Source organism: Vanellus vanellus (assembly GCF_965231255.1).
Source record: "Vanellus vanellus genome assembly, chromosome: 27".
Lineage (NCBI taxonomy): Eukaryota > Metazoa > Chordata > Aves > Charadriiformes > Charadriidae > Vanellus > Vanellus vanellus.
In genome coordinates, this window is record NC_138932.1 from 1,652,881 (window position 1) to 1,920,666 (window position 267,786).

General features: G+C 56.7%; 24 protein-coding genes across 33 annotated transcripts in view; 9 read left to right on the forward strand and 15 right to left on the reverse strand.

Moving 5' to 3' along the window:
- Nucleotides 1-12,935: 12,935 nt before the first annotated feature.
- Nucleotides 12,936-17,024, reverse strand: LOC309682227 (cathepsin S-like; the record flags this gene model as incomplete). Its single annotated transcript, XM_082496268.1, has 7 exons — nt 12,936-13,425; nt 13,899-14,001; nt 14,241-14,406; nt 15,510-15,734; nt 15,811-15,960; nt 16,538-16,660; nt 16,899-17,024. The coding sequence occupies 7 exons, from the start codon at nt 17,022-17,024 to the stop codon at nt 13,326-13,328; spliced, it is 993 nt and encodes a 330-aa protein (XP_082352394.1). The 3' UTR covers nt 12,936-13,325.
- Nucleotides 17,025-18,300: 1,276 nt separating this feature from the next.
- Nucleotides 18,301-22,484, reverse strand: CTSS (cathepsin S). Its single transcript, XM_082496285.1, has 8 exons — nt 22,416-22,484; nt 21,870-22,010; nt 21,509-21,631; nt 21,132-21,281; nt 20,831-21,055; nt 20,460-20,625; nt 20,151-20,253; nt 18,301-19,060 (listed from the first exon to the last, which is right to left on the reverse strand). The coding sequence occupies exons 2-8, from the start codon at nt 21,993-21,995 to the stop codon at nt 18,961-18,963; spliced, it is 993 nt and encodes a 330-aa protein (XP_082352411.1). The 5' UTR covers nt 21,996-22,010; nt 22,416-22,484; the 3' UTR covers nt 18,301-18,960.
- Nucleotides 22,485-23,163: 679 nt separating this feature from the next.
- CTSK (cathepsin K) lies at nt 23,164-26,322 on the reverse strand. The gene is made up of 8 exons (XM_082496267.1): nt 26,066-26,322; nt 25,189-25,315; nt 24,899-25,021; nt 24,628-24,783; nt 24,339-24,557; nt 24,079-24,244; nt 23,856-23,961; nt 23,164-23,765 (listed from the first exon to the last, which is right to left on the reverse strand). The coding sequence occupies exons 1-8, from the start codon at nt 26,071-26,073 to the stop codon at nt 23,666-23,668; spliced, it is 1,005 nt and encodes a 334-aa protein (XP_082352393.1). The 5' UTR covers nt 26,074-26,322; the 3' UTR covers nt 23,164-23,665.
- A 900-nt stretch (nt 26,323-27,222) lies between these two features.
- On the reverse strand, nt 27,223-56,312 carry ARNT (aryl hydrocarbon receptor nuclear translocator). 2 transcript variants are annotated; one of them, XM_082496250.1, is made up of 22 exons: nt 56,283-56,312; nt 48,495-48,606; nt 47,160-47,204; nt 45,904-45,948; nt 43,177-43,221; nt 40,489-40,702; nt 40,117-40,330; nt 39,755-39,854; nt 39,269-39,334; nt 38,697-38,782; nt 38,187-38,263; nt 37,876-38,010; nt 37,352-37,426; nt 36,404-36,555; nt 34,561-34,671; nt 34,277-34,355; nt 33,758-33,881; nt 33,032-33,131; nt 32,203-32,353; nt 31,811-31,970; nt 31,164-31,315; nt 27,223-30,561 (listed from the first exon to the last, which is right to left on the reverse strand). In XM_082496250.1, exons 1-22 carry the CDS (start codon nt 56,305-56,307, stop codon nt 30,472-30,474), a joined length of 2,358 nt encoding a protein of 785 aa, XP_082352376.1. In that variant the 5' UTR covers nt 56,308-56,312; the 3' UTR covers nt 27,223-30,471. The 2 variants fall into 2 exon arrangements, with proteins under 2 accessions (XP_082352376.1, XP_082352377.1); XM_082496251.1 differs by lacking the exon at nt 43,177-43,221.
- A 3,610-nt stretch (nt 56,313-59,922) lies between these two features.
- Nucleotides 59,923-79,160, forward strand: SETDB1 (SET domain bifurcated histone lysine methyltransferase 1). The gene is given in 23 exon segments (XM_082496280.1): nt 59,923-60,000; nt 61,584-61,806; nt 62,141-62,313; nt 62,808-62,845; nt 62,977-63,076; nt 63,491-63,658; nt 63,951-64,152; nt 65,462-65,535; nt 65,921-65,928; nt 65,931-66,113; nt 66,971-67,148; nt 67,539-67,677; nt 70,210-70,368; nt 71,074-71,676; nt 71,926-72,042; nt 72,354-72,523; nt 73,417-74,033; nt 74,675-74,703; nt 74,962-75,094; nt 75,799-75,964; nt 76,431-76,642; nt 77,107-77,195; nt 78,334-79,160. Coding segments are annotated over 22 exon segments (3,888 nt in total). The 5' UTR covers nt 59,923-60,000; nt 61,584-61,594; the 3' UTR covers nt 78,452-79,160.
- Nucleotides 79,161-80,005: 845 nt separating this feature from the next.
- On the reverse strand, nt 80,006-84,356 carry CERS2 (ceramide synthase 2). The gene is made up of 10 exons (XM_082496262.1): nt 84,180-84,356; nt 83,451-83,568; nt 83,237-83,355; nt 83,026-83,083; nt 82,883-82,933; nt 82,499-82,591; nt 82,163-82,291; nt 81,976-82,082; nt 81,723-81,876; nt 80,006-81,415 (listed from the first exon to the last, which is right to left on the reverse strand). The coding sequence occupies exons 1-10, from the start codon at nt 84,350-84,352 to the stop codon at nt 81,284-81,286; spliced, it is 1,134 nt and encodes a 377-aa protein (XP_082352388.1). The 5' UTR covers nt 84,353-84,356; the 3' UTR covers nt 80,006-81,283.
- A 1,915-nt stretch (nt 84,357-86,271) lies between these two features.
- Nucleotides 86,272-92,286, reverse strand: MINDY1 (MINDY lysine 48 deubiquitinase 1). 2 transcript variants are annotated; one of them, XM_082496258.1, is made up of 11 exons: nt 91,495-92,286; nt 89,977-90,084; nt 89,130-89,278; nt 88,951-89,008; nt 88,795-88,859; nt 88,497-88,655; nt 87,650-87,752; nt 87,421-87,563; nt 87,133-87,324; nt 86,878-87,018; nt 86,272-86,721 (listed from the first exon to the last, which is right to left on the reverse strand). In XM_082496258.1, exons 3-11 carry the CDS (start codon nt 89,154-89,156, stop codon nt 86,641-86,643), a joined length of 969 nt encoding a protein of 322 aa, XP_082352384.1. In that variant the 5' UTR covers nt 89,157-89,278; nt 89,977-90,084; nt 91,495-92,286; the 3' UTR covers nt 86,272-86,640. The 2 variants fall into 2 exon arrangements, with proteins under 2 accessions (XP_082352384.1, XP_082352383.1); XM_082496257.1 differs by having other exon boundaries at nt 89,130-89,755.
- A 123-nt stretch (nt 92,287-92,409) lies between these two features.
- On the forward strand, nt 92,410-96,614 carry PRUNE1 (prune exopolyphosphatase 1). Its single transcript, XM_082496261.1, has 8 exons — nt 92,410-92,530; nt 94,230-94,334; nt 94,411-94,616; nt 94,849-95,033; nt 95,119-95,277; nt 95,390-95,484; nt 95,570-95,728; nt 95,881-96,614. Exons 1-8 carry the CDS (start codon nt 92,492-92,494, stop codon nt 96,199-96,201), a joined length of 1,269 nt encoding a protein of 422 aa, XP_082352387.1. The 5' UTR covers nt 92,410-92,491; the 3' UTR covers nt 96,202-96,614.
- Nucleotides 96,615-96,971: 357 nt separating this feature from the next.
- BNIPL (BCL2 interacting protein like) lies at nt 96,972-98,796 on the forward strand. Its single transcript, XM_082496269.1, has 9 exons — nt 96,972-96,995; nt 97,219-97,305; nt 97,388-97,557; nt 97,637-97,771; nt 97,871-97,964; nt 98,051-98,182; nt 98,267-98,353; nt 98,502-98,600; nt 98,667-98,796. The coding sequence occupies exons 2-9, from the start codon at nt 97,229-97,231 to the stop codon at nt 98,707-98,709; spliced, it is 837 nt and encodes a 278-aa protein (XP_082352395.1). The 5' UTR covers nt 96,972-96,995; nt 97,219-97,228; the 3' UTR covers nt 98,710-98,796.
- Nucleotides 98,797-99,043: 247 nt separating this feature from the next.
- Nucleotides 99,044-104,395, reverse strand: CDC42SE1 (CDC42 small effector 1). 2 transcript variants are annotated; one of them, XM_082496277.1, is made up of 6 exons: nt 104,302-104,395; nt 103,084-103,250; nt 100,889-101,083; nt 100,687-100,797; nt 100,108-100,182; nt 99,044-99,970 (listed from the first exon to the last, which is right to left on the reverse strand). In XM_082496277.1, exons 3-5 carry the CDS (start codon nt 100,940-100,942, stop codon nt 100,111-100,113), a joined length of 237 nt encoding a protein of 78 aa, XP_082352403.1. In that variant the 5' UTR covers nt 100,943-101,083; nt 103,084-103,250; nt 104,302-104,395; the 3' UTR covers nt 99,044-99,970; nt 100,108-100,110. The 2 variants fall into 2 exon arrangements, with proteins under 2 accessions (XP_082352403.1, XP_082352402.1); XM_082496276.1 differs by lacking the exon at nt 104,302-104,395 and having other exon boundaries at nt 103,084-103,369.
- A 3,536-nt stretch (nt 104,396-107,931) lies between these two features.
- Nucleotides 107,932-110,854, forward strand: MLLT11 (MLLT11 transcription factor 7 cofactor). Its single transcript, XM_082496275.1, has 2 exons — nt 107,932-107,943; nt 108,992-110,854. Exon 2 carries the CDS (start codon nt 108,999-109,001, stop codon nt 109,266-109,268), a length of 270 nt encoding a protein of 89 aa, XP_082352401.1. The 5' UTR covers nt 107,932-107,943; nt 108,992-108,998; the 3' UTR covers nt 109,269-110,854.
- Nucleotides 110,855-111,775: 921 nt separating this feature from the next.
- Nucleotides 111,776-125,506, forward strand: GABPB2 (GA binding protein transcription factor subunit beta 2). The gene is made up of 9 exons (XM_082496284.1): nt 111,776-111,792; nt 113,543-113,605; nt 113,858-113,997; nt 115,085-115,252; nt 115,405-115,599; nt 115,994-116,144; nt 120,468-120,653; nt 122,139-122,272; nt 123,082-125,506. The coding sequence occupies exons 3-9, from the start codon at nt 113,884-113,886 to the stop codon at nt 123,367-123,369; spliced, it is 1,236 nt and encodes a 411-aa protein (XP_082352410.1). The 5' UTR covers nt 111,776-111,792; nt 113,543-113,605; nt 113,858-113,883; the 3' UTR covers nt 123,370-125,506.
- A 1,464-nt stretch (nt 125,507-126,970) lies between these two features.
- Nucleotides 126,971-136,244, reverse strand: SEMA6C (semaphorin 6C). Of its 2 annotated transcripts, XM_082496245.1 has the most exons (18): nt 136,162-136,244; nt 135,012-135,176; nt 134,799-134,913; nt 133,940-133,997; nt 133,795-133,851; nt 133,168-133,269; nt 132,681-132,771; nt 132,474-132,596; nt 131,957-132,045; nt 131,412-131,629; nt 130,963-131,094; nt 130,715-130,870; nt 130,171-130,407; nt 129,616-129,753; nt 129,149-129,226; nt 128,965-129,020; nt 128,698-128,751; nt 126,971-128,266 (listed from the first exon to the last, which is right to left on the reverse strand). In XM_082496245.1, exons 2-18 carry the CDS (start codon nt 135,115-135,117, stop codon nt 127,500-127,502), a joined length of 2,577 nt encoding a protein of 858 aa, XP_082352371.1. In that variant the 5' UTR covers nt 135,118-135,176; nt 136,162-136,244; the 3' UTR covers nt 126,971-127,499. The 2 variants fall into 2 exon arrangements, with proteins under 2 accessions (XP_082352371.1, XP_082352370.1); XM_082496244.1 differs by lacking the exons at nt 134,799-134,913; nt 136,162-136,244 and having other exon boundaries at nt 135,012-135,324.
- Nucleotides 136,245-137,352: 1,108 nt separating this feature from the next.
- LYSMD1 (LysM domain containing 1) lies at nt 137,353-139,085 on the reverse strand. Its single transcript, XM_082496273.1, has 3 exons — nt 138,882-139,085; nt 138,052-138,323; nt 137,353-137,936 (listed from the first exon to the last, which is right to left on the reverse strand). Exons 1-3 carry the CDS (start codon nt 139,032-139,034, stop codon nt 137,792-137,794), a joined length of 570 nt encoding a protein of 189 aa, XP_082352399.1. The 5' UTR covers nt 139,035-139,085; the 3' UTR covers nt 137,353-137,791.
- A 313-nt stretch (nt 139,086-139,398) lies between these two features.
- Nucleotides 139,399-141,527, forward strand: LOC309682229 (sodium channel modifier 1-like). The gene is made up of 8 exons (XM_082496270.1): nt 139,399-139,598; nt 140,155-140,225; nt 140,308-140,396; nt 140,471-140,568; nt 140,642-140,736; nt 140,866-141,011; nt 141,130-141,262; nt 141,342-141,527. Exons 1-8 carry the CDS (start codon nt 139,548-139,550, stop codon nt 141,439-141,441), a joined length of 783 nt encoding a protein of 260 aa, XP_082352396.1. The 5' UTR covers nt 139,399-139,547; the 3' UTR covers nt 141,442-141,527.
- A 990-nt stretch (nt 141,528-142,517) lies between these two features.
- On the reverse strand, nt 142,518-147,057 carry TMOD4 (tropomodulin 4). Its single transcript, XM_082496266.1, has 10 exons — nt 146,961-147,057; nt 146,100-146,243; nt 145,849-146,005; nt 145,143-145,265; nt 144,309-144,398; nt 143,960-144,090; nt 143,282-143,389; nt 142,934-143,077; nt 142,702-142,846; nt 142,518-142,615 (listed from the first exon to the last, which is right to left on the reverse strand). Exons 2-10 carry the CDS (start codon nt 146,220-146,222, stop codon nt 142,593-142,595), a joined length of 1,044 nt encoding a protein of 347 aa, XP_082352392.1. The 5' UTR covers nt 146,223-146,243; nt 146,961-147,057; the 3' UTR covers nt 142,518-142,592.
- A 550-nt stretch (nt 147,058-147,607) lies between these two features.
- On the reverse strand, nt 147,608-149,942 carry VPS72 (vacuolar protein sorting 72 homolog). Its single transcript, XM_082496265.1, has 6 exons — nt 149,787-149,942; nt 149,245-149,397; nt 148,975-149,086; nt 148,687-148,866; nt 148,430-148,571; nt 147,608-148,143 (listed from the first exon to the last, which is right to left on the reverse strand). The coding sequence occupies exons 1-6, from the start codon at nt 149,901-149,903 to the stop codon at nt 147,750-147,752; spliced, it is 1,098 nt and encodes a 365-aa protein (XP_082352391.1). The 5' UTR covers nt 149,904-149,942; the 3' UTR covers nt 147,608-147,749.
- A 573-nt stretch (nt 149,943-150,515) lies between these two features.
- PIP5K1A (phosphatidylinositol-4-phosphate 5-kinase type 1 alpha) lies at nt 150,516-176,585 on the forward strand (the record flags this gene model as incomplete). Of its 3 annotated transcripts, XM_082496254.1 has the most annotated exons (17): nt 150,520-150,577; nt 157,753-157,794; nt 161,858-161,892; nt 162,671-162,760; nt 165,261-165,391; nt 165,805-165,922; nt 166,163-166,315; nt 167,484-167,783; nt 168,342-168,547; nt 169,198-169,281; nt 169,971-170,019; nt 170,427-170,511; nt 170,852-170,989; nt 171,699-171,828; nt 172,797-172,877; nt 175,431-175,515; nt 176,058-176,585. In XM_082496254.1, 17 exons carry the CDS (start codon nt 150,520-150,522, stop codon nt 176,058-176,060), a joined length of 1,788 nt encoding a protein of 595 aa, XP_082352380.1. In that variant the 3' UTR covers nt 176,061-176,585. The 3 variants fall into 3 exon arrangements, with proteins under 3 accessions (XP_082352381.1, XP_082352382.1, XP_082352380.1); XM_082496255.1 differs by lacking the exons at nt 157,753-157,794; nt 172,797-172,877 and having other exon boundaries at nt 150,516-150,577; nt 175,408-175,515; XM_082496256.1 differs by lacking the exons at nt 157,753-157,794; nt 172,797-172,877 and having other exon boundaries at nt 150,516-150,577; nt 175,408-175,515; nt 176,177-176,585.
- A 2,231-nt stretch (nt 176,586-178,816) lies between these two features.
- PSMD4 (proteasome 26S subunit ubiquitin receptor, non-ATPase 4) lies at nt 178,817-185,669 on the forward strand. The gene is made up of 10 exons (XM_082496264.1): nt 178,817-178,913; nt 181,228-181,368; nt 182,066-182,180; nt 182,810-182,896; nt 183,596-183,664; nt 184,011-184,226; nt 184,323-184,431; nt 184,848-184,979; nt 185,211-185,278; nt 185,376-185,669. The coding sequence occupies exons 1-10, from the start codon at nt 178,888-178,890 to the stop codon at nt 185,541-185,543; spliced, it is 1,131 nt and encodes a 376-aa protein (XP_082352390.1). The 5' UTR covers nt 178,817-178,887; the 3' UTR covers nt 185,544-185,669.
- Nucleotides 185,670-187,251: 1,582 nt separating this feature from the next.
- Nucleotides 187,252-214,985, forward strand: ZNF687 (zinc finger protein 687). 2 transcript variants are annotated; one of them, XR_014270095.1, is made up of 9 exons: nt 187,252-187,357; nt 206,783-209,049; nt 211,119-211,297; nt 211,838-212,014; nt 212,273-212,435; nt 212,719-213,015; nt 213,364-213,472; nt 213,825-213,966; nt 214,498-214,628. XR_014270095.1 is itself a non-coding variant. In XM_082496236.1 (9 exons), exons 2-9 carry the CDS (start codon nt 206,803-206,805, stop codon nt 214,969-214,971), a joined length of 3,792 nt encoding a protein of 1,263 aa, XP_082352362.1. In that variant the 5' UTR covers nt 187,252-187,357; nt 206,783-206,802; the 3' UTR covers nt 214,972-214,985. The 2 variants fall into 2 exon arrangements, 1 of the variants encoding a protein (XP_082352362.1); XM_082496236.1 differs by having other exon boundaries at nt 213,364-213,476; nt 214,498-214,985.
- Nucleotides 214,986-219,066: 4,081 nt separating this feature from the next.
- Nucleotides 219,067-241,944, reverse strand: PI4KB (phosphatidylinositol 4-kinase beta). 3 transcript variants are annotated; one of them, XM_082496249.1, is made up of 12 exons: nt 241,662-241,944; nt 237,943-238,912; nt 227,409-227,453; nt 222,867-223,094; nt 222,218-222,445; nt 221,908-222,017; nt 221,432-221,536; nt 220,618-220,741; nt 220,266-220,531; nt 219,977-220,109; nt 219,534-219,654; nt 219,067-219,250 (listed from the first exon to the last, which is right to left on the reverse strand). In XM_082496249.1, exons 1-12 carry the CDS (start codon nt 241,787-241,789, stop codon nt 219,069-219,071), a joined length of 2,640 nt encoding a protein of 879 aa, XP_082352375.1. In that variant the 5' UTR covers nt 241,790-241,944; the 3' UTR covers nt 219,067-219,068. The 3 variants fall into 3 exon arrangements, with proteins under 3 accessions (XP_082352375.1, XP_082352373.1, XP_082352374.1); XM_082496247.1 differs by lacking the exons at nt 227,409-227,453; nt 241,662-241,944 and adding an exon at nt 241,342-241,661; XM_082496248.1 differs by lacking the exons at nt 227,409-227,453; nt 241,662-241,944 and adding an exon at nt 241,089-241,661.
- A 4,339-nt stretch (nt 241,945-246,283) lies between these two features.
- On the reverse strand, nt 246,284-251,497 carry RFX5 (regulatory factor X5). The gene is made up of 10 exons (XM_082496253.1): nt 251,416-251,497; nt 250,426-250,556; nt 249,799-249,832; nt 249,304-249,386; nt 249,002-249,127; nt 248,654-248,770; nt 248,232-248,313; nt 247,733-247,934; nt 247,471-247,568; nt 246,284-247,339 (listed from the first exon to the last, which is right to left on the reverse strand). The coding sequence occupies exons 2-10, from the start codon at nt 250,542-250,544 to the stop codon at nt 246,365-246,367; spliced, it is 1,836 nt and encodes a 611-aa protein (XP_082352379.1). The 5' UTR covers nt 250,545-250,556; nt 251,416-251,497; the 3' UTR covers nt 246,284-246,364.
- An 831-nt stretch (nt 251,498-252,328) lies between these two features.
- LOC309682231 (methanethiol oxidase-like) lies at nt 252,329-258,753 on the reverse strand (the record flags this gene model as incomplete). Its single annotated transcript, XM_082496272.1, has 10 exons — nt 258,702-258,753; nt 256,584-256,696; nt 256,057-256,242; nt 255,293-255,413; nt 254,904-255,086; nt 254,160-254,338; nt 253,243-253,545; nt 253,034-253,126; nt 252,668-252,786; nt 252,329-252,491 (listed from the first exon to the last, which is right to left on the reverse strand). The coding sequence occupies exons 1-10, from the start codon at nt 258,715-258,717 to the stop codon at nt 252,329-252,331; spliced, it is 1,476 nt and encodes a 491-aa protein (XP_082352398.1). The 5' UTR covers nt 258,718-258,753.
- A 3,952-nt stretch (nt 258,754-262,705) lies between these two features.
- Nucleotides 262,706-267,786, reverse strand: part of LOC309682079 (methanethiol oxidase-like) — a gene marked incomplete at both ends in the record, with an annotated part of 12,019 nt that continues 6,938 nt past the window's right edge. Inside the window, 13 exon segments of the mRNA XM_082496098.1 lie at nt 262,706-262,868; nt 262,982-263,100; nt 263,337-263,429; nt 263,530-263,651; nt 263,844-263,922; nt 264,096-264,274; nt 264,588-264,770; nt 264,859-264,979; nt 265,503-265,688; nt 266,283-266,395; nt 266,682-266,781; nt 266,783-266,818; nt 266,822-266,839. Coding sequence (XP_082352224.1) covers nt 262,706-262,868; nt 262,982-263,100; nt 263,337-263,429; nt 263,530-263,651; nt 263,844-263,922; nt 264,096-264,274; nt 264,588-264,770; nt 264,859-264,979; nt 265,503-265,688; nt 266,283-266,395; nt 266,682-266,781; nt 266,783-266,818; nt 266,822-266,839 — 1,512 coding nt within the window.

Genomic DNA, 267,786 nt, shown 5'->3' on the forward strand with positions numbered 1-267,786 from the left:
GCCGGTCCCCGGGGGTGGGGGGGGTTGGTTTGCTCCTGCTGACCCCGGCGCGGGGAGCGAGTGAAGTGTGTCGGGTCTCAGCCTGACCCCATCGCACGCGGCCGTCCCGTCCCCTCTCTGCACCCACAAGTGAGAAAAATAAAAATAGTAATTCCTATTTGGGGCAATATTTAAGCTAAATTTCCCCCCGGGGGGGGGAGGGGAGGGGAAATCTACGGTCCCTGAGCTTATTCCCACCCCAGCGCAGGGGTGCAAGGCGCACCCCCAGCCCCGTGGCTGTGTGTCCATCCGTCCGTCTGTCCCCGTCCCCCCCCCCAAAAAAAAAAAAAACTCACCCATTGACCAGACTCTGCTGAGAGGAGAAGGGGGAAAATTCTGCAACGGCAAAAGAAAAGCGAATTAAAAGCGGGGCCGGAGCACGGCGAGGGAAGACGGCTCTTCTGGTTGGCGAAGCGTCAGGCCCAGCGCTGCCGCGGGGTCGGGAGGGGGCGGGGGGGGGGCGACGAGAAATAATTAACTTCGGCGGCAGCGCCATCGATTTTGGGTCGTTATTAGGGAGGTTGGAGAAGGGATGGGGATGCGGCGCCGGGGGGGGTGGTGGGAGGGAGGTGGGGGCCATCACCCCGCTGCTGCCCGGGGTGGGGGGACGTGGGGGCCGCCACTCACCGTCCGGGAAGCTGTCGATGACGCTGAGCGACGCCGATTTGGAGAGGGCACGGCCGCCGGCGCTCTGCCTGGCCTGGCACGCCGGGAGCCTCCGCGCGTCCTCCTGCCAGCGGTGATGGGGTTGGCACCAGGGACGCCGGCTGCTGTCCCTGCCACCCTCCGGGGCGGGTGGCGCAGGACCGCTGCCGGTCCCCAGGATGGTGTACCGGGGCTCGTACCGGTGCCGGATGGTCCCCAGGCTCGTGGGCCACCTATTTTCCCCCATCCCCACCACCAATTCCCCAAAACGAAGCTGCTCCCAAAGGGTAACACAGCTCGGGCAGGAGCAGCCCGGTCCCGGGATGGTGGCAGAGCCACCCGGGACGGGGCTTTCCTGGGGACCCATCACAATCCCCTCTCCCGGTGTCCCCTACCCTCGCCTGGTCCCAGGACGATGGCAAAGCCAACCGGGACGATGGCAAAGCCAACCGGGATGGGGCTTTCCTGGGGACCCATCATGACCCCCTCTCCAGGGGTCCCCCACCCTCCCCCGAGCTCAGCCCCCGAATCCATCCCGCGGCTGCAGGAGGGCGCTGGGTGACAGCAGGAGGAGGAGGAGGAGGAAGAGGAGTGGGATCCTACCTGCGCCCGCTGCACATCGGCTTCGTCCTCCTCGTCCTGGGAGAGCAGGGACTCCAGGTCGTCGTTGCTGTGGAGGAGGGGGGCTCGCCGGGGGTCCCGCCGGGGCCGCCCCAACCCCTCCAGCTGCTCGGCGCTGGAGTCCATCTCGTCGGTGCTCAGCCCTTTGAGACTCACGCTGCGACGGGGAGAAGGGGAACCCGAGTTTTGGGTGATGGGACACCACCACCATGCCCATGGGGGGCACCTTCCCCTCGCAGCCGGCTTTTGGGGCACCCCCCGGTGCCAGGGCGAGGGATGCTCGTCCCTGGGGTGCACCCGGGGATGCTGCAGGGAGGACCCCCGCCCCCGGGTTTGGGGGGGGCTCGGGGGCACGGAAGAGGGGAACGGCTGCAGGGTTGGGGACACGGGGGGACACGGGTCACCGCTACCTGAGCTGGTCGTAGCCGGGGACCCCACGCAGCTCCTTGCCCGGCTCCCAGCTGTGCCGGCGGAAGGGGTCCTGGGAGCGCATGGAGGTGCGGAGGGCACAGGCTCGCCGTAACGGCACCCCCCGAAAGCGGTCTTCCTCCTCATCTTCCTCCTCCCAGCCGGCCGGGGCGCCGGGGCCGGCTGCGGCGACGGGCTCCAGCGCCGACATGCAGCGACGTTTCTGACCCGGGACCCCGCAGAGGGCACCTTCGCAGGGACCCAGGAAGATTTCGGGACCGTCCATGCTGCGCTCGGGGCCGGACACTGCGGGAGGGAGGAGCGGAGGCGTCGGTGGCCGACCCAGCCGTGGCGCGGGGCATGGAACGAGTTGGGGGGGTCTCAGCTGAGCTCTGCAGAACCCCCCCTCAGCCCCCCCGCATGGGTTTTACGGCCGCTCACAGAGCTTTAAATGACCGGTAAAGCTGATGACGGCCATAAAGACGAACCGCCCTTCCCAACCGCGTCCCCCACCCCGGCGCTGACCTTACCGGGGCCCCCCCGACCCCGCAAGCGCCGGCGCGGCGATGGAGAGGGTTCCCGGCCCCCCCCGGCCCCCAGCCCTGCACAAACAGGGCGCGGGGGGCCGCGGCTGGCAGGAACACACAGAAACACCCACTCGAGGCCGAGCGCGGCCCCGCACCTCGTTGCCGGTTACTCATTAAGCGCCCAGGAATTCGGCTGGGACGAGAGCGGCTCCTCACCGCTTCGGGGAGGGGGGGGGGGCGCTGAGCGGTGATGGGGTCCCATCATCCCCCAGACCCCGCAAGGACACAGCACGTCCGCCTGGACACAAAACCCCCAAATTTCCATCTCCCCAGGGGTGGTGGAACATCCCCACCACCACCACCACCCCCCGGAGCAGCCGTCCCCCCCCCCCCCGGGAGAGGATGCTCAGGTTGCTTTGCAGTCGCTTGGGGACCTGGATTTAGTCTGGTGGCATCCGGCCCCCGCATGGACCGGGCAGGATGGGACCCGGGGAGGTTTTAGCCTGGCTGTGTCCCCCCCCAGCCCCTGCGAAAGGCTACAGAAGGCTGGGGAAGCCCCCGAGCATCCTGACACCCCCCCTGAGCATCCCGACACCCCCCCTGAGCATCCCGACACCCCCCCGAGCATCCCGATGCCCTCTGAGCATCCCGACGCCCCCCCGAGCATCCCGACGCCCCGAGACACGTGGGCCGCCGGCACCAAGCGACCACAAAAGCCCTTACAGAGTGGCAACTGTGGGGTGCAGCATTAAGCCCCCCCCCCCAAACCGGGCTCCCCATCATACCCAGTCCCTCCATCTCGCAGCAGCATCAGTGCAGCGCTGCTGTTCCCGTCTGGACCGCGTTACCCCCCCCTCCCCGTTAAGCGAAGACCCCTTCTCCTGCCGTCAGCAGGACGGAGCCAGGGCTGCACCCCCAGCAGAGCACCCCGATGCCGGTGAGCCAGTCCATCACTCCCGTCCACGCTGCCTGTAATCCCCAAAATCCCGACACCGATGGCCATGCCAGTGCCCGAGGCGTCCCCCGGGGCCGGCACCTCCTCCCCTGGCGCTGCCCGGCCCCGACTCACCCCGCTGCGCCCGAGCCCCGTGGGCAGCTGGCCCCTCTCCCCCCCGGCCAGACCCGCTTGGGACAGGGAGGGAAACGGGATGAGCTCAGCCGCTTTCCTGTTTTTACATTCCCAGCCCAGTCAGCTGATAAAAAACACACTTTCCTCCGCGTCTGCCCATCATCTGCCCGGGACTGGACCAGAACAAGTGTGAGTGGCTTTGCCGTAAATACAGGAGAATAAATAAATAGCGACGATAGTGTCCGGCGCTCGGTGGCACTCCCACCACCCATAAGCGCAGCTCTGCCCAAAGGCACGCAAGGCGATCCGGTGATTTACGGGCTCGTAGAGGTGTCAGTGCCCAGAAAAGCAGCCTGGACACCCAGCAGCTCCGCGGTTTACTGCCGGAAAAACGGAATCTCGGGCTGCGAACCCAACCTCCCGAGCAGGGCGCCGGCAGGAGAAGGGACGGGACCCTGGAGCCACATCGCGGCTGAGGAGGGTCCCCCAAAACAAATCCCGACCCCGTGGGTGACCCCTCAGCCCCAGCCGTCCCTGCCATCGCTTGCCCCCCTCCAGTCCGCCCCGGTGCTCCGGGGTGCACCCCTCCACTCCAACAAGGCAAACCAACCCGCTTTACCGCCCGTTGGCACTGGGACGCCGGCAGCAGCTTCCCACCGGCACGGCTCTCCCCGGCACAGCACCGCGGTGTTGCGCACCGGGGGCCCAGACGCGTCGGCGAGAGATGGGGTCCTCTGGACAGGAGTCACTGACTCACCGCAGCGCTGAACGCCGGACACCGAGCTGGCCTCAAGCTCCGTGTTTGTATTTCAACCCCCCCAAAAATGCCGTCGAGCACCAGCTGGAGAGCAGCGAGGAGGAGGAGGAGGCCAGGGATTGTGTTACCTGCCGGCTGTGCTCACCGCTGGGCTTCGGGGACCGCAGCGCGATGGATCAGCCGCCAAGGGACAGGAAAGACTTGGGGAAGGTGCTCCCACCCAGGGCTGAGAACGGCCAACGCTCATCACTGGAGTGGATGGATAGGGGTCAGGAATGCACTGGGCTCCTCCAGCCCCACCGCCCGCTCCAGGCCAGCGCGGGGCCCTGGGGATGTGTCCCCAGACACCATGGGTGCCAGGAGGGCAGGAGGGCAACGGGTGCCACAGCGCACCCAGTCCTGTGCTCACAGGCAGCTCCACCGGCACTTTGGACCCAGCCGGAGCGGCGAGTGCCCGGTCGGCGTCACAGCTCCCAGGGGGAGAAGGAAAAAGCAGCGTTTTCCTCCTAAAAGCCACTCTGACCCGATGCCACAGCAGCGTCCATCCTCTGCGAACCCTTCCCTGCACTGGGCAGGACACGGGTGTCAGCACGTTGTCCCCAGTTTCTCTCCAGGCAGAGCCGGATTCCGGCACTGACGAGGATTAACCGCCGGGCACCGGATTTCTGGCTGGCGGGAGGATGCTCGTGCCGGCCACCACCGTTAGATGGGGAAACTGAGGACCAGAGGGACAAGCGACGGGTTGGAGGGTCACGACACCAACCCTTAGCTCAAACCCCATCAGCACCAGGGAGGGGACATGCGGGCGTCCCGTCCCCGCGGTGCCACGGGTGCAGCCATGGCGGAGGGCAAAGGGCAGGGGAAGGTGCAGGCGAGCCGCGCGGTGGGACAAAGCGGTGGCGGTGGTTGAGATGAGCGGGGCCGGTGGCTCAGGTCACCCCCGGGGCTGACAGGGACGTACCTGTCGGGGATGCGGGACCCCCGTCCCGGAGGCGATGCCCGGTGGGTACCAGCCCTGTGCCGGGGCGCTCCCCTCCTCCCTTCCCTCCAGCCCTCTTCCACGCACAAAATACACCAGGAACCACTTGGCAAATCAGCTCCTTTTCCCTGTTAACCCTTCGCTGCTGCAGATCCTCCGCACCCATCCCTGCCAGCGGGCGGGCGGAAGGATGGACGGACGCATAACCCCCCACGGGGCACCCCAAATTCGGCCTCGCTCCCCCTTTCCCTCCCCCCTTAACCCATCAGCCGCAGCGCCGCGCTGGGCTGCGGGCGCCCCTGTGCAGCGCACCCCTCCTATTTCCCGCTCCGATGGATTTTAGGGTCCACGAACAGCCCTGGGGACCCCCTCGGGGTCTGAACTGCCCCTTCCCGGCTCCCAGGAGCCCTTCCCGGGACCGTTACGGGTAACCCATCACAGGCCGCAGCGCCAGGCAGGAGCTGGGCAACCCAACGCACCGTAGGGTAAGAAGCGTTCCCCCGTGCCTCAGTTTCCCCATCTCCTGGAGGTGGGGGTTTCCTCCCCCCCCGCCCCCCCCCATCTAGCTTGGGCACGGTCGCGGAGAGGCGGTGAGGGCGCGGAGCCGGGGGCACCCACAACCCCGCGATAAGGGCAGGGCAAGCGGAGGTGACTCAGGCTCCCGGCAGCGTCACGCTGCCCACATGGCACCGTCTGCCGTGGGGCTGAGCCCCCCCCTCCAACTCCGTTGAGCCCTCCCCCCCACATCTCCGCACCAGCGCCGCGTTAACCCTTGGCACAGGACCCCGGTGCGGCGAGCCAGGAGGATTACACACCTTGGATAAACCCAACACGTCCGGACCCCGGTGGGATTTCATTTCCCCGGGGGGGGGGAGGGGAAAAACCACCAGGAAACGAAGCGGCGCGCGGAGGGAGCGAAACCGTTCCCACGCGAGAGGCACCTGCGAGCGATCGACACCCCCAACGCGCTTAATCCCCGTCTGCCAGACGTGGCCTGGAAGTTTCGAAAAAGCTCCCGCGGCTTTCGGTCGAGGCGTCCCGGCGCCGCCGTCACACGAAGCGGAAAATTAAAGGAAAATAAATAAACGTCCTCTGGGACCGTCCCCCGTCCCCCACCCCGGAGCCAGCCTGCCCCTTGGCACCGTCTCCCTGCCCGATATTCCTCGGGCTGAAGATCCAGCCCGCGGGGAAAGTGTTTGTTTTAAATAAACAGGTGGCACCGGGGACCTTTGCGCGGCTTCGGGAAGAGTGGTGCCAGGAGGTGACGCCTACCGGGAACACCCGGGTCCGGAGCTGGCACAGCGCGGTTGTGCCCTGCCCTGCGGCCAGAGAAACCGCAGCGGCCGGGCTGCCGAACCACTTACAAAGTTTTTTCCTGAAACCACCAGGATTTTAGCCGGAGTGGTGTCCCGGGGAAGAAGCCCTTCCCCAGCTCACGCACCGGTTTGGGGCCGCGCCGGGGCTCCGCAGCCGTTTCGGCTCCCCATTTTCAAGCACCTGAGGCTCCGCAGGCGAGAAGGAGCCGAGATGTCAAAATACCATATAAATATTTCCAAGGGTTTTCTAGAACTGGCCCTTCTTCACCAGGGTGCCGGGGCGCAGCGGGACCGGGCACGGGCGCCCTGCTTGATGCTCCGGGTCCAGTTCACGGCTCTGACGTTCTGCCATTAACGCGCCGACATCACCTCTGTCCGCGATGGGTATTTCCAGCGCTGGCACCACCCGAGGCTCAGAGAAGAGAGCTACTGTTAGAAACACAGCGCAGACAGTTCTTTACATCCGTCTCCCATCAGCGCCTGCCCAGTCCGCCCTCAAAAGCCCAAACCGGAGCGCTGCCGGTAACCTGGTAAAAGCCTTTGTTACCTTCGTTACCCTTTTGCGCCGGCAGATGCCAAGGGCGCAGCCGGGGCGGCTGCCAAGAGGCAGGAGCCGTTTCGGAGCGGGAGCAGCCTTACCTCTCAGCCCGGGGGGGGAATCTCCGCTGCCGGGCACATCGCAGCGCGCTGCACCGGTCAGACCTGCGAGCACAAAGCCCCCGCGCCCTTCGGAGAGAGTTTCGTGAGCATCAAACGGCGACCGTGGCCTTAATCCCGCCGCTTGCGACACTCGCCAGGCGAAACAAAGGGCGCAACCGGTGGCAGCGAAGGTTGGGGCGAGGGGGAGAGGAATCCTGGCTTGGAAACATTGTGCTGGTAACAAAGGCGCAGTGTTCGTGCCGGCCAGGCTTGGGATTTCTATCCACCAACACGAAATTCTCGGCTGCCACCGCCGTGCCGGCGAGAGGGGTCCAACGCGCGGCCAGAGCGGCTGTACGGGGCCACGAACCGCCACAGAGCCCCGGCCCGAATCTCGGGGCAGAAACCGACCACCTCTCACCACGTGCGGGTTCCCCCCAGCCAAGTCACCGCTGCGCCACTGCCTCCTCCAGAGAAAAAGCACAAATCCATGCCTGACACGCAGCCACGGCATGATTTATTTATGGTGGCAAAGAGAAACCTTACACCAGCGCTTGGGGCTGTCAGGAAAGCCGGTGCGAGGTACCGGCCCCCGGAGAACAGAGGAATGAACCCAGTAAAGCAATTGCTGCTCCGCACATGTTCCCTCTGCTCTCACTCTTCCATTTATTTTACCGATGGAGTAACTTACTGATTTATTTTCCCGACTGTACGCCCTTTAGCCGCTTCTGGAGGCACCCAGGTGCCTCCAGGACGCCCTGGTAAAAGAAAAGCAGGCTTCTTGCGCGGTGTGTTTTATTACAAAGCCTTCAGTTCCTCAACACACCTCAACAGAGCAACCAGGAAAAAAAAAAAATAAAACCAACAAAAAAAAAAACCAAACCAACCAACCAGACACACGGACAGCAATTAAACCTCTCCCTGAAATACAATGGGGCTTCCCACGCCGCAGCTCGCAAGGAAGGAGCTCCACCAAGCCCCTGTCCCAAGGAGGTCTGTGATCAGCAGGAGGCTCCCGCTCCTTCCCACAGGAGTTTCGGCGAGGTGTGCAGCCCCTGGAGGAAGGAACCCCCCATAAAATTTCCAGGGTTGGAGAAGACGGCAGCGGGCAGAGGTCCAGCGGGCTGGAGGGAGCCCGGGAGGCAGCAGAGATGCCAGAAATGCTGCAGGGCTGCACCCCCACAAATACGCTCCGCTGCGCCTTAACACCTTCGTGGCACAGCTTCAGCGGCAACAGTGAGGGGACGCTGCTTTGTGTGGACAAGGGGGGGTGGTTGGGGGCTTTTTTGTTTTTTTTTTTCTTCTTTTTTTTAAGGGGGAAGGCACTGCCACTGAGGCGAGAGGGCTGAAGCGTAGCCCAGGCAGCGCTTTTGCAGACTGTCACTGATCCCAGTGCACCCGCAGTCCCGGGCGGGGGAATGTTTGCTCTCTCCTGAGCTCTGGGGTGCCGGTGGCATTTGGTCTGCTCATTTCCTTTTGGTCTTGAGAGTGTCATTATTTTCTCTTGCTCAAGTAACACCGCAGCAGCAGCATCCCGATGGAGGGCAGGGTCATCACGCCGAAAGCCGCCCAGTCCAGCTGGAAGGAGAAATTGTTAGAAAGAATTTGGAATACATCGCACACAGCTGAGTTATAACCATCAGATCTTCCACCCGCAAAGCTTCCGGCCCAAATCCCACAGCGCCAGCTCCTTCACAGGGGCAGCTGGGATGGAAACTGCTATTTCTGTGACATTTTCCTTCGGACAACGGACACAGGTTGACTACAAACCACGTTGGAGCTTTTCAGGTGACTACTGCAACCCCAACGTGCCACAAACAGGCACTGTGCTGGGCTGCACGGTCGCTGCAGTGTAATTTCAATTATTAATTGAAAGATACGTACAAAGCGAGGTGAGAACCACCCGTCAAACTCACGCTGAGCTGGGATCCCTCCCTGCCCAGCAGCACTATTAAACCAAATTAAGAAAGGAGAGGAGGAGGAGGACAGAGTTTGCCACTTTTCCTTCTTGCCACACAGCACGTGCAGCATAAGAGCGCAGGGACGTGCACCGTCCCCCAAGAAGCTCAAGGAGCACAGTCAGGCGTACCTGATGTACCGCAGGGGCTAAAATTGCACAAAAGGCCAAATAAAATCACTCAGCATCAGCTGTCCACCCTCCTGCGCCCGGTATGTGACGGTAGCAGAGGTGAAGTTGAAGTAAGCAGTTTGGAGAGGTGACAGAACCACAGCTGAAATTATTTACAACCATTACTGAGATCACTCACTCAGGGATCTGAAACTGAAGAAAAATATTTGCATTTCATCAAAGGAAGGGAAGTAAGGAGATGGGTAAGGAGGAGAATGGAACCAGGCGGCAAAGTCAGTCCTGCCCACAGACCCCAGTCCTCCGTAGTTACAGACACCCCCACCCACCCAAGGCGGATCCAGCCGCTCCTCCTTCCCCACAGCCCAGTGCTGGAATCTCAGTGACAACCAATGAAGACAGCAGAGCTACAGAATCACCTGAAAGCTCTGTATTTAAGGCAGCACTAAGGGCAACAAAGAAAGGGACAGGAGGAAAGTATTCTACTTACTGGGGGACTGCATCAGAGAGGGACGGCAGCTCCCTACTGACAATTAACAGCTGGAAGAACTGACTTTTGAAACGTGAAAAGGCACCGAGATGGGGAGGAGAGTCAAGGTGTATTACGAGGAGATTGCAGGAAGAGGAAGGCAAAGCTGGCAGGAGCTGCAAAACTCAGGAAACTGGATATCAGAAAAGCTCACAAAGCCAAGAAAGAGCATCTGTGTGCATGGGGAGAACATCACAAGACGAAACACGAGTAACTGCGCGGTGCAGCTAGAGCAGCCACGAGGAGAAAGCAGGAAACAGCGAAAGCAGGGACAAAGGGACGGGAAGGAAAAGGCAAATCGCAGGGTTGGACCTTCCAGCACCGGTGGTGAGCTCAGAGTTAGGGAGGCAAAGACAACAGCACACCACAGAGCCTAGAAACAGTCTCAAACCCTGTACACATGCGCAGGGATCTGCTCCTGGGGAGCATCTGAAGTCCAGGCAAGGCTCACCTGGAGCCAGCGGTGTTGATGTTGTACTGCAGAGTGAAGATATCCACAGATCTGTTGAGTAGTGATTCGGAGGCAAGGAGCCCGGCCCCTTCCTCCCTGCCGGCCACGCAGAACGGGGCAAACACAGCGAGACTCAGGAGCCTCATCTAGAAGCAAAAAGAAAGTGGAACATCATTGATGATTTTATTGCAAAGAGAATGTGAACGGGATAACTAAATGAGACAACTCAGAGCTTCCCATGCAGCAAGACATAAACAGCTACGTGCTTCGCAGCAATACTGAGAAGGGATGTCACAGAGCAGGGAGAAACAGCCCTGGCACCACACAGGTCTGCAGCCACCCCTCAGACACTCACGTTCTTGCTGGAAAGTGCCCAGGTAACGGCACAGCAGCGGCTGCAGTTCGCAGGCACGGCCGAAGAGATGATGGCCGTCCCCCTTCTCAAAGCCCCAACAGGTACCTCTCCCACCGTGAAATGGCATGGCGAAGGGTGGTGCCTTTCCCCCACTGCCTGCGCCGCCTCTGACAAAACAGAGCTGGTTCTTCTCCCCACCGAATTCCCTGCCCGTCTCGGAAAGCACTTGCTCTTACTCCCAGCCACCGAGGTGCCACCAACTCCCGCCGGTGGCCTTTCTCTCCCCAAAACTCCCTGCTTCGGGCCACGCAGCCCCGTTTCCCCGAGCGCAGCATCTCTGGAGCTGCCTCACAGAGAGGAGGAGGAGACCCCACCGTCCTTATATACACGACCTACACATGCTGAGGTGCCTGAGCCCCCACTCGCTCTGCCAGGGGACCCTTCTGTCCCCTCAGTATTCCCCAGCACAGGCTTCGCACTGGCACGCCCACCCCAGGCAGCCTGGGGGGCTCCCTGCAAACCAAAGAACCCCCCAAATTCACCCACAGCTCAGGCACCCAGGGCCCAGAGACCACCGCTGCCCCCAGCTCAGTAACCCCCTCGAGCTGCAGCACAGACCCTGCCTGGACCCCCACATCCCCAAAAGCCACCCGCCAAGACACCCCACACCCCAGGGACTCTCCAACCCCACAGACCCCTCCCAGTGCTCCCTCCTACCCCCCAAAACCTCCTCTATTCCAGACATCCCCTTGGGTATCAGACCCATCACAGTCCTCCCCTGCCCCACAGACTCACCCCAGCCCCAGAGACACCCCCCCCCCCGCCCCCAGCTCTCCCCCTCCGTGGGCCCTCCCCTGCCCCACGGAGCCTCCCAGCTCCCTCCCTCCACAGGCCCCACAGTTCCGGTGACCGGAAGTACTCACCGCCGCCGCGCCCCCGGTGCACGCTGGGAAATGTAGTTCTTCCCCGCCCACACGGGTCCGCGCATGCGCAGAGTGCCCACCCCAGGCCGGGGGGGTGTGGATGGGTGGCCTGCAGAAGGCGTGTGTGCAAACACCGCCTTTAATTGAAAAATATCCTATTTTGCCGTGGCCTGCGGGGGGCCTTGCTGCCCTCCAGAGAGCCCCGAGGCCTTTGCAGCCGCCTTTGGAAGGATTTGGGGGCTGCCAAAGCCTTCAGGCCCGGCCCCGCCTGTGTGGGAGCCGCCGCTCGGGGCCCTGTTGGTCCTGAGCTCTGGTCTGGACTCGGGTGAAGAGTTCTAGAGGGGCTCGAAGGGCAGAACAGGGGTCCCGGAGAGAGGAGGAGGCCCACCGAGCCCTCTGGGACCCAAGGAAGGCCGGAGGATGAGGTGTGAGGGACCCCAGAGGGTCCCAAGGGCGCTCAGAGCAGCCCCAAGCCCCAAGAACAACCCCCCTGAGCTCCCCAGGCCATCCCAGAACCTCCCAGTAACCCTGCTGAACACCCAGTACACCCTAAAGCTCTGCAGGACCCCCAAGAGCTGCTCAAGACCCTCCCAGTGACCCCTCTACCCACCCAGTACCTGCGAGAACCCTCCCCGTGCCCCCAGTACCCTCCCAGAGCCTCCCCAGTTTGTACGTGTCAAGTCAAAATATTTTTTTCCCTTCGTTGCAGGAGGCTCTTGGCCCATCAGCTCTCTGCTGGGTGATGGTTTTGCTGAAGATCTGATGGTTTTTGATCCCTTTGCAAGGACGGAGCTGGAGCTGGAGGTGCTCAGTGCTCTACAGATATCTCCACACTTGAAAAGGAGATGTGTTCAGTTGAAAAGGTTTCAAGGGTGAGCAACGCTTTAGCAAAAGGGTTTTAAAAACCCAACAATAACCCATCTGTTTTGCTGCAAAGGCCAAAAATAGGTGGTAATTTTCATGGGTGATGTGAGTAGTCTCAAATATCACCTCGCAGATGGAGACTTGTTCAATTCCCCCACCTCCCCCAAGGTGGCAGTGGCACCTCAGGCCACCGCAGCGCCCAACCAAACATAAAAGTGATTCTCTTAAGTTTTTCACTGAAACAAACTATAAGATATTTTCAAAGCCCATAGTAAATACATAAATGTAAAGAAAAAGGGTTGGTGAACTTGCGGTCCCAACCAAAAGTTTTCATGTGAAAACCTTCTTCCTTCGGAATCGGTTTTCCCATCCCTGTTGGCAACAGGCGCCGTGTTCGGTGATGGGTTGTGTTGTGTGGGTGCGATGGAGCTGAAGCGCCAGCGGGAGCAGTTCTATTTCAATCTCATCACCATGAGAACTTACTTCAACGTGTAAGTTGCCCACCCAGAGCAGCTACTTTCCCTCCCCACGCTTTCGGCAGCAGTGCAAAGGTCCATATCCTCAATTCCCAAATCATAGACATCGTTTGGGGAGAAACCCCATTTGCGGAGAGGTTTCGTGAGAGGTGCGTACATGGGGCAGCACTGCCAGGTGTGAAAGTACCAGCTGGAATTCCCTCTGCCACCCACTCCTGCCTCCAGAGACCAACGATTGGATTTTTGGGCAGTGAAACTGATCTTTTATTTTTCAAAGAAATTCTGCAATTTCATCAACATCACGCAGCGATAAAATGTTATCTGTGTCATCGTAGCAGTACTCAGTGCTGAACTGGAGCGAGGAAAACATGATCTCTGTTATAACTGGAGGTATCGCAATTTTACTCTGGAAAAAAAGAAAACTTTTTTCCCCCCAAAAGAAGTCACTAGGTACCTGTAAATCATATTCCATAATCTTCCCACGCAAAGGGCTCCCTCCCAGCCTGTAAGACGGGCTGGTCTAACAGAAAGATGTCGCCCACAGAGCCAGAAAATGATTCGTGAAGTCAGTAGATCCGTGCAAGCTTTGCATCAGTGGTTTAACTGAAGCCTCAGGAGTTCCCTCTGAAGCATGAGTCCGTCTATATCAGCGGGTAAGAGGCGTAACTGGCGATCCCGCAATGGTTCGCATGGTTTCTTGACATGCGGATGTAGCCCTCATCACCAAAACGCACGCCCCAACTTTTGGGACAGGAAACAGACAGACAGACAGATGGGAGAAAAATTAAATCCCTTTTTCTGGAAGCGAAGCGGCAGCTTTATCAACGTCACAGCATCAAAGGGTTTTCATTAACTGCTTCATGGGATTTCTAATCCTGTATTATGGCAAGACTCACCAACATAAAAGGAACGTAAAGCACGTGTAAGTGTATTTGAAATGCATTTAAAGTTCCTTCACTCTACAGGATGATATAAAGTGTGTTGCCATGGCCAGGTGTGAATCCCTAGATTTAAGGGCCGATACCAACTTCCAACTCTGTAACGCCCCCCATTGCACAAGCACCCAACTGATCTCCCTCCCATCTGTATGAATATCGGTTGTTATACAATTGTGAGGGTGTCAGGTTGAGCAGTGGGAGGTTCTCCAGGAGAAGCCTCTCCCTGTAGACCGTGAGCACACAGAGAAGTTCAGTGATGTATGGTTGTGCCTTTACCTGTTTTTCACAAGCCAGTAATCCTTATCATTTAGAGTGCCGTAGCCAATCACGAGTACTCCGTGATTCACCTCCTGCGTGCACCGGGGGTCATCGTACACACCTGGAAAAAAAGGAGTTTGGAAGCATGTCATCACACCACAAGACCTCGTCTTTGAGTCAAAGTCAACCTTCAGCCCAAACCACGACAATCACTAATGCTGCTATCTTAGATTTTGTCATACTGATACCTTCATCCAGGAATTAAGCCCCAACTTGCCAAATTCCACCAAATTTCATAAGCTTTATGTGCAGAAAGACACAGGAGACTGTGAAGAAGATCTCCAGGTTGAAAGGACATACCTGACCTGTACAAGAAGAAGGTGGGCTGGGTGGCATCAATGGCAACAGAGACCGGTCCAATGTTGGCTACAGCATCCTTCAGGGCTGCTTCGTCGGCGTGTGGAAGCTCAACGTACTTGGAGCAAGTGGCGGCTCGCGTGGAAACATTGTACTTACATGTCCCATTCTGGTAGGAACAAGGAGGAGTTGAGGAGGAGTGTGAAGAATCCACCAGAAATAGCTCAAGACTTTCAGAGAGGAGTTTTCTCTCAGCCCTCTTTTACCCTGTGCTACCCTATTCTTCACTTTTTCTTTTTGAGCACCATTTTTCTATACGTGGGATTACACGTATAGCTGGAAGGACCTCAAGAGATCATCTTGTCCATCTCACTTGCCCACACCAAGAGCAGCCAAACCATTTCAACAGAATTCTCTGCCTTTTTTTCTAGAAACCTGTGATGACAAGACTTCTACCACGTCCCTAGAGAAGCTGTCCTTGCTTTCTCGTCCTTCCCATCAGAAGGCTCCTCCTCATGTTTAACCTAAATTTCTTCTATTGTAAATGAAGCCCATGGCTTCTCGTTCTCCCTCTGGACACAGAACAGTGACTTTTGTCTCTGTAGCTGCCCTATGCATGTTTGAAGACCTCTATTCCACTTTTCTGTCTTGGACTGAGCTGTTGTTACTTCGACCTGTTTCCATAGACTTTGTTTTCAAGACACCAGGTCATTTCAGGGTGTCTCTGGCCATCAAGACTTGCAGCATTAGGATCTTTATTTTCTTATGACTCTTTCCTTGCAGCCTCGCGGCAGTCATGCAGTGTCTGTTACAGACAACTTGTGAAAAACCAATTGTATGAACGTTATTCACCAGAAACCTCTGCCCACTGAAATGGCCGAAATATCAATATCCCATTTTCAACTACAGAAGATGGAATAATGCAGAGAGCTGAGAACAGGACCTGGGACTCCTGTCCCATTTTTCCCTTCCGTGTAGGACGTTGCCTAATAATTTATGTAGGACAGAAATAACCATGTAGACATTCTGGCTCCCAGTCCACTCATTCACCTATGAGAAAGAAAAGTTTACAGGTCCCTTCCCTGGGTCTGAAAGAATCAGCTGCAAAAGCTGAGAAGATGACACCAGACTGGTAGAAACCGAGACAGAGGGAAATCAGTGGGAGAGGAGAAGAAGGGTGTCTACCCAGGAGGGCAGCACAACTGTCTGTGTTGCTTCCACCCTCACGTGTTTCTCTGCAGACTTCACGTGCTGTCCGGGTCTGATGCCTACCTGAGCTGTGTAGGGGTAGGAATCATCCGAGTCAATGCCTTCGTTGTCGATGATGTACTGGAAAGCGCTGGTCATGAAACCTCCACTGCAGCCTTTGTTCCCGTACATCATGGAGCAGTCAACGAGGTTCTGGGTGCTCAGGGACACCAGCTTCCCCGTCTTCAGCTTCACCTGGGCTTCGAGGGCTCCCACGGCGCTGAATGCCCAGCACGACCCACAGGCGCCCTGCAAAAGCCCCAGAGATGCTCAGACGCTGCCCCATGGGACCAAGACATGAAGAGGTACAAAGACAGCTTCACACCTGGTTCTTGACGTCCGTGACGCATCCCTTCTCCCTCCAGTCCACTGTGTCTGGGACTTTGCTGCCAGGCTGCGGCCGGTACGTGGAGGTCTGATGTGATCGAGGAGCAACGCGCAGCCCAGTTAACAAAGCCGCCACTTCCTCGCTGGTCTGGTGGGAAAAGAAAAGACCTGCTCGTGATCTCCTTGTCTCTGGAAAGTCCTACACTGGATGTGTTGGAGGTGGAGGGGGATTTCCCTTGAACCGTCTGAGCTGCAAGAGTTAGCAGGTTTCGGGAGTCCTTGGCTTTTGATTTTTTACATTTAATTTCTAGCTGTTCATTGGAAAGGGCAAGAAAAAGAAAACGCAAAGCTTAACTCCAGCACCGAAACTCCCTAGAAGCTGACACGGTTCATTAAACAACACTCCAAACTTGGGACGTTGAAGAGGGATGATTTGCAAATATATATAATGACAATATATATAATGACTGGGACCAGGTCTGTGCACCCCAAAAGCTGCATTAAGGAGTTGTTTCCTCACACCAGATTGCCTCACGCCGTAGGTTGAGCACAGGAATGTCCAAGCAGTATGTCCACGGCTGCTGGAGTCCATGAGAAGAGGATGGGCTGAGGAGGGTTGTTGGAAGATTTTCCACCCCGACCCAATGATATTCTTTATTAAATCAACCTCGTGGGTACTTAGAGACAAAAACAACCCCCTTCTTGTCAGCATGGCCGGCACCTACCATGTCCCCCAGGTGGTTCATGCCCAGCTCGTAGGAGTGCAGCCCCAGGGAGTGCTCCAGATTATGAAGCGTCACCAGTCGCAGGTTCCTCTCCCACGTCGCGCGCCGGTCCCCTTCCTCTTTCTGAAAGCGAGCGCAGCCCCGTGATGTGCGGCAATGGCCCCCGCAGCCATTTCACCCCGTTTTATGCCACAGAAGGCTGTTGGGAGCCCCTGCCAAACCACCCCTGGGAACCAGCAGGGCTTCCAAGCCCTGTCAGCTCTTCTCCCCGCCATGGGATGCGGCAGATGGTCACGCTGGAGCAGCACCCACCACATCGGCACCCCAACACTCCTCCACACCCCCCGCAAGATGCCCGTACCTCGTGGCGGTACTCCTTGCCGTAGGTTTTCTTCCAGAGCTGCCAGTGCCAGTCCAGCGCAGGGTCGTGGTGTCCCAGTGCCACCGCAAGCGTGGCCAGGAAGGCGATGGATGCCAACAGCTTCATCCCGCTCAACTGGGACTGGGGAGCCGGAGCGACACGGGCACACACGCTGGGAGCCGAGGGCTCAGAGCTGGAGCCGTGCTTGACCCCTTAGTGACAAATCCGGTTTGGTGAGGGAGGCAGACGGGTGATGACATCCCTGACCTGCACTCCCTGGCATGCCCTTCGTGGGGTTTCTACACCAGGTGAAGCCACCAGCTCCCGTCCTGCCTGCCCAGACAAGCACCCCACAGCGGTGCTGCCTGCCCCGCTCGCCTGCTGCGTACCCCCAGCCCCTGCGAGATGGGAAGAGAAATCCCATCTAGGACTCAGAAACTTCCCTCGGGGCGGGGAAAAGTCTGCTGGCCCCAAGCCTTGCCCGTGCGGACACCGACACGCAGGGACGCGTCCAGACACACACCTCGTCGCACAATTCCACCCTGCCCGAGAAACCCTCCCCGAAGGAGGCTGACACATCACCTGGTCAAGCGACTGCTTTGACAAACCTGCGATTTCCTGCACCTTAAAAAGCTCAAAAAAAAAAAAAAAATCCTATTTTCATCCAGCTGCTGTCCACCAGCTCCTGAGGATGGGCTACCAACTACCCAGAGAAGGCTCAGAGGAGATTAGAGATAAGGTGGAGTCAGAGTCAAGATAAAAATATTGTTCCTTCAGTTTGACTTCCTCAAAGCTCAGTCCTCCCAGAGGGGCGTTAAAATGCAAAAGCACCCAATGTACCTGAAAAGGCTTCTTCTGGTGGTGGGTACCAACCCTCAGCTCGCTGGCAGCGTGTTTGTATGGAGTAGGGGGGATGCCGGGGACAAATCCAGCGCGTCCCCACTGCCAGGACACCCAGGACCTTCGGCAAACGGTGGCTGCAAGTTGTCAGACCAATCACGAGTCAGGAAATGAGGAAATGCTCTGATTTCATTTTCACTTAGCTGGGAACTGGGCTTGCCTTGCTGGTCATGGGGTTGTTTGGAGCAGGACTCTCGATACCATCAGAAAATGATCGCAGCTGAGAAAGTTTCCTTTTTCCAGCACCCCAAAAATTAACGGCAAGGCTCTCACGGTGGTTTCTGTGGCTTTTGGGGCCAGTGGGCAGGAGCAGGGGCCACACTTCCCTGATAAGATCTTTGCATTTCGTGACTTGGTGCTGAGCTAAGAGACAGGATGAGGTCAAGCATGGAGCCTTGCTGCTGGTTTGAACTGGGTAGACCTGAGCTCCCCTCTCACCTCAGCAGTGTACCAACCAGACCAAAGCCAGCTCTTAGGAAAAAAAAAAAAGAAAAATCACATTTATTCACTTTTCTGTGGGGTAGCACAGAGGGGAAGACACGGTTCACATACGGTCATGGGCTGGAGCTGAGCTGGGCAGCCTCAGCGCTGCGTGGACAGCCCGAGATGCATTTAATGCACATTACGTTGCAGTCAGGCTGAAAAACGCGGTCAGCAAAGTCTCTGGCTGCCTGGAAAGCACGCTCCCACCTCTTCTCCGGGTTGCCACGAAGGACAGCCAGGCAGGAAGGTGCATTTCACACTACTACAAAGCATCACGGGACATAAAATGGCTGCAAGAAACCATCTTCTAAGAGAGAAGGAGGAAGCAAAACAGTTTCTCAAGAGCTTTGAAGATGCAGCTGAGTCATTTTCTAAAAAGCTGCCGCAGATTGCGAGAGTCAGCAGTGACAACAGAGAGCCCTCCACCTAAATAACTGAAATAACTCCCAAGAGATGATCCCTTATTAGTGGATAAGTTCCTGGGGATGGGGAACGAGATGGTCGTACTTGACGAGACGCTTGGACGAGCCAACCGAAATAGCTCCTAATTCCTTCTGCTTCTCTGTCAAAATGGGATGGATTCTTCCAGGAGGGAAGCCTGGACAGAGCGGGGCATGCTCGAGGTCAGCGGGACGAGCGGCGGCATCTCAAGAGCTCGTCCTGAAGCGGGGAACCCCCCCTAGATCTGGGGGTAAGCACTGTAGCTGGCAATGCCGCAGTGGTTTCCACGGTTCCTCGCCATCCGGATGTAGCCCTGCTCACCAAAATGCACCCCCCAACTTTTGGAAGAAGAAAGAAGCAAAAGTTAGACAACGGGGGGGGGTGACTGCCTCCTTCCGCACCACTCCTGCCCCCTACTTTCTTCTCTCCCCATCCCTTAAGTTTTTTTCCAACTTGTGCTTCCTCCCCAGCGGCCACAGGAATGGCCAAATAGCCACAGGAATGGCCAAATTCCCATCTTTTGGCCAAAAAGGCTGAACCTCCTGACTGCTTCCCTGCCAGATTTCGCTGCCGCTAACTCTTCTAAGGGGGAGGGCAGAGGAAAATCACTTATTTGCTATGTGCTGGAGTGAGTCAGAATCACCAAATAAAGGTGAATTAATTAGTTTTGTATATTAAAAATGCATTATTTTTTTTTTAAATCCTACCAAGGCCAGGGATGAGAGACAGAGGAGGAAACTGGTGGGTTTTAGCCCACCCCTGACATGAGGATAAAGGAGCTCTGTTGACAAAACTGCCCGCGGTTGGGTTTTTCTGTTGTTTTTAAAAAAGATAATGGTTTCAGTTACTGAATGTAGCTTTTGCTGACACCGCAGGTTTGGGGTTTATTTTTCCTGAGATGCGTCTGTCCGAGCAGGACTCTCATTTCAACACTTTGTTTCTTCTTCTTCTGCATTTTGAACAGTGAAAAACATGTTCACGAGTACATTTTAACGCAAGGGGCCGCGCGGTGGCAATGACCCTCGAGGCTGCGCCTCCGAGTTGGCCGAGGGAGGGGGTTCGCCAGCGCGTCCCCAAACCAAACCAGCTCAGTTTCTCAGCCAAGAACCACCAGCCCTTTGCGCTGACTCAGCATCCAGGAACTCTGGAAATCCTGGAGTTTCCCCCAGAGCACAAATCCCATTTTTTTTGAGCCAGCACTGAGGAGTCAGGTGGGAGTGTTTGGGGTGACGTACATCGATTCGGGTTTATAGGGCTTCATGAAGGGCCCTTTACACTGGGGCTGTGATGGAGCTGAGCCCAAAACAGACCCAAAGAAAGCTGATGGGCACTGAAAAGCGCTGCGTTGGCGCGTCTTTGGAACCTGTGTGGTGCTTCCCAGCACGGAGGCTGGAAGGAAGAGCTGCTCAGCGACTGGGTTGGCTGTACCTGTTTTTCACGAGCCAGTAATCCTCCCCGTGCGATGAGCCGTAGCCAATGACGAGCACAGCGTGATTCACCACCTGAGAGCAGCTCGGGTCATAGTAGATACCTGGAAGGCATTTGGAAACAGCCTTCGGACAACTGGCCCTAAGTCACCGCCCAAACTGGAACTAAATTCACTCCTGGGGAGGCGTCAACCAATGCCTGTTGCCAGGAGCGGGGGCAACACGTGAGTCAAAGCTGAAATAATTTGTATTTAAGGAAGTTTGGTGATGGGAAGCGCAGCCCTTTCTCATGATCCCCCGGAAGACCCACCAGCTTTGTACAGGAAGAAGGTGGGCCGACTGGCATCGATGCTGACAGAGACGGGCCCCACGCTGGCGACGGCATCCTTCAGCGCGGCTTCATCGCCATGCGGCAGCTCGACATACCGGGAACACGTGGCTGCCCGCTCCGCCGGCTTGTAGCGGCACGTGCCATCCTGGCAAACAAAGGTAAAGGGGAGAGCGCATCAGATCTCGTACGGAGTCCTGCTCTGCGTCACATGAGTCAGAACTGATGCTCACAGCATTAAATACAGACCACTCTGTGGTTTTCCAAAGTGGATTTCCTCTAGAAGCAACAGGACTTAATTTCCTCCATCCTACGCTGAGCCAGCCCCAGTGTTGCCCAGGTGCAACGCCTACCTGAGCCGTGTAGGGGTACGACGCGTCCGAGTCGATCCCTCGGTTGTCGATGATGTACTGGAACGCTTTGTTTTTCCATCCACCACCACAGCCTTTGTTCCCGTAGCTCCTGGTGCAGTCAACGAGGTTCTGGGCGCTCAGGGACACCAGCTTCCCTGTCTTCAGCTTCACCTGGGCTTCGAGGGCTCCCACGGCGCTGAACGCCCAGCATGAGCCACAGGTGCCCTGCAAAAGCCCCAGAGATGCTCAGACGCTGCCCCACGGGACCAAGACATGAAGAGGCACAAAGAGAGCTTCACACCTGGTACTTGACATCCGTGACACATCCCTTCTCCCTCCAGTCCACTGTGTCTGGGACTTTGCTGCCAGGCTGCGGCCGGTACGTGGAGGTCCGGTTTGACCGAGGAGCAACGCGCAGCCCAGTTAACAAAGCCGCCACTTCCTCACTGGTCTGTTGGGAAGGAGCACAGAGGCATTTGTGACGTGTTGAGGTTTACTTTCCACAACAAGAGAGCGGATCCATCTGTGCATCCCGCCCCACCGAAAGGACCAGGTTTGTCCTTGCAGCCTCCAGGGACTGATGCACACGGTTGCAACATCACCAACACGGCGCGTTTCATCCCCCTTGACCAAACACACGACTCCAGGCTTGAGCCTTGCGGCGCAGCCAGCACCTACCATGTCCCCCAGGTGGTTCATGCCCAGCTCGTAGGAGTGCAGCCCCAGGGAGTGCTCCAGATTATGAAGCGTCACCAGTCGCAGGTTCCTCTCCCACGTCGCGCGCCGGTCCCCTTCCTCTTTCTGAAAGCGAGCGCAGCCCCGTGACGTGCGGCAATGGCCCCCGCAGCCATTTCACCCCGTTTTATGCCACAGAAGGCTGTTGGGAGCCCCTGCCAAACCACCCCTGGGAACCAGCAGGGCTTCCAAGCCCTGTCGGCTCTTCTCCCCGCCGCGGGATGCGGCAGATGGTCACGCTGGAGCAGCACCCACCACATCGGCACCCCAACACTCCTCCACACCCCCCGCAAGATGCCCGTACCTCGTGGCGGTACTCCTTGCCGTAGGTTTTCTTCCAGAGCTGCCAGTGCCAGTCCAGTGCAGGGTCGTGGTGTCCCAGTGCCACCGCAAGCGCGGCCAGGAAGGCGATGGATGCCAACAGCTTCATCCCGCTCAGCTGGGACTGGGGAGGCAGTGCCAGAGCCCATCCTGGGGGTTTCACTTCCCCACTGATTCCCAAACCCACCTCCAGCCCCTCAGTGCCCTTTTCCTCGGGCAGGAGCTGTCTTTGCTCGCGCAGCGGTGCTCCGCTGCCCCAGTGCAACCACGACACAGGGCCAGACCCTTCCCGCACGCACACCGCTGTGCCACCTCCCCCAAGAAAGTCTCTTCAAAGGAAACTTTGCACATCCTCAAATATTTCCTCTGCCAACTTTCCGTCTGCATCACTGTGGCAGCTCTCGAGGAAAAGGAGCAGTCGAGGGGGGGAACAAAAGGAGGTCGGGATGAACTCTGCCCCCCCAGGTGAGCACCAAGGGACCATTTTTCCATGTTCTCTGGCCAAAAATCACCCGGGGAGATGTCTCACCTGCTGGCACGGCTGTGGCGCAGCTTCCCACGGAGCCCGGCTCGGCCTCGGGACAGGCACAGGGGTGCGAGGAGGTCCCTCCGCTTGCTGCAGCCGGGAGACGGTGAACGAGGAAATGCTGCGATTTCACTTTCTTTTCACAGCATTCTGGTTTCTAACAACCCCGATGGCGCATCGCGGCTGCCCCCGACGAATTAACCAGCAGCCCTCAGCCTCTCCGTCACCCGGCCGGGCCATTCGCCACCCCGTTCTCGGTGTGTGGGGGCCAGTGGGGAAAAAATAACTTATTTTTAAGCATCTAAACTTTTTTTTGGCATGAATTCTTTAAAGCGAATATCACCTTCCCTTCCTGTTAGGGCTCGCCCTGAACTTTGCTGCAGTCAGTTCTCAATTTGTTGCGTTAAATGGATTTGGGTTTTTGGGGTGACAAGGGATTTTGGCTGCAGAACACCACCTAGCCCTGGCACAAACATTTGCCCCAAAGCCACGGCGTTGCATCCCACACCAGCTCTTTATTTATTGCTCCACTTTCTTCCTCCTTCATCCCCCCATATTTCTTCAACCTGTTTCAGGGGTCCTGTGAAACCAACCGGAACTTTGCAGAAAGACCCAGCAGTATCTTCCCTCCCCGCTCTGCCCCGGTGTCAGCCATGTTTTGCTGTCGGCTCCTGCCCCTTTGGGAAAGAGAAAGACTTTTTCCCACCACAGGGCTGGCGCAGCACAGAGCAAACCATCCCCAGTGTTTATTCCCAACAGTGTTTATTTTAAAAATAAAGTCGTATCGTTCTCCGCAGCCCCCGCTGGGATCTGGGCTGGGGGAACACAGATCCGTGCTCTCCGTGGCGGATATTCCACCTGCATGGGATTTCCTCCCGCATCCGCGTTCCCGGAGGCAGAGGCCGGTGCAGGACATGTTTGCACAAGCATCTCCAGACGGATCAGACTCTCTGGAGCCGGACAAGCCTGGGCCCCGAGCATCTGTGGCCGCAGGAAGACAGAACCCGGCACACGCGGTGCCGTTATGGCAAAGGAGTCCGAGGAAAACAGAGTTGGGGGCATCTCATTGCACCGTTCATCTGCAGCCGGGGGGGTCTCTCCTCTCTCCTGGGGGAGATTCCTCATGGAGAGGCAGAGATTCCCCCCTGGAGCGACGTCAGCTTCAGAGTCAGGGAGTGGAAAGGCCGAGTTTGGACGCAGGGAAGCGGGGAGGGCAGCCGGTGCAGCGCAGGAAGGGAGCGCGCCAGCAGCGCTCACATCTTGGGGAAGCTGGCGAGGTTGGCGATGCCGCAGGCGTTGTTCATGTTGCGCGCCAGGAGGACGTAGCCCTTGTTGCCCCACTCCTCACCCCAGCTGTGGGGAGCAACGGCAGAGCCTGAGCTGCCGGCAGAGCCGCCGGCAAACCCCGGCCCAGTGAAAAGCAGCCGCACTGCCGTGCCGTACCTGTTCTTGATGATCCAGTGCTTGGTGCCCTTCTGCGTGCCGTAGCCCACCGCCAGCACCGCGTGGTTGATGTTTTCGGCATTGCAGCTCTCGTCATAGTACACGCCTGGGGGACAGGATGGACGGTTACATTCCAGATAAACCACCCAACTGCGCCTCAGTTTCCCCGAGCTGCCCAGTGGGCACTAGAGGGGGTCCCCCTTCCCTCCCCGCAGCTCCTCACCGCGGCTGTAGAACTGGAAGGAGGGCAGGCTGGCGTCGATGCCCACGGAGACGGGTCCGATCCTGGCCACTGCCCGCTTCAAAGCCTTCTCGTTCCCTTCGGGGATTTCCCGGTAGCCGCGGCACTTGGCCGCCTTCCCGGTGGGGCTGTACATGCAGCTCTCATCCTGCATGGGACCAGCAAGGTCGAGGTGAGATGGGGATGAGAGGGCAGTCAGGGGGGGAGCTGATGCAGACCTTGTCCCCCTCCCAGCCCCGGACCTGGCCGATGTAGGGGTAGGCATCCTCTGAGTCAATGCCACGGTTCTGCCGGACGTACTCAAAGGCGTTGGTCATGTAGCCGCCACCGCAGCCATCATTGTTTGCCACGCAGTCCACCAGGTTTTGGGGGCTGAGGGAGAGCAGCTTCCCCGTCTTCCGCTTCAGCTGCCCCTCCAGCGCGCCCACTGAGCTGAAAGCCCAGCACGAGCCACACTGGCCCTGTGGGGACACGATGGGTGACACCGGGGTGCCACCCCGCTCCAGGCACCCCCGGGAGCACCATGCTTACCTGGTTCTTGACGGGCGTCACGTAGCCTTTCTTCCTCCAGTCCACGGCAGCCGGGGCTCGCTCTGTCCAGTCAGGGACGTACAGCGTCTCGTTGTGACGTGCGCGGCCACGGGGCACCTTCAAGCCCGTCATCATCCTCACCACCTCCTCGCTGGTCTGGGGAAGGAGCCCAGGGTGGATGGGTGCAGCCCTGGGGCTGCTGGGCAGAGCAGCACCCACGGGTGCTCGGTCCCCTCTCCCCCACCCCATCGCTGTCCCCAGTGATGCTCACCATGTCACCCAGGTGGTTCATGGCCAGTTCAAAGGTGTGGACGCCCAGTGCATGCTCCAGGTTGTGAGTGTTGATGTACTTGAGGTTCTTCTCCCAGATCAGCCTCCGCGTCACCTCGTCTGCCTGCACGGTGGGGTGAGATGGCGCTGGGCAGAGGGGACCTTCCCACAGCCGCCGCCACCACCACCACCGTGGGGACACCAGTGCCATGGGGACATCACCAGGGTGGTCCCCAGCTCCCCCCAGCAATCCCCCAGGGGGCGGTCCCCTCCCGTGGGGCTGTGCCATACCTCACCGTTGTACTGCTTCCGATGGGTTTTCTTCCAGAGGTCCCACTGGGCATCCAGCTCCCGCTCGGGGTGCAGCTGGGCCACCACCGCGGGGACCAGCAGGGCCAACAGCATGGGCCACCACATCCTGGGGAACAGGGACAGAGGCTGAGCCCGGGAGAGCTGGCCGGGGGACAGGGCCCTGCGCCCACAACCAGGTCAGGCTGTAGGGGACAGGGACCCCGCACCCACCCCGGTGCTGGGCTATAGGGGCCAGGACCCTGTGTCCGTCCCATTTCCAGACCACGGGGGACTCCGTGCACCCCAGTATTGAGCCACGAGGGCCCAGGACCCCAAACCCACCCTCTTCATGGGTTGGGGGACACCAGAACCCTGGACCCACCCCGTGTCCAGGCCATGGGGACCAGCACCTCCTGCTTTGGGGCCGTGGGGGGGCCGGGACCCCTCCGCGGGCAGCGCTGGCTGGGCGCAGGCATCACATGAGCCGGGACAGCTGGTTCCCATCACCGCACCGCTGGCGCCGTGCCGGCAGCCCCGGGCCACGGGGAAACCGAGCTTTGGGGGCACAGGGGGGGGGACTCAGGCATCCTGCCCCCTCCCTTGCTTTACCCACTCACCCCCCGCACCCACTTTCTTGCCAGACCCCCGGGGCAGAGCAGCGATGGGGACACCAGCCTGACCTGCAGCCCTGCTTGATGCTCTGTGCCTCAGTTTCCCCTTTCACACCTCTAACGTTCCCAGTGCCGCCACACAGGCCCCTGTTCCCCCCCCACTCCCACTGGGGTCCAGTTCCCCGGGGCAAAAGCCACCGAATGCCCCAGCACAGCCTCGTCGGGTCTCCTGGCCACCCGGGGGACCCCTCTCCCGCCCCACTTACCCCAGCATGGTGCCGTCGGTGGGACACGGGTGCAGGCTGAGACCGGGGGATGCGGGTGCCGCGTCCGCAGCTCTTTTATGCTGCTGGATTGAGGAAGTGAAGAGGCAGCTGGAAAATGTTGGCCGTCGTCCGGGGCCTGCACAGGGCTGGAGGGGAGGAGGAGACGGGGGGACGCAGCAGCGGGTCCCTCCCGGCTTCACGTGATGCTGCGGGGCTGAGCTGACTCAGCCCCGGCTCTGGATCCTGCCCCAGGGACACCCTCCTGCCCCAGCATCCCCCTCCCAGGGCCATCCTCCTGCCCCAGGGCCATCCTTTTGCCCTGACATCCCCCCTGGAGACACTTTCCTGCCCCAGCATCCCCACCCAGGGCCACCCTCCTGCCCCAGGCATGTCCTCTTGCCCCAGCATCCACCCCAGGGACACCCTCCTCCCCCAGGGATGTCCTCTTACTCCAGCATCCCCCCCGGGGACATCCTTCTTGTCCCAGAGTCCTGCCCCAGGCTCACCCTCCTGCCCCACGGTAGAGGGGCTGTTTGTTCCCAGGAGACCCACACTCCCCCCCTCAGCACTCCAGGGAGGGCTGAGCCCCCACTGCTTCGGCAGAGGCACCACATGGCAGGATTAGACCCCCCCGAGCAACACAGGGTCATTATGTCCCTTACGTCCCCAACCCAGGACTGCCTCCCCTGCCACCTCCTGCCCGTGCAGGATTCGGCCGCCCGGTGCCCAGTTATGGGGTCACAGGTAGGGCCCGGGTGGAGCAGGCTTATCCCAGACCCCCGGCAGCAGCACCAGGGGAAGCGGGGCCAGACGGTGCTTTCTGCGGTGACTGGCACTGCATCACGCGGCTCCCGCTGGGACAACTCAGAAAACCTTGTTCACTGCCCGGAAGGTCCCGATGGCATTAGTCCCCTGTCCCGGGCACACGGCGCTGGGGACATCATCATCAGCAGCCGCCACCACGGGTAGGAGAAGGGAGTGTCGTGGGGAGCAGGGGACAGAGCCAAGGGGACAGGAGCAGCGCCAAGGCAGGGACAGCACCTCCCAACTACACCCCTGCCACCCCACCACCACAGGGGTCCCCAGGCAGAGGGACCTGTGCCCCATGCGTGAGCTCACCCTCCCCGGGGGTGTCTGACTCAGCCCGGGGCTCCGCCGTGGACTCATTGCCCACAGCACGGGGCCCTGACTCGGTCCCGCATGACCGAGCGGGGAAGCAGCAGGCGTGGGAAGCTGAGCGTTTTAGGGGATCACACTCCTGACAGAGAGCAGAAGTATGAGAAGTTGAGGCTGAACTGGGGCCACTGGGCTGAGTACCTCTGCAGCTGCAAGGCCAGGGGAGAACATGACATTCCACAAGCCCAGAGATGACAAGACCCTGCTCCAGCCCAGGGCTGCAAGTGATGAAGAGGAGGAGGAAGGGAAGGACAGGGCTTTGTGACCATGGCCACAGGATGGCGGGAGGCAGAAATGAGACAGAACTTTGAGAAAAAAAAAAAAAAAAAAAAAAAGGAAAATATCTTGTTGTAAAATCTCTGCTACATATAATCATCTGTAACTCCCCCACCAAGAGGGAGCCCTGGGCCCAAAATGAGCCCCCCCCCTCCCCGAGGAGGAGGTTTGGCTCCCGCCTGCCCCAAGCGATTGTACGATAAAATACCCCCCCCTCACATTGAAAAATAATACAATTATCAAAATGGGATGTGACAGAAGGAGCCTTTCCCCGCCCGACTCTGTCCCATGTCCACCACAGGCCCCAGGGACCCTGCAGTGGGGGGGGGGGGGGGGGGGGCAGATGTCGAGACCCCGCCAACCCCTCACCAGTCCTCATCCTCCGTTGCTGCCGGTGTCTCCCAACAGCTCCGGCATTTGCCAGCTGCTCCAGATGGTTTCTTTTCCCACACAGCTTGAATTGTCCATGGCAGGACCCCAAAACTGGGGGGGGGTGCTATGGCAGTGTCACCCACGAGGGCTCAGGGAGAGGTGGGCTCTGGCTTAAGGACACGCAGACGTCGTTGCTTTTTGTCCATGCTGCAGCCAAGTCCCGGCATGCTCAGGGCAGGGGGTTGGTTTGAAGCACCACAGACAAGTCCGGCTCCCGCTGCTGCCCCCAGACAGAGCTCAACAGCTGAAGGACGTCGCTCCAGAAAGCGTCAGAGCTGGAGCTTCCCAAAGGTCTGGTTCCCCAGGGCTCGATTTCTGTAGGAACAGGAATTTCCCTCCTCTCCTGTGGCAGCTGAGCACTGCTACATCCTCCGGCCGGGGGGGTTCGGTGGCACTCTGACACTGGAGGCCGGTGCAGCTCAGCACTGGTCCTTCACGTGCCACCTTCGTACTGCGAGCAGGCATTGCGAGCCCCAGTGTGAACAGCTGGCATGGTTAACACCTCGCTGCTTTACAAAACAGATCTCTGCTAAGGCCAAGCAAACGCCGCAGCCTGGGCGCGGGGACGGCACGGGCCACGAGGGGCCGATCGTGGTTATTGCTGGTGGCGTCTTCCCTGGGTTAGAAGAAGGATGGGGGTGGATCATGGGACATTTCCAAACTCCCTCATGGGAGGTTCCCACCTTTCCACGAGTAAATTTGGAAGTGGCGTTTGAAGTGAGAAAAAATTTCAAATCTCAGTTTTCCAACAAAAGCAGGAGAGAAAAAAAAAAAAATAATGAAAGCTTTCTACTCCGCTACCAAGCGGAACCTCTCTGCGTCTCTGCAAGCACTGAAACTTGACAGTCAGCAACACAAATGATTCAAAGCTTTCCCCGCACAGACGCCATCTGCCAGGTACGTCTCCAAAATCCACTCTTTGGAGCGTCTCCCCCGTGGGTGGCAGCACCAGGACCCGTCAAGTCCAAACACCACATCCCCGCCATGCCCCACGCTGGCAGAGAGGACGCTCCCGGCCAGCCCGGGGGTCTGGGCGTGGGGAGGAGGGAGAAATGCCCAGATTTCATCCAAAACAAAACCAGGCTTCCAGGAAAGCTTCATATTCTTCCCCCGCTGCAGCTGTGCCAAGTTTCCTTCCAAGTCAAACTCTGCACCGAACAAATTTTCCTGCTGAAATGGAAGCACGGCTCACCATCACAGGGGGAAATCAAACTGTTCTTCCAGCCCTACACACCCTGAGGAGAGCAAGAGTTGCCGCAACTTTTTTCCACTGAAGAAGCCAGAAGATTCAAAGTCAAGAAAGTCAAGGTTTAAAATAAAAAAAATAAAAAATAAAAAATATATATAAAAAACAAAAACAAACCAAATCTGTTCCCTATCTTCCCCTGCTCTCCTCCATTTTGCGATTTGGCAACAGGGTCATCACATGGCATGAAGTTTTCTTTAAGGAGACAGTGAGTGTAAGAGCGAACACCGCCATTCAGAGCACGCAGTGAAAAAACGCAACTCCTTAGCGAGTGCCTGAACCAATCCAGGGCCTCTCTGTGCGGGGAGCCGGACGCCCAGCTCCAAAGTGAAGGCGAGGAACTCGATCTAGACGTGGTAAAATTGCATGGACAGTGCAGAGCAGGTTTTTTTTTCCGCCCATAAGCTGACAAAAAGCCTGTTGAAACGTTGGTTGATGGCAGCACAGAAACCACCAGCTGCAAGACGGACGCAGCGAGAACAAAGCTACATAGATAATATTTTTATGGCTCGTAACTATCCCATCGTTCCAAGGAAGGACTGGGCCCCGAGGGAGTTAACAGGTCACACTGACTACAGAGGCCCGTATTCATTGCACAGTTCACAGAAGAGACGGCATCCAAACGCACACCAGCGTGTCTGCCGACACGGGAGTCTCCCAGTAAAGCACCTGGCACTGGAGACGCAGTAACAACCCTCCGAAGGTGGCCAAGCTCCCTCCGAGGAGAGAGCCGGCTTACGGCACGGATTCTTACACAAGCATCCTCCAGAATTGCGTTATACAGGGTTAACGCTTGGAAGAGTTTCTTCCAATATTTAAAAAGTTACAATACTTTTGTGTTTTATAGAAAAAGAGTCACGGTATAGAAGACTGAAATAAAAACAGTAAAAGCCACCTTATGAGTTTGGAGGGGCTGTCTGTGATCCAGACAGGAATCCCTCCAACCGGCCCAGCGCGCAGAACGAAAACCGCCCGCGAGCGGCTGCAGAAACACAGGGCCTTCGGTCAGCGAGCGTAGCGGCTCTCGCAGCACTCCAGTCCTGAAGCCTCCATGTGAACAGTCCCCCGCCGGCAGCACCGCGCAGAGGAGGTGCCCAAACCCAGACCGTCTTCCTCCCGCACGGCCATCCATCCGCCAGGCCGGCGGGCAGAGTTTCGCCTCCAGAAGGTAGGAAGTGTTTAGAAAGTTCAGCAGTCTTTGAAAAAAAGACTTAGGTGTTTTCCTTTACACATGGATATTATATATAGCTATAGTTTGCTTCCCCTAGGGCTTATTTTATTCTGAAAAAGAAGGGAATATATTCAACTCTGGGAACTCTTCATTGTTGTAGTTGGGTCCTTGGTCTCCCAGCATTGTCAGCATGTCCTGCGAGGATACAAGGAGAGAGTTATTACCTGGACTGGAATATCACATTGGAAGTTTAGTCACGGAGGAGTTTGCCAGAGCAGGCACTGCACAGCGGGACGGCCCCCTGCCTCCCAGGGGCACACGGGGTTTGTGCTCAAGGCTGTAGCAGAACCCTGAATTTAAGTCATGAGCAGTGACTGCAGTGGCTCCTTAGAAAGCAGGGGGCAGCAACTCCCAAGAAGAATATGAACTCTGGAGAGTTTCCAGAGTTATCTGTACTTTATCGGATTGGATGGGGGGTATTCGGCTCTTTTGTTATTGTTTTTAATTAAGAGCCAGAAGGGTTAATTCAACTGCGGAGCTGGTAGAGTTTCACACTGATTCTGCAATGGACCAAGACGCAACACCAGAGCAGCTGTGGCCTTTCTCCCTCTCCATTCTGATTTCAGCTCCGTCAGGTTACTCGCGTGTTTGAGACCTCACCAGATACCATCAACTAAGGGGACACGCTCTCGGCGCATCGGCCAGCTGCCCGCGCTTGGGAAGCAAAGACCATTCGTTCCCACAAGATCAGCCCACACCAGTCCTCACTTGGGAGGTTAAAAAAAGCACCGTCTTACTGAGAAGACCTCAGGCTGGCTTGGCTGCGGCTGCTGCACGTGTTGCTCCCCGGAGGCTGCGCCGTGGTGCTGTCCTTGCCACTGCGGCCACATCCCCACACCTTCGGTTGCCCGCGTCTGGAACGGGGCCGGGGTCTGCGCTGCCTCTGCAGCTGTTTAACAGAGAAAAAGTCAGCAAGCGATTCCTGGCGCAGGGCTGTGGCTTCTATGATCCTTTAACGGGTCTGGGAAGTGCACAACTCATTGTGTGGTGCCTACTGGTAACAGGGTAAGATCTCCCCTCCAGGAAAAGCCACTCAACTGTCTCATGCATTAAGGCGTTTGTCAGTACCCATCTGTGGGGTAGAACAGGAACAAATGCAGGGGAGGTCCCAGAGGGGTTTACTTCCTCCCAGTCAGCCTTAAAATGGTTCAAAATTCATCTGCTCTGGAGCCTTGTGCTGGGATGATGGTTAAAGGCGCTCAGGGCAGTGTCAGCCACAGCAGAGATTTAGCTGTGCTCTCCACATTTGGGCACTCCCAACATACACAAGAAAACGATGGAGATCATATCCCACCAAGGCTGTATCTGGCTGATGCTCCCCGCTTTCCCCCGAGGGGTTTTTGATGCCACCCCAACCCCCCCCAGAGCCCTAAACCATACTCACTGAAGCCCGTGCCACGGCTGGCAAGGTTCGGGTATGCAGCCCCGGTAGGGGAAGCCGTAGAGCCGGGGGCTGTCATGGGGCTGAAGGAGGACGGGGTGCCTTGGAAAGTCCCCATGCTGAAGGAAGGGGGCCGAGTCTTCACCGTCTGGGATGCCACTTGCTGTAAGAGAGCAAAAAATGGGAGAGGAAGAGGAGAGATGCATTTATTCTGAACTTCATCTTCACTAGGGCGAGAAGCTGCTGGGCTGGCCCCAAAGCAAAAAGCACACAGGCACACCGCACTGCTCCATCGCTCAGCCAGAGTCAGAGCAGGTGGATTCGTGATGGCGAGAAGGGTCTGTAGCACAGCAGGGACTCGGGGCCTGCACCACTGAGGGTTCAGGCTTTGCTACCTGGGGTGTGAACGCTGGCCGCGTCCCTGGAGCCCAGTTGGTACTGCTGGCCTGAGCTGGGTTGGAGTGGCGTGAAATCTGTGCTAAGATGCGGCCCGCTGATGAGGGCTGCTGCTGAATAATGTTCACAGGAGGTACCATGCCGCTGCTCCTGGAAGACAGAAGAGGCGCTCTTAGGACACTAGGTATCACATACAGGACAGAGAGGGGCAAACGCCATCTGTGCAAGTTCTGGGGGGGGACGGGGGGAAACGAGCCCAGAAACGTGGAGTAACTTTGCTCATGTGCCAGCGCCCACCACTCTGCCCTGCTGTGGACACAACTGGCAGGAGCTGTGGGGTTGCGAGCAAGGCTACCCTCACCCAGCTCAGTTCTTGGGCTTCAGGCTAAGCATGCCCTGAGACACAGCTATCCCGCAGACGAGCTTTGGCAAGCGACAGAGCAGAGGGATATCAGGGAATCGAGGCAGAAGCTGGGGAGGGGAAGATGAGGGTGAGGACAGGCTCAGCAGAGGAAGGGCCGTGCTGACTCTGCACAGCCTCAAAGCTCCTCTACCTCTGACCAGGAGCAAAGCAGCAGCAGGCAGGGGAGCAGGGGTGCAGGAGCCCTTCTTGCCCCCACCCCTCAAAGAAAGGGATGCCTGGATGGGCTCCTCCTGCATTTTCTGTGCACACTATACAGGAACACATTTATGGACAATCACTGCTGCGCAGACAGAGGCTGGGAACACTCAGCTGTTGCAGAAGGACACACACAGAGAACAGGAACAACTACAGGAGAAGGTCAAATTAACATGAGGCCATTCAAAGCACAGCACAGGAAACCTCACCTGAAGTTCTCAGCTGGTCGCGATGGGGTGAAAGTGTTTCCCTGGGTAAAGAGGGGCTGGTTGGCAGGCACTGTGCTGGCAGGAATGGCTTTGTTCTGGTCTGTGGAGAGAGGCTGATTCACTTTAGAGCTGAGAATGTCTCAGCAGCAGGAACAGGGACAGAGAACCAGTTGCAAAAGACATGCTCGTGTGAAGGAAGACTGTTTTGAGCCAAAGCACCAAACATGACTGTCCCTTATCCAGACACGGACTCCAGATGGTTTTGTAAAGCCTGTTTAATTTGATTTACCTCTCCATTTTCTAATAAACTCTGCATTAAGGTCCTCTGCGGTTAGAGCATCCACTACATTCTGTGCCCAGACTGGGAACAGAGAGAACTGCTCTCTGGGGACCAACACGAAGGATGAGACTGAGGCAGGCAGTACCACACAGAGCAAGAGACACCTTATCACCCACTGCCTCCTCACACCTCTCCAGCACAGTGCTGGCTGCGGGACAATTCACTGCCACAACAGCGTATCAGCAGAGACAGTAATTATCCACCCGGCATCAAAATCAGCACCATTCTGCAAGTCCTGGGCTGCCACACCACAGTCACGCTGAGCCTCTGCACCCAGAACTGCTCTCAGTGACTTGGGAAAGAGCAAAGAGCGCTTGGATTGAAGCTGAGATGGGACAAAGATGCAATGTGCCCCTGGACATGCCTCACAGCCCCACCCTCCTCACCTGTATTGATACTGCTGTAGATTTCGCTGAACCTTGGGTCCCGCTCCTGATTAAAAAGGCTCTCTGTCTTCTCCAAGGGCTTGCTGTGCTCGGGGCCGGCAGCGGTCACAGGCTGAACGGGCACCTGGGAGCAGGTATGGATGTGAGCTGCCAGCACCGCAAGCCCAAAGGAAGTCAGCGACGTCACAGGCAGCACGGCGAACAGCTGAGGGCTTTGCGGGCAAAGACCTTGCATGCAAAAGGCCAGGCCACTCTCGGGACTCCCGTGTATTTTATCGGGACAGTGTGGCCGTTTAGGGCCGGCAGCACGGACACGGGCGTCGTGGGGAGGGTGCCACAGGGACAGCACAGAATCAAGCAAGCAGATCCAGCAAAACCCACGCCACAACACCTTCCTCTCCAAACTCTCGGCAGCCTCAAGTCAATCTCGTGCAGCCACCTTTAAAGCTCCAGCAAAAGGTAATTTAAATAATGCAGAACAACAAACGCAAGGAGTAACCGAAACCCCTGTTGATTTACCTGTGAGTGGTCGTAACCAGACAGGCTCTCTCTTCCCGGGACCACTTCCAGCTCTGTCTGTTGTGGCGGCTGCTGCTGCCTAAAATAGAAAGTCTCTGTAACAGGAGAACACCGGCTGCTAAAAAGGATTGCCAAGGGAACAGATACTCTGTGGTTACACCAATGATTCATTAGCCCAGAGGAGTTCACTGCTGCAGAGAGGAAAGTTTGGGTAGGAAGGCTATTTGACAGGAGGGCAGAACCAGCAAGAGAGGCACAGTAAAAGGAGCTGAGCACCTCCTGACCTTGAGGGCAGCTGTGCCGTGCCCATCTCCAGGGGAAGGCTGACACTCTGCCCCAGCTGGGGCCTCTGCATTGAGTTTGACAGGGCAGGCCGAGACTCCTGGCTCGAGTTCCTTTAAAGCAAAGAAAAAAAGAAAAAAAAAATTTAAAAAATACCAAATGAAAGCAAACAGTTGGTTACTGGGTGTAGGAGAGTGCGCCTGTCTCGGACAAGATTGGAAGCTTTGCTTTTGCAAAATCTGTTTGAGTGAAGGATCCTTCCACTTGGGTCCCGTGGTCTCTGAAAGGGGGGGGTGTCACGTAACGTAACGCTAACGGCTGTGAGCCAAAGGGCTCTGCCTCCTCCCACTCAGTCACTGAGCAGGGGAGCAATTAATAACCTACACCAGGAGCACAGCCAGATCTGCATCATCCTTAAAGCACAAGCAAAGGTTGCAGGAGCCTAATAACCCCCAGGGTTTTCCGTTCAGCTCTATGTCAGACACTCCAGAGCTGGAGCCTGCAGAGACCACCAGCAGTTTTAGGTTTCAAGCCCAAGACATTGGTGGAGTCCATTATGCTCTTCTGTTAACTGTTATAAGTCAGTTAATGTTTAACTCCCACATGAAAGGAATAAAAATCCAGCGTTTTCTCAACAGTTCTTTTGCAAGCTGCTGCTTCAGTAGCACCTGGTCTCAAAGATGAAACAATACAGATAACCCAGCAAAGATGCACACAGATAAAACACACCTCAAACACAATCAGACACAGATTGCTGCTTCTCCGGTCTGAATTTATGCAGCGCTTTTTGAACGTGTAGTATGGATGTGGGAATGGATGCGTGTGGAATGAACGAGTTCAAAGAGATATCTCCAACAGCAGGACAGGAATTAAGGCCTGTATCGGATCTGCATCAGATTTCAGCCCTGCACTCACACCACAGGTCTTTAAAGCCAGAGGGATTTGCCACTGCTCAACTCTTAATACTTCCTCATCAGAAAGCATCAGCTTGCCAGCTGTGGGAAGGGAAGAAGTGCTACCTGCACTCTAGGACCTTGGCTCTTTTAAAAAATTATCCTGGCTTTTCACCTGCCCACAAGCAATCTAGCCTTCTGTCTGCCTGGCTGGGGAGACTCCATTCGCTGCACCCCCCAAAGCCTGCACTTAGGAGTCACATATAAGAACATTTTCTGTCTTTATTTCAGTTGCTGCTCTTCTGTAAGGAGCTCACTCACGGAAAGAGAGAGCAGCTCTGATCACTCCCAACGGAGACACACCAACCCACTACAACGGTCAAGAGAGAGAAAAGATGAGAGCACCAATGCAAGCAGTCTCCCCACTGGAGCTCGTTTTTGAATCCAAGGACAAAACTACAGCAGCAGAGACAGATAAGTGTTTACTTTCTACCATGATCTGCAGACCGTCCTGCTCATGTGAAAAGCCACTCTCCAGACCAGCTGCCTCCCCGGACTGTCACAGGAGCCCAAGAGCTACATTCAAAGGCACGCTTCCCTAATATTAGCTCTGAATGCAAACACACAGACAGGAGATTTGCTCCAGTAACCAGAGTTAAAAAAAGGCACTGCTGGAGCTGAACTCTGCCAGCCTGCTAAGCCATACAACCGAGACTGCCAAAGGAATTAAATTTCTTGCACTTTATAGTCCTCTCGTGCCTGCCGCGGCCCAGGAAAAGAGCGCTCACGGGACTCAGCAGTTTCTCCAGGGCCTACACGCATTGACGGGAAGCTTGGCAAGGGGGAGAGGCCAAAGCACCCGCAGTTCTGTGCTGCTGGCTATTCTGGGACAAGATCCCATCAGGTTCGTGTGCTATCACTGGTGGTTGGCAAGTCATTTCCATGTACATACTTGACGTTGGTGTTGGTACAGATGATGTACTCAATTTCATCCGAGTAGGGGTTCTGGAAGGTAAAGGAGCTGGTTCTCATCCAGAGCCATTCCCGGTTTTTGGATCGGAATCGGAACATGACTGACAGAACCTGGCCTTTTAACTTCACCACCTAAAAAAACGTAATGCCATCAGTAGTACCTGATAAAAGAAGGTGTTGAAGAGCAACCTGCTTCTGAGCACAAGCCACCCCCCACTAAAACCTTGCGATGGCCCTTTGCCTCAAAGCCTACAAGACCGTATCTTGGTCTTCCCCAACTAAATGGCACCGCCACTATTCCCTTATGCCGTTTTGATTCCTGAATGGTATGGGAGGGGAATCCAATATCCCCCTTTGGCTTCCACTTTTCTTATCTCTTTGCACTGGTGAGATGTATGAAAAAGCCTCCAGTAAATGAAGCACATGCTGTTGCTTCTGATTCCAACTATTTGGACAAATGGATATGAGCAGCTACTTTTTGGAGTCATGAAAGCACAGGGGCAGTCTTACCTGCCCTGCCACAAGTCCAACGCCCTCAGAAATAAGAGTAACGACAACAGGGCAAGCAAACCACATCCATTTCGAGTTCTGCAGCACTGGGCTGGGCCCTAGAGATGAACCAGTGTTTCAGCCACAGAAGCATGGCATTCAGGTAGGCACTTTGTAGCCACGTCTCTGGCCCTAAAAGCAGACTGGACTAGCAGCCAGAGGATGAATTCAAGAGTTAGACATCAGATGCTTCTGTTTTGTTTTGCACATTTACCATTATGTGGCTATATCTGTAACTGTTTGCCATTGGACAAAGGAGAAATATCTAAGGTTTATTTTTCTCTCGGTTTTCCAATCAGTTTCATTGCTTTGCAAGCACCAAGACAGATTCCAATCTGAATACCACACTGCGTGCAAAGTGGTAGCTGAAGTGTTTTACCTGCTGAAAGCTGTCCCGCAAAAGCTGCTGGTCTTCCGGGTGGCAGAAATCCACAATGTCTTTCCCCAGAAGTTCCTAATTTTAAAGGAATTGGGAGAGAGATGTAATCAGTCCATCTGGCAGGCAGACTCCCTCTTTCAGGTCTGCCTCATTAATTCCACTTTGGACAGGTAGTTACCGCTCCCCCCCACCACACAAGCCAAGTACAGGAACTGGTGTTGCATTTTAAAGAGAACCACAACAGCAGTCGACTAACATTTGATCTTTAACTCAAATGGAGGCAAAACTGATCTTAATTGACATTAGACATAATCCAGAGCCACCCATCCTTCCAATGATCAAAGTACTCAGAAAATCACACAAAAAAGCAAGTGGTAGAGAAGAAACACATGTCTGGTTCAGGCCCTGGGCATCGTTTTATCAGATCTGTTAGACAAGCAGAGCCACGACGTGCAAGAGAGAGAGGAGGGAAAAATAAGCTTCAACAGCAGTTCTTTCTTAGAAAGCTTCTCCCGTTCTCTCACCTGTGGCTGGTAGCCAACAGTAGCCACACAGCGGTGATCTATGAAGGTGAAAATGCCTTCGGTGTTGTGTCGGGAGATGAACTCTGTCGGCTGACAGACATTATTCATGTCTGTGCAGTTGGGCGAGCTAGTGACCTGCAAGGCAAGATAGGTACAGTGGTATCGAATCTTGCAAGAGCTGCTTTCTCCTGACCAGCAGCCAGCCCTGCAGCCGGATTGGGGGCAATCGGGGAACATCTTCAGACAGAACAGTTTAACTCTGTGGGATTTTAGGACAAGGCAATGTTGAACCACGGAAAGATGCTACCCACCTGCAGCCTGCCAATAGCCACCAGGCAAAACTTGCTGCCCTGGCCAGCGTCTGGGTCATCATCAGGCAGTGAAACACCTGAGAGGAGTGTCAAAAAATTCCAGCAAGGTTAATAAAGGAAAAATCGTGAATTTCAGAGGAAAGACATGCAGTTCTGGCTTCAATACATCTCTCCACCCTGTTTTGTAAGTCAATATCCTTTCCCATGAAGGAATTTGGTAAATAAAGTTGCCTCCCCCTCCCTTTTGTTGCCAGAAGGGTTAAAGATCTCTGACTTTCAGCACAAGCTAACATAGCAGACACTGGAATATTATTTTCATCCTCTACAGTATCTCTACTGTTCAGAGACAGAGCTCTGATCCAGCACCCGCAAAAATTAGTTCAATCCTAAAATAAGAAAAAGCATTAAGATACATTTGGAAAGCATTTGCTGGCACATTCAGCTCAGAGAACGGAACTTCAGACCATATGCTCTTAAAAACAGCTACAACCAAACACTTCAGCTCATTACCTGCGGGGGGCCAGGCCTTTATGTAACCCGTGCAGTGCACCACAACATAGTGAGGTTCGCCATCCTTTGCGGCACCTAAGCCATTCCTTGGGAGAGAGAAAGTCTGATTGTGCTACATAATACACTGGGGTAAGGTCAGGCAAGGTTTCTACTTGCATTTTAAAAAAAGCTTCCACAGAACATCTTCAGGGTAAAAGAAAGAACAGAGACTGAACGTAAATGCAAGAGGTTCAAGAACAGAACAGGCTGGAATCTATCTCAATTTCAAATTAGAAAGGGACAATACACACCAGAGCCCAACAACAACAGTGTGAAGAACATGTCGAGTTCAATTGACTTAAAATCCAATCTTGGAATAAAGAAAGATTAATCTTCCCCAGGATTATCTTCCTCAATGTAGTGGTACTTTCATTCCTCTACCCGCAGCTCTATCTAAACTCCTCTATGAGCTGTACTGGTCTACCCTACATGCGCTCACCACAGCGTGTCCCCACCACTCTGATGACGGAGCTGTAGCTCTTTTTGCTCCTAGCAATGCAGCACGCTTGCCCCTAACCTCTTGTATTATTTACCTGCAGCGATTCCTCATAAAGCTGAGACGATTTACAGAGACTGGATCCACTGAGCTGTTGCCACACCTGTACCAGAAGTGGAAATGCAAGGGGAAAGGCTTTTATCTTTCTTGGTCCACATCAAAACGATTTGACAATCTTGAATAAGAGGAAGCACTCTATAAATGGGGATGAACTTTTCTTTGAACCTCCATCACACAAGTGAACAGCCCTAATGCTACAGATTTTAAGGGAGGTGACACATACGGTCAAAACAAATTGTTACTTGAAACTGGATCTTCTACAACAGTCTTGAGAGCTACCTTAGCATAGGGCAAAGAAAAATCTCAAGAACTCAACTGTTAGCTTTGTGTGGACAGCTCAGCCATGTTCTATGAGGTCTATGTCAGAACGAGCAAAGAAAGCTGAAATAAAAGCATGGCTGGGCCAGGGAGCAAGTTCAGCTTCAAGCTCAAATGAGATTTCCCCAAGGAATCTCTTCATTACCTCATTCGGCAGATGAAAGATCTTCGCGAACCCATACACATCCTCATGGACTGCTGGCCTTCCTTCTTGACAGTCCCTGTCTTCAAATCTAGGATGCGACCTAAAGAAAGAAGAAAAAAAAACAGATGCTGCTGCAATGGGAGTCCTTTCACCAACACAGGCACCAGGTAACGTATTTGGACACTAGCAAGACACAAGTGTCACCAATGGTACCTTTAGATGCATTCTCAGGGGGGGCTGCAGGATCCTTGTTAGAAAGGCACCAGGGTTTGGTTCCTTCTACAAAGGGAAGGTTTTAATCCAAGTCCTCTGCAGGTTTTCACACTGCCTGCCCCCAACAATCCCTTCCCGGGCTGCTTTACCTGTCAGCGCGTTCTCCGATGTGGAGAGCTGCTCCCTCAGCTTGCCCACGTCGTCCGGGTGCACCTGGTCATACAGGGTGCTGCCAAACCACTCCGACTGGGGCTGGTTCAGGACAGGAGTCACGGAATCGGAGACATAGACCACCCTCCCGGTCTCACAGGACACTATGAACAGAAAGCCGTCGGCGGCCTCTAGGATCAGGTGTTTGAGTTCCTGCATTCACAGACAGACAGACACGCTCTTAACTCCAGAGCCAAGCAGCTGACATCCTCTAAACCCACCCCAGGTGTATATCTCCCCCCAGCCCACAATTTAATTCCCCCCTCCCCCATGACTGCAGTATTTCCCACAAAGCAGCATCAAGCCAAGACCTGGTCAGTGAGAAAGGAGGGTTTGTAGGTGCCGTCAGTGGAGGTATTGCCTGTGCCACGCAGGGACTTCATGTGAGAGACAGCCATGCGCAAGATGGTGAGCTTGTCTGGTTTGCGGGCCAGGGCACTGCAGGTGGGCACCATATCTGACAGCTCTGTGATGTAGGCCGTCATCTTGTTCCTTCGCCTACGTTCAATCTCGCTGTGATTTTCCCTGCAAAAGGCCAGGGAGGAGAGGAGGAAGACGAAGTTACCAACAGACCAGAAGCCTCAGCCGTTTCCCCACATCAACGCTTCCACAAGGCCAGAGTGCAAAACACAGAGATGCATCAGGGTCATCAGGAGTTAGAAGGACTACAAGCGCCTCACATGCTGGGTGTGCACAAAGGAACGCAGAAACAAGTGCAAGGAGGAGAGTCTACAGTTGGACCTTCTTTGCTGTGGACAAGAGCCTCCCTTTAAATCACTTCGGTTCCCTGTATCTGGTGAAGGCAACGAGCAGAGAAAGACACTTCCCCATCGATTCCACAACACTGCAGCAAGCCAAAGGATTTCTCCCTTTACCATGGTCTCTGCTCTCAAAGTGGGGGTCACCTCACTCTACTGAGGAAATCTGCTTTTAAACAGCACTGGTGCAGACAGCCTATGAAGACTCATCCCCACACTGTTTGTCTGAGGATGAATCAAGCCCCCTCCACCACCACCTTGCAGACACCCACGTGTCTCCAATAACCATACAAGGAGACCAGGGCTGCAGCTAAGACTTGGGCACCTAAATGACAACAGATGAGTCTCACCTTGCAGTGCCTTTATGGAGACACTTCTCAGTTACATCCAGAGCCTTTTACAGCATCACAGCAGGAGGGAAAGCTTTAGAGCAGATATACACCTGATTTCTGTACAGACCAAGGCCAATGTGGATGGACCATCTACCAGGTACACACCTGGGTAGTGCACACAGACCTCTAAAAAGGCACCATGACAAATGCTGCCCACTTACAGTCCTTAAAGGGGTTCTTCACGTGCCTTTTGCAAGTCTGCTCACAGGGCACAGTCCCCATGAACCCCGGAGATCAGAACATAACTTGTTTAGACTTGGTTCTCTTTATCCAGCACATGTAGTTTAACTGGGTTACTAAGGTGGGTTTTTCAAAACAGAACTTAAAAGCCAGGTTTCCTATACAGAAGGATGGATCAGATGCAAGGAAGCACATGGTGGGAAATGAAAGAAGATGAAAGTGTCGGAAGGAACACAGACAGGCAAGTGAGTTAAAGAGGATAAATACAAAAATGGAGCATTTATCGCTACGAGGTGTGTGCAATCATTCAACGACCTTGCTCCTTGCTGCAAGAAACTGATATTCAGAAAAAGAAGTGCTTCAATTATCACACTCACCTTTAATTCAGTTTCTCCAAACTCACATGCTCAAGTGTGAAAATGAAGCTACCTTCACTACAAAAGCTACCGGGAAACCACCAGACATTTTAATTGCCCCACTGCCAAATATTCTTTACTACAGGGTCCTGCATGACAGCAACAACTGACTATTGCGGACAGCAGAAAGGGTCACTACTTCATCAGAGGAGAAACTCCTGAACAGCACTGCTGTTTGCTGTATTCACAGGCCCCACCTCTAGGGCTTCCTTATCTCCTCAAATATTTAAGCTATGCAAGAGCGCAGTGAGGAAGGGCTGTGTCTGAGGGTTATTTTTTGTTTTAAAACCAGCCAGCAGGCAATAAACTGACCAGAATTGTGGCATTCTCAACCCCCAAGACAGTCTTTTTAGTCCTGTGCATTGCTTAAGAACGAGTCTAGAGTGGAACAGTCCTAAGAAGTTACAGGGCAATTCTGCAAGATGGCAAGCCACAAAAGAAGCCATTCTTCACAAATTACCAGCCCTCAGCTCTGCAGCAGTAACAAGCTGTGGGTGGCAACAGAAACCTTGATGGCGATTTAAGCAGTTTTTATTTTGCAGCTGAGAATGGGGAAGGGTACATTTAGAGCTGGTGTTCTGCTGGAGAAATGCAGTCCTGACAACACACCACCTCAACCAGCCACAGCTGCGCGCATGTGTTCTTGGGGTACATTTCTGTATCAATGGGACAGCATTCAAAACGACTGCTTCGTCATTTCAGCCACAGCCCCTCGCTCGTTACAAACAGAAACTTGGGGCGGGGGGGAATAATCTTGTTTTCAGTAAACCTAAATCACTGTAATGCACAGGACACCACCTCTCCTGGAAGGTTTTAAGGGGTAGAAAACCCTGAACTAATACACTTTTTAATGCCTGGTTTAATAGTACAACAGCATTCCTGTGATAAAACCTTAAAAGGAGAGAAGAGGCCATTTGGCACCTTGATCCAGCACAAGAGAAACCATATTTAGCTCAGGTTCACAAAGCCACAGTACTCAGTGAAAGCACTGGCCCAACCACGCTCTACCCTGCGCTCTCTGGCAAACAAATCCTTTTGTGTATTCCCCAAAGACATTCTCACAAGGGGACTAAATGCCTTTCCCCTCCTAATTCCAATTACACAGCGATTTCCAGAAGTCTGTTCAGTTTCAAGTCCTCTACTGCAGCAGATGAGGGAAGGAGGGAGGGGAAAAAAAGAGAAGGGACGCCTAGAGAAACATTAAGGAAAGGAAATACTCTGCTTGTCCATGCTTGAAATCTCCATTCTCCTACCTGGCAAGTCTCTCCTTATCCGCTGAACTCTGTTCATCATCAGACCTAAAAATAAAATCAGCCATCTAAGCTAAAATGGAAAAAGTTTAAAGAAATGAAAAATGGGAAGATGTACTAGGAAACCCAGCCTACAGACACGTCTGTTTTGCAGAGGAGCAATTCCATAAAACAAAGCAGTCATTAGTTTGAAACATTATACGTTAAACGGGTGTCTGCTACCTGTGTTGTTTTGGAGTTTTAAGACGCTTACCAAAACTGCAAAACAGGCATGGGGTAGCTCTGTTTTACATATAACTGAGGTGCAGATTATTCTGCGCAAGATTAGAAGGTTAATGGCAACACTAGGAACTAGGGTGCCAGTCACATTAAACTATTCTTTCTTTAAAGGAAAAAAGAAATCAATAGCCTCTTTGATAGTATTAACAAATCAGAAAAGCAGATTAAAAAACCACCCAAATCCACAAACAGTGTAAGATTCACAGCTAACAACACACATTTTCGCAATGCTGCTACATGAACACCATTCAGGACAACACAGTCGAGATGGCTACACGACAAACAGCACAGAGAGGTTATGTACATCATCTACAAAAGGCACACGGACATCCCCACCAACCTGCATGCACTTTCAGTTCTCAGGGAAGAGGAATCTGCAAACCTTGTTTTACAGAGGCTGATGGTAAGTTTTCCTCCTTGAGGTTTGGCTGCCTTGGAAAACAAATAATCCCCCAAAAGCTACCGCCAGGAGAGGAGAAGGTACCACGTGTTCAGCAAGGCAGGCAAGCAATCTCTCAAAGGCGGAGCGTCTAAAACATACACTGGGGATTTATGGAGTACAGGAAGCGGTTATAGCATTAGTCTGCTGTGGTACCCTTCCACTTCAAACAGGTTTTAGTACAGTACTTGAACACGACTACTTTTTTTTTTTTTTTTTACTTTGCTGCTCTGTTTTGCCTCATATCATCTGAGAAGGGAAGAGTGTACTGGAAAATGAGGGCTGCCAGAGCTGCAAGGAGCACGATACGAGCAGTCCCGGCAGACCGATCCAAGCACTACGGGCAGGCCAAGGGGCACGAGAGGAGCTGTGCCACTTCTCTTACATCAGCACACTAACAGCACCGATGACTGTCCCTGCTCTTCACCGCCTGCCACTCTCCTCGTTGCCTGAGCCAGTAATTGCAAGTGATAATTTCTAGATTCAAGTGCATAGGTGCTGCTGATGCCCCACCAGAGACGGGCTCTGGGCCTTCGCAATTCAGAAGGGACATTCAGTTGTTCTGTTTCTTTGTTTAAGCCTTCCTCGCCAACCGTGTGTGTACTAACCCGCGCGATCCAAGGCCACACCACAACAGGGTCACAGGGAGCCAGGGCCCCGCTCCAGCCATGGCACTGCACAGTTAGGCAGCAAAATTTTTAACTTTAAAGGCCGTGAAGTTGTCCAGCACTGCAGTGCTTGCCTAGCATGTGCTTTTTTTTTTTTGGTATTTTGCATTATCTTAGCACTTAAATGTACTATCAGGGTCTGCTATACCTTAAGTTCCCTTGCACTAGGGAACAAAGTTATACAATGAGGGCTGGGAAACACATTTCTAATTTGTTTTATTTCGGAACAAGTCAAACCACTTAAAAAGCTGGAAAACCCCAGCTTAGAAGTCGCTGCTAGCCCTTTGCCAGATAACAGCATGACGGTGACCTGAAATTTTGGCTTTGCAATTTTTTTGCCTCTCCGCATTGAGACTCTGACACAGGTTTACAGCCCTGGCGGAAACGTTACAGAATAGACATTTTGCAAAGCCTTTATTTCTCGTTTCAGTGCACAACCTCAGCAAAATCACAGGGAAAGGACACTGCACCCACCATCATTCCTGGCTCACCCTGCGACGTGATCCACCCTGCCAACCCTCAGGCTCCCTGACACAACATGCTGGACGGTCCTTTCCCCAACGTCCTCAATCACTTGAATTTTAACTCCAACTTCAGGAATTTCTGAAGTCAGACCCCTCCTTAAGACAAGGCGTTAAGCATAGTGTCTTGGCCATTATTCTGTATTTCCTCATTTTATCTCTTAGCAAGACATAGCATGATGCGCCTTCGCGCTGAGGGGACACCCTGGAATTTAGAGCACTTCAAATACATGCAAAAGAACTTCACTTTGGCAAAAACATTACACATCAACACAAAATAAACCCATGAAATATTTAAATTGAGTTCCACGGCCTTCCAAAAGCTGTGAAAATACCATAAGCTCAGTCCCAGTATGAGATGGTACACAGCTACTCTTAGACACCAACAAGTAGACAATCAGAGCCAAAATATTGCCTATAATGTCACTGTACACCCTGATGTCCAGGAAATGCCCCACATCTAGAGAGAGCTTCTGCTAACTCCCCCACAAAACACACAAACCACATTTGCCAGGAAACCCTGTTCAAGTAAAACTTGAACTAAGCATGAAACTTGTCTCTCTGCAAGTTTCTTGAGCAGGAGAACAGAATGAGAGTCCAAGGCAACAGCTGAAAGAGATGTTGAAAAAGAGGAACACAATTTCATCACACTCAAAGACCTCGTCCAAAAAAAAATATCAAGGAAAGTGTCTGGATCCTTTGCTGCACCTTCCTTCAAAGAGAGAAAATCTAACAGCTCGTTAGAAGGGTGCTGCAGGATCTCTCTTATGTTAAGGTGGTTTGGGACCAAAAGCTGCAGGAACTGCATCACAGCAGATCTTACCTGGCAAATCTCTCCTTATCGTTTGGCATTGGGTCATCATCACATCTAGAAGAAGGGGGAGAGGAAGAAGAGTTCTTATAAGTGTTTACACTTCTTTCCCAAAGACACCAAGAGAAGAACAAGGTTTAATAAGTCACACAAAAAAGGTCTGGTGTTAAAAAGGCAAACTCTGCTGCGCGTAGGCAATCCAGAACCACACTCTTCATTTATCTAGTTAAAAGACTACAGTTTAATTATTTTTATCACCTTGATGTTTTCCACATCACATTCGTATCAAGGACAGTGGCATCACACTCAGTAATTTAAGCACAATCACAAAGCAATAGGTTAAATTGAACTTTGAAGATACACTTAGCCCAAATCAAGACCCTCATCCAAAGGGTCTCAGTCGGTAAAGCCTACATTCATCAGGGCCATTATCATCTCAAAGCCACTCCGCAGTCATCTTTAAAAGCCTGTAACATATGGACTTCCACTATTATTAGAGTTGTCCAATCCTAAACCATGTAGTATGACTACAAATAAATGACATGAGATCTTCCAACTCTTCTGCGTTCCATATGCATCATGAGAGGAGATACTTGCAGCCTTGCCAGCTCCTCGGGAGTAAGGATGTCTCTGTAATTGAAGCATCCTCACAGCAGATGAGAATTAAGTAACACGTGTCTGAGGCACTAACAAAAGCTTAGCACCTCCCTGCTGTGCCGATAAGCCATTTGGCAGAAGATTCTTCTCTACAAAAACCAGGAGCTTGGCCTGCAGCAGTGCTCCTATGGCGCTGCGCTTGGAACAACCAGCGGATTGCTGGAACCATTCACAGAAACTATTTAATCTTTTGAGATGCTGGTATTGAACACAGCAACATCATCACGGAGTTCTGCAACACCACTTCAACCCAGGGCTCGCAAGGCTTCAGCTGACCGCGTCTCGCTCTGGAGACTACCAGGGAGAACTGAGATGGAGACCATATCCAAAGCGGTGACAGGCTCCCCTCCCACCACAGCCCCCTCTCTGGTCTCACAGACCCCATGTGCGCAGCAGCTTTGCTTTGGCATCGGCTGCTAAGATGGAGGAATACTGCTGACTAGGAGAAAGGGAAGAGTTGAAGGAAGTGGAGCAACTGCCTCCTTCAGACTCCCCCCGCGCTGCTGGAGAGGAAAAGCCACATGAGCAGCAAGCTCCTGCTCTGGGGGAAATGCACAGACACACCTAGACCACACAACAGAAACTTCTGGATGCAATGTTCTCTCTCTCACCTGAGGAATTTACTGTTCCCTTCTCCATCATCATCAAAATCAAGCCTGAAAAATATAAGCAAGAAGGTAATTATTAACCAAGCAGTTTCTCCTTTACAGGTTGCTTTTCCATCTGTCCCTGATGATGCAGTTGAGTATGATTTAAGTAATCCCAAGTGCTAACATGAATCAACCCACAAAGTTTAGAAGGGGGCTTCCTTTACACGTCTATCAGAAACAGAGCGAGGAAACAGTTCAGAAGAGAGCCAGCCCACTCGGAGCACCCACTGTATCACAACCTCCTGTTGCAAATGCTCTGGCTCTCCTAGCAGCACCCTGAAGCCCAACAGGCTGCTGCAACCCCTCCTCTCTGCCCAGGGGACTGATCAACAGCCTGCCAGTAGAGCACTCCCAACTCTAAAGCTTGGATCAGTAGCATTTAAAACAAAAAACAAACAAACATAGGAGGGCAAAATACTTCAAGAGTTAAAGTTCAGCCTGGTGACCCATGTAGTTAGCCTCCTTCGTTCAACAGCAGACAACGTCACTGTGTTTGCTGTAACGGGGTCAAAAAAACATTTCCAACAAGCGCAAGTGGGAGGACCAAGGAAAAGGTTTTCACTGCACTTCCTTTCAGGATGGAAAACTGGCATGTAGATGCAGCATGGCAGCATGCGTGTTTGTAAATGAAGTGCGAGGAACAAGAAGCAGACAGCGTGGGAGGAGCTGCAGGGGAGCGGGAGCCCCAGCAAATGGAGGTGAAAGAAAGAGTCTGAGTGACTGGAGGAGGGCAGGGAGAGATTTTAATTAGCTCGAAAATTAAGAGGAAATTTCTTGTGCCAGGAATTTAAGAGCAGCCACTCAATATCCTTTTAATTTGCAAAGGCATTTTTAGCAAACAAAAAGTCTACCACAAGCACACTGTGGCTTCCCCCCACCCTCTCCCAGTTGCAAAGGTTTGAGTAAGGCCCCCAACATTCACATGCTCTGTTCCTCTCTCTCTCCTGCAGCAACTGGCTTGTCTCACTGCTTCAGTGACTCCTGTTTCACTCAATCCTTGGTGAGCAACCCTCTTCTGCAAAGTGCAACTCAGCTTTTTAATCCCTTCTTTTTATATGTAATAAAGAACATGGCTGTAATGGGTGTGACCACCCTAAAGCACACCACTGCAAAGCAAAAGGACTGGATACAGCGCATCTGACGGAACCAGGCAACTCTTCTTTGCTTAGCAGCAGACAAGTCTCCCCATCACAAGGCTGACCACTCTTTCAAGAGAGCAATGCTTCCTCAAAAACGCACTTCACACACCTCTGCAGGGAAAGTAAAAACCGCTCACCCTCCCGAGCACACACTCACCCAGGACGCCTCTTGTTGGCTCTCTGAGCGATGGCTCCTCCAGCCTGCGCACCTGGTCCAGGGTTCCCGGAGCTGACGGCTGCACCCAGCGAGGAAACATCTGATGCCATTTCTAAACAGGAGAGTGGAAAAAAAGAAAATAAACCAGCGTGACGTCAAATCCCCCTCTAGTTCAGAGGGTGGAGTATTCTCCACATACAGCTCCCATTAAAACCGATTGCATTTCAGCATCTGATGTGGATAGATTTTGTGCAATGTGCATTTCTAGTCCTTTCATCTACTGCCTCTCCAGAGCCTGCACTAAGGGTCCATTTCAAGCGTCGAGCACATGCTGTTTTCATAAGCGCCAAAGCTTAGATCGCTAAACTGAAAGATGTGGTCTCCTTTTTAAACAGAGGAGGAGTCTGATGCGATTGCGGGCAGGGGCTGAACCCATTCTCATATGCTCGCTGCGTGAGTATGCAGAAGGGGAGGAGAAGAGTTGCATGTTTGCTTCATAACATTAACACCGCCTCTTCAAGAGGGTTTATTTCCCAATCTAAGAGACAAAGAATTAACCAAAATGTTTGTAAGGCACCTTGAAAACCACAAAGATCTTTCAGACAGTCATTTCTATTCTTCGGCAATACCGACCTGCGGGCACCACAGACACAATTACCAGCCTCTGCCTACGCTCCTCCGCAACTGGTCACACACCCAGAGCAGAAGAACATCAGTTCTTCCCCAAAGTGACACCACCTCCATTAGGCACAACGGCAGCCTTGCTTGGAGCTAAAACCCTTGGTGTTTTACATGTAGAAAAGTTGCATAAGCAGCAGGAAACCTAATCAATGCTTTTAAGAGATGAAGCAGGCAGGTAATGCTCTCAAGAAGTGCAGAACTGGGAAGCCTTCAGAGATCATGCTGCCCAATACTGCAGTACTGCTTCTACAAGAGGTTCCATGTAGATGCGACATTTGAGAAAATAAAGAGACTACTTCGAGATGTGAAAATAAGCCCCTTTTGGTGTATGGGAAAGAAGTGTCTTAAGTGGAGAGCTTGAATGTGCTGCCCTCACAAGTCGGACGGCAGGCCCAAGCCTGTTAGGCATTATGGGTTTTTTCCACAATGAAAGCGAAGTGCCTTGGCTCCACACAACCGCACACACACTGCACCACTTCCCCAGCTGGGCTCCGAACCCCTGCCCATGGGCAGGCACTGTGGGTGCCCCTTCTCCCCCCCACACCCTTCACCTGCAGCCCCCCACTCTTACCAAGGCGAGCAGGGATTTCTCCTTCCCTGCAAGACAAGACACTACCACTGAAAACAGTCTTTGACAGCAGACACTGAGCTTTACTTCTTTGATGCTCAAATAGGGCTTTTTCCTAATCCCAGTTGTTTGGGAGCACACACAACAGGCTCTGGAGTTATTCAAGGCTTGCTCAGCATGGCTTAAGCTGAAACCATGTCGTAAGGTTGCCACGAGAGTTGCGTTCAACGTTCTTCTACGTTAACATAGTCCGATCAGCACCAGCACCAGAGTTTTTAAACAAGTTATAAGCCATTTTTTCATGTTTCTGAAATACGTCAGCTCTGTACTCATTTTAATGGTTATGGTTTGGTTGTTTGTTTTTTTTGGTTTGTTTTTTTTTTTTTTTTTTTTTTTTTTTTTTTTTTTTTTTAAGTTTGCTGCTAACCAAGTGCCAGACTGCAACCAAGACAGTCGTTCCAGCCAGAGACTCTCCACCACAATCTTTGCAAACTGAGCTGTGCACAGTGCCTTGAAGGTAGAAAACCCACTTCTGCTTTATCTAAGTGGAAGGGCCCAAAAAACACCAACCCAACACACACAAAAAAAGCCTATGGCTGGGGTTCCCAAACCACAGCAAAGTAGTACACCAACACCGATAGCTGCTTACACATGACATGCTGTGAGAGTTGGTGGGACAAAGCAAAGAGTCAAAGTCAGGTTTAACAAATATGGTGACAAATCGGGGCTTAAGCTGCAAAGCCATCAAACCTCAGCTCAGGCAAGACCACGAGGGTATTGCTGGAGGAATAAAGGAGAGCTATACTACAGCAAGCTCCTGTGCAACAGTGCCCATTTGTACTTCTCACCTCATCAAACGTAAAACACAACCCTATGTATTCCCCACACGTGGAAAGGAAAGGAAAAAAAACCACCTATTTTCAACATCATAGATACATCTCGGTTTAACAAGTGTTTTTACAGTTCCTGAAGCCAGATTTCAATCCGGCAGCAGTTTAAACTAAGCAGTACTTCCAGAGTCGGCCAGCGGTTTGCTCGCAGCTCAAAGCGGAGCTGTGCAACAGCCCAACCACCTCCGTGGTGTGGCTGCACCACGGAGCTGGCTCGCAGCGACAGCCCTAGCTCTCACAAAACATGCTCCAGAACTTCTGGTAGTTCTTCCAAAAAAACAACAAATACCTTTTACCGCAGTAGCATTGCTAGCCTCTGTTACTCCCCAATTTGTTTCCCACCCAGCTGCTGGCACTGCTGAAAAAGTTTCTTTCTTGCCAGTCCATAGGATTTCCCAGTGGTGACCAAAATATGGAATAAGCATCCAGAGCAGTGCTCGGCAGTTGAAGGGGCCAACAACAACAGTCCCAAACAATAGCACGAGCAAGCACGCCCAATTTCAACACAAACTACAGCAACAAAACATGAGGACTTCTCTGAGGTTTCCAAAAAGAACTGAGACCAAAGTATCAGGTATGGAAATATAGATATGGAAACTTTTAAAAAAAGAGAAGATTATTTGAGGTTAGTGGTTTTCAGCACGTGAATACATAAGGTCCCTGCCAGGAAATCAGTCTCCGTGTGATAAAGTCAAGTCAGCTGATGTGATGCACTTAAAATAAATGGAGGTTGGCCTTCCTCACACTCCATCTTCCACGCTGGGACCACAGACCTTCCCCATCTCCTCTCGAGTTCAGATCACTTGGACACCTTTCTGCCCCCTCCCTTATTTCTAAGCAAGGTCCCAAGGTGCAGAAAGGGCTGATATCAAAGGTCTCTGCTTCGTGGAACACGGCCCCAAGTGCGAGTAAACCAGGTCAGAAGGTTTATTCCTTTTCCCAAGAAGCCTGGGGCTTTTCAACACACATATTTAAACACCACAGTCTGAACAGAAATAAAGTTTCTGCAGCATGGCAGATAATCATTTTATTAAGGAGAGAGGAATTTCCGCTTTCGGGCAGGGGAAGGAAGTGACACTGTGCTGTTCCTCTGCAAATCAACTTTTAAATAGGGTTGAGGGGGAGGGAGGGCGTCTTTGTTTGTTTTTAAAGGCCTCATCTGAGCCTTTGCTGTTTCTAAGGAGCCTACTGCGTGGACTCGCATCTCACGACAAAACCGCTTTACCTCATGCTTCAGCTTCCTACTCGAAACATTTCCCTCTCGTGGTACAACGTGCGCTTTCACAAGTGGAAGAAAATAACATATCTTGAGATTTGGTAAGGTACATTGGTAATAATTTGCTCTGCATACTGAGGGAGAGCATCAAAATGGTTATGCACTCTTTCACATAACCCATTGGCCTCTCCATCACATCCTCACCCCAAAAATCAGGAGGTCATAGGGCTGGCGGATGGGATGGGAAGTGTTCTAGCCTGTTCACCCTCCATAATTTCTAGGGCGCTCACACAAATGCAAAGGTTCCTTTCAAAACCCCCATTTTTCCCCCATCCAAACACAAGTTATGTAGCAATTTTACACTGAGGTCAACACGGAATTGATGGAACCCGACCTATCAACGCAAGCTCCGAAGGCTCCGCACACAACAGCCGGGGGGTGGCAACGGTCTCTCACACCCACACCTACTCATTAAACCCACTGGCGCAGATGCCCACCGTGAGAACAGCAGTCACTTCACAGAAATCCCTCCACAGCTGCACTTGAAAGCCACCAGCTCCAAGCATAAAAGGCAAGACGTGAGTAGTCAGAGGCAACCAGAGCCAAAGACCCAGCTAACAGAGTCAACCTGTTCTAGGAAAGCCTGGTACCTTATAACTTATGAAACAATCTTCTTCAAAAGTCAGATGTGTCACCAAAAGTCCCAGTCGATCTTTCTCAGAAGGCAGAGCGGGTTTCGTAGAGTCACTGCTGTGACAAGCAATATCCTTGCTCAGTCTCTGTTCCAGAATCAATCCCCGCTTGCCTCTACCATGTGTTAAATCTAATTAAGGCCAGAAGAGATAAGCAGAGGCAGCGTGGAGAAATTACGGATCCTCATTTGTAACTGAATATAAATCTGCAAGCACAACTACAATTCAGCCAGCAGTTCGACCCAGAATAGAATAGGCTGGAAGATCGCTAAGGGAATGTCATCTCGAGAGCCAGACTTCCAGCCCCGCTCTCCTGGGAAGGGCTCTGTCGCAACTACTGGCATCTCAACAGTGAAAAAGCTTCAGAAATAAAAGTCACAGAAAATATTCAAAACTGATTTATGAGATGGGCCTGCCACAGCTCTTAAATGCATTTTTATTGTACCACTTAGCCTACTCCAGCCAGGCCCCATACAAAGCACAGCACGAGTGCTGGTTCCTGCTGCGGAGTTTCAGCATATGGTCCGTCACCAGGCTCAGTATCAGCCAGCACATTTTAGCCCAACAAGATTTAGCCTAAACTTAACCATTAGCGAGCTCCCCAAAAAGCCAAGGAAGCTGAGAGCAGGTCTGTGAGCAGATAAACAGCTGCTCCAATAAACCAGCGTACTACTTTAACGAACGCTTGCATTTCACTCACAACTACAAGGCTTTGGCCTGAGCAACGCATGTGGCTTTGTATTTACAAAGAGCCTCAATTTCTGTGTCTCTGGTACATTAAAGACACTTATTTTTTAAGTAGGTGGGGTTTTTTTTAGATTGTTTGAACTTCCCATGCAATGACAGCTCAACGCTTTCATCCCCATGGGAACCCTCTCCGAGATACGTTACAGAAATTAATTCAAAAAACATAGAAAACAATGCATCTTCCATTTTCAACTGTCTGAAATCACGCATTCACAGAAGTAAATGTCTGAAGTGAAGCTGATCAATCATACGTTCATCCAGCCAGCACTAAAATGCGTCCTAATAATCCAAGTTATATTAAAATCTGTAAAGTAACACAAATAAGGCAAGCCACTTCTCTTTCTTTAATCCGTCCTCATATTTCCTCCTGGTTAGTGAATGCTCTCCACTTTTCACTCCTAACCAGAAGATTTTAACAACATAAAATTTGCTTAAATGGGCATAACTGAAAGCTTTCAATCCAGCACTCTTCACGATTTAAGTCTTTTTCAGTTAAATAAGACCAATAAACTGTGTGGTGGCTCACCTCACCCTCGGAAAGATGAGGGAGCAGAAAGGTTTTGCAGATTTTTTTTTTTTCAGTAAGTTTACCTGAAAACAGAGAAGTGCTTTATCCACCTCTCTCACCCGTTTCTGAGGTGACATGCTTTGCCCGTGTGGCATTTCAAGGGAGGACAGAAGGCCCAGGGTGGCAGGACACTGAATGCAAGCTGCAGTCTGAACACTTAAAATAAATTCCAACTTCTTTTTCCAGTAAGTTTGAACACACAAAGAAGTTCCAACTTATTTTTGTGGTCAGTTTTCCCATCTTTCGCCATGGCCTGCCCAAGCTGCGAGGACATTCAGCACATTTGGGGGCATTACCCAGTATTCACTGGAACCCCGCAGCCCATTTTTCAACATCAAGGAAAAGTGGACCCAGCTTTTAAAGAACAATTTTCACAAGTGATTTATTTTACTCTTTACACAGAGATTATTATCTCTGTGTATATAATGCTCATGCAGACTGTAAGTATTTTCCCCCCCTCAGTTTAAAAGAGTGAAGCTAATGTTGGTCAGTCAGTCTTCCCATCGTTAGAAATATTAAACACAGATGTTGAAAGTTCTTTCTTTTTTCCTTGTGAATTTGTTTAAAACTTTCCTATTATGCAAAATACCATGTAGCTCCAAAGACTATACTCACATAAACAGCGTGCAATACACTTTAAAAACAGTTTAAGACCACGAGTATCTTCCTTTCTCATTCACTGGATTCTTACAGACCTGGCCCGTAACATCCATTTTCCATTCTTACCCCAAGCAACAGCATATTTTTTTTTGCTTTACATTTAGCTACGCATCCTTCGTCCGCCAAACTGCGAAACCTTCATCTCGCACTGCGCTGGCAGGAGAAGTGAACTTCCTGATCAAGCCCACAACACCACCAATACACATGACTTAAGGTTTTACTACTTGGCATGATCTCCCCATTTCATGGGATATTGCTGTGAGCCAAAAGCGTATTTTGCTGCAGGACAGGATCACAACCTTGACAGTTTCCATTTCAGATACAGTTTTTCTCAGCTGAATCAGTATTTTCTGCTTTTTCTAACATGGTATCTCTCACTTTTGATTGCTGAAGAATTTCAGATCGTTATGTGAAACCACAACCACGTATTTCCAGGCGCCAGTTCTGCACCCTTGCCTCAGAATCACCACAAATGACCCAACACGTTTTCTCAATATTTTAAAGCCACAAAAGCTTCCTATATTGTTAGAATGAAAAAAAAAAAACCCTTTACAAGTTACATCGAACAGTCCTCGATAAACCTGAACATGTCACACAACCCAAGACCTCGCCAGCCTCAAGCCACAAGCAAGAATAGTCAGAAACCACAAGCCAAAAGAAAAAAAAAAACACCCCAAAAACACAGAAGCTCAAATTCTGATTTCAGTCACCACTTGTAAATCCATTACAACTTCACAGACACTGGATTATTCCAGATCCAGACTAATTTCAGAGCAATTTAGCCAGAAGTCTGATAAAGCCTGAAGGATTCAATGTTATTCTGCATCACATATCACCAACTTTCAGCTTCCTCCAAACAGGGAGTCACCTCTTGGCTATCAACCGGAGACACCAAAAGTTGAAAGAACATTGTGCTCTCTGCTGACAGGCACTCACACCCCTGGTTATGCACCAGCTTTTCAGCTCAGCAGTTTAAAAAAAGAGGCGGAGAGGAGATTTGCAAAGATCCTTTTCAAAACAGTGCATAAGGTTTTGGCTGTTGCTAATTAAGAAAACATACAGCAAAAAAAATGGATCTAATCCCAAGGAAAGAAAGTGAGCCCCAGCAGCGCTCGCTCCCTCCCGGGGGGGGGGGGGGGGGGCGATGATGGAAACCAGCCCCCAGCAGTGGGTGCACCAGGGCCCACACCACCCGCTGAACCTCAGGGAGCAGAGACTCAGACGAACGCCTTTCCGAATTTCCCTGCCACTCAACGAAGTCTCTCCTGTAAAAGTTTCTGCCACTTGACAACAGCGTGGGCTCTCCAAACCCTCGCGGAGCACCCCAAGCCGGGTGCCCCAGCCCCCCTTCCCCACCCCGACCCCCGCGTTTCTTCCCAGGGGTGTCCCCCACCTCATCCCACCCTCCCACCATCCACAGGTCCCTCCTGACCCGGCCCCAAACCCTCCAACCTCCGGATAACACCCCCTGGCTCCCCCAAACCTCCTCCCCCGACCGAGCCTCCGCTCCCGGGTGACACCCCCGACCCTCCCCAGCACCCCTACGGCCCAGCCCGGGCCGCCTCCCCCAGCCTAGCCGCCCCGACCCAGCCTCCCTCCGCCCGGCGCTGCCGCCACCTCAGCACCCCCCGCCCGGCCCTGGGCCCCCTCAGGCCCCCGGGACGCCCCAGCCCGACCCCCAGGCCCGACCCCCCTCAGCCTCCCCATGACTCCCGCGGGACAAGCGCCCCGCCGTGCCCTCCGCAGCCCGCCCGGCACCGGCTCACCCGGGTTGGCGGCAGTAGCTGCCATGGCCGGAGCGGGCAGACAACCACCCCCCGCCTCCCTCCTCACCGCCGCTGCCAAGATGGCGGCACAGGAAAACCCTCTGCGCTACCGCGCACCCTAACCTGCCCGGCGGGAGGGGCGGGGCGAGGACGCGGCACAGTGTTCTTATTGGTCCAGCTGGGGGAGGGGGCGGGGCAAGCGCGCCCAACGAACAGCCAGCAAGGTAAGGTGAGCGCGGCCGTGCCCCGCCCCTACCCCGGGAGGGGGCGGGTCTCCGGAGGGGGCGTGGCTACGGCGGGGGTGTGTGGGGCGGGATGCGCGCGTGGGGCGAGCGAAAGGTCGGGGTGGGTGACGTCACGTGTCGGGTTTTTTTTGGTCGGAGGGCAGGAATCCTGCCGGGATCGGGATTGGGAGCGGAGTTAGGGGTGGGACTGGGTGGGATCGGGGTTGGGACTGGAACTGGGGTTGGAGATTCCGACTGGAATGAAGGGTCAGACTGGGATTGGGACTGGGATTAGGGTTGGGACTGGGAACGGGACTGGGATGAAGGTTCAGACTGAAATTGGAACTGGGATTAAAGTTGAGGCTGGGACTGGGATTAGGGTTGAGACTGGGATTGAGATTGGGGAAGGGATTGGGACTGGGGATTCAGACTGGTCATAGGATTTTGGGCAGGGATTGGGATTGGGACTGGAACAGGGCTTTGGGTCAGGATTAGGCCCGGCAGGGGGGTGGGGGCACCAGTAGAGCATTAATTGGGGTTGATTGGGGGGTGCAGGGCTCACCCCCAGCCACCCCATGGTCCCAGCGGGGGGCGAGACGGGGCGCAGGGCCACTGCTGGTCCCCGGGACAGGGTAATCCTGCACGTAGTGTCCCCCCTGTCCCCCCTTCCACTACCCCCAGGCACCGGCAGGACCCCAAAACTCAGCTTTTGGGGGAAAAAAGTCACCAATAAAACCATCCCGCACCAGCATGGGGGCACTGGCAGGGGAGGCACAGCTTCACCGTAAAATAATCCTGTTTCTCCAAGTGAGCCTTTTTCCTCTTGGGGGGGCATAAAGAAGCCCGAGGGAGCCGGGGGGGTCTGTGGTGTTTAACCTGTTTGGGGGCTTGTTGTGAGGCTGTTTCGCAAGAGCCAAACAGCGGCTCAGTTCAAAGCCCAAAACCTCACGGTTTCAAAGAGTTTTCCCCGGTTTGGTCTGAAATGAGCCAAGGACCAGGTCTGAATGACCTCACAGGCTGAGGAGGACCTGGTTCCCGCTGCATTTTGGGCATAAATCCTCCTCAATGCTCCCCAAATCACCCCATGGCCCTGCAAGACCCACGAAGGGACCCCGAAGGGGGTGCTGGAAATAGCGGGTGAGAATTTAATCCGCCGGATTGTTTCTCCCCGTTACTGGGAGCGTCTGAAAGGCGACGCCACCGCATTCCTGCAGTATTCATGAAGCCCCGGTGACGGGCAGGCACCCACAGCCCAGCCGGGGACAGCGGGGCAGGGAGAGGGGCACAGCGTCTGTCCGTCCATCCATCCATCTGTCCGCAGGGAGGTAAGGAGCTGCCCCCATCGGCGCACACGGGACAGGGCTCAGACCCAGGGGCTTCCCGCAATCTCTGGGTGCTGCAGGACTTGGTCCTGTTGATTTATCTGCCGCCCTTGGCATAGTTAGGGCTGCGGTCATCTGCTCCTGGAGCATGTGTGAGCTTTATAAACACATTAAAAATAAAATTATATACATATATATATATAGGCCTACGCCTATATACACACAGCTTGGCCCACGTGGCTTTCCTGGCGCCACTCAACAAGCCTCCACCTCTTCTCCAACCTTGTACAAATCTAATTATCCGTCGGCTGCCACAGATGTCTCCCTTCAGCAAGGAGAAATCTCCTCCTTTTCCACCCCCATTTGCTTACTGGCAGTGTGTCCTTCTGTCCCGCTCCTAACCCCAGCCAGCGTCCGTTTCCCTGGGGGTCAGCCAAGCCCCAGCGCGCTTGTTGCACCTCACACAGCAGGCAGTGTGGGGCCCTGTGGGGGAAAAAAAAAAAAGGATATTTTAACCTGCTTTTTCCTGGGAAACGAGGAGGCTGGGCAGGGAAGGGAAGGTGACAGGGTAGGACAATGAAGATCCCTGTGGTGAGGGTGCCTGGGACAAGGATGGGAAGACACTGGGTGGCCAACAAGGGGCAACCAACAGGAGCAGAGGGGTCTCAAGGCCACGATTTCCCTGTTTTGGCTGCTTTTGACACGCCCCCAGTCCATCCCCTTAGCCCCTGTGAATCTCACCCGTCTCTGCCCCGCAGGGATGCGACAGACAGCCGGGCGCTTGGGGCCGGGCACCTGAGGGCCACCCAAATGGAGAATGCCACAGTGCCGCCGGCAGTGGATGTGGACAAGGGCTTCGCCATGGCCTTCGTGGTGCTCATGTGCCTCTTCCTCCTGGCCATGATGGTGCGGTGCGCCAAGCTCATCATGGATCCCTACAGCGCCATCCCCACCTCCACCTGGGAAGAAGAGCAGATCAACTGAGCCGGGGCGACCTGGCCCCAGGGACCTCTGGCACCCCCAGGGACCGCAGCCCCCCCAGCACATCCCCCAGGCCTCCCTCACCACAGGGTGCTCCAGAGCACCCCAGGGCCCGCCAACAACCCCAGCCCCCCAGGGCCCCAGGACCACCCAGCACCCCAGGACCACCCAGCACCGTGGAGGTCCCAGGACCCTCAGAGCCACCCAGCATCCTCAGAGCTCCTCATCACCCCCCAGCTCCCCCCCGGACCCTCAGAGCTCTCCATTGCCCCCCAGCACCCCCAAGCCCCCCCCGCACCCTCAGATCTCCCCATCACTCCCCAGGGCCCCTAGAGTTCTCTCTTGCCCCCCAGTGCTCCCCAGGACCCTCAGAGCCCCCTAAGTCCCCCCAGGACCCTCGGATCTCCCCACCACCCCCAGCACCTCAGGGCTCCCCCAGGACCCTCAAAGCTTCCCATTGCCCACCAGCACTCCAGCCCCCACCCCACACCCCTCTAGGGTTCCTCATCACCCTCAGCATCCCAGTGCCCCCCCAGCACCCTCAGAGCTTCCCATCACACCCCAGGCTCCCCCCAGGACCCTCAGAGCCTCCCAAGACCCCCGAGCTCCCCAGCACCCCCCAGCACCTCAGGGCCCCCAGAACTCTCAGAGCTCCCCAGCACCCTCCAGCACCCCTAGAGTTCCCCATTACCTACCAGGCCCCCCCCAGGACCCTTAGAGCCCCCCAAAGTCCCCCAACATCCTCAGAGCTCTCCAGGGCCCACCCAGGCCCCGTCACCTCAGAGCCACCAGTACCCCCAGGGCCCCCCCATCCTCCCCAGCACTCATCACTGCCGGACACCCGTCGCTCCCCAGGGCCCCCTCGCCCCCTCAGGCCCCCCCCCCCCCCCCCAGCCTTTCCCATCACCTTCCCGTAGGGGGCAGCACTGCGCTTTTCTCCGGGCGCGGCCCCTTTAAGGGCCCCTGGCTCCTCCCCTTGCGCATGCGTATTGGCCAGCCCCGAAGATTGGCGGTAGCGCCCCGCCCTTTGCGCATGCGCAGTGCGGTACTACCGGCCGCCGGGGGAGTTGGGCTCCCCGGGAGCTGCTGTTACCGGAAGTGACGTAAGTCAGCTTCCGGCTCCAAGGGGGGAGCCCCTCCTTTCTCCTCCTTCTCCCCACCAACCGGGGTCGCGGCGGGCCCCAGGCCTTGGTGAGTGCGGCCTGACCGAGGGGGGCTGTGGGGTAGGGGGATTGGGGTCGGGGAGGACAGCAGGGGTGCGGGGCAGGGGGAGTTATGGGGGGCTGTGAGGGACCCGGGGTGGCTGTGGGCCAGGGGGAGTTGGGGGGTGTGCGAGGGGCCTAGATGGGGCTGTGGGTCAGGGGATCGGGGGGTGGGAGGTACAGGGGGGCGGCGGGGCGATACTTGGGGCAGGAGGAATCAGTCAGGGAGGTCTGTGGGGGGACTGGGGAGGTCATTGAGGCAAATAGGGGGCTGTGGGACAGGGGGATTTGGGGTGAGGGCGTTGGGGAGCTGCGTGGGGTGAGAAGCGAGTGTGAGGAGCTCCACCTGTGGGAGGGCTGGGCTTTGGGTTGAGGTGCAGGGGGGAGGGGGGCTGTGGGGCAGGGACTTTCGGAGGCCGAGGGGTTGATGGAAACTTGCAAATATAAGCAAACTGGAGGATGTAAGAGAGCGTAAGGGCATTGGGGGGATTGGTGGGGGCTTGGGGACGCACGGGGCTGTGGCAGCACTGGGTTGGGGTGCTGCTGAGGAATGGGGTTGGAGAGTGCAGTGAGGGCCGTTGGTCAGATGCTTAGGTGTGAGAAAGGCGGTGGGATGGGACGTGTTGTGAACTGGAGGTTGACAGGGGCTGGTTGGGCGATAGGGGTGCGTTTGGGAAGAGGGTGGGAGTGCAGCTGGGAGGTGGGGGGGGGGGCTGTGGACTGCCTTTGCATTTGTAGGGCTGGAGGAAAGCGAGGGGGGTTGTGGCTGGGGGTGACCTGGGTGTTGCTAGGAGGGAAATGTGGGCAGAGGGAGCTACATGGGGCTGGAGTGGGGTGTCAGAAGAGAGGAGGGGGGCGTGGGACAGGGCTGACAGAGGAGTAGGAGGTGGGGGGGGCTGGAGACCAGGGTGTGCTTAGACACAGACTGGAGAGAGAGGCGAGAGCAGGGAACACTGCGGAAAGAAGGAAGGTGTTCGTGGGCACTGCTGATGGCAAGCAGACTTCAAAGTAATGGAGGCTGGATGCATTATCACCAGACACAGCTCAAAGGGGGGTGTGGGGGCTGCAGGCCTGGACAGAGGAAACTGCTGGGGCCATCCTTGGGGCTGGATGTTATAATGTTCCTTAAACAGCACAGGCAGGGGAGGACAGGGGCTCTTCTGCGCTGCTGCGTGAAGGTGTAGCTGTGGGACAGGTTGGAGAGGCACCTGCGTGGTTCTGCTGCCAGGCTGGGCAGAGGGTTGGGAACTGCTCCGCAGGTTTTGCGGAGGGGAGGGCACTGAGGTGGGGAAGCATAAGGCTCCGGCTTTCAGCAGGTTTGCACAGTCTGAGCAGAGATCAGAGAAGACATCAGGAATCCCTCGCTGTCCTGGGAGCCTCTGGCTCCACAGTGTGCTTGTGCTTCGGTTATTTTAGGCTCCTTGTGATGTTATCTTAACAATATATATAACATTTTTTCCTGACTAGCTTTCAAAAGTTTAAGCTTCTGTTCTTGCAAGCACTGTGCCTCAGGGGGTGTGTGCTACAGTGGTAGGGTTTCACCAGCCATTTCTCACCTCTCTGTGGTGTCAGGTGCAGCAGAAATGGATTCCCAGGAGATCAAAGAGCTGCAGCAAGAAGTGATGGAAGAGCTGGGAATCTCCATGGAGGAACTCCAGGATATCATTGACAAAGAGCTGGAGAAGTTTGAGTGCGTGAAGCAGAGGAAGCAGCAGCTGGAGGAGCTGGAGAAGTGCGTGAAACAGAAGGAAGAAGAGGTGGCTCGTGTTGACCGTCTCTTTGATGACGCTTCGAGGTGGGCGCACTTGAAATCGCAGCCGCCTGTCAGTGTTGGGCCTCAGGGCAGAGGAGAGGGAGATCATTTGATGAGTGCTGCCCGTTTCCCTTCAATGTAGACTGACGCTGTGATTCTGCATCGGTTCGTTTGTGTGTGGTTATTGAGGGATAATTAAAATGATTCCCCTGTGGCTTTAAATCCTTCATGTGAATACTCTTCCCTCACCTCATCATGGTTGTATTTAATTAGCAGCGCCCCAGCGGTCAGTTCCTATTTCTTTCTGCAGTACTGTGGGAGGTACAGCTGGGCTCACCTTGTCTTCTCCTGTCTCTGCCCTTCTCTTTTTCCCCAGAGCTATTGATAAATGTGAGATACTGGTGAAGGATCTGTACTCCAAGCTGGGCCTCCAGTACCGTGAGAGCAGTTCTGAGGACGAGGACTTGGCTGCCAAGCCCATGGAAGTGATTGAGATCCCAGATGAGGACGATGATGATGTCATGAGTATCGATTCGGGCTGGAAGCAGAGTTCAGTATCTCATTGTGCCAGCCGGGACTGAGGGGAGGGATGGAGATCTGAGCATGTCCTGGAGGAGGGTGGGAATGAGAGGGATCAGAGTAAGGATATCGTCAAGTTGGCCATAAGCTGCACTGATCTGTAAGCAGGAGAGGATCAGGTAGGAAATGCTGTTAGCTCGCGAGGAACATCACAGCTTGCATGGTCTGCTGGGGCCTGTAACTATTCCGTGGTTCCTGGAGTCCCAAACTGGGACTTCTCCCTTTTCCCACCTGCCTGAATGTTGTCCCCATCAAATGCTGCCCCTGCTCTGGGGAAGATGCCTGTGCAGCACATCGTGCGTCTAGAAAGGGTGGCTTAGTGAAAGTCTTGCTCGGGTGCGTTTCTTGACAGGGACAGAGAAGGCATTTGGATACTTTTCTCTGTTCCCTCTTCTCTCGGTAACTAGGATGGATTTTTTTCCTCCTCAAGACGTTTCAAACCACTTTTTTCTCTTTAAACATAGGCAACAATAGTCCCAGAATCACAAAGGATCAGACTCTGGTGAGTTGGAGAAGACCTGCCTGTAGTCTACTTCTGCAGCAGGGTTTTGCTGGAATGCTTAGGATATCATTGTATTTGGTGAAAGCGAATGAAAGGTTCCTCATATTTACTTTCTCTTTCCTTCCCTTGAGCTGCGGGAAGCCATGGCTGCAATGAGAAAGTCTGCCCAGGATGTTCAGAGATTTATGGATGCAGTGAACAAGAAAACAAATGCCCAGGATGCACAAAAAGGTCAGTGTCTGAGAGCTTCCTGGGGCTGGCACCCCTGTGTGCCCTTACCCTGGTCCTGTCTGAGTCCTACAGCTGCTGGTTTTCTTTCTGAAAAAGAAAATAACTATTCTGTTTCCCCACTGGAAAGATGCATTAGGACATATTGACTCCAAATTCCTGTTTTTCTGTAAGACTTTTCCAAAAGCAAATACAAGTAGTGCAGTTTCTATAACATGAAAATGTCTTAATGATGTTTAAACCTCCCTCGCTGGTTATTCCATCCAGTAAAACCAAGGCACTTAGGCTGACTGAGGTAAGGAAAAGCTAAAGAATGCCTCCTGTCTCAGGTCTGACATGTTCTTCCAATTGCATACGTAAGAGCGGGAGCCTTTGGGCAGTTTCTCACCCATTTTCTGGTGGTTGTTCCTCGGGTAGATGCACAGACCCCTCAGGAAACTCCTGGCACTGTTCAGCCCGTTGGCCCTGCAGCGACCGGGGGTGATCTCAGCAACGACGGTGATCTGAACGTTGGCATGAGGATCCTGGGCAAGAAGAGAACCAAAACGTGGCACAAAGGAACTCTGATTGCGATCCAGACGGTCGGTACGTCCCCTGCTCGCTGCTGTGTCTCAGCGCTCGTGGCTTTCGCTGAGCTTTGGGTGGGTAGCGTTGATCAGGCTTGCAGCAGGTCCCCTCCCGTGTCACAGCATCTAGTGCCACCTGGAACGAGCTGTGAAAGCAGCACGTGTCCACAATAATATTTTACCTTACAAAGTAATTTCTGAAAAGCTTTCAAATAAGTTCTGAACTTGGATCAGAATGGTACATGGCGTTGGACTTCTTGTATGAAATCACTTGGCTTTTCTTTATCTTGCTGTGTTGAAATGTCTTTCAGCTGCTGGGAAGAAGTACAAAGTGAAATTTGATAATAAAGGGAAGAGTTTGCTTTCTGGCAATCACATCGCTTATGACTACCACCCCTCACCTGAGAAACACTACGTTGGCAGCAGGGTTGTGGCAAAATACAAAGATGGGAATCAGGTTTGGCTGTATGCTGGCATTGTGGCTGAAACCCCAAATGTAAAGAATAAAGACAGGTATTAATTCTCCTCCACAGTCCTGTACCCCTCTCTCTGTTTTGTTTTTGTTTATTTGTTTTGGGTTTAGGAAAAAAAATAGAAAGGGTATATTTGTATATTTGCTATTGCGAGAGCTAAATTCTTTTCTGCCCTTTCCGTGGTTGTAGTTGTGAATGTTGTTTCTTCAGTCTTTCTTATCTCTGAAAGCTCTGGGTGGAGCTTCCATTCTGTTACTCATGTCCCTGAGTCAGAAATTATATCTGGTAATTCATTCAAATTATCACACAAATGTAAGTCTGTGCTGCCCAAGGCATAAAATGTAGCGTTAGGAAATACGAGCCCTAGAAGCATTTAGTGTCAGCAGTGTTGCCAAAGCACTTAAGGAGAAGAAACAGCAGGTCTGAAGCAGCCTTCTCCATCGCGTATAAATAAGGGGCAGGGCTGCTTCGGTGTTGTGGTTCAGGCTTGTGGTCTTTCTGAGAATATTCATAAAGGGTATAATCGCCCTGTTTGTTTCAAATGGGGATCTGCCATAAATGCCTAATTGTGTAAAGTTCTATCTGATACGCGTTTAATAACTGAAAATGAACTGCATTTATTACTCGTATTGCAAATTTACTGCTCCTGGCTAGGCTGGCTGTAATGCTGATCTCTCATAATGCAACCTTGATATGGCTCTGTATCCTGAAGTTGTTATTCAGAGGCGCGCAGTGCTAAGCGGGAGCCGTAAGCTGGGTACCCCAGCCTTGGGGTATCCCCCTGCGAGCTCCCAGTCCCCCGCGGGCACTGGGGACTCTCATACTGTCTCCTGTCTGCAGGTGGAGCCCTGGAGGTGTCCCCCAGCTCTCTCCCTGTGGTTCGAGTTACAGTGTGCAGCCTCCACTGCTGCTTTGTCCCAAAGGCTCCAAAAATACATTTTCTTGCAGAGATTAGGAGCAATTAAACTGTCTTTTCTCTTCTTTTACCTCCTGTGGCCGAGGCACGGAGGGAATCTGGAGTTGAGGGAAGGAGGCCTGGCTGCACTGTGCTGCTGGGAAGCCAATGGGCAGCCTTTCTTTTGGCTTTGGGAGCGTGGGGATAGCTTGGCGCTTGGGGAGAGCTGCTCTGAAACAGCCGAGGGAAGTGGCAGTACTGTAAAGCTCATCATCTGTTGGCAGAAATGGTCACTTCAGGCTGTCCTCATCCACCATGTCTGATTTGAGGGCCCTTGGGATAGGCAGGGGAAACAGCAGGGCTGCTCCACTTCCATTACACGATGTGGAGCTGCATTTTATTCAGCTGTATGTCTAATTCCAACTTCCCATGCTTGCTCTCTGCTGTTCTCCAGGTTCCTGATCTTCTTTGATGATGGCTACGCTTCATACGTCAAGGAGTGGGAGCTGTACCCGATCTGCAGGCCACGTGAGTTGATCTCTGCCTCTCCTATGTCCTAATGCTGGAATTGTGTCGAGAGCCTTTGGGTGTATGAAAGAGCCTGAGCTCAAAGGACAGGAGACAGACTCCACTTCCCCTCCGGTGCTGTCCCTGTAGACGTTTCCTTTTGCATAGGAAGCTGGAGGAAATAGTGGTTTGTTACCAGCAGAGTGAGTGTGCTGTGACTCCTTACGCTCTGGGTGCGTTAGCCTGGCTGGATGCCCTACCACCAAAATTCCAACCACTCGGCATTGCTGCTGGACTGTTCTTATGTAAAAATCCATCTGGGATCTCTTTGAAAAAGAACTAAAGATTCTCTTTGTAAGAGTCTTTCCGCCTCTTCCCTTTCTCCCATCCATTCCTTTCTGAACAGTGAAAAAAGACCTGGGGAAGACATCGAGGATGTTTCTTGTCGCGATTTCATCGAGGAGTACATCACAGCCTACCCCAACCGTCCCATGGTGCTGCTGAAGAATGGTCAACTTATCAAAACAGAATGGGAAGGGACCTGGTGGAAATCCAGAGTGGAAGAAGTGGATGGCAGCCTGGTCAAAATCCTGTTCCTGGTAGGGCAATTTCCCTTCTCCCATTAGAGGGGGGAAGATGGGCTTCAGTTGGAGTCTGAGGGGGACTGACTCTGTTGGGCCGATCGAGTCCGGTTTCCTTGCTAATGTCAGTCAGGGTCCCGGAGCAAGCACGTGTTTTGCTTAGTAGGTAGAGCACCAGTTTCTGCTGTGCATTGGTGCGAAGGTGAGACTCCTTCATTTGCCTGATGAAAGCTTCAAAAGCCTTTCAAAGCATTTTGCATGTGAAACTTCAAAGTGGTAGATGAATAAGAAACAAAATCTGTCACCTGTGGGTATTCTGTCCTGCTCCCTTTCCTGATGTAAACACCTAGCTGTGTCTTCTGTCCAAATACAAGTGCTGGTTTGAAAAGCAGGAGAAAAACTGAGCAGAAGCCACGATACTCTGCTTGCTTAAATTCTACAAATTGCAGAAAGGGAGCAAGTGTACTACCTGTGCCCGCTTGGCTCCCTTCCCGTCTGGATAACTGCGTAGCCACTGGGGCTGGGGAAGCTATTGTGCACTTGCAATTTAACCTCCCTGTCCTAGAGCGGATTCGGTTTGTGCAGAGGCGGTAGCTTGTCTTCCTGAAGGAGTCTGGTTTTCCAACTCTGCCTTGTTAGTGAGCTGTTGGGCTGAAAATACAACTGCGTTTGAAGTTTGGGGTCTTGATATCAGGGCTCTTTCTAGATTTGGTTTGTATTCAGTGTTCCCCCAGCTACGATGAATTACTGCCTGTGTCCTCTCTTGGCTGCATGGTCTTTCAAGATCCTTCAGGTCAATGCTTTCCCTCCTTTCCATTTGATTCTGCTCACCGTAAAAGCACACTGCCATCTCCCAGGCCTATATTGTACCTCTGGAAGCTCTTGCTGTAGGTGCTGTGAGTGTTGCTTTCTCCTTGCTGCAGGATGACAAACGCTGTGAGTGGATTTACCGGGGTTCCACACGCCTCGAGCCCATGTTCAGCATGAAAACTTCCACAGCCTCCACCCAGGAAAAGAAGCAAAGTGGACAAGCGAGGACACGTCCCAATGTCGGTATGTGGCATCTTTTTCTTTATTGTGTATCCTGGAATTTGAATGAACCCATTGTGGGTTGGTGGGGGCGGGTGGGTGGGTTTGTTTTTTGTTTGGGTTTGGTGGTTTTTTTTAGCAGAACTCCTGGAGATTTAAGATTGACAGTGGGCTTTTTCTCCTGGCATAAAGACGCTGCAAAACCAGACTGCGGTTGTGTGAAGTAATCAGAATCTGTTTTGGGGTGACTGGCTGTGACTCAGGGTTCAGCCAGTGACCCGGTGTTAATTGCAGATGCCTCTCCTTTGGTTGCCTTCGGGGACTAAATCAATACTCTGTGGCTAGTGCAACAAACTTTGGTTGACGGTAGAGACTTTTCCTGTTGATACTTTGCTTTTCCCCCTTCCCCACTAGGTGCTGTCAGGAGCAAAGGGCCTGTGGTACAATATACACAAGATTTAACGGGAGCTGGTACCCAGTACAAACCCTTAGAGCAGATGCAGGCAGCCTCGCTGGCTGCACGGTCTGTTTCTCCGCAGCCTGCTGAGATGGAGTAAGTACTTGAGTCAGTTCTCTGCTTCCACCACTGCCTCCTCTCGCATTTTGTCTCCAGTGCTCAGCTCTTTCAGGCACCACCCTTGCTGTGTAGAGCAATCCTCAGGTGCAGGTTTCCTCCATGGCTTGTTTTCTCGTTACACAAATTGGTTTTAGTCACGCTTCTAGGGGAAGCTATAGATAAAGGCTGCTGGATGAGTAATTGGGGGCGGGAGAGCTGACAGCCCAGTACCCGCTGAGCCAAATGCCGTGTTCTTACTCAGGGCTAAAGCTTCGCACTTGATGTATTTCCAAGTTAGAACATTTGCTCCTTCTCTTCTGAAAATCTGAATTGCTCCCTCGTGTCACGATCCAGGCACTGGCCCCCGGCTGCCTTGTATTCCTCCACTTGGACTGACCTGCTCGCAGACCTCAATGACTTACGAGGCACTGAGAACTCGGGATCAGTGGTTGGTCCCGGTGGTCATGGACCAAACCTGATAACGCTAAGCCACAGCCAAGTCGCACACGTGCCTCCTGCCACCAGGGGCCCAAGCAGGACGTTCTCGGAAGCGTGGGCTAGTGCCGAAGGAGGCCTGGATGAAGGAGGAACTCGGCCTTGTGATGAAGGGAGCGTGTTGGAGAACCCCAGGGTACCTGAGCATGTGCTCTGGGACTTTAATAACTTTCTAGGGGAGAGAGATGCTGTCCCGGTTCATTTTTGTCACCACTGTGGATTTCCTATCCGAATTTATGGACGCCTGGCCCCCTGCCAGCACGTCTTCTGCTGTGACTGTGCCTTGCTGCATGGGCAAAAGGGAGAAAGGAGATGTCCCAGCTGTGAGGAACCTGTGCAGCAAGTGAATCTTTATTCACCGGATACTCTTTAGGTGTAGCAGCATCTAAGAAACCCCGCCTGCCCTCAGCCTCTGGTCTCAGGAGGGGGTTCCTCTCCAAGTACCAGTGCAATACGACCCATTCTGCCCCTGGATGTGGGGGCTAACTTGGAAATGCTCCTCCTGTGCCATTCTGACCAAGACTTGAGAATCGAAGCTGTAATAGCCTTGTTCCTCATCTCTTACATGACCAAACAGAGAGGCCGATGCTGAAGGAGGTCTGCTCCAGCGCGACAAGTGCAACGCTGGCTCCTCCGCCATCGGTCCAGGACCCCACCTGCGCACAGCGGAAGAGCTGGGCTGTTGCCCTCATACCAGGGCACCCTGAGCTGTGCGGGTGTGGGAAGGATGCGCAATGAAGACAATTAAGTTGGACTGCGGTGATCCGCCAGCCTGAGTTTTATTGACTGACAAATCTCTCCTTTTCCATTTAACAGCCCTTGCAGTGGTTACATGAAACACTTTTTTTTTCTCTCCCCACAGCTGCTTTGACTTTAGGATCTTGTTTTCAGATCTGATAGAAGCAGACACTACGGACGTTTCCCTGCCCTGCCGTTAAATTGTGACCTGCTTAAAGACAATTGCTTTTTAACATTGACTGAAGGCAGTATACTATATCCATGTCCCCGCTGTCCCAAGGGATACTGTTGGGTTAAAAACACATCGGTTTTAGATTATTAAAACTGGGAGAATGGTTTCTTCACTCTGGTGTTTTGTTTAGTCTGAGGAAGGCCTGGTTCTCTAGCCTCACTCTCAAGTTCTTCTGTGGTGCCAGGGAGCTGCTCTCAGCCATTTCTGACTGTTTAAAGCCCGTTGACAGAAGCTTTTTTTCTCTTGCTCTTGAATTCTGAAATGTGTGTTAACACCTTACTTTTAAGGGAGATATTTGCGGAAGCGGTTGCCCCCTCCTGCTCTCACTCTCTCCTCCCTTTCTGTCCTGACAACATAACTATTTTCTTCCACTTGTGGGAAAACCAGTGGCTAGTTTAGGGTGTTTTTCTGTTTAATGTAAATGGTGTAAATGGATTGGAAACCTCCACTGTTGTTTTCTCAGAGACCGAGGCTGAGTGTCTTCCAGGTGCCTCCCACCTTCCCGGTGTTGTTCATTGGGCTGCAGAGGTGTTTGGGAGCCCCTCGTAGCTCTTTCGGCAGTGATGTTATTACATTCCCTTGTACAATCTTATCTTGTTACTTGGTGCGGACAAAAGAGCCCTCTGTGCTCGTTGTTCCTCCCACTGCTCAGTACTGTTGCACTGACTGAGCCTCTGTAAACTCTTGTCTCTGCTATTGCAGGGGTTTCTTCATGTACTGGTTTGTCCGCCTTCCTGAAGTGAAGGCCTTGGGCGTCCTCGTTACACTCCCTCTCACCCTCACGCCTCAATTCCAAATAAATAGCACTATGTCAGAAGGCACTTTTAAATGTAGCTGAGTTCTGGCATGTGGTTGGGGTTGTAGTGGGATCGCTGTAGCACAAGTAATCAGAAATGGGCTGATTTGCACACTTGTTAGGAAAAATCTGCTCGGTTTTACTTGGTTGGGGCACTGTTGCTGACTTCGTGGCAGAGCGTTATTTTGACTGCCCCTGTCTGTCTAAATCCTACCGGTTGTGCGAGCGTGTGCCTCTTGCAAATCGCCTCCCTTCTTCCCTCGTGCAGGTGCTCCGACAGTCAGCTGGCCCAGTCAAGGAAGCAAGTGGCCAAGAAAAGCACTTCCTTCCGTCCTGGCTCCGTGGGCTCTGGGCAGTCGTCACCTTCTTCCCCTGTCCTAAGCGATACACCTCCAGTGGGAAGGACCGGTGCGGCCCAGCAGCATCGGTAAGCAAAGCTTGTTTGCACTCAGTACAAATCCCTGCCTCCTTGTGAGAGTTCAGGATGCTTGTTTGGTTTAGCGCGGGTTTGTTTTGTTACGGACTGACACCTTTATTTGCCAGCTTGTCCGCTCCTGAGCATTTGTCTTCCTCTTACCTTGTTCTCCCTCCCAGACAACTGTTCGTTACGTTTTGTGGTTGGCTTGAGCTTGGAGGGTCTCTTATCAGTTCTGAGCAGAACTTACCCCCATGGGACCCTGGCCAAAGCCTCTGACCCTGCTTGTTTTCAGAAGACTCCTGTTTCTCCAAGCTTTCTGGGGCCAGAGGGAGCGGCTATTAGTGTAAATCTGCAGGTGGCTTTTCCACAGTGATGGTTTTGTGGCCATCAATCCACAGCACAGAACCCATTGATCCCAGTTCTGAGACCACAGCCAGCTCGTGCTTGTTTCTGCTTCCCTAGGTCTGATTTGGGTTTTTTTTTGTGTTCTCTGCTGCTGGTGACACTCCTTGCGGGGTCTGCCCAGCCTTGCTCCCAGGGGACACTGGGGCTTGTGTCTAGCTGGACTCAGCAGCAAAGCTAACGGGGTGTCCCAGCGTGTAACTAGCAGCTGCTTTGATAGGAATTAAGTGCCTAAAATCCCTTTGATTTGAGGAGAAAGCACTGCTCTTCCTTAAGCCGCGGTTGCTCAGCATATGCCTTTCCCTGTACCAGGCTCTCCAGCGGCCAGGCAGGCAGTGGCACGGCACAGGCCTTCCACGGCATGATGGACCGCGTGCCCAACGAGCCCTCTTACCGAGCCCCGCTGGAGAAACTCTTCTACCTGCCGCACGTCTGCAGCTACACCTGCCTGTCCCGCGTCCGTCCCATCTGCGGCGATCAGTACCGCAGCAAGAACCCCCTGCTCATCCCGCTGCTCTACGACTTCCGACGGATGACAGCCCGCCGACGGGTTAACCGCAAGATGGGCTTCCACGTCCTCTACAAGACGCCCTGTGGGCTCTGCCTGCGGACCATGCAGGAGATCGAGCGCTACCTTTTTGAGACAGACTGCGACTTCCTTTTCCTGGAGATGTTCTGCCTGGACCCATATGTGCTGGTGGATCGCAAGTTCCAGCCCTACAAACCCTACTACTACATCGCGGACATCACCAAGGGCAGGGAGGACGTGCCACTGTCCTGTGTCAATGAGATCGATAACACCCCGCCTCCGCAGGTGGCCTATAGCAAAGAACGCATCCCCGGCAAAGGGGTTTACATCAACACCAGCTGGGAGTTCCTCGTGGGCTGTGACTGCAAAGACGGCTGCAGAGACAAGTAGGTGACTCCTTGTGTGTCACTGCAGGGTGGGGGACAGCATGGGGACCGTGCTGCCTGCCCTGAGCACAGCCCAAGGTGGACCTGCTTTGGGCTTTGAGCCCACGCAGCTCTGGTGCGTCGCGGATTTAACTCCAGGTCAAGTCCTGTGTGCCCACTCTGCGTATACGCATACAGAAAGATGTGGTTTCTTTTTCTTCTTGCAAAAGCAGTGTGTAAAATTAACTTTTTTTCTGTGTGTGTCTCTAGATCGAAATGTGCTTGTCACCAGTTGACAGTCCAGGCGACGGGCTGCACCCCAGGTGGGCAGATCAACCCCAATTCGGGATACCAGCACAAAAGGCTGGAGGAATGCCTCCCAACAGGGTGAGTAGAACCGCGTCTTCTCCTTCCCTGGCAAATACCAGCCCCAGAAACTTGGCCTCCGACGCTATCGGAGAGGCAGCGTTTCCCAGGGCTAAGTGCAGATACCGAAAACCTGCCTCTGTTCTTGATTCATCTGCTCATGTGTGGCCTGGGATCTCGGTGCATTACCGTAGGACCTGGCAGCTACGCTCTCCCGGCTCTGCTGAGCTTTAAGCCGCTGCTGCAAGTCCCTTTGCGTCATTACTGGTACAACACCAAGGCTTGGGATATTGCATTCTCAGGGACGATGTCACTGTTCTGCTTTCTTTCAGAGTTTATGAGTGTAACAAGAGGTGCAAGTGCAACATTAACATGTGCACCAATCGCTTGGTCCAGCACGGGCTCCAAGTGCGACTGCAGTTATTCAAGACGCAGAACAAAGGCTGGGGCATTCGCTGCCTTGATGATATTGCCAAAGGCTCTTTCGTCTGCATCTATGCAGGTAGGCTCTCACCCTGCTGAACAAGCAGGTAGAAACCTCTTCTCAGGTGCTGTGAATGAAAAGCCTTTGTTGGGCCAGTGCTCTTCCAGTGGTCACATGTATTCAGATAGGAATCTGCTTTGTTTTAGTTAAGGAGGGAGGGAATAAAGTATTTGAAAAGATCTGGTTGTGTCAGGCCTGAGATCTAGGCTTTGTTTATCGCTACACACAAAGCCCAGCAGAACGGGTGTGAAGCTCTTCCTGTGCTTGTTAAGGGGGCAGGAAAGTGAAAACTTAGATGACGAACTTGCAGCATTTTGATTTCCCGATTGATTCCCCTCCCTGGCCCGAGTCCGAACCAAGGTGCTGCAGAGACCAGGGCGGCTGCGGTACCAGCGTCAAGAGAAGTGCTTGCATGCCCAGCGCCGTTTCTGCCCGCTGAGGGTGAATCAACACATACCTCCTTCCTGTTGACATTGAACCAGTCGCTGGGACGTCGGCACAAACCAGTAAAATGCAGAAGTTGCGCAGCGTGGTTGCGTTAACTCTGAAATGAAACTCGCCACGGGCAGTGCCTGCGTTCTGGGGCTCTGCTTTCTTGCCCTTAATATTGCCTCTGCGCTACACCCTCGCCTCCAGCCCTTCAGAGGAAACACAGTCACCCTGTTTGAGTTGCTGTTTAGAGATTTCCTTGGTGGAAGCCTGGATGTTAGCAGGGGCCCACTTTAAATCAGCCGTGTGCTTCAGGTTTTCATTGCTCTGAGTGTTACGTTGTCCTTTCCCAGCCCAGCTTTGGAATAAGGTGGTGTCAGTCTCGTTTGCTCCTCAACGAGCCTTTGGGGAGGATAAAATTTATGGGGTAGGAATGTCATTCCTGGAAAACTCACACTTAGTTTTCTATTCCCCACCCCCAGGGAAAATCCTTACAGATGACTTTGCTGACAAAGAGGGGTTAGAGATGGGTGATGAATATTTTGCAAACCTGGATCACATTGAGAGCGTGGAGAACTTCAAGGAGGGCTACGAGAGCGACGCAAAATGCTCTTCAGACAGCAGCGGGGTGGACCTCAAGGACGAAGAGGAGGAAAACACAGGCACTGAGGAACAGGAGGAGTCCAACGAGGACAGCTCTGATGACAACTTCTGCAAGGACGAGGACTTCAGTACCAGCTCGGTATGGCGCAGCTATGCCACGCGACGGCAGACCCGGGGCCAGAAGGAGAATGGGCTGTCAGAGACGGCTTCCAAGGACTCGGGGCTCACCCGGCAAATCAGCCATGATGAGACGGCGGTGGCCGCCTCCTGTAAGCTGCCGGTGTCGGAGGAGACCTCCAAGAACAAAGTGGCCTCGTGGCTGAGCTCCAACAGCATGTCTGACGGCTTCCAGGACAACGACAGCGCCTCTTCCTTCAAGATGAGCGAAGGCAGCGAAGCCAAGGCCACCAAAGCGGAGCTCCCTGGGGACAGAGAGAAAGCCTCCGCTTCTGCCCTGGGCAATGTGGACGGAGAGTCAAAGGCAACAAAGAAAGATGTAAGGGGGGGTCTGTGGGACTGGGGATGAGTATTGCCCCCTGCCTTAGGGGCATGGATGAGGAAACAGCCGTAGAGATGTGCCTCAGCTGTGCTCTTGCTCAAATGGCTTCTGCACCCATCCAACATGGCTTGGTGGGGCTGCTTGATGTCCCCTCGCCCTTGGTCTTTGCCCACTGTGGTGGGGTGGGGAGGTGCTTTTCCCCTTCCTGGGGGGACTTGTGGCACGAGAGGCTACAAAGAAGTCGCTCAGCGTGAGATGAGCTGAACATCCCTCATGCCGTGGGCACTCCAGGCTTGCGCAGCTCTGGGAGATGGAGCCACTGCCTGCCCGAGTACCTGAGGTGGTGCGGAGAGAGTTCAGACGGGGCTGGGGACAACAGGGGGGTGGAGGTGGTCTCTGTCCACTGCCTGCTCTGGAGAGGGGACTCAGAGACCCACTGTGTGGGGTGTGGAGGGTGGGAGACCTGTGGTCATAACTTGGCCCTTCTGGAGCACCCCCTGCACTGGGTGTCACACCGAGTGGTGGGGACACCGGGCTTCTCGGACCCAAGGTGGTGTTTGGGGAGAATTTCCACGGGAGGGCTGAAGAGTGCTCCAACAGGGAGAGATTTTAACTTTCTGTACTTCTCCCCTTTGCAGGAACCTGAAGATGCAACCAAAATTCCTGGGTAAGGTTCCTCAAATTGTATTTTCCTGCTTTTTACTTCCAAATACCGCTCTGAGTGCGTTGCTGCAGCTCCAGGGCTGCCCCTGAATTCTGTTAATGCCACTGCCAGAGTAAACTGAGAGTTTGGGAGGGTTTGGGCTTGGAGACGGCGGTCTTGTCCAGCTCCCAACTTTCCTTGACTGCTGTGCCTCTCTCTGCCTGCCGCGCGGACGGGCTCCTGGGGATGCCAACGCAACCCGCTCTTGTCCTCACCCCGCAGGCTAAGCGACTTGGGAAGGATGTATGGCTACAACCCGAGCCCTCCCAAGCTGGAAGGGATCCGGAGGCCGACGAGCAAGACCGCCCTGCTCCAGAGCAGACGGCATTCCCTCGCCCCGCAGCCTCCCACAGATGTAAGCAGTGATCCTTCGGGCTTCGGGCACAGGCTGGAAGGGGTGGGCCTGGCTCTGCCTCAACTCCAGACTGGTTTGGTGAAGGCTTTGACCCTTCCTTTGGGTTGTTTCTATGCCACTTTCATTCCCAGTTGAGCACCAGCGCAGGGCTTGTGGTTCATTGTTGTGATTTCCTGGAGAGGGGTTGATTTTCTTCGGACAGTGGGGGTCTTTCATGGTTCTGAAAGCCCAAAAAAGAGGACAGCGTGGTGTTGGGCCACGTGTTATGATGGGATGTAGCATACCCAGCACACCAGGGAGCCATTGCTCTTCAGAGCCGGGTCTGGGAAGCCATCCTGGGCGATGCTCTTTGCTTTTTTGGGGTCTTCTCCTTTCCTTGCAAAGCCCAGAGCACCTACTGGTGCAGGCTCATGAACCTCTGGCAGTCTGGGTGCCGCAGGACTAACCAGCGCCCTGAAACCCCTCTGCTGTGTCAAACGTTGGCCTGTGAGATGGGGTTTCTGTCCCGTTCCAGCTCAGATCACAGTGTCCGCGTGCGTGATCCGCTTCAAAAGGGCCTCTGGGAGCCCACAGGTCCTCTGCTTAAAAGAGAGCAAAATGCTACTGGGGAAAAAAGGGAGCGCTGAACGTCGCTTGGAAAGCGATGGGGCGATGCTGTTCCCTGACCCAAGGTGTGCTCAGGAGCTGTTGATGCCTCTCCACAGGACGTGCTGACCCTGTCGAGCAGCACGGACAGCGAGGGGGAGAACGGGCAGGCAGTGGCGGGGCAGGCCCAGGGCACCACCAACGACAGCGACGACATCCAGACCATTTCCTCAGGCTCCGAGGAAGAGGAAGGGGATGACAAGAAAAACCCCTCGTCTGGGTCAGGTGAGGACAGCTGCTGGGGGAGGAACAAGGGCTGAGTGCGGAACCTACAGAGGTACAGCAAGGAACTCTGGCCAGAAACCACCAGGAAGGGCTGATGAGGACTTAACAGCCATGAGCGTGGCGCGTCCTGCCCCAGGCACCTCTGAGCTGTGTCTAACGACCGAGGTCTGAGGCTTCCCCATGGGCTGTTTGAGAGATAACTGCACAACCCAGTCCTCAAGTACAGATATTTGTACATATCTTAAGAAAAAGCAACAGTGAGACTTCTTATGGTGGGTCTCCAGGCTCCGCTGGGTCGAGCAGAGAGCTGGGGGATTCCCAGGAGCCATCCCAGGGTGGTGGTGTAGAGCTGAGCTGCATCCCTAAGGGGTTTGTTACCCGCGTGTGAGAGCGGGGAGGGCTCGGGCCAGCAGCACCGCTGTGGTGGAGATGGAACACAGGGGTCTTTGCTCCTCTCTTGCGGCAGGTCCTGTGAAGAGGCAGGTGGCGGTGAAATCCACCCGGGGCTTTGCCCTGAAATCCACTCACGGCATCGCCATCAAGTCAACCAACATGGCAGCGGCCGACAAGGGCGAGAGCGCACCCGTCCGCAGAACCACCCGCCAGTTCTACGACGGAGAGGAGTCCTGTTATATCATCGATGCCAAGCTGGAAGGGAACCTGGGCCGGTACCTCAATGTGAGCCACTGCCCTTGGCAGGGGACGAAGGGGGAATGTCCCTTGGCAGCTGAGAAGGGAAAGGGACGTATTTGGGGTGACCTGTCCTTTCAGTGGGCCTGTTCCTCCCCAAGACTAGATAAATACAGTAAAAAAAGTGGGAAAAGAGCAGGACTGGGAGGATGTTTTCCCTGCCCCCACTGAAATAGAGCAGCCGCTGCAGCCCCGTGACGCGTGGTAAGCAGGACGGCTAAGTCAGTCCTTCCAGCGACCGTTACCTTTGCGAGCATGGGTCTTATGACTCATCCCTGGTTGTGCAGGCAGGGGAGGGAGTTTGTGTCCTGTTTCGGCAGGCTTGCGCTGGATGCAGCGGGCAAATGGGGAATGCTGCTTGTTTATAAAGGCTTGTGTTTACTTCTGCCTGGTTCACATCCCTCCCGACGCAGGAACTCTCTCACTGCGTTTTGTCTCCGCTCCCTTTACAGCATAGCTGCAGTCCTAACCTCTTCGTGCAGAACGTTTTTGTGGACACGCATGACCTCCGCTTCCCCTGGGTCGCCTTCTTCGCCAGCAAGTGAGTCGCAGCACGCCTGGGGAAGGGCTACCGGTTCACGGGGCTTGGTTGGACCCAGCTCCTCAGCCGGGGCTGCCTGGCCAGCGCGGGCTGGGTGTTCCCTACTCCTGGTAACCCCTATCATAGAATCATAGAAAGGTTTGGGTGGGAAGGGACCTTGAAGATCATCTCATTCCACCCCCTGCCCTGGGCAGGGACACCTCCCCCCAGCCCAGGTTGCCCCAAGCCCCGTCCAACCCGGCCTTGAACACCTCCAGGGATGGGGCAGCCACAGCTTCTCGGGCCAACCTGCGCCAGGGGCTCACCGCCCACACAGGGAAAAATTTCTTCACAATATCTCATCTCAATCTCCCCTGTTACAGTCTGAAGCCATTCACCCTCGTCCTATCACTCCATGCCCTTGTAACAAGTCCCTCCCCAGCTCTCCTGGAGCCCCTTTAGGCACTGGAAGGGGCTCTGAGGTCCCCCTGGAGCCTTCTCTTCTCCAGGCTGACCCCCCCCACCTCTCCCAGCCTGTCCTCCCAGCAGAGGGGCTCCAGCCCTCCCAGCATCTCCAGGGCCTCCTGTGGTCCCGCTCCAACAGGTCCACATCTTTCTGATGTTGGGGACTCCAGAGCTGGAGGCAGTACTCCAGGTGGGGTCTCACCAGAGCAGAGCAGAGGGGCAGAATCACCTCCCTAATCGCCTGTCCTGCTCCTGGAGTGGGGAGAAGCTCAGAGATGAGTTTGGTGAGGACCTCTCTTCCTGCCATAGGGTCTCTGGTGTGATTTGCATCACTTTTAGGCCTTTCCAAAGTGGGGGAGGTAAGCACAGAGCAGCCACCTGCCCAGCGTGTTTGAGTCCCAAACCTTGCAGGCAGTGCCGGGCGTTGGAGAGTCCCTTCCACATGCCTCTCGGGCACCGCGAGCGCGGCGTCTCCTCTGTGAAGCCCCACAGGAGTGATTCATCGGGGAACTTTGTCCCTTGGCTCCCTGCGGAGCCAAAGGCAGCCGTGCTGGCTGCTTCACCCTTGTCCCGGGGGACGCCGGACTGCGCCGCCCTGTCCAGAGAGGTCATATGTAAGCGTTGAGCTCTGCTAGCAGGAGCTCCAGCTTCTCCTTCTCCTCTTCCAACCAAACCTTCTTTTTTCACTTGTCAGGAGGATACGAGCCGGCACAGAGCTGACGTGGGATTACAACTACGAAGTGGGCAGCGTGGAAGGCAAAGAGCTGCTGTGCTGCTGCGGGGCTATCGAGTGCCGAGGGCGGCTGCTGTGAGCCCACCCCGCGCCCACCACATCCCTCTTAACCACAGGCTTTGGTGCTGACTTTCCCTTTGTGAGGGTAAAGTTTCTTCTTGCAGAGAGGGTTGTTCAACAGTAACTTCCGAAGCTGAGTACGGCAGCTTCGCGTTCTCCCGTTCACTTGAAAATTACAGCAGCAGATGGACATGGAACAGCACCGTCACCTGCTACACGCGTGACGGCTGCGGCAGGAGGGTGATGCCCAAACCTGATGCTGTGAGTGTGGCTTCTACCACGTCCCAGGGGCTACAGTCGCCCTGCGATGGGATGATCCTTCTCTCTGTGCCGCAGGAAAGGCCGTGAGCCAAAGCGTTACCTGCCCGAGCTGCTGACAGGCAGCTGTTTCTGCGCTCTTCCAGCTCCCCACCATGTTTTAAACTCAAAGCCCTGAGCAGTCACAGCTCGGGCTGGTGCTGCTGCCAATTTTCCAGCAGGAAACACTTCACCACACCACCAGGGCAGTGCTTCACGGTTGGTCCTGAGGCCGTGATGTCCCTGAGGGGGTAGGGAGGGAGTGAGGGGGGTGGAGATAAGCCCAGTAAGAGTGGACCAACCTGGATTTATAGTGGTGATGTGGCTTTAAGTGGAAAAAAAAAAAGCATCTGTCTTCAACTGTGATATGTTGTAAAGAATCTTTTCATTGTTAAAAAGCAATAAAGTATGTTTTTCTATTAAAAAAACAACCACCAAAAAATTGCCCTGAACTTCAGACACAGCAAAAGAGGAGGATTTAATCCCTTCCTTCGTCCTTGGTTCCGCGGAGCTGCAGGAAAACTGCCTGCGGCAGCTGAGCCCGGGCAGGTTTGGATGCGCCCAGGCACAGGGAGGGCAAAAAGCTCCCTCAGGCATTTTCACCTTTCCTTCCTCCGAGCACAACAAACACTCCTTACACCCGCCACTGGTTAAAGCTGACGAGAAGCCGGTTGAACTTTTCTCACTCGGGAGCAGATTTGGGGCCGAGTGCCTTCTCCTGCCCCGCCGGGATCTTCCTGTAGGTTCAGAAGACGGAGTTTGGCTTAAACCAACAGCGCTGAAGTCACAGCTGAACCGGCCTTGAACTTGACTCGATCAACCCAAACGTGCTTTGGGCACCTGCGGCCGTGCGCGGGGCAGAGCCGCGCTGGGGCCGGCGGCCAGGGAGGGTGGTGGCCACTGGACACGGCTCCAACCCAAGGGCGGCTCCACAAGTCCAACTCACTTCTCCCCCCTCCGCACAATCTCAAGTGCTGGGTTTGGCTTTGCTTTTTTTTGGGGGCAGGGCTCGTACCTGCAGAGCCAAAGGGGTCAATAAACCACCAGGAACAGAGGCTAAAAGAGACTGTTGTGGGGTTGTTTTTTTTTTTAACAAATTGGAATCAAACCTTACGTCACCCACCGGTCTGTGGGGGGAGCGCAGGATCCAGCCGCCTCCCCCCTCCCTCGGGCACCCAAACCAACGCCACCACCTGCAACTCTGCACTCACACAAGGGAGGCTTTTTTTTTCCCCCATACTAAAGAACCTCTTTTTTTTTTTAAAAAAAAAAAAAACCTTTCTAGGGCCTCCGCGAGCTCCAGTTCCATCCGTTGCCTCCACCTGAATAGCAGCTTTGTCGTCCCCGCGGGGCGAAGAGGGCAGCCGTGGGGCCAGGACTCCCCGGGCAGCTGGAGCCCACGCTCCGGCCTGGTTTGGAAGACGGGGAGAGCTTTCAGAGGGGAAAAAGAAATAAAAATATCAAAATATTCCAATCTGCCCACTTTTAGTCCCACCTAAAGCCTGAAGGAGCCGTGCCAAAGCGATCACCCCCAAACCCCCACAGGGACCAGGGCCACAGACGATGCCAAAGCCCTTTTTTTTTTTTTTTTTTTTTACCGAAGTTTATTAGTTTTTTTAACTTTTAATATATTTAACCTTTTATTATTTTTTTTTTTTAAAAAACAGAAACAACAAAACACGTTTTGGTCTGACGTTGGTTAAATGGTCCTTTTCCCCCCACCCCTCCACGCTGGGAGGTCTCGCCGCATCCCGGGTGGGTGCGGGAGGCAGAGCCAAGCCCGGCTCCTTCCGTCTTCCAAATAAATAGAAAGAAAAAAGAAAAGAAAAAAAAAAAAAAAAAAAAGAAGAAAAAAAAAAAAAATCAGTTGCAAATTTGTCCTGTTACAGCTGGGGAAGGGACCGAGAGAGGCCATGGAGAGAGAGAGACTCGAAACCCATTTACAGAAGAGAAATGAGGGGATGAAACTCCTCGGTGAGACACGAGTAGTGACTGAACCCCGCAGCGTCCTTCCCCGCGGACGGCCGTCGTGCCGCCGCCTCATTCAGGCACCGAAACGCTCAGGGCTCGACCCGCTCCCCCCTCCCAGCGCGGCGGGGAAGGGGCTTTTCCCCGGGGTTTGAAGGCGGCTGCAGGACGCACTCCCCCCCGGTTGAGGGAAACGGGAGGGGAAAAAACGCAGGGCTGGAGCCAAACTCCCGGGGAGGGACTCTGGCGGGAGCCGTCCTCGCTCTGCCCGTCCCGGGGCACCGCGGTGGGTTAAGGCAGCAGGTGAAAGGCAGAAAAGGGCACCAACGGTGAGCGTGAGGTGAAGAAGCAGCGACCACTGCCGCCCCCAGAGCCGTGGCCCCTCTCCGGAGGAGGCTGTGGGCTGAGACGGGGCTCTCCGGGGTCCCGCTTCGCTCTGCCGGACCGGGGAGGGGAGAGGATGGAGGGGACACGGGGACCTCGGCGCTAGGCGAGGGTGGCATCGGTGGGATGTGACATCTCACGGGTTTGGCCTCTGGCGGAGCCCCCGGCCGCCCCCGCCGGCGCAGAGACGGGGCGAGGGCGCTCAGTCGGTTTTGCGGTGGTTGTTGTTGAGGACGGGGTGGCCGTTGGAGAGGGGCCCGTTCTTCGCCGCCGCCTCCTCCTCCTCCTCCGAGTTGTCTGTCTCTTCGCGGTCGCTCCTCTCGTCCTCCACCACCTGTGGGGGGAGAGGGAAAGGGGGGGGTCGGTCAGCAACACCCCATTTTCCTGCCATGCCTCAGTTTCCCCCATCACAACCACCGCCATTTCCTCCCCACCACGGGCTCGGGAAGCCCAGTGCCGTGTGGCTGCACAGTTTGGGGGTGTCCCCGGCAAACCCCCACCTCCACTCTGCTCCTGGGGCAGACCCACGTCCTCCATCCGCCCCGAGCTGTGGTGGCCGGGTTGGGATCCAGCCCCTTCGCCCCACAGCAGCATCTCCCGGTGGGGCAGGGACCCCCAAGATCCCCCAGGCCCCCTCTTGCCTTTCCAGTTATGAACTTCTGGGCCATGCGGATGATGAGGTAGGCCCAGAAGATGTGCAGCGACTGCAGCACCGCCATCATGAAGTTGAAGAAGTAGTAGCCGAAGAAGGCAGGGTAGAGATCCAGAGGATACACCACCGTGCAGTGCATGATCCTGCCGGGAGAAGCAGCTCTGTTACGGGCAGGGACCGGCGCCCCACCCCCAGTGGGGCATCCCACCCCCTGTGCCTCAGTTTCCCCTCCCGGCGCTCACCAGAAGGGCAGGATGACCAGGCGGGTGACGATGAAGACAGCGGCGAAGACAATGAAGATGTTATTGCAGGTGTTTCTCCAGCCGGCGTAGTTGAACATCTTGGCAGACTGTGGGGGGAGAGGGGGGGTGAGTCGGGGAGGGGACGCGGGACGTGGCCACGGCGGTGGCAGCGCTGCGGGGGATGTACCTCCAGCAGATAGTCCGAGGAGTCGTGCAGGGCCATGATGAGCGTCCCCGCACGGATGTAGTTGGCGAACCAGGAGAAGCTGATGAGGATGATGGTGGCGACGTGGTGGATGATTTGCTCTTTGAAGTCCTGTGCCCGGGGAAGGACGGGGGAGCCGGGGGGTTACCGCAGCCTGGCTGCGACCCCCAGCCCCCCACCACCCCTCTCGTCTCCAAGATCTCGGTCTCATATCCTCCCAAGCCCTCCCCGATGCCCACCACGAGGGTGAAAAAAACGCTGCTGAGATGTCCCCGCGTCTGCCACCCCCATCCCAAGAGCCCCATCGCCGCAGCCCACCTTGCGCTTGACGTCGGAGGCGATGCTGAAGAGCAGAGACCAGTAGAAGGAGAGTTCGATCATGTAGTACCAGTACTGGGAGGGCAGCATGCTCTGAAAGCCAAGAGATGGGCTTGGGGGGGTTCCTCCACCTGCACCGGGGGGGTTCCATCCCCTTCCGTAGGCATCAGCCAGACCCACAGCTGTCCCAGGGACCCTTCTGCACCCCACGGCATGCAAACCCCCTTCCCTGGGCGTCAGCCAGACCCACACATGTGCCAGAGGCACTGTGCAAACCCCCAGGAGACCCCCCTGCACCTCCCGGGGGCTCTGGTTCCCGTCTGGGATGGCCCGGGGGGGGGGGGGCAGGAGGGGCTGTGGGAGGGCGGTGGGTCGGGCGCTCACCTGGATGGGGTATCCCTTCCACACCTCCCGGAGGTCGTAGAACCAGGGTTTCTGCGGGGCGTGGAGCGGAGAGAGACAGAGAGGTGTTAGAGGGGGCCGGGGGGGCGCCGGGCACGCGCAAGGAGGGGGGGGCCAATACTTACATCCACTATGACAGCCATGCCAGCAATGAAAGCAATAAGGTAAAACGTGAATCGCCAACTGGAAAAAGGAAGCAGACGGTCCTCAGACGGGCACCGGGGCGAGGGAGGGAGAAGGATGGACCCACCGGCCCCATATCCCACCCCCCCAGGGCGGCTCCTGGCCCAGCCCCAGCCACCGCAGGGTGACGCTGACGGTGACGCGGGGTCTCACCTGGCCTCCCTGAACTTCTTGAGCAGGCTGGGCCGGTCCTGGTTGCGGCGGCGGCGAAACCAGCGCTCCACCTGCCGCACCGTGCAGCCGCTCTTCTTGGAGAGCATCTCCACGTCAGCCTGGGGGGGGGGGATGGCAAGGGACGTCACCTCCGTGCCACAGGGCCCTCCCCCCAGCCACAGCGACCCCCCTTTTGGGGACACCCCCCCCTCACCTGTTTGGGGTGTTTGGTGGTGGCAGCGTAGAACTTCTCCAGCACGGCATTGGGGGTGGCTTTTAACCTGATCTTCTCCTTGACGTTCAGTAGCCCGGCCAGGGGGGTGGCCACGTACCTAGGGAGGGGGGGCATAAAATGTCCCCATTTCTGTGTCACCTGGCTGTTGCGTCCCCCACCAAAGCCACCCAGGGGCCCTCAGCCACTCGGTGCCTCAGTTTCCCCATCCCACTGCTGCTTCTCTGAGGTGGGTTTCACCATGGGGGAATCCCCCAGGTCCCTCTGTCACCCCAGGGTGGGGGGACCGGCCCCCCCCAGGGAGCAGCAGGGCCATCCCCACCCCAGCCAAGGGTGTCCCCCCCCTCCTCCCACCCTCCCAACAAAGCCCCGTCTGTTCCCGGCCTGCGCTCGCCATTGTTTGCCCAACAAATCGCTCCTCAAACGCCGACGGTGCCGCGATAAGGGCGGCGGAGGATGCACAAAGCCGCATTTGTGCGGGACAGGTCCCGGCACTAAATGTGGTCTGGGGGGAGGGTGGGGGGGGGGGGGACACAGGGATGACACAACAGGGTCAGGACCCCCGAGGTGCCGCAGCCACCCCCAGCCAGGCTGAGGACAGGGTGACACATCCAGGGGGTCACCACAGCGTGTCCCCAACCCCCAGGGCACGGGGAGGGGTGTCCCGTCCCCCCATGTGTCGTGTCCCCCCCTCCCGGGGAAGGGACTCACGTCTCGAAGAGGTGCCGGACGATGAGGAAGAGGAAGGCCAAGGGGAGGGTGACGTAGAGATCGGAGGCTTTGGCGTAGACGCGCCCATCGCGGTCCTCCAGGTCGGCCCAGGTGAGGTTCGCCGGCAGCCACAGCCGCTCCCACCAAAAATAGCTGTACAGGGTCTGAAACATGCTGGGGGGGGGGGGGGGGAAGGAGGGGGCAGTGAGGGGGGTCCGCACCCCACAAGGAGCTGTGGGGGCACCGTGCCGAAGCGGCCGGTCAGACCCCAGTCCCCTCTCGCCGCCGCCGCGGCGCTGCCGTGCTCCCGCCAGACCCGGTGCCCACAAGTCCCACCTCAGCCCCCGGTGAGCCGGCGGCCGGGTGCGGTGCTGGGGAGGGTGCGCGGGGCGGTGAGAAGCCCCCGGTGGCACCGGGAGCGGCCGGCGCTGGGCTCCGGCACAGAGGGACTTTGCCCTCCGCGGCGGGGAGGTCAGCGGGTGATGATTAACCGCGGCCGGCGGCACCGAGCCCCGGCACAGGCCGTGTTCCCTCTTGGCGGGACTTCCCCCACGGCACGGCACGGTGTGCCGGGAGCCCACCGGGATGAAGAAGAGGGTGAAGACCCCCCGACACGGTTCCTCCATAGCGGTGGTGATCGCGGCGCGCGGCCCGACGTGGCGGGGGGGAAACTGAGGCACGGAGCTCACCGGCGGCCGTGCGGGATTACGGCTTTGCCGGCGGCACAATGAGCACCTTTGTGCCTCCAAAAGGCTCCCGACAGGCGCCACGGCCGCCGTGTCACCGGCACCGCCGTGTCACCGGCACCGCCGTGTCACCGGCATCGCAGCCCTTCCACGCTGGCAACCGGGCTGCGGTGGGGGCTCGGTGCCCGTCCCCCCGGGGGAATCCCGAGGTGAAACCCGCGGGGTTGAGGCCATGGACGGGCCGGAGCCGCCGCCGGTGGGGGCGGGGAACCGCCGGGGCCGGTTTCGTAAGGGCACGGCGGGAGTGGGGCCCCGCGGAACCGGGAGGGGACGGGGCCGCGGGCGGGTAACGGGCGGGGCGGCGTGGGAGGGCCCGGGGTGAAGCCCCGGTCAGGGCCGTCCGCATCTTTCTCCCCCGGGACACCGGGGACCCGCTGATGTCCCCGGGACGGGGAGGAGCCGGGCCCGGGGCCGGTGGGGGGGGCCCCCCCAATCCCCCTCCCCGAGGTGAATTTAGGAGCTGCAAAGTGAGGAAATCCCGGAATTTTTACGTTATGGAGGAAAAAAACGGGGCCGGGAGCACCGCGGGGCACCGGAGCCCCACCGGGACCCCGCACCGGAGGCTCTTGGGGCGCGTCACCTCCCCCCCCCCGCCCCGGCCGGAGAGAGCCGCACCCGCCCGGGGAGATGTCGCACCGCAGCCCCCCCGGCGGGGACGGAGACCGGGACGGGCACCGATTGCCCCCCCCCCGATGGCGGCACGGGGCGGCGGCCGGGAATCACCGGGGCGGCCCACAACCCCCCCCGGCCCCGCCGCAGGGCCTCCCGCCGGGCCCGGCCCGGCCCTGCCCCGCCCGCCATAACGGGGAGGCCCAGAGGATCGCGGGGGAAGGGGGGGGGGAGACCGAGAACCGCCCCCACCCCCGCCGCAGCCCGACCCCCCCCCCGGCGGACACCGGAGGCCCCTCCCCCCCCTCCCCCGCGGCCCTACTCACGCGCCGCCGCCCGGAGCCGCCGCCGCCTCGCGCTGCCGTCCGCCCCCCCCCCGTGCCCCGCGCGCGCGCGCGCCCCGCGCCAGGCAGCGGCGGGAGTGACGTCACCGCCAACGCCGAGGGCCGGGGGGGCGGGGCTGGGCGGGGCGGGGCGAGGCGGCAGACGTGAGCAATCGATCGCCGGGACGAGGGATCGGCGGGGGCGGGACGGAGACCCTCTGCGCGGTCTGTGCATCCCCTATAGACCCCGCGCGCCCCTATACGTGTCCTCCCTCCCACGGGGGGGCCCCGAACCCGCCTGTCCGTGGGGTGCGAAGGGTCCCGTCACCCCAACCTCCCCCCCCCAAACCTGTGCGTCCGTGGGGTGCGGAGGCCCCCACCGGTGTCAGACAGCCGGACCCACGTGCGTGGGGACAAGTCCTTTATTTGCCAAGGGCTAAGGCCACGTTCGGGACATGGGGGGTGCACGTCCATCCCCCCCCCCGCCCTCCCAGACGCGTGTCCCCCCACGTCTCGGAGCAGAGGGGACCGAGGGGTGGGACACCCCCCCTCGTGTTAAGGCCACTGGAACGATTTGGGTGGTCCTGGCGGTGAGTGAGGAAGGACACCCCCTCGTGGATGTGTGTCCCCACTCCTGTCCCCAGGGACCCCCGTGGGGCCTCCCTGGAGAACAGAGGAGATGGGGGGCTCCAGATGCAGGGACCCCCCCAGACACCCCAGCACGGCCAGGAGCCGGGGGGGGCACGGCAGGGCCGGGCCCCCACGTGTACCCCCCACGGGGTGCTACAGGAGGGTGCAGTCCAAGTCTGGCTTCTGCCGCTGCCTCCGCTCTCCGGCCGCCCGGCCGCCCGGCTGCGCGCGGCCCTGCAGGCGCAAGAAGGGGCTGAGGACCCACGGGGACCCCCCCCATCACCCCAGGGGGACACTGCCACCCCTCGGGAGAGGGCAGTGGGACAGAGCAGCGGGGGTGAGAAGCACCCGCACCCCACGCTGCAGTCCCGGGAGGGTGCACCCAAGTACCTGCACTGGGACCTGCTGCCGCTGCTGCTGCTGCTGCTGCTGATACTCCTCCTGCTGCAGCTGCCGCGCGAGCTCCAGGTCACTGAGCGCAGAGGGGTCCTGTCCCTGCTGCTGCTGCAGGGACAGGGCGATCATGTAATCCTGGGGGGGCAAAAAGATATGGGGGAGTTCAGCACAGCCGGCCCAAACCCTGCGGCACCCCCCGGCGCTAGGATGGCACCCAGGTGTCCCCCATCGCCACCCGTTGTCCCCTACCTGGTCCACTTGTCTCTGCTGTAGGTGGTGGTCCGGGGGGGCTGCAGTGGCCCCCTCCTTGCCCAGAGAGTGGCTGAGATGAAAATCGGTGTCGCAGAAACAGCTGTCTCCGTCCACGTTGTGGAGGCTCTCCCAGACCACCTGCTCCTCCTGCAGGAAGCCCTGGTCCGTCACCAGCAGGTAGAGGTGGCCCTGGGGAGAGAGGGGATGGTCGTTCCCGGCCAGCGTTGGGGAGGGGGGGGGTGTCTGCCCGCTGGAAGGATGCTGGGGCAGGGGCCAGAGCCGCACCTTGTGCTTTATCATGGTGCTGAAGTGGTTGTTGCGGAAGAAGACGCTGAGCTCACCCTCCTTGACGGCGGCCGTGAGCTCACACAGCCCGTGGTAGGTCAACTGGGAGGCAGTGGACTCCAGGAACTGCTCCGCCACCAGCCCTGGGGCAAGAGCAGGGTGGGACGGGGCGTCGAGACACCCCTGGGGATGCCGGGGAGCAGGCAGGTGGGCAGCGGGGGGCCGTTACCTTCGCTCACCAGGCTGGAGTCGCTGGCCTGTTTGCAGGTGATGATCTTCTCCACCAGTTGGTTGTAGCTCAGCTTGCCGACGGCTTGCACCACCTCCGGACTCTGTGGGGAGGGGACAGGACGAGGGGGTGACACCAGGTCTGCGGGTCCCTGCCCTCCCACCCGCGGCAGCCCAGGGCAGGGGAGCATGGTTCAGCTGGAACCTTCCCCAACCAGTCACAGGGATGTCCAAGAAGCTACGCTGGTGGCCTCCACTGTGGGGAAGGACCCATCACAGAAGGGTTTGGGTTGAAAGGGACCTTCACAGCTCTTCTCATCCAACCTCCTGCCATGGGCAGGGACTTCATCCACTAGATCAGGTTCAAAGCCCAATCCACAGCATCGCAGAAGGGTTTGGGTTGGGAAAGGACCTTCAAAGATCATCTGGACAACCCCCTCCTTGCCATGGGCAGGGCCACCTCCCCCCAGCCCAGGTTGCTCCAAGCCCCGTCCAACCCGGCCTTGAACACCTCCAGGGATGGGGCACCCACAGCTTCTCGGGGCACCCTGCGCCAGGGGCTCACCACCCTCAGCATAAAATATTTCTTCTTTACGTCGCATGTAAACTCTTCCAGTTTAAAACCATTGGCCCTCGTCCTGCCACTACGGGTCACATTAAAGAGTCTCTCTCCATCTTTCCTATAATCCCTCTTATGTAGTGAAAGCTCTTCTTGGTCGTCTTCTCCAGGATGAACAACCCCAACTCCTCACAGGAGAGGTGCTCTAGCCCTTGCATCATTCCCGTGCACCCCTGGACCCACACAAGCCACTGGGCCAGGCAGCAGGGCAGCTGTGGGACCAGCTCACCTGGGGGTCCACCAGCCAGCCGTGGTAGAGCGGGACGTTGAGGAGGTCGAAGACAATGCACTCGGGTGTGTACTCAAAGTCCGAGACGCCCGTGAACCTCACGTTGACGTCCAGCCCCGTCGAGAGCTTGGGGAGGACCATCATGGTGTCGTTGATGTTCTGGGGGGAGAAGAAGCAAGGGGGGCTCGCTCAGGAAGCAGTACAGGCACCCCGAGTCTGACAACCCAAGGCCGCTGGTGCTCCCCAAGATGGGGGGGATCAGTTTTGGGGCTGGGTGACACCTGACCTCGCTCCTCACCTGCTGGAAGTTGAGCTGCACCCCCTCCGAGGGCTCCCGGGGCTGGGTGGACAAGATGCAATCCCCTGCAAGGCAGCGTGGTCAGCCCCCAGCGAACCAGTTAACCACAGCACGCCGCCGTCCCGGCAGCGGGGCTGGAGTCCCTGGGGAGCTCACCCAAATGTGCCATCAGCTCCTCGGCTGTGATTACCTCCTTCTGCGGGGGCAGCTTCACCTGGAAGCAGAGAGAGGCTGGGGACCAGCCCCCGGCCCCTTCCCCTCGCCATCTGGGGGGGCCGGGCCCGCTGCCCCCTTGCCTGCCCCCCCCCCAGGTCCCCCCGCTGCCCCCTGCTTGCCTTCCACTGCAGGAAGAGGATGTTCATGATGGCCAGGAGCGGGCAGGGCCCATTCTCGCTCTGCGTGATGACAGGCGTCCGCTCGCCTTTCCAGGTGATCCACTTCACGCAATAAAAATCCGCCTCTGCTTCCCGACTGGGGGTGCGGGCTCGGGGGGGCTCAGCCGGTACCCCCACCGCCCCGGCACCCGGGCTGGGCACAGGGGCACCCGGCACAGCCCCCCCACCCTCCACAGGCTGCTTCTCCTGACCATCTTCCCTCAGATGCTCATCGGAGGGGAGATGTGGGGCGCAGCCCGGCTGCCCCATGCCGGGGCCAGAAGGCACGTCGTCCACCTCTCCACCAAGTGGCACAGCTGCTTGGCCATCCGGTGCCGGGCTCTCCCGGCCACCAGCCAGCATTTGTTCCCCACCAACGGCCTCCTCCGGGAGCTGGCGGGTCTCTTCGCCACTGGAAGGGGCTGGGATCGTCCCTTCCTGCTCGGGTGGCTGCTCCATTGGAGCAGGTGGCAGCAGGACCCTCACCGTGGCGTCCTGCCTCAAGCGGGTCTGGATCAGGCCCCCGGGAACACTCTGGGTCCCTCCGGGAAGAGCCACATCCCAAACCTCTCCCTTAGAAGGTAAAACTTGGGTATTTAAAGAAAAAACATATATATTAGTCCAATTCGTTGACCAGGTATGGCTCGTTTAGCTTAAGAGTTTTTTCTCCCCCGTCCCCTTACATTCATTAAAATAATGAAAAATAAAACGTTGGCTGCTCACACACAAAAAAAATTTAACGCCATGGATGCGTGTGGATTTTATCTGTCTCCCGTTTGCAAGGAAAGAGGGAAAATCCCAAACCAACCTGGGAGGAATTGAGGGGTTCGATGGAGCCAAAGCTGTGGGGGGGAAATGTCGGAGTCCTGTGCTTCCGCTGGGGTTTTCCTGCAAACTCAGCCCAGCGAGGATGCTCCTGCAGAGAAATTCATGAAATTTGGTTTTTAAATAGTCAAGAGATATGGAATATTTGGTTTTTAAATATTCAAGTGTTCGGGAAAATTTGGCTTTTAAATGCTCAAGATATTTGGAAAATTTGGCTTTTAAACGCTCTGTGCAGGCAGGAGTGCGGCTGCTCCAGCTTTCACTGGGTTTTCTGCCCCGTCCCTCCCCGGTGCCCCCACCGTGGCACAGCCACCCACACCAGCTCACCGGGAGCTCTCCTGAGCCCCTAATCCTCCTCCCGCCTGGCGCTGACCCTAATCGGGGACCAAACCCTCTGGCAGCTCCCCGTGTTCCCAAGGGAGCCAGGGATGCTCGGAGAGGGATGCAGGTGACAGCGGCGATAAAGGGTGATGAAAACGCCCACGGAGGGTGGAAATTGGGGGACAAAGGGTCTTTTTGGGGGGAAGTGGTGAAAGCCAAGGAGAAAATCAAGAGGGTCGGTGCCCTCCGAGCCATTCCTGTGTCTTTTAGGGCCAGAGCAGAGGGGGCTGGGGGAAAAGAAAAGGAAGGGGATGGTACCAAAAAGTAACCATCTGTTTATTTATTATTAATAATTATTAAATAAATAAATACTGCAGAGATAATTAGAGAAATAAGTAAATAAATATTCTCCAGAGATAAACAGCTATACAGATAAATAATTAAACAGCAACAGTAAACAAACAAATATTCTTGGTAGACAGATAGATAAATAGATAAATCAATATTCTTAATAAATAAATCTATAAATAAATTAGTAATATCTATAAATAAACAGCGTGGAAATAAATAAACAAATATTCTCGATAGATAAATAGATAAGTAAAGAGTAAGTAGTATTATTAACTAAACAAATAACAAACAAATATTTTTCATAGACAGATAGGCAGATGAATAAACAAATAGTCTTCATAACTAACTAAACACATACATACATACATATTCTATATGAATAAATACAACGAGACGCAGGTCGGCGTCCGGCGAGGCGCCGGGAGCCGGTCAAACCGGCCGGTGGGGCTGGCGCAGCCCTGGCCGCGGGCGTCGCGGTGGGTCGGGGCAGGCAAGGGCTGTGGGGCCGCCCTGCCTCAGTTTCCCCACCCGGCACTGGGGGTGGCCGGGCTGGGGGTCACCCCAGGGCCCCTCTCCAACCTCCACTGCCCCCAAAACACTGCCACCGCTCCCAGAACCCTGCTGTCACTCTCAACCCACGCCCACCCCTGTGGCAACACTGGAACGGGGGACAGGGGGGGGTGTCACCCCTTAAACACCCCCCGCCCCCCCTCTCCGTGAGCCCCTGGTGCCCCCAGCCCCGCTCTTACGCTGCAGCCGTTTTGCTGCCGTCGTCCCCCCACTCCCTCCTTCTTTTCCTCCTTTTTCCTTCTTTATTCCTCCTTTTTACCTTATTCCTCCTTTTTTCCTTCTTTATTCCTCCTTTTTTCCTTCTTCTTTATTCCTCTTTCCTTTTATTGTTTTCCTTCTTTCTCTTATTTTTTCCTTGTTTTCCTTCCCTTCTTTTTTCCTTGTTTTCTTTCTTTTTTCCTCCTTTTTCCTTCTTTTTTCCTCCCTTTTTCCTCTATTCCTCCTTTTCCCTCACTTTTTTCCTTCCTTTGCCTTCTTTATTTCTCCTTTCTGCCTTCTTTTTCCCTTTTCCTCTTCTTTTTTCCCCTCCCCTTTCCCCCCCCCCCGGCCGGGCAGAGGCCTGCTCTCTGCCGCTGAGCCCCACGCTCTCTGCCGGGGAAGGCGGATTTACAGCCTGGCGAAGAGGAGGAGGAGGAGAAGGAGGAGGAGGAGGAGGAGGGCAGGCGGGGTGGAGAGCGCAGGCCGCAGCCTCACACCCCCGCTTCCCTCCGCCAGGCCGAGGTGTCGGGGCGCGCTGGCAGCTTCCCCTGACGAGGCCTAACCGGTGGCGGCAACAAATAAAAAACTTAAAATCACCCGATTTTCCTCTTCCTTCCTCATTTCAAGGCCTGGCGCTGCGATTTCACCCGCTGACGGGCCTACAGCTCCTGCCACCACTGTGGCCTTGAATGATGGCGCACCTTTGGGGAGGCTGAGCCCGGCCTGGGGGGCTCTGCGGTGTTGTTGGGGAGTGTTGGGGTGTCGGGTGGGGGTGCGATTTTGGGGTTTTTTAGGGGGTTTTAGGGTGTCACCCCCCACTCCGCCATCACCCACGGCCCCCCCTCAGCGCCTCCCGCGGGGGCTGCCGGGAAGGGGGCGGGGTCAGAGGCGAGCCCCCGCCTCTGACCCCGCCCCCTTCCCGGCAGCCCCCGCGGGAGGCCACGCCCCGAGGCCTGACAAGGGGCGGAGGTGGAGGGGGCGCGGCCCGTACTGGGCCGTACTGGGTTATACTGGGCCGTACTAGGCTGGGAGGGGTTGGGGCGCGGCTCGCTGCCGCTATGGAGCGGTTCGTGGAGGGGAACCGGGCGGCTCTGCAGGTAGCGGGGGCCGGGGGGGAGGGGGGCGGGTTCTGGGAGTGGGGTACTGGGTGCTCGGGGAATGGGTGCAGGGGGGGGCTGGGGTGCAGGGGGCTTGGGGTCCATAGGGACTGGGTGCCCAGTAAAGGAGGGTTCAGGGGGGACTGGGGTGCAGGGGAAAGTGGGGTACGGGGGGATTGGGGGATGCCCAGGGCAGTGGGGTGCAGGGTATTTGGGGTGCAGGGGGGACTGGGTGCCCAGTAAAGGAGGGTGTAAGGGGAATGGGGTGCAGGGGAAAGCAGGGTACAGGGGGATTGGGGTGGTGGATGCCCAGGGATCTGGGGTGCAGGTGGAGATGGGTGCTCAGGGGATTGGGGTGCAGGGGGAGACCGGGGTGCAGGGGGCTTGTGGTCCATAGGGACTGGGTGCCCAGTAAAGGAGGGTGCAGGGGAAAGCGGGGTACAGGGCGATTAGGGTGCTCAAGGGAGTGGGGTGCAGGGGGTTTGGGGTGCAGGGGGCACTGGGTGCCCAGTAAAGGAGGGTGCAGGAGGCACTGGGGTGCAGGGGGAAGTGGGGTATGGGGGGGCTGGGGTGCTGGGTGCCTAGGGAACTGGGGTGCAGGGGGCCTCTGGGGAGCAGGGGACTTGGGGTACAAGGGGACTGGGTACCCAAGAGAGCAGGTTGCAGGGAGACTGTGTCCCCAGGAAAGCAGGGTGCAGGGAGGAACTGGGTACGGGGGCAGTGGGGTGCATGGGACTGCGTGCCCAGGGGAGCAGGGTGCCCAGGGACTTGACTGGGGGAGCAGAGTGTACCTGACTCCCCTGGAGAGAGGGGCTGGTCCTGTGCTGCCCCTCAGCCCCACAACAGCCCAGGCTGGGGGGGCACAGCCGCAACCAGGGACACCCCAAGCCATTTGCACAGCTGGGGGCTCCCCAGCACCCCCTGCCCCACCCTGCCGCCTTGTCCCCCATCTCGCAGCTCATGGGCGCAGGTTCCCCCGACCCGCTGTGGGGTGATGCCGCAGGCGGCTCTCAGTTGTTTACTTCCTCGGCTTATACAGAATAAATGAGCGAATCTGGGTTACGGCATGAAATAATTGACACTGAAAAAGGGCCTGGAGACGGGGCGGCTCCCTCGAGTGTGACAGGACAGGCGCCAGCAGCCAGGATGGGGGATTTGTGGGGTGACATGGGTGACTTTTTCTTGCTGCTGTGGGCAAGATAAAAAAAGGGGTGAAATGTGATGTTTTGGGGGGAACTCAGCCCCAAACTCACTGTCTTTGGAAAACCCACTTTAGTCTGGGGTTAAAATACTAAAGGCTCCCAGGGCTGTGCTGGTGTCCCCCAGGGTGGGAAGGTCCCCGTCCCTGCTGCCATGGTTCCTCGTGGCCAAGCTGGGTTTTCCCACTCTCCCCAGGGCCCTGATGCGCCCAGTTTTGGGCACGTCCCCCAATAATATGAGGGTTTTGTGCCAGAAATGGATCCCAGCCAGGTCTTGTCCCAAGGGCGCTGGGCCGGTTGGTGCTTTGGGGATGCCAGGAGCCTGTCCACTGCTGGCGGCAGCAGGGAGATGAGTGCTGGTGGGTGGCATCTGTGGGTGACATCCACGACAAGTGGCTCCGGGGACACGCCAGTGTTGAGGGCAGAGGAGGGACTGGCTTGGGGTTCCTTGGAGGATGGGGAAACATTGCTGCCGTGCCTGATGCCTCCCACCCTGGCAGGAGCACATCCGGCGTCATCAGGAGATCCACGTGGTGATGGGCAACGAGGCCTGTGACCTGGACTCCACCGTTTCAGCCCTGGCCCTGGCTTATTTCCTAGCCAAGGTGAGGCTTGCCCGCTGGCTTGGGGACAAACGGTGGCTTGGGGGACGCCTCACCAGGTGTCACCCCCCCGCTGCAGACCTCCCCAGCTCCCAAAGCCGCCTTCATCCCGGTACTGAACATCCCTCGTGCCGACTTCGCCCTCCGGACAGAGACGACGTTCCTGCTGCGGGAGCAGGGCATCCCTGCCACCTCCCTCATCTTTCGGGATGAGATCGACCTGGGGGGGCTGCAACAAGCTGGGCTGCTCTCCCTGACGCTGGTCGATCACCATGTCCTGCCTGGGTGAGCCAAGGGGGACACATGACATGGGGACAATCGGGACCACCCACCCGAAGCCTTGCTTTTTCCTTGCTTGATTTTGGCCCAGGGTGGGTAAAACCTTTCCCTTTCTGGGGTGTTTTTAGGGTAGGAGGAGAGGAACAAAGGGGGTTTCCAGGCTCTGCTGGGGGTGACGCATCGTGGCTGCACCCCAGCATTGTGCCGGGGGTCTCACCCTCCCCGTCTCACCCGCCAGCGCTGACGCAGCCCTGGAAGAGGCCGTGGTGGAGGTCCTCGATCACCGGCCACTGGAACGGGACCGAGCTCCCAGCTGCCAGGTGACGGCAGAGCCAGTGGGTTCCTGCGCCACGCTGGTGACGGAGCGGATCGCCCAAGGTCCCCCGGGCGTGCTGGACAGACCCACGGCCGCGCTGCTGCATGGTGAGGACAGGCAGCCTTGGCTGAGCCCCATCCCAGGGGGACGGTGATGACTGATGGCGCCCAGTTGTCATCTCCCCTGCCTCAGGCACCATCTTGCTGGACTGTGTGAACCTGAGCCCGGCTGCCGGCAAGGTGACACCCAGGGACGTGGCGTGCGTCTCCCTGCTTGAGGCGAGGTTCCCCGAGCTGCCATCCCGTGACGCTGTCTTCGAAGCCCTGCAAGCGGCCAAGTTCGATGTCTCAGGTCCAGCGGGGGCATCTGGGGCCTGGCTGGGAGCGGGTCCTGGGGCAGACCCCTCTCCTTGGGGACAAGGATGCATCCCCAGAGCTCACGCGCGGCCCCTCTTGTCTCCCAGGGCTGACGACGGAGCAGATGCTGCGGAAGGACCTCAAAGTCCTCTCCAGCGATGAGCTGGTCCTCGCTGTCAGTGCCATCTACGTAGACCTGGAGGTGCCACTGGGTGGGGGGGAAACTGAGGCAGGGGGGATGGCGCAATGGGGACGGTGGGGTGACGCCAGCATCTCTCCCCCTCCAGACCTTCCTGCACCGGCCCGGCTTGCTGCAGGACCTGGATGCTTTCTGCCAGGCTCGGGGCTATGCAGGGCTAGTGGCCATGACGATCTCTTTTAACGAGCGCAACGAGCCCTCCCGGCAGCTTGCGGTCTACAGCCGGCGCGAGACCCTCCGCAGCGCGGTGAGTGGGGGTCCGGGCACCCCAAACCCTCAGCACTGGTGTCTGGGTGGGAGCCAGGCTGTTCTCTGCTGCGGTTTGCTCTGAAAGACCCCCAGTTTTGGGGGTGCTGGGGAGGGGGGTGGTCCCCAGCTGCGACGCTCCCTCCCTTGCAGGTGTGCCAGGCACTGGAGGAGGCGACAACGCCGTCCCTGCACCTCCAGCCCCTCCTGAGCCCCTGGTCCTGCGTGGGCACCTACACCCAGGGCAACGCATTGGCATCGCGCAAGAAGGTCCTGCCCATCCTGCGGGCAGCCCTGGGGGACCCAGGCGCTGCCGGGGGGCCAGAGGAGGAGGTGGTCCCGCCACCCACCCCAATGAACAGCCTGGTGGAGGAATGCCCGCTGGCACAGGCTGTGCCCCCCCTCTGCCCCCAGGATGTCCTGGAGCGGGTCAGCCGCATTGCCGCTGGGCAGCCCCCTGGCTCCCCAAAATGAGGGTGGGCACCGGGCGGGTTTTGGGGGCTGCACGAGGAGGTGGGATCCCTGGGCAGGTCTTAATGGGGTGCCTGGGCATGGGGGGGTTGCAGCCACCCTCATTAGAGCTCACCTTCCTTCGTTAGAGCTCAGCTCCCTGCCGTGGATGGGTCCTCATCAGAATTTGTCCCCCCGATGGGCTCTCCCGGCCCCAACGGCCCCACAGGGTGGGTTTTTGGGGACCCCGTGGGCAGCGGGGCCAGGGCAGCACTCGCACCCACTTAATGAAGGCAGTGGGGGGGGAGTTAACGGTTCTTGCTGTTCTTCCTCCCTTGGGGGGGCTGTGGGGGCCCCCGATGGCGGGTCCGGAGGTGCAGCCATCCCAGGACTGTCACCCACGTGCTCCGAGGATTAAATTTCCCTCTTTTCTTCCACTTTTGGCTCTCGGCTCTTCTTCCGCGACGGGTCTGGCGCTTCCCCGCTCACCCCGGGGGGGCCTGGTGTGGCCCCCACCCTCCCTGCAGGCATCCTGGGGGGACTGAAACCCCTCTTTTCCTGGGGTGCAACCCCCCCTGCCAATAACCCCCCCCAGATCAGGGGAGTGTTTTGGGGCCACGCAGCGTGGATGTGGGGGTGCGTCAGTGCAGCCGAACCCCCAAATCCAGCCCAGTCGGGAGGAAACCGGTTGTGCCATGACAAGCCGTGGCCTCTGCCAGCTGCGAATGCAGCCAAACCAGTTTGGATGAGCCACCAGTGCCGTCACAGGAGCCCGTCACCAGTGGGGAGCCACAGGGAGAGAGAGGCACCCTAGAGAGGTGAGTGGCCCCAGTGCTGGGAGTCTCTGAGGTCTCATAGAGGGTTGAGCGGGGCTGCGATGGGGGTCCCTGGGGAGCATCTGAGCCGGAGCACCTGTTCGCATCCGCTTTCGGTTTGGAAATGGGGGGGGAAAGGTGGAGAATGGTTTGGAGTGGAGCTGCTGGGGGATGTGAGAGCCCTGGGGTTTGGTCTCTGAGATGGGGCTGCCATCCCTCTCTGCAGGTGACAGGCGATGAGGATGGCCGCGGTGACGGCCATCAGGGACAGCCTGGACCTGCGTGAGGAGTGGCTGGATGAGGACTTCCCTGGGTAAGGGGGCAATAGGAGCGGAACCCCCAAACCTCCCTCCAACCCCCAGGGTCCCCTTGACCCCCAGCCCTGTCCCCACCAGGCCCCTGCTGGAGGGGTGCCCGGGGGCCGGGGGTGCCCCGCGGCGCATGCGGAGGCGGCTGCCGGCGCTGGAGTGGACCGAGAGCACTGAGCGCTCGCCCGATGCCAGCATCGACCTTGACCTGGACGCGCTGGAGACTCCCTCGGGCAGCGATGGCTTCGAGTGGGAGGGTGAGACCGGGCCAGGGTCGGGGCGTGGGGGACCTCTGTGTTCCTCCCCCCCAGTGCCACGCTAACCGTCTGCCTGCAGAGGAGCTGCCGCGGGCCCAGGGCTCTGCCGAGGGGGCTGACAGCCGGCGAGTGCCGGACACGGAGGACCAGCAGCCAGAGGAAAGCATAGATCTGAGTGCAGTGGAGCCCTACAGCCGAGTCCTCTCCTACGGGGGTAACGTGGGGACGGGTGCCCCGGGTAGGACTCGTGGGTCCCCTCCCTGAGCCCGCTGGGTCTCGTGGGGGCCAACAGGCCACTGTCTGCTCCGACCAGGCTACCACAGCGAGGGCATCCTGCTCTTTGCTGCCTGCCACCTCCCAGACAGCAGCATCCCCCGGTACGGCTACGTCATGGAGAACCTGCTCAGGTGGGAGCCCTGGGGGGGGTCAGGAGCCTTCCCACGTGCCCTGTGCCTCAGTTTCCCCAAGCTGACGGGCCAGGCCGTCCCTCCAGGTACATCGTGGGCACTCTGGAGAGGACAGTGGCTGACCGCTACGTCCTGGTGTGCCTGAGCGGGGCGGTGGCACGGGGGCAGATCCCCTCCTTCGGCTGGATGAAACGGTGCTATCGGGCTATGGATTGGTGGTGAGTGTGCCGGGACAGGGGGGGTGTGTGGCAGTGAGCATGATGGGATCACAGGCAGCCCTGGAGCATCCCAGTCCTTCCCAGGCTACGGCGGAGTCTCCAGGCTGTGATCATCGTCCACCCCACCTGGTACATCAAGGCACTCGTCACGCTCTCCCGGCCCTTTCTCAGGTAGGGTCACTTGCACCCGTGTGTGCGAGTCCTTGCACGGGGATGTCCACCTCCTCCCCGAGGCTTCCCGTGCTGGTTCCCGGTAAACTGGCCCCGTCCCACAAGGGTGTAACGAGCTGGGGGGGTCTTGGCCCCCTGTCTCCCCCAGCCCCACCTTCAGCGGAAAGGTCCGGTTCGCCACCAGCCTGTGGGAGCTCTCCCGACTCGTCCCGGTGGAGCCGGCACACATCCCCGAGCCCGTCCGGTGGTGAGTCCCAGGGTTTAGGGGGGGGCTCGTGGGGAGCCGGCCATGGATGCTTTCCTCTCCCCGCAGGCTGGAGCCCAGCTGGGATGGCAGCCGGGACATGACACAGTGACAGGGACGCAAAGGGACAAGCGGTGGCACCAGGGGCTCTCAGCCTGCCCAACATGGTCCCCGAGCACCCACGGGTGAATAAAGGATGTGGACAGGAGTGCGGTGCCCAGTGTGTGTGGGGAGGGGGTGTCTCGGCTTCTCCTGGCAAATTTGGCAGCCCCGGTAGCAGAGGAGGGAGGCGAGGAGGCCCGGGCAGGTCGCAGACGCGCTCCTCGGGCCAGCACAAGGGTTTTATTTCAAGGGTGGGTTGTTTTTCCCAGTGGAGGGAAAACCGCATCAAGCATTGGCGCTCGCTTACCAACGCCGAGTGTGCCACAGGACTGGAAAAGCCCGGCTCCGCGCAGGAGCATCCTGGCGCGGTGTGGAGCATGGCGAAGGGGAAAGCCTCTGCCGCCCGGCCATGATGCTCAGCACTTGCTATTTAATATTTAATCCCGGCGCTATTTAAACTATATACACCCACGCCCGAATTCGGGAGCCCGAGCCCCTCCTCAGGTCGGGCCCCGTCCTGCCTTGGCCAGTGCTGGTGAAACCCCGGTGGCGATCCCAGGTGGATGTGACCCAACCACGGTCCTGCCTCTGAGGCGGCAGAGGCTGCCTAGTTGGTTTTTTGAGCTTAAAAAAGAAATATATATATATATCTCCTAAAAAAGAAGGAAGGTGGCAGTTTGCTGGCAGCAGAAATGCCAGCTGGAGGCACCGTGGGCTTGGTGGTGGTGTCGGCGCTGAGCTGCTGCCGATGAGACACTGAAGCATCGGGGTTTAATCCCGGTTTTGCACCAAAGCATCGGGGTTTAATCCCAGTTTTGCTCTTCTATGCCTTTCCGAGAGGGCACCAAATCAGCCTCAGCATCAGGACCGGCCTCGCCGCAATCCCCCGGGGAAACCGAGGCACCATGGCCCAGTGCTGAGAGGGGCCCATGGGAGACGCTGGCGTGGAAAAAGGGAAAACCAAGAAGATTTGGCACATCTTGGCTGTGCCCGGCAGCTCCTGGCACGCTTCGGGAGGGCGGCTGAGTCCTTTCGGCTGAAATCCCGGTCGGGCGCGAGGTGGGGGCTGCTGTCCCCCCTCCCTCCCCGCGTCACTGACCCGATGCCTCTGGGAAGGAGGGATTTGCCGGAGGGGAACACGACCAAAAGCCACCGGGAGCCAGGTGAGGATGGCTCTGCATAAATTACCGTGGGGTTAAAGCGCTCGAGGTCGGCTTCTCCTCCAGTTGGGGGATTAGGCAGTTCAAGTTTGGGCTGAAAAAGCCAGGAATCTGCAAAGTCCAAGAGACCGGGTTACGGAACTGCCCACGCAGTGGCTTGTTTGGGTGTGTTAATTAGTGGCGGTGCCTCAGAGGGGGGCAGTGGGTGCCCGGGGCTGCCACAGCTGCCCACACGGCCATGTACTCACATGCTACAAGACCCGGGAGCTGGTCCACTGTCGCTCCCGACCACCCTTGGACCTCATCTCCTGGACGGCACCAGTCTGCAGGGAGGGTGCAGAGACGTTTCATCACTGCTGTGAGCCCCATCACCCAACTGTGCCACCCCATCGCCCAAACATAAATCCTGTCACCCAATCATAAGGCCATTTCACCCCACCTTGAGCCACATCACCCAACTGTGAGAGCCGTCACCCAACCATGAGGCTCCACCACCCCAACAGCGAAACCCATCAGCCAGCCATGGGATCCACCACCCCAACAGCAACACCCATCACCCAACCGTGAGACTCCACCACCCCAACAGTGACAGCAATCACCCAACTGGGACCTACTACCCCAACAGCAACACTCATCATCCAACCATGAGACCCACCACCCCAACATTGACATCCACCACCCAACCATGAGACCCAGCACCTAACCATGAAACCCACCACCCCAACATTGACACCCATCATGCAACCATGAGACCAAGCACCCCAAAAGTGACACCCACCACCCAACCATGAGACCCACCACCCCAACCATGTGCACGGGCAGGATACCATGGGCAGGCCTTCGCCTGCGGCCATGTCGCCAGAGCCGATATGCGTCAGATGGACAAAGTTCATGGGCTCCCCAATCATGGAGCGGTCGATCCGCCGCCTCCTCTTCTTCTGCAAGCAGACGAAGGCCGTCAGCCCCCACTGAGCCCATGGCCCCAGGACACTAGACCCTCCCCGAGCCGGCCAGGCTGACGCTACTCACGGGCTGTGGCTTCTCTACGACGCAGCAGCCCAGCTTGTGCCAGAAGTCGCTCATATTCGCGGTGGCGTCCAGCTTCCCTCCCTGCCGGGCTGGCTGCCAGGGGGGCCACGCTGGTGCAGAGACCCTCACACAGGGTCACTCCATGGGGACGGGTGGGGGAACCTGGTCGGGGTGGTGGAGTCGGCGGGAACACACCTGAGGGAAGGCAGAGCCGGGGAACGTCACAGTCAGGAAGGGTTTGTGCCCGGGTGCCAGGGACATGTCAGATGATGGGTGAAAGGGGACAGATGGGTTGGGGATGTTGGGGTGCAGGACCAGCCCCACTCCCTATCCCGTGATGCCCCCAGGTGATGCATCAGATTGGGGAAACTGAGGCACAGCGTGGAGAGGAGCAGCCAGCTGTGGGTTTTGAATGGAGGGGGGTGATGCCTGCAGTCCTGACTCCCCAAATCAACCCTAAATCCACTCCCCATCGACCAAACGGAGACCCCCGAGGCACCCCTGGCATCGCACAGAGACCCCCCCCAAGGGACCCCAGGAATCGCAGAGACCACCAGGAAACCCCTGGGCATCACACAGAGACCCCCAGGGAACCCCGGGCACCACACAGACACCCGGAAGAGTTGCCCCATGGCCAGGGCCCCCAGCCTGGTGCAGGACGCAGCTGAGGGATGCTGCGGCAGGATGGGGGGGGGAAGGAGGCAGCCACGGCAAATCCCAACTCCCTGAGCCAGGCGGCTATAAATATCCCAGTCTTTCCGAAAAGGGGCCGGAGGTTGAGCTCTTCCGCTCCGTCTCGAAAAGCAGATGGGGGGAAAAATAAGCAGGGGCTTTGCCCGGCCAGCAGGACTCTGCTCCAGACCCCCACAGCCCCAGGGGGCTGCAGGCAAAGCTGGGCAGCCAAAGGGGCTTTGGAAAGAGGGCTTAACCCCCAAATTGGGGCTTCCCTTCTCAAGGAGAGACAAATCTTTTGCTGCAAAAGCACACAGAAGTGGCACAAAACTCACCCGCCCACGAAGGGCTGTGGCTGGAGCACAACCCTATATCAGCCACCGGAGAGTCCCCACACCAGCGTAGGGGGCAGCTAGCGGCTGCGCTGAGGCAAGACCAAGTTTTGTCGGAGCTCGGCCGCGGCAGCAGATGGGTGCCAGACCCCACCGTGCCGGCAAACAGGAAAAGTCCCTTCCTCTGCCCCTGCACTGGCGACACCGGATGGGTCCAAAGTCTGCAGCAGCCGGCCGGCGCTTCCTGCCGCGGCAGGGAGGAGCAGGGCCCGCAGACACGGCTGCTGGGTGCCAGGGCCGGCAGCACCTCAAAATGGGGTGCTAACCCCACCCGCGGGTGCCTCGGGATGCACCGACCCCATGGGATTGCATCACCTCGACGCTGTTCCCCATTCCTGGCCTTGCCAGGGCCAGCGGGACGGATCCGGCCCCAGGGTGACCCATTGCCCCCAGGGACGACCCAGCGGCTGCGCAGCACCCGCAGTCCTTCCCCTTGGCGTCAGGGCACCGAGGGGGAGTGGGTGCCTGGCTGTGCCCACTCCCCCCACACACACTGCCAGCCTGGTCCTGGGTCCCAGCGTGGAGGCTGAGGCTCAACCGAGGGACTCCCCCAAAATCCCCCATGCCCCTCACCCTGGCGTCTGGGCCCCAGCCCCCAGCTTCCCCCCCAGCGAGCGCAGCTGCTGAGAACGGGCAGGTTGTGACACGTCCGGGGTGGCGTAAACTGGGGCTGTGCCCACACCAGACCCGCACACCAGCACACCCCCCCCCCCCCCCCCCCCCCCCCCCCCCCGGCTAAACCCGCCCTCTCCCCCAGGCTACAGACAGACAGACAGATGGACAGAACAGGGCAAGGGGGGGGGCAGCTGCTTTTTCTTTCTAGCCTGACTTCCTTAGGAAACGAGGCTGCCGGAGCTGGCCCCCGCCATAATGCCCCGGCTCGTTGCTGGATCCCGCAACACGGCAGAAAGGCCTTGGGGGGGGGACGGGGACACCCCCCCAAATTCGGCATCACAATTGGTCCCCAGGACTCTGGAAGAGCCTCCGTGGGGAATCCCAGGAGCGGGCTCAGCCTTGTACGAACCACCAGCGAATCCCTGTGTAAACCCTGAGGGGTTCAAGCCGCTGTGACACCCCCCCCCCCCCCAGACCCTTCCCTCCTCCCCGCAAAAGCACCCCCCCAGCACCCACCAGGCCTCACGTCCTTGCGCCCAGTGAAGGGTGACGGCTGGGGCTGGATCCGGACGCTCTCCCGGCTCCGGGCGGTTGTCGGCGGTGGGTCCCACAGGCCGCAGCTGCCTCACTTCCACCCCCCTGCCTTGGGGGTCTCACGCACCCCCTTCACTGCTTGCCCACCCCTGTAATGAGTTGTGTCCGGTCTCAGCCCACCTGGGTGGAGGGGCCCGGTCCCACCGTGGCCCCAGGGAGGGCGGCTTACGGCCCAGCCTGGCCCGCGCCGGCACACACAAAATGACTTCCCTGTTGGGAAACCACCGCTCGGCGGCTCTGCGTCACCGGTAGAGGACCGAGGCGGTTCAGGGCGGGGGGAGCCACTCCAGGCCCCCCAGCACTAGCGGGTCACCCGACCCAGGGGTGCCCGCTGGGGTCCCCCCAAGCTCAGAAGGGAGGGCAGCATGGGGGGACAGGGCCATGCTGGGCGGGAGCCCCAGGACCCCCCTGGCTGCAGGCCAGGGACCCCCAAAATGGTGCGGTAAAGTGGGGGGAGAACCCCCTTTGTGTGGCATAGTCGCTGCCGCCCCGAGGGCACTGGCTGCCGGCAAGGGTGGGGGACCCGGGGGCTCGGTAGGGCTGGGGGGTCCCAGAAGGGCTGGAGGTCCCGGGGGTCACTCTAAGACTGGGGGGTCCCGGCGGGGCTGGGGACCCCAGGGGTCCTGGTGGGTCTGGGGGGGTCCTGGTGGGGCTGCGGACCCCGGGGGTCTCGGTAGGGTTAGAGGGTCCCAGCAGGGCTGGGGGGTCCCGAGGGTCCCGGCAGGGCTGAGGGGTCCTGGTGGGGCTGGGGGATCCCGGTAGGAATGGGGGGTCCGGGCAGGGTTGAGGGTCCCATCAGGGCTGGGGACCCCGGGGGTCCTGGTGGGACTTGGGGGTCCTGGTGGGGCCGGGGACCCCGCGGGCCCCGGTAGGGTTGGGGGGGTCCTGGTAGGACTGGGGGTCCGGGCTGGACTGCCCGGTCCGACCATGGGCTGCAGGGGGGCTGCAAGGGGGGTCCTCCCATTGCCCCCCGTCCTCCCCTCCCCGTCCTCCCCCGCGCCCCCCGGTCCCGGTGCCGCCCCCGGTGCCCTCCCCGCCTTCCCACGGTGCTTTCGGGGGGCCTTCCGCGGGGTCGCACCCCTCGGGATGGGGGGGGGGGGGGGGGCGGGGTGGTCCCGGTGGCGGTGATGGCCCCATTACCTGCCTCGGCGCCGGTGCGGGTCCCGGAGCGGGTCCCGGTGCCGGTGCCCAGCTCGCAGCGGGCAGGCGTGGCCCGGCGGGTGCGGGACGCGGCGCTCCCCCGCCGCCCGGCGCGGCCCGGCCCGGCCCCGAGCACAGCTCCCACCCTGGACACCGCCGGCACTGCAGCGGCCGCGGCCGGGCGGGGGCGGGGGGGCGGCCAGCTCGGGGGTCCCCGGGGTCCCGGCGGCGGTGGGGGTCCTGGGGTACCGGTAGGGATGGGGGGGTCCCGGCGGGGATGGGGATCGCCGGGGTGCCAGAAGGGATGGGGGATCCTGGGGGTCCCGGTAGGGATGGGGGTCCCTGGGGGACCTGGCAGGCATGGGGGTCCTGGGATCCTGGTGGGGATGGGGGTCCCGTTAGGAGTGGGGGGTCCGGGTAGGGTTGGGGGTCTCATCAGGGCTGGGGACTCCGGGAGTCCTGATGGGGCTTGGGAATCCTGGTGGGGCTGGAGATCCCAGGGCTCCCACTAGGGTTGGGGGGGTCCTGGCAGGGCTGGGGGTCTCAGTAGGGCTGGGGATCCCCAGGATCCCAGAAGAGCTGTGTGATCCCAGTAGGGCTGTGTGGTCCCAGTAGGGCTGGTGTCCCTGGGGTCCCAGTAGGGCTGGGGGGGTCCTGATAGGGCTGCGAGTCCCGGGAGGACTGGAGGGTGCCTGTAGGGCTGGGGGGTTCCTGGCAGGGCTGGGGGTCCCAGGGTCCCAGCAGGGCTGGAGTGTCCCAGAAGGCTGGGGGTCCTGGGGCTCAGCAGTGTTGGAGGGACCTGCATGGCCGGGGTTTCTGGGAGCCCTGGGGGGGGTCCTAGGGACCCTGGTAGGGCTGGGGGTGCCCAGCAAGACTGGGGGTCCTCACCAGGGCTCAGTTATACTTCTATTTCCCCCTGAGCCTTATTCCCAGTTTTTCCATGGAGGGGCCAGAGCCCTCGGGGGACTGAAGCACCCGAAAGGGTGGGAACCCCTGGAGTGTCCTGCAGCCGGCGTCGAGCTGTGTTGCGTCACTTCCAGCTCGGGGCCCTTCTGCTTGCACAACACCCGCCGTGGTGCTGCCACCACCACCGCCGCCCACCATGGTACTGCCACCACCGCCCACCATGGTCCTGCCACCACCACATGCCATGGTGCCTCCAGCAAAATCCTGCAGCTCCAGCCACTGGCCCAACTGGACTGGGACCTCTGGGGCGTCCCCTCCTGGGGGTCCCAGCTGGCCCGGAGGGACCCACACAGGGGACACCCCTTCCCGTGTCAGCCCCCAAATCCCAACTGTCCCCATCACTCCCACTCCAGAAAGCCCAAACAAGGCGGCACTGTCCCCGCTCAGTTGGGTCTCTGTCCCGCGCCTGTCCTGAGCCATCGGGGCAGCCCCAACTGATAATACCCCGAGTGTTTGAGACCTCATTTCAGCTGAAGAGCCCTTTTTTTTCATCCTCTTGTGCTGCCAGAGGACACTGTCCCCCCTGAAGCCCCCCCCCCGCGATGTGTCTGCTGGGTCTGGGCAGCTCTCCCGAAACTGCCGGGTCCAGAGCAGCTGTGGCAAAGAGATTTCAGTCCCTGCAGCACAGAGGGACCCCACATCGCTGTGTCACCCATCTTCCCCTATGGGATTTTGCCCCAGGTCCCTTCTCAGGGAGGGACATCGCAGGTTTGGGTGGTCACGTGTGAGCCACCCCTTTCAGCAGGTGACACCCCAAAGCGGACAGGTCACATCCATCTCCCTATGGAGTCGCCCAGCCAAGCTGCACCCTGTGGCCTTGGGGATCCCCAAAACACAGCAGCTCAACACCCCAGAGGGATCAGCATCCTCCACCGGGCCCCCGTTTGGCATTTTCCCTGTGCTGGGCGCTGGTGGGGCCAAGCTGAGACCAGGTCTATTTAGGAGCAGGGGACATGGGATCCTCTTGGCTCACAGCAGCGGCGGGGAGAGGAGAAGGAGGAGGAGGAGGAGGAGGAGGAGGAGGCAGAAATAGCCCGGCTGAAAGCTGAGCGTTGGCGAAAGGACTTGGCACAGGCAGAAATGAGCCACGCACAGGGAATGGGGAGGAAAAGGGAGAAAAAAAAACAAACACCACACTAAAGCCCCAAAGGAATGTTAATCCTGGGCAAAGCCCAGGGGAGAGGAGGGTGAGGGCTGCTCTCAGCCTCGCAGGTGTGCGGATCCGGCCTGTCCCCCCCAAAAAAGCGTCTTTTGGGGCTGAGCGGTGGCCCTGGCCCGGAGATTCGCAGGTCGGAGGGGTTGCATTTGGGTTTCCTTTGCTGTCCCGCTCTGGGGGTCACTGTCCCTCCACCACCGCATTGGCGCAGGGGCCGTGGTCGTGGCCCGGTGCCCACGGGTGCCGTGGCAGGGAGCGGGGGGCAGCAGGGCTGTGTGAGGTGCCCCCCACCCCTTGGGTCGCATCAGCCCTTCTCCCAGCCCTGGCAGCAACGCCGGTTTTGGGTGTCTCCCTCCTATTTCTAGCTCCATGTCTGGCTTCAGACACAAAGCTGAGATATTTTTGCTGTGCAGCATCAGGATCAAACACCCAGACTCAGCAACGTTGCAAAAAAAACCCCTTATCCAGCTTTTTTTTGCACCAAACCTCCCTACGCTTGACCTGCAAAGTGCCCTCCTACAGCCCAGGGTTTGGGGGTACAGCAGCACCCCATCTGTTTGCACGCAGGTAAAAAGAAACCTTTGCCAGCTCCTCGGAGGCTGAAAACCATCTGTTATTCCCCAAATCCTGAGCTGGAGACTGCAGGAGTGAATCAGGAATCGCTGCGGGAAATCTCCCATCCTCTGTAGGTTTAATATATCCCCATCTTGGGGGTCCAGCGCGCAGGATCCCCTCCTGCGCGTCCACGTCGGCCGTCCTCCCCCTCCCTGGCGCGGGTGGGAGCCGCTGACTCATCTGCCCATCGTCACCCCCCCCACGACGAAGGGGAATTCATCGAGCGGCTTCGAGGGGCTGCATTGCAGACCCAGACGCGCCAGCAGACAAAAGCGACGCTGCAACGCCCGCGGCTTCCCGGCACAAAGAGCCCGGCCGGCATCAAGCCCACCCTTCCTTGACAGGTAAGGGATGGTGGGATGCAAGCGGAGGGGGATGAAAACCAAGAGGATGCTTTTTTTGGGGGAAGAGATTTGGGTGAAGGGGGGCATTGGCACCCTGGGATTATTTTTTTTGGGGGGGAGTAAGCAACAGCCAGCAGGGATTAAGCGGGTAAAGGTGGTTTTGTCCTTATAGGATAAAAGGACCGCACTGATCCCCGGGGAGATGCTCTTCCTCGGGGGTGACAGGCAACGGAGGAGGGTTTTTTTGCCCCACATTGATTGCCTTCCCTGGATATCTGTATTTTTTATTTCTTTTCACTAAACTCCCTTTCCCCTCTTTGAAGCTTTAAAATCCATTGTCTCCAACATCTGTCACCGTTAAATAATTCGCTGCCGTTGTGCAGAAAGATACCCAGGGACATATCCCCAGGGAGGAGGCTATTTCAAAGCACTGTGGCTCAATTTCCCCAGGGGGTGACACAGGAGCCTTTCATAGCCTCTGAGTTACATCGGGAATCTTAAATTTAGCAGCTGGTCACCCCTCATTGCACAGACGGGGAGCGAGGGAGGGCGTGATTCAAGGTATGTCTGAATCATCCTTTAGGATTTAGATTCCCAGGGCTTAAAACAGGGGAATCAGCGGGAAAAGGAGGATATTTTGGGTCAGGCAGTTGGGTGGGTTTTTTTTCCCCCACCTCTGTTGCCAAACGCGCAGAGGTGAATGACATAATTCTGCCAGGGAAAAGCAAGTCAGCGCAGCAGTGACTCAGCTCAGGCCATGCTGTGCTCGAGAAAAAGCTGAACCACATCCTCTCCTGCTCTTTCCCAATTCTCGGTGGATCAGGGTGGGGTTGCAGGAGGGGCTCTGCAGCATGGTGGGATGGCATGGCACGGCGGGATGGCACAGCACTGGTACCATGGGTGGGGTGCGATGGCAACGCCGAGCGATGCTTCTTCCAGTTCCTTCTAGAGACTTCGGCCATGGTCCCCCTGGGAGATGCAGTGCCACGAGTGCTGGAGAGGGAGGGGATGGTGTGGGCTCTGAGGGCAGTGGGGGGGTGCGCAGGGACCCTCCCCCTCGCTGCCTGTTCTGTGAGGGGCTTGGCACAGGGAAAGGGCGATACCCTTTTGCACATTTTGATGGAGAAAGGGTTCATTCCCAGTTTCTGTCCCTGCTGGCAGAGCGGGATGTGGGGGACAGCCTGTCTCTGCACCCTATAGGCATCAAGGTGCCCAGGATGGATGGCGGGAGATGCGGTTGGGAAGGGGCTAGCTCCCACCCTCGCCTTCCTTCCCACAGTCCCCTGTGTGCCGATGGGGAAACTGAGGTACGGGGGGACAAGTCCCATTGCACGCCCCTCCAAATCACGGCTCAGAGAAGGGCCGTGACCAAGGCCATGCATAAGAGCAGTGGCAGGGCTCAAGTATGTGCTTAGACCCAGCCTAAAGTCAAACCTCCACGACACCACACTCTCCTGCCTCATCGATTTTTTTAGGGGGGGGGGCTGTCTGTGGGATTTGGTCAATATGGCAACGCCTGAGAGTTTTGGCTGCTTTGGGTCAACTCCTGTGGCTTTGGTAGAGCTCTTCTCCTCCTCTTCTCTCCCCTCCGCCCCCTTTGCCTTCACAGCCCAAAAATGCTGGACACCATCAGCAGCCAGTACGACTCCTTCATCTACTGGAGGATGCCAATCCCGCAGCTGGATGTGGCGGAGCTGGAGGGGCTGGGGCTTAGCGACGTGGCGCTCTACAAACCCAAAGGAGGGCTCGGCAAGCTCGCCGGCGAGCGGGGTCAGGTCAGCCAGGACATCGCCGATGAAGAGGACAGTCTGCTGCAGTTCAACAGCTTTAATTTCTGGAGAGCTCCTATTGCTAGCATTAGCTCCTTAGATTTCGATCTAATTTGAAGCCTTCCTTTCTGCCCTGCCGTACCCCCCTGCCTTCTCCCTCTCTGCTAGGCATGCAAAGATTTGGTTTTGTTGTCAGTTTGGAGGTTGTTTTTTTTTTTTGTTTCCTGGCACTTTTAGACATCGCTAATTAACTCAGCAGTTCACCCCGGCCCTGATGGTGATGGGCTCCCCACAGAGCTTCAACTTCTCTCTGCTTTCTCCCTCTTCCCTTCCTGCCATAGCACTGGAAACGCCATGACGGTGCAAGCAGGGGGTAACAGCACAGGGGGCAAATATGAGGGAAGGGGGCAGAAATAGCCACCCCATTGCTCCACATCCCCATGCCAGCGGGTGCGGGAGGTGCTGGGGGGGTTCTGTGTGACCGCGGGTGTCCCCAAGCTCTGGGATGAGCATTTGAGCTCATTTCTCGTGCGCTTTTTTAAGAAACTCATTTGTGCAAAGGGAGCGGCGCAGGGCTGATGGGAATCATCTTCATTTTGCAGAAAGCATCATCCCTGCTCCTCTCCCAGGGACCCTCTACGCTCCCCTGGCCCAGTTTCTCCAAGAGCCGCTTCACTCCTTAACTTTTCCCCTTGCAATAGTTAAGGTGGAAGAAGCAGGAATGTGCCCAGGACACGAGCACAAACCTCTTTCTTGAAAGAAATAATCTCCTTAACCCTTATGGCTTGAGCCCAAGCGGGAGAAATGATGGCCAGGAGGGTAAACACACATGGAAATGCTCCGACCTTGCTTGGTGGCATAAAGGCTGGATGTTCACTGCCCGAAATTTGATTTTTCTCCCTTTTTTTATCCCCTGCGTACCTTATCCCAGGTGTGACTCCTGCCTGGAACAGAGGCCGGGTACATTGTGGGGTCTGGGTGGGTAACAAGGGCTGAGCTGAAAGATAAGATGGAGAATTTAGTTTGATCTTACACCAAGATGAAAAAAAAATCTGGTTCCTCACCTAATTAATCAATCCCTTTTAAAATAACAACAAAAAAATGCTGCATTCACCAAGTGGAAGCCTTGCATTTTCCTCGGGGAGGTTTTCACCTGCATTCTCTGTGGGCTGAGATTTATTTCTGGGCATCATCTCAAAATGGGGGAAAAAAACCCACTCAACCCTGAATCATTTTTAGCTTTTAAACAGGTGTGAGTTTTTTTTTTTTCCCCAAGATTGTTTTCTGGGATAATGAACATGACTGGTTTGTCTTTTTGAATGCGCTTTTTTGGGGTTTGATTGGGGTGAAGTTGTGATGTGGAGCATCCCCAAACTGTCCTAAGAGTTGAGGGGGGCACGTGGCTGGGGGGAGGCTGATGCAGCACTGAAAAGGTGCCCCAAAATAGTCAAATATTGGAAAAAAATTGCACTCTACTATGAAAATGGAGTGCAGCTCTCCTGTAACCACCAGAAATGACCCAGCCTGCTGACTTTCAACTGCCCATGTAAAAACAGAGGTGAAAAATGTAAACTCTCTTACGCAGAGCTGTTTGATTTCTGTGTTCCCAGCTGGGAAAACCCGCAGGAGTATTTATTATGAAACCTTAAATAAAATTATTTAAAAAACATATACATTCCTGTGGCCAATTAAAAAAAATCCATGTAGACCAGCATCAAGTTCTTTCCTTAATTTGCCATTAAATTGTTTTAAATCTTTTTATGGTGAGCCAAGGACTGACATGAGAACTGGTACCCGTGTGTCTGCAAACGCCGTGGTGAGTTCAAGTGTGGAAAAACTAAACCTAAGGGATTAAGAATGTTAAGGCATTATTTAAACTTCAGCTTTTCCAAACTCCACAGAAAAACATCCCAGAGGAACCCCAAAGAAGAAAAAGGCCCCAGGGTTTACACATTTACCTCAAAAAGGGCACTTTGAGTGTGTCAGGAGCACCTGAGGCGCTGATGCACCATGGAGAGGGGGACTGAGGCAGCCTGAGGGGAGCCCAATCCTAGACAGGAAGGCACTCAGAGGAGACGGAGACACACAGACTACTTACACACACATTTATTTATTTTTTTTAATATACATTTATAGATAAAGACCTGCTGAAAATCAAAACACGATAACCAACCACCCCACCTCAGGGAGGCGCCGCCGACTGTTTCATACTTGGCGCCTAAACGCCTCTGCCGGAACTAACTGCAGGGGCGCATCACCCCCATCCGCGCCAAGAGCCATCCGTCAACTCTGCCTGCTGACCTTCCGCTAGAGAAAATACTCCCCTTTCAGGGCTCTCCGGTTCTCGCCGCCCTCCTCCAGGCCCCTGGGTGGGGAGGGAGCCGGGGAAAAGAAGGAGATATTTCATAAGCGCACCCCGTGCCCTCCGCTAGGGGAGGCCCAACCCGTCCTTCCCTCTCCGACAGCGAGCTCTTTTCGCGCCGCTCATGGTATGCTTCCGCTGTCGCCTCTCCGCCTCGCTTCCGGGTCGGCCATTTTGTGTGGCCGCGGCGGGAGGGGCGGGAACAGCCGTGTAAGGGGAGGGGGGGCGGTGCCGCGCGCCGGGAACAGCCGCGTGCCTGGGGGGGGCCCGAGCCGCCGCGTGAGTGGGGCCGGGGGCGGCGGGGGGGACGCCCTGAGGGAAGGGGTCGGGGGAGTGAGGGGAGACTCCCCTTGAGGGAAGGGGTCGGGGGGAGTGAGGGGAGACCCCCGTGAAGGAGCAGTGCTGGGGGCCGGTTTGGAGGGGGTGGGAACAGGCTGCCCCCCTTCGCGGGGGTGTTTTGGGGGTGGCATCGGGGGGAGCAGGAGGGGCCCTGAGGGGGGTCCCAATCCCGGGGGGTGGTGAGAGGACAGGGCCCTCTCAGGGGGAGCCTTGGGGGGTCTCTGTCAGGGGAGGGGAAAGGGAGTCCTGTCTCCAACAAGGTGGGAGGGGAATTTTTTGGGGGGTCTTGAGGCAGGTCTGCAGAGCCAACCCCACACCGGCTGTTCCGAGGGAGGTTTAGGGGGTTTGAGAAGCGTGCACGTTCCTTTTCCTGCTGAAATGCAGCGAAGGGGAGACAGAGGAGTTGTCAACTGTTGTCCAAGCTGCGAGCACTGTAAATAACTTAAAAAAAAAAAAAAAGAGGGAGCCTCAGACTCTCAGACTTAAATCCTCCCTGAAAGCATCCAGCTGAGAAGAGAGCAGGAATGCAAGGAGAGGCGTCCAAATAATTAATAAGTGGTAAAGGTTTAGTTTAACACGAGGAGAAAATCTGATGCTTTGTGTTAATGATCCAGCTTCTCCCTTCTTTTCCAAACACACCCAGAGTGGTAAACTCCAGTCTCGCAAATATAAGCTGGCAGTTAACTTTGTGAATGCAGAGTTCATGCCCGGAAAGCATGCAAGTGTTTTCAACGTGGGCGATGAAAAGGAGCACTTAAAAAATATTCTCTGTCCCACAAGAAGTGAGAAAGGGGAAAAAGAAACCCAAACTGGAAAGTCCTGAAGGGTAGAGGGGTTGTGGCGGTCAGACACATGCATCGTAACTGCATCCGCAGTCCTGATTGCAGAGTAAACTGAGTAACTGCTCTGGGCTTTTGACTTCCAAGCTTCAGGTGGTGTACATAATAACTGCATGCTCAGAAAAAGTGATAAGTTCAAATTATAAAGTGAAATGAGTTTGTGGAGGGGGATGATGTGGGCAGTGTGTCCTGGTGAGATTTAGGGGTGAGGTTTGCTCTTTGGCTTTACTTTGAAGAGTTTGTGCTAGTGGTCGCTGGTGCTAGTGGTCGCTGAGGACAGGGCGGGATGTTTCTCTTGAAAGGGCAAGAAATAAGAAAGAAAGAAAGAAAGGGAGCTTTCCAACTATTTCATGGAACGGCAACTGAAGGAAATTGATCAGTCGAGGGCCTCGGTGCTGGTGGAGTCGCTGTGTTGCAAGGTGGCACAGTGCCCATTCGCACAGAAGTTCATTTGTAGCCTCTTGCTGAACATTGTACATGAGTTAATGGATAGACTTTAAAGTCAGTCTTTGATAGGACTAGTGTACCAGCGTAACCCTATCGCTGAGGAAAATGCTATAGCTCGCTACTGCCATAGTTATGCTATGCTTTAAGTAGCTTGGAATAAATAGAGACACTGTTGTCCAGGATGTTGAGCACAGCTTTTGGGTTCTGCTGCTTTTATGACCTTGAACAAGTCACTGGAGTTACCAAGGTTTGTTTTACCCTGTACCAGCAGCCAACAGGGATGGTTTCCCCATGCTTAGTTGCTAGCGCTGGGGTCAGAGAGCATCTCGGAGATTAAATTGTGTTCTTAAAATGCTTTAAAAATCAAAATGATGTTGTGAACAGCTTTGCTGTTGCTTTTACAGGTTTTGCTCTTGGAACTGGATCCACATGGGCAAGTCTTTGTGTCCGTGCAAGGCGCTGTTGAGGTAAGCAGGATTTTGCAGGAGCTCTGGTGGCTTGTGGTGTTTGACCCTGTGTTCTGTCTTTTCTTGATGGTTCAGGGCACAGAACTGAAAAATATGATAAATATTTATGCCTGTTTATTGGTTGTGTTGGGCCTAGTTCTGTGTGGGAGGATGGTGTGTCCAGATGGGCCATAGGTGTACAGCGCTTTTAAAATGTCTGCCTCACTGCTTTTTGTTTTATTTTCCGTTTCTTGCTCCCACCTTTTAAAGCAGCTTTCGGCAAATACTTCTTCCCATGTATGAAGATGTCCTTAGTGGACCTAGGGAAGAGGTTGCTAGAAGCAGCTCGCAAAGGCGAAGATGACGAAGTGCGAAAGCTGATGGCAAGTGGTGCGCCCTTCACCACTGACTGGGTACGTTGGGGGAATAGACGTTGTTTTTCTGTGTGAAACAGGTTGCGTGTGTGCTCCTCAGGGCTGAACCTGAAGGATACAAATGGAAATGGGAACAGTAAAACCAGAGCGTGGATTGGCAGATAATGCTTCTCTGGATTTCTGTGATGGAGCAGATTCCAGATGAAGCACTTCAAAAACCAAGACCTTCCTCAGGCAAAGAGGAATTGATGTTTGTGTAAAGGTTGATATGTGCCTCACACACAAGAGCACAACCACAAGTACCATGCTGTCCTGAATAGCAATGTGTACAGGGGCCAATGCTTTGAGAAGTGCAGTTCCGCACAGCTGAGACAAATGATGAGTCAAGTCAAATTGGAAGAACTGTTAAACCTCTCAGTAACAGGAAGTTCTTTTAAGAATCCTTTAATTGGTTAAACTCTGTCAATTGAGAAACTCATCCTTGATTAGTTTGTTTTTGTGCTGGGTTGTTTTTTTTGTTTCCTTAAAAGAACAAAACCCTGAAAACAAACCAGGCCACCCTGGGTTGGAAAGGAAATAAAAGCTTTAATGAAACTGAGGAATAACAGTTGGATAAAAAGAGAACCAGATCATAACGCATAAGCTATCGGGAGCCACTTTCCATCACCAGTTGTCTTTGTTTCCTAATTCATCAGTGCTTTCATTCATAGCTTTGCGAGATGAAGGAATTAACTGTATCAAGAGGTAGCAGAGCCTAGGGGTATTGTGATACTGCCCTTTTCTAAACAGCACTGAAATTACCTGTCATGATATAGAAATGGCAGAGCTGTTCTGCTGTGGTTTGGAAAAGAAGCTCAGTGATAAGTGGATGGCACAGCGGAGAAAGTAAAAGCATGTTTGATCTTCAAGTTACCAGATAACGTAAAGATCCCTAAGAAGTTTAATGTTTGTTGGGAAAACTATTGGATGTGCAGCCCCCTATTTCTGAGTGGAGAAAAAAACAGGTTAAACTAATTTCTTGAAGAAACTTTGTCATTTTAGTTACTGCTGGACATACATCTGGTGATTACTGTGCCTGTCCTCTCTTGCTGTGAACCAGCAGTAATTCTTCTAAATTAACACGCAGCTTGGGACATCGCCTCTTCACCTCGCTGCCCAATACGGCCACTATTCGACAGCAGAAGTGCTGCTTCGAGCTGGCGTTAGCAGAGATGCCCGAACAAAAGTGGATCGAACACCGCTACACATGGCTGCAGCTGATGGACACACTCATATTGTAGAACTGCTAATTAGAGTAAGTATAGTAAATTAGGTCTAACTTTAAGGCTGGTCTAAATCACCCTTGGAGTGAAGTGTTGGTGTCCCTGTTTAAATGCTAGCGCAGGCACTGCCTTTAAGACATTGAGAGGAGACAGTGTGCAGACAAATAAGGCTGCTTTCTTTCAGAACGGAGCTGATGTAAATGCCAAGGACATGCTGAAGATGACTGCTTTGCACTGGGCGACAGAGCACAACCACCGAGACGTCGTGGAGCTGCTCATCAAATACGGAGCTGATGTCCATGCTTTCAGCAAGTTTGACAAGTCGGCTTTTGATATTGCTTTGGACAAGAACAATCCAGAGACTCTGGTGATGCTGCAGGTAGGCTGAGAAGGGAGAAACTTGTTGGTAATTCTCTGACCCATAGCTGTGACTGCATGAGAGTGAGAGGGATCCTGCTATGTCTGGTGGGATCGTTTTCTGTTTGCAGAGAGAACTAGAAATATGGAGGTGGATGAGGTTTGCTTAGTTTCTGGATCAACCAGTGCGTGCCTGCTAGGACTCAGTGGGTGATGGGGTTTTATTGCCATGCCTCTTGTGCAGTCATAGTGTAAATTGCCAAGTTGAGGTGGCAGTGTTGGCACAGCTTTTGCACTGGTGTCCCTGACGTGCTGCAGAGAGAAATAATCTGCCTCTAAAATGTTTCAAGGATGCTACATGCTGTTTACCACAGAAAACGTGAGGAATGTATGCCTGACCCCAGTCTCTTTCCTAGGAAGCAATGCAGAATCAGGTAAACACTCACCCAGAGAGAACAGATCCCATCACCAACACTGTGACCCTCACCTCACCATTTATCCTTACGCCAGGGGAAGTTCTCAATCTTGCTAGTCTCGTCTCTTCAACAAATGCCAAAACAACCTCAGGTAAGGTTTTATGTGACCTTGAGTGGGAAAGTCTTGAAAAAAGTTCCTGAGACTGCTTACCAGTAGAGGGCAGATGGTCATTTAGTAGAAGAAAAGAGAAATACAGCCAAACACACCCAGCTACCGTTTCCTGCCCCAGAATATTTTTGCTGTCGAAGGTAACAAAGCAGATTTCTAGCTGATGTAAATAAAGGTGGTTCCACTGGAAGTAGCCAAGCTCTGCTGAGCTCAGCTGTGGGGCTGCTCCAGGTCTCTTAAAAGCGGCAGAACTTGAGAAAGTGAACTTGGCTGATTGCAACAGAGCAATAATGAGAATTATTGCCTGTGCCAAATCCTGAGCACTGCGGAGCGGTTGGGGAACGGTTTGCTTTGTTCTTTACTGGCTACAAGAGTTGAGTGAGTGTTTTGCTATATATAAATGTTGAGTAAGAAAATTGCGGAATAAGCAGGTCTGCGGGGTATGTAGCTTACTCCGTATTTCTTCTGTCCCACATGTTAGATGGAAATAATTAGGTTTCTCATTGTTCTGTGAGCCTTATTTCGGTGGGGAAAACGCTTTTAACTTAAGGCTGAGTGGAAATTGTTTTTGTGTAATTCGAGTTTTTGTAATGACTCTTAAAGTGAATTTTCTGTATTTGGGGAAATCCAAACCATTGTTTCTTTTCAGTCTGGAGGCTACTAAATACAAGTTTTGTGAAGCTATTTGGCCTCATCCTGCAAACACTTCTGCATGTGAGTAATTCTTTGGATAGTGGGACTGTTCACATGCGTGAATGTTTGTTTATTAGCTAGAGAGTGCATTTAAAATCCCGGATACTGACGTTCTGCAGTCCCACCCAGACCTCTCTGGCCACAGCAACTTCAGCAACGTTCCAGATTTGCTCTCAAAGCTTTCAGGGCTGCTTGCAGCTTTGAGGCACGGGCAAACCCTAATTTAGAAGGGGAAAAATGACCTAAAGCATTACTTTTCCACCTGTGAGGAAGATGCAGTGTGACTGGTGCACATGATCTTCAGTCAAGGATATTCTGCAAACTCAAAGGGGCATAAAACTTGGGGTTTTTGTACCCTGGGTGACGCTCCTGCCAGGTTTTTCCATGCCTCTGTCCCTTTGATGTGGAAATTTGTCCTATCCCCTCTCTGCCTTTGTTTTGCTGGGCTAATCAAGCCGGTCGCCCTGAGTCCCTTGAATCCATCCAGGGTGTGTGGATGAGCTCTTGGCACTGGACTTGTAAATCCTCATCTCTCACCGCCCCTCTCCTTGTATGTCCTGCAGTGTAATCGCCTTTTTCAGTGCCGTAGCACAGCAGTGGCTTATTGTCCATGTGTGACTGGACTAAAATACCCTGGGTTTTTCCCCCCATGACGCTTCAAATGTCAGTAGTAGCTAGTCAGCGTGAAAATAGCCAGTGTCTCCTGCTCTAGGCCACGTCAGGAGGTTTTTGCTCATTTCCCACAAGAGGGCATCAGCAACTGTGCCTTCATTATAATGAAAATCCCTTATTTAGCACTTGCAGCTAATAATTTTTCTTACCTCTCCTAAATTCCTTATGTCTTCCCTTATTGAAAAAGTTTTTAGGTGGGAATAAGTATCTTTAGATGGTTGGAAGAAATCTGGTAACAAACTGCTGAAAACAGATCCTAGGCCCACGGGGTTTTCACGTGCCCAGCCCATGGCCTTCTGAAAGCGTCATTCTTTGAAAATAAGTCCTTTGATAACCTTTGCAAAATCAGGAGCCAGTGAGAAAGAGGAAAATGTGTTGGAAGGGTTAAGGCAGGGGAACTTTAGATGAACTTCCCTTTGTGTGCTTATAATCTATTTATCTGTGCTGGCAATGAGGTACAGGATCTTTTTTTTTTTTTTTTTAAGAGGAATTGTGGGTTATATGCACTGAGTTTGCGCCCGTTTAGTTAATTTCCTGTTCCATTCTTATTAAGTCTGCCTTTGAATAGGAACTACTATAGTCAATTGGAGGAAGAAACATTGTTTTTTGGAACCGAGAAGGTTTGTTTATCTTGTTCAAATCAATACCCCATTGCAGTAACCGTGTTCTTTCCCTCGCTAACCATGAGAGGGGAGGAAGAAAGGACCTGCCTGCCCAGTACCTTGAAATCAAGTGGTATACATAGCCAATTCCTGCATTTGAGCACAAGGCTCTGTTAACTGACTTGTGCTGAAACGTTTCGTCTGTGAAGCAGTGGTGAAGACTGGACTTGGAGACTTCCCCAACTGAGGAAGAACTTGGGTGCCGTAATTTTCTCATGATAGCCAATGAGTTTAATATATTCTGTAAGTTTTGCAGTTTTTGAAAGCTTCAGTATGATGTGAAGCCAAGTAATTACGTGTTTAGCAACTGCTCTGCACAACATTACAGCAGTCAGACTCCAGCGCGTCTGGGAGTGTCATCAGGCAGCGCGGCTGCATCTTGAAAAGCCGACCACGTCTCCAGGTCGGAGCTCAGCATGCCAAGTAGCTCGGCAGACAGCCTGCCTTTCTGTAGTTCTTACAATAAAGCTGGAGCATATCGGTTCACATTTGCTGTTCATTTTGTTATGGGGTTCAGAAAAAACTTAATGAGATACTTGCTTGGAATTTGATTGAAATTATCATAAAATATTTGGAGTGGGTACAGTCTGTTCTAAAGTAGTATCAAAGCCCTTTTTACAGTTCGAGGCACCTCTCATGAAAAATGATCTGTACCACCTCCCTTTCTCCATTAGGAGCCCAGAAAACACTTCATAGCTGATGTCCTGTTCTCCAGATGACAAAACAGTTGCATTCTGTATTTGCTGTTTAGATATGGCAGGTCCTGGTAGTCCTTCAGTTCGCCCTCATCTTTCCCAAGCAGGTGACTCACAGTTTTCCAATTCAGCCCCCTCCGTGCTTGCCGCGCTTGCAGCCCTCGCTGAAGTGTCGGCACTGCTTTCCAACTCAAACAGAGACACAGGTAGGGGAAACTGGCCAGATGCTGATTCAAATTTATGTAGTTCTAGCAAGTGTCTTGCCAGGAAATTGGAGGAAATTTAAGGTCTGGTAGTGAATTTTCCTTCTTTCAGGGTAAGGAAGAGATGGCAAAAAGTATTTGTGAAGCAGGGGGTGGTTTGTTTATTTATTTATTTAATCCCAGTTCAAACTTAATTAAAAAAAACAGCAACTGTTACCAATAGAAGTAACTTCATTTTTATTAACCAGCATGTCTGACTCTGATATCAGAGCACATTGGTCTTTATGTGCTTTAACAGTTATATAAGTTATATTAAAAAAAAAAAACAAAACAAAACAACCAAAACCAAAAACCAATGCTCCAGAACATGAGTTTACTTTAATATATAAACGTAGATAAGTATTTGTTTAAGAAGGAAATTGTCTGAAATGTTTTCTGTCCCCAGTTTGCTGTAAAATGTTGTTACTCAAAATGTTTGAGCCTCTTGAGGCTCTGGTAACTTCTTACGGAAAGGTTTGGGCGTTTTTTGTGTTCGGGGTTTTTTTTTTTTGTGATCTTTCATGGTATGTTTGTAGAATGTAATGTTTGACCTTTAATTAACTTCAGATTTAGAAAGTTGATAAAGTTAAAGTTTATATAATCATTTCACCTTGGAATTCATTTATTTTCCTCAAAGCTAGGCGTTTTTTCTAGAATCTAGACAGGAGCAATTTGACTTCTTTAAGCTGCTGGTGCCACACCACTGACTCCTTGACCTGCGGCGCTCGAGTGTTTTCCTCTGGCACCCAGAGCGCACGTAGCAGGTCAGGTCCCCTCTGTTTCCTGCGCTTGCAGCGTTTGCTGGGAGCAGGATGCAGCTGAGGGTTTGCAATCCTGATTATTTGGGCAAGATGTAAGTCACACAAAAGCATCCCAGGGAGTTGAACCGGGCCGCGGTCAGCCGGCCAGACTAAATAGCCTCCTCATGGTTGCTTTGGCTGCGCTTCTGTGGATGGGGCTGTTGAGGCACAAAGAGTTTTTTGCGTGTAGTTTGTCTTCGTTAGAGCTGAGGGAAGGATCACGGAAGCTTTGCAGAGCCAGGTCTGCTCAACAGCTGCCTCCAGCTCCAGGCTTTTTCATTTATGCTTGTGTGCTAGTACTTAGTAATTTACACAAAAAATGCTGGGTTTACTCTAGAACACTTGTTTTGCTAAGGTGTAGTGGATTTTATTTTCCTTCCCCTACTGAGACTGACTGTATTTCCAGATTGTTTTTTGTGAGCAGGCATCCCAGGAGTCTCAAGCTGCGTACTTGAGCTTTTTCACTAGACTTCAGTTTCTATTCAAGGAAGAGAGAAGGAAACGCTGACTCTTTTTTTTGGCACTTGCTTTATTTCCTAAGGTAAGACGGAGGAAATAGTGGAAGCAAATTCTGTCGATTCTGCCATTCAACAAGTGGTTGGCAGTGGAGGGCAGCGCGTCATCGCCATTGTGACAGACGGAGTTCCCCTGAGCAGCCTGCAAACAGCAGTCCCCACCAGCGGCCTCAGCCAGCCCTTCATCCTAACCATGCAAGATGGACAGCAAGGTAAGCAGGAGCTGAACTCGGAAGGCAGCGCTGAGGATTAACGTCAAAACGAACAAAATAACTGCTGCCTGTGGACCCCGTCGAGTCCCGCAAGGCCGACGGCTGGTGTGATCTGGTTGTCAGCGCTGTGGTGTAACAGGTCTGTGCCTGCCTGCTGGGCTTCAGGAGGGGTTAAAATGTCTGTGTGACTTACATAAGCGGGAAAGCTTGCCAGCGACTTGTTTGTAGCTTAATTCACGCTGCTACGCTTCAGTATTTTGGTCTTTGCATTAAAACCAAGCACCTTCAGTAGAAGGCTGCGGGAGGAGAAATGCCAAGGTAGCCGCTCTCTCTGTGGGAGTCAGGCAAAGATGATTCCTTTAGCTTGTGGCGAACTTCCTGGTCTGGGAGTAAATTACTCGACTGATGAAACTGCAACCTGTTCCCTTTAGCAATCACTCCATCGTTCTTACAAAACTTAACATTAGGCCATTAATATCAGCTTAAATACACCTTTTCCTCCCATAACTCCAGTTATATTGCCGAGGGCAATATAATCTATCAATTTTACAAGGCAAATGTAAATCGTGTTCAGTAAAGCAGGGCAGAGCTCCAGAGCGCTCGTACAGTGAATTTGCGTTTCCTCAAGGGATGTAATTCATCAGCCTTGCCTACTACCGACAATTCTTTTAGCATGTCCTAGGGATACTCTATTATTTGGATTAACATTGGTGTAGAAAAAGAGGATTAGGAGGCAGAGCAGCTCTCCTGTAACATGCATACAGTGCTACAATGTGAGATGGGTTACATCAGTTCTGTCTGTTTAGACTTAACAAGTGAAAAGCAATTTTCTAAAGCTGTTAATTATTCAGAATTGTTTGCCAAATTACTACAAATAATTCCTGGCTTGTAACCCATTCTGAGTCTGAGGAAGACAAAGGGAGAACTGTTTAGGTGGCGCTACCTTCAGCAGCACACGTGGTGCTTTTCTCCTCCTTGGTTGGACAGATTCTTGCTACTGGCTTCCCAAAGTGAAAACCCATGTTTGCAGATTTAAAATGTGTTTGTTCTCTGGAGTATTTGCAGCTCTTGCATACACTTAAAGCTGATTCAGAGCTTAGCCGCTGGGGCTGTGTACTGGGAATTTTCGAGAAGAGCTTTCTATTCCTCTTGCTTAGCCTGTCTCGGCCATTAATTGCATTACTGAGGCATCAGAATGATAGTTTTCACCTCATATGTTTTCTAAGATGCAAATCTTTGACTTTGGATTCTGTCAGCCCCGTTGTGGTGAAACACTTGACTATTTCGGAGGCCTAACTAAAGAAAACTGGAAACCCAGTCCAGCGTTTCTCTCCTCTCTGGGAAGACTTAGGCACCGCGGATCCACAGGTTTCGTCTTTTTCTCCAGAACCATGCCGATGCATTGACTTTGGAGAAGCCTTTCGGGAAACATCTGTGCAAAAGCATGTCTCACACTGTATAATTTGTCACCTTTTAATTTTTCAGTTTTAACTGTACCTGCTGGTCAGGTTGCAGAAGAGAATGTTACTGAAGACAAAGATGACGCAGAAGAGGAAGAAAAGCCGCTGGCCAAGAAGCAAAAAGTGGAACAAAATGTAGATGACTCAAAGGAAGACAAGGTAGATACTTCTGCTTGTAACTTTGATTGCCGTCATCTCCTGAGTGTTTCTCTGCTCTGCTGAGGATGTCGGGCTCCTGGTCTGCCAAAGCCATCTCAGAACAGAAACGAGCTGCACCCTGCTTGGCTGAGCCCGGGGATGTCTAACAAACCCTTCGCGGAGGCTCCCTGCTCTTCCTGCCCATGCTTCTGCGTTAGCAATGAACACATGAGCGGCTGAGAGGAGCAATGCTCGGTTGAGGATAGGTAGGAGGAAAAGAGCCGGCTAAATCACTTGTGGCCATTCTGCCTGGGCTGAAGGCGTAGCTCAGGGTTTTTAGATGAATCGTGGTGGTTTACTGAGATTATTCAGGATTTCCTGTAGAAGCACAACATATGGGCTGGGTGTAAGGCAAGTCGCAGCTCTTCAGAAAGCAGCAGGAAAGACTCTCCCATCACCCTCTGTTGGGAGGAGGAACGTTTTTCTTGATTGCCTCTCAACTTTTCAGCGCTAATACCTCTTTATTTTTCTTGCATCTTGGTTACGCCTGCTTCCAACTTTTGAATTTCATGGCAGTGAGATCACGCCTAACTTCCCAGCGCGCCCCCCTGCACGCTGTGGGACACCTACCAGCCAGTTTGTGCCTCCTGGTGTCCCTGTTGCCTCTGTGATGAGCAAGCCAGTTGAACAGAACTCAACCCAAGCACGTTTTTAGTGCTGCCATAGAGCATTTTGTAACTGGTAACTGCTGGAGTGCATGCGCACCCTCTTTCCTTCGTGTCGCAGGTTGGGCCTCCATCGTGGGCTCTCTCAACTTTTGTTTTCTGTAGGACAACAATGAAAGGGAAGTGCTACAGCAGCAGTTGCAAGAGGCGAACCGGAAGGCTCAGGAATATCGCAGCCAGCTCATGAAGAAGGAGCAAGAGGCAGAGGAGTACCGGCTGAAGCTGGCAGCCATGGTGAGGCAGCAGCCCAACGGAGCCGAGGTGACGGTACTCCAAGAGGTCACCGAGGCTGACCCACTTGTCGTGACCTCAGAAGACATCAAGGAATCCGTGCTGGCCGTGCTGGAAACAGATCAGCCAACTGATATTGTTGTGGAAACTGTAACCTCTTAATCCGCCATGATTGAGTGGGTTTTGTAAAGGAAAATAACTTTTTTTTTTCTTTTTTGTTTTTTTTGTTAAATAAGGTGCTGTTGGCAAGCAGCGTTGAGAGCAGAGGGCTGTTGTCAAAGCCGCCCCATCACCAGGGGCAGGAGCTTCTCCAGCTGCTCGCAGCATAACTCTGCATCAGCGCGGTGCCCAAAGGTGCTTTGAAAGCTTGACCTTGAGAGATTGGAAGCTTTTTAACAAAATTTTAGCACAGCGAGTGACCTGACGGCTTATTTGGTGACGTCAATACCTGCATTGCTGAGGAAAGAAATACCTCATTGCCAAAGCAGCTAGTCTGAGCTCTGGGCTGCCTGGAAAGGGCAGCGCTGCAGACGGACTTTCCTCAGTAACCTGAGGTGTTCGTGCCCTCTGCGAAGCCGAGTGACCGGATCTGCACCTTCAGAAAGAGTTGTCTCTTGGGGTGTTGTTTTAAAATCTTCAAAGTTGCGGAGGGGATTTCCCCTCTCAGCCAGAAAGCAAATTACAGAATCTTTTTCTTCCAAAACCACGAGTCTTTCTGATTGAGACAACCTTCAATGCAAGAGCGAAGGCCGGGCTGGATGTCTCAGCCGAAGCATTGCACGCTGTCAGGGAATACCACGCTCTGAGGGGGTCCTTCGTCAGACCCCTTAACTATCCAAAGGGATCACAAAAATTCCTCCTCGGTTTTATGATTTTTAGTCAAAATGTTCGATTTGACACTTCTGTGCTGAACGGAAGCGTTAACTGATCACATATGCAAAGCCATACATACGGCGGTTGCTGCAAGACAGCCTGGGAGTCGAGTTGGCTCTGGAGATACATATATCACTTTTTTTTTTTTTTCTTTTTTTTACTAAGGTTTTATTTTTAAAGATACTAAAACCTTTTTTAACAAACAGCTGATCTTGTTACTGAAATGTTCGGGCTTTTTTGACTCTCTGCAGGCCTGTTTCCTGCAGGGATCCATTCCGTGCAGTCAACTGGGGGGATCAAGACAGTGGGGGACTGACTGGAAGCACCCCGAGTTATCATGTGGGGCTTGATAACGAGAAATTATCAAGTGCAGTTTAGAAAAATACCATCACACAAGCTGTGCTGTCAGCCGCGGAAAGGTTTTAAGGGCGAGGAGTGACGTGCAGTGCCGAGGCACTAGCAGCCGGCCTGCTCTGAGAGTAGCTTCTCGCAAGATAAAAATCCAGCTCTTCTGGCCCACAGTCGGTTGGTTTGGGGGTTGGTTTTTTTTTTTTTTTTTGTCCTCATTTTTAACCGTTGGCAGCATTCAAGGTAATAATTCAATTTCATGGTTCTTGCGTTGCATTTTTCCCTGTTATTTCCAAGCGTGTCCAGATAATACGGTTTTCTCTTGGTTCAGGTATTGCCTTTAATGTTTCTTTGCCGATAGATCAGCCATATCATTATGTCAGAGACATAATATGGACTAACGAGTTCATAAAGGTATGAACATATGGTCCCAGCTCTGAAGGAATTTCTCACCCCAAGAGGAAACTGATTTTTGTCCTAAAATCGGTCAGTTCCCGGTGGCTGATGGGAAGGTGGGGTATGCTGAATCCCTGACTCCGGCGAGGCTTCACCGCGTTTCGCCGGCTGGGTTCACCCGCCAGCAGTTGGAGCGGGAGGTTTGTGTGACTTGTGCTGTAAAGGCTTCCTGAGACTTGCTGAGTTTGGAGAACCTAAGTGCATTTATTTATAACCAGTGTAGCTATATTTATAAATAAGACTTTTTAAATTTTTTTTTCCAAAATATGTCTTGAAGAAGGCTTTAATAATTATTTTTTATGAATGAATATTTGGAGAGACTCTGTTCCTGGTTATTGATTACTTCGACGTTTCCTCGCTGACTTCGAGCAAGCGTTATTGTCTTTTGTTCCCCAGACCATCCACAGTTTGGGTGTGTTTGAACTAAAAATGCGCGCTGGAGGGTTGGAGACGGTGTTAAAGCAAATCCAGGCAGATTCTAATACCAGGAAGCGTTTACGGATGTAAAGGGATGCTGTCAACTTTGGCTTTTATGTTTTGCCTGAAATTTGTGCTTATTATTTGTAAATTTGAAGAGCTGGGCAGCTGGAGCGGGTATAAACACTGTGTTGTGCCTCTGACAGCACTGCGATTCTCACTTAACTTCCATCCTTCCCCTGAAAAGGGTCGGTTTTGCCAAAAAGTCCCTTCAGCTGGGAAACAAACTTCCCCTTCAGAAGAGAAGGAAAAAAAACCCCAAGTCCATGGTGCTCACGGTGACAGCGTTTGGTTTGTGGAGTCGGAACAAATACAGCTGACACTGTTCTCACTGCTTTGCCGGGGGGGGATCACACGTTAGTTTTATTTTTAGAAGTAACTCGTGTATGGGGTCTGAACAAAGAAGAGGAGAATTTGATCTCCGCCCAGCATTTAGAAAGAATTTCAACCCGGCTGCATCCTCGGCTCCTCCACGGAGGAGTTGGAGCTTTTTAAGCCAAGACCAGCGGTTTCTGCAGGCTGCGTGGTCAGCCGGGCCGTTGTCAGCGGGTGAATGGCCTCCCACGGCGATCGGGGCCGCGCTCTGCCGCGTCAGGCCTTTTCTGGCCCACGCCATCCCATGGGGCGCTGGGTCAGGAGAGGCGAAACAGCCCCTCATTTTCCAGGCTCGGCTCTTAGCAAGGCGAGTGGGCACGCTGCCCTCCGCTGCCAGCCTGGCATGGCAGCTGCCCTCAGTCCTGCAGGCAGGAGAATCCCAGCTCGCTTCCCTTCCCGGGGATGCTGGTGCAGAAGTTGAGGTCTTAAAAGGAAGGTGTGGGGTTTCTGCTCGGTGAAGGAGGTGGCGCAGCATTAATGGAACTGGTTTGGGTTTGATTAGACTGTATTTCCCTCTTGTTCACAGTAACCAGCTCAAACCAGTTCCCGTTATCCCAAATCGGAAGCAGGGCGTTGTAAATCCGGTGGGGATGAGCGCAGGTCATGGAAATGCCACCTAAATCCTCTCCAGACAGCCGCGAAGGGGAATTACGGACCCTGGGTGTTCGGCTGAGGGTGGCGTGGGACCCCGGGGCCTTCCCTGCCTGTCCCCCCCTTGGCCCGACCCTTCGCCTGCGGGGCGGCTCTTGGTGCCAAATCTGATTATTTCTTTAATCCCGCCTTTATCAGATTGTGTCCCCCGTGCCAGGCGCGGCGCCGGCGTATTTATCGCAGCATAAATTGTCGCTTCATGGCGGCAGGTCCCTTACCTCCCCCCGTTAGCCCTGGGCTGAGGAGCTGGGGGCTTGGGCCCCCTTTCCACCGAGGGTAAATGTCTGGAAATGTGGAAATTTAAACGTTTATACTTTTTTTTTTTTTGTACTATGTTTCTTAATAAAATACCACGACCTCAGTCAGCAGCTTTCCCTTACCCTCGGTGTTACCCCTTCGCATTGCCAACCCCTTCATGTCCCCTGGTGTCTCGTGTGCCACCCTCCCTGTGGGGACACCCCACGCTGGACCTCCACCCTGTCCCTGAGCTGGGCTCAGGGCCTGGTGGCACCTTCCCTCCGCCTTTGTCCCACCCCACCCTTGTTCCCTCCTCACCCTGGACAGAGCCAGACGGGCACTGCTGTGGGAGCGACCATGTATTTAATTGCCACGGCCGGTGTGGGCCAAGCCCTGGTCCTACATGGTAGGACGAGCTGAGCTCTGGCATGGAGAGCCACTGTGTCCCCATGCCCTTCCTGGTGGCCTGGGGGGGGACTGCGGCTCCAATGACCCCCAAAGCAGCAAATAAATTAGAAAGGATCAAAAAACAAACAAAAAAAAGCCCTGGAAAATGGGGACCCTCCTCACCCTGGGCTGGGACATGAGGATCCTGTCACCCTGGGCAGGGGGACGAGGTGGCTCAAGGACATGGGGACCCTCATGACCCCGGTGGGGGCCAGCATGGGGACATGGAGACCCTTGCCACCCTGAGCTGGAAACGGGGACCCTCGTCACCCTGGTGAGGGTCAGCCTGGGGACCCTCATGGCTCAGGGCATGGAGCTGGGGCAGGGGGACTCTGCCACCCAGGACAGGGGATGGCTCAGGGCCCCCCGCCAGCTGCAGCAGGGTTGTCCCATGGGGACAGGGACGTCCCTGTGTCCCCAGCAGGGGCTCAGGGCTGGCCGGGGGCTGCTGGCACCAGCAGGGGCTTGGGCAGCACCGGGGGCTTCATGGAGAGGGAGCGCTCGAGGGTGCCAGGCCGGGGACCCCAGGGTGGCCCCCCCGGGGCCCCCAGTGAGTACATGCGGGTGAGCCCCCGCGCCAGGCCGGGCGGTCTGGACGCTGTCCCCCCAAGCGAGTGTCTCTGTGCCAGGGGTCGCCGGGGTGGTGGGGGGCTGTCAGGGGGCACGTCCAGCCGCCGGGGTGCCCCGTCGCGGGGGGCCGGGGGGAGGCTGGCGAAAGGGGCACCCGGCTGCACCCGGTTGGCGAAGGACCCGGAGCCTGGGGGGGTCACCGGCCACCCCGAGCCCCCCGCCCCGTGCAGCCGCTGCAGCAGCTCCTCCAGGGTGGCCTTGCTGGGGGGTCCTGGGCCGGGGGGCTCCGGGCACCCCGGAGTGCCGAGATGGGTGACCCGCTCCCGGGGCATCTTGGTGGGTGGCTGCGGGGTGGCCTCGGGGGTGGGCAGCTCCGGGGAGTCCCGCAGGCCCCCGGCCCCTCCCTGGGGCGGCAGCTGGGGGTAGAGGCGAGGGACGGGTGGCGGGGCCGGGGGCCGCGGGGCGGCGGGGGGCTCCGGGGTTCCCTTGGGGACAGTGGGGCGGCGGCAGCAGGCTGCCAGCAGCCCGGTGGCCAGGGCACCCAGCACGAAGGCGCCCAGCACGCAGCCCACCAGCACCGGCACAGGCACCGTCGCCGTGGCCCCCGGCCCGGCCTGACGCACCCCTGTGGGAGCACCCGTCAGCCCAATGCACGGGTGGGGGGCCCAGACCCTGCCCCAGCCCCCCCAGGGTCCATCTCCCACCCCTGGGGTCCCTCTCCCCTCCCCGGGGTCCCTTCCTGGTCCCTGGGGTCCCCCCACCCAAGGTCTTTCTCCTGTCCCTGGGGTCCCTCCTGGTGCCCAGGGTCCTTCTTCCACCTCTGAGGTCCCTCTCCTGTCCCCGGGGTCCCTCTCTCACCCCTGGGGTCCCCCCACATCCCCAAGGTCCCTCCCCAGTCCTTGGGGTCCCTCTCTCCTATCCCTGGGGTCCCCCCACCCCCGAGGTCACTCCCATCCCAGGGGTCCCTCCTAGTCCCTGGGTCCCTCCCATGTCCCCCCCCGGTCCCCAGGGTCCCTCCCAGTGAGTGTCCGGGGAAGACAGATGGGTGTCACTGACCATGGGCCAAGTCCCTGTCCCTGTCCCCGTCACTGTCCCCGGCAGCTGGCACATCTGTGAGAGCAGAGTGGGGTCAGGCCAGGCCACCAGTGTCCCCTGGACCCCTCCACATCCTCCGGTGTCACCCACGTGTCCTGCAGCCGCCAGTGTCGCCCCTGGGGCCACCTGCATCCCTCCGTGACCTCATGTCCCCAGAAGTGCCAATGGTGACCTTCAATGTCCCTGAATATTCCCATGTCCCCAATGTCCCCTCATGTCCCCCTTCACCTTGGCAGGTCCCAGTGATCCCGGGGGATCCCTCCATGTCCTGCTCGAAGCTGCTCCTGGAGCACACACAGGGAAAGACATCACCCACTGTCCCCAGTGTCCCCACCCCATGAGGAAGGGACCCAGGGGATCGCGGCGGTGGGGGGGAGAGCCCCCAGGGAATGCCCCTGCGGGGGACGCTTACGGGAGGTCCTCAGAGAAGGGGACGCAGCCCCCGGGGGGCAGCCAGACGCAGTAGGGGTCACGGGCGGCCAGGCAGCTCCTGCGCAGGGGGACACAGGTGGCCATGTGCCGGAGCTGCCGTCGCACATCCCGGTGCCCTCGCACGCCCTTGCACGCCCCTGTGCTCTCACTCGTCTCCGTGCCCTTCATGCCCTTGTGCCGCCATGCCCACCCCATGCCCGTCTGTGCCCTTGCACATCCTCGTGCTCTTGTGCACTCCATGCCCTTGCACACTCCACATGCTTGCACACTCCTGTGCCTTCGCACGCCCCTGTGCTCTCACATCTCTCTGCCCTCCATGCCCTCCTGCCACTATGCCCACCCCATGCCCGTCTGTGCCCTTGCACATCCTTCTGCTCTTGCTCACTCCGTGCCATTGCACACTCCACACCCTTGCACACTCCCGTGCCCTCGCACGCCCCCGCTCACCTCCGGCAGGCGCCGTGGCGGGCGCAGCGACTCAGGGGCAGCCGCACCAGGCACCCGGCGAAGGCCACGTAGAGCTCCCGGCCCGGAAGGTGCAGCTCCAGCCCCAGCACCCGGCTGGCGTCCCGCGGCCCCCGGCACCTGCACCCCCCACAGCACCCGTCGTCACTGCACCCACAGCCCTGCAGCACCCCACAGCGCCTGCCAGTGCCCCGCAGCACCCACCGGCACCCTGCAGCTCCCACCAGCACCACGTGGCACCCGCGTGGCCCCAGAACATCCCTCAGCACCTGACAGTACCCGCATGACCCCCCATCACCCATATGCACCCCCCAGCACCCAGCAGTGCCCCGTGGCACCTGCGTGGCCCCCCCAACACCTGCACGGCACCCCCGCTACCACTGCACCCATCAGTGCGCACTGCCTCCCAGCACCCACCAGCACCCATGAGCCCCCCAACACTCATGGCCCCACGGTGCCCACGAGCCGCCCAGCACCCACCGCCCCCAGGTGCCCCCCAGCACCCCCAGCCCTGGTCACCCAGCGCCTGGCACTCACCGCCCGGGGTCGTAGAGGCTGATCTCCTCCAGCAGCAGCGTCTCCGAGCCGGTGTCCCCAGTGTCACCGGGCTCCCGGCTGTCACCGGGTGCTGGAGTGCCACCGGGGTCCCGGGTGGCCTCGTGGTGCCGCGTGGCTGCCAGGACCTTCAGCACCCGCCCGTCCTCGGCGCCCAGGAAGAGCACGGTCTGGTTCCCCCGCGGCCCCGCGCCCGTGTCCACTGCCAGCTGCGTCAGCCTGCGCCCAGCGCACCCTCGCACCCGCCTCGCACGGGGCCTCGCACGCGGCTCTGCGGCCGCTCGCACGCCCTCGCACCGGGGCCTTGCACACCCTCACACCAGGGCTTCACCCTGCCATGCACTGGGGCTTTGCACACCCTCGCATGGGACCCTTGCACCTGGGTCTTGCACACCCACGCGTGGCCTCGCACGCCCCTCGTGCACCCTTGAGGGCCCTCCTCACCCCCCACAAGCCTCACACAAGCCCCGAAGCCACCCTGTCCCCGAGGTGTCCCCAAGGCCACCCCGTCCCCCCCGGGGCTCACCTGGTGCCGGTGCGGGTGAAGAGGGGCCGCCCGCCGGCGGGTGCCACGGCGCCGTGCAGCAGCGGGTGCTCCTTGGCGAAGGCCAACGTCTCGTCGGGGAAGTCCCCAGAGGTGACGATGCCGGCGGCCGGTCCCATCCCGGCACAGCAGCCCGGCCTGTGGCACAGCCGGTGGTGGGGACCTGGGCGCCTGGGTGGCCACCGCAGCCCGGGGGGGGGACACCCAGGTGTCCGGGTGCTGGCGGGTACCTGGGCCGGGGCACCCTGTCCTCTGGCACCGGTGTCCAGGTGCCGGCGGCACCGCGGGGCTCAGTGAAGGGTCCCTCGAACGCCCGTTCCATGTCCGCCAGGTAGAAGGCGCAGACGGCCGAGCCGGGGATGCTGCGGTGGTGGCGGGGGGTGGCACCGCCAGATCAGCCTTGGTTTGGCCAGAGCCCCTCTGTGTCCCTGTCGGTCCCCACTGTGTCCCCAAGCCCTGTTCCCCAGTGTCTGTGTCCCTATGTCCTGTCCCACTGTGTCCCCGTGTCCCCCTGTGAGTCCATCCCATGTCCCCCATCTCCTGTATCCCCATGTCCCCCCGTGCCACACTCCCCTGCCCCACGTCCCCTTGGCCAAACATGTCCCCACGCTCACATCCCACATGAGACCGTGTCCCCATGTCCCCCTGTCACCGTGTCCCTGCGTCCCCACCGCCATGCCTGTTGGGCTGGGTGCCGAAGAGGGCGAGGACAGCGGGGCGCCCGTGCAGGGCCCGGGGGGGTGTCACCGCCTCCAGGACGTCGAAGTAGAAGATGGCATCCCCGGGGACGGCGCACTGCAGCCGCACCTTCAGGAAGGACGTCCAGCGCCGCTCCAGCACCCGTGGGGAGCCCCCGCGGTCGTTGCGGCACACCCGTGCCACCCGTGCCACCACCACCTGCGCCGGCACCCGCGGGAGTCAGCACCCAGGGACCCGCGGGCATCGGCACAAGGGCACCCATGGGTGTCAGCTCCCAGGGACCCACAGACACGGGCACCCAGGGACCCGCGGGCACCACCACTGCCACCCCGGGGTAATGGCACCTGCGTGTGGGGCTGCCGCCCGGAGCCCCCGCAGGCAGCAGCAACCCCGGGGAGGCACCAACACCCAGCCAGACACCCCGGTGAGGGGCGCTGGGGTCTCCCCCGCCATGATGCCAGGGGGACGGGCACCCGGGTGTCATCCCCCCTCCACATCCCTGTGCCACCATGTCCCCGCGCCCACCTTGCCCAGGGCGCTGAGCTCCACGGCGACCTCCCTGAAGAAGAAGTAGACGTAGGGGCCGTAGGGCAGCGCCTGGATGAAGTGGGGCTCTGGGGGGTGGCAGGGGGGGGCCGTCAGCCCCCCTACCAACTCCTGTCCCCATCCCCTACCCCTGTGCTCACCCTCTCCCCTGCCCCCCCCCCCCTCCATGGCCCCACAGCCCTGTACCCCCACACCCAGCCCCTGTGTCCCCCACAGCTCCAGACCCCTCTACCTACCCCCGCCCCCCCCATACCCCTCTACCCTAATGCCCCCCTACCCCTACACACCCCCACCTGTCCCCATCACCCCCCCCTACACCAGTACCCCTCTATGCCATCCCCATATACCGTACCCTCTACCCACCCCCCCATATACCTGTACCCCTCTACCCCGTGCCCATATGCACCCACCCCCCCGCCCCATCCCCGTCACCCCCCCCACACCATCCCCAGCCCCATATCCCCCCCCCCCCCGGCCCCCCCATACACTGGGGTACCCTGCAGCCAGCGGGAGCTGTACTTGAGGGTGCGCAGGGGGGGGCGGCCGGGGCTGAGGCTGCGGTAGATCACCGCGTCGCTCGCCTGGAAGTCGGCCACGGTGGCGGAGTACAGGCTGCCGTCTGGGGGGGGACACACCAGCGTCAGCCCTGTCCCCAACCTGGAGACCCTGTGTCCCCCATCCCCCCTCCCCCTCCAGCACCCACCGACGAAGAGGGCGACGATGCTCTGCTTGGCGTCGAAGGGGCACCGGGCCTGACCGCTCACCTCCTCGCCCTCCTGCGCCAGGCTGCTCACCTGGGGGGGGAGAGGGGTTGAGACCCCCCCCCTGCTCATCATTCCCCCCCCCACACCCCCTCACTGTCCCCAGCCCCGGTGGGGAGCTGCTGAGGACGCCCACACTCATCACACCTCTGGGCACTTCCCTGCTGTGCTCCCCAGCGGGGGCTGAGACCCCCCACACTCATCACACCCACCACCATCCCACTCCCCAGCGGGGGCTGAGACCCCCCCCCACTCATCACCCACCCCGTGTTCCCCATCAGGAGCTGAGACCCCCCCTGCTCATCACCCCTCCCATATCCCCCACAAGGGCTGAGACATCCCCCCTATCATCCCCCCACACTCCCCAGCGGGAACTGAGCCCCCCCCCCCCCCCCCAGTGACACCCACCCCCCCCCGGGCTCCCCCCACCTGGTATGTGCGGCAGAGGGGGCTGAAGGCGTTGGTGCCGCAGGCCAGGAGGGTGCGGGCGTCGCGGGGCACCAGCACCCTGATGTAGTTGTGGCACTCGTCCTGCGTGGGGGCAGGTGGGGACATCGGGGGGGACATGGGGGGCCCCAACGTCACCACCTCCCCCCGCGCAGAGTCCCCTGTTTGCCCCCATCCCTTCTGTCCCCCATCCCACGCACCCCCATACCCCACACCCCCCATGTACCCCCATACCCCGTACCCCCATACCCTATACCCCTGTACCCCCACAGCATGTACCCCCATACCTTGTACCCCCCCGCCATATACACCATACCCCGTATCCCCCCACCCCTATACCCCATTAACCCCATACCCCCATACCCCGTACCCCTATATATCCCCATACCCCGTACCCCCATACCCTGTACCCCTTACCCTGTGCCCCTGTACCCCCATAGCATGTTCCCCCATACCTTCTACCCCTGTACCGCCCCACCACACAGCCCACACCCTGTACCCCCACACCCCTATACCCCATTTACCCCATAACCCCATACACTGTACCCCTATATACCCCATACCCTCTACCCCCACACCCCCACACCCCCGTATCCCCATACCCCGTACCTGCAGCCGGCCCCGCATGGCGCAGTTCTCCCTGTCCCGCGTCTCCCAGGTGAGGTGCTGCGGGGTGAGACGGGGGGGTGGGCACGGTGACACCCCCCCGACCCTCCCCGTGTTGTGTGTCCCCCCCGCCCCGACCACCCCTTACCCGCTCAGGGTACAGCGTCCCCTTGTCCTGCCCCAGGTCGAAGGCGTAGATGTGGTCCCTGGGGGGGGAGGGTGTGAGCGTGCGAGGGGCATGGGGGCGTGCGAGGGGCACAGGGACGTGCGAGGGGACACGGGGACACGTGCTACGTGCAAGCACAAGGGACCGTGGGGACACACTCGGGGCCACAGGAGGGAACGTGGGGGCACAAGCACGCACAAGCGCGCAGGAGCACACGCTCCGGCGGGCACAGGCGGCGCAACCGGGCTCGAGCACGCAGCAGTGGGCACAAGCAAGTGTGCCTGAGTGTGCCCAAGCATGGACAAGCACACACAAGCATGCGCAAGCGTGCACAAGCACACACAAGCACGCGCAAGCGTGCACAAGCACACACAAGCACGTACAACCTTGCAGAAGCACGGAGAAGCATGTACAAGTGTGCACAAGCTTGCACCAGCACGCAAAGGGGGGACGAGCTTGCACAAGCACAGACAAGCACGTGCAAATCCCGCACAAGCACGTATGAGCTTGCACAAGCACAAACAAGTGTGTACAAGCGTGCCCAAGTGTGCCCAAGCATAGACGAAGCATGTATAAGCACACACAAGGACAGACAGGCGTGTAGAAGCGCGCACAGCCTTGCACGAGCACACAAAGGGGGGATGAGCTTGCACGAGCACAGAGAAGCACGCACACGCACGCACACGCACACAAAGGGGGGGGGGGACAAGCCACGAACGTGGCAAGCACATGTAAGCGCGCGGGAGCGCAGAGTAGCAGGTACAAGCGTGCAGGAGCTTGCACGAGCGCAGACAAGCGTGCAGAAGCACACACGAGCTTGCACGAGCGCGGCCCCGCTCACCGGGCGGCGAGGAGGAGCGTGCGGTTGAGGCGCAGCATGTGCTGGAAGTCGAGGCCGAGCTGCGCCGTGACGTTGTCCCCACGGAGGCCACCGAAGCGGGGGTAGGCGGCGGTGGCTGCGGGGACATGGGGGACGCGGTGACACCCCCACCGGCCCCCCAGGTCCCCGGTCACACACACACACCCACCCCCCCCCCGGCAGCCCCCCACTCACCTGCCAGCCCCACGGTGCTGCGCGCCACCAGGTCCCGTGGGAAGGTGTGCGCCGCCCCCCCGGGGAGGAGGAGGAGGAGGACGAAGGGCGGTGGGACCCCCGCCATGGCCGCAGGCGCCCGGAGGGGACACGGGGCTGAGGGTGACACCCCTCCCCCCCCCGGGGCTGCCAGGGGCTGATCTCAGCACAGGGAAACTGAGGCACGGGGGGGGGGGGGTATAGGGCAGCATGGGGACAGCGGGGACACACTCCCAGTGTCCCCAGTACTCTCCTCCCAGCGGTCCCAGTGCTGCCATCCCAGCACCCCTGTATCCCCACCCCAGTGTCCCCAGTGCCCCCCTCCTAGTGGTCCCAGTGCTCCCATTTCAGTGTCCCTGGTGCCCACTCCCAGCGTCCCCTGTATCCCAGTGCCCCCAGCACTCTCCTGCCGGTGGTCCCAGTGCTCCCATCCCAGCTTCCCTCTACCCCACCCTCCCAGTGTCCCCAGTGCCCCCCTCCCAGTGCTCCCAGTGCCCCCACTTCATTCTCCCCAGTGCCCCTGCTCCGATGTGCCCATCCCAACATCCCCAATACCCCCTCCCCAGTGCTCCCAGTGCTCCAGCACACCACGCACAGCACAAGCGTGTGCAGCGGGGCACGGCTGTGCGCACACCCGCACCCACCGACACCCCCCGGGCACGACACCCCCCCCCCCTGCACACCCATAGCCCCGCAACACCCGCACAGCGCCACAGCACCCCCCAACACCCCCCATACACCCCAAACCACCCCCAAACCACCCTGCCCCAACACTCCAACACCCTGCCACAGCACCCCAAAACCCTCACAACACCCCACCTACGCCCCAAAACCACCCCAAAACCACCCCAAAACCACCCCAAAACCACCCTGCCACAGCACCCCACGGACCCCCCCAACAACACCCCCCCCACCCCCCCCCAACAACCCACCGACACTCCCCAACACCCCAATTCCCCCCCGTCAACACCCCAACACCCTCACAACACCCCTTCTACACCCCAAAACACCCCAAACCACCCCAAAACCACCCTGCCACGAACCCCCCCGACAACACCCCCCCCTCTACCCCGCCCCAACACCCCGACTACACCCCCCAAACCCCCGCCCGGACCCCCTCCGCGCTCGGTACCGGCTCCGTTCCCCGAACGGTCCCGAACGCCCCGAACGGTCCCGAAACGGCCCCGAACGACTCCGCCCCGGAACGGGCCGGGACCGACCGGCGGCCGGAGCGGGGCCGGGGGCGGGACCGGGGACCCCCGTGGGACACCCCCCACCCGGGACCTTCCCCCCCCACCCCCACCCCCCCGAGGCCACCCTATAGATAGGCGTTAATTCCCCTTAATGAGATGATCCTCATTAGCTGCCCAAGGGCTGGGGAAGGGTTTGCACACGCGTGTGAACACACGCGTGGGAGTGGGCACAGTCCCGGGGGGGACTTGCACACGCGTGTGCACAGCCACGCCCCGGCGGGGGGGACCCCCCCCGCCGGGGCGTGGCTGTGCACACGCGTGTGCAAGCCCCCCCGTGTTGGTGCACACGTGTGTTGCACGGCCACCCCCGCGTGCGGAGAGCCTTGCACACGCGTGTGCGACAGGGCTGGCTGCCACCCCTGCGTGTGTCCCCCCACCCCACCCCACGCCTGGGGACTTATCACCTCTCCTGCACCACCAGCGTGTGGCCATTTGCACGCACGTGTGCACGGGGGGAGGGGGGGGGGCACTGGGAGCTACTGGGAGCACTGGGGGGGGGATGTCCCCTCCAGGTGTCACGCAAGTTCTGGTCCCCATGTGTCACCAGCACCCGCTGGGGGGGGGGGGGGGGAGGATGGGACAGGGGACCCTGGGGACATCCCGGGGGACTGAGTGGCCCTGGGGGTGCTGGAGACCCCTGAGGTGCCGGGGGGGGGTCCCGGGGGATCCCAGGGGCGCGGGCACAGGGTGACACCTGGTGGCACCGCGTGGTGTGGCACTTAGGTCCCCTGGGTGACATGTGTGGGGGGGGTGGTGGTGTCCCCGAGTGGGTGCCCGCAGCCCCGGGGGCATGACTGTGTCCCCAAGGTGCTGATCGTGTTCCTAAGGGGTGGCAGCATCCCCAGGGGGGTGTGTCCATGTCCCCAAGGGCATGACCGTGTCCCCAAGGGCATGACCGTGTCCCCAAGAGGAATGACTGTGTTCCCGCTGAGTTAATCGTGTCCCCAGGGCTGTGACCATGTCCATGATATTCATGTCCCCGGGGGGGGGTCCATGTTCCCAAGGGGGTAAGCGTGTCCCCATGGGGGTGTGATGGTGTCCCCGAGGGGTGACAAACAGGCAGAGCCGGGTGACAGTGCTCGGTTTTATTTACAGGCTCTCAGGGTGGTGGGTGACCGTCCCCATCCCCGTGGGGGTCCAGGCACTGGCACGGGGGGGGCTGGGAGGTCCCCCGCCCCCACCCCCCCCGCGAGAGCAAAGACGTACAAATAAATACAACCAGAGGAAAAACATCAGCTGGTAAATCTTGTCCCAGTACCTCCCAGTACCTCCCAGTAGCCCTGCGAGAGGGCTGGCTCTGCACCCAGGCGCTGGCTGTCCGTGCAGGAGGAAAGGTCCCTCGAAGAAGACAGGGAGGGGACGCTGTTACCCCCCCCCAAAATCCATGTCCCCTCCAGTATCCCCCAGCCGGGGCTGGGTGCTGGAGGTGCCCTGGTGTCCCCGTCACCGCGGGGTGGGTGGCAGTCATGGCGCGGGAGTCACAGTGGCACGTGCCCGGTGTCCCCAGCATCACAGTGTGAAGATCTCGTCCTCGGCGTCACGGAGGGCGGCCGCCCGTGGGGTCCTGGTGAGGGGCCGGGGGCCGAGCCGGGGGCCCCGGAGGGCTGGTGGGCCGCTGGTGTCGGTGCTCCGGGTGCCTTCGGCCTTGGCTATGCTGCAGGGGACACAGTGGGGTGGCACTGAGGGGTGGCCCCGCCACCTGCCCACCCACCCTGCAGCCAAAAGCCCCTGTTTTACCCCAAAAGGGGAGGCAGGAGGGGTGCGCTCACCCTGTGCCACCGGCGCTGAGCCGTTGTGCCGCCGCCGCCTTGGAGCGCCCAATCTCGGCGTCGAGCTGCCGCAGGAAATCGGTGGCTGAGAGGTCATGGCGGGATGGGACAGGGGTGGCCAGGGTGGCCCCTGAGGAAACGGGCACGTCTTTGTCCTCATCCTTGTCCTCGTCCTCGGGGCAGGGTCCCGCCGGCGCGGGGATGAGGAGGGTGGGCTTGAGGAAGATGGTGTCCGAGGTGTAGAGGCGGTTGGCACGCTTGATCTGCTCCATCTGTCAGGGACGGGATGGGGACAGGAGGGGACAGGGATGGGGAGGGGGGTGGGATGGGGACAAAAATGGGGACAGTATGAGGATGGGAAGAGGGACAGGATGAGGACAGAGATGAGGATGGGATGGGGACAGGGACGGGGTACCGGATAGGGTGGAGACAATGATGGGATAGGGACGGGGACATGAGGGGACAGGGGAGAGGGACAGGGACAGGAGGGGACAGAGATGGGGACGGGGACAGGGATGGGGACAAGAATGGGGACAGGGACAAGGGCCGGGATGGGATGGGGTGAGGACAGAGATAAGGACGGGACGGGGACAGGACAGGGGTGTGTGACAGCAATGGGATGGGGACAGCCGTAGGGACAGTGACAGGAGGGGAGAGCGATGGCATGGGGACAGGGGACAGGAGGGACGGACAGAATGGGGACAGGGACAGGAGGGGGACAGGGATGGCCCCATGGGGACCGCGGGCTCGTCCTGCCCCCGTGCCCTGGGGATCCCGCCCCACGGCCCCCCGGATGTCGTCGTCCCCCCCCGCCCCCCGTGGCCGCTCACCGTCACCCCGTAGCGCAGCGCCAGCCCCGGCAGCGTGTCCCCGGGCTCCAGGCGGTGCTCCCGGGCGGGGGCCGCCGCTGCCCCGCTCCCCGCCGCCATGGCGGGACGGCCCCGCTCAGCCCCGGCCCCCGCCAGCGCGGGGGGGGGGCTCATGCGAACAGCCCCGACCCGGGGCGGCGGACCGGCCCAGGGCCCCGGCGCTCCGGCTGCCGCTCACTGGGGCGGGCTGGGCAGCCCCGCCGCCCCCGGGCACCCCCGGTGAGGCCGGAGAAGCCAGGCCCGGCCCGGCCGCCTCGCAAATGACTCTGTGACTTGTAGTCCGGGACGCGACGGGTGCTCCGCCGCCTGATCGGGCTGTGATGCCGCCACCCCCGCGCCCACCCCGGGGCCCTCCCCGGTCCCCCCGGTCCCTGTCCTCCCCCTCCGGTCCCTGCCCCCCCCGGGGGGCCTCTGCCCCCCGCGCCCACGCGGGGAGTGACGCCGCGGAACTACAACTCCCGTCATGCCGCGGGGCCGCGGCAGCCTGGGCGCTGCGCGGGTCCGCCCGCCCCGCCCCTTGCGCTCTCTGATTGGTCGAAGCCACCGCGCGCGGCCCGACGGGAAAAGCCACCCGGAAGTTGGGCGGAAGAGCGCGGGGCGGTTCCCATAGTAACCGCCGCGGCCGCCATGTCCTTCAAGCGGGAGGGGGACGACCCCAGTCAGTTGGGGGTGCTACAGGTGAGTCCCGGACTTCTCCCCCGGCTCCCCCAGACCCTTCCCGAGCCCCTCAGACTTCCCCCCCCTCCATACCCCCCGGGTTCGCCCCCTTGCCTCGGCATGCCCTCCCCCCGGTTCCCCCCAGCCCGTCCCCGCTCCTCCCTGCCCGTAAATACCCCTCCTGCCCGCCGTCCTCCCTGCCCGCAGTGCTCCTCTGCCCCCCTAGTTCCCCCTCACCACTGCCCTAGCCTGGGCCCCCTCAGGGTTCCTCTCCCAGCGCCCCAAATCCCCCCCTGTTAGCCCAGGCTGCTCCCCAAAATACCCCCTTCCCCTGCCTCAACCTACCCCCGTCCCCTTAACTACCCCCTCTCCAGCCTTGACACCCCAACTCCCCCACCCCCCTTGCTTCCTCACTGGGGGGTTCCCAGGGTGCTGGCTTTTCCTGGCCTAAGGGGGGGTAGGGCTGGGGGCAAGAGCTGGTTCCCCATTGGGCAAACTGAGGGCAGACCTCCCCCTTGTTCAGCAGCAGGCTTGAGGGGGGAACAGGGGCTCACTTAGCCCCCTTGGTCTCTCCCAGAAAAGACGTGTCGCAGACCTGTTGGCTAACTACATCCCCGAGGACGAGGCGCTGCTGCTGAGGAGTGGGAGGTGAGCGGGACCCCCAAGGGCAGCCCACCCTTACCGCTGCTTGTGGGGTCCTGATGGCAGCTTTCCCTGTCCCTTGGCATAGGTACGCCTGCACAGTGTGTGCCCACCGCCCTGTCTTTGACACACTGGACGTGCTGACAGTCCACAGGGCCGGCAAGAAGCACATGGGCAGTAAGTGGGGGACTGGTGGGGGTGTGGGCTGTGCCGAGTGAGTGCATCCCCTGGTCCCCTTCACTCTCTTCCAGGCCTGCAGCGCTTCTACAGCAGGAAGCGCTCACTCCAGGACGCGGCCCAGAAGCGGCAACACGAGCAAGAGGTGCAGGCAGAGGAGGCCGGTGTGCAGGTTGGTGTGGGTGCCCCTTCCTCACCCCACCAGACCCCCGGCCAGGCCCCCCTGAGCTGTCCCCTCTCCCCAGGGCTCCCCGGCCCCTCTGTTGGCTCGGACAAGGAGGATCACCCGGAGCGCTTTGCTGAAAGCTGCTCCCTACAGCAGCTGCTGCCGGAGAACAGGGTGAGGCCTTTGGTTTCGTTGCTGGAGGGCGGGGGAAAGCTCTGGGCTTCTCAGGAGGGACTGGCACACTGTGGCCTCGCCATGTTGGGCGTTTGTGGGACGAAGCCCTGACTCCTTCTCCCATCGCAGGGCGGAGGGAAGCAGCTCACAAGCTGGTGTCACCCGGAAGGGACCGAACGCCACCCCAACACTGCCAGAGCTGTTGCAGAAGGACAGAGAAGCTGTGGATGCCAGCCCTGCAGCGCTGCTGCTGGGGCACCACGGTGGGCAAGCAGGTAAGAGCCATCCAGTGCCTCTGGGGCTGCACTGGTACCAGCAGGACAGGGCGCCCGGGCTCTCAGCTGGGCCTCTCCCATTTCTGTGGGTCTCACCAGCCCTTCTCTGTCCTCCCAGATACTCTGAAGGCGGCTCCGGTCCAGACGCAGCGAGGTGGCAAAGGAAAAGCCTCATCGTCAGCACTGAGCCGTCCTGAAGCCCTCAGCCCCGAGAGGCGCCAGGCCCTGGAGCGATACCTGCAGCTGCGGAGGTGAGTCTTGGCCCCATTGGTGTGGGAAACCCCATAACGAGCCGCCTCTCACTCCTTCCGTCTGTCTGTCCATCCCCAGCGCTGGCTGGATCCAGGACTGCTCCGGCAAGTGGGTGAAGGACGAGAATGCTGAATTTGACTCCGACGAGGACGAGCCACCCACGTTGCTGCCGGCTTGAGGCCCCCTTTGCCCCACCTGTCCCCCTGGGGACAGTCCCCCCAGGCTGTCCCAAGCCCCACTGTTAATAGAGGCCGCTGGAGAGGACAGAGGTGTCTGAGCCATTGGGGCAGGCCCCGGGGAGGGGTGATATTGGGGGTCCCAGCGTTTTGCTGCTCAACCTGGTGCTTTTTTGGACTGTCCCTTCCCTGGCCAGAGCCCTGCGAGTGCTGCCAACCTCAACATGGGTTTTGGCCTCTCCCTGCCCTGTCCCCTCCTGTCCCTGGCCCAAGTCACGCTTGTTTTCTCGCATGCTGGCAGCTGCCTGCGGGTTGTGGCCTTTTGGGGTAGTGGCGGTGGGTTCCCCCCCTCGTCCCCAACCCCGGCAGCTGTCCCAGTGCTTTGGAAAGTGCCTGGCTATGCCACCCTCCCCCTGCCTCAGTTTCCCCCTCCCTTTTTTCTGCCAGCGTTTGGGTGCCTGTGGGTTCTCCCATGTTGGGGGGCACCTGCAGGACTGTCGTTTACAGACCTGCGCCCTGAGCTGAGATCCACGTCCCTGGGACAGCACCCACCACCCACCCAAGGGCCGTTGGGGCTGGATCCTGTCCCAGGGGGGCTCTCTGGCAGTGCTGCCTGGGCTGATGTTACCCCTGAGCACTGGGATTTACCCGATCGCTCGGCTCATGCCTATAAATAGGTGGTAGGACCTATAAATAGGCCCTGTGTCCCCCCCACCTGCCTCACCAGGCTGTGGGTGCCAGCCCCCACGGGCCCTGTGTGCCCAGCCCCGTGCCATGGGGGCAGCCGGCTGCCTGCTGGGGGGGTTGCCCTGCTCCCCCTGCCCCTCCTGGTGCTGTAACCCAATCCCCTGGGTATAAATACCCCGGCCCCACTGCTCCCCGAGAGCATCCAGGCGTCTGGCTGGGCCCCTGTGGATTAATGACCGAAGGCTAATGGGGGCCTCAAGCACCACAAGATGGGGGGGTTGTCCCTGCTGCCTCCCCGGCGGTGTTACCCTCCCTCAGCCCATCCCTACGATCCCAATTCCAGCTCCGTGCACAAATCCTGCCCTGGGATGCATCCGAGCGGATCCCAAAGCCGCATCTCTCCGTCCTCTTTATTTACAGCAGCTCCGGGGAGCAGGAGCCGGAGCTCGTTTGTGCCAGGGTGTCATTAGGTTTTCTTCTGCTTGCGACCTTGGGGCAGGGGAAAGAGGTGGGGGTCAGGGCCAGGACTCCCCACCCCGATTCCTGCCCCAGGAGGGGATGCGGGGGACACTCACGGAGCTCGTTGTTGTTGGTGATGGCGATGGCGGCACGGGCGCGGGGGCCTTGCTGCGTGAAGTGGTAGCCGAAGCGCACGACGGAGGGACACTGCTCCAGCATGGTGGCCATTTCCATCTCCACCGTGTCACCCAGCCGCTGGCACTGCGGGGATGGGGTGAAACCAGACACACTGGAAGCTAGGGACACCCCTGTCCCCTCCCCAGGCTCCACACGGGTGTCTGTCCCTACCTGGTTGTCCACCTTGAGCTCACTCAGGGTGGTGTTGTGGTACATGGCCTTGATGATGCTCATCATGCCAGCGCTGGTGATGAAGTTGGATTCGATGTTGAGGCTCTGAAGGGTCTTGTTCTCCATCAGCATCTCGGCCACGGCCTGCATGTCACCTCAGGGTGTCACCTCGGGGTGTCACCCAGGGCTGGCACCCCCCCTCTGGCACGTCCTGGGCCACCGATGCCCCAGGTGACGGTGGAAAAGCCACTATCACCTGGCCTTGATGGTGTCCAGGATGGAGCCCAGGGCAGGGGACTGTGTCCCCTCCATCTGGGGACACGGGGGGGACACAGGGCTGGGACTCACGGTGGCCACGGGGTCGTTGCTGCGGGTGGCTACCAGGCTGAGCTTCTTGACGTGGGTGTTGGTTTTCATGGCCTCGCAGATGGCCTTCAGCGTGGAGATGGGAATGTCCTGCAGCAAGGGGATGTGGGTGCCACCAAGGGGATGGGGACATCCCCTGTCACCAAGGGGATGTAAGTGGCAGCAAGGGGGTGCAGATGTCTCCAAGGGTGACGGGGCATCCCTGAGAGGGTGCTGGGTGTCACACAAGGGATGTAAGTGGCATTGAAGGGATGTGGGATGTCACCAAGGGAACACGGATGCCTCTGGATGAGGACCAGCACCCTGGGGTGCCCTGGAGCCACTCCAGGATGGGGACAAACACCCCAAAACAGGTATCAACCCTTAAGGGACGCCCCAGGACAGTGAGCAGCACCCTGGGACAGAGTGACCAAGCCTTATGGGGACAGCTCAGGGTGGGACCCATCACCTTGGCACCATTCTGGGCAGGGAGCAGCACCCAGGGACACTCTGGGGGACACACTGATGTCCCAGCATGGTGACTGGCACCTTGGGGTGCCCTGGAGACACCCTGAGATAGGGACCACCGCTATGGGGACACCCCGGGATGGGAATTGGCACCCCGGGACTGGGACTAGCACCCTGGGGACACCTTGGGGACAGTGCTACCAGGTCCCTCACCTTGATGTTGTTGAGGTTGACGTCCTCCAGAGCCCCATCGTTGGCCTGGATCTGCCGCAGCGTCTCCTCCACGTTGGTGGGATTCGGGGGCTCATCTGGCACCGGCTTGTATGTGTCGGGCTTCACCACACCTGGAGCACACGTGTGTGCGTGGGGACACACGTGACCACACACAGGGGCAAAGACACATGGGGACATGTGCGTTTGCACACGTGTGCTGGCACCACAGTGAATCCTGGAGGGGTTCTGGCCCTCAGATCCCCTCGGGACAGCTCCAGGGACCCCATGTCCCCTGTGCGAGGGGGGCTCGTCCCCGTGTCCCATGTCCCCGTGTCCCCAAGGCACTCACTGTTGATGCCCTCTGTGTTGGAGATGGTCCCGCTGCAGATCGCGTCGTAGTACTGCTTGTTGCTCATCAGTGTGTACATGCCCAGGATGGCTGTGGGAGCGGGAGGGGGTCAGCAGGTGCCCCAGGACCCCCTTGGTCTCCTTGTGTCCCCCCTGGGGGTGGCTGCAGCCCCCTCTGCCCTGCCCGGGGGGGTCTGGGGAAGCCACGAGGAGCGGGTGGGCCGGGGGCCAGCGGTGAAAGCTGAGCATGGGGGCACGGCGCTGCTTTTAGCTGGGCCCTGGCAGGGACCCAGGGGGGGTGGGGGTGGCCCCGGCACACACGTGGCAGCAGGGAGCACGGGTGTGACACGAGGCCGGGGTAGGCATGCAACACGCTGGCCACGTGCAACGTTTCCGCCTGTGCGACACTTGTGCAACGTGCTCTCCCCCCATGCAGTGCTGCGGTGCAATGTGCTGACCCCATGTGAAGCTGCTGCGGGACGCGCTACCCCCGTGTGAGGTTGTGGTGCGACAGAGCAGCCTCGTGCAAGGTTGTTGTGCGACACAGCAGCCCTGTGCCAGACTGGTGCAGCCCTGGGTGAGGCTGCGGTGCGATGCAGCAGCCGCATGCAAGGTTGTGGTGTGACACGGCTGCCCCGTGCAAGACTGTGGTGCATCATGGCAGCCTTGTGCAAGACTGTGGTGCGACACGGCAGCTCTGTGCAAGGTTGTGGGGTGACGTGGCTGCCCCGTGCGAGGCTGCAGTGTGACACGGCTGCCCTGTGTGAGGTTGCAGTGCGATGTGGCGGCCCGATGCGAGGTTGCAGTGTGAGGCATGGCCCCGTGCGTGACCCACCGGCGATGTCGCACATCTCGGCCTCGGTGGCGTTGGCCAGCGCCTCCTCCAGCTCTGGCTCCAGCGTGATCTGCTCCTCCCGTGGGATCTCCCGCGTTGGGTTCTTGGGCACAAAGGGTTTCCCTGGGCACGGGGACACGGGTCACACCCTGCACAGCCTCGCACCAGCCGGGTGACATGGACATGGTGGCCTGGGGCCGGGGCTGGCAGAGGCGCACGGGCATGTGGCCGCTGCCAGAGAGTGACCTGGCCCTGGGGTGGCTGTGCCTGGGGGTGACACTGCTGGGGGTGGCATTGCCAGAGGGTGACAGTCCAGGAGGGTTTGTGTGACTGTACTGGGGGGGTGATGTTGCCGGGCGGGGGCATTGCCAGGGGGTGGCATTGCTGGGGATGTTCATATGGGGGGTGACATTGCTGGGGGTGGCTGTGCTGGAGGTGGCATTGCCAGGGGGTGGCATTGCCAGGGGTGGCTGTACTGGGGGTGGCATTACTGGGGGTGACATTGCCAGGGGGTGGCCATATGGGGGGTGACATTGCCGGGGGGTGGCTGTGCCCGGGGCTGGCGGGGACCCAGCTCGCCCAGGACACCTGAGCCGCTGGTGAGGACCGTTCTGCCGAGCTAAATATACCCGTTGCTGCGGGGCCCCGTCCCCCCTGCTCCCCGCCATGGTCCCTGCTGTGTGTCCCCCCCCCCGGGTCCCCGCACCTTTCTTCTCGCCGGTGAAGGGCACCAGGTCGTCGCGCTCGCCAGCCTCCAGCGCCTGCTTCTCTAGGTGCTGCAGAAGGGCCTCCCGGTCCAGCGGCCCCGTCGGGCTCTTCTGTGTCTGGTCCCGCTGCCGTAGCCCCGCTGGCAGCAGCACGTTCTGGGGACCCAACATGTCACCCATGGGGGACCCTGATGGCTGGGTGACACCCATCCCTCTTGCCACCCCCCCCCCCCCCAGCCCCAGGACCCACCTCGGGGTCCATCTCCAGCAGCTCCATGTCCAGCTGCTCCAGCTCCTCGGCCGACAGCTCCCGTAGGATCTTGTCCTCATCGATGTCCCGGTACTTCTCCAGCTCCTGCCGGTAGGACGTCATGGCGGGGGGCCGGGGGGTGGCCTGGGGGGGACAACAGGGGAGATGAGCATCTGGTAGGAGGCTCCCCGGGTCAGGGAGATGCCCAGTGTCATCAGGGGACCCCCCCCTACGCCATGGTGACCCCCCCCTCCATGCCATGGCCACAGGGCCACTTTGTGCCACGGGGTGGTATTGGGGTTCCACTGGGCTGGGGGGGGGCTGTGGGGCACCCCGGGGTGGGAGGCTTGGGGTGGTGTGTTGGGGAAACTGAGTCCTGGCTCCCAGGTGCTCCCCAGGGCTGGGACCCAGCGTCCCCCCTGGCCTCCCCCACTGCTTGGGGGCAGGTCCCAGTTCAGCAGCCCCAGTGCCCCCCCCGCACCGTTCTCCCCTCCAGTGCCTCTTTGCCCCCCAACATGGGTCCCCACCTCCCGGGGGGGGGGGCAGCAGGGGTAAACGCTGGGGACATGACTTCCCCGACACCGGGGTTGGGTCCTTCCTGAGGAGCTGGGCCAGGATTCGCCCCCAGACACCTGGGTCCCCAGGGCTGGGGGGGGGCAGCTGGGGGCGTACGTGCACCCGGTGTGCCCAGAAGGGACCTGACACCTATGGACAAGAGCCGGGGGACCACGGGGTGGGGGATTGCTGGGAGCGGGGATTTCTGACAGACCCAGGGTCCCCTGAGCCCATGTCCCTGGGGGTGATGTGCCCCCCACCACCCTTGGAACCCCCACCCTTGGGACCCCCACCCCAGGGCCCTACCTGGCCGCTGTCCGGGGCGGCAGAGCCTGCCTGGGTGCGAGCCCCGGTGCTGAGCCAAGGGCTCCGGCCGCGCAGGGCATGAGATCAGCGTTTTATTCTGCGAGCCAGCGGCGGGGAGGGGCGAGATCACATATCCCCAGGCGTTATCGAGCCCTGCCAGCCCCACGCCGGCTCCACCCCGGCACCCCGGCACGGCAGGGGCACCCCTGGGCAATGGGGGGAGGGGGGGGTCTCATGAGCCGGTGGTTCCCCGTTACCCCTTGGGGTGCCCTGGCCAGGGGGGAGAGGGGAAGTTGGGGCTGGTGGTGCATCGCCGCAGGGAGAGGCTGAACCCTGCAGCCCCTCAGAGACCCCTGAACCCCCATGTCACCCCCCCAGGGACATTTTATGCCCCTTCACTCCAAGACCATCCAGGTGATTCTGTTCCCAAGTGCCACCCCAGCCCCCAAAATCATATCTGGAGGGGTGTGGGGGGTCACCGTCGTTGGGGTGCAGTGGGAGCAGCAGTGCTCAGAACAAACTGCTTGTTTACTGTAGGGTCTTTCAGAAAACAAGGGTCATATGCACCCTGTGTTTACTGTAGGGTCTCTGGGTGTTGCAGGTGCTGCGTGTTGGATGGAAATAAGAGTCCACACCTTTGGTTTATGCAGACTACTTGGATTTATTTCTTTTTTATATAAAAAAAAAGTTAGGAAGGAGATAAATAGAGCAACAAACCATCACCCACAGGAGTCGGAGCAAGGAGAGGCCTCGACCTGAGCAGCCACAAGCCCCTGTGGACACCGACGCTCAGGTTGTGGGGACACTCTGCTTGATGATGATCTTCTGGCGGGTGGGACGGACGTTGGGGTCGGGGCCGGGGGGAGCAGTGGCCCCCAGGGCAGCGGAGGCAGCGGCGCTGGGCAGCCCATGCGCCGTGATGTATTTCTTGTAAGCCTCCCGGATGATTTTGAAGGCGCGGATGTTGGAGTAGGGGATGTCGGTGATGGGGTCGCGGTAAACAGCTGGTTTGTGGGTGACAGGGCAGATCTCCCGCACCGGCAACCGTGGAGGTTTCGCTTTGGGGAAGAAGCGCTCAAAGGTTTCGTCGTCGCTGAAGGAGATGAAGGTGCGGGAGCACTTCCCGGTGGAGGCCGGAGCCGGGGCTGGAGCTGCTTCGGCCTGCTGCGGGTCTTGGTCCAATCTGGAAGAGCCACAATCAGCGCCCAGGAGACCCTCGGGGCAGGGGGGAACCCCGGGGGGAGCTTTCATGGTGGGCAGAGCTGCCCAATCTGCTCGAGCCAACCCCCAGGACTGGAGCGTGGGGGCTTGGGGGGCTCCAAGGGGCTGCCCAAAACCCGCTTCTCCCTCACTATAGTGGAACAGAGCCCGGGGAGGGATCGGGGTGGGGAGACAGGGACAGAGTGACCCGATTGGGTGTGTGGGGCGAAAAAGCCCACCGGGGCCACATTGAGGTGACCCCAACCTACCCCTCCACGTCCACATTCTCCTCTTTGCCCGGCTCCGGGACGAGGGGCATAGTGACAGACCAGTACCGGATAACGGGCCCCACGCACTTCCGCTTCTTTTGGACCTGCTTCTTCTTGTCGGCTTCCAGTCGCTCGTAGTTCTCTGAGAAAGCAGAGACAAACCCATGGGGGAGGCTCAGCGCCTCACCGACACCCTCACCCCCCATCTTGCGCTGTTTCGGGGGGAGCTGCACCCCTTGGCATGGCGCCTGGCTCACCCAGAGAGCGGAGGTTGATCTCCTCTGTGATCTTGGCCTCCTCCAGCAGCTCCTCCTGTGTCAGAGGCCGGTCATAGTTGGGGCCGCCCTTCTTACGCTTGGACTGGACCTGCCGCTCCTGGATGCGTAGGAAGGTTTGGCGCGTGTGTTCTGTCGTCGACTGCCGCATGTGCTTCCGGCCTGCGGTGGAAGGACGGGGCTCACCATCAGGCACCAGCCAGCCCACCTCACCAGGAGATGTCCCAGAGGGGGCCTGTGTCCAGCCCGTCCTGTCCCGTGCACACTCACTGTCTCCCACGTCATCCTGGAGCTCCAAGGGGATGGATTTCACCTCTCGTGGCTTCTGGGAGCTGCTGGTGGGGACGTCCGTCTTCTTGGGGCGAAGGCTCTTGAGGGGCTCCTACGGGATGGGGCAGAGGATGTGAGGAGGGAGAAAAACTCCCCCCCAGCCGTGGCTTCAGCCTCGTTTAAATCTCAGCTTTTCCTCACGAGGAGCCCGTCCCCTGCCGTGGTGCTGGGAAGGGAAGGGGACCCCGCAGCCCCCAGACCGGTCCATACCCGGTAAGCTTTGGTGACGACGCGGCGGCGGCGCTTGGGCTCGCTCTCGTCCTGGTCACTGGTGGGTTCCTCACCCTCGTCGATGTCGAAATCTGAGTCCACCTCGTCGTCGCTGTCCGACTGGTCGCCCCGGTACTCGTCATCGCCCGACTCCTGCGAGGACAGAGGGACCGTGTCACCCTCCGGGGCTCCCCACGCCGCTGCCCTCCCGCCCCACGGCCACGGGGAGGGGGCGGCTTCTCCAACGACCCGACACCCCCTGTCCCCGCTGCTCCTCCCCGGCCCCTCCTGTTGCCCCGCAGCCCCCCCCCGGGGACATCTCCCCCCCCCCGGTGATCACCATCTCCCCCCGGGGACCCCCCCACCTCCCCGGGGCTCCGCATCCACTCCCCCTCCGGGACACACAGCCACCCCCCCCGGGGCTCCCCACCTCCCCGGGACCCCCACACGCCCTCCCCCGCGCCCCTCAGAGCACCGGGACGCCTTCGGTCCCGTTCGTTCCGAGACTCCCCGGTGTTCGTCCTGCCCCGGGTCCCCCGCACCTCGGTGAAGCCGCCGTAAGTGGTCTGGTAGAACTCATCCTCCTCCTCGGCCTCCAGCAGCCCCGAGAGCCGGTTACCGGCCGTGCGCCGCGGGGCGCGGCCCTCCGCCAGGCTCATCGCGCCGCCGCCGCGATCGGCGCTCCGCTGCGCGTCCTGCCCGGCCCGCCGCTGCGCCGCCAGGCAGAGCGGAGCGAGCGCCGAGCGGCCGATGGCGGCGGGCGCCTCCCTGCGGGCCGGAGGGCGCACTGCAGGCGCGGGGGGGGGAACCGGGGCTGCGTCACGGCCGCGGAGGAGCACGGGAGCGACCCCCTATGCCTATCCGCCCCTCCCCCCCCCCCGGTACGGCCACGCCGTGCGCCTGTGGAGGGAATACAGAAAATGACATCACTGCGTGACGCCACGTCAAGCCCTGCCCGTGACGTCACGTGCCCCACGGCTTTGTTTTGGTTGAACTTGGTCCGTCACGTGACCTGCGGCGCCCTCCGCGCATGCGCCCTGAGGGGTTTCTCCCCCCCCGCCCCGAGTGGTCGCGTCTGCGGGGGCGAATCCAATGGGGGAGGGGGGGAGGGTCCTCCCGGACTGCGCGTGCGCTCTGAGAGCCGGCGCCGCGTGTCATCCCCCGGTCCGGAGCGGCGGGGCGGGGTCTAGCGAGGAGGGGGCGGAGCCAAGCGGGGAGGGGCGCGGGCCCCGCGCGCGAGCCGGCGGCCGCCTCAGGAGGAGGGAGCGCTCCAAGATGGCGTCAGCGGGGCCCGAGTCGGGGGGCAGCAGCGGCAGCAGCGGCGGCCTGGCGGGTACGGGGCCGGGCCCGGCGCCGGTGGAGGGCCGCGGCGGGGACCCCGCGGGGGCCGGGGGGTGTGGAGCCGGGGGGTGTGTGGGGCTGGGAGGGGGGCTTTGAGGGGGGTGTGTGAGGCTGAGGGGGACTCTGGGGGTGTGTGAGGCTGAGGGGGGGCTCTGGAGGGCTGAGGGGGGCTCTGAAGGCTTGAGAGGTATGGGGGGCGTGGGGCTGAGGAGGGCTCTGTGGGGTGTGGGGGAGGGGATGGGGCCGGGGCCGGTGGGAACTGGGGGTGCGAGGCCTGTGGGGCTGGGTGTGTTCGGGAAGGGACGTGGGGCCTGCGCGGGGCCTTGCGTGGGGCGAGGAGATGGGCAGGCCCGTGGGCCGGAGAAGGGCTCTCGGGGCGGAACGGTGCGTGGGAGGACGGTCGGTTCTGTGGGGTGAAGCCGGGGGTGGGGGAGAGGCCTCTTGGGGCGGGGGGATGAGGGAGAGGCTGAGCTCTCCGGAGGGTGTGGGGGTGAGCAGTGGGGGAAGCTGTGGGCCCAGACCCCAGTGGGACGGGCTTTGCAGAGCCCAGCTGGCTCCGTGAGGTGGGCTGGGGCCCCGTGGGGTGGGCTGGGGTTGAGCTTTTGCTGGGGGAGGTGGGTGTAGGGCTGACCTTTTCCTGGGGAGCAAGCTGTGGGTGTGTGGCGAGGACCCTCCAGGCACGGATGGGGCTCGAGGAGGCTCGAAAACTCCTTATAAAAGGGTAGTTGGAGGGGGTGAGAGGGTTTTGGGGAGGGGGGACTGGGTTCTGTTAGGAGGGGCACTGTGATGGGGTGGGAGAGCAGAGGGGTTGGTGCCAGAGGAAACTTGACTCGCTGTTCCCTTGTATTTTGAGAGCCTGAGCTGTGTGTGAGTCAGGTCACCTGCTTTGGCAGAGGCAGCAGGTCTCGGGTCCCCAGACTCGGCTGCTGGGGCGCAGAGGGGCAGGAGGAGCTGAAATATCTTCCTTTAGTCAGGACTGTGCTGGGGAAGGGGGAGTATAGCATCTCCTCAGCGGAGCCACCCTCTTATCTGCCGCATTTGCTGTTGGGCAAGGCAAAGGTAGCTCGTCAAAGCCATTTGGCACCTGTGGGAGGCAAGATATTGTGGGAACGTAAACATCTGGTTAGATTTGTTTTGGTGACTAGAACCAGAGCTGGTAAGAGTCAAGAGAAAGGTCTTGAAGTCCTCTGATGGCTGAGGGTTTCTCCTGCTCTCTTGATTTGAAATGCGAGCTGCACCAGAAATACGCAGGGTTGGAACTGGGCACCATCCTCATCCCTTCAGAGGGATGGTAACAATGGGTGGAAACCTCATCTGGGATAAATTGGGGCACTTTTGGTTCTTAAACCTGTCCTCCTAGTGTTTCGTGGGTCTGGTGGTGGTCTTGGGGGAGTTGAGAGCCATATTCCTCTTTCCACAGCCCCCAAACCAGCTTCTTCACACTCGTTTGTGGCTAGAAACCAAAATGACTTTCTCAAAGCCTTGAAATTTGCATTTGGCAAGATCCAGCCATCCTTCCTGAGCTTCTCTGGTGGAGAGTGGCCAGGATTTTTATTTATTATAATGCAATCTACTGGAGCTTCCTGGTCAGCGCGATGGCACTTGTTACCCAAATCACAGTAAGGAAAGATGAAACCCATGGGAAGACTTGTGACTGAACCCGACTTTGTTCGGTGCTCTCGGGGTGTTGCTGCTGCCCCACTTTTCTAGAAATATTTAGGGCCACATCGCTGAACACCACCAAAGAAGAAATTACTTTAATTGTTGTAGCAGGGTTGGTGAAGTATCATCTAGTGGGGATGTCTGTATGTCCTTGATTTTTCTGGCTGCTTAGTTGTGTTCTTTGGGCAGTTTTGAAGACAGGCATCCAACATACCTGCTTTGTCTTTGCTCACCATGTGAGCAAGCACGGGGGAAGTCGTACCTGTTGGTCTGATAAAGCCAGTTTTGTGAGGAAGAAGAGAGCGCTTTGGTCTTTATTGGCTGTGGCAGCCGCGGTGCCTCAGCACAGGGCTGAGCGTCTGGGGGCAAGACCCCTGGGTGTTTTTCTTTTGCTTTGGGGCTTTCTTTGAGATCTTGATCTGTGCTTGCCTGTCTTCTGAGCTGAGAAGGGGGAGTTGGCTTCAGAAAGCTTGAAGGGTGTTGAGAGCCTTACTTAAGAGAAAATATGCAAGTGCACGAGTAAATCTCTTCTCCCTTCCTGGTGGAATAATTGCCATTGTTTGCTTCTCCGGCCAGCGAGGTGTTGGCTAATGCATGTTTCCCACAGGATTTGAATTCTGGTTGTGACAGAGCCTCTGCCGCGTGATGTGCGCGATATGTGACGTACGTTCACCTCGGCTGATCCCTAACAGCGCAAGCTTTAAACCTGGGATTTCAGCCCCACCTCCAGGAGACTCGGGGCCTCTCTGGGTGGTCACCCTCTGCCCTGGGCAGTGTTTGGGCTTTGGGTAGGAGCTGGTTCCTCCACAGCTCCTGGAGAGGACGGGTGCAACTGGGGATGACAAGAGCTGTGAGCCAAGGAGGGCAGTCCTGAAATGGGTGCTGGAAGGGCTCAGCTGCCATGCATTGGGTGATGTGGCAGGTCTTTTCCAATCTAGGAGGTTCTTTGATTCTGTGGCTGCGGAAGAGCTGCCTGCGCCAAGGTCCCATTGTGGCTGTCCCCCACCTGAGATGTCCCCAGTGCCTGCATTTATTGTCCTGCCAAGAGGAGGCATTCGCTTGCCTTGCCAAGTGTGCTTTCCCTGGTGTAATAACGAGGTGCTGAGCAAACGCCAGGTCAGAGCTGTAAATGGGGCTTTTGTTTTCGCCTTGGGCAGAGGCAGCAAGGGCAGCAGGATCAATTTTGGCCAGACAGTGGCAACGTGTGGCTTCAGCTTGAATATCTGACAGCCGTAGGTGTGCTTTGCTTCCCTTGCAGCCCCTTCAGATGCCAGGGGAGCAGCTCCACGGAAGGCAGAGGACAAAAGGAGGCCAGTTGTTGTTTCAGACATGAGGTTTTGCTTTGCTCCTTGGTAAACCTTAAACCATCTCAAGCCCTGCCATGGCTTTTTGGGGCACTGTCAGCTTTTTGGGACACTGTAGTCCTCAGTGGCCCATGGTGCAGTTTGCCCCGGGAGGCTATTACTCTATTACTGGTGTTATCCAGTATAGATAAAGGGGCCGTGGATGATTTTGAAACCCTTCCCAGGCGAGGCAGGCAGCGGTTCCCCCTCTCCCTGCCTCAGCGTGTATTTTAACTGTCTGGGGAAACACCCAAAGAGGTTCTTTCATTTTGTTTCTTTCACTTTGAAGCAGCATGTGCCAAAAAATGCTAATGTGGGATTTCAGTTGTTTGGTCCTTTGTGCCTTGGGTGCTGCGGCTGCTTTATAATTATGGGTCCGAGGGAGTTGAGAGTTCATTGTCACCCTGGCTTTGGGCCCCTCCCTGGAGTCCACAGACAAAAGAATTGCTCTCGAAATGGCTCAGTCGCTACTGGGGACAAGGAAATCATCCTGACACATCTGAAGCGAGCCGGGAGCAGGGTCCTGAACTGCTGAGCCCTTAGTGTAGGTATAAAACATACAGAAAGACTTGCCTCCCCCCCCCCCCCCAATTCCTGCAAGAGGGACAAAGCTTTCTTGATCCCACCTAGCCAAGACTGAGCATGCAGGAGGGAAGATGAGTTTATTAAATAGAAACATCTGAATGGCTCATCTTCCTCAAGCTTAAAATAGGACCGTCAAATGACTCCAAGTCCCGTCTCTGTTATAAAAATCTCTCTTCTTCCCAACTATGAGCTGTGAAATCTCTGTGGGTGTCGCAGGTTAGTATCGTCAGCTGGGTCCTGTTGCCCAAACTCTCTCTGTCCCTTTTGTGCTGTGGGAGTCGTGCTTGTGTGTGTGTGATGCCCGCCCCAGCGTGGGGCAAAGCTCCTTTTCTTTAAGATGGAGACAAAAGATTACCGTTGAAAGAACAAAGGTAGGAGCCAGCTTGTCTAAATAAATGACAAATTTGTCTGTTGGAGAGAAGCTTGTCTGGCAAAGCGGTAGCTAGAAAGCAAGTGAGAATCGTGTGGTTTGGGGGGGGCACTGATGACCTGGAGTACCATTTCCTGAATTATAACTTAATTTCCCTTTGGAAAGTAAAAGCTGCTCCTCCCTCCCTCCGGCTCTGCCGTGTATTGTTGAAAGGGGCCGCTTGGTGTTTTATTTCTCCTCCCTGCCACCCCCATTAGCCCTGCAGGGTTGAAAAGCCTTTTTTTTTTTTTTTTTTTTTTTTTTGAGATGGAGGTGAATTAATGCTGCCTGTGCTGCTTCCCTCTGCTCACACAGAGTTTCCTTCTTCGTTTTCCCCCAAACGAGGTATCAGACTCATCCTTGCCCTTTTTTGATTACTATATAATAGCAGTGATTAAATGTATTATCTCGCTGCATCCCTGCGGACTCTGCCTTGTTTAAAAAGCAGAGTGCTCCCAGGACAGAAAGATATCTTACATCTGACCTAAATCTTACTCTTCTGGGAAAGGATTGTTTATCTTCCCCCAAATTAAGAAGGTGGTGCAGCAGGCACGATGCTAATTCTGGTTTCCCTGTCGCCAGCTCCCTCTTGGGGTCGGTTTTGAGCAAGTCCCATAGTCACTCAGCTGGAATAGGGGCTGTTGACACACTCCCTTCCTGGGGCTTGGTGATGGTTGAGAGCAGGCTGGAAAAAGGAATGCTCGCAGCATATCCCCAAAGTAGCTCCTGATAGCCATAAAGCTGGACTTTAAGTTCATCGACACCCTGGAAAACCCAGTGCCTTGGTGTTTCTGGAATAGGTGTTGCTGTCTGGGAGCGGAGATTGGCTTAAATGTTAAATCATGGAAGTGTTTTGGTGGAAAGCGGGAGTAACGCAGAGCTGTAAAATCAATGGTCTTCAGCCAACGGTAGGATTAATTTTCAAATGGCAGAACCTTGTGCAAAGCCAATGTGCCAGAAGATGCTGCTGTAGGGAAAGGAGGGTCTCCCCAGCTCTTCTGCAGGTTACAGGGGCAGGTCTTGCCATCAAATGTTCCAGAAAGCAGTCTTATCCAAAATGCGTTCAGCAATAAGTTTGCCCCCTCTTCTGCTGGGAAACTTGAGATAACCTTCTTCCTCCCCCTGAAATAGTTTTGCCGTAAACCATACGGAAAAGCAATAACAGGAATACTGGCTGGCCAGCATCTCGCCCGGCTGCGTTGGCCCTCGCTTGTACGTGCCTCGTTTCTACCCCCTTCCCTGAAGCTGAAGGTAGTTTTGCTGAACTTGCTCACTGATTTATTTTCTAATTTGGATTTTTGCAGTTCTGTGGTGCTCTTTGTCTCCCAGGCAGTTTGATAAGAACTACCAAAGAGTTTGTGTGTCTGCTCTACCTCAGAGTTGGCATTTCTGGGGGAGCAGGAGGGCAGGGCTCCGGCCAGAGGGCTGGTCTCAGGAGAGGAATGGTGGGGGAAGAAATACGGCTGAGAGTCAGGAGCAGATGCTGGAAATTTCTTGCTCAGTGTCCTTTTTGCCTTCAGAGTTTCCACCCTTTACTCCTACCATCTGCTTACTGGTCCATGGGATGTCTCCATCCTCTGCTGCTGAAGACATCATGCATCTGAGTCTCATTTATTTGACTTGTTTTTTTTTTTTTATTTCAAATGTTTTTTCAGTGGAGAGAGTAACTCGCTCTCAGTCGAGATGTATTCCTGTTTCTGTGCACATTTAGACAGGGTTTTGTTTGTCGGTGCTCTTGTGACCACTGATCTTTGGTCAAGGTCTGCTGTGCTGATGAGACACACAGAATTTCTTCCCAGCCCTGGTGAGTTATGGTGGTTTTGGATTGGAGTTAGCCCAAATAACTAGTTGCTGTGAAGTGCGTCTTTTCCTGGACTTGCTGGGATAAGCCTCAAACGGTGGATCCAGAGTTTCAGTGAGGTCAGTGCTTATCTGCTGACGTGATCACTGACCTGGGCTAACTGACCTCCAGGTGGTGGAGGTGGAAGCCCAAACCCCATCCTCTTTTGTACTTCCTCTTCTCCTCCCCTTCTGCTCACCTCTGCAGAAGGCAGAGGAGTTGCTTGCTTTTTTTATTTTATTTTTTTTATTGCTTGGTAGATGTCCTGCCTGGCCTCGGCTCTCTTCTGGGTACTTAGAAAATGCTGGTAAGCTTGTGCATGGAAACCTGTTCTTAATTCTGCCCCTGACCTCTTGGATTAAAAAATTGCTTTATTTCTCCATGGCTAGGTGTGCTGACCTCCTCGTGAAGCCCTTGGCAGTGTGCTGGTGAGGAGAGATTGAGGAAGGGTTTACTGTTTCTGCAAAGCAGTGAGAAGTGTCCAGATAATGTTACAGAGATTGCGTCTCCTCTATCTTTCTCTCAGCCTCTTCCCAACGCGTCACCCGCTTGCCGGCATGGACACGTCAGCAGTATCCAGTGACTTCCAGGAGTGCCCTGTGCCTCCATCAACAGGCTCGTAAAACAAGTGTAGGGGACAGGGAGGAAGATGTGCTAATCCGGGGCAGTAAAATCAGTCATGCGTACATCAGCTGCTGACTGCTAATGGTGGTGGGAAAGATAACCCCGAACAGGAATCTATAGCGTGCAAGAGCTCTTTATCTAGAAACTGAATTCACGAACTCTCTTACAGCAGCTTTGATGCCATTGGTTTAATGTCCTTAACATAATTTATTGGAACAAATCTATTGATGCAGAGAATTTCAAAATTATTACTCACTGCTTGGCCTTCTGGCCAAGATCAAGTGTTTGTAAGTGTTTTATCTTCCTCTGGAGGGCCGTGTTCTGCGCTGGCAGGGGCGGGCTGCGTGATCTCACGGGTTTTCTTCCATCTCCAGCTGCTGTGATTAAGAGTGTTGGCTTTGACTCTTAGCTCAGGCCGGGCTTCTACAGTTTTCCACAAGAGCTTCCTGAGAGAAGCAAATGAAATATTTAGGCTCTTATCTTCCAGAGCCGTGGAAGAGGTTTTTATTGTGTGTGACTAAGGTGCCTTGCTCAGAAACGTTTTGCTTGTGAAGCTTGGACCTTTGTTTTCTTAACTAGTAGAAATAGGATTTATTTTCATGTTTCTTTAACTTTCTTGGGGAAAATATCTCTTGCTGCTTCAAGTAGCTGAAGTATCAGTTCACCGTGACAACTGTATAACCTTTTTGTTTTTCCTCGTATAGATTTCAGCTTTTTGTGCTGCTCAGTGATGTCATTTCGAAGAGGTAGATGTACTGCATATATGTGCTTACAGAAAAGCATGGTTTCTGCCTCTCCAGTAACCAGCAGCAAAATGCCGTATTATGTAACTGTCTTGGCTTTTGAGGATTGACAAAACTTGGTGGGTTTTTTTTCCCCTAAATAAGCCGCTACTGCTCTCAACAAAAGCTGCTGTTTTATTGAAGTGTGTTGTGTAAGCGCTCTCCTGACATCTAAACAGCTCTCCGCATCGCTGTGCGCACCAGCAGGATTGTTCCAGCGGGGCTTTTCTGCTTTGGTTTCTGCCTGGTTTGCATTTTGAAGGAAGGAAATCTCGCTGCTATTCCCATTTGCAACCGTGGCCTTGGACTGGGGGGGGGTGGGGGACGACTGATCCCAACAGACTTTTTTGGGGGGGGATTTGCAGGCAGAGAAAAAAATGTGTGTGGGGTTTTCCGTGCGGACAGCGACTTGGATGTGTCCATGGAGGCTCCAACATACTACACGTCCTCCAGGTAGTGTTTGGTGGGTCTAAGGCTTGGGCTTACGCCTGAATTCTGTGTGTGCAGAAGTGCTCTTGGTGATGGTGCCACCACCTGCAGGCAGAGTCCAGGTGAGGAGGGAGAATATTCCCATTTTTGAGCATTAAGAGGACCTGTCTGGGGCAAACCCCGCTGCCTGTCTTGACCTGGCCACTCGTTCGGTGGAGATGAAGCCTGTGGTCAGCAGCGGGGCTGGGGAGGAAGGGCAGTGCATGCTGGTGTGATGTGTCCGGGCGCTCAGCTTGCCCTGCTCAGACGCTGGAGAGTTGAGCTTGATGATGTGTTTGGGTGTGCTAACATTTTCACTTTTTATTTTCGTCTAAAACATGAGGCGCAGCTCAAATCTGTCTGAGCAGCTCTATTTAAAAATAGAGCAAAGTGGGTATTTGTTCTGGCTATACCAAATTAGCATGCTCGTTTGCTAGACGAGCGAGGATCTGACCCGAAAGCCTTGTTACGTGCTCCTTCCAGTGAAGTATTAGTCTGCACTGTTTGACCAGGTGCCATCGCCACAACTTTTTAGCTTTTTTTCCCAGTGTTTATTTCACAGTCGGTAAGAGTATCCTATCTGTTGCTGGCTGAAAATAATCCTGGACAGCTAAGGCTGGCGGAAGGCAGCTATTTATTTGGGTTGATTCAGCTTCCAGTAAACAGCTCTGAGGAATGCTCTGAAATTGCCCATAGGGGTTGCTCCCAGAATCGTGAAAGAAAGAAAAAAGGGAACTTTTGGGGACATCATGAATTCATTTTTTGGACAAGACTTTCTAACCCTGATCTGTTTCCTTTGGCCAGAATTAACTGTTCAGGTCTTTCAAGCCATTTTTTCAGTTGTCATTCTGGGTCAGAATTATGGCTGCCGGTCTTTCATTTTAAAGAGGTGCTTAAACAGATGCAGAAATAGCAGCTTTTGGGAGATTATTTAATTTTGTTACATTTATGCCATTGAACTTAACACCTTCACTTCTCCAGGCAGAGTGTGTGTGGGATGACACAACAGTGCCTTTACATAGCAATAAAAAGAGGTGGAGATAACTGAAACATTTTCGTATGTAAACCTCTGAGTTTTGTTGTCTGGCCTCAGCTAGTAACGCTTTTGGTGATGGAGAGAGCTTGTTTGTGCAGGAGGCCGCATGACAGACCCGTACATAGCTTCAGTCCTGCCTTGGAGCTGAGCGGACCTCGTCAGCCGAGTGTTCATCCTTGCACTCGGGCGTGAATAAGCGTTTTTTATCATGGTCGAACAGGAATTACCTATTTCCCAACCAGCAGCAAACTTGTTTGGAAACTAGCGGGAGGGTGGGAGGGGGAACTTCCTGCCGCGGAAACTGGGTGTGCTGGGAGAGAAGCGATGCTGCGACCGCACCGAGGCTCTGACCGCAGGCTGCGGCTTTCCCTTGTTGACTCACCCTTTCTTGTAACCGGCCTGGTTGGGAGGATCGTCGTTGTTGATTCCCAAATCACTACATGAAAGGGTGAACCGAGACACCGTGGTCTTGGGGCGGTGGGGGAAGAGGAGAAGGTGAAGCTGGTGCTCTGGTCTGTGCTAGGATGCTGTATGACTCCTTCAAAATCACGGTGACACCTCTAAGATAAAGATATCCCGTGGTATCACGGGACAAATCAGATGTGCTTTGGGATGCCAACTCTCCCAACCAAGGCTTGTTGTATATTCTCACTTTCTATGTATGTTGCGTGTGATTAAAGCAGCACAGAGAAGATTTGCTGCTGGGTCCTCTGGCGAGAGAGCTTTAGTTAAATCCTAGTGGAATAGGGTTTTGCACGGATGATTAAATATTAACACAGCAGATCTCCAAGGTGATGAGGCTGGTGGTGCTGCTTTGGGATTGCTTAAATCATGCGGCTTTTAGAGGTTTCGATTTACATAATTACTGATACTTGCTTAAAAAAGGGCTTAATTGCTATTGAACAGGTGTTATATTGTGGTGCCCGGGATGTTTCCTCTGTCCCTGTGTCCTGATGGATCTTGGCAAGTTCAAAAACCTTGTGGCAAGGTGACATAGCCGACCTTTATGGGTTTCTTCTTAACATACAAAGTCCCAGAAGCTTCCTTCTAGCTGGAGATGCTCCCACACCAGGGCTGGTGGCGAGGGGAAGAGGGAAGGGATGCGAGGGGTGAGGCAGGGTGGCCAGCCTGGGGGGGTGCAGGGAGGAGGAGGAGAGCTGGCTGCAAGAAACTTCAAATGCAAAAATTAGAGCTTGTTGGGACAGACTTTCTTGTCTCTAAAGGGGGATGAGAGGGGGCGGGAAGCTGGTTGGAGCCAGTCATTCTGTGCTCGCTTTGTTTAGCGAAAAGCGTTTGTCACAGATTTTTTTTTTTTTTTTTTTCTTCTTGTTTGCTCGTTTAATATGTATTGAAATGAGAACTTTGATCATTTGATAAGGCAATCAGAAGGCTGCTGGATCTTGCTGTTGGGTGCCTCTGTTCCTTTAGCTGAAATGCAGTTTTTGTAGAGCTGTAGTGCTTGATGAAATCACAGCGTGAGTCTTTACACCCGTTGTAACAGGCGAGCAGAAGGGGCTTCTCCGCTGAGCGAGCGGTGGGTGGACCCAGAAGGATTTGATGTAGTAATGCTTAATCTGGTAAAACAATTACTGGACGTCGGGGGAAGTGACCCTCCGCTTAGTCTGTGGTGTGATGGGGTGGTGCTTTTGGGTGGGGATGGTTTTATAAGGCTGTGGTCATCGCTCCCACCTAAAAAAAACAGTTGCTGTGTCTGAAGCAGAAAGTAAAACGAAAGAGCTTGTCTGGCTTTCTGAGCACATCACTATTTTATGCATCTGCCTGGCGGCAGCAGTGTCCCTGTCCTGGGAGCTCTTGGCCTCACTGGTGTTGGTCTCCATCTGCCTTTGTGGTGTAGACAGACATCGCAGAGGGGCAGAGTCATCTATTTGCTTTTTGTTTTTTTCCCTACTGCGTCCAAAAAACACCAAGACAGGAATCCAGGCCTAAAAGATAAAAGTTAATACATCACCTCGCAGATATTTAACACCATGGTAATTATGAAAATCCCTGGGCTTGGTTTCAAGTGGAAAGGGTGATGTTCTGGGCCTTTTAATAACAGGTCCTGGAAATAATTCGAAGATACAGCATGGTCAGCGCATCTACTGAAACACTGCAGAGCACTCGGCCCTCCCAGTTCTAATTAATAGATGGCAATAATCCTTCACAGCCATGTAACTCCATCAAAGGCAGGGACGTTGCTGATATCGCCTCTGAAGGTGGTCTGGCATGTCGGTGTGCCCCAGAGGAGCGCTGGGAGCCAGCTGAGCGGGGCAGAGCAGACCCTGGTTGGTAGCATCGGCACAAAAGTGAGTTTGGCTGGTGAGCGGTAAGCAGAATAGCATTTCCTTGTGGCTTGACAAAAAATCTCTCTGCTGTAAGAGGAGAAGCTGGGATGGAATCAGCCATGAGTCAGTGCTTTTTTCAGATGCCTTAAAATGTTCGAACCAAGGTGGTGCGTCAGGCTTTTTTGTGATGCATAATAATGATTAACCCTTTCTGACTGTGGCTTCTTTCTTTTGACAGGGTCATCTACTTTCAAAAAATCACTCACCCCTGAGGTAAGTTTCTGCCCGACAAGCTGGTTTGTTTCCTGACTGAGAGAATGCCCAATTTCAGACTTGAATGAGATTGGAAAAATAGCAGAGAAGTTAGGGGTAAAGCAGGCAGTAGTAAGTACAGTAAGCTGCAGATACTCATTTGGGCAATCAGAACATCTCTCCTTACAAAGAGAATCTCCGCTTAAAAACCCAGCTTGCCCTGAAACTGGACAATTCTCGTGCCACCAAAACACCACGTAAATCTGCTGCTGCGAGCAAGGCGTTCAACTAGTTTTGACTGAGAAACACCATTTAACAACCACGTGTGTTAAAAGATGATGAGTCAAGTGAGCTCTTGCGGCATGAATCGGAGCAGAATTTGCCACCTTCCTAAAATCTTTCCTCAAAGACTTGGCCTTACTGGCAGAAAGCATGGTGACCAGCTGCGGCTGGTCCAGACTCGCTTAGAGCTGATCTGTTTGTGATGAGGGTGATTAGAAAAAAGCAAACCCTTCCAGGTGGTCTTGCACAAAGGTGTTTCTCTCTAATTAGACATCTGGCCTCAATTACACAGGAGTCAATGGGTTCTTTGGAGGCATTTCAATGCCGTTGCTGTCCCGGAGGCCAGCCTGTACTGTGTCCTCCCTTTGCACATGTGCGGGGACGTGGGACTTCAGCACTTCACAGGCTACATCTTTGAGAACAGCAAAATTACACCAGGTGGTTCTGGGCAGCCACTGGCCTCTATGACATTGCATTTTACATCCTTGGTTCTTACCATCTTTTGCTCCAACCCTAGATGCCGGGTTCCTCTGGGCAGCCAGGCACACAGACGATAAAGAAAGGGCACAGAGGAGTGGACTCCACAGGCGAGACTACCTATAAAAAGGTAAGTTGCCTCTTGCACAACTCATCTGAGAGTTATTCTCTTTGTGATGGAAGTGCTGCCCAGAGCAGCGGCGTGTCTCTTGAGGTTTGGCATTAGACAGTGGGTAACATCTGTGACAGTGGCTGAAGAAGTCAAAGGAAAGGAACCAAAGGACTGAATGTGTGCTGCTTAGCTTCTCTTCTGTAGCCTTCTAAAGAGAGGATTATTTTTAAACTTTGCCCATTAGCAACACTTCCTTGGCCTCTTCTGGCTTATTGGGTGCTTTCTGTGCTCTTTGGGCACAATAGTTTCTATAGATCTTGTGACATTGCTGGAATTTGCTTTACAAAGGCGAGATTGTTTGGGTACTTTTAAAGAGTCTGTAAATGTGGTTATTTCATGGATGCTGCTTCCAGTTTGGTGGACTTCATTGCAATGGCCTGACTTTCTCTGAAGTGAGATTGACTTCCAGGATGTAGATTAAATGGGTCACGGCTTGATAAGGGCATGTCACCGCATTGTGTAAGTGAAGTGTCTGGTCTGAAATCTCGGTTCAGATGTACCTCCATCTGTCTGTCGGCTGACGGAGTGGAAGGGAGGAATTCAAATGGTGTTTCCACAGAAGCTGGCTTTTGTTATACAGCCCTTTTTGAAATGGTTTGTGCCTCCAGGATTGGGATCCGGCTTTCAGTTTCCCACCAAATTCAGAGATAGAAAGTTAGACAGCAGTAATAGGAGAGAAAAGTAGAAGCCAATGGAAAATGCCTGAAATGTTTCTTCCAAGGGTCCCAGAATCCTGATGGGACACTGCATGGGATTTATCTGGGAATGAGACTAATGGACAGTCTGTGTGTTTTCAATCCCCTCCTTTTCCAGGGGTGGTACGTTGTTTTTAAAAATTCTTTGCCCTATAAAAGTGATTGTAAACAGGCAGTCAGCTGCTCAGCTGCTCGTGCTGGCTAATAGAAGAGAAAAATACTTGTTCCTTGGCAACCTGGCCCTGTGGTTCTGTGCTCACAAACAAGGCAGCAATGCTGTGCCGTGTTGGTGAGATCTGTTTCTCATCAGTGAGACTGTCCTGGGAGTTTAAGCGGGGCTAGGTGAGCTGAGCCAAGATCTGTTTTCAGGCAACTTTAGCCTTTTAGAGGCTAAGGAAGGAAAGCGGAGTCAAGTTCTTCCTCCATCCCCATCTAATACTGGAGTGAATGTCAAATACAAACAGGTAGCTGAAGTAGGAAAGGCTGTTGTCTTACAACAAACTGGAATCCCTGCCAGTTTTTGTTGCGCTCTCTTTGGGGAACCATGAGCAGGTCTCTCGCAGCTATGATAACAGAAAAACAGTTAAGTGGGAGAAATGTTCCTGTTTGTTTTACAAGGCTTGATGGAGGATGTGTGTCTGGGGAAAAAACTTGAAATATTTGTCCCCCAGATACTGCGGTGTCCTCTGTTGCCAAATGTTTTGATCCACAGTGATTTCTTGCATGTGGCAGGGGGCTGGGCTTTGGTTAGCTCAAGGAAACAAACGCAAACTGGTTGGATTGTGAGCCCTGGATCTTGTTCTGGGTCCAGTTGCTTTATGTATAAGCCAAGTGAAATGTCCATGAGCTGCAGCACACAAATCCAACCTGCACCTGCTCTGCAGCCTCAACATTTCCAGCGGGCTTTACAGCAGAGTTCATACCTCTGTGTTCTGGGAACTGACAGGCCATATAACACAGGGGTGCTGAGCAGATCTCATCTGGGCTGTTCTGGGAAAGACAGCCCAGAGCACAAGGCTTCATAGACTGAAGCATGTCTCAGTGGTTTGAGATGAGATCACGTGCTTCGTAGACAGAAGAGGACTCTTGATGTGAGTAGCTGTTACAAGAACACAGTCCTACATTGTTCGTGGGCAGTTTGTGCAGAGGATGCAGGAGTGGGATTCATGTCTCTATTCCTTATTTAAAAATGACAGTGAACTCCTTAGGGTCAAAGAGCCATGACCTAGCCAGAGAGGCAGACCAGACAGAAGTGTGTGTTGTGTGCTGGCCATGCCTGCCTTGTCCTGCAGAAGACCTGAGTCTCTGCCCAAGCTGGGGAAGTGCAAGCTTCAAAGCGTATGGTTCCAAGACCTAGCAGACCGAGGTGTCGAGAAGTGTGTTTATTCCTAGGTGCACAAGGTAATCTGTCCCTGGATGCTTTCCCCCTCTGACTGCAGGGTGTAGAGACGAGTGCTGTGGGAGGATGAAATGAAATTCAGTCCTTTCAAGGATGAGCTGGATGTTGCTTCCAGTTAAGTCATTTACTGCTCGACCACCCAGGGTGCAAATACCAAGTAGGATGCTGTCAGAGATGGAGGGGTGTTCCCATCACCAGAGTGATGTTAGTCAATGAGAAAGAAATGACAGAAGCTGGGACCAGTAGGTGTAAAATACCCCAGCTATCCATTCTGTTTTAAACTGGGGGCTCTATTTAACTCCTTTCATTTGGATTTCCAGTTTGTTGCTCCACATTGTCTAACTCATTTTCTCTGCCTCTCCAGACAACGTCATCTGCCTTGAAAGGTGCCATTCAGCTGGGCATCACACACACAGTTGGAAGCCTGAGCACCAAACCTGAAAGAGATGTTCTCATGCAAGATTTCTATGTAGTAGAAAGTATTTTTTTCCCAAGGTTGGTGCTTGCTTTCATCTCTCTCTGGTGCTTTGATATTGGGTAGCAGTGTTAGTTCCTAACCCTACTTGCACTTGAGGAAGCTGCACCAAACCAGGGCCCAGTTGACTGCAGGAGGGGGCGCAGGTCTCTGGAGCAGAGCTACTCAGTGCACTCCTTACAGACCAACTCGTGCTCTTGCCTGTGACCTGTGTCTGAAGAACCCTGGCTTTTCCCCATACATGACTGCCCTTGGTTGTGTGAACAAATGCCGGCTTGCTGTTGTGTGTGCCTACATGTGTCCCTTTTGGGTGGGTGCTTTCTAGCCCTCGGTTGTGTTAGAAGCAGCCAGCTAGTGGGTGTTTGCTTTTAGGGCATTTTCTTAAGAATTGTTTCAAATACAAATACTTAAATGTCCTTCTCTCCTTGATCAGTGAAGGGAGTAACCTGACCCCAGCTCATCACTACAATGACTTTCGGTTCAAAACCTATGCTCCAGTGGCCTTTCGTTATTTCCGGGAGCTGTTTGGGATTCGACCAGATGACTATCTGGTAAGCTGGTGGTTGCACCAGGTTCCCATTTGTTGCGTACTCTGTGTGACGGGTGTTTGCCCTCTTCCCCCTCTCAGAGCAGCAGAGTGCTGTGAGGCCCTGTGGCAAGCTCTCTAAGCACGGCAGTGGATGCTGCTGTGACCCTGGGGTTCGCCTCTCTTAATGTTTAAAAGGAGGGGCCTTCGCGCTGAAGTTTCCTGTTGATGTGTCTCACCTCTGCATTTCTCACCTTGTCCTCAGTACTCACTCTGCAGTGAGCCACTCATTGAACTTTCAAACTCTGGGGCCAGTGGATCCCTCTTCTACGTATCCAGTGACGATGAGTTTATCATCAAAACGGTTCAGCACAAAGAGGCTGAGTTCTTACAGAAGCTGCTGCCTGGCTACTACATGGTAAGTCGCTTGGGTGAGGCTTTCTCTGCAAGCTAGGGAAGGGTCCCCCAAATGTAAAAGTGTGACAGATATCGCTGTGTACTCCCTGGTAGATGTGAGTGGAGGTTTGATCTGTGCCCCAGCTGAGTGGCAGCTTGTCTCTCCACTGTCCAGTGACAAAGACAGTCACAGACTGTCACAGACTAACACAAGCTGCCTGGGTATCACGAGCCTGGCGTGCTGCATAGGGGGCTCGGGTTGCACTTTGTGACTTGGACCCTTTTGGAAGGTTGCAAGCTGCTTCGTGACCAGCTGTGAACTGTTTGTTGCTTCTATGCTACACAGCGTCACACCCATGGTACTTTGTCTTGCAAAGCTGTACTTGTGTTTCCCTTCCCAGCACTGTGCTTGGTTCTGTCTGCAAAGATAGAGAGTTGAAGAACTTTGATTTTAAGTTTCTAGCAGCAGCAGCTTTGAGAGTAAAGGTGTACTAATTTTATGAAAGTGGCTATAGCAAAAAAGTCTTTATCAGTTCTGGAGCAAAATCAGATCCTGCCCTGAACACAATGTGTGTGTGATCTGACTGCTCATGTTTGTGTCCAGTCTGGCCTTTACCAGCTACATCTGTCAAAGGGAATTTAGCCATGAGACAGTTTTGCCATACAGAAATCCCTTAGGACTTCTGATGCTGTTGGGGTCACTAGCTGAATTCCTTAAACTGCTTCTGAAGCCGCAAATATTTATGCTGTGATTATATCCCAGAACCACATAGTTTTTCTTCAAAATTCTGTCTAGTGCCTTCTGCACCCATGAGAGTTTAGAAGCATCTCTGCCCTGATGTATTTAGCTTGACCTAAGTGCCCAGTTTAAAAAGGCAAAGCACAAATCTTCCTTTGCTCCAAAGCCTCCGCAGCTTAGCTTCTGTGTGAATGAGCAGCAAACTCCTTCCTTCCTGCAATCTTCATCTGACCCATTCAGCTTTGCAGAGAGGTTATTAACAACTGTAGACATCACCCATCTGTTCCGGGTGTTCACCTGCCCTTGTCTCATAGCTTCTTTGCCAATGGCTTTGAATCCTTGCCAGCTCCATTTCAACACAGAAGCACAGGAAGGAGCAAATAACTCCTCTAACTGGCATGCAAATAACCAGAATGGCTTTGAAGGTATTTCTTTGTCTTTGGCATTTCAGAATTTGAACCAGAACCCAAGGACGCTGCTGCCAAAGTTTTACGGCTTGTACTGTGTCCAGGCCGGAGGCAAAAACATTCGCATTGTCGTGATGAACAACCTACTGCCGCGTTCTGTCAAAATGCACCTGAAATATGACCTGAAGGGCTCCACCTACAAGCGCCGAGCATCTCAGAAGGAGCGAGAGAAGGTCTTCCCAACGTACAAGGACTTGGATTTTATGCAGGATATCCCTGATGGCCTCTTCTTAGACTCTGACATGTATAATGCTCTGTGCAAAACGTTACAGAGAGACTGTTTGGTAAGTGGCAGGGTGAAGGGCAGTGTGGAGAGTTCTTTCCTTTTTTCTGAGCCTTTCCCGTGAAAGGGAGATGACAGCTGCCACATTTGTAGCCTCTGTCTGTCCACTTAGAGAACCTGGTTTTTTTTTGGTGGTGGTGTGGACAAGAAGCAGGACCTGGACACCAGTTTGATTCAATACTTCAATACGATTAAAGCCAACACTGCCTCTAGAGGTGGAGGAAGCATCCTCTGCCAAGGTTGAGCTGTGGAGCTGGGCAGGATCTGGGGAGAGGGGCGGGATGCTTGACTGAGTCTGATCTCAGGTTGGGCGGCTGTGCAGAAGGCAGTGTTCGCCCCTGGCTCGGGTCCCCATCTGCACAAGAGTACCACCGATGGCTTTCTTCTAACTCCCTTTGGCGATGGTATATGGGCTGACTGTGCACGAGCTGTGGATTAAAAGCCATCAATACGCTCAGGGCTCTAAGCAAAAATGCTGAATATGCTTCTGAAAATGTCTGCTCTGACAGTTTCACTGGGCTTGCAATAATGAGTGAACCTTTGTTGACTTTCTGCCCAGGTCCTGCAGAGCTTTAAAATCATGGATTACAGTTTGCTGGTTGCAATCCATAACATCGATCTGGCACAGAGAGAGCATGCGATAGCAGATGGGACATCCCAGACCGATACACGGCGACCTGCTGCCCAGAAAGCCCTCTACTCGACAGCCATGGAATCCATCCAAGGAGAGGCCCGGCGAGGTGGCACCATAGAAACAGATGACCAGTGAGTCTATGTTGGTGTTACTGTTCCCAGTGAAATACTGCGAGGAGTTCAGGGTAAAACCCAAGCTTGGCTAATGGAGACTTAATTTAGATGCAGACTGGGCTGTGCGGGGTTGCTGTCATGCAGGGCAGTGAGGTCTCTGTGAAATTTTGTCCTTTTATCTTTGATTTCCCTCCCTTAATGCATAAAATATTTTCCTACCTTCCAGATGGCATTTGAGCGTTCTCTGCCCATTGGTTATTGGCAGCTTCCGCTAGTTATTTCCATCCTCTTCTAAGAGGCGTAGCGTGTGCTTTGTTAGATCAGACTAACGGCCCATAAAGTCCGGCTGCCATCTTAGTATGAATGGTAGTAGATGGTCTTTACACTTGTTTGGTCTCCGCTCATGGATGAGTTAGGATTAATCCTCATTTGCAACAAAATTATCATAAGGTGAAAAGGTGTCAGTTCTTGGGAGCTTAGTTAACTTACTGAAATAGCATTTTGCTCTGACTTGTCTTCCCTAATTTGTTAGCTGAACAGTAGGCGCCTCCCGCATGTTGACGCTTGTTGGATAGTTCGCAGGAGATTCGGCCCACGCTAGGCTGTGTGAGAGAGGCAGTGGGGTGTGAGAACACCCTGATTCATGTTTGTGCCCTGTCCTCTTCTAGGATGGGAGGCATTCCAGCCCGCAACGCGAAGGGGGAGAGGCTGCTGCTCTACATCGGCATCATTGATGTGTTGCAGTCCTACAGGTAAGAAACATCTTGTAAGAGCTTTGTGTCACCTAAGGGTGAAGACCACTTTCCAGCATTGACTCCCCCTGCTTGGTTGTGAAGATTGGCTTTCTAGAAATAGTTAAGGCAGAAATAAACTTTTATTTATTTATTTACCACTTTCTGTTTTCTTGAAGTTGGGCATTTTGGGATCAATTTCTGGATCTTGCTTACTGTATTTGCTTTGTGTTCCCAGAATAGATTTACTCTTACGAAGTTGTTTTTGTGTGCTGTGGAGGTTGTACACACACTGCCCAGGAAGTGGCAAGGAAAAAAACAAGTGGTGACTTAAAATGGCCATAACCACTTCTCCCTGTAAAATGAAAAATGGCTGTAAGGCTTACCTTTTCTTCTGTTTATATTAAAATGCAGTATGCAGAGGGTTACATACACAACGTCTCTCTTAAATGTCCCTGCAAGTTAACTGCCCTTGATAATTATGCCTGTGAAACATTCCCCGTGGGAGAGTGAACTGTGCAATCAGCCCCGGTGTCTGTGGCACAGTCTTAGAAAAATGGGATAATGAAGGGAATCTAAAGCCAAAGTAGTCTGTGTCTGGGGTTTGTTTGCCACTGCGGTCAGAAGCCAGGCTCGGTACTGAGCGAGCATGATATGATACAGACTGGGGACTTGGTGTGAAAATTGTTCTTACCTCTTTCCTTTGTCAGATTTGTCAAGAAGCTGGAGCACTCTTGGAAGGCCCTTGTACACGATGGGGTAAGTAGAAAAATATCACTTAACTTGTTTAGCAAGAACACCAGCGTCGCCTTAAACTGTGCCCACTGTCCTTGCTCCTTGTGGGCATCAGATCCTGGATTTCGAAGGCATGTGTATGTTTGCCCTCTTATATAAAAGTATTACTAGATACTCTCAAAAATGAGAGTTTTGTTAACACTGGTCATCTACTGATGTAACGAGTATTGATTGCTTTGTATATAATGCCTACTGTTTGTAGCTAATCTGCTTCTCACAGCTGCTAGTGAGAGTGACTCTGAGAATCCCCGATTGTTCTCAGTCCACCATAGCATGTGTTTCAAGGCTAACAGCCTGAGAGAAGCTCATGTTAACCTTGATCGCTTATTTATTCAGATTCACATGTTAATGTTTGTCTCTTGGACTTCTAGGATACTGTATCTGTGCACAGACCCAGCTTCTACGCCGAAAGGTTCCAACGGTTCATGTGCAACACAGCATTCAAGAAAATACCACGTAAGTACCTCCGCAGCTGCACCCTTGGCAACTGCCATGGCTTCTGTCTTCTCCCTGCTTGGCAGCTGTGGTTTAGGAAGGTGGACGATAGCGTGTAAGAGCTTTAGGAAGTCTCTTGTGCTGTGTCACCCCTTCCTTCCTCCCTCCTAGATTGTTCGTGCCTCACAGATGTGACCTTAGAGGAGCTGTTTGATCCATCAGCTTGTTCCTTCAGGGCCCAGCCCTCGCAACAGCCTCTGTTACTGGAAAGTTGCTGCGTCGGGTTTTCTACTCCTTCCTGAATGTGTTAGAAAAATGCTTTCTTTTTTTTTTTTTTTTTTTTTTTTTTTTTGTCTTTAAGTAAAGCCATCCCCTTCTAAGAAGAGCCGGTCTGGCACAACAGTTCCTCGGCGGAGCTGTCAAGGAGGAGTGCCTTCCCAGTCGCACATGTTGTGTGAGACAAAAGCACAAGTAACGACAGAGGCGGATATAGAGCAAGGTTGGTGCCTGGGCTAAAAAAAAAAAAAAAAATTTGCTTAGAGAAGTTACTTTTCAGCTTGTATTTGTCTAATAGAAGCTTGCTGCCCCTGTGGAGCTGTGCAAGATGCCTCCACATCGTTTTGTGCTCTTGCCCGGGGAGGGCCTGTTTTCTGGGGCTGTGGGTGCAAGAAACGAAATGGGGCCAAAACCTCTTATTCACCAAATGGCCCTTTGACAGCACCGTGAGAAAGCTTGGAGGAGCAGCGAGCCCTTCAAACACTTGGCTGTTTCCAAGTATGGTGTTGCAACAAATACAGGGCAGGATGATAAACCTCATATTTCAGTAAAAGCCAGTCTTTACTTGCAAGCAGGATAGAACCAGGTTGTGGAGGTGGGGAATGGTTTCTTCATGGGATCTTTCAGCCTTGTCCAAGCATCCAGCATGGCCCACGCTCCCCCAGAGAAATGCACTGAGGCTGTGTGGCAGTCCCGTGTGCCTGGTCTCTTCCCAGCAGCTCATGCCCATGGGGTTTGTGCCAGGGGAGAAGCTGGGCTGGGCGGTCATGTGGAGACTTGGACTTGGAGCAGGGCTGGTTCTTCAGTGCTCAGGTGTCTTAGATCTGTCTTGGGTGGGATCCAGCACAGATCCCAACCCATGGCTAGTGTGGGAGCTCGTGTCACACGATCCCACTTGTGCTGGTGATGGAACAGTCTGTGCTTCAACTCAGGTTCCCACCTTGGTCGCCCAGATCTCCTGCCCAGGACCTTGCCGGTAGACGAAGCTAACAGCGACTCCATCGCAACAACCCTGTCCACTTCTTCCTTGGGCAGCGGAGGCCTCAACTCGCCCGCAAATAGGTAAGGCGCTTGTTGTTTTGGCGCATGGCAGGCCAGTGGCTCCTGCGAATCAGGTTCCTGAGCCATGGGAGGACTTTGTGCTGCTTTATGGATGTTTTGGTTCTTGGCATGCTTGCAGAAATACCTGTTTGAGTGGTCCGTGTGTTGTTGAGCAAGTTCAGTGCTGTTGGTTCAAGCATGTGCAAGGGGGGAGAGCATTGTGTCACTGTTCCTGCGTGCAGTTCTTTACAGATGACATGATCTTGCATCTTCTGCTTGGGCTGTGTGGGGGTCCCAGTGGCTTTTAGTTCCTTGTGTGTTCTGTATTTAATGGTTTTGTTCTGGAGTTGAGGTAATTGTGCTAATTAAAGTGAGTTGGTGAAAGCGTCGCTGCCAAAATGTACGTGAAGAGCATTAACGTGATGATGAGCGATGCTGAAAATGACCTTCCTGCTGCTCTTTTCAGAGGGTTGGGCTCTCTTGCAACTTCTTGACTGCGTTAGCATTGAGCTCCTACAGCTCCTCGGGAAAGGAGGCTGCAGGGACGTGCGCGGGTGTGGTTCCAAATGTCTCAGAAGCTGAAGTGCATGGACAGCCCTAAGGGAGCTGGTGGCTGCCTTTGAATGTTTCGTTTCTTGCTGAAGTGGTAAGACTAGCAGGGACTAGGAGGAGCTATGGTCAGAGGATGATCCCTTTTGTAGAAGTTGTTCTGAGGTGTTAACTTCTCTTCCTGGAAGCGATCGGAAACAGTCTTCCCCATTCCTGACCCACTGCCTGCACAGTGGCACTGATCAAAGTGTCTGCTTTCTCCTGAGCTGCAGGAGAACAAGATGCAATTGTAATTAACGCCTCTTACTCCCTCTGTAAAAGATGGAAACTTCTTGGTAGGGATCCTAAACCAGAGCTGCTCCTTTCCAGTACGTCAGCATGCCTGGGGTGTTCTTTGTAATTACTTAACTGCGGGTCTCTCTCCTTCAATCTCTACGTAGGTCAGTGGGCGTACAAGTGCATAAAGCTGACAGCTCAGCAAAGGATTTGACTAGATCAGCTCCCGGCATCTTCCTGTCTAGGTGAGGGGAGGAACCAGACTTAGCCTGAAACCTTCTCCTGTCTAGAGGGTGTGCTCAGTGAGCCTTACCCTGGGATTTGGCCTCATATCGCTTATTTCTTTTACATGCTCGTTGCTGGCCAGCAGTTACAGAGGTTCTGTACAGTCAGTTTACTCCTAGAATGCAGTGTGTCCCTGTGCCGAGAGGATCAGCAGTCCTTAGCGTGTCTGTCTGCTGTAAGGCTCAATGGTAAAACCTCTCAGGATGGTGCCCTCCTTACCCCGCGTGGCACTGAGCACCCTCCTTGGTACAAGCACAGGTTCTACGAGGTAAGATCAAACCTGCTGCACCATTGGGTTGAGTCCCAAGTGGTTCACAAGATGTAAAGCCTGATCTGTGTTTGCCCCAGGTGCCTCTGGAGCAGAGCACACTGCTTACTGTACCCTGCAGGCACTTGAGCACGTGGTTACCCTTTGCCAGCATCCCATAAAACCACGTGCCAGCACCAGATGGAATCCAGGAGGGAGAATGGACCAGTGTTTTCTCCCACGTGGGGCCATGGGATCTGAGCTCCCTACATCAAACCTGTTGTCAGAGGCTTAAATCCACTTTTGCAACCTTGGGAGATCTGTAAAGCTCTGCAAACCCTGAAAAGGATGAAAGTGATTTGTGATTGTTGATTTATAACAACATAACTTGTTGAATGGGTTAAAAAAGGTGGTTTGGGTTTTTTTCCCCTCTCTACAGAGTCAGCCAGTCTGGCAGGGTGTTTACCACCCTTGGGGGAGGTAACCTCTTAAAACTCTGCAGTCCTGTACAAAGGGGAGTGATCTCACCCAAAACCTCTCCATCTAGAGCTGGTGCCCTTTTAGGGGTGGGCACGGGGGGAAGGCAGAATCTGGCCCACTCCAGAGCTGCCTTAGGAACACGAGCTCAGCCCTCTTGTCCGTGCTATGACAACCTCAGTGTCTTTTCTGCAGCACAGCTTCATACCTGCCTCAGAAATGTTGCCACGTGCATCTGTTTGCAGTGTGCAACCTGTGCGTTGAAGACATGTTCTCCATGGTGGCGTAAGTGCTACCGGGCAGGCGTGGGTGCCCTTGCGAGGCTGGGCTTCCCCTGTCCTCAGCCCAGCTCTGTCATTAACCTCTGGCAGAACTGTGCTGGCGTTGGGGACACTTAAACATCGGCATGCGCCACTGGGCATGGAAGCTGCTGACCGGCATCCTGCAGCAAGGGGTTCCCCTCCATTTGAGAGGGGCACTTCTTTTTCTCTTAAGCACTGTAATTTAGTGGTGGACTTGGTAGCATTAGGTTAATGGTTGGATTCGATCTTAAGGGTTTTTTCCAACCTAAATGATGCTATGATTCATCCTGCAGCCCTGCATTAGGGCAGTGCTGCTTTAGTGCTAATTAAGACAACCCTTGAGCTATCTGCACTGTAACCAACACTGAGCATCCTCGCCTTTAATTTCTGCATAGGTCAGAAGCAGCGAGTCGCCAGTTAGAGAGCTCAACCGAGGAGGAAGACAGAGCAGCTCAGAGTAACCAGGCGCATAGGTGAGGCGTGGTCAGGCAGAGAGGGAGCTGTACCCTCCTGGCGAGGGTCCCCTCATCTCTGTTCGGGTGTTGATCCAAGGGTGTTTGCACAGGGTGACGTGTAGCCCGATGACTGAATAGCTCGATGCTTCCTGTACTTGGGCAACAGGCCATCAAATACCCACTAATTAAGGCAACCACTGCAGGCAGGCTGTGACAAGCCCTGGGTGTCAGCTGCAGGAGGGCCAAATGGGTCATGCTGTCCATGGGCAGTCCTGAAACCTCCTCCATTTGTCACCAGTGCACCGAGAGCCCTGGCTGCTGGGCCTAGGTGACATACACACTCGCAGACTTGGCTTTTCCCTCAAGGGGTAAGGAGAGAAGCTGTGGTCACCATATCCCCAGTAGGAAGCGGGGCAAGACCCAAGCTGGGAATGGCAGTTCCTCAGCCAGCAGGTTGTAACTGCGTAGCTGTAGGATTGTGAAAGAAGTGGGGAAATAACAGGGGGTATGAGAGTAAAGCAAGTTGTCTTCTGTGCCCCACCTTTCCTCCTTGGCAGTGTATCCTGTCAGGTGCTCAGCATGCCCACGTTGCATATCGTGCTGTTGGGCGATAGCTCGTGTTCAGAGCGTAAAAGGTTTGTAGGAGGTTTGCCAGGGGATTTTTCAAACAAGGGTGCCTATGTCCGGAAAGGCTGAGACTCTCTGAGCTCCGGTGCTTTGTGGTTTCTTTGTCCCCGGACTGTTTTCACTCAGGACCTTTTATGTTGATATGGTGCTCGAAGACTTCTGTAAAGAGGTGCTGCTGCTTGGCTGGAGAAAAGGTCCTCCTTTCTAATGTCTGGAGTCGATGATTCTCTAGGTGGTGTTTTAGGTGTTGCCTGTGCCTCCATATTAAACCTGCCTGACAAATGCCTTAGTGCTGTGCTGGGACGTTCCGCTGGCCGGGTCCAGCAGGGGAGCCCTGGATATGTGACTTATTGACAGCTCATTTCTAAAAACTGCTTTACAGGTCTTCCCCTTCTGTTTCCCCAGCGGCTCCCCAGGACCTTCCATACCCGAGCACTCTGCAGAGCTGAAAGAGCAGCTCGAAGACCTGCAAGAGACAGAGATAAGCTTTGTGAGTACTTCCCTGTTTAGAAAGAAAAGAGCGTCTCTGGAGGTGGATGGAGAATTTCAGGGTTATGTGGTCACTAGTTGTGTTGGGAACATGGGCACTGGGTGGGACGTGTGAGTCGACCAGAGCAGGAGCAGATGTTCTTCATCCCCTTCTAGTATGCAAAAGCTCAGCCCACCTTGTGCTAGGCACCGTTCCTGCTCTTGGTGATATCTGCTGCCCCAACCGCCTTAAATTAGGTAAGCGGGAGGCGAAGCAGAGACATTCCTTTCTTGAGGGCCCAGAGCAGGTCTGATGGCCAAGACAAGACAGGATGAAGCAGACCAGGCGCATCTTGCTGGCCCCGTGGCAGATAGTGAATAGTCACAGACCCTCCTGGTTTGATGTAAGATGGTGGTTGGGGCAAGCCTGAACTCGAGAGTCCCCTCTGTTCTGCCTCTCCCGGGGTGGGGAAGGTTCAGGGGAGGACCAGCAGGAAATCTGCTGCTTTTCCACAGAGGAAGGCAGACCGCTCCCCAGCATCTCCCCCTCTTTTCTCTTCACAGTGAAGCAACACCAAGACTGCCGCGATGGAAGCAGATTGTTCTGTGCTCTGCGTGGTCTGTGGAGTCTGACAAACATTCAGCCCCTGTTGCTGATTTATTACAATTTTTTTTTTTTTAAGAAAACTTATCTGGACAGAAACCTAAACGCCGGAAGGCTGGGCTACGCTTAGTGGGATAGTGTTGGCAGAGACCGAGCCAGCACAGCTGAGCCTTGGACACCGGGAAGTCTCCTTACAGCAGAGCCCACCGCTGTGTCCCTGCTGTCCTCCTGCCTTTGAAGCCTGGTGGGAGCAAAGCTGGCTGTCGGGAGGAGGAGGAACTGCTCTGCGTGGCCTGGAGCCCTCTGGAAAAGGGATCTGACTTCAGGGTGTGAGCTGCTTAACGATGCCGATGCCACAAACCTTGCGAGAACAGGCAACTCTTCAGAGTTACTGGGGGAAAACGGGCATTAGAGCCTCCTTGGGGCAGTTTGCAACAGAGCAACGTGGTTTTGTTTTGTATTTCAAACAAGTTTTTAATTTAAATGTTTCTCTGAACTCAGTCATATCACTTCTTTTTAGTCCTGCAGTATAGTCACTTTTTTTTTTTTAAATAAATAGGATTTTTTTTTCAGTGTTCCACCAGAAAGTATCCCACGCGAGAGAGGCAGAAAGGGGGAGCAGAAGCTGCACGGACTGTGGACGAGCTCCTCTCCCCCACCAGCTGCTCTTGCTGCCGGAGCCACCTCCATTTTCAATCCTGCATCGCCCCGAGAGCGAGGAGGAGAGCTGGGCGCTGCGCTGTGTTGCTCAGAGGACTTTGAATGTGCGATGCTCTTGAGATGTCAGGGAGGTTCTGGATTGCTTTGACCCTGGTTTTTAAACTAAGCCCTTTCGTCCCTTCCCCGCCGAGCAGGGAGTCGCAGGCGAAGGGAGATCTTTGTGAGAGGCACGCTTTTTTTTAAAGTATTTCTTAAGCAAACGGACCAAACCCAGCCTGCTCCGTTCCCCTCCCCTGCCCTCCGTCCTGCTGCGGGCACCATGTGCAAAACTCTTCCCGTTTTTATAGCGCAGCTCCCTTTTGATATCTCGCCTGTGTCGTAGCCGCGGTCGACACCGCTGCTCCCAGCAGCTCCGAACCAAGATTCCTACTTAAATGGGATGGACTTCTGCCTCCACAAAAGTACGGGGCATTTTGAGTCCGATTTTAAACAGAATAATAAGCTGAAAGGAGGGATTGTTCTGCTGCCTTTTCCCGGTGGTGACGCCTGGCCCACACCGGCTGCAGATGCTTCTCGACAGATCTCAGAGCAGATGTTGGACTGATCTTTATTTTCACTAAATGCTTTTTTTAAAGAAATGAAGTGACTCTTTCCCGTGTTCCTGGTGGGTTAGAATCCTCCGTTCTTTTTTATATATATATATATAAAAAAAATAATTTAAAGTTTGCCCTTGCAGTAGTGCAAGGGGTTTCTATACTAATTAGCAATGATTGCTAAGGAAGCGAAGAATGTAGTGGTGTAGAAAGGGATTTTTTTAGTTGCTGTTTCAGAGCCAAGGCTCTTCCCACTTCAACCATCTAAAGCAGATGCAACGCGAGCTGATATTTTTTAAGAAAAAGCTTTTTTTTTTTTTTTTTTTAAATGCTATTACTTTTTTTGGAAAGTCTAAGCGGAATGGCCTTACTCCGGTTATCCGGATCCCCAGGGGGTTGGTGGAGCGCGAGGACAGTCGCTATTCACAAACTGTTTGGATCTCAAGGGCTCTCAAACCTTTCGACACCGATGACCGTCGTGCCGGGGCCCGCCAGCAGGAGGAAGATGGGCTCAGGGAGACCCACCCTGTCCCTGCTGGACCTTTGTCTCCCTTCCCGGAGCCTCCGGCCCCATCCAGCAGGTTACACTTTATAGCTGAAGTAACTGTCTATATTAGACACTTGTTTCCTGCCTTCCCTCCTGGTCCCTGTCTGTTTGTTCGTTCGTTTTACGAGGAGGGAAGAAAACCCAAGTCTCAATTTTTTTTCATGATTTAATATTTATGAAATTGTATTTAAGTGAGTGTTGGTTGGCTTTCTTTTTTTTCCTTTTCCTGGGGATAGTTATTGGGCGAGCGGGGAGGTGGGGAGTGACATTTCTATATCGACCTCTGCTTTGTAATGGGTTTTCAGAACTGCTTCTTCTCCTGCGTGTGCGTTTCCAAGGGATGGGCGACGGCTCTTCATGGCTTCCGAAACACCTGCGCGGCTTTTCTCCACCGTGGGGAGGGGATTTCGCTTCTACGGCCACACCGGGGAGGGTGGACGCCATCGCATCGACGCTGGATGGACCTCTCCTGTCCTGCTTGGCGTCGGCATTGTCACTGCCGGGACCCCCAGGGAGGGACAGACCCGTCCCCCTCTCCTTATCCTGTCCCCAGGGAGCAGTTCGCGCCGTGTGTCACCCTTGTCCTTTTGGCTGTGTAATGCTTGTGGCCTCGTCTGCTGTTGGAACCGCGCGCAATACATGGTGTGCTGCTGAACCCACCGCCCGCCTGCCTCCTCTGTCCGGGGGGGGCGGGAGGGGATGGGACGGGACCCCGGGGGGCGGCCGGGGGTCAGGGCCAAGTGGAAGCCCCTCGTTTCTTCCCCATCATGGCGGTGGCGGAGGGAGGGGACGGTCCCCGGGGGGAGGGAGAGTCTCTGTGCCCGCCCCCGCCATCACTGCCCTCCCGCGACTACAGCTCCCAGCGTGCTCCGCGCCCGCCGCGAGTCACCTCGCAAGACGGTGAGCGGCGATTGGTCGGTAGCGTCCAGCCAATCGGCGGGCGCCTTGTTAGGTCGGATCCGGGCCGGTCTTGAGTGAAAAGGAGGCAAGATGGTTCTGGAGAGCACCATGGTGTGGTGAGCGGGCGGACCGGGCCGTAGCGGGGGCTTCTCTTTCCCCCCCGCTCACCCCTCTCCGCCCCGCAGCCCGCCCCGGGCCCCCGCGGCCGCTCGGGGCCGCCGCCGCTTTCCCTGAGTCATCCCGGCGGCGACGGGGCCGGGCCGGGCCCGGGCCGGGGGGGGAAAGGCAGGGCCTGAGGGGGGAGATTGGGGCCGGGGGGGAAAGGCAGGGCCTGGGGGGCGTTTGGGGGGCCGGGGAGGGGGAGCAGTAGGGCCTGCGGAGGCTTGTGGGGGGGAAGGCAGGGCCTGAGGCGGGTGTGTGGGGCTGGGGGCGATTGTGGGGGCGGGAGGGGAGGCTGGGGGGGGGGAAGAGGCAGGGCCTGAGGGGGTTGTGTGGGGGGGAAGGCAGGGCCTGAGGGGGGGGTTGGTGGAGCTGGGGGGGGAGGCAAAGGGGGAGCCGAGGAGAGAATTGAGGTGGGTGGTGTTTGTGGGGGAGAAGATGGTTTAAGTTGGGGTGGGATCAAGGTGGTGGTGAAGGTTTTGGGTACGTGGGGGACAGGTTGGGAGCTTTTGGGGAAAGTGGGGTGGGGGGGTGAGTGGGACAGGCTGGAGTGAGGAGGGGTCTGTGGTGGGACAGGCTCCTGGCCCAGTGGAGGGGGGCGAAGAGGCTGGAGCAGGGGAGAAGGGGCTCAGGGGCACTTGGTGGGTAGAGGAGACCCCAGTGAAGGGGATGGGGCTCTGGTGCGATGTGGTGCCAGGAGATGCTGCCCCAGCAATCTGGGGTCACGTGCCAGGGGAGGAGAGCTGGGGTATGGACCCGAGCTGGGCAGCCCCAGTCCTGCTGGGGCACTGGGTGGGGGTACCTGCAGCCCGAGGAGGGTCGGCCTGTCCCGGCACAGCTGGGGCACAGTGGGTCTGTGCTGGGGCGGTCCTCTGTTATTGTTGCTCCGCATCAGTGTTGAAGTGAGAGGGTTTTGTCCCTGGGTGCCAAATGCAGCCAGAGCTGGAAGCAGAGGTGAACTTTGATGTGTCATTATTATCACAGCAGCTACAGTCCTGTTATCTTTTGGTTTTGATATTTAAGAGAGTCATGATAGAGAAAATTAGTGAAATCTGCCCAGGTTCTGATGTTTCCTTGGCTCTCTAAGTAGTCTCATAGCTGTTTGGATAAAGGTATTAGTGTAGTCTGACTTGCTGACTGTATATCGAAGTCCTGGATGTTTTCTCTAGGTAACTCTTTGCTTACTCATGTTTAAGGGCATTAAAAGGTGTCTCAGTCAGCTCCTTGCGTTGCTGTAGAGAGCTGGAGGAATTCACTGTTGCTCTGTGACTAGTAAGCTGCAGTTCAGAAAGCTTTGGCCAGGTTGCTTCATGTCTTTGTGCCTGAGTTTGCCCACTGGTGCCTCCTCACTCCCCAGCTTGTGATGGTGTATTTGGTGTGGGCTGGAGAAGTCAGTCAGGGAAACGGTCACAGGTGGCTTTTTTTTTTTTTTTTTTTTTTTCTCAGAAGAATCCTTTCCGCTGGTGTTAAAACTAAGGAATTCTGGGAGTAGTCCTCAGGGAAGTCTTAATTTGGGGCCATAATAAACTCTGAAGCGCTTATTTACCTAGTCCTCCTTACCCGGGTCACTTTCCTGAAGGCTGGCGTAAGAGGAGGGTTTTTTTCTGCCTGCTCTGTGCTATATTTAATAGCAGATGGAGGGGAGGGTAGGGGTTTAATTACAGCGATGTTGGGATGTGGCTGCTGCTGTTAGACACTGTGGGGCACTGTTGCCCATGTGCTGTGCAGTTTGTGGAGGCCCCGGCACCCACTGCGGGTGTAGGATGTTAAAGCCGGGCTGTGGGGCTGGGGGTTCGGCTCACTGCAGTGTTGCCAGCAGCACAGAGCCGTGTTTGGAAAGCGCCCACCATCCCTGCCCTGGGAAAGCTGCTTTTTGTCCTGATGAAAACCCAACAGCAGTGATGAGCACAGAGCTTTGTGCTTTACCATGGAGTGGTGTCTCTTAACTTCTTTTTTTGTTGTGGAGATGGAGGAAGGCATTGAGGAGATGTGGATCTGAGGTTGTGTCTGGCTGCAGTCACCTCTTGCACTCTTCAGTGAGGAGCAGGAGCTTACAGCTCTGGGACGGCACTTGTCCTGTGCCCCAAAGGTCAGATCTGACCTCAAAACTCAGGGACATGCAGCGATGACTTGTGTCTCTGCCCTGGGAGACGTCCACGTCCTGCTGCGTGTCCCTAGCTGTGTGACCTTAAGTGTGCTGTCCCAAAAAGCACATTTTGGGGATAAAACTCAACTGTTTCACAAGCTGACATCCTTCTCTCTGCATTACAGCGTTGACAACAGCGAGTACATGAGGAATGGAGACTTCTTACCCACTCGCCTGCAAGCCCAGCAAGATGCTGTCAACATCGTGTGCCACTCAAAAACCCGCAGTAACCCCGAGAACAACGTGGGGCTCATCACCTTAGCCAAGTATGCCCCGAGGGGGAATTGGCCTCAAGATGACACTGAGGAGCGGATGAGGGGACCTGTGAGAGAGTGTGGGGGCAAGGGACAAGGGGACTGCTATAAAACGGGGCAGCAATAGCACAGTCTAAAACCAAACCAGTTTTTCTGGGAGGACTGGTGCGAGAAAACCTGGTTCCTCGCTGGTCTCTGGCTTGTTGGGCTCACTCCTGCAACGTCAGGTTATGTTATGGAGGCTTTTCTCTTTCAGGGGCTCTCTGCCAGACCCATCCTTTTCTGGCCTTCTGTCCCAAAAGGTGGCAAGTAAGGGCTGAGCTGTCGGTGCAGCTCATGGGTGGCCCCGAGAGAGTCATTCCTCCATTTTCCTGAAGTTTGCAGGATTTCAGTGCCCCTGTGAGCTCATTCTTAGCCAGAGTCGATTAAAATTGGCCAGTGGGCTCAAGGTTGCTGGGGCAGGGGACAGAGGCACATACGAGCCTTCATGCAGACAGATTACTTCGGGTTTTTTTAGGAAACCAGGCTAAAAGTCTTGCTCCCTGTACGCGCTGACCGACCAGAGCCAAGTGCTGGCAGGCTCTTGGACCAGACGCGGGCTTAGTGCAGGGCGGGCGGGAGGGCATTTCTTATTCCCATAGCAAATAAGGGGTTTTGCAAAGAAATTCTCAAAGAAGAGGTCAGCAGTGTAAGTGTGTTTGTGTTGCAGTAACTGTGAAGTGTTGACCACGCTCACTCCAGACACAGGCCGGATCCTTTCAAAGCTACACACGGTGCAACCCAAAGGGAAAATTACCTTTTGCACAGGGATCAGAGTTGCTCACGTAAGTGGTCTTGTCAGTTCCTCACGAGCGAGTCTGCAACTTTCTCTGTAATTCCTTTTGCCTTAGTGCATCCTGTTAAATTACCTGTCCTGTAGATGTCTCGGATATGGGAAATCTTGTTCCCTTCCTGCCTCTACGGCTGAGCAATGCCAAGCAAATAATTTCAGTTTTGCCTCAGTCTCACTGTTGGCAAAATGCAGCTGAAACCTCCTTTATAAATTCCAATATAAAAGCTCAGTTTCTTAGTCTGGTCCTGGTTTGCTTCGGAGGAACCTGGCAGCTGCTGTGCAGAAGTTCAGCTGAGCTGCACAGCCCTTCCCACGCTGCGGAGAGCAGCCCCCAGCCGAGATGTGTCCCCCAGGATGTGGCCACCCTTTTGTTCTGTTTCCTTGCTCTGTCCCAGACTGTGTCTGCCACCGAACTGCTCCCAGCAGAGTCACAACTGCCAGCGCACGGGAGGCCCTCGAGACCTGCCTGCTTGCAGACAGTTTGGTGAAACTTGCTGCTGGAAAGTCTCTCCTGACAACCTAAATTTTCCTGCATAACGGGAAAAGTATCAGTGCTGACTGCTGGCCACCCCTTTGTCCTGAGAATTGCTCCTTAAGTACAATATGACTTCTCTCTTGCAGCTGGCTTTGAAACATCGCCAAGGCAAGAACCACAAGATGCGAATCATCGCCTTCGTTGGGAGCCCTGTAGAAGATAACGAGAAAGACGTGAGTAACGACCAGTCAAAGGCTTTATAACCCAGCGAGGAGGCTGCTTGACAGAGCCGCTTGAGCAGAGTGATTCTCGGGAGGGAGAGAGAAGATGGAATCCCTGGGCACAGCCAGGCCTGAGCCCAGGACAAAGATACAGCTCTCCCGCTGTTTTGTGTAGGATTGCCTTCCTCCCCTGGTTCAGGTGGCTCCAGAGGGAGCTTGCGCCATGTCCAGCACCTCGTAGCTCTCACCTAAACCACTTTGGGCTTTTTGCCTGAGGAGCTGGGCAAGGAAATCTCTGTCCCTGAGCAGAAATAATGCTCTCAGCCTTTGGAAGATGCTGTTCTGTTGGCACTTAAAATAATGCAAGTGGAGTTAATCCAGATGTTCCGGGTGTCTTTAAAAGAACAGGTCAGAAATGTGAGGAGATGCTGCCTGTCCCAGGCGCTTGCTGTCCCCATCGATGGGGACTGTTACTTGCTTTGGCAGGAACAGCTCCCTTGCTTGTGCCACCTCGGGCACCACGTGGTAGTGCCTGTCCCGTGCTGTCCCTGTCCCAGCGCTTTCCTGCTGGGAGGGCTTGAAACTGGGAAGCCAATTTTGGGTTTTGTGCCTCCAGGATTGAATCCTGAGCGCTGTTGTCTGGTCTCTGATGAGCCGAGCATGGGTAAGAGCTGAAATCCAAGCTAATGCCGCAGTGTCTCCTCATTGCAGCTGGTGAAACTGGCAAAGCGTCTTAAGAAAGAGAAAGTCAACGTTGATATCATCAATTTCGGAGAAGAGGTGAGACTCCTGCCATGTTTCTGGCATAAAATCCAAGCCAGGATTTTGTATCTTTTCCAGCCTGGAGCCATTACTCGGGCACGTGAGGATACAAACAGTTCCCTGAGCCTCAGCAGCTGCCCCAGTGAAAATGCTAATGTGGAGAGTAACGTTTCCCTTTGGGAAGACACCTCTCCCGTTTCATTGTAGATGTCGTTAAATGCTTTCCATCCTGATGGAAATAGCGGAGCTCTTGGCTCCCACATAGTGCAGAGAGACGCTGGGTGCACAGAGGACCTGGCTGTCCCTCTCGCAGAGCTGAGGAGCCAGGCGAAGCTCTAGTTGCAGCCTTTCTCTTTGGCCCTAGGAAGCCAACACGGACAAGCTGACTGCCTTCATTAACACCTTAAACGGCAAGGACGGCACCGGCTCCCACCTGGTGACGGTGCCGCCGGGGCCCAGCCTGGCCGATGCCCTCATCAGCTCCCCCATCCTGGCCGGGGAGGGAGGTGCCATGCTGGGCCTCGGCGCCAGCGACTTCGAGTTCGGCGTGGACCCCAGCGCGGACCCGGAGCTGGCTCTGGTGAGCGAGGGGGAGGTAGAGTGTGGCTGTGGGCATTGAGCTCCGTCCGTCTGAGCTCTGCCCCACTCAGCTCTGCGCCTGTCCCTGTCTCCACAGGCTCTGCGTGTCTCCATGGAGGAGCAGAGGCAGCGGCAAGAGGAGGAGGCCAGGAGGGCCGCGGCTGCCTCTGCGGCTGAGGCTGGGATCGCAGCCACTGGTGGGGACGGTAAGGAGATGGGCAGGGATCCAAGCAGGCAGGGACAGGCAGGCAGGTCCCTGGGGAGGGTGTCTGGCCAGTGCGTGGGCTCACATGGCGGCGTTCATTGCTGCGAGGCTGCCTGTCTGTGTTCATGGTGGCATCCTGCGCAGTGTGGCAGTTGCCAGCGCCGCTGGGGTGCAAGGTGAGAGGCGGTTTCTGCCCCGGAATGTTGGAGGGAGGCAGTTTAACTGCAGCGTGCTGGGGAGTGACCTCTGCTTCGCCTGAAACTCCCAGGCAGAGGTGGACCCGCTTCTGTCCTGAATGCCGTGGAGAGAGTGGCTCTGCTCTGGTCCCCTTCCCCAGTGAGGCCATGTGCGCGCGAGGGGCCAGGGATCACGGGTGGCTCCATTGCTGGTTTCTGAGCGTGGGTTTTGTCTGTGCAGATTCAGACGATGCTCTGCTGAAGATGACGATAACTCAGCAGGAGTTTGGCCGCGCCGGGCTGCCCGACCTCAGCAGCATGACAGAGGAGGAGCAGATCGCCTATGCCATGCAGATGTCGCTGCAGGGAGCGGGTGAGCACCTGCGGCCAGCTCTTGGCCCATTCCCAAAGGGAAAGCCAAGGAGGCAGCTCCTCTGCCTCTGGGACTGGAACCCGCAGCTCCTACAGCCCGACGTGCCCCACAAGTGGGGCTTTGTCACCTGGGCAGGGCCCAGGTCTCCCCGAACACTGGCGGGGTGGGTGCATGCATTGCTCCCGTGGGTGTGTTAATCCTCTGTCCTCAGCTGTCCCTCTCCTCTGACAGAGTTTGCTCAGGCGGAGGCGGCCGAAGTGGACAGCAGCACAGCCATGGATACCTCTGAACCTGCTAAGGTGAGGTTTTGTCCTCCTGTCCCCTCCCTGTCCCCTCTGCCTGCGGGAGGAAGATAGGGTTCCGGCCTTTCCCCAACTCCTCTTCCTCTTCCCACAGGAGGAAGATGACTATGACGTGATGCAGGACCCCGAGTTCCTGCAGAGCGTGCTGGAGAACCTGCCGGGTGTGGACCCCAACAACGAGGCCATTCGCAACGCCATGGGCTCGCTGGCCTCACAGGCCTCCAAGGAGAGCAAGGACAAAAAGGAGGAGGAGAAGAAATGAGGGTGCCAGGCCGGGGCTTGCTGCTGCTGGCCTCGGGGGTGAGTCGGCTGCTGGGCCGGTGCCGGTGCGGAGCAGTGCCCGGGGCGGGGGTTGTGCTGTAACGGGGCAATAAAAGCTTTCCACGGGGCTCTCTGTCCTGCTGCCTCCCTGGGGCTGAGCCTGGCAGGGGCAGCCCCCTGCCTCTCCTGGGGGGCCTCTGCTTTCACCTGCACTGGGGGGACTGGGCCCTGGCACTCCCCTGTCGTGGGGAGCAACTGGGCCCCGGGTCTCCCCTGTACTGGAAGGGGCTGGGCCCCAGAATCCCCTGTACTGGGGGATACTGAGCCCCTGGAATACCCCGTTCTGGGGGATACTGGGCCCTGGCTATCCCATATGCTGGTGGAGACTGGGCCCCAGGTCACCATGGCACTGGAGGGAACTGGGCCTTGGGTCTCCCCTGTACTGGGGGAGGAGGGGGGCAGGCACTGGTCCCCTGGACTCCCCTGTACTGGAGGGAACTGGACCTTGGGTCTCCCCTGAACTGAGGAAACTGGACCCTGGGACTCCTCTGTACTGGAGGGGACTTGGATCCACTCTCCCCTATACTGGAGGAGACTGGGACTGGGACTTGACACTGCCCTGTACTGGGGGAACTGGGCCCCTGGAGAGGGGACTGGACCCTGGGTCTCCCCTGTACTGGGAAAACTGGGTCCCGGGTCTCCCCTATTTCCCCCCCTGCACACGTGTCTGGGGGCGGGGCCTGACAGCCCAAGCCCCGCCCCCCGCGGCACCTCCCAGCGTGCCCCACTGCTGTCCGCAGGTTGTTTATGGTGAAGCCGGAAGGGGTGGGCCTTGGGGGTTGATGGACAGCGGAGTCACCCAATCAGTGGGGGGGGTGCTGGGGATGTTGTCAGGTCAGGGGGATGGGGAGGGAGGCGGCCAATGCGGTGGGGAGGGGAGCTGGGGAGGGCGGGGTTTTGTGTTGAGTGGCGGCCAGGCGGCTCAATGGGTGGCGTGGCTTCATCATGGCGGGCTGGTGGGCGGGCCAGCCAATGCAGAGCGAAGAGGCAGGGGCGTGCCTGAGTGACAGGGGTCTTCGCCAACGGGACTGAGCGCTGTGGATCACGTGCCAGACGCAGGTGGGCGGGGCAGGTACTGACAGCAAATAGGAGAAGACGGTTTAACCACCTCTGGGGGCGTCTGACCAATGGGACTGGCGGAGGGGCGGGCCCTGGCATTGAGCGACAGATCTGTCGCTCAATCGGAAAACAACAGCTGGGAGACGCCCGGATGGACATTCCCTACAGCCAATGGCCGCGAGAATCCGTGCTTGAAGGACAGCCCCGTTTGGCCAATGGAAAGCGGGAGAAGGCGGGCTGTCTTGATGAACAAAGCCTCCAGCCAATAAGCAGCGAGGCTGCCCCGTGGGCGAGCCAGCGCCAACCACCAGTAGGAAGCGGAGCAGCGGGGTGGGCGGGGCCCACGCGTTGAATGGCACCACCGCCCCCCAATGAGCGCACCCTGCGGGAGGCGGGCTCCACCTGCGGCGTTGTCGCCCGCTCCGCCAACGGCGAGTGCGAACAGCCGCCACCCGCCGCGAGCGACGGCGGCGCTGGCCAATCGCGACGCGCGCGGCGGCGAGCGGCGGGCGGCGCAGCCAATGGCGCGGCGCGGAGAAGGGGGGGGCGGGGGGGTTGGAGGGGGCGGTAGCGCGGCGCGCGAGCGGCCGGCGGCGGAGGGCGGGGGGCGCGAGCCAAGCAGGAAGTGGCTGAGGAGAAGCGGCCGCCGCGGAGGGGCCTGGGTGGGAGCCGGCCGCCCCCCGCCCGCAGCAGCAGGTACCGCCGCCGGAACCCCGGGCCTCGCACGGCGCCGGGGACGGGCTCGGGGGGGCGCCGGGCCGGGAGGGGGCGGGCCGGGAAGGGGGGGCCGCCTCCCGGTCAGAAGGGGTCGTGAGGCGGGGGAGAGGTGAGGGCCCTGCTCCTCTCCCGCTTCGGGACGGGGACGAGGAGGAGCCATCTCCCTCCCCGCTCGGGATGCGGGCGGCGGTCACGGCCATCCCCTGACCCCCGCGGGCCTTGGGGTGGCGGTCACGGCCATCCTCGCCCCGCCCGGCCTCCGGGGGGAGGTACCGCTCATCCCCACCCTCCCCAGGAGACTTGGGGGGTGGCAGCCTAACGGTCGCCCTGTCCTATCCTCCGTTGGAGCTGGGGGGAGGACGGGCCGTAAGCGTCGTTCCTTCTGGGGTGGGGGAGCCGGAGAGGCTTTTGGGGGGAGGGCGTTGGTCGTGGCTCCCCCCGTCTGTCTCTGGGGAGCCTGGTCACGTCGCCCTCCCTCCCCAGCAGTGGGGGGGTGGTAGTGCCCACCTGCATCTCCTGGGGAGACCTGCGCTTGTTTCCCCCCCTTCACATCACTGGAAAGGTGTGTGTGGGGGGGGGCGGCTCTGGTCATGCCCCCCCTATAGTTGGGGGCAGGGTGAGACCTCCCATAGCTCCTCTGCAGCTGGGGGGGGTGTTCATGTGCCCCCACAGCTCCTGGGAGGGCCTGGTCCCCCTCCTCTCTTCATCTCTGGGATTTGGGACTGTTGTCATTCCCTTCCAGAGCTCCTGGGACTGAGCTCCTTCCTCCTCCCTGCCCTGGGGGGACTGAGGGGGGGCAGGCAGCCTTCCCCCTCCAGCACAGGGCTCACAGGGGGGCTGGCAGGGATCCTCCCAGTTCTGCAGCTGTAATATCTCTTGCTAATAAGGTGGTGTCTTGTTTTGGGCCCCCAGTTGTCAGGGGGGGTTTCTTACTCCTCCAGTTTTTGAGGAGTGGCCGTGTGAATAAGGAACCGGTTGGGCTTTGGGCTGTCTAGATCCTCTCTGGCTTCTCTAGGTACCGCTGTCCCGAGGATGGTGTTTGAGAACGGGGTGTGTGGGTCTCTTATCACACCCCAACGTCCTAGGAAGAACAGTGCTGTGGCTGCCGAATGGTTTAGGGAGGAGGGAATCTCGCTATTACGCTGGTTTTGGTTGGGGAAGAGAACACAGGAGGTCTGGAGAGGATCCTGTTGCAGCCTCGGTAATATAGCCTGTTTGTTTGGGTCCTGTAACAGCAGTCTGCCTCTTTGGAGATGGTTGGGAGGAATGCAGAAGCTCTCTAGGAGGGCCCGGTGTGGTTCCAGATGCAGGGAGAGGTGGGCACCATCCTGAATCAGGCTCTAGGTCTGCCCCGACTTCCCATAGTGAACAAACTGGGAATAGCGAAGACTAACGGCAGGTTCTTGCTGTCAATTCTCAAGGTGCCCAGTGAGGTTCGGGGGATGCTGGCTCACTTTGGGACTGTGGGTAGTGAGGCTGCCCTGGGCTGGGGGTGTTTTTTGAAGTCCTGGGGAGAAGGAGGCCAAGGGGTAGGTAGCAGACCTTCTGCAGGGAAGTGGAACATTTCAGCGAGGCTATTTCTTTTGGGTCTTGGCCACTTCCTTAAGAGCCTCACGGATTTTGGTTTGTGAGAGGGAGAGCAGGTTCGTAGTAAGAATGTGTTGTTTTCTTTCAAACCCAGTTTCTTTTCTCAATTCTCCTGTTTCTCGGACTCTGCCCCGTAAAGTCCCTTAATTCATCACTGCTGGTGTCTGCCTGTGATCGGGTAATGGGCAGCCCTTGGGGGCTGTGATTATCTTCCCACAATTAGTTTTAATTCAAAGAAACTCCCCTAGAAGCTGAGTAGGGGAGTTTGATAGCCTCCATACTTGGGTTTTAAGCAGTGCATTAGGAATTGAGCCTTGTTTGTGGAAACAGCTGCCTTAAAGGATGTATTTTTAGTGTGTCTGAGGAGGAAAAAAAATGCGTCACCCCACATGTGGCTGCGCTGGCATGAGCAGAGGCGGGAGGACTGGCGGAGGTGCTTCCCAAAGACTCGCTTCCCCTGAGTTTTCCTGGTCAGGAGCAGCAGGAGGATCAGCGAGCTCTGCCAGCTTTTACTCCTGGTGTTAATCCTGCAGCCTGGTCTGTGCGAGGGGGCCCTGATTCTCCATAGGGACCACTCTAAACCAGTGGCACCGTGCAGAAATGTATGGCTGCGGCTGTTGGAGAGGTGGTGCCGCTGTGGAGGTAGCTCAGGATCTCCTGTGATGACCAGGAGTACCAACAGCACCCGAAGCTCTCATCATCTTGCAGGAATTGCGTTTGTCTCTATTTTTCTGGGTTTACTCCACCCCGATTAGGTTCTCCTGGGTCTAATCCCTCCTTCTGCTAATGTGTGATTGCTCCCTGCAAGATATTTTCTAGGGCTTTAATTTATTTGTACCATCAAGTACCTAAGCACACATCTGGGTGCTATAAAAATAATAACACACTAATAGCAAGTGAGCGCAGTTATGGCGTGGGGCCGTTGTAGCGTGTGACGGGAGTGAGGGAACTCAGTGTTCCCTTCCTTTTGGCATCTTACGTGGCAGATTTTCTATTTATACTGCTAGAATAAACGGGGTGTCCTGTCTGAGTTTACAAACTTTACATTGTAAAACCCAAAGTGATGAAATAGCACAAAACCCACCGGGATGGAGATAACTGGTAACTGCTCATCACGACATGGAAACAGTCGCAGGTGAGGGGAGCGTCATTAGCTTGAAAGCCTGGGGAGATCCTGGTCATTCTTCTGTGAAATGTCTGCCTGGAACCACCAAGCCCTTGTCTGTGTACACCAGTGTGGATCCTGGTCATACTGGTAAATCTGGGAACAAAAACTTCCCCGCGATGACATTGAGGCCGCTTTACGCCGATCATGGCTACAAAAATGCCTGCCAGTGTTTAAAAACTTAATTTTTCAGGCCGGCCAAATTGTTGGGATTTCTGGATCTCGTCCACCACTTGTTTGTTTTGATATCTCCAGAAGTTAGCAGATGGTAGAGACTTAATTCTGTTAAACGTATGGGAATTTAATCCCCAACCAGCCTCCGGTCAGGATGTGTTGTCTCTGTGCGGCAGCTGTGCCCTGCGCCGGGATGGGAGCTCGGGACCGGGCTGCTGGGCTCTTCTGCGTGGGTTTGCACCTATTGCGCGCATGGGGGGACGGGGAGGAACTGAGTTTCCTGCTCCGTTCCCTGATGAAGCTTTTTTTTTTTTTTTTTTTTGCATTTTTTTGCTTGAATTCAATGAAATCTGTGAGGTAGCTATTCATATCCTGGCAGGGGGAATCTGTGTGTTTGCTGCGTGTTGGTGAGAGACCATCTCCTCCCCCCTCCCTTCACAGCTGATTTTAGATTCGCTTCTTTGCTTTTAAAGACTCACTGACTCACAAAACCTATTGAAAGATAAAACCGATGTTTCAGCGGTGATACCTGCCGGTTCTGGGTCTGGCACCAGCCCTTTCTGTTTATTTCCATGTAGATGATATTCTCTCCTGTTTATCTTTGCGTGGGAGGGAGATTTGGGGTCATTTTGTTCTTGCCACTTGCGATCCAAACAGCGGGGAGGGGTCCCCAAGAAGCCACCTTAGATGGATGGAGCAAGCGTGCAGAATAAAGGGAGCATGTTTTTTATTTACTTTAATTACAGCAATCATAAATCTGTGTTCAAACTCTTCGCGGCAAGCGTCTTCAGACTGAAAGCGGCAAGGAGGTTGTTTCCTTCCCCTTGCGTGAGCCGGGGCCGTCCTGCTCAGCTCTGTGGCGCTGAGGAGCTCCAACCTCTGCCCAGAGCGTTTGGAGGTGATGCTTGAAACGATGGGGTAGCCTGGGCTGACGCATGCTGCTCCCTTGTCTGGGAGGGTTGGCGTGCTGCGGAGAATAACATGGTGTTTGGTTTTTTTTTTTTTTTTTCTGGGGATGTCCGTACAGGATTATTTTCTTCCTTATTAGATTGTAAAGCGGGTATGATTGGTGTGTGGGAAATGGGAGGCAGCGTGTAAAAAGGAGGGGGAAATACCGCTGCTGGGCCTCCCCCAGCTGAACGGGGCTGGGTCGCGTCGGATGCTCTGGGAACACAGGCGCCTTGTTCGTAGCTGGCGAGCCCTTTTGCACAGATACAGCTTATATCATTTATTTATAGAAATAGATATATACTGCCTGACTGAAATAAGTCGTAACGCAAAGAAACTCCTTTGGGTTTTGTTTTGTTGTTTTTTTCAGTTGCTGGCCTCGTTTGTTGGTCTGGAGTAGGATTTTCCTGCTCTTTGCTCCCCCTCCCACGGTTTCTACCCCACGCCGAGCGAGTTCTGCCAGCAAAACCTCTCGGTGTGCCTGGGCTGGGTCTGGACACAGGGACGGCCTCGGCTCCGGGTTTGGAGGCTGGGATTTGCCATGCCATTTGCATCATCGCGGTCAGTTCTGTTGGGGGATAATTTCTCCTCATTGATACGGTCGGGGGCAGCCAAGCGAGGCGTGTTTGCGTTGCTGTGCTGGCGGCCGGGGCCGGCGTGCTTTGCCGCACCGGCTTACCGACTCGGTGCAACTCCCGTGCAAAGGCCGGGCCTTGCGCCGGCGCCAGCGCTCTGCCCGCTCACTCTCCCGTAGGAAATGGAGCCAGGAAAGGGTTTTCAAGCGGCGCTCCTCCTCCTCGAGCTGAACCGAAACAGTGCTGGCCGGCTTGTGCAGGCACGCAGCTCGCCCGCCGGTTCAGCCAAGGCGTTTGCAGCCCTTGGTTTTGGGGTTTGTCTGCAAAGGGTGCTGCAGTGAGCTGCAGTAACTGTGGACGTGCTTATTCCAGAACAAGGGTGAGAACGGTCTGCCTGCTCCCCTCGGGAAGGGATCTCGCTGTTACCGCGCTCCTGGCCAGCAGAGACGGCTTTGCCATGCCACACAGGAGAAGTGCGGGCGATGGGATTGCTGTGGCCCTTCAGAAAATCGCTGCTGGCGCCCTGCATTTCTCCTCCGCTCCTGCTTGACCTGCGTAAACGTCCAGCTCGCTCGGCTGTGGTGCAGGGTCCGGTGGTTGGGTGTGCGGGGAGGACGGGACAGCAGGTCTTGGCGAAGCTGCGGCGGTGGGGAGATGCCGGGACCCGGCTCTGGGCTGGACGTGTGACCTGTTTAGATGTTAATGCTGAGGGACGGCTGAGCGGAGCACAATGGAGCACAAAACATGCGCATAATGGCTGAAGTTTTAATCCCCTGCTGCTGCCTGGAGCAGGGAAAACAATGCCGAGGGTTTCAAATGGCCCATCGAGCGCCCTGGCAGAGTATTATTTTCTACCTGGTACCCCCAGAGAGCCTTTTCATGTGCTAGAAGCGAATTAAAAAGGAAAGGGGGAAGGAGGGAAGGACAGATAGACACAGACAGACGGAGCCCTTTCTGAGGCATGTCAGCAGCAGGGCACACGCTCCGCTTGGGGCAAGGCAGCGTGCCTCCCCGAGAGGCAGTAGATTTCATTGGGAAAAATTAATAATTAAACTCTTGGAGTGCCTTAAAGTGGCCGTTCTCTCCCTGTCTGTCAGTGAACAGATAGCCAGGCTTGGCGAGAGCTGCCGAGCATCCCACCGTGCCCCCTTCTCCCTGTCTGTCATCCGGGCCGTGCCGCAAAAACCTCTGGATGCGGGATGAATCAGGTCTATTGGGGTTTCTGGCCGTGCCGCTCTCTGAGAGCACGCTGGTTATCTGCCGGCTGCTGCGGCAGAGCAGGTTCAGCGCCCGAGACCTTGGCAGGAGAGAGGGGATCTGCTGCAGCAGACCCTGCTGAAACCATCCACGCAGGAGAGCTCGAGGCTCGGAAGGGTGTGATCAGAGAGGGCAAGAGCAGCTGAGCCCAGGGAGGTACCATGCCCTCAGCTCACTGGAAATGGAGGACCAGGCCAGGAGAAGAGTGTCTTGAAGCAGCCCCCGTGCCAAGGGAGTGTTTGATTTCAGCAGAAGCTGAATTTGTGCGGCAGGAGGTGTTGGAGGGAATGGGCTGGGAGAGTATCCCCAGTGGGGCTCTGTCCAAGCAGAGCCCATGCTCGTGTTCGGAGGCTGTAATACCTGCCTGGCTGCTTCCCTCAACACCAGTGCTGCTGGGCCGTTCTTTCCCACCTTGGTAACAGCTGGTGGGAATATATATGTCCAGGTGTGCTGGGATCGATTGATCCCGATTGAATCACGCCACTCCTTTTGTCCCCTTGGTCTTGAGCTGGGACATGCCAGTAAGCGTTGCTGTGAGCTGCTCCGTGCAGACCAGCCCTCCTGGGACAGGTCATCAGACCATCGCCCACTGGAGCCATCTCAGCATCAGCGTTTGCTGTTATTGTGGATATCCATGCACATTCGCGTTCAATAAATGGCAAAAAAGCCTGAAGTTCTGAGCAAACTCTGCCAGGATCATGGCATCGTTGTCTCTTTTCTTTCCCTTAAATCCTGCAGCCACGGCTGCTTTTGGGTCCAGCCTTTGCTGCTGGAAACACACAGGGGTGCTGCGACAGCTGCTCTGGGTGTCCCAAAACACCCCCTGACCCCAAAGGTTGCGTGGGGGCCATACATCTGCCAGGGGCACGTCCATGTGGGAGCACAAGGTGCCTGTGCCTTGAGAGCAGATAAACCCTGCCCAGTGTTATTTGCTGCTTAACATGGGGGGGAGACGAAACCCCAGGGAGGGGTGGCCGTCACGCACCGAGCACAAGGGTGTTCTTCGGTGCAGACTTTGTTCCTGGAGCTGCCGAGTGCCTGGATTTTGTACTGGAAGCATTTTATACTTTGCTGCGCCGAGGCCTTAATCGCTCAAGCCCCCGCTACCCGCTCCTCCAGCATCGTTTCCCCTCCTGAGCGTGTGCTAAAAATGTTTCTTTTGGGGGAGATCCTTTCCTTGTTTGGTCTGAACCAGGAGGTGTGAGGTTTTTTTTGGAAAGCCTGAAGCAAATGTCTCTCCCCCACGCTCTCGGTAAATCAAGCGGAGCTGGGCATTTGGGAGAAAACGATACTGTTGGCTAGCAATAACTCTGGAAAACAGCTGAAGAAAGAGTTGGATGTGGCAGGTGGAGGCCCGGCTGGGCAGGAGAGCGGCCCGGATTGTGCGGGAAATAAGATGGAAGTTTGCTGCTGAGCAAGGAACGGGCCTCGCACTTCTCCGCGATGCGGCAGGATCTGCTGCTGCCTCCGTGCTGCCGGCTGGGTGAAGGGAAGGGCTGACATGGATGGACCTGGAGTGCCTGTTCCTGCTCTGTTGCTTGTGCTGTTGGGTGGCTTTGATTAGCTCTGGGTTTCTAAACGGGACAACTGGTCTTGAGACATCCCTCAGGTGCTCTTGTCCCGTGTGCTTTGAGCCTGGCACTCGTCAGAGGGTTTCTCCTTAGGTCCGACTGGTCAACATGCTGCAGATGGCTCCTTCCCTGCTGGAAAAAGGGAAATTGAGCTCCCAAAGCCGGGAACCTCAGGTCTCGTGTGTGCGTTTCGCTCTGAGCAGGAGGAGCTTGGGGGATTTGGCACGGAGTTGACGGCTTATGAAACTCCCCAGATGCTGCCTTGCTTTGTCATGAGCTTACCTCCTCAATGGCTGCTTCTAACTGAGCTGTTGAAGTTTCAACAGCCCCGTTAAGGTGAAGAAAGGGGATACTGGTCAGGTCAGGCCTCTGGGTGCTTCTGGGGTTTGACTTGGACCTTTCCCCCTTTGCGAGATCTTGAAGAACCCTAAAAGCACAGACCCCGCACCTTTTGCCTTGCTTGGTCCTTCAGAGGGACTGGAGGGGTGGTCTCTGCTCCCCCAGCAGGTATTTTCTCTCTCTAACGTCTTGCCTGTGAGATTCTTAGTGTGTTTCAAAGCGCCACAGCGTCCTTGGGCTGCCCTGATCTTACAAATGGTGAAGCGTGGGGATTCTCGCTCCCTTTTCCCTTGCGTGGTGGATCCCTGTCCGGCCAAGCTTAGAGGACCGCGGGGGCTGTGGCTTCAGCGAGTGCAGACCCCTCTCTGTCCCGGAGCTCCCTGGAAAGGGCCAGGGCGTGCCTGGAGATAGGGAAGAGCCTCTCCAGGAATATTGAGGATTTTTGCTTTGGGTTTCAGGTGGAGGGGAGGATGCGAACGCTGCCGGGCAGGCTGGGAAACCTGGTTTGGTGCAGGTTTGGTGCCTGGGCACCCTGTAGTCGCTGCTGCTTCTTGCAGCCCCCTGTCTCTCCCGCACCCTGCCCTGCCCGGGCGGACGGTGGCAGCGGGGAGGCCGAGCCGTGGAGTTTCTGGATCCCGGCGCTGGCAAATGGCAGGGACAGGGGGGGCACTCTGGCCATCAGCCGCTTTGCTGGGGGGTAAGGCGGCAGGGGGGGACCCCTCCGGCTCCCGTCACCACCAGCCGTTGCTGTTAGACCACTGCCGTACTCAGAGCTGCCCTCCCGAAGTGCCAGGGGCGCAGAGGGGTTTGGTGCTGCTTAATTTATTTATTTCTCTGTTTTTTTCCCCTCTGAACCTCCCCTCCCACTGCAGCCGTCCCCGCTGAGCCCTGACCTCATGATGTCATGCTGGGAGTCGGACGTGTTGCTGGTTCTTGTTTAACCAGCCTGCCTTTCTATCATTTTCCCCCTCTCCTACACGTGAAACCTGAGACCACTCTCTGTCCCTTCCCCCCCTTTTTTTCTCCTTTTCTCCCTCTCCGCTCCATCCAGAAGCTCCTTCCCATCAGGTCAGTACCGGGCTCGGGTCCCTGGCACAGCGGCTGCCTCTCCGGAAACGCAATGGGGACGGCGTTTGCAAACTGTGCCGCTAAAGGCTTGCTAGATAAGCAAATTCTTAGGAGATCAGGAGGCAGAGAGAAAAATGTCGTGTGCTGGCAAGGGGTTGGGTGCTGTGATTTGGAAATGGGCTGTGTGGGTTTGGGTGACGATGACGGAGCAAGTGGATGCGAGTGGGAGCAGGGGCGTGTCACTGGGGCGATGGCGGGGGGACTGTGCGAATCGCTTGAGGGGTGGATGCTGCATGCGAAGGGACGGAAAAGCAGTTGGGATCGCGGAGGAGCACGGGACAAGTGCGAGGGGACAGGCACGAGCAGGGGCTGCCGGGTGCAGAAACCCCGTTAAGGCTCTGTGGGGGTGCCATTTCCCTGCAGGGGCTGCTCCCCAAATCACTTTGCTGCCCTTGATGCTTCTCCTCTGCCTGCTTCCTTCATTCCGAAATGGGGGAGGTAATATTTCCTCTGATAAAGAGGAGAAAAGGGGGTGTGGGAGGTTTAATTCCATGGATTTTAATTTTGGATCCATGGACATGGAATTAAATAAAGACTTTTAACGTGCAAGAGCCTTTCTTAATGTTAACCTTTGTTTCTCTTCTGACCTGTGTTGTCTCTTCCGAAGCTTGGCTGAATCCCTTCTGCCTTTTCTATTAGCAAAACTAATTATAGTTCTGGAAAGTAGTGAGGGGCGGCTAACGAACGTTGAAGTTGGAGAATCTGTCTGGCACGGTGCTAGACACCAGAAGGTGGTTCCCAGAGCAGCCGGCCCGGGAGGGGCCTACGCAGAAGCGAAGAAAGCGGAGAGGGGAAGGATGTAGCCCCAACAGGTACAGGGTTTCGGTGGGGTGGGATCCATCGGTGGCAGAATGAGTCCTGATGTAGTGGGAGATGGTCCTGGGACAGGTGCTGGTCCGGCTCGTTGGTGTGGCGTTCACATCACCCCATGCCTCAGTTTCCTCACATGTAATGGGGAGCAGGGGCTAAAACCGAGCTTTGTCAAGAGCGTGAGCTCGTTAGGATGTTACCTGTATGCCAGATCTCGCTTAAGAGGGAGGTGCTCATTGGAGATGGAGAGAAAAACAAAGTCCTCTTGCAGGGTCAGCGTATGGTTTTCCACTGGGTTCACAGCAGCGCAGCCTGTGTTTTCTGAGCAAGCAATCCTTCCAGGTGATTCCTTGCTGTCAGACTAATAATATCTCTTAAAATCCTTTCATCTCTGAAATCTTGTTTACTTTTTGGCCTCAATTTGGGCAGTAGAATGGCACTTTTCTGTGTCACTTGAAGAACATCAGGTCGGTTTCAGGTTCTTGGGGGAAGGAGCTCTGTCTGGCTGCTTCCAGGAAACTTTCCTTTTTGCAGATACCCTGTTTGGAGTGGGGTACTGTGTGCAGCGAGAGACTTAAATTAAACCATCTAAACAAAACCCACTCATTTTAAAGTGGCTTGCTACTACAAAGCCATGGCTGCTTGTACGAACTTGTGCAAGACTTGTCAAAGCTACGCTTCTAGTCCCAAAACAAAGGAAAGCTGTGCATTTATCTCGCACAATCTCTCGACCACGAAATCCGGGCAGTGGCTCTGCAGTGCTCTGGGCTCTGCTCCCGGCTGTGCTTACTTTGACAAGTTGCAGGGCTGCGGGGAAGGCAGGGGAAGGCAAGGCTGCTGCGCCACGGCTTTCTCCATGCTGGGGCAGATGCTGCTGATCCCATCCCTCCCTGGCACCAGCTGCAAGACGCATCAACCATTAACGTGTTTTTTTCGTGGGAGCGTGGCGGCAGGAGGAGCTGCCCTGGAGAGAAGGGAAGGGGAACAGATGAATGCTGGCTGCTGCACAAGTAACCGAGTAGGGCTACTGTGGGCTTTTCTGTCCTCCTCTCCACCAGTTGCCAGTAACAGGGGCTGGGGAGGATTTGGAGGGTGAAGGGAGGCACTGAAATGGAGAAAAGCTGTGCCAGGTGCTACGAGTTTGCTGCTCGGGGAATTTGCCCCCTGTCCTCCCCCCCCGGCAAGGTCCTCTGAAGATTGTCTGTGAGGTCTTTGCCGGGGAGTGGAGATTGTATAGCACCCAGTGCTCGTTTGGCTCATTAAAAACAGTTGTTCTCACCGGTGACGTCTCCTCTGCACAAAGGCTGGGGCTTTTTAGCAAGGGATCAGTTTTAAAATAGCTCCGAGAGCCCCGGGAGGACAAGAGAGGCAGCGATCCGCTCGGCTTCCTGCCAGCCAGGTGAACCTGTCCTTATTATTTTGTGTTTTGCAGATACCCGCGGAGGAGGTTTGTTTTTCTCCAGGGCTCCCTGGGCGCTGGCGGCCCGAGGGAGGCCATGGGCTGGAGGCCTGGGAGCAGTGGCACGGGGACAGGCTTTGTCAAAGGTTTCCTCTGTGCCTCGGAAGCTAATCCCGCCTGTCACGTGGTGCCGGGAGCGCAGCCGTTCCCATTCCCGCTGGCCTCGGACGCGGTGGCGGCAGCGGCAGGCAGGGCAGCAGGCAGGGCGGCAGGCAGGGCCGCGGGCCCCCTGTGCGTGTGTATGCGGGAGGGCAGTGCGGGGCGGGGGGCTAAACCTGCCTTAACTTTGTTCCAAAGTCGGGTTTTGGAAGGTAATTTTTCGTGTTGTTTTGGTGCAAACTTGCTGGCGGGCAGCAGGTCCTCGCGAGGGTCAGGAAGGGAAACAGGAAAAGCAGCTTTTAAAAATAGCCAGCCCTTGAAATAGTCCCAGCGTTTGGCCTCTCTTTGTCTGAACCGCTCCGGTTGGTCTGGAGCGGTCCCCGCTCGGCCTTGCTGGCTGGTGGGCAACAGTCGGTGGCAGGTGGCCGGGGGGCCAGGTCGGTGCTTCTGCCCATCCTGTGCCAAAAATGTGCCATGGGAAGCCCTTCGGGTGCTCCTGGCGTCGTGGGCGAGCACACAGTCCTCCGTGTCCCTGCCAAAGCCAGGGCTGAGCGGCATTTCGGAGCCCCTCGCTGGCGAGGGCTGGCTGGCGCAGGCTTCGGTCAGAAAGCGGATCTCAAAAAAACGTGTGAGTGTTTTCAGGGCTGCGCGTTGGGCACAGCTGGGTGGTTTGCAATGTGCGATCCTTCGAATATGTTTTAGCACGACTCGGTACGGGACCAGCACAGGAAAGTGGTGTAGAGATGGAGAATCGCCTCTGATTTGGTGTACGGAGGAGGACGTCGGGTGGTGTTGGGTGAGGAGTCGTTTGAGCTGATGGCATGAGCGGAGCTGGCATGTTTTGGGGGTTTTAAGCAGGAGGAGTGTGGGGAAAGGAGAGCAGCGTCGTCTCCACGTGTGCTGTGGCTAACTTTGGTGTCAGCGTCCTTCTGAAACAGTGAGCTGGGCAAACCCCTCCTAATGAACAAATAAGCTTTTCTTTCAAGGGAGGCTTGGCTGCTGGAGAGGAGATTTTTAACAACATTTTATCTTTTTGTGGTAGACTAAATAAGCAAATGAGCCATAAAAATAACAGTTGTGTTTCAGCAGTTACTCATTGTCTTGTTATTTCAGCTCTGAGCCTCGTTAACTTCTGGGGGGCTTGCAGTGCTTCCCCGCAACTGGATCGATTCAGGGTCTGCGTCTCGGCGGTGCTGCAATGGAGCTGGGGCCAGCGTAAGCCCCAGGTCAGCTTTTCTTCCTTGCTTTGGTTTGTCTGGGCCTTGTTCTGGTGGGGGGTCAACTGCTGGGGGAAACAGATGGGCTCTTGCGCTGTGGGATCTGGTAGGGAGATGCTTGGGTGGCTCCAGACTCGGAGCTGCGGATCCGCAGACTCACACCTGGAAAGTGGAATCTCCTCTTCCTCGTGGTTGTTCTTCCAATGCTTGTGGATTTTCATTGTCTTTGCTGTGCCGTGGAGGGCAGCAACCCAAGACCTGCCTCTTGCTCAGCCTCCTGCTCTTCTGACAGGCAGAAGCCTGAACTGTGCAGCATACAGTTATCAGAACTGCTTCCTCTTCCTGCCAGGGACCAGCTAAAACACGTCCCCTCCGTGTCTCAGCCAGACACTGTTACATCCCAGGTACCTGCACTTGTTTAATAAGCGTGCTGGGCTGCTGACTGTAGTCCCTGCACCCAGTTTATGTCCCGTGCAGGATCGGACAGCAGTGACACAAGTGACCTGGAGCAAAGCTGCGAGAGCCGTATCCTCCCTGTGCAGGCAGAGCCCAGGCAGCTGCGCTGGATGCTGGGGATGGTTTTGTGAACAGCAGACTAACACGAAACTATCTCCTTCTGCCTGAAACTGAAAGCCGGGTGACTATTGGCGTGATTTGCTTTTGCTAGGGTTTGTTTGTGTGTGTGTATATATTCATTATGCAAATAACGGGCTGTGGCTGCTCTGCTTTTCAGCTCTAGCCCCGTCTCTCCAGCCTTGCGCTTTGCTGGAGGAAGGGCTTGTTTTTAGCATAGCATTGATAATTTCAATTCAAAACCCCGTGTAACCTTGGGGAGACTCGTAGAGAAGTGGCGCCCGGCATTCCTGACCTTAGGAGTCACCTACTGAGCGTCTATGGCTCGCGGGCACGAGGTAGCGGGGTCGGCAGCGTGGTTGGGGTAGAAGAGGGATCTTTGGGGTGGAAAGGGGACGCTAGTAACTCTGTGGTGTCAGACTTGGCAGCCTGTGCCAGCTTCCTTCTCTGACCAGGGATTTGGGTTACCCAGCTGGCCTCCTTGCTGATCCCAGGATGTGTCCTGCTCCCGAGTGGCACATGGCTCAGTCGCTGTGTGCCGTCTCCCAGCGTGGCGGCCAGCAGTGCCGGCTGTGAGCCCTGGTCTGTACACCACACAGAGGTGCACGGCACTGCCTTGTGTTTTCCATCAGGGTAACCATCTCTGTGGGGTGTTTTTCGGGGTAATCCTGTGCCTCGTGCACTTTGATGTGTTTTTTGGTAGTAGGCAGGACTGCAGAGAGGGATCTTTCAAATGCGGAGTCTGCTGGCCTCTAATTTAGAGCCAGGGCTGTGATGTTCAGGGCAGGCTCGCAAACAAGTTTGGCACCCTTCTCTTCTGCAGCTTGTTCCCCGCAAATCCAGAGAGGATTTGGGGATCTTTTCCACAGATGGATGTGGGTTTCTGACTCTTTCTCCCCCCCGAGCTGCGGTTTTCCAAGCTGTGAAGCCACGGGACCGCTGACCACCGCGCTGATGGATGATCAGACCGGCTCTGAGCCGCACGACCATGGGCGGGTCCTGCCCGTGCTTCCAAACCGAAGGCAGCCTGCACACAGAGGACTTGTGCATGGTGGGACACTGTTGCGCCCATCAGAGAGCTGTTCCCACGTGAAGCTGGTGCTTGTTGTAAACTCTTATTTTTCTGTGAGACAAGACAGTTAACACCGCTTAGCCAGTAAGGTTAAAAATACTCTTCCCTCCCTCCCCCCCTCGTTGGCTTTGTTTCACTGAAGAAAAATAGTTCTTTTGCCTAAGAAAATAGTTGTGTTTTGAGCTACCAAAATAACTCCCCGTGTCAGCCTGGTAGAGTTCGAGGTGGAGCTGGGCTGTTCCCATCTCTGCTGTCTCCTTTTTGATAGGAGTTACTGACTCAAGACCGAGACTCTCCTCTTCCATCAGAAAGGGCTGAATTGGGGGATCTTAGGACTTCTAAGATTAGGATCTTAGGATTTCTAAGAACAACAACAAAAAAAAAACCACCTGGGGCGGAGACCTTCCTGTTAACACCAAACAAGGAGAAATACCCGTGTAATCAGTCCTGTGCAGGGACTCCTGCAAGGAGGAGCCTCCCTTTCTTGGGAAGCCATCAGTTGAAGAGCATCTCTGAGAGTGTGGAAGTGATGAATGGTTCATAAAGGACTTAATTCCTGCCTTAAAGCTGTGAGCTTTTAAAAAGAGACAGGATCCATAACCAGTTTTGCTTTTAAAAGCAGGGATGCTAAAAGGCAGGCATGGTTGGCCAAGACAGAGGTGGGGTGTTTAAAGGCAAGAAAGGCCAGAAACTTTTTTATGAGGGACTGGGAAGGAAGTAATTGAAGGAAACAGGTAAAAAAGATCAGTGGGATTAAACCCATCTGTGAGCCCAGAGAAACCAGGTGCTGTGGGTTTGTTCTTTCCTCTCTCCATCGAAGAGCCTGATACAAATTAATTGAGGGTTTATGGCAGAGCAGATCTTGAGCACGAATAGAAGCAATAAGCCAGCCCGAGCACGGGGCTGGTCCTTTGCGGAGTTAGCTCCGCTTCCCTTAATCAATGGCGAGAGGTGACGCAAGCCAGCGCTTCAGAGATGGGAGCGACCTCTTTGTGCCGGAGCCGGGCTGCCGCACACAGTCCTGCCTCTGCCAGCGTCTCCGGGCTCTGCTCAGCCCAGGCATCCCAGCAGAGGTTCACTCTTACTGGTGTTCACTCGTGTGTCCTGTCCAAGAGAGAAGCTCTTCTTGGCAGCTTTGTGCTTTTAGCCCAGTCTGGTTGTGCTCGGGGTGGTATGGCAGGGGATTCATGCCTGGCAGGAGGTGCAGCTTCTCTGCGTCGCTTGTGAGCCATCCCCCAGCAGAGAGAAAAGCAATATCGAGCCTGAAGACGGGTCCGTCGTCACCCCTTCAGGCTCCGCTCAGCTTGCCGACCTGAACCCGCTCTGAGGACAGAGCTGGCGCTATTCCCTCCGTGCTGGATAGAGGAGAATTTCCCTCGCGTCTTCTCTTTTCTTCTTGGGAATCTTTTCCAGCGTAGCAACCCGCATCTCTCCTTTTTACTGTAAATATTTGTATCCTGCTAAACGGTGATTAGAAAAGTCATTTGAAAAACAAATGTCCTTGTGTCATGCCGTTCTCACACAGAGATCCTGTGCTGAAGAACCAGATGGCAGTGCTGGAAGAGGAACGTGGCGTTTGGTATCTCCCTCCACCGCAGTGTTTTAAAGCCTGGTGCTTTTCCTTCTGGTCCTCTCACCGATGGCTTCCTTCCACTGAGGCCGCGGCTGAAGTCCCGCATTGCCTGGAGGAGCACGTGGTGAAAACTGGGCTTAGACAGCGGGGTGAACTTGTTGAAATCTCCCAGAAATGAGTCTGCTTCCCCAAAGCCAGTGCTGGAAGGAGATGTTCAGCAGCACAGACCAGTGTTCTGCTGGGCAGAGCAGGTCTGGGGGGCACACGCAGGCAGCCGTGGTAACGAGCAGCAAAGGTTAATTTTTCTTTTTGGGATCTAGATTATCAGCCTTCCTGTAGGGACAGTCTCTGTCCCCCTAAAGGCAGGCACATTTTGACTTCATCCCAAAGTGGAATAGGACATTCGGTTAAAGACCTCACACGTTTATTGGAGAGATAAAGCAGCACAATCTGACTTGCACTCTTTGAGACCTTATTCCTGTGTATTTCAACCCCATGAAGATGATCATCCTGTTGCTAACAGAATCCCCTGCTCCGCCTGCCTGGTGAGGCCGGTGCCATGGCTTCCTCGACGTCCCCAGGGGTGACTGCTCTGCTCTCACGGGAACATCCCTGGCTAGAAGGTGTCTCTGCTGTTTGCCTCGGTGGTTTTCCATTTCGTGGCGTGGATGCCTTCCTCTGAGGTTGCCTTTTTCTTGTCTCCCAGTGGCTTGTTCCGATGTTGAATCCTTTGTGCTTTTGCAGGATAGAAATATTACTCTTCCCGACAGAGCTGCCTTTTCCGTCACATCTTCCCCGTTGGCTTTAGTGGAGATTTAAGAGCCTGTGAGCACTTGCCCTGTTAACTTCTTCCCTCGCAGTGCTGTGATGGGATCTGTGGGTCGGCAGATGGGGCTGCCCGGGCATGGCAGAAGTGGTGCCAGTGGAGAGTCGCCCACTTGCGTTTTAAATGTCAGCGGTGTTCTGGAGCAGCAGATTCATTGGTGGCCCACAGACCCTGCGCTGCACCCGGCGGAGATCCCCTTGGGGTGACCTACGGTGAGAGTTAAAAATAAAGCTAGACTAAGCCTCCTTGCTAAGCTGTCTGTTGGGAAAACCACCAGAGTCTTTACAGCCCTGCTAAGCCTGAGAATAGCTGAATTGGGTGTATAAGGGGGTTTGCCAGGTACAAAAAAAAAGACCAAACCACGTGTGAGAGCAGTGCCAAGGCTGTTGCTGAACTCTCTTTGGCCTCCAACACTGCTTTGTCACCAGGTACTCGTCTTGGAGAGGGTGAAGGCTGGTCGAGAGACTTCCAGCCGCACAAGGTAGTAGGTACTTTTTGCTTGGGACACAAGCCTGGCGGAGCTGTGGTTGCTGCTGCTCGCCTCGGAGCAAGCCCAGGCTGGGTGGGAGCTGCTGCTCCTTCCCTAAGGCCGTGGAGATGATGGGCACCAGCTCTGCTCGTTTCCTCCATCCATCTCCCGTTTGGGAAAGGAAGAATGGTGTGGGACAGAGCTCTCTGCCATGGGAGCATGTCTGGCCCTCTGTGTACACTGCGGGGTCTCCAAAATGGAGATGGCCGTGGAGGCTCAGAGGAGCTCTTCCAAGGATGCGACCCTTCCCCTGAGCAGCACCAACGTGTGACGAATGCTCTCTTGGCCTGCGACGTGGTGCCCTCTCCCTGGGATGCTGCATGCTGCCAGGCTGCAGCCATTAGCAAAAACCTTTCTGTGATCAGCGGGAAGCTGGAGCATCGTGTTGAGGCGAGATGAAGGGTCTAAACTCTGAATCGGCTGCTCCGTGTTGTGTAGGGGTGAGGGTGAACACGTTGTGGTCTCCAAGGACACATCCCTCTATGAGGGATGTGTCTGAGAAGAGACACTGCTCCTGCAAGGGAAAAGCTAGTCTGTGTTCATCCCTGATTAGCTAAGAGAGATGGAAACCAGCTTCGTTAGTGCTGCTGCCTGTTTGGTCAACACCGAGATGCTGAGAATCCATCCATCCATCCACCCATCCCACTCCTCACAAATAAGTGGACAGGACTTGAGGACATTATTAAATCTTTATTAAAAGAACATATATCGCAGCAGCATGTTTGCGGGGACTCTGAACCCCTCCCGTCTGCAGCAACTGGTAGGACAAAGGGATGGATGCTGCCACCCGAAGATGTGACAGATGAAGGTGCCTGTAATGTGCCACCAGCCGGGAGGATGCTCAGGCTAATCTGTTGAGACAAACGCTGCAGGTTTTCTTCCTGATGGTGGTTTGGCAGGTTTCAGAGCAGTGACTTATTTCTGGCATAAATCGTGGCGAGGTCGAGGGCTGTTGGTCCCCCCGGCTGCCGGCCACGCAGGCTGAACTTCTCCATTGGTGTTGGTGGGTTTTAACTGAACTGAGCTCCCTGTGAGGGAATCCCTCCCTTTTGCAAAAAGCGGATTTACCCACGATGTGTGTCATCCTTGTCCATCCCTCAGGGTCTGCTGCCGATGGATTTTGCCGTGGCCGTTGGAGCAGCCTTGCTGCCTGTCCCTCCTGACGCTGGGCCAGCTGTGGCAGGCTGTGAATCTCCTCGGGGCGGTTGGACCAGGCTGTCGGCTGCGGCCATTTCCCTGACGCGTAAGCTGTGCTGTCGGAGGAGCGGATTCCTGTCCCACCGCGCCGCCCCTGCAGCGGGAGGCAGGGCGAGGACAGGCGGACAGTGAGTGCTCCAGCGGCCTTGGCTTCGTCTGCAGCAGCTGCGAGGCAGCGCCGAGAGCTGGGGGAAGAGGCGACTGCCAGGGCTGGCTCTCGTGGGCCTGCAGGGTGTTTGCATCTACTCCTCACAGCCTCTGAGATAAAAGTTCCTCTTCTTTTTTTTATTTATTTTTGGCTTTTGCTGACTGATGTTAGGAGTAACCATCCACCCTCCACGCTAAGAGCAGAGAACCCGAGGGCAGTGCACCCCGATACCATCCCCGAGACCCCCCATCCCCTCCTGGCGGATCTGCTCCCCCTGGACAGCCACGCGTCCAGCTGCTCTCCAGCACGTGGGGCATCCCCCGTCCTTCTGCCTAGCGGGATCCTTTGCCTAGTTGTCCTTATAAATCAGAGTCAGTCCTGCTGTCTAAGCCACATCCCCTGGCTGCAGCTTAATCCTGGGATTTCTTACCCAGCCTGCAGCTGCAGGAGGAACGTTATTCCCTTTGTCTCTGCCACAGCCATGTTTTGAAACCTGTTGCCATGTCTCCCCTCAGCCTCCCCCATTTCTTCACCCTTTGCTCCACAAGCCCACGTGTTGGAGATCTCTTACCTGAGTCTTCTTGTTACCATCTGGACGCCTTCCTCGTGAGCCGTGTCCTCGTGGGGCTGGCCTTGCTGCTGAGGGGGGGGAAGGACGGTTCCTGCGTCGTATCGGGTGCCCCTGACAGGGTGTTCCCCTCGCGAGGCGTTCACTCTGCAGCTCTCTGGTCCTGACTCGCATCTGGCTGGTGATTCATTGCAACCCGCTGACCCTCTGCCGCGGAGCTGCTGCCCTTCCTCAGCTTGTACGTACGTGGGGAATTGCTCTGGCCTTGGGGCAGTGCTGTCCTTGCCAGGCTGCATGCCGTGGTCTCGGACGTCTCTCCTATCTGCTGGGGTCCTTCTGAACTTCCTTCTGTCCTGTCTGGAGATCAAAAAATGATACGCAAACAAACAAGGCAAAAAGGGCTGAGATTAGTGATTTGCCTGAGGGGCGCAAGGCTGGGGTTCCAAGGGAACATGGCACAGGGATTTTGCGCTTAGCGCAGGGCTGAGGAGAAGCAAGTTCCCATCCGTGGCTCTGCTACGTGGCTCTGATGGCTTTGTCTGTGTGCTCATGTCACGGTACTAATGCTCCTCTCCTTGCTCTGTTGCAGACTCCGCCATATTCCCCACCATGGGTGACATGAAAACTCCAGATTTCGATGACCTTCTGGCAGCTTTCGATATTCCTGACATCGACACGAACGAGGCCATCCATTCTGGCCACGAGGAAGCTGACGCTCACATCAAGCAAGTCCCTGGGGAGCCGGGACCTCCTGACCACGTCCTTCCCCACACAGACATCACCGCTGTCAGCGTGATTGTGAAGAACACTGTCTGCCCCGAGCAGCTTGATGCCCTGGACGGACGCAGTAAAGATGGGCATGTCATTGGGCCCCGCTTGCTGCAGAACGGCTTTGGGGCCACCGAGATGCCCAGGTCCCCCACCTCCAGGTCTGTGGAAGCTGTGGCGTCCTCCAATGGGGATTGTTGGGTGAAGGAAAAAGGCCCCAAACCCCTGGATATCTTCTCCCATTTTAGCCCTGATCCCAACGAAGACAATGCTGCCAACCTGATTGACAGACCCCGGGAGTGTAAGCCGAAAGAGAAATCCCTCGCCGTGCCCTCCCTCTCCCCGTCTCCCACCCCGTCGCTGGACTGCAAAGAGCCCATGGGAGAGAGCGCGGAGAGCCTGCCCCCAGCTTTTCCGCAGTCCTTCGAAACAAGCCAGGCAGGAGGTGCAAACGGGTCCCCTCCTACCATTCCCTGCATCAAGAAAGAGGAGTCTGACTCGGAGGAGGTGGGCCGCGAAGCCAGCCCAAAGGGTTTGGCTGCAGCCTTGGGTGACAGCCCCTTGGATCACCTGAAATCAGTCACCGTTCGCTACTCCACGGATGATTCTCCCATCACGTCCTGGCCTGGTTCTGATCCAAACCTCGACAGCAGCACCAGCAACCTTCCTGAAGTGAAGCGCTCGCCCGCCAGCCCCCGGGAGCCGTTCTTCAAGCCTTCCTCACCGGTGGTACAAAGCCCCAGACTCCCCACTTCTCCCAAGCAGCTGGACAACATCACCCTCAAGGAAGAGCAAGAAGTTCTGGAGAAGTCGATGGGAAGTCCGCAGAGTATGTCCAGCGCTGAGGAAGAGGAGGAGGAAGAAGACAACAACAATGATTCCCCTTCTTCCAATTCCTCACGGCCCCTGAAAGTGCGGATTAAAACCATCAAAACATCCTGTGGCAGCATCACACGGACAGTGACCAGGGTCTCATCAGATTCAGAGCCGGGATCCACCAAGGGGCCGGCCGAGCAGAGCTCTCAGGAGACCTCTCTAGAGGGTGCCAGCTTCTCATCAGCGGCAGAGAAAGAGGAAGGGATCGCGCTGGAGGTGCCCAAGGAGAAAATGGAGCTCTCCAGCCCCTTGAAAACCATCGAGGGGCCAAAAATTGTCAGTGTTCAACTTGGCAATGGTACCAAGCTCAAAGGGACCGTCCTGCCCGTCTCCACCATCCAGAATGCCAGCAGTGCCATGCTGATCGCTGCCAGCGTGGCTCAGCAAAAGTCCGTGGTGCTGCCGGCAAAGACGGGTAAAGCTGTGGCCAAGAACATCATCAACCTCGTGCCACAGACCCTGCCCAAAGCCGACACCAGGACCAACATCAGCACCGTGACGCAGACCACCACCATCACCACCACAGCCAACCAGAAAGTCAACGGCACCACGGTTGTGATGGTGCAGCCGCAGAAGCCTTCCCCTACCATCGCAGGCACGGTCATTTCCAGGAGCCAGTCCAGCCTCGTGGAAGCCTTTAACAAGATCCTCAACAGCAAAAACCTCTTGCCAACATACAAACCCAACCTGAACCCTCCGGCTGACGCGAGTCTCACCCTGCCTCCCTTCGGGTACCGCTGCCTGGAGTGCGGGGACTCCTTCGCCCTGGAGAAGAGCTTGGCTCGCCACTACGACCGGCGAAGCATGCGCATCGAGGTAACCTGCAACCACTGCACCAAACGCCTCGTCTTCTTCAACAAGTGCAGTTTGCTCCTGCACGCCCGGGAGCACAAGGACAAAGGGCTGGTGATGCAGTGCTCCCACTTGGTCATGAGGCCAATTGCTTTGGATCAAATGATCGGACAGCCAGACATCACCCCCCTGGTCTCGGTGACTTCCTTCCCCGCTAGCAAAGTGACTGGCGTGGCTCAGGACGCCTTGGCTGCAGCCAACGGGGCTCAGGACCTCCCCATCCTGCCCCTGAGCAACAGCTCGGAGCAAACCAACTACAGCTGCTTCAGGTGCCTGGAGTGCAAAGAGCAATGCAAAGACAAAGCCGGGCTGGCCGCGCATTTCCAGCAGGCGGTGACCACGGGGACGACCAGCAGCACGGTACGTAGGCGGGAGGGCAGTGGGAGTCGGATGTTGGAGCCACAGCAAACCATCCCTGGGGCTGCGGGACAGCAGTGGAGGACTCTCCAAACATGACCTAGGCAGCTCCTGCCTGCGCACGCCTGATTCCTCCTGATGTAAAACTCAGGCAGGAAGGAAACCGCCTGAGCCAGGGATTGGTTCATGCCCACGAGGCACTGGGTGGAGGGAAGGGAGGTTGTCTGTTGTCGGCTGGTGATAAAGCTGCACCGTGGGCGCAGGAGCCGGGGTGCGGCCGGGAGGGAAGAGCGGGTCCCTGAGCATCGCTGCCCTGCCTGCTGGCACCCGCTGCAGGACGTAGCTGTCCCCATGGAGCCATATTAGAGCTGTGGGTGCTGCTTCCTCTTTCACCGGCTTGAAGCACAAATGGAGTCTGGAGAAATCAGGGTGTGGGGGGGGTGGACTTTTACCCCTCTTTGAGAGCCAGCCTTGAGATCCTGTGTGCTTCCTGCTGCTGCCAACACATCCTGGTTTGTTAGGGCTCGCAGCATCCAGCAAACACAGGATTAACGCTGCCAAGGGATGACCTTTAAAAGGCAAGGAGGGAAAACAGGTCCACAGAGGAGCCCTGTCCTCCCTGTGGCATGTCTTCACCTTTCCCTTTGTCCTGAGACATTCAGCCCCCTCGGCTTCTTTTGCATAGAAGGAATTTGCTGTTTCCTGGTAACTCTGTTTACTTTGAAGCTGCTGCTGTAGCCAGGACACTGTTCAAATGCAGATATTATGGCCCTGCCGCTACCGAGCAGGGCTGCTTTCTGTTTGAAGGTCACCAGGAGCGACGATATTCACGTGGTTTGTCCCAAGGAGCTTTCTTTTAATGGGAGAATTTCTTACTCCCATCCCGTCTCATATCCTTGGTGTCAATGGAGGGTTTGGGACACAGTGAAGATGGGATGTCCACACCGGGGCTCTGGCAGGGGCAGCAAGAGGGCACAAAGAGGAGGAGATCAGGGACAGGAGGCCTGTGGGAAATCGTCCTTATCTCCCTGCAGGCACCCGCTGCCTGTGAATGTGGCACTGTAATACTTCTCGTTCCAAGGGAGCCCATCTGTGGGGAGTGCTTGAGCTCTCTCTGACCTGAAGTTGCTGGCAGGGCAAAACTTGTTAAGAGCCTTCACCTCGCTAGTGTAGCTTTGTCCCCATACCTGGAGACGGACTCCTTCCTAAACCAACACCGCCTACAAACAGCTTTTTTTCCTTTAAAATAAAGAGACCCAGAGGCTTTCCTCAGCACCGTGAGGGATGGAGATGGCTGAAGCCATAAGCCTCCCTAATCCTCTTCCTCACCTGCCACCTTTCATCCCCTCTCCCCTCCCAATGTGCTCTTTGTCCCTGCTCCTCCTCCCGGGCTGTCTTTAGCTGCTGTTCCCAGTCCGATCCCTCGCTCCCTCCTGTTGCCCTGCTGCCAAAATCCCCCTTGGGTCTCTCTTGGCAGCACCTTGGACCCCAGTCTGGGTACCGGTGGTGAGGGGAGCCCGAGGACAGCTTGCTGTGCCTGGCTGCTCCTTTCCTTCCTTGCCCCACCTTTGCTCTGGTAATCGCCTTTCAGGGCAGCTCCTTCTGTTGGAAGCTTCAGCCCATTTCCTCAAGTCCTTGTCAGCTTCTCCCCTTGACATCCCCATGTCCGTATCTTGGCATGGAGTTAGAAATAGTTTTGAAACGGTTTTGGCAGCTGGTTTGAATACACCCCCACTCCCTCCGGTAAAACTCTCTCGCCGAGAGCCTGGTCCCCGGCTAACCCTTGGCACGCGCTGCATCTGGGACCCATCTGTGATGAAAAGCCTGGAAAAGGCATCTTGTCTGCGTGTGTTGTGAAACGCCCTCAACAGTTACCCAGCAAGCTGGCACAAGCAGATTAGCTCCTAACATGTGCCCTGTAGAGTCCTGGCACTTCACTTTCCCCGGCAGCACATGGATTCGGGCTACTTTGGGTGTTGCAGGTTGTTGTCCATCTGTGGAAAATGCTTTAAAGCCCTTTTGTACACGTGGTACGTTCCAGGCTGAACCTCTCGATGCTCTTCTCCCCCCAGGTTTGTACAACGTGTCCCATGATCATGTCCAATCGCTGCAGCTTTAACGCCCATCAGCGGATGCACAAAAACCGGCCTCCCCACGTCTGCCCCGAGTGCGGAGGGAATTTCCTCCTGGCGAACTTCGAGACCCACCTGAAGGAGGCCTGTCTGCACTTCTCCCGCAGAGTGGGGTACAGGTAGGGCACCGTGGCCCGAGCGTGGGGCAAAGGGACATGGGGGGACACCCAGGGCCGGAGGGGAGAGTCCCAAGTCCACGGTGGGTTTTCATTTTGTAGACGGGGCAGGAATCCACATTCCTTCTCGCCACCGGAGCTGGGTGCAGGGCTGAGAGTGAATGTCTCACTTACCCCTTCTCTGGTTCTCCCCCCTTTAACCCCGGGGGTATTTTCCTCCTCCTGGGACCTCCTGGCTGCTGTTTCACCGCGGTCATGGCTGGCAGAGTCAGACCCCCGCAGTCTCTCCCTGCTCCTTCTGATGAGCTGCCTGGGCCCTGGATCCACCAGCGATGGGCAGGACTGGTTACTCCAAACTGGAATCCTCCCAGAGCCCAGAACTGGTTTGGATCCCAGTGTCTGTTGGGACAGGGGCTCTTCTCAAGTCCCATGGTCGGACAGGGAGCTGGCGTGGATCCTTGTGCTCCAGTTTCTCTTTGCTGTTAGCGCTTGGTGTGCTGTTTGTCCCTTACCCTTTGCCTCCCGCTCTCCTCCGCTCTCCAGGTGTCCCAGCTGCGCTGTGGTCTTCGGTGGGGTCAACTCCATCAAGTCCCACATCCAGACCTCCCACTGCGAGGTGTTCCACAAGTGCCCCATCTGCCCCATGGCGTTCAAGTCAGCCCCCAGCGCCCATGCGCATGTCTACACGCAGCACCCTGGCTTCAGCAACCAGCAGTCCAAGTGAGTGTTCCCCATGAGCTGACGTCCCATCAGATCTCTCCAGGAGAACTGGGAGTATCCTCAGTGGGTGGGGCATTGGGGGAAGAGCTCAGCACCAGCACAAGGAGCTGCATCTGTCTCCTTTTTACTTTCCCGTCCCTTGGCGTGGCTCAGACTGCACCCAGGGCAGCTCCCCACCCTCTTGCCAAAGGGATTCTCCCAAGTGTCTCTTGATCCCGACCCGGGCTGTGCCGACAGTAATGTTTTTTCCTCCGACAGAATGATTTACAAGTGTGCAATGTGTGACACGGTCTTCACCCACAAGCCCTTGCTCTCCTCCCACTTCGACCAGCATCTGCTCAACCAGCGGGTCAGTGTCTTCAAGTGTCCAGACTGTCCGCTGCTCTTTGCCCAGAAGCGCACCATGCTGGAGCACCTCAAGGTAACGCCGGGCTCGGCGCTCCTTGCACAACCTGTTATTACTGATATTTGCTAATTGTCCTTCACCAGGGGCATCTGGGGCCGGATTAGGGCTGTCAGTTCATCACTTATGCAGTGAGGCCCTGAGATCTGGTTCCTTTGTCCCCCCCACCCCGTCCCAAAGCCTGAGGAGATGAGCCTGTCTCTGCTAGCTGGGGGTGGGCAAGCTTCCCTTCCAGCCTGCTGCAGCGCTGGGGGAAATCCCGGTCCCAAACAGCTGCCAACACCTTGTCTTTGCTTTCCAGAACACTCATCAGCCCCAGAAGCCCAAGGAAGACCTGGCAAAGAAGGCGGCTGTCCTGCTCACGCCGAAGCAGGAGCCTGTTGAAACCCCCGTGTCCAAGATCTCGGATGATTCATCGTCCTCCACGGAGGAGGATGAGCCCCCCAGCTCCCCGGAGCTGCGCAAGACCAAGCGAAGCCGCTTCCAGCGCAAGACGGTCAACAAGTCCAAGGGCAGCGGGTGGACGTGCAGCGTTTGCCACTCCTGGTTCCCAGAGCGTGACGAATACGTCTCCCACATGAAAAAGGACCATGGCAAGGTAAGGAGAAGGCCAGGGGCTCCGGCTCCAGAGCCCTTGGAAATGTGGGCAGGGAATGTTTATGGTACAGAGCAGCGGGGTGAGACACCCGGGCTGGGGGCATGTTCTGCCGCAGCCTGGGCATTATTTCTTGCCCCAGTACAAACTCGGTCGAGGTTGAGGTTTTGGGGAGCAGGGATGCTGCCTGTTCTGGTGAACAGCAAAGACCAGACGCTCATTATCCAAACATGGGATGGGCAAGAAGAGGAAATCTGAGACAGCGCCGAGTTCCCACGCAAGCAGGGAGCCCCATTCTCTGGCCTCTGGGCTCCCCGTGCTGTACCCACTTGCCTCTTCATTTCTTAACAGTCGGTGAAGAAGTTCCCGTGCCACCTGTGCGAGCGCTCGTTCTGCTCCGCTCCCAGCCTCCGAAGACACGTGCGAGTGAATCATGAAGGGATCAAGCGCGTCTATCCCTGCCGGTACCCACAGCACCTTCTTCTGGGCTTGCCTGAGAAAAGGGGTCTGGTTTAGGGAGGTGACTTCGGTTTTCCTCAGTCAAGCTGTTGCGAGGAGGGTAAAGCTACAGATGGTTGAAGCATGATGGGGATTGAACAACTGTCTTGGAAGTAGGAGGGGACGAGGTACCAGGAAGGACTCTGGGGTTTTATACCCTCTAGAGGGAGGTGGATGAGCACGTTTGTGGTTAGAGTCGGGGGTCAGGATGCCAGAGCCAAGCTTCCCCGGGGCCACCAGGGCTGGAGCAGGCCCGGGGCTCAGCTCCTCGCTGCGGAGCATCACTTCATTGCTTTCCTGCTCTGGCCCTGCAGGTACTGCACAGAGGGCAAACGGACCTTCAGCAGCCGGCTCATCCTGGAGAAACACATCCAGGTGCGACACGGGATCAAGGTGACCGACCAGGCGAAGAGCCAGGAGGTTGTTATCGCCCGGATAGGGACTGGCACCACACAGGTATGATGTCTCTGTGGTCTCTTGGGGTGCTCGTAAAGGGCTGCGGCCTCGTGGAGGTTTTGGGCAGGGTTGAAGGCATCGCCATGAGCCCCATTCCTGGTTTGCTCCTGCCTCCATGCGTCCCGCGGCGCCTGGGCCCGGCAGCTCCCTCCCACTGGGAGGCCCAGTGCCCCGTCTGGGCACCGCTTGTTTAGCTCCCGCCTCTGCCAACATGGCAGGGACTGAACTTGGCTGCCTCAGCCTCTCACTGTGTGCGGGAGAAAAGGCAAAATTCCCCCGCTGGCTCAGAGCTCGCTTAGGAGCCACCCCAGGCTGCGAGGGGCGCAGGTGCCTGGCGCGAGGGGTACAGGCAAGTCAAAGGCCGTTGTGGAGCCCCTTGTCCAGGGTTACAGGCAGGGGCACAGCTCCTGGGGGCCTTTATCTGAGCAAATCTCTGTAGGACCCCATTGAGAAATCCCCGAGCAGGCTGGGTTCTGCCAGGAGCTGCTCAAAGCGGGCGCCCATTAAAGCTTATCCGAACTGTTTCCGTAGGTGTCCAGTCGGAAGCGGAAGCTGTCCTCGGACGAGGGCGACTCGTGCAGCGAGGAGCCTGACAGCACCACCCCTCCCTCCAAAAACCCCAAGGGCGACCGCAAGGCTCCCTTCCGCTGCCGAAAATGCGGTTACCTCGCCAGCAGCTCAGCCGACTTCCAGGAACACATCCCTCAGCACCGGACTGACGAGAGCTCCCACCAGTGCCGGGAGTGTGGGCTCTGTTTCACCTCCCAGGTCTCCCTCAACCGCCACCGCTTCATCACACACAAGAAGAAGAAGGGAGCGGCCGAGATGGAGGAGCCGGGACCCCGCAGCCCCCTGGAAGGAGGCGCCCCGCACGCGGCCGACGGCAAGCTCTCCTGCAAGGTGTGCGGCCGGTGCTTTGACAGTCAGCTCAACCTCAAGACGCACTTCCGCACCCACGGCATGGCCTTTATCCGTGCCAGGCAGAACGCGAGCCCCGAGAATTAGGGCCCTGGCAGAGGGGGAACGAGACATGTATATAATCAGCACAGAGCTCTTTGCAGCAGAGGCTGCCGGTGCCCGCCTGGGCTCCCCCTTCCTCCCTCCCTCCTCCTGGGCAGCGTTTCGACATGGGCTCGGATAAAGGAACCGTGAAGAGAGACGAGAGCCCGGCTTGCACGATCCAGCCTGACTCCATGTGCCTGGCTCGCTGAATCGGCTTGGCTGGTGTCCCCCCTGTGCCGGGGCACAGCCCCCACGGCCGCGTGGGCAAGGGCCAGGGCGAGGCAGGATTTCGGCTCCTCATTGTACAGGAGATGAAGGGCAGAATCCGGACTTGCTGCTCTGCTCTCGGGGAGACCAAACGGTTTGTTCCCTGTTCGCTGCTTTGTCCTCACACAGGGACATGACCCACCCCACAGCCACTCTGCGGGGAGGGACAGTGGCCTTGCTCCCGCGGGGACGAGGACGGGAGAATGATGCCTCCCACCCCGCAGCCAGTGTTGGCAATCCTGAGTCGTGGGCTCATCCTTTACACTGCGGGTCTCCTGCTGGCCGCTCTGCCCGGGACGCGCCGTGCCGCAAGGGAAGCCCGGCCGAGGCAGTGGCAGCTCTCGGGGAGCGCCAGAGCTGAGGACCAGGGGAGACGTCGCCATCGCAGGACAGAGACGTCTGTGCTGACAATAATGTCGCAGCAAAATCCACCGGTTTTTTATTTTTTTTTCCTTTCTTTCCCTTTTGAATGTTGCTTATTTTGTATTTCACTGGGAGCCGTGGGGAGAAGCTGAGTCCAGACTCGTGGCCGGGCTCCGTCGTCGCAGAGGGACGCCCCGGCCCCTCTTGGTCTCCGCTCGCCTGCCCGGTGTGCATGGTCCCTCTTCGCCATCACTTGCACTAACTTGAGGCGGCGCTGACCTTCTGCTGCTCCTCACTTCGTGCCCAGGATGGCCACGCTCGGGGCCCGGCTGGTGGCCTTCCCCGGGGAGGAGGAGATTTTTGTTTGGTAGCAGAAAAACAGAAGCCAAAAAAAAAGGCCTTTGGACGAAATCAGCACGAGCCCAGCGGTGCCGTCACCCCCCTGGCACCACGAAGCTGCAGCAAGGGGTGACCTCCCCGCGCCCCACCAGGATCCGTGCCAGCCGCTCGCTGGGGAGGAGGGAAAGCCGCTGCTGAATCCTGTCACAGACTGCAACGCTGACGGTGAGTCTTGGGGGGCTTTTCCCGGGGCGTTGGCGTCACCCACTGCCCCTCCCCTCCTTCTGGAGGGCTCTGCTCCCACCCGGCCCGCAGACGGGCTCGGCTTCCCCGGCTGCTCCTCTTCCTTGGCCACCCCCTGCGCGGCGCAGAGCTGCTCCCGGCACGGCTCAGGACCAGGGGGCCAGATCCAGCTCCTCCTCGGCCACTGTGAACCGCGTCCCTGCGCACACACGTGTGCGAGAGCTCAGCCCCAGCACAGCGGGGTCTCGCTGGCACAGGGCTGTCACCGCACCCCCGTTACTTTTGGGGAAGGAGGAAAAAAAGAGCCGGAAAAGGAACTTTCTTCTTGTTCTGTTTGTTTAGCACCTGTGCTTGGGGTAGGGTGTTTGTGTGAGTAATTATTTCAGTAACTTAACTTTGGGCTCCTTCTTATTTCCTTGTGAATAACCTCTAACACGCTGTGTAAAGTTGTATCATACACTAAAAATGACAAAAAAAAACAACCAAACTACTGTTGTGATTTTGGGTTTTGTTTTGTTTTTTTCCTTCTTATTTTCCGGGGTGGGGACAGCTGGTTTGCTGGGGTTGGGGTTTGGTTTCTTCTTTCCCCCCCATTTCTTTTTCTCCTTGTTTTAAAAGTGCATGGGGGTGATCTCCCCCCCTCGCTGCAGGTGGATTCAGCTGAACGGCACTCGGAGGCGGGGGGGGGGGGCTTGTAAAATTAAAGAAGAAAAAATGAAAGCAACCAGTGGTTCCCACAGCCCCTGGGCCAGGTTCCCCCCCCCTTTGCCTCCCAACCCCCCCTCAGCTGTGTCGCGTGGGGCTGTGAACGTGTAAATGATGTTTAATAATAGAGAAGAACCTAAAGTTTCTACGAGTTTTAGAGGAAGGAAACAAAACAAATTGCTTTGTAATCTCTTGGGTTTCAAGCACTTCAGTGCCTTTAGATTGACTTCTGTTAACGCGGGGGGGGGCGGGGGCAGATGGACACTTGTTTTTAGGGGTTGTGATTACGCTACATTAAAACTACGGGCACTGCAAGAGGCTCTCAGGTATCCTTTATTCTTGTAGTAATAATGCAATTAAACTTTTAGTGGTTTAACCCCTGCTGTGCCCTGTCTTGCTTACGTGGCCCCGTGTGTGGCCCAGGGGGTGGGGGGTGGTGTCCCCCACCCCGTCACAAGGGTGTTGGTCCTGCCCCAAAATAGGGGTGGAAGGGGCAGAGTGCCCCCCTCCCCCAAATCCCTGTGTCCCCAGAACTGCCTTAGGGCTGCTCTGAGCCCCCCCCCCCCCAGCAAAGCTTTGGGGGGGGGGGAGAGGCACCCCCAAATGAGGTTTGTGATTGCCCGTGACCACGGTTTTGGGGCACCCTTGGCATGAGGACCCCCCCTTCCCCCTCAGGCCCTGATTAATCCCCCCCTCAGGTGGTTCCTGGCCACTGGCAGCCAGTGTAGTTAAAATAGAATTTTTGTTTTTTAATGCTAAATAATCAACATGACAAATAATTAGTGCTAAACAAAGAGACGGAGGACGTCCGGGGGTACAGGCCAGCGCTGGGCGAGGGCAGCTACAGACATGGAGGGGACGGGATGTGGGGGGCAACGCTGCTGGCTGGCGGGGTGTCACCATCTGACCTGCAGGACGGGCTGAGCCTGGGGGGGGGGACGGGACATGGGGGGGTGCGGGGTGGAGGGGTGGGGGTGTCACTGCTCTTATAGCAAAGAAAAGGGCGTGAGAAGGGGGGATGCAGGGTCCCCATGGAGCCCAGGTGCCGGGGGTGGGGGGGAGGGGGTGGGGGGCTGCCATGTTCGCCTTCCCCTGGGCCGGCAGCACTGGCTCTGTGCCCACCTCCCCCCCAAGCCACATCTGCCCCCGGGAAGGGCTGGCTTGGGCCCCCCCGGAATGGGACCAGGCTCCTTCCTGCCCCTCCCCGGTCCCAGCCCCAGTGCTTTTCCTGGCCAAACCCCCTCTCCTCTCCCCATGGCTCCCCAGGAGGGGAACCAGCCGCCGGCCGGGTCTGACATTCAAGGCAAGGAAAAGCAGCCAGAAATTATTGCAGAGGGTGGATGGGGTGGGGGATTCACAGTCCCAAATTCCTGGAACAGTCTCAAAAAAAACCCCAGACCCGAACCCAAACTCTTGAAAGGAGCATGAGGCAGTGCCGACTCCTCCCCGGGCAGGCACCGGCCTCCAGGAACCCCAACCTTGACGTACCGGGACGGTGTGGGAGCGGTGACGACGCTGGGTGGGAGAGGGGACGTTCAGCTTTCATTGCCGGGGGGCAGCGGGGGTGTGGGGTGGTAAAGGGGTGTGAGAAACAAAGAAAGGGGCTGAGGGAGGGAGGGAGAGCGGAGCAAAGCTGTGGCCGTGGTGGGGAACATGCGGGGATGGGGCCGTCGGGGTTCACTGCTGCTGCCTTCACGTGGCACCAGCAGAAGGCTCCAGGCAGACCCCCGACGGGTGGGGGCCAGACCTGTCCCCGTCCCCCCCTCCGAGGTCCTAAACATTTCATGAGATTGTAGGAGAGTTCACAGGACACCAACGGGCGTAATACTGACGGGAGGAAGAGGCGGCAGCGGGGGCCAGTGCTACCCCCGTCCCGAGGCCCTTTGCTGGCTTTCACCCGGCTGCCGCCGGGCCCCGCGCTCGCACAACAGCAGCGGTTACCGCATGATCCGTTTCGCTTTGATTTTTCACAAGTGGGGTTTGTTGTTTTTTTTTTCCTGCTTCAACTGCTTGGTTTGTCCTTGTTTCATTTTGTTGAGGAGTCTTGGTGAAAAAGCAGCCCCGGGAAGATGCTGAGGCTCAGCCTCCTTTTTACCATCGAGGACCGAGACCTCTTACCCGGGGACAAAGCTCAGGCCTGGGCCGGGCATGGAGCCGTTCTGGGAGCGGGCGGCCAGTGGCCATCACATGATGCCGTTGGTGAGGTACTGGAAGCCATCGTAGAGCTTGGTGGTGATGGAGCGCATGCTGCCGTCCACCATCTGCTCGATGAGCAGCTGCAGCTGCTCCTCCGTCATGTTCATGTGGAAACGCTCCTTCAGGTTGCGGATGGTGGACGAGCCGTGGAAACAGGGGAGCTGCGACCCTGCAGGGAGGGAGGAAGAGGGTTTGGCACAGGGGCACCGGGGCCAGCGCAGCCCCTAAGGGTGCAGTGGTCCCGGTCCAGTGGGGCCCTTTCCTTGTCACTGGCTCTGAGGTTGGTTTGTGGCATGGGGAGTCACAACCCGCTGCCACGGAGCCTCTCTGCATACGAGCCTTTTCCAGGCGCTCTCCAAACCTCTTACTTCCCGTGCCGAGGGTCAGCAAGGCATTTCTGGGCGATGCTTTGTGCAGCCCAGACCCACGTGCAGTGTGAATCGCCTCCTTACCTTGCTGCATGATCTCCACGATCTGCACAACTTTATCCATGTGCTTCCGGGCAGCGATGAGACCCTGCAGCATCAGCATCTTGTAGTAGTTGAACATGTCCCCGTCCAGTCCGCCCATCACCTGGAAGAGAGAGGCTGTGTGGGTGGAGGGCAGCGGACAGAGAAACTTTAGGACACCGGTGTGCCCTGAGCAGACGGATTGTCAACAGGAGGGGGATGATAGGATTTTTTAGGGAATTTAACTTCTCTGAGCAAACTCGCACAGCAAACAAAGCACCGTTGGCTTCAGCTCGTCAGCTCTGTCTCAAGAGCAGCTCGGCTGAGGCTGCAGAGGTGGCCAAGAACCGCCACCGGTGTCAACCCAGCTGCCAGAGTTCGACTGTGCCACCCGACGCCGTGAGACCACCCCTCACCCCTCGCCGTCACATCCCCCGCTCACTTACATCCACAAATTCCGTGGTGAGTTTGAAGGCAGATGTCTCAAAGCCAAGATTCCTGGGGGAACTGGAGAGGATGAACCCGAAATCGATGTGGATTATGTGTCCATCCGCATCCAGCAAAATGTTCCCGTTGTGCCTGTGCGGGAGAGGGAAAACTTTCCATTAAACTTTGCAAGCGCGTGCATGGCCCCAGGAGCAGCAGCACTCGCTGCTCCGAGGATTTTCCTGCTTTATCCAGGGACAAAATGACGAATCCTGGTAGAAAACACAGCAATGCAGCATGGAGACTCGCCTGTCCTTGACCTGCAGTAGGTAGCACACCAGGCAGTAACCGGCACAGCTCTGCACAAAATTCCTCTGGGCCGTCAGGAAGGATTCAGTATTGTAATTGCCATGTTCTTGCAGGAAATAATCCAGCAGCGAAAGCAGGGATTGCTTCTTGATTTGGTGGATGGACACAGCATTCACGACTGGCTCAATCATGCCGCTGTCGGCGGAGATGACGAGGATTTTGTATGGCTTGATCCAGAGTGGGACACGCTCCTGTTCCCAGATGGACTGGGGGAGAGAGCCAGAAAACCCCTCAGGATCCAGCGCGGCCCCGCGCAGCCGCAGCCCCGTGCGCAGCCCCTCTCCCGTCTCACCTGCAGCTGCTTGAGGACCTGGAAGGCGAGCAGCTCCTGCCGGAGGTCGTCCCCGCACTTGACGATGACGGAGAGGAGGCGCCAGGAGGGCAGGTGGCCGTAGGGGGACCCTTCCCGGATCCTCCTGCAGGGAACGGGCAGGGATGGGAGCACGGGCAGTGAGTCAGCCCAGAGGTTTGACATCAGGGGCTTGGGGGCACGGAAAGCCTCGGGAAATGCTCAGTTGGGACTGCGGCACAATGAGCTCCAGGGGCCAGGACTGCAAGAACTGCTCACCGCGCCCTCACCAAACTACGGGGCAAATCTTACCTGAGCCACAAGCCGTCTCCGAGAGCAGCAGAAGGGAATTAACCCTCCCCTGAAATCCCCCAGCCCTTCCATCAGTGCAACGTGGACAAGATTCCCCCCAGATTTCTAGAGCCCAGTGGGGCTCTCCCTCTTGCTCAAGTTGAAATCTGGGGGTTGGACATACAACTCTGAGAGCAGGAACATAAATGAGTTTGGTTTGGGACAGGCCAAACTCTTTTTAACATAAAAGATGCCTATAAGTACCTGGTAAAGCCCCTCAAGCCCAATCCAAGAGTAGCGAATCTGCCTTGGATTTTTCCCTTCCTCCGGCACACCCACTGCTCGCTGCCCTCTGCCTCCCCGTGTCCCGAGTCAACACACCCACCCTGGGGACGAGCAGGGCCCAAAGTTGAGGCCACGGTTATTTATTGGGCAAATCGTGGAGCGACTTCCTTGGATCTCCGGGGCGTACAAAGTCCCTGCAGCGCCGAGACCAACCCAGCACCCGTGTCCCTTCCAGCCTTACCTGACTTTCTCCTGCCAGGGCTCCTTCAGGGCCACAGCGGACGGGTCCTCGGGGTCCCTCTTGAAGGACGTGGGGGTGTGCGCCAGCTGCTCCGAGAGCCGCCGCCTGCAAGACAGAGCTGTTAAGCAGCGAAACCCGTTGTTGAGGGAGAAAGCTGCACCACCACATGCACCCAAAGCCTCTTCGAGCCAAAGCACTTTACAAAGCTCACGGGTTCACCCCAAACGCCAACCCAGGGCCACATCCACCACTTCGCCGGCAGGAGAGATGCCAGCGGCTGAGCAGGGGGGGCTGCACCAGCCCAGAGCGTCTCTTACACTGCCCGGAGTTTGCCCAGCCCCTCCTTAACCTGGGCAGATGTTTTTTTCTCTAGGAATCTAACCGAGAAATTTCGCACCTCACCCTTTTTCCATCTGAACTCCTAACCCACCCCAATAAAGCCACTGCCTGGGCTGCTCTCGCCACGCCAGCCTCACCTGATGTCTCCAGCAGCGATGAACACGGGCTCCCGGCTCTCCTGGCTGGTGATGCTGTCCACAGAGAACTGGGAGATGTTGTCACAGCTGTTGGTGTGAATCTCCGGCAGCTGGGAGGAGAAAGGTGCGAGAGGTGGGATGTAGCGGTTACTGAAACACAATTCCCACTCGTTTTTTACCCCAGGCAGGAGCTGGGATGGCACCGCTGCCGGGAAGGGCCTTTCTGTCCTGCGACGCTGCTGCGCCGGATCCTGGCAGCATCCCACAGCGCCAGCACGGGACAAACCCTGCCTGGCAGCCCCGGCCTCACCTCCACCTGCAGCTCCACGATGTCGTCCACGGACCAAGCCTCGTCATCGTTGTCGTAGTTGGGGACGGTGGTGAAGCTGCTGGTCCTCTGCTCGTGCGTGATCCCGCACTCGGGGAGGTTCTCGGCCGAGCGCGTGCTCCGGATGCGGTTCTCGGGGATCCGAGCGGGCACATTCGCTGTGTCGAAATTGTCACATTCAAGTACTTCAACGTAGATTAAATAGGGAGCCTGGGGGGAAGCAAAACCGAGCGTTAGCAGGGCACAGTCACTGCCAGTGCCGGGCAGCTACAGGAGGCAGCACGGCGCGCTCTGCTCTGGCAGGGCGGAGGCTTTTTCTTTTTGGCATATGGTTTTGGGGGCAAAGCGGTGCTTTTCAGTATAGATGTGGAACAGCCCCCAGGGCAGGGCTGGACCTCCCAGAGTCCCCTACAGCACACGTTTCAGGGGACGGTTACCCTCAGCGGTATTTCTCCCCCTCCCAGCTGCCTGCACAGGGCTCCCTCCCCATCGCTCCCAGCCCTGGAGCAACCCTGGGGAGACGCGCCGAGCACACGCGTGAAGCTTTTCTTTCACTCGATGCCCAAAGAGGGGCCACGCCGAGGACAAAAATCTGCCTTTCGAGGCAAAACTATTCTCCGGCTGCTCGTACCTTGTCCTTGGAGTTGAGGACGACTGCCTGGGTGTGGGGCACCCGCACCACGTGATGGTCGAAGCCAGCCGTCGGCAGCCAGGCGCGCGCCGGCAGCTTGTGGTTCAGCAGCGACAGCTCCGAAATGAGCCGCTGGGTCTTCTGCTCTTTGGTGGGCAAGGTGGCCAGGCGCTTCCCGATGGCAATCAGGGATTTGATGAATTCTCTCTCGGGGGCAAGTCTGACAGGCTAAAGAGGTTTGGGGAAACGGGGGGAGAGCGTTATGAAGGCAGCGGGTTGATAAGACACCGGCAGTTTTGCAGTCGGGCATCAGGATAAACTCCCGATAAAGAGGCTCTTCCCGTCCCACCCTCTTCCCCGCTCTCGGATGATGCTCCTGTGACCGGAGAGCCGGGCTCCTCATCCGGGAGCAGAGCAGGGCAGGATCAAAGCCCTTTTCCCCCTCCCGCTGTGCTGTCCAGAAATCCTCCTCCCCAAATCTCCAGAGCCGCCATCCCCACCAGAACTCCCGGATCCCACGGCCGCGGCGGCCAGGAGCCCGCAGCCAGCAGAGGGAGCGCGAATCAGCCTCGTCCCCAGCTCGGCGACGGGGTTTTTTTATTGTATCCTCACCCCGAAGACTCGATCGTGGCTCAATCCGACCATTTTGCAAAGATCAAACTGCGATTCCGGAAGCCCCTTGGACCCAGGAGCCCCCCCGCGCCCCAAGCCGAGCTCTCTGCTCGACTTTTTTGAGCTTTTAAATCAGAACAACAAACGATTGTGGCTGATTTTGTCATTTAAGATGCAGAATTAAACTTGCAAAGTGTGTTCACTGTACAGTCATGCTGGAAATGCACATGCAAAAAGCTACGGAGCGTGAGAAAAGGAAGCAAAGAAAAACGTCGGAGAGCCGGGAATGGCTGCACAGCAAAATAAAGGGATGGCAAAAAGAGGAGAAGGATCAGTCTGGTGGTTCCCTTTTGGGAAAGGGCAGGTGGGAAATCATTTGTATCTGTAGTCCACGTCAAAAATCCTTCCAAAATTCCTTCTAGACCTTTCCTCCGCTCTGCTCTCCTGCCCACCTCGCTAGCGAGCGCAGCAGAGGCGTCCTCGGGCCAGGAGGAAGCATTTCCACGGCATCTAAGCCAGCAACATCGCTTTCACCTACCAGGCAGGGGATAAATATTTAAAACCCCGCACCAGCTGATGCTCCGTCCCCGACGGACTGGAAAGCCCCTGGTCCCGGCCGGACCCTGCTCTGCCTCGGCTCCTGCCACCCAGCCCACCCTGCGCCCCACCGCTCCCCTGACCTCCGGGACTGTTTCCCTCGACTGCATTTCATCCAATTTCTCCAAAAAGTGGGACGATATCCAAAGGATGCTCTGCTCCTCCCGACACCTCTTCCATGGAGCCCCGATGGCTGCCATGTCCCCGCTCCTCTAAGCACCTTCTGCTCTCTGGGCGATGAAGGTTTCCAGGTTTGGCACATAGTTGATGTTGTCACCGAAATACATCCGTACCCCCACCGAGGTCTCTATGCGTCACTTGTCTCGGCAGAATAACGTAACGAAAGAGTCCCCAGGTGGGAATCTGGGATTGCGCCCGGGCGAGAAGGTGCCCACGTGCAGGAGCAGACCGTGAGCAAAGTCCTCCTGGTTCAGACCTGTATCGATCTGTGTATCACAAGCACAGGTAGTTTTTAACCCCCTTCTTCTCCAGGCATCCCAAACCATCTCCTGAAGCATCTTCTCCGTTTCGCAGCAAGCGAAGTCGTGCCAACCCTGGGAGCGCCGCGCCGCCTCCGTGACCCGTCTGCACCTCTGACGTTCATGGTCTGGTTGAAAACCTTCAGGTCTCGGCTCCTCCAGCCAGAAACACATGGCTGGGAAACATCCTCCCCATCCCATCCCGCTCCAAAGGCATCCCACCGAGCGCTGCTCCGGTCTTCGGCGTTATCAGGGGACTCAGCACGGGAAGTTTTGCATCCTGTTATGGAGAAGCGGCTTCGGAAAACAGCATCAGCTGAGCCAGGGCTGTCCCTGGCCTGAGCCATGGCAGGAAACGCTGTCCCCAGCCCGCCCGCGGAGCTGCGGAGAGCCCGGCCCGCCGAAGCTGGGCTGCGGAGAGCTGCTTTTGCCCCGGCTCATTAGTATCGCCGTCCCGGAGCCAAGTGAAGGGAGGACGGGAGATGGTCTTCCTTCATCCGACCACCCAAAGGATCCTTCTGTTGCGCTGATCCAACGTAAATATTTACTTTATACCGTTTACTTTCTACAACAGCGAAACATTTCACTGGCAGCGCTTCGAAGAAAAAAATATCCCCGCTCTTAAATCAGGCAGGGCTTTGTGTTTGTGTTTTGCTAAGACGCGCTCCAGGAGTCTCCTTCTCCCCGCACGGGCTCAAAGCGCTTCCCAGGACCGGGCAGGGACGGCGACACAGATCCGTTCCCGGCTACCACACCGGCAGCGGAGGGGGACGCGGCTTCGGAGGTGCCACAACCTGGCACAGGGGCAAGGCTGGCCCAGCACTCGCAGCCATCGCGCCGGGGCGGTTTTGCCTGGGTGAGGTTTAAGCGTCTCTAAGCCCAGGGGGGGGTTACTCTGGGGCACCGCCCAGCCCCAAAGCAGGATGCTTTCCAGCTGCCAAAGTGTTTTCTGCCGTTCTGCCTATCTTTGCCCCGAGGTCCCACCTCTCCTCCGCTCAAACCACCGCAGTTTGTCATTTCAGAGCTTTACAGAGCAAAATCGTGGCTGCCCCCCATTTCTGCTGCCCGGGGTCACTCACTCCGCGGGAGCGAGACCCCCCTCCCCCCCCCCCCCCCCGGGTCCCTTTCGCTCAGCTGCCTGCCGCGAGGATTTCGGCATCGGTGCCGGTAACCGAGCCCTGGCACCGTTTATAAATGCCGTGACCGTTCAGCTCGGTGCAGGTGCCTGCAGAGGGTTTATCAATTTGGCATAAACGCTTGCAAAGAGCCCCAGCTGCTGCCGCAACCGCCTGCGCTGGATAGAAACCTGTCTCTGGACAGCCAGGAGGGAAAGGTCTCCCGCCCCAGCGGAGAGGAAGGGGCGCTCGCTACCGCCCAGCCCCGGGTGACGGCGCGGCGGGTGGCACGGTTGCGGTGGACGAGACGACGGCAACAACCGTCGCTGCAGCCGGAGGACTGCGATGCCCTGGGACCGAGGAGCCTGCAAGCGCTCTACTGACGCCGAGCCTCAAAAAGCCACCGGAGGAGGAGACATCACTGCCTTCGCTCGGCCGGGAGGAGCAGGAGGGGGCAAATAAAGCAACTTACCTAAACGTGGGGGGCAAATTGGAACCCGCCCTCCTACCGCCCACCCAACCGCCAGCACCCACGGCTGCCCGAGCACCCTGCCATCCCTCGCACCTCTTAAAAAAACTGTGGAGTGGGAGATTTATACAAAATAGAAGGAGGAGCCGGCGTCAGGGTGGGCTCAGGGGTAAAAGCCTCCTGCCCTGCGTCTGCAAGTGACCGCAGCATGGATGGTGCTGCCTGCCTCCTGCCCGCACCCTGCCACGCGTACAAGGCGTGAGAACTTTCCCGCTGAAGGCAGCGAAGGACGAGAGCTGGGCACGCGTCAAAGAACTCTTTATAAAGGCTAAACCGGCACAAACCCCGTCCCGGAGGCTGGGGGCTGCGCAAGGCACCGCTGCCCGGGCAAGTGGTTTTGATCATGGACTACATATTCAAGGTGTGGAAGCCCACGGGGAATCCCAGACGGAGAACACACACCCATTGGCAGTAAAATGACACAGATGAGGAAGATGCTATTGATTAAAAAAAAAAAAAAAAAAAAAGAAAAAAAAAAAGAAAAAGGTTCATTTTGAAAGAAAAACGCTCTATTAGGGAAACGCTGGGTTTTGATTGAAAGACCAAAATTTAACAGGCAGAAGGGGGAAAAATAATGATTCGTGGAAAAAAGCAAATTAAATCCCAACTGGCAGAGAACTTTTAAGTCAAATTCAAGGAAACAGCATTTCCTCTTTCATCTGCGGACGCCGCCACGCAAAGGTCAGCGACTGCTCAGACCGAAATCGGCAGCATCAGCCAAGTCCCTCCCCTGCCTCCGCCATCCGGCGGCGGTACGAGGGTGTCTCTCTCCCTCGCTGCCTCTTTTTTTTTGGGGGGGGGGGGGGGGAGGTGTAAAATGAGCACCTAGGGCACCCCCAAGCCCCCTGGGGATTTCTGCTTTATTTTAGCCAAACCGGTGCAAGCGAATTTGCCCCAAACTCTATTGCCGCCGGCGGTTCGCTGAACAAGCAGGAAACGTTCAGACGAAGCCGGCACGGCCGCAAGCCCGGCTGCTGCGGCACGAGAGGTGGCCGGTGCGTGTGCGGTGCCGGCAGCGGCGGGGGGTGATGCCGGCTTTGCCCGCGCCGGGGGCTCAAGCGGTGCAGAAGTTGGGGGGGACGGCTGGGGACCAGAGCTGCTTGCGGTGCATCGCCGGGTGCCGGGTTTAGTGTTTTGGTGGCAGAGAGGAAATGCTGCTGTCGCGGGGAAGGCAGGCAGCCCCGGCGCAGGAACGAAACGGGCCACTTACGGGAGAGAATGACTTATCGAGACTTTCCGTACTGGAGGAGAGCTCCTGGGAAACGGAGGAAAAGGGGTTTGTTGGCGGTTTTGGGTGGTGGTGTTTGTTTAAAAGGAGAGAGAGGAAGGAGGGAGAGGGGGAGAAAAAGCAATAGTTTAGCTCCAGGTTCATAACCATCACTTTTCATTTAATTATTTTCCCCCCACCCCACCCCATCACAATTTTACTCTTGGATAGGAAGTGGCACCGAAACCAGCACGTGGTGCTTCCAGAGTAACGCGGCAACAATCTCACGGCCCTACACCGGAGCCTCCTCCGGCCGAGGCCACTCGGGGTGGCACCAAACAGGGAGCGGGGCTCACGGCTCATCGGCAGATCCTACCGCTAAACGCTCGTAAAACCCCCATAGGTTTTTCCCCATTTACATCCTTTAAAATCTTCTGCCCCAGAAGCATAACTAAGGTTTCAGCTCTGACTTTCTCGGCTCAAATCCGCTGCAGAGGCGGGAGCTGCTGGGGCAGGCAGGGATGCTCGTGCCGCTATCTGCCCCGAGACCACCCTCTCCCCATCAACAGAACCGCTTTATTTCTCTCCCCCGGACTCTAATTCAGCCTCTAATTTCAACAGGTAAAATTAAGCCTGCGGAAACTGTCCTCAAAATTAAAAAAAAACGACAATTAAAACTATTTTCAAGTTGACGAGACAGATTTCATCAGCGGAGGGTTACCTTATGAAGCGGCATCCCCGTGCAGCCAAGCAAACCCTTCACACCACGAGCACAAGCCGTCGACCACGTTTCCCTGCAGCCACCGAAGGTCACCCTGTGCGTCCGCCCCCCAACACTGATCTCCACCTCCGTCCCAACCGTCCCGCGATTTCAGCAGCGCCGCGCTTCGAGCCCATTATTTTCAGGCCAAAAAGAGATAAAAGGGAGCTTCACGCCCTTGAGACCGGTGTTATAATTGGTTTTAAAGTTCTCTTCCCAAAAAGAAACAAACAGGTCTGGGTTTAGTACATTAATTACAGGGATACGCTAATTCCACCAGGCTTAGTCTCACCGTAAGAAATAACAGCCTTTAAATTAATCTCTTCCGCGTGACCACATAAAAACCCAAACAGTGCCGAGACCCCTCAAGGCTCACCAAGAAAAAAAAAACCCATCTGGAGCCCAGAGGCTGCCGCGGGCTCACGTTGCTGCCTTCCTTCCCGGGCATCAGACTCATCCCTGGATCTTAAATCAAGGTATTTCGGGGTGAGTTTCCCCTGTTTCGCAAATAAAAAGATCTCTAAGCAGGAGATCAGCAAGGGCCACAGGTCGTGGGACGGTGCTGCTGGGAGGTACGCTGAAAACGGCTTTTAAAACCACCATCTCGCCCCATTTGCTCATAGGCAGAACAGTCGCTGCCTTTAGAACACATCTACCAGATGCGCTTTGCCCGGGTCAACCCCCGTTAAAATAAAGATGATTTTAGAAGTTCATCTCCTCGTAGCATCCATCCATTTACATCGCTGTAAAGCAAACCTCGCGGGGGATTCGGGCTGCTCCTCCTCCAGCTCTGGCAGCCACGACCCCAGGGCATTTTCAAGCAGAGCCTGGTCCACTGAAGCTGTGCCAGTTTGCAACGACTGAGACTTTTTTGTAGATTTTTCCAATTCCTATCGGATTTAGGACATTTTCATTGGGAAGTCGCAAATCGAGGTCACACACAACCCGTCCGGCGCAGCAGCAGGCCCTCTCCTTCGCCGTGCGCAGCCTCCGCTCCCCAACACCTTCCCAAGCGACGCCATTAGGTCTTCCATCCCGCTGGAAACTAAAAAATTGATTTACCAACTTTATCAAAAAATGTTGGCTCTGAAAATCGCAACCGTCGACTACAGGAGCTGCCGACAACCCTCGGTGCAGGCGTCGTGCAGCTCAGGACAACCCAACTCAGCTCAGGTTAACCCGAAGCCCTTCGGTGAATTTAAGAGGCGTCGGTGCATTAACACGTCTAAACGAAGGGTCTGCCTTCAAACGAGGAGGTAATTATCCAGCGTGCAAAACATACCGAAAAATGCCTGCGACGCTGGAGCGGAAAGAGGGGCACCTGCAAGAGCCTCCCCGCGGAGCCGGGAGCGCGCCGGGGTCCCGCTGCCGTATCCCAACTCTCCAGGCAAAGCCACAGCTCGACCCGGCCAAGCTCTGACCTTCCTGAAGACAACCTCCAGCGTTGGCACTGTCTAAGCCGGGCCAGGCAGCTTCCAGCTTGCAGGAGCCCAAAAACCCACCGAAGGTGCCCATACCAACGCAGACTCTGATCTCCAGAGGTTACCCCGTGACGGGATTTTGCCAATTTTTTCCGGCCCCAAACCCAGAGGCGCGTTGCAGGGTACCGGGAAGCCGGCACGCTGACGCAACACGGGTTTGCGCCACGGCACAGAGAATGAGCCAGAGACGGCGCCGGGGGGGGTGCGGTGAGTTCCTCCAAGGTTGGCAGCACAAGGTCTGGACCCAGAGAACAGGAATAACGAACTTCGAGTGGGAATTAAGCGCTTTTTTTTTTTTTTTTTTTTTTTTTTGCGTAGCGTCTAAGCCTCTGGCGTAATCTCAGCAGCTCTGGACATGTTTGGAGCTGGTTCCTCCCCACCTGCCTGAGCCTCCAGCAGCATCACTTCACGAGCGGCTTCGCCCTCCCGGCTCCGAAGGTCGAGGAGCCGCCGGGGCAGGGAAAGCCGGGCAGATCGTGGCCCAAACCCACCAGCTCCACCCAACGGACGAGGCGGCAGGAGGACCCCAAGGGCTCGGCCATTCCCTATTCCCCCACGTTCAGCGCAGTGCGGCTCTGCCTGGGTACACAGTTGGGGCAGCCTGAACCCGCTGACCACCCAAGGAAATACATTTTGGGAGCGGTTTTGGAAATCTGACGATTTCCCCAGCGAGGGTCAGGCAGTCTGATGGCAGCCAGCCAAATAACTGGAATAAAAAAAGTGCAACAGGGAACACAGCTCGTTGTGCCAACAGACCCAGCGCAGTCTGGGTTCCTCCAAGACGAATCCTACGTCCGTCCCCTCCCCGCAAAACCTTCCTCCCCTGCCACAGCTCCAGCCACCCCAAAGGCTCCTGTGACACCTCGATGCCTCGCACGTCCCCTTGCCGGGCAGCGGGGGGCTGCTTCGGCACGGGGCACGCTGGCCGGCGTCAGCAAGGGGCACCAACCTCTGCAAAGCAGCTGATTCGGCAAAACGTAAAGAAGCTCGGCACGTTTCTGGCTTCTCCTCTCTGCAGCGTTCGGTTGACGCTTCCAAAAGTTCCTGCTGGAGGAGACAAGGATCGGGCGAGACTCATTTTCCCGGGAAACCGGGCGGGAAGGAGCGGGAAAACGAACACACTCAAAGGGTGCCAGCAGCACGGCTCCTCTCCCGTGCGCACTCGGCATACGGACGAGCCACTTGCCAAGCATGGGCGCCTTTCCAGATCCGTCACTCGGGAAACAAGAAGTCTTGAGCTTTTAATGCGCCGGTCTCAGCCAAAATATCGGTGCAAAGCGGTGTTTACGGTCAGCCGTGGCCGTCACCGGCTCTCTCCCCTTTACCCATCGCTCCGCCCCGCGCTCGGGACGAGGCTCATCTGCAGCCACCACCTCTGCAGGTTCGCTTCGGGGTTTGAAGGCTGAAATTCTCGGTCTTTCTTAAGATGCAGGAACATTCAGCGCAAGTTTCTCCCCGGTAAACACATACCGTCATACCGATAAAAATAACTTTGCCTCTCTTTGTAAAGCGCTCGACAGCGCGCCTTGGCCCCACCATCGCTGTCACTTCCACGAACCCCTCGCGGGACTTGGCTACCTGTTACAAAACTGAAAGACATATTACGGACATCTAACTAAGCCGCGTTTTATATCTTAAAAACCAATTTAAAATCAAGACAGCTCTTGAGAGGCAAACGCCTCACCGCCACTGCTTGTGTTATGGGGAAAGGTAGAAGTTTTAGCTAAAAGACATCAAACCGGAGGAGCCGGACTGCAGCTCGAGCGACTGCTCTCGCCGCGGCCAAGCGGAAACCCGGAAGGCAGAGGGGCGCCCTGCCGAACCCAAAGGGACGACACAGAAAAGATGCAAAAACTCCCAACTCGGACCCATCCGCGGGACCGCGGCGCAGGCGGCAGCGCCGCCCTCGCAGCCATTTGCCACGACGGCATCAAATTCTCCGGCAGCCGCGCTGCTGTTCTCACGGCGGGGAAACAAGCTCTACCAGAAAAAGCACCTTTGCCAGCGTTGCTGAAGGTGCAGTTCCAGAGGTAAAAGGCCAACAACGCTCCTCCACACCCCGACCGGCAAAGGCAGGGCAGGAACGTGGGCTAAAAAGCGAAAAACCAGGGTGAGATGCGCCGGGCAACCTCGAACAAAGAGCCGCTTTCAAACCCAGAAGTCGCCTGCGAGCGCACACGCTCCGATAAGCGAATCCGTGCAGAAACACAGACGTAAACAGATTTGCATGTAAAACCCTCCCTGCCGTTTCTCAAGATAACGCCGATGCTGCTGTTAAAAAAAAAAAAAAAAAATAATAAAAAAAAATAAACCCCACACCGTGGGCAGCGCTCGCGTCGCGTGAAAGCTTTGCTCTTCCTCCACCGCCCGCCCACACACAACGGCCCGAGCCGGCAGCGAGGCGCTGGCATTTAAGAAGCTGCCATTTCCAGCGCTCCCTTCCCGGCAGCCAGCCGAGATTCTTAACTGCTTATTCAATTAGCAGTTTTCTAATTAAAAAAAAAATTTTTTTTTTTTTTTTTTTCTTCCTTGACTAGTGGAACCAGTTCAGCCAAACATTGCTGTTCGCACGGAGACACGAGTCCGCCCGGCTCTCTCCACCACCCGCCCGGCTCTGAGCGGGCGCGGGGTTCAGGCTCGCAGCTAAAGCAAACCGTTCCCATTTAAAAATAGCTGGGTTTAATCCAGTCGGTAAAAAAAAAAAAAAAAAAAAATAATTAAAAAAGCTGGTTTTGTTTTTCCCTCCGTGCTCTGCATATTTTGAACCTTGATCGTAGCTCATGAATGGATCCGAGAGACGAACCACCCCTCTCCGGGCAGTCAGCGCGATTTATCCTTCCCACCCCCAGGAGTTAACAGGCCGGTGGGAGGCAGAGGGGGGCGCGGGGAGCATCCCCCCCGCTTCAGGCTCTCAGCTATCAACTTTGCTATATCTGCCCTAATATTAAAATTACGTGAACTCCCGTACTTGCCATCACCGGCCTGGATTTCTCAGCCCCATCAGCGCTGCCACGCTGGCAGGGCCGCCGGGGTCACATCGCGGAGCACGGCGCGCGGGGAGATAAAGGGCCGAGTACCGGCGACTGGTGCAAACCCCAGTCTGCCAGGCAGGAGCGCGGGGGAGCGGAAGGGCTCACGACCAACCTCAGATTTAACTCGCGGTCGTGGGGTTTCATCTTTGAAAAGCGTTTTCCAAAGCAACAGCCCCAGGAGAACCGCGAAGGGGGGGGGGCGCTTTCACCCCCCAAAAATGCCAGTTCAGCCAAACCTTGGCTCAGCTCGGGGGGCACAGACCCCGGGAGGGTCCTCATCCGTGCTGAGAGAGGTGGGGGAGACGGGAGCGGGGAACTGGGGAGCGGGTAAGGTGCTGCTCAGCGCCTGCCGAGAGCAGGAAGGGAGGCGAAGGCATTTGCACGCTGCAAAGGCGGCACAACCTGTTGGTGCACCAGATCCCCCGGCGCAGCCGCCGGCGAGGGCTCGTTGCACCTCTGCAGCAGATCCCCTTGGGTTTACGGAGGAGGCGTCATTAAAAACAACCCCCCCACACCCCCAAAAAGCCAAACGACGGTGGTCAGACAGCAAGATGACTTTCTCTGCTCCAGGTTCTCACCCCAACGGATATCCCCAGCTCAGCTCCACCTGTTTCTGGCAGCTCGGCTCAGCCACGAATGGTTTTGGTGATGTTTAAGCAGCTGCTCTGCCCTGGGTGAGGTTTTGCTTCCCTCCTGCTCTCTGCAGCCCTGCCAGAACCCCGGGGAGCCGCACACCACGTCCCAGCCAGGGCCAGCTTCCACCCCACCGGGGCTCCACCAGCCACCACCCGGCCCAGCGCCACCGACCCAACAGCACTACTGCACCACCAAAGGCACCGGCAGGATCGGTGCCGCAGACAGCGAGGGACCGTCTTGGGGCTTTAATGTCAACAGGCAAAAAAAGAACATCCCCACTGTGCAGCGCTGGGACGGCCACCTGCCCCCACATCCACAGCACAGGGATCCCGACCACGGTGTTCCGGCATCCCAGCCGACCGCGCAGCCAAAGCCACCCAACCACCACCGCCTCTGGGACCATCTCCGACAGCTCCGTCGGTTTCCAGCATCAGGTTACAGCAGGTTCCTCCCCTCCAGGTCTCACATCGCTCAGGTGGAAAATTCAATGCCGAGCAGCTCCCGTGCATTTAATCCACCCTTTGTCTGTAAAGAGATGGGAGAATGGGACACACCTGGACTCCAGCAAAACACAACCACCGCCCTGGAAACCGGGGCTGGAGAACGGCTGAGTCGAGCCGCCTCGAACCGGAGGGACACGAGACAAGAGGAGTTTCGAGCCTGCGGCTTCTCCTTTGCGTGCCTTTGTATTCGTCGAAGAGTAACAAATGCAAAATAAATTTACACCATTAGAACCGTATCATGGAATTGTGTTACGGACACATAACCCGGTGAGGAATAAAACTCCACAGTGCGAACAGCACTTGAAATAAACCCCCTTATTCCGGCGGTTGTGCAGCACAAAGCGACAACCAGAACGTAAAGACCTCAACGGGGAAGAATTCTTTTGTAGAAACAAAGTGCCGCGACCGTGGGGGAAAGGACAGATTCATCCCAGGGGCGACCACTGACTTTGCTAAGAGCCGTCCCCCCCCCACCCTCTAAAACCAACGCAGACTTTTTTTCCCCCCCCTTAAGCAGCGTTAATCCCGGCTTTGGGTCTGACTCGGCTAATCCGGGAAGGGCAGGTACCGGCGGCCCTCGCGGAGGACCAGCAGCAAAGGACAGAGGCACCTTTAAGAGCCTAGAAACAGGGAGGACCTGGCACCGCGCTTCAAGGAAGACGTGGAGCAACGGGCAGAGGTCCAGAGGAGAAATAAAACCCCCGAGGTCTAGAACAGGCGACCTACGGGAAACGGAGAAGAGGCCAAAATCGTTCAGTGGAGAGAAGATTGATGGGAGATGGGAAAATAACCCCAAAACCATTCAGTGGAGAGAGGACTGAGGGGAAAATAACCCAACCAGACACAGGGACGCTGCAGAGAAGGGAATGTGGTGTCACCACCTCCTCGCTAGAGCTAAAGAGCGGCTTCGGGATGCGGTGGCGAAGGGCAGGCGAAGCCTGGGTGTGGGAGACCTTCCGCGGGAGAAAGCCCGGCTGTAAGCCGCGGGCGGGCAGGGGCTGCGGGACCCTTCCACAGCACCCGGGCAGGGTCGCGCGGCACAACCCTGCCCTTCTCCGTACCCCTCTGTCCCCGCACCGCGTGCCTCCAGCCCCGTCCCCTCCGGTTTGTACTTCAGCTCTACGCCCTCCGGCAAAGGCACTGCCCAACGCTGCAGTTCCTCCTCCCTACAGCTCCTCCAGAGCTCATTCGGTTTCTCCTGCTCTTCGACAGCCTCTGGTCACAGCCCAGAAACAGCCAACTCCTCCCCAAAGCCTCTTCCCATCCTCAGCTCCTCTCCTCCTCCGGGACCGACCCCTGGGCCCGGCTGATTTGACTCCATCCGCAGCAGACAACGAATTCTCCGCGTTGTCCACACGCCAGCTCTATGTTTGCAGCGCACCGAAACACTGCGTTGGCCGTCCAGGACAGCTGAAGAAACGTCGTGTTTTACCCTCGGCTGGGTTGTATCTGGCTTTTTCTTTTTTTTTTTTTTTTTTTTTTTTTTTTAAGATTGGAACCAGAGCCGCACAGCTGACCGCTGGACGAGTTCGCAGGCGGAGGCCAACACGAGACCAGACACTGCAGGCAGCGCCCGGTAAGGAGATTCAGACCTTGCGGCCTTTTTAACACAGAAAAAAAAAAAACAAAAGACTTCTTGGGTTTACATTTTGCAATTTTTCGCAAAGGGAGAAACAGAAGTTTCTCGGGAGGCGCAGCAGAAGCGGGTTCCTGACCCACAGCTCGACGGCGAGGATGTGGCCAGCAGAGACACAAGAATAAAGTAATTCCCAGCTGAGCACACACGGGATTTTATGGCTGTAAAATCTCTAGTTTAAGAAAGTTTGGGGAACAAGCTAAGGGCCGGTCCCAGCACAACACAGTTCAGACATCTGCAGGTTTCTCAGACCAAGCAACTTGTAAATTAAAGTATCTTAAAGTAACGCATTCCGGAATTTGCCAGATTTTACACCGGATTTTACGCCGGATCTGCCCAGCCCCACCACCACCTGGCCAGCCCCAGGGATTGCCGGTTTCGCACAGGAGGCAGTAACATTCACCACTTAAAATGACACAGGGCCGGGAAGCTGGCTGGGGATACTCGGAGGCCAGGAAAGTTCTTAACGGTGCCTCCAGTATCCCTATTGCCGTGCACCGTTTGAACAGCTTGCCCGGCCTCCGGATCAAAATACGTTTCAAACATTGCCAAGAGAAACTCTTCGCAGCGCTGCCTTCATCCATCATTTATGCCAAGCTCGGGTTTCCATTATTCAAGCAGCCGGCGTGAGCAGGAGAGACCTTGGCGCGTCCCGCTCTCCATCAGCCGGTTGTTTTCCACCGAGCAGTCGACGGGCAGAGACATGAAAGATTCATTCAGCCATCGGCAAATGCCGCGACCCCGGCTCGCAGCTGGGTTTTTGCCGGAGAACCGCAGGGAGCGGGACAGGGTGGTTTCAACTTGAAACCAGCCCAGACGACTGCCGCTTCGCGCCTCCGAAACCTCCTTCAAATCCTTATCCCAAGGAGCCTTCCCCGAGTCCGGCAGACACAGGAGACCACGTGGCTCCTTCCAACGATTTATAACCCGGCGCGGAGCCGAGGGAAAGGGGGAATCTCAGGCAGGGCAGGAAAGCCAAGAAATACTCCACCGTTACAAAAACGGTCACGAGATCTCCAATGTCTAGACGGAGCCGCGGGGAAGTCAACCTTCAAGGTCTCGTCCGCACGAGGCGCAGGGATGACCCGGGGAAGGAGCCGCGTGGAGTCTGGCTGATCTGAACGGCAGCCGAAGCCCCGCCGGGACCGGACCTTTGGTACCACGGTTTTAGGAGCCGTTTCCCAGCCTGCCGAGCCACCCCCGCCGGAGAGGCGGGCCACCTCCCCGGGGGAGTATTTCAACTCCTCGAGCCAGGGCAGGGGAAGAGGCTTTGCTTTTCTCCGATTTGGTTATAACCGCTCATAAAATCTGCGCTTAGCAGCAGCTCACCTCCCCTGTCCTCCCCACGGCAGCCCTGCGTTTCTCACGGTCCCAGGCTGATGCTCATGCCAAAAGCCATCAGCCCTTCAAAACAAAGCAGTAAAATAAAAAATTCCCATTTCCAGCTCCAGAGTGCCCGTTACCAAGGATGCTGCTCATCCTTTTGCTCCAAAAGCCTCCGTGTCGGCAGATGTGTGAAACGAATAATCTGCATTTTCTCTGGGAGAAACACTCGCTCTCCAGCGGGTGTGTGCAGAGCCTCGCCGCGTGCGCCGACACAGCAGCTCAGCACCAAAGCCAAAGTAACTTCGTGCCGATAACTTTCCCACACTTAAACGCCACAAAGCCCACGGGGGCTATTGGGGTTGGGAGGACGTGCAACATGCGTATGCCCGAGTTCACCTATTTAATCACCGTTTGCTTTGGCATTAAACCGCATTAGCGCCCGACCCTGGAAACTGGAAGCGTCTCTTCTGCGCAGCCCGGCTCCTTCAGCAGGGAAAGCCTGGCTTTCCACCGCCTCGGAGCTGCGAAAAAGAGACAGAAATCCAGAAATCCGTCCGGGGGCAGCAGCCACGGACAAACCCCACGGCTGCAGCTCTCGGCCCTACAGCCAGAGGGGTGTGTGCCCCAGAGGCTCGTTTTGGCCAGGGCATGGGGACGGCAGAGCCGATGGGTTTATCTGCTCTCCTCCTGCTCCCGGCTGCCCAGGGCCCGTCCCGCCTGCGAATAAACCTCATCGTTGCTAAATCTGAACAAGTCGGGACAAGGAGGAAATCAGATTTCCAACAGAGATCAGATGGCTGCAGATTGCAAAACAGAGGCACCGGCTGTGTTGCCCAAATCGCGTGGGAATTCAGCAGCGCAGGGAGCGACGCAGTCCTCCGGACCCAGCTTTCTGCCTTACCTTGAAGCCATCTAATGCCCTCCCTTCCCCTCACAGCAAGAAAACTCCCTCTCTGGAGCCCCAGCACCCTCCAGCGCGACCCACTGGTGCCCGTCAGTTTGCTTAGAGACACAGGAATCAAAACTTCAATCATTTGCAGCTACTAGGACAAAAAAAACCCTGCGGTAAAGGAGGAGCTGTGAGATGAGAACCAAGGGCACGAGCACGGCCCGGGGGGCATCCCCTCCCAGGTAGGCTGAGCCGCGGAGAGCCCCAACATTACCTCTTCCTCGCTCTCGACTTTGGGATTGCTGGCTGTGCGCTTCAGATTGCTGCTCAGGCTGATGGTAACGGTGGCGTCCGACTTGGACCTCTGGTGAGTCCTTTTGGAAGGAGACAGCCCCATATCGGGCGCCGGGCTCAGCGACGGCAGCTCCCTCTTCTTGTAAGCTGGCTTCAACTCGTCCGAGAGGATGAGTTTCCGCAGCTTGGTCCCGCGGGAGTGTCGCTGAGTGGAGATGTGCATGTCCGAGGAGTAGGCACCCAGCAGCAGGGCACACTGCAGGGAGAAGTTGATGCTCTGCCGGCAGCGGTGCACAATGTAGGGCTTGATCGCATCTCCCACGTCCTCGTCCATGTGAATGTACATGTTCAGCAGCTGTGGCAGGTAGAAGTCCACTTCTTCGTTCCTAAAGCAGAACAACCTATTCCCAATGTAAGCCTGCACACCAGGTTCCTTTGAATTGTACAAGTATGAAATGGCCATGGAGATATCAAAGAGTTTGGATTCAAAGAGCCGGAGGAGCCAGGACTGCTTCGCAGAGTTATTCTTCTGCCGCTTCCGGGCGGTTTTCACCGTGTTGGCCATGGTCTCGTCCTCCTCCTGGATCTTAGAGGCCACGCCAGGCGGATCGTCCAAGCACTTGATTTCACAGCCCTCCACGATGTCTCCGTTGGCCAAATCCACCGCGGTCCGTGGGGCGCGCTCTGCCTCGCTGCCATCGGCCGGTTTTGTTAAGCTGTCGGAGGAGACGCCGTGCATCAACTTGACCTTCTCCAGGACCTCTTCGCAGGCTTTCTTCGCCACCTCGGGGTCGATGACCGCCAGCTCCCCGACACCTTCCGTGATGACGCTGAGGGACGTCCCGCCATTCCCCTGGGGCGCCGAGCCGGGCGCCTGGTCCAAGCCTGTCCCTCGGGCTGGGTCTACAACAGAGTCTCCCATAGCAGTGGCGGGTCTGCGCGCTTCAAAGCTGAAAGGAAAACACGAGAAAAAAAGCGTCAGGGACACAGTCTGCGGAGGAGACCTGCTTCCAGCCTGAAGGTGGGAGAAGAGGAATCCATGCTGGGATACAGCTCAAGGGACACCAAGAGCCGAGATGAGGGTTGGCGCAAACCTTTCCGGAAAGCCTCTGTCTCGAGAGGGAAGGTGCCCCAAGGCAACGCACGCAACGCAAGCCGGCCCAGCGCAACCCCGAGCTGGTCACGTTGGGTTTCAAAGCTCTTCTTGGTGCCCCTTCCAGTCAGACTTGAAAGAGAGCTGTAAGCATCTATCAGCCATTACACAAAATTTCCCCGTTACCATGACGATAAAAAAAAAAAAATCGAGCGAGCCAAAAAGAGGAAGAGAGGGGGGGTAAAAAAAAAAAAAAAAACAACAAAAACCAAACCAACCAACCGGGTTGCTTTATGCTCTCCACCCCAAAGGCACTCTGCGAGGCTGGGGATGAGAGGGCCACAGGCCGAGTGGGGCCAGTGGCTCTGCTTTTCGCCAGAGCAGGTGAAGTTCACCCCCGTGCTCAGGTTTTGCCCATTTACCCTCCCGCGGGACGGAGGGCGACGGCGGCACCCGCAGCTTTGACGGCGAAATCCCCCGCCGGGGCCGGGCAAGCAGAGAGCCGGAGCAAGAACCAAGTTTGTTGCAACAAGGTGCCGGTTTTCAAAGTCCAGACACTACTGCCCTGATTACGTATCCTCGGCAATGATTAGCACTTAATTATGTTTTAAAAATAAGATAAAGGAGGGTTCGAACACACTTCCTGGTTTCTCATCTCAATCAAAAGAGCAGCGGTGCATCTCTACGGAGAAGCAGCAAGAATAAAGGCGGCCAGTGCCAAGTGAAATCGTCCTCTAAAAATAAAATAAGGCACTCTATTCAATCTAACATCATTACTGCGGCTCTGACTGCTTCCCTTTATTGCTCACACGCTACAACAAGACAGCTCGTGATCAGCAGAAGGGCACAATGCCTTTTACAAACGTTAAGCACTGCAAGCAGATTGCCAATTCCCTCCTGCTTTTCACATCCAGCACGGTGGAAAAAATTACTGTCTTTGGAAAAGAAGTGCACCGAACCATTTTCTGCCTGTCTGTTCCCCCAACGACCCCCAGCCCCCGTTTCGCCCGCAGAGGCTGCGCCGGCGGCTTCTTGCAACGAGGCATTTCCCTGTTAAGTTAATGACTTTGTTTTATCTGTTTATTTTTACAAGCGATTACGGCTCCCGACGTGGGAGAAAGGGGCGAGGAAACCCACGGCGTTTCTTTCTAAATATTCCAGGGGAGTAAAAACGAGGCCGGTGCGTCCAGATGCCAGCACCGCTTCCCAGAGACCGGTTTCCTCCTCTTGTTTTCAAAGCACTTAAGTTCTAAACTACGAGGTGAAAAAAGTCCGACCAAAGTTCAGCAGTCTGAACCGATATGAATAGCATCTTTCACCCCGCGCGCACAGCAGCAAGACACAACGTTTTCCTCTGTGCTTGCCATTCCCTTCGGTGCAAATCCTGCGTGCTTCAAATATTTGTGGTCATTAGATCCTAAAGACCCTGCGAGGCGAAGGAAGTTGTTTTTCCTTCTTAGTGAGCCCAGCCTTGCCCCACGAAAGCCCAGACGATCTAATTTTTAAATTAACACCATGCCGGCAAAAAGGAGATCCTTTGGCATAACTCGGCCAGGCGGGATTTGAAGAGGCACGGAGCGGAGCTGGGTCCAAGGAAGAGTCGCACAGAGCTCTGCTCGTGCCAGCACTTCTGGGGTCCTTCGAATATTTGCATCGAGACAACCGGCACGAAAAACTGATGAAAAATAACAAAAAAAAAAAAAAATAAGCGGTGGCATCTGCCGGAGTCCCAGACGCAACTCTGTGGCCGCGCGCCGGGTGCAGAAGTACCTGCGATCCCAAGTCGCTTGGTTGCCCGCAGAGGGCATCCCCAGCCCCGACCGGTTTATCCGATGCAGGGAAACACTTTTGGCATCCCCCTCGCTGGGCTGTAGAGGGAGAAAAAGCGCGTAGGATCCCGTTAAACCTCCCTCCCCGTAAACGTGGGACAGACGGGAGAAGCCTGGCGCAGCGTGACAGCACCCGCCGTAATTCTGAACGTTAAACCTCCTCCACGTCCGCGGGAGAGGCTGGATCCGACCTGACCTACTCACACCAGGTATGCCGACGACTCCGAGGTGCCCGCGTCGCACAGCACAGTCACCGCGAGCAGAGCCGCTCCCAGCGCCAGCCCAAACTTCCCGATCCTTTCGCCGCCGTCAGCCGGCCGGCCATGCCCGGAGGGGCCGGCGAACCCGCTCCGCGCCGGAGAGGAGCCGGCCGGCCAGAGCTCGCAACTGCTGAGTGGGTTAAACTTGGATTAAGGAACTGCGCAAGATAAATCCACCCACGGGCCTGCAGGGTTACCTCTGCATCGCAGGCACGGCTTTGAAATCCGTGCATTGCTGCTTTTTTTTTTTTTTTTCTTTTTTAAATCAGCGCGTTGCTTTTTTTTTATTATTATTATTATTATTTTGCTCTTCAGCCCCCCTAGACACTTACACAGCCGCCTTCTTTGGTGACATCCCGGCAATGGGGCCGCGCGGAGCCTGCCAAGGACACGTCTCCGCTCCTAGCGTTCCCCGAGAATCCCAGCGAGGGAATTCACTCCCCGCCTCCTGCACCTCTCCGCATTTTTCCATGATTCGCATCACCATTCGTTAAACGTATCACAACACACTATTTACCTCTCGAGGCTCAGCATAACTCCCCTATTCCAAATCGCTGGTCTCAACAGGGATAAAAACCCCATCAGCTGCACACAATGAAGCAATCCAGTCTGGAAAACAGGCTGAGCTGAATTCATGTGGTTCATCCTCCACCCACAGCCATAACGGGCCAAGTTTCTCTCTGGCGGAACGGCCCTGAAGTCGGTGATTAAATATGAAATAAAGGGAAGTCCCTATTAGCACAGAAAGTACCGATGAAGCAGCCGCGTGTCGGTGCAGCGATTCGAGAGGACAGTTCCTTCAGGAAGGGACAAAAGCAGAGGAAAATCTACGGGAACAGAGCTGTGGCTTTACAGGAAAAGAAAGAAAAGTCTCGCTCCTGCCTGACTTGAATAAGAAATATTAGCCCTGGCAAACAACCAGGAGGACAGGATGAAGCCTCACCAAGACATCTGGTCTCTATTACACTGCATTACTTTTTGTTTTGCTCAGCACTGACGGCCTTCAACATCTCGCTGTGCCTTCGGGAAGGCCACAGGAGTTGGGATGGGGGCAGAAAACATCACAGCAGCGCTGGGGGATGGAGGAGGACCTACAGTCAGTGCCCCTCACTCGGCTAAGGGGAGAACCCCCGCTCCTCGGTGAACCCCTGCTCCTCGGAGAGCCCCTCTGGACCCGCTGCAAACAGAGCGACTCAGTGCAACTTATTAGGATAAACCTTAAAGGTTGGGGAAACTGAGGCACGAAGGGACTGTGACTGACTGTCCCCGAGGAGAGACTCTGCCCGTAAACCTCCACTGCTGCACAAGGGCGCTGCTTTGGGGCTATTCTCCAACGGAGCAGCAGTATCTCGCCACGGAGCAGGCAGAAAAATAGCAGAGGGAAAGCAAATATGTGAATTTGCAGGAAAAAAAGGCAACGGGAAGCCCTGAGCCATCGCAGGTACCACAGACAGACAGGACGGGCTCCTCCATCCAATGCAACCGCCCCGCGTCAGCCCGGAGCAGCCTGAGCGCCTTTCCTTGGGACACGGACCAAGCGCCAGACAAACGCAGCTCCTCTCAGCCTCAAACCAGTACGTCAAAGCCCCGACACACCGGACCAGCAGTTTTCTTAACGAAACAGCAGGTTATGAGCAATGCACTGCTGGAAGAAACAGCATCAGCTGAAGCGACTGCTGTGGGTGACCTGAGCTCGCTCACATCTTAGCTCTGCACGGTGGGGCTCCTAAAACTCATCGCGGTCCCCAGCCCAGCGGCGGGGCTCACCGGCTCGGTGACAGCATGGCACCGCTTGGCTCCTCCGGCGGGATGGGACACAGGAGGCTCTGCTCCAGATCGGCCTCGCCAGGATGCTCTCACTGGAAGGACTCCGCATCCTGGTGCCAAGTTGTATTTGTCAAAGCCTGTGTGTCTGAAACAGCCGTAACCCTGAGCCTCGCACCAGCGGAGCAACGACTCGCCCCTAAATGTGAAATAAAAGAAGAGCCACGCCACAAGAAACGCAGCAGGAGAATGACAAACTACTCAACACATTAAAGAACGGCTCCCAGTGCTCCTCAGCCGCTTGGCTCTGTAAGGGAGATGCCACGAACTCCCTACTCCGAATGTCCATCCACAGCAAACTATAATTTGTCTCTGCGGCATCCTTCCTAGGAAGTCATTCCGCCTCCCCCGCTGTGGAGCAACGGTCCCTGAGCTGCAGAGGGGACGGAGGCGCAGGGAAGAGGGAAAGACGCAGCCTGCCAGCCCCAGAACCGCACTGCCAGCGCTTCCTTCGTTCCTTCCTCCTCCGCAAACGATATAGTCCCACAGGAAGGAGTTAAATCCAGCAATTTACTTATAAATTACCTTCTCCATTTAAAAAAAAAATAATTGTGGGAGTGCTAAAATCTCTCTCACCTCTGAGAGAGGCTGAGAAGTGCCCCAGCCCTTTGGAAAAGGCGGGTTTTGCTGCAACAGGCGTCGCTTGTCAAGGAAGCCCTTCGCAAACCCACTCCACACATACCACAGCGGTGGCTCATCCAACACGTTACTCACACAAACACATCCAACCTTTTGTCCTCTTCTGTGGCATCTCTCCGCCCCTGACGAGCATTAATTACAATCCCCGAGCAAAGGAGGACAAACCCTTCCATCCCAGCAACCTGTTTCCGAGCTCACCAAACCCTTAAGCGAGCCGCGCTGGCACAGCCACCATGGGAAGTTTCCTCCTCCCAGTGATCACAAGGCACTTTGCGCCTGAATGTTCCCACACTCGTTTATATATGTAAATTCACTATTTCAAGTTGCTGTTGTTACCCACAGTCATGTCTGAGTCTCTCTCTAAAGCGTGACTTGAAATAAGCTGTCTAGATGAGACTTAAACTGGGAAGAGAAAAGGCAGGAGCCCACAGCGCCCACAGGAGCGCAGCTCTTCAGCTGCTGACCCAGGCACGGACCCTGAACTGTGCGATGACAAATCAGCTGTGATTTAAGGAGCACACGACCACGGCACAGACTGAAATCCCATTCAGATTTCCAAACAAGAAGTCAGAGACTATTATCTCCACTGAGCAGAGACTGCAGGTTGAGCCCCGGGCCTGGGGCTGACTGCAGGAGCAGACAGACCCCTCGGCATTCACAGGAGTCGAGGGCAGCCTCCGACACAGCCGCCGGTTCGCACAGAGAGCGATGAGGTCCCCAAGGGGAGTTCCAAAACCTCAGAGGCGCTGAAAAGCCTCTGCTCTTCCAGCCAGCGCTGAGAGCAGGACGGCAGCAGCGCTGGGCGAGAGAGCTGGAAACCAGCGTTTCCACCCAGATCTGCACCCAGTTACTTCCCCACACCGCTTCTCAAAGTTTCATCACGGGTGAAAGAGAAGTAGGGGGTAGCAAAGGGAGCAATTACACGCTATTATTATTATTTATCACAACTAAAGTCACTATCAACTTGAAGCAGAAGTCTCGAGGGGGGGGAAAGGCATGGATGGATTACTAACCCGCGGCCGCACGCCCTATCCTGAAGGACCGCGGCCCCGCAGCCCACCAGCCCAGCGCGTTACATAATATCTCCGGTCTTTCAGTCGATATTTTAGGCAATTACAAAGCGCGAGGGGCACCAGATGGCTCCGGGGTGTGTGTGTGTGTGTTGGCAAAGCCTAGGCAGAAACACCAGCCTGAGTGTGCGGAGAAAATCAGCTGAAAAAGTCTCCGAACGGGTCCTTGCGACACTTCTCCCGGCGGCCTACGCCACCAGCCCCGCGGCAGCCCGCACGGGGACGTGCTCGGGGGCCGGCGCCGAGGCCGGAGAGGTCGGTGCGGCGGGATTCGGGGATTTCGGGAGGTGGGCTGAGCCCCCCCGGCAGGACGAGGACGAGCGGCGGTACCTGGTGCGATCCCATGGCGGGCGGCCGCCTCTCCGGTGCGGGGTGCCGAGGCACGGGGCAGCGCGGGCGGCTCATCCTGGGCAGCGGCTCCGCGGGGCTCCGGGGACGATCGGCTGGAGGAAGGGAGGAAAAAAAAAAAAAAAAAAACCAAACCAAAATAACAGGAAAAGATGATTTTCCTGCGCGACGCGGCGCCCTCGGCCCGCAAAGCCCCGGGCACCGGTGCTGGAGAGCCCGGGGGGGGCGGCGGAGGCCCCGGCCAGTCCCGGGGGCCCGGCCCGGGAGGAGGCGGCGGCTCCGCGGGAAGGGGAGCGGGCCGAGGCCGGTGACTGACCTCCCAGAGCGGCCGCAAAACCGATCCCAGAGACACACCCCACACCCCCCCCCCTCTCCCCGGGGTGCCGCTGCCGCCGCGGCCCGGGCCGGGGTGCCGGGGCCTGGAGGAGGCCGCGGGGCAGGCGGCGGGGGGCGCGGTGCCTGGCGGCGCGGGGGGGAGGGAACCGGTGCCGGTACCGGTGCCGGTGCGGGGCTCACCTGCACGGGGCCGGGCGGGGCGGGCCGGGCCGGCGGAGCGGAGCGGGGCGGCGGGGGAGGCGCAGGGCCCGGCGGGCCGGGGCTGCCCGCGGCGCCGCCTGACGGGGCTGAGGGACCGCGCCGCCCGCCAGCGCCCCCTGCCGGCCCGGCGGCACGCGCGCGGGGCGGGGCTTTTGGGCAGGGGCGTGGTTTGAGGAGCGGAGGCGTGGTTTGCGGAACGGGGGCGTGGTTTGCGGAGCGGGGGCGTGGTTTGAGGAGCGGGGGCGTGGTTTGAGGAGCGGAGGCGTGGTTTGCGGAGCGGGGGCGTGGCTCGAGGAGCGGGGGCGTGGCCGTAGCGGAGTTGGGAGAAAATCGTCGGGTTTTTTTTGCGTTGAAATGCGCCTTTTCCCTCACCGCCGCTCCGGGGGGGGCAGCGCACACCCCCACGCCGGCTGCGCCCCCCGACGGGAAGCTGAGGCAGTGCCCACGCGTGGCCCCCCCGCTTCCCCCTCCCCCCCTCCGGCCCCGTGTCCCCCTCCCCACGCACCGCCCCCCCGGAGCCGTGACACCCTCCGCCTGTTGGGTCCCACCCGCGGCCTCACCCACCCCACGCCGGGACTGGGCAGACCCCGCAGGAGGGGGCGAGGCACTGGTGTCACCCCCCCGGGGTCCCACGCACCCCCTCCGCTGCCCCCCCCCCGCAGAGTGTCTGTGCCCCCGACCCGCCGCAGACCACAGACGGGACAGACAGATGGACAGAGTGTGTGGGTTTTAATGTCGGGGGGGCAGGGCAGGGCGGTGGGAGCACCCCCACCCATGGGGGACGGCCGGGGTGGGGGGGCCCCTAAGTGCCAGGGTGGGCACAGAGCCCTGCCCGCCCCGGTGAGCCCCCCCGCGACGTGGGGACAGGGGGACACGCATCCAAGCGCTGGGAGGTGGCAGCAGCAGGATCGATCCCCGCCTGCGTCTGTCCATGGCGCTGCGTGGGGACGTCCCCCCCATCCTGGGGGGTGCAGGAGCCCCCCGTGTCAGCCGCAGGGGACCCGGCCTGGCCAGGGCTCTGCTGCGCCGCCTCCTCCTCCGGTGCCAGCCCGTGGCCATCGGCGACCTTGGCGGTGGTCCTGCCGTCATGGATGACACCGACCTGGGTGGGCTGCGAGCCCCCAGCCGGGCTGTCCCCAAGGAGGGTGGTGGCACTGCCACCACTGGGAGAGCCACTGCTACTGGCACTGTGGTGAAGCTCCGCCGTCTCCCCCGTGCCCCCGTCCTCTGGCTTCTTTCGTGGCCGCCCGCGTCTCCGCTTCGGCAGGGTGGCGGTGGCAGTGCCGGCCGGGTCCGGGGGACGCTTGGTGGCCTTGGGGCGCTGTGAGTCCTGGTGGCCGGGACCCTCACCGCCCCCCGCGCTCCGGGGGTTGGCAGGGCTCTCGCCCGCAGGGACGCCCACGCCGGGCAGCAGCACGTTGAGGACGGGGACGGCGGCTTGCTGGCTCAGCAGCCCCGCTGGCCCGCTGGCCCCCGGGGCCAGCCCCAGGGGCAGGGAGGGGGAGGCCGTGCCCACCGGCAGCGGCAGGGCCACCTTGACGGTGCCCCCCAGGGGGGTGGCCGTGATTTTGGGTGCCAGGACAGGAGGGGAGGAGCGGACGGCGGTGGTACCGGGCACGGTGGGTCGCTCCCCCGGCGGGATGCGGGGCAGAAGCAGGGGTAGGCGGGCGACCAGGGCGTTCACCTGGGGGCTACTGGCCGCCTTGGGGGGCTCCGGGGGCTTCTTCTTCTCAGGGCGGGGTGGGCCAGAGGGCTTTGGGCCACTGTCCTTCTTGAGCTGTGAGCAGAGAGAGGTGTTGGGAAGGGGGACGTTGCGGTGGAGCCGGGCTGGTTCCCCGAGCGTGACCCCCACGCCGAGTGGGGGACGTGGGGCTCTGGGCTCCCCATCCCACTCCAGCGGGGTCTCACCTGCCCCTGGCTCCTCTCGCCACTCTCAGGGGCGTCCAGGCCGTTCTTCTTCACCGTCAGCGGGGGCCGACTCTCGCGGTGGATCTTCTCCGTGCTCTCTGTGGGGGCACAGAAGGTGACCAAGGTGGGGGACACCCCCCAGCCCCCCGCGCTCACCCACGCTGTGGGCGGCTGGAGGGGGACACCGTATCCCCGTCCCCCAACCCTGCGCCCCTCAGGGATCCCCACAGGGGGAGCGGGGCCGGGGCTCCATCCCACCCACCTGAGACCACCATGGCCATGACCAGGTCGGCGCGTGCCGAGCGGGAGCTGATGATGTGCTGCTGGATGAGGAACTGGGCCACCTCCACGATGTTGTTGAAGGAGCGCTTGAGGATCTTCTCGGCCCAGTCGCAGGTCAGGGCGCAGGCCGCCTCCATCACCTCGCTGTTGTAGGACTGCACCAGGTCCGTCAGCTCTGACTGCTGCCGGCGGGACAAGCCGTGAGCCGCCGCGGCACGGCAGAGCACGGGATGCCACGGATGCCAACAGGGCCTGATCCTGACACCCCGGCCCATCACCTGACACCCCAGCCCATCACAAAGCCTGCACGGGACAGGCAGGTCCTCGTCCACCCTGGGGGAGGCTCACGGGACAGAGCAGAACCTGCTCCCAGAGAGGCCATCCCTCCACCTTCATTAGATCTAACGAGTGAGGAGGTTCGTTACCCCAACAAAAGAGGATGGGTGAAGCCCCCACCATGGAGGCAGCAGAGGACTTACAGTCTCGGTCACTTTGAGGTCCAGGCTGGGCAGGGGTGGCAGGCTGACCACCGTCTTCCTCCGGATCCCGCTGTAGCAGTACGTTTGGCAGGGTTAAGGCGTTTCGCTGTCACATGAACGCGGCCGCGATGGGTCACAGCTCAAAGGGACGCGGCTGCGTGCGGGGGTCACCGGGGGCTTTCCTGGAGGGGTGACAGCAGCCAGCCCCCTGCCCGCCCCCAGCACACGGGCAACCCCCAGCCCCTCTCAGACAACCGAGCTGAACCTTCCAGACCTGAAAAACCACGAACCGGACCCCATTACACAATACCACCTGGCGCACAGGCTTATAAATGGGAATAACTGGAGAAGCAGCAGCTGTCGCCACCAGTCCGCACAGCTCCCCAGGCTCCCCCCAGCCAGCCCGGCACGCGGAAGGATATTTCGACTGTCCTCGGCCTCCCAGCCGTCGGGCTTTGATGTTCGGGAAGATCTCCCGGATGATCTTGCCGAAATTGGCGGCGCTCAGAGGGCGGCAGCAGAGGTTATCACAGTACCGCCTGCCAGGGAGAGCCGCCGGTTAAAGCCGCCCTCGAACCTTTCTTGCCGCCCGCAGCCGCTTCTCCCTGCTGCCGTGGCCCCTTTCAAGAGCCCAAGGTTGGGCTGCAGCATTCCCAAAAACCACCCAGGCACTCGCTGCCCTCCAAACCGAGCTGCCGGCCGGGCTGCGCCGGAGCAGCCGTGCCCTGGGGGAGAGCAGCTCCTGGCGCCAGCGCGGCCCCTCCGCTCACTTGTAGGCGTCGTAGACGTCCTGCTTGGGCAGGCAGGTGTCCGTGTGCTCCTCCAGGTGGTTCCGGATCCAGTTGCACGCGTGCATGTACTCGGCCGTGCTCAGTGAGCTCAGGTCCAGGCTACCGCTGCTCCCGCGGGAGCCCGAGACAAACATTTAATTAGCGGAGAAGCAGCACAGGCGGGACAGGAGGAGGCAGAGCCGCGGCAACGTCCCCCCGGCCTCTCGCCATCTGCATCCCCCACCACCGTCCCGACAGCACCGGCTCTCCCCGACACGGCTCCGGCTCGCGCCGGCACCCACCTCTTCTCCCCCAGGCTCGGCCCCGACGGCAGCTGGAGGTAGAGGTAGAGTTTGTCGTTGTCTGAAAACTTCTGGACATCTTGCTACGGTCAAAGGGTCCACGGGGAGGGGGAGGACGGACCAGAGACAAAGAGAGGTGAAGGACCCAAAATAAGGACGAGCTGGTGTGGGCGGCGCGCTCGTTACTCTCTAAACGGCAGTAACCGATGGGGCGATGAAGCCAAACGCCGCCAGCACACGGGGGATCCGGGTAAGCCAAGTCACAGGAACTGCCCCTCGTGGGGACTGGGAAGGGTTGTCCCACGCACCCCACGTGGGTGCCACCCCCCGGGCAGGGGGATCAGGGGCTTCTTGGGGCTAATCCCCGCGGCCACGTCCTGACCCGACGGGAGCCGGGATCAGGCAAGAGCCGGGGTTCAGCGCGGAAGGGAGAGGAGAGAGGTGGAGACGCGCCGCTCCCACACCCTCAGCACAACGTGCTGCGGAGACACTCACCAGGATGGAGTCGACCTTGCTCTGCACGGATTTGCTGTGCGGGACGGAGAGGAAAGGCGTTAGCGCAGCACAGGACGGCACCGCGGCCCCTGGGGCATTCCTCAACCCGCCCCGGCTCTGCCACGGCCGCTGTCCCCCGAGGACGGCACCGTCCCCGGGCGCTTCCAGACCCCGCGCCTGCGCGGCGGTGCCAAGACGGGGATGCTGGAGCACCAAGAGCCCACGGCCGCCCGCACCCAGGGGTCAGCGCAGCCCCTTCTCCCCACGCACCGTGTCTCCCTCTGCACCCACAGCCCCGCTCTGGAGCTCTACCCTCACCCCAGGAGGGCAGAACTGGCGTAAAACCACATCCCACGGCGGCACAGCACACTAATTGGCACTGCCGCGAAGTCCAAAATTGATTTTACGCCCAACCCCGGCAGCGGGGCGGCGCTCTGTCCAGCACCCGGCACGGGCCCGAGGCTGTGCCGCTCCGCAGCGCCAGTGCCGGGGCTGCGAGGCACCGCAACGCGTATCCCTTTGGTCCCCGGGGCTGCAAATTAATCGACCTTATTCAATTAACCCGCGGTTGGTGACGCGCGGATTAACTGGGAGAGCTGCCCGGGGAGAGGGGAGCGCTGCCCTTACGAGATGGTGCTCCTCAGCTCCTGCAGCAGCGTGCTCGACGCGGTCGCGCCGCCCCGGGAGCCGCTGGGTGACAAACTTCCCTTTTTGGCGGCTCGGGCGCTTGGCTCGTCGTCAGCCATGACATTTGGTTCCTGTTGGGAGGCGAAACCAAAAAATTCAGCTAAAATAAAAGGGGGAAGAGGTCCGGGGGGGACCTCTGCTCCTGGGGGCAGAGGTCCGGCGCTTGCCCGCGGGCCGGGCTCGGGGAGGGACGCAGGGCGCCGCAGGGGGCCGAGGGGTTCGGGGCAGCCCAGAACGCGCCCGCCCGCAGCCCCCGTCCCTCCTGGCCCGCAGACGAGCTCCGGCTCCAGGGGCTGAGCTCCATCAGCCGGACACGAGCCACCAAAGGACATGGAAATGTCCCCAGCGGTCCCGGCAGGGACGTCTCCAGTGGCAGAGACTGGGACCGGCTCTGCCTACCCCGTTCCTGGCAGGGGACTGGGGGGCACTGGGGGCGGCTCTGGCCCAGCGTGCCCAGGAGGGGACCAGAAGGGCAGGTCCCCGCAGGGCTGGGGATGCTGAGGGGGACGGTGACAGTCCCACGGATGGCCCTGGATGGAAGGCCCCGGGGGCAGCGGGGACAGGAGAACTGCCACGACGGGGACACCAGGGAGACAGAGGTCCCCGAGGGCGTGGGGACATGGGACAGCGGGAGGACAGGTCGCGAGGGACAGGGAGACCAGCAGGGCAGGTCCCCAGGGAGATGGGGACAGGGACAGCAGGAGGGCAGAGGTCCCAGAGACGGGGACAGCAGGGCGGGTCCCCAGGGACAGGGACAGCACCAGGACGGGCCGAGGGGGAGACAGTGGCGCCGGAGCCCCGTGAGAGCGCAGCCCCGCCGGTGCCGGTGCCGGTGCGGGGACGGGGGATGGGGACAGCGGCGGGCCGGGCCCGGCGGGGCGGGAGTGGCACCGGACCGGACCGACACCCCCCCCCCCGCCCCGCACCCACCTGCCGGTGGCGCGGCGCACCTCGTGCCGGGCCGGTTCGTGCCGGTTCCGTCCGGGCCGGTTCGGTCCCCGCCACGTGCCGCTGCCCCGCGCGCAACAGGAACCGAAAGTGCTGCGCCCCACCGGGACGCGCCCGCGGGCCCCGCCGGCCGCTTTTTTTTCTGATTGGCCGCCGCGCCTCCGGTCCGCCCGGATACTGCGCTCTCCTTTAATGCGATTGGCTGCTCGGGCTTTCCTACCCGGATACAAGCGGCGTCGGTTTCCTGAGTGGCCGCGGGCTGGCTGAAGTCTGCCTAGTAACAGGCTTCTGATTGGTGGGGCGGGAGGAGGAGGAAGCACGAGTGTAAACGAGCCGGCGCGCGTGGGGCGCCTGTGCGCGCGTGCGACACGTGTGTGCGGGGCGCGTGCGACATACGTGTGTGTGTGTGTGTGTGTGTCTGTCTGTCTGTCTGATGCACTAAGCGGGCGTGGCATGCACGTGCATGCAACCTGTGTGCGCAGCGCAACGCGCGTGTGCGCTGTGTGCACGTGTGGTGCCAACCAGAGGCTCCCACGCCCGGCGTAGAACCCGGGATGGCTTTCCCGGGAGCGAACGCGGAGCCCGGTGGCACCGGGGGCGTGTTGGGAAAATCCCGTCTGTTCGGGAGAGGTTCGCGGTGTCCTGTCCCTGGTTTGGCCACACGTTTGTTTTTTGGCTCCTGAAAACAGTTTAAAAAGAAGATTTGAGGCGAGGAGAGCTGCGGAGGAGGAGGAGGAGGAGGAGGAGGAGGAGGATGATGACCTCTCGGTTTTATTTACGCAAGCGCGGGATGCACGGGTCGCCGGCGGTTTGCTGAGCGTGTGAAATTCCCACAGCCCTCGTGCGCTGGGATTTTGGGGTGCAGAGGAGGGGCTTTGGGGGAGGCGGAAGGTGGCTAGACCCAAATATCGGAGGTGCAGTCTCCGCCGGGGTAGCGGATCTCATGCGCCAGGCAGGGCCCCTCGGGCTCCTTCCCGAAATCCACCAGGAAGCTCCCGTTGACCCTCAGGCCGCCGTGCTCCGTGTCCACGTCCAGCTGCAGCATGACGGAGCCGTCCCTGCGGAGGGGCGAGAACGGGGACGCTGGAGGCAGCTGGGCGTCCCTGCCACCCCGCGGGGACAGACCTTCCCCTGCCTCTGGGGAGCTGCCGAAATTCGGTCCCCGAGCTGCGGGGTCCGCGTCTCCTGCCTGCTGAGCGCCTGCAGTCATCCTCGTTTATCAAAGTTTTCTTACTTGAGGAGGTCGGGGTAGAACTGCTTGTCCCAGGCGCTGTAGAGGGACGTGGTGACATACAGCCTCTTCCCATCCAAGCTGAGCTGGATCATCTGGGGTCCCCCCGGCACCCTCTTCCCCTGGGAGCAGGCGGAGGAGCAGACGTGCTGCTGGAGGGTGCCAGACCAGGGGACGCTTCCGCCTCCCCCCAACTGACAGTGCGGGATGCGGTGTCCATCCCGCGGGATGCGGTGTCCATCCCATGGGATGCCATGTCCATCCCACGGGATGCCGTGTCTATCCCGCGGGGTGCGGTGGAGCAGAACCGCAGGGACCCGCTCCCCAGCCTTGCTGCCACTGGGATTTTGGGGAGACGGCTGAGCTCACCTTGATGAAGAATGGGTCTGGCTGACTCTGCAGCTCTTCGTCCCTGCACACCGTGACAGGTCCCCCCTTGGTGATGCTGCCACCCACAAAGACCTGCAAGAGACCACAGGTCTGGGTGGCCAAGACGGCGAGGAGGGGCTGATTCCCACCGTCCCCAGGAGATGGAGGAAAAGCACCGGGATGTGACTGGGACCCTGCTGCCACCTCACCTGTCCCACCAGCTTGGGCTTGCGGGTGTCGGAGATATCGTACTGGCGGATGTCTCCATGCAGCCAGTTGCTGAAATACAGGAACCTGTCATCCAGCGAGATGAGGATGTCGGTGATGAAGCCTTGGGAAAGGTATGACAGAGCTGCACAAATGGGCGACAGCACCGGCAGCGCCTGGGGGAAGCCAGGGAGCACCGCGGCACCCAGCCCCGGCGTGCACTGACCTGGCATGTCTGGGAGGAGCCATCCCTCCACCTTCTTGCTGGGGACTTGGATCACCTTCTCGGCCGCCCAGTCTCCGCGCTGCAGGAGGTGCAGGACAGAGCACAGCCCCGGGGGGCTCAGCGTGCGTGGCAGCGGCAGGAGGAGACGCGATGCTGGGGCAGATGCGCCGTGCACGTGTCCACCACCTCTTGTCTCCGGCTGCAGCTCAGCTACTTTGGAGCTGTGGGAAACCTCACCTCTGGCTCTGCGGAGCCGTGGGGAAGACGGGCTCTGGGACCTGAGTAAGGGCTTTGGGGGCCAAACGCTTGTCTAATTTTCCAGCTAGATTAGCTGGTTTGGTGAAAGGCGTTCTCTTTTCTCACCCGCTTCATCATTACACACAACAACAGACACTGAGAAGAATATTGCTTGGGTGCTGTAAATCCACAACAAAGGTATAAATAAATCTCCTTTAAATTAAATCTTTTCAGCCTAAACTGCTGCCAGTCAGAACAAGTCCTCTGGTGAGATTACCCCGAGCCAGCTCACGTTCTGGGTGCAGAGAGGCGGCTGCACAGCACGGGGAGGCGGTGTGTGCACCAGTGGGGACCGGGAGGACGGTGGGGGATGCGGGAAGAGGGATGCTGCGCAGCGTCCTGCGGCTCGGCCAAGGGGCAGCAGCCCTTCTCCGCCGACCCTGGGGGAGCACCTACCTCGGTCTTGTAGAAGCGGTGGATGGCGCTGCTGATGGTGCAGCCCACGTAGCCCTCGGCGGCATCGGGGTTGTGGAGGAAGCGGATCTCCAGGGGGGCCGCGTCCTCCCCCACGTCGATGGCCTGGACGTAGGTGTGAGTGGTCCAGTCCCACACGTTGAGGCGGCGTCCGTAGCGCCCTGGGAGGGGGAATCGGAGGGGATGCTGCGAGGTGCAGGTCTCAAGCAGATGTGCTATGGGTTCCTCAGCCCTTTTAGCTCCCCAGGGGCAACCCCATGGTCGCTGCACCAGCACGCGCCGGTTGCTTTGGACCTTGGCAAAAGCCATGGGAAGGTGCCCAGCATCCATCGGAGACCATGTCGCCAGGACAGGGCTGGGCTGGGCAGTATAACCTTTGAGGGGGAACTGGGCTGAGATGGGGCTTCACCCTCCATCCCCGCGGCTGAAATCCAACCCCACATACAGCTCAGCAGCAGTATTTATGGACTGTCTTAGGTTGAACTTCTGGTGATTGCATCTAAAGTGCGTTCACGGTAAATGGGCTGGGCTCGTCTTTTTTTAAATCCATGAGATCTCTAGGGATTGGTGTGAAATTTGTTTTACGAGCAATCTGTCTTGGACAACTTAACCTATGTCCATTAGACTGCCAGCTCTCACGGGCAACAGAAGAAGGTTGAAATTTGGCCTTCTTGCGGTTCTGCCCAGCATCTCTCACCCGGAGTATTTAAACAACTGTTTTCTCACCTTTCTTCAGATCATTTGGGTCAAACCCATATCCCAGGCATTTTGGGATTCCCCATTCAGTGCTGATCAGGACGTTATGGCGTGGCTGGTACCAGAAGTCATAACCCATCGGGGGGATCTTGTCCCCTTTCTCCCAATTCCCCTTGATCTCGAAGGTCTCTCCATCCAGCAGAATAAAGCCGCCTGATGCAAAACCAAAACCCCATGGGCAGTGAGGAAATCATCGAGATGAACAGTTTATGTCTTCTAAAACAAGCAGTAGACAGATCAACCCGTTGCAGACCAGGCTGCTGCATGGGCTGGGAGTCCTGGACAAAGCCACCAGGATGTGGGGACTGTTCCTCCTGTCCCAGCACCCTCTCTCTGGGGGACTGGGGGGACTGGGGTACCTTTCCCTCTGCCGGCTGGGTCTCCCAAGGTGCTGATCATGATTTCACCGCTGCCCAGGCAGTGGGAGGTGTGGGGGTAGCCCAGGTTGCACTTCCAGAAGACATCCTCTGAGTTGACAACCTGCCGGGGAGTTCGGAGGCACCGTCACATCCTCCCTTGCCGGGCTGTGCCAGGCGAGCGGGGAGGTCGCTGCTGTGCTGAACACCGGTTCACAAGCCTGGTGCTACCCCGTGGCACGGCTGGGCGGCTCCTGCCCGACCTCAAGACGGGACTTGCCGTGGAGCCAGAGGGGCCGAGAGCGTGTGAGCTGGGGCAGAGCGTGCACGGTGCTGCGTCCCCAGGCATGCCGGCACACGGGGCGGCTGCTGCGCTCACCCAGAGACGCTGCCTGAGGCACTTGCGCACGCTGGCGTAGGGCAGACCGCGGGCAGGTGCCCGGGGCTCCTGTGGAGACACACACCGCAGGCGAGACATGGACTGTTAACCTGAGAGGCAGCGCTGTGCCTGGCACCCGGTGGGGTCTTGTCCCCTCCGGTGTGCCCCGGTCCCCTCCTGCACAGAGCTAGATGGAGAACTCCATGCTTGCACATCAGCAGGAGAACAGCCAATTTCCACAGCCCTCCCGTACCGTCACCCAGACATCAGGGTCGTGCTAAGCTCTGAGGTGTGCCCCGAAGCCTCTCTGCCAAGCTGTTCCTGCAGCCAAAAGCCACAATCCCAGACCTTTAGCCTTTAACATGCATCGGCACCACCTCCAAGGTACCTTGAAAAGCCTGGGGGCTCGCACGTCAGTTCCCACGTCCACCACGTAGATGCGGGAGGAGATCAAGCTGGGGAGGATCAGGCGGTTCCGCTTCTTGGAGGCGTCCCCAAAGCAGCTGCTGCAGGCGTTCCACCCCGAGTGGTGCAGCTCATCCCCCAGGTTGGGCATGGGCAGGCGGTGGATGACCTGCAAGGTCCCAGCCCTGCTCACACAACTCTTTCTTCTGCCAAGGGCAGGATCGCAGGCAGAGCGGGGAGCCCGGTGCATCGCAGACCCCACTAATAGGGTCAGAATGCCTCAGGCGAGCCTCACCCTGCAGAGGGGAGCGACGGTGCCCAGGGGATCCGAGGGATGGGCTACGAAGGGGGTTTTACATCGATTTTGTAAGCAAAGGAAGGGTCAGAGTCTTGGGGAGAACTGGAGAGGCATCAGCCGTTGGGACTGAGCCAGCAGCTTTGGGGAGCGTGAAGGACAGGCACTGTGCTGATGCCCAGGCCAGGTTAGTATCGAGATAAAGCGTTCGGTACCTGGCAATAGTGCGGAGATTTGGGGTCAACATCCACAGTGGCCAGAAAGTCGGGTTTCTTTCTCCCAGTGTTCCTGTAGATGCAGGGCACATACACAATCTCCTCCCGGGGACCTTCCAACACAGAAGCGTTGCAATGAGCATCAGCAGAAACCACGTTTGACAGGATAAAAGCCTTGCAGCAGTCTCTGGCCAGGCTGGGTCGCCCCGCCGGGGAGCCGCTGTGTTCCCCCGTATGTACGGGGCAGTTGGATCCCCGTCTCTCGGCCGTACTGGAGGCACGAGGCTCAGCTGGGCTCAGCTCGGAGTGGGCTGCCCCGTGGGGATTTGGGCTCGTTCAGTCCGAGGGTGCCCCTGCCCTGGGAAGGGTTCTCTGGACCTCAGAGTCCCTAAGGAAGCGCACGGCTTTGGGATCACCCCATGCCCGCGAGGACACGCCAGCCCTTCCCCAATCCTATCAGTCACGCGAATCAAACCACATTGTGTCTCGTTTCCATCACATCTGCACAGGAGAAGCCTTAAAAATACGTAAGAAGTACCAAGGAAAGCTGCTTGCCAGGCTAACGTCAAAGGCAGAAAGCCCTCCGAGCCCCCGCGCAGCCCTGTGGTCCTACCAAGCAGTGAAAACCTACCGCGACGTGGTGGTGCGAGAGCTCTCTGCTCGCAAAGCATCCCGCCGGGAAAGGGAGCAGGGCTCCTCGTCCCTGCGGCAGCGGGTCCGCCGGGCTCCCTGCTGCCCAAAGAGGAGCTGCTGCCCGCTGCAGGAGCTGCTCCCCACGGCCAGCGTCATCAGCTCTGCCGGGAAACAGCTTTGTTTCGGGACCTGAGCGCTGCCCAGAGCTCAAGCGAGGGCACTCAGAGCCCACGGAGCCTCCTTACGTGGTGGCACGTGCTCTCGGTTGTGTCAGGATAAAGGCCTGCCAAAGCGAGGGCCGGTGGGGAAGAACTTAGTTAGGAAACGGTGAGGAAGGGAGAGCGGTGGGAAACAGACAGAGAGGGGATTTGGGACCTTTGGATTTGACCCAAAGCGGGTAATAGCTGGTTTGGCAACGCCGTGCCTTTATAAACCTCTGCACAGCGGTGCCTGCGTCAGTCTGGGGTTTGAGAGCAGCTGCCGAAGGCTGAGGGATCCCGTCCCTGCAGCTGCGGTGGCACCAGAAGTCGGGGTGTGGGACACAGCCCAGAGCTGCCAGCCTCGTCCCCCTCCCGGGGTGTCCAAAGGACACCGAGGAGCTTCTCACCACCCGCTCAGGAGCCCAACCTGCCAGATGTCTGCATGGAAGAGCCTTAGGCGCCAGAGGTACTCGGCACCGCTGAAGCAGCCGGATAGTTCCCAAGGGAACCTGCCAGAGCAGCAGAGACGGTGGGATTTGTGCTATTTGCTATTAATTTAAATCACCGGCCAGCCCCGCCAACACGCGGCGGTGTTTTAAAGACTCATCCCCTCATTGTTCTCTCGGTTCAAAGAAGTTTCAGGGATAGGAATCACCGACGATGAGCAAGCTCCAGAGCTCTCTGAGGCTTCACGGATGTGTTTGCTAAGCCCTGGAGAAGAGGATTAAGAGAGGGAGAGCTGGAGATGATGCATTCATCAGTCTCTTCACATCAGAGCACCAGTGTTTCGGCAATGCAGCAAGAAGGATTCTCAGGCAGAGTGTCCAGACACGTAAGGAAGCAGCCCGTGAGGCGGGTTTTTATACCAGGAGGTTTTGTCATATTGTGCCCCCAGTGCAATGAAAAATCAGGCTGGTCCCCTCTCCCTCCCCAGGTTTAGCTCTGCCATGGGGCTATAGCAATACAACTGCCTCTGAGAAACCCCAAAAACCCATGTGGTTTTGCGCAGGGGAAGCCACGGGTGGCTTTGCTGCAGGCTGTGACCCATCCCAAGCCATCAGGAAACCTAAAAAGGTTTGTTCTGACACCAAGCTGTCATTATGCAATTGATGGTTGGCCTCAGGACAGGCCGGAAGCAAAACCATCGCTTCCCTAACGCTTGCTGGGAGCCGCCTCGGAGAATGGAGTTAATTGATAACGCCCTCTTGAAAGCGTTGTTTTAATCTTCACCTAAATGACAGACAGTGCAGGGCTCTTCCCTGCCCGCCCTGGATTTCGGACTTACCTTTCATCGCATCCATAGGCGAGGCGAAGCCAGGACCGCACGCTCCGCACTCTCCTGCATTGAGAAGAACAGAAACAAACAGAAATTAGATGGCAGCGAGTTCTTTTAATCCCCTTTTTACACAGGAACCACTCGCTGGAGTGGCTGCGCGCGCTCCCACTCCATGGCAATATCCAAGCCAGGATGCCCACAAATGACCCCTGGAAGGTTTGGGGCAGCCAAAAAGACCATCGATATATTTCTAGTGCAGGACGGTACAAGGCTCAGAGCCGCGTCTCTCTGCTTTGCCTCCCGCCTTGTCCCTGTGGCGGAGAGGAAGAGTCGCTCAACACGTGTGGGGGCAATGCCCATCTCGCGTGACCTGGGTTTCGGGGCATTCATGGAAAGCTTTCGCGCTGTTTCCACCCGGGACGTTCAGTGCTGGAGGCGCCAGCCTCCTCGCCAGCCCCGAGCATCATCCTGCGAGTCCCCATCACGCTGCTGCGGGTCTCGGGGCACTTTGAACCCTGCCAGCCTCGTTCTCCAAAAAACTTTAAAACTGCTGAGAGAGTTGTTCGTAACGCAGTGAACGAGAGCTTGTTGGGAAACAACCCCCACCCCACAAGGACCCCCTCTCCCCGTTTACCATGGCAAGCCTGAGGAGAGGGAGGAAAAGCCCCAGCTAAATTGTACAACTTGATTTTGCTGCATCAGCTTCTTATTTGCTTTCATTCTTACTCATTTCATCACTCGTGTCCCTGCTCCTCCGGGGAAACGCTCCTACCTGAAGCCCTGAGAACCCCCCCTCCAGCTCAGCTTGCTTCTCCCTTCTCCTTAGAGCACTGCTGCAGAAACAGCCCCACCAAAGCAGGACTATGCGCAGAGGACTCTGTGCCACGGCCCGTCTGACCGCAGCCAGCACAGCCCGCACAAGCTGCAGTTTGATAAAGCAGAGAACAGTTAAAAGGTTTTCAACCATCAGCCTACCTAAACATTCCCCGGCACTTCTTGTAGCTCGAGAAAAGAAACCCTTCCCTGGCCAGAGAAAACACCACCTTAACCCCACGTTTCGTCTTACTTTACACTTTCTGGGTGTCAGAGTAACAAAACCGCGAGACTCGTCTCCAAACAAGTTTCGGAGGACTCTGGAGCAGAGCCCACGGCCAGCAGGCAGCAAGCCGCCAACCGTCCCAAACCTTCTCCTCTTGAGACCAAGTCGAAGGAAAGATGTCTTACCTGTGCTGGAGGTTGGGCTGGATCTCAGCTGCTGCTGCTGCGCAGCAGGAGATGGTCCTGCCTGCATTCTGTCTGCTCGGAGCAAGCCAAGGGAGAAGGTGCAGCTCTGCGGGGATTCGAATATATAGGGAGCAGGACGGGGAGAAGGAGGGTCTGGAAAAAGGACGCCAAGGGGAGGATCCACACGCCTCGGGGTGTGGGAGGCACCGGGGCAGCCTTTAGCGTCTTACAGCGCTGGAAACGCGCAGAGAAGCTGTTTCAGTGCTACCAGAACCTCCTCCCCCCCCCCGAGGGGTAGGGGATGGGGCTGTTTCTGCCCTGCGTCACGCACACGTTCTCGCACACTGGCGAAACAAGGGCTTTTAGCCACGGTGGGAGAGCAGGCTGCTCCACTCCTCCGATTCCCTGCTAGAAGCAGTGTCTTGAGTCTCCCCACGGGGCAGACGGGGTGCCCCTGCTGAGAGATGGGCAAGCACTGCATTCCCAACCGCAGAAATAATTTTATGAGGTTGCAGATGTTAATCGCAGCTGAAAATGAAAAGCGTGGACTGGGTTTCTTTTAATTGCAGGATGAGTGTTTTCTGCGGGATGTTAATTCGCTGGCTGGGAGGAGGGCAGCAGCAGCGTAACCGTTTTCCCCGTGACACGTCTGACTTAGTCAGAGTGTCTGTTACTGCTCCTGGCAGCAACGCGGGGCATCCGCGGGCTCTGCCTGCGCAGTGGGTGCTCAGCCTTCGCAGGCACATCGCTGCTGGCAGGGCGCTGCCTTGTCCTCTCCAGCGCTCACCCCAGACGTAGGCTCAGAGCCCAGTGAGCTCAGCCCATCCCTCCGCCACAGGAGGCTCTCAGCCCATTGCACCTGAAGGTTGCCAGCAAAAAAACGGACGGCGTCAGCTCAGTCTCCCCGGCACGTGCCTGCTTGGGCTCGTCAGTTTGTATTTGGTGCTCAACACCATGCTATGGAGCACATGCAGATCCACGCTGCACTGGTCAGCACGTCCCCCTGTGTGCCACCTCGCTCTGACCAAGGAAAGCTTTTCCAGGAGGCCCCAAGGCTTAAATGCAAAGGACGAGGAGTGTGTAAGCAGCGGCCCAGCTTCATCTGGGCCTCACATGCACCTTCCAGTCCTCCTCCATAGAAATGTCTCTGCTGCAGGTCAGCAAGGTTGCCATAAGGGCGGTAATGCCCTTAGGGAAGAGGGGTGATGCCAGTGGCATCTGTCCTCATGGGCAGCTGTTGGAAGCTGGGAAGGACTTGATGGGTGCTGGCACCAGGGGGAAGCATTTTTGCCAAATAACCACTAGAGGGAACAGAAGCAGCACCCAACCTCACCCACCCCAACTCACCGCAGTCCCATGCACGGCACATTCACACCACCGCAGATGCACCGCGTTCCACGTTCCTCAGGACAACCCATCCCTGAACCATGGAAACAGGAGCCAAAGACCCGGGAACCGGCCTTGGAGGGGACGAAAGGGTTTGCTCGTACCAGCAGAAATAGCTCCACATCCACCGGACTTGGGCAGAGCACGGGCTGACGGTGGAAGGAGGAGTGGGGTCACCTCTGCTGTGTTGGCGGTTGGTCTCCGTGGCCCAGCTGCAGCTCGAAGCGCGGGCTGAGTCCTCGCCCTGCCTGCGGCCACCTGCAAGTCAGAGAGAGTGGTCAGCCGGTAGCACGAGGGGCAGCAGTCTCTCTGATCCACCCCACCAACATGGCCGTCTGCACCGCAGGCTGGCACGGGATGTCCGCTGGCCAGACTCTCCCTCCAGCCAGTGCTGAGGAGAAACGTCTACCAAGGTACGTGCTTTGTGGTGTCCCTCAAAAGCAAGGGACATCCCCCGAGAAGGCCCTCAAACACAGCATCCTCTCCAGTTGGGGAGAAAAGCCCCCCCAGGGGTGGGTTTCTCCTAGACCTCTTGGACACCTCAGGGAAGCTATGGAACCCTTCTCCAGAAGGGATCGTTTTTCTCCTGGGACCATTAAGGGTGCACAAGAGAGCTGTGGCAATATGTTTGGCCATGGGAAGTGTGAAGGAAGAAAGTGAACATCTTTTCTTTCAGGGTAAATAAGTAAGTTGCTAAAATTTATAAGGATTCAAATTATATCCACATTTTGGCAACCTTTGGGTTTCAGGAAGACCAACAGGCCCTCCGGACCAACCAGTGTTTCCATCGTAGGGATGTCTAACACCCTGACCTGATTAACAACTGCTGAAAACAACATAGAAAGGCTTCACAGAAATAAAACACATGAAGATCCAGCTGATGCGATGAACAATTTTATTCATGTTTAAAGCAGAACACAAAAGCAAAACCAGTGTCAGGAAACAGGCACCTCTTCTCAAAATAAGATATTGCTTCAGCCGTGACACACACGGACCCACGTGCGTGACGAGGGAGCCAGAGGGCTCTCGTGCCAGGAGAAGACTATCCAGGAACGACCTGGCTGAAGAACAGCGACTCAGAAGAACTGGGCACTTCACTTGCTGCCGCAAGGCACTGTGCGTACTGCACATCCTACATCTGAGCAATCGCCCTGGGCTCTGCCCTGTGAATCACGCCCAGGGATTGCTCTGCACTGAAAATAACGCTGAAAACGTGCCGTGTGTCTTTGTCCACTGGTCTGCCTGAACCAAACCCTCGCAGCAAGGCAGAGCTTCCGCAGCCCACGTTAGCAGAAATCTACCCTCCAGCAATGAGTGGGGACCCCCAGACCCAGTTACCCTACGCTCTTTTTTAATGGCTGCGCTGCAGAAGAGAGAGAAGAAGGGGGTCTTTCACGTGGCGCCTAGGCCAAGATATCGGAGGTGGAATCCCCACAAGGGAAGTGGATGTCATGGGCCAGGCAAGGCCCATTGGGTTCCTTTCCAAAGTCCACCAGGAAGTTCTTGTTCACGGTCAGGCCTCCCTTCTCAGTGTCCACATCGATCTGCAGCATGACAGAGCCTTCCCTGTGAGGGGGCAAGAGCGCAGCCGTTACCGATGGGCAAACCACGGCCCTGTTCAAGAGATCCTGCTCCTTCGCCATGCAAGAGAGGCCCCTTTCCTCCCACGTGTTCCTTACCTGACCATGTTCGGGTAGAACTGCTTGTCCCACGTGCTGTAGAAGGAGTTGGTGACGTACAGCCTCTTGCCATCCAGGCTGAGCTGCAGTTTGCACGGGCCGCCGTACACTCGCTTGCACTGGAGGCACAACAGACAGCAGGCATGTCACTGGCCTCTCTCTCTCAGCAGCCAGGCACACGCAGGGGCAGCACAGCACAGCGGCTGCCTCCCCTCCCAACACAGGCAAGCCACCAGACGCCGCAGACACACGGGCACTCGAGCGCAGACCTACCCCAGAAACCCTGGGCAGAGAATTAGCGGAGCGGAGCCAAAGCCCAAAGGACTCCAGAGGGCAAAGAGGCCGCAGAGCTCACCTTGATCACCAAGGGCTCCGGCTGGCACTTCAGCTCTTCGTCTCTGCACACTGTCACGGGTCCGCCTCTCAGGATACTGCCGCCCACAAACACCTGTAAGCCAGGCAGTGAGAGACATGCTGCTTGGTCATCCAGCCACCACCAGATCCTGCTAAGGAACCCAACAGCGCCAGCCCGTCTGCTCCTGCCTTACCTGTCCCACCAGCTTGGGCTTGCAGTTCTTGGAGAGCTCATACTGGCGGATGTCTCCGTGCAGCCAGTTGCTGACATACAGGTACCTGTCATCCATCGAGATGACGAGGTCGACGGTGAAGGCTAGGGCACAGAAACAGAGAGCTCTACGTGAAGGCAGCATCAACACAAAACGTGCCTCGCGCCCAGCCCCAGCCCGCACCTCTCCTGCCATTCTGCATGCCGTGCCTCTGGCACAGGAGACCTGCCCAAGTGCACCGGCTCCAGTGCCCACGTGCACAGGAAAACGTCAACACCACCTCAGGGCACACGAACCTGGCATCTTGGGCATAATCCATCCCGTCACGTCCTTGGCCGGTATCCGAATCACCTCTTCCACTGTCCAGTTGTCTCTCTGCACAAGAAACACAGCCACCGCACCGTGAGCGCTCCCGCCGGCTCAGGCAAGAGCGCTGCCCCGCACTCTCGCGCTTGCACAGCCAGGCAAAGCTGCCTGAGGAAGGTCACCCCTACCCCAGCTGCTACGAGCAGACACAACCGGGACAGCATCGTCCCAAGAATACTTGCCTCGCACTTGTAGAAGCGGTAGATGACGCCACTCAGGGCACAGCTGACGTAGCCCTCGGCAGCATCGGGGTTGTGGAGGAATTTTACACTCAGGGGCAGAGAGTCCTCCCCCAGGTCAAAGCACTGGGTGAGGGTGCGGCAGGACAAGTTCCACACGTTCAGGCGGCGCCCATAGATCCCTGAGGAAGAGGAAAACCAGGTCAGAAGAACAGGAAGTACTCACGGACACTAATCCCTCCCCAGAATGCTCACAGACGGGACAGCCGTGGCAGCGACTAGTCAGAAGTTGCAGAGGAACTGCAGCGATTGAGGGAGGAATGGGAGAAGACAGGGACCAGCCTGTCTTAAGGACAGACACTGCACGTCCTGTAGCAGCGCCTGTGACACGGGATGTTGGGGGAGAAATCTGCCTGTCCCCTCTCTCTGACCTCTCGACACCCTCCCATCACCTCAGCGAGTGCCGGCTCAGCGCTTGCATCCATATCCCCTCACCTTTCTTCAAGTCGTTGGGACAAAATCCACGTCCTGCACGTTTTGGGACTGCTCCGGCAGAGCTGATCAGAACATTGTGGCGCGGCTGGTACCAGAAGTCGTACCCAGTCGGGGGGGCCTCACACTCGTTTTCCCAGTTCCCCTTCAGCTCAAAGGTCTCTCCATCCAGCACAATGAATCCACCTGTGACACAAAAGGCGTTCATGACAAATGACATACTCCACTGCCAAACCAGCCAGTTTCTTCTCGGAGTCATTACAGGGCAGAGTACCTTTCCCATTGCCAGATGGATCTCCCGTGTTGGCAATCAGAATGTCGCCGTTAGGCAGGCTGCGAGGTACATTCAGGTACCCCTTGTTGCACTTCCAGAAGACATCCACTGGCTCAATCATCTGAAGAAAGTCAACACACACACACTTCAGCCTCCCACTGCTCAGCTCATTTCACACTGCCTGGCACAGCCTTTGCCCACCAGAGACTTCTGAAAATCTCTGACGCGCGCGGGAGCTTTCTTTCCAAGAACAGGCGCTGGCTTGGGCACGCTGCTCCTCGGGAGGAGCACAGAAGCCTCTGAGCTCCCCTCTGCACAGACAAGAGTGCAGCAACGCCTAACTCATAACAGCGTGGCTGTCCACCTGGCTATTTGCGGGGGGGGGAGGCGGGGGCTGTTGCGTCACTTCCAGCTCTCAGACTCTCTCTCAATGCAACAGGTACGCAGAAAGGAACACAATGATGACCAGAGCCTTCTCTGGTCTGAAAAGGAGAGAGCTGAGAGGGAAACGTGACCCAGCTCTCTAAAATCAGGGTGGAAGAGAAGATGAAGAGAGAACCCTTCTTCCCTGTGTATCGTTCCAGAAGCACCAGTTCCCAACTCCTTCCCAGAAACTTGTCTTTGAATCACCACCTCAGGCATACCTTACACAGCTTGGGAGCCCGGCACTGTGAACCCACATCCACCACGTAAATGCGGGAAGAAATCAGACAGGGAAGAATCAGCTTGGTCCTTTTCGTGGTGACACTGTCAAAGCAGGTGCAGCCAGTGCTCCAGCCCGAGGAATGCAGCTCGTCTTTGAGGTTGGGCATGGGCAGGCGGTGGATCACCTAGGCAGTCAAGGCAGAGTTAGGGGTCACTCAGGGAGGCGGGGAGAAATGAGTACTTTAATGCAACCAGCAGCTTAGATGTGGTAACACTGCTCCCTGCACCAAAGGAGATCTGCAGAAATGTTAAAGCTTAGATGTGACCGATCAATTCAAAGATGCACAGTAGGTGTAGATAACCTGTCTTTGCAGCCTTCAGAGACGGGTAAATGCCGATTCCCCGTTTAGGCTGACAGCAGGCAGGTCGTACAGTGCACAACAGAACATCTCTGACACTGCAGCACAACAGAAAGACGCTGAACTCTGCAAACGTGCTGGATACCCTAAACCTGCTGGTCCCAAGAGACCATGTTCCATGCAGAGCAGCCACTGACAGGGTGATTCGGAGCATGTGCTCAAAAGCTCACTAACAGCACCGAGATGCTCTGGAAGTGAGTTGGGAAGTGAGTCAGAGCTGACTTGTCCCCAGGACACAGCGACAGAGAAGATTCAAGTAGAGTCAGGCATAGAGAGGACAGTGGAAAAGAGTAAAGTGCATGGATCTGACAGCCAGCAGCTAGTCACCAGCCCAACAAAATCCCGTTGAGACACAGGTACCTGGCAGTAATATGGAGATCTGGGGTTGAGATCGATGGTGGCCAGGAAGTCAGGTTGGTCGATGCATGTCTCCCTGTAGGTGCAGGTCACGTAGGCAACCTCCTCCCTAGGAGCTGGGCATACAGAAAGCTTGGGTTAAAACATGCCATGAACCAGCCAGAACGGAAACGAAAGGCTTCAACAGATGCTCAGATAGGACTGAACTTATTTTTCTGGATGCTATGCCCTTCCAACAGAGGGGTGAACTGCATGATCATTGTAGGTCCCTTCCAGCTGGAACTACTCTACTCTACAGGGGACAGGGGACAGGGACTCGGCACACACAATTAATGGTGGTCTCCACTACAGGGAGCTCTTTCCCAAACACCCCCATTCCAGAACGTGCTCAGCAGGACTTGCCTTTCACAACATCCGGGCAGGTGGGGTAGTCGTAGCACTGACCTCTGCATCTGTCTGATTTGAGAAGAAGAGAAGAACAAAATGAGAAATGTCCGCCTCCTTAGAAGGTGCCTATTCAGCAGACCCTGTCCCACCCATCACATCTTCTCCCACCCCAGCTATAAGCCGGGACCCAGGAGAGGAACCCTCCCTGAAGTGCCACTGGGGACATCAGGGATCAAACCACTGCTCGTTCCCTTCCGCATCCTCTGAGCCCCGCACTGACCCTCTCCCCATCAGCAGTGAAGGAGAGAGTGTGTCCACCCAGAACACATCAGTGGGACAAAACGCCAAACTTCAGTCCCACCTCTCCCCTCCCTGCAGCGCGGCAGAGGAACAAACCCACCAGTCCCCAGGTGGGACTGGGTTCCAAGGCGGCATCTCTGCACACTGCGGGCAGGGGCTGGAGCCAGACCCAGGATGGGGCTACAAGCCTGGAGCCGCTGTGGGCGGCGGGGCGGCTGCAGAGCGTCTCTTACCCATGCTGAAGGCTTCTGGTTCACTCTCCTCAAGAGCAGAGGTGCTGGAGCTGGAGGTGCAGCTTGCTGTCTGCCTCGCTGGAGCGGGTTGCGTTGTGCCAAGGCTGCTCCGAGGGGGCCTTATATACACGGCAAAGGGGTGGGGGGAGAAAGCAAGCTGCCAAGGGAGGAGCCATCGCTCCCAAGCGCTGGGAGGTGCCAGACCAGCGCTGTGGCTTCTTTCCGCCTTGCAAACCACCAATCTACAGGAAAAATCTGCTGGTCCATGCAGGTCTTTTCCTCAAACACAACCACCCATATCTGATCCTGGGGCTCTGCTGATCTCCAATGGACTTCTTCACGCTCTGGAGGCCTCCATGTCCCGGACGAGACTCGAGCTAATTAAAGCCATCCCCCATACCCAGGTTCCTGCCATACAAATGTGCACTGGCTGCAAATTCCACAGGAGGGATGAGAAGTCCAGCTAGATAATCGGCCCCACCTGCAGCCTCCTGGAAATTACAAGCTTTGAACAGACAGAGGCCACCAAAGGCACCTCTCAAATCTCGACCCTGACAGAAGGCACGTCTCTGACCGAGGGCTGAGCT

Coding starts and splice junctions, on each gene's coding strand:
- MINDY1 (XM_082496257.1), bottom strand. CDS start 89,627: ATGGAGCAGCCACCCGAGCAGGAAGGGACGATCCCAGCCCCTTCCAGT. Junction 89,009..89,129: donor TCCTCTTCCTGCAGTGGAAG/GCAAGCAGGGGG, acceptor CTCTGCTTCCAG/GTGAAGCTGCCCCCGCAGAA. Junction 87,753..88,496: donor GCTGGCTGGTGGACCCCCAG/GTGAGCTGGTCC, acceptor CCCTCCCCACAG/AGTCCGGAGGTGGTGCAAGC.
- TMOD4 (XM_082496266.1), bottom strand. CDS start 146,222: ATGACGTCCTACCGGCAGGAGCTGGAGAAGTACCGGGACATCGATGAG. Junction 144,399..145,142: donor CGAGATGTGCGACATCGCCG/GTGGGTCACGCA, acceptor CCGCTCCCACAG/CCATCCTGGGCATGTACACA. Junction 142,847..142,933: donor AGCTCAAGGTGGACAACCAG/GTAGGGACAGAC, acceptor CCATCCCCGCAG/TGCCAGCGGCTGGGTGACAC.
- BNIPL (XM_082496269.1), top strand. CDS start 97,229: ATGAGGATGGCCGCGGTGACGGCCATCAGGGACAGCCTGGACCTGCGT. Junction 97,965..98,050: donor GTCATGGAGAACCTGCTCAG/GTGGGAGCCCTG, acceptor CCGTCCCTCCAG/GTACATCGTGGGCACTCTGG. Junction 98,183..98,266: donor TATCGGGCTATGGATTGGTG/GTGAGTGTGCCG, acceptor AGTCCTTCCCAG/GCTACGGCGGAGTCTCCAGG.
- LOC309682229 (XM_082496270.1), top strand. CDS start 139,548: ATGTCCTTCAAGCGGGAGGGGGACGACCCCAGTCAGTTGGGGGTGCTA. Junction 140,397..140,470: donor CGGCAAGAAGCACATGGGCA/GTAAGTGGGGGA, acceptor ACTCTCTTCCAG/GCCTGCAGCGCTTCTACAGC. Junction 141,012..141,129: donor GCACCACGGTGGGCAAGCAG/GTAAGAGCCATC, acceptor CTGTCCTCCCAG/ATACTCTGAAGGCGGCTCCG.
- ZNF687 (XM_082496236.1), top strand. CDS start 206,803: ATGGGTGACATGAAAACTCCAGATTTCGATGACCTTCTGGCAGCTTTC. Junction 209,050..211,118: donor CGGGGACGACCAGCAGCACG/GTACGTAGGCGG, acceptor TTCTCCCCCCAG/GTTTGTACAACGTGTCCCAT. Junction 211,298..211,837: donor TCCCGCAGAGTGGGGTACAG/GTAGGGCACCGT, acceptor TCCGCTCTCCAG/GTGTCCCAGCTGCGCTGTGG.
- PRUNE1 (XM_082496261.1), top strand. CDS start 92,492: ATGGAGCGGTTCGTGGAGGGGAACCGGGCGGCTCTGCAG. Junction 95,278..95,389: donor GGCCAAGTTCGATGTCTCAG/GTCCAGCGGGGG, acceptor CTTGTCTCCCAG/GGCTGACGACGGAGCAGATG. Junction 95,485..95,569: donor CCATCTACGTAGACCTGGAG/GTGCCACTGGGT, acceptor CTCCCCCTCCAG/ACCTTCCTGCACCGGCCCGG.
- PI4KB (XM_082496249.1), bottom strand. CDS start 241,789: ATGAACCACATGAATTCAGCTCAGCCTGTTTTCCAGACTGGATTGCTT. Junction 223,095..227,408: donor TCGATAAGTCATTCTCTCCC/GTAAGTGGCCCG, acceptor AAACCTCTTTAG/CCTGTCAGACTTGCCCCCGA. Junction 222,446..222,866: donor TCCTCAACTCCAAGGACAAG/GTACGAGCAGCC, acceptor GCTTCCCCCCAG/GCTCCCTATTTAATCTACGT.
- RFX5 (XM_082496253.1), bottom strand. CDS start 250,544: ATGGCTGACGACGAGCCAAGCGCCCGAGCCGCCAAAAAGGGAAGTTTG. Junction 249,833..250,425: donor GAGCTGAGGAGCACCATCTC/GTAAGGGCAGCG, acceptor CGTCCCGCACAG/CAAATCCGTGCAGAGCAAGG. Junction 248,771..249,001: donor GACGTCTACGACGCCTACAA/GTGAGCGGAGGG, acceptor TCTCCCTGGCAG/GCGGTACTGTGATAACCTCT.
- VPS72 (XM_082496265.1), bottom strand. CDS start 149,903: ATGAGCCTGGCGGAGGGCCGCGCCCCGCGGCGCACGGCCGGTAACCGG. Junction 149,398..149,786: donor CTTACGGCGGCTTCACCGAG/GTGCGGGGGACC, acceptor CTGTCCTCGCAG/GAGTCGGGCGATGACGAGTA. Junction 148,144..148,429: donor GAGAATGTGGACGTGGAGGG/GTAGGTTGGGGT, acceptor TGGCTCTTCCAG/ATTGGACCAAGACCCGCAGC.
- CTSK (XM_082496267.1), bottom strand. Junction 25,022..25,188: donor GGAAGCAGTACAACGGTGAG/GTATGGCACAGC, acceptor CCCACCGTGCAG/GCAGACGAGGTGACGCGGAG. Junction 24,245..24,338: donor CCTACCCCTACATCGGCCAG/GTCCGGGGCTGG, acceptor GGTCCCATGCAG/GATGAGAGCTGCATGTACAG.
- PSMD4 (XM_082496264.1), top strand. CDS start 178,888: ATGGTTCTGGAGAGCACCATGGTGTG. Junction 181,369..182,065: donor GGGCTCATCACCTTAGCCAA/GTATGCCCCGAG, acceptor TTTGTGTTGCAG/TAACTGTGAAGTGTTGACCA. Junction 185,279..185,375: donor ATACCTCTGAACCTGCTAAG/GTGAGGTTTTGT, acceptor CTCTTCCCACAG/GAGGAAGATGACTATGACGT.
- GABPB2 (XM_082496284.1), top strand. CDS start 113,884: ATGAAGATGTCCTTAGTGGACCTAGGGAAGAGGTTGCTAGAAGCAGCT. Junction 115,600..115,993: donor AGACTCTGGTGATGCTGCAG/GTAGGCTGAGAA, acceptor TCTCTTTCCTAG/GAAGCAATGCAGAATCAGGT. Junction 116,145..120,467: donor AAATGCCAAAACAACCTCAG/GTAAGGTTTTAT, acceptor TTATTTCCTAAG/GTAAGACGGAGGAAATAGTG.
- LYSMD1 (XM_082496273.1), bottom strand. CDS start 139,034: ATGAGCCCCCCCCCCGCGCTGGCGGGGGCCGGGGCTGAGCGGGGCCGT. Junction 138,324..138,881: donor CGCTGCGCTACGGGGTGACG/GTGAGCGGCCAC, acceptor CGTCCCTGACAG/ATGGAGCAGATCAAGCGTGC. Junction 137,937..138,051: donor CTCAGCGCCGGTGGCACAGG/GTGAGCGCACCC, acceptor TGTCCCCTGCAG/CATAGCCAAGGCCGAAGGCA.
- SEMA6C (XM_082496244.1), bottom strand. CDS start 135,307: ATGGCAGCACTGGGACCGCTGGGAGGAGAGTACTGGGGACACTGGGAG. Junction 133,270..133,794: donor CCATGCGGGGCCGGCTGCAG/GTACGGGGTATG, acceptor GCCCCCACGCAG/GACGAGTGCCACAACTACAT. Junction 129,754..130,170: donor AGCCTCTACGACCCCGGGCG/GTGAGTGCCAGG, acceptor TGGGGGGTGCAG/GTGCCGGGGGCCGCGGGACG.
- ARNT (XM_082496250.1), bottom strand. CDS start 56,307: ATGGCAGCTACTGCCGCCAACCCGG. Junction 43,222..45,903: donor GATAAGGAGAGATTTGCCAG/GTAAGATCTGCT, acceptor TTTTATTTTTAG/GTCTGATGATGAACAGAGTT. Junction 31,971..32,202: donor GGCCAGCGTTCACACCCCAG/GTAGCAAAGCCT, acceptor GCTCTCTTACAG/CAAGTGGCATCCCAGACGGT.
- CDC42SE1 (XM_082496277.1), bottom strand. CDS start 100,942: ATGAGCGACTTCTGGCACAAGCTGGGCTGCTGCGTCGTAGAGAAGCCA. Junction 100,798..100,888: donor TCGTAGAGAAGCCACAGCCC/GTGAGTAGCGTC, acceptor GTCTGCTTGCAG/AAGAAGAGGAGGCGGCGGAT. Junction 100,183..100,686: donor CAGGCGAAGGCCTGCCCATG/GTATCCTGCCCG, acceptor CCCTCCCTGCAG/ACTGGTGCCGTCCAGGAGAT.
- CERS2 (XM_082496262.1), bottom strand. CDS start 84,352: ATGTTTCAGACCCTGTACAGCTATTTTTGGTGGGAGCGGCTGTGGCTG. Junction 83,569..84,179: donor GTCCGGCACCTCTTCGAGAC/GTGAGTCCCTTC, acceptor CCCCCTCCCTAG/GTACGTGGCCACCCCCCTGG. Junction 82,934..83,025: donor GCATGGCTGTCATAGTGGAT/GTAAGTATTGGC, acceptor CACGCCCCGCAG/AAACCCTGGTTCTACGACCT.
- MLLT11 (XM_082496275.1), top strand. CDS start 108,999: ATGCTGGACACCATCAGCAGCCAGTACGACTCCTTCATCTACTGGAGG.
- CTSS (XM_082496285.1), bottom strand. CDS start 21,995: ATGAAGCTGTTGGCATCCATCGCCTTCCTGGCCGCGCTTGCGGTGGCA. Junction 21,282..21,508: donor TGAACCACCTGGGGGACATG/GTAGGTGCTGGC, acceptor CCTTCCCAACAG/ACCAGTGAGGAAGTGGCGGC. Junction 20,626..20,830: donor CGTACCCCTACACGGCTCAG/GTAGGCGTTGCA, acceptor TTTGTTTGCCAG/GATGGCACGTGCCGCTACAA.